Source organism: Saccoglossus kowalevskii, chromosome 3 (assembly GCF_978046115.1).
Source record: "Saccoglossus kowalevskii chromosome 3, keSacKowa6.1, whole genome shotgun sequence".
Lineage (NCBI taxonomy): Eukaryota > Metazoa > Hemichordata > Enteropneusta > Harrimaniidae > Saccoglossus > Saccoglossus kowalevskii.
In genome coordinates, this window is record NC_140643.1 from 25,433,598 (window position 1) to 25,721,955 (window position 288,358).

General features: G+C 37.1%; 9 protein-coding genes, 4 long non-coding RNA genes, 53 other non-coding genes and 2 pseudogenes across 70 annotated transcripts in view; 61 read left to right on the plus strand and 7 right to left on the minus strand.

The window, feature by feature from the left end:
• Positions 1–12,855: 12,855 nt before the first annotated feature.
• Positions 12,856–24,894, plus strand: LOC100377244 (uncharacterized). Its single transcript, XM_002739345.3, has 4 exons — positions 12,856–12,963; positions 13,787–14,231; positions 22,599–22,788; positions 24,691–24,894. Exons 2-4 carry the CDS (start codon positions 13,846–13,848, stop codon positions 24,799–24,801), a joined length of 687 nt encoding a protein of 228 aa, XP_002739391.1. The 5' UTR covers positions 12,856–12,963; positions 13,787–13,845; the 3' UTR covers positions 24,802–24,894.
• A 4,265-nt stretch (positions 24,895–29,159) lies between these two features.
• LOC102800642 (transmembrane protein 43-like) lies at positions 29,160–44,209 on the minus strand. The gene is made up of 10 exons (XM_078013163.2): positions 44,148–44,209; positions 42,552–42,737; positions 39,151–39,285; positions 38,839–38,983; positions 38,067–38,136; positions 33,899–34,091; positions 33,434–33,517; positions 32,627–32,728; positions 31,194–31,311; positions 29,160–30,799 (listed from the first exon to the last, which is right to left on the minus strand). The coding sequence occupies exons 1-10, from the start codon at positions 44,160–44,162 to the stop codon at positions 30,585–30,587; spliced, it is 1,263 nt and encodes a 420-aa protein (XP_077869289.1). The 5' UTR covers positions 44,163–44,209; the 3' UTR covers positions 29,160–30,584.
• A 17,189-nt stretch (positions 44,210–61,398) lies between these two features.
• Positions 61,399–141,511, plus strand: LOC100366998 (centromere protein I-like). The gene is made up of 18 exons (XM_085497399.1): positions 61,399–61,667; positions 62,773–62,828; positions 125,063–125,178; positions 127,323–127,460; positions 128,924–129,042; positions 130,222–130,329; positions 130,470–130,565; positions 131,282–131,512; positions 131,905–132,060; positions 132,188–132,308; positions 132,438–132,523; positions 133,496–133,613; positions 135,580–135,772; positions 136,821–136,971; positions 137,522–137,646; positions 139,828–139,876; positions 140,246–140,464; positions 140,952–141,511. Exons 2-18 carry the CDS (start codon positions 62,782–62,784, stop codon positions 141,066–141,068), a joined length of 2,190 nt encoding a protein of 729 aa, XP_085353525.1. The 5' UTR covers positions 61,399–61,667; positions 62,773–62,781; the 3' UTR covers positions 141,069–141,511.
• Positions 63,785–63,903, plus strand: LOC144360385 (5S ribosomal RNA). Its single transcript, XR_013422238.1, has one exon. It is a non-coding gene; the product is annotated as a 5S ribosomal RNA (ribosomal RNA).
• Positions 64,912–65,030, plus strand: LOC146747606 (5S ribosomal RNA). Its single transcript, XR_014929057.1, has one exon. It is a non-coding gene; the product is annotated as a 5S ribosomal RNA (ribosomal RNA).
• LOC146747607 (5S ribosomal RNA) lies at positions 66,051–66,169 on the plus strand. The gene has a single exon (XR_014929065.1). It is a non-coding gene; the product is annotated as a 5S ribosomal RNA (ribosomal RNA).
• LOC144360382 (5S ribosomal RNA) lies at positions 67,176–67,294 on the plus strand. Its single transcript, XR_013422235.2, has one exon. It is a non-coding gene; the product is annotated as a 5S ribosomal RNA (ribosomal RNA).
• Positions 68,315–68,433, plus strand: LOC144360384 (5S ribosomal RNA). The gene has a single exon (XR_013422237.2). It is a non-coding gene; the product is annotated as a 5S ribosomal RNA (ribosomal RNA).
• On the plus strand, positions 69,441–69,559 carry LOC144360378 (5S ribosomal RNA). Its single transcript, XR_013422231.1, has one exon. It is a non-coding gene; the product is annotated as a 5S ribosomal RNA (ribosomal RNA).
• On the plus strand, positions 70,580–70,698 carry LOC146747608 (5S ribosomal RNA). Its single transcript, XR_014929041.1, has one exon. It is a non-coding gene; the product is annotated as a 5S ribosomal RNA (ribosomal RNA).
• On the plus strand, positions 71,719–71,837 carry LOC144360374 (5S ribosomal RNA). Its single transcript, XR_013422227.1, has one exon. It is a non-coding gene; the product is annotated as a 5S ribosomal RNA (ribosomal RNA).
• Positions 72,858–72,976, plus strand: LOC144360375 (5S ribosomal RNA). Its single transcript, XR_013422228.1, has one exon. It is a non-coding gene; the product is annotated as a 5S ribosomal RNA (ribosomal RNA).
• On the plus strand, positions 73,997–74,115 carry LOC144360370 (5S ribosomal RNA). The gene has a single exon (XR_013422223.1). It is a non-coding gene; the product is annotated as a 5S ribosomal RNA (ribosomal RNA).
• On the plus strand, positions 75,136–75,254 carry LOC146747609 (5S ribosomal RNA). Its single transcript, XR_014929042.1, has one exon. It is a non-coding gene; the product is annotated as a 5S ribosomal RNA (ribosomal RNA).
• On the plus strand, positions 76,261–76,379 carry LOC146747610 (5S ribosomal RNA). Its single transcript, XR_014929043.1, has one exon. It is a non-coding gene; the product is annotated as a 5S ribosomal RNA (ribosomal RNA).
• LOC144360373 (5S ribosomal RNA) lies at positions 77,400–77,518 on the plus strand. Its single transcript, XR_013422226.1, has one exon. It is a non-coding gene; the product is annotated as a 5S ribosomal RNA (ribosomal RNA).
• Positions 78,539–78,657, plus strand: LOC144360379 (5S ribosomal RNA). The gene has a single exon (XR_013422232.2). It is a non-coding gene; the product is annotated as a 5S ribosomal RNA (ribosomal RNA).
• Positions 79,678–79,796, plus strand: LOC144360371 (5S ribosomal RNA). The gene has a single exon (XR_013422224.1). It is a non-coding gene; the product is annotated as a 5S ribosomal RNA (ribosomal RNA).
• Positions 80,817–80,935, plus strand: LOC146747611 (5S ribosomal RNA). Its single transcript, XR_014929044.1, has one exon. It is a non-coding gene; the product is annotated as a 5S ribosomal RNA (ribosomal RNA).
• Positions 81,956–82,074, plus strand: LOC146747612 (5S ribosomal RNA; annotated as a pseudogene).
• Positions 83,095–83,213, plus strand: LOC144360372 (5S ribosomal RNA). The gene has a single exon (XR_013422225.2). It is a non-coding gene; the product is annotated as a 5S ribosomal RNA (ribosomal RNA).
• LOC144360365 (5S ribosomal RNA) lies at positions 84,234–84,352 on the plus strand. Its single transcript, XR_013422218.1, has one exon. It is a non-coding gene; the product is annotated as a 5S ribosomal RNA (ribosomal RNA).
• On the plus strand, positions 85,360–85,478 carry LOC146747613 (5S ribosomal RNA). Its single transcript, XR_014929045.1, has one exon. It is a non-coding gene; the product is annotated as a 5S ribosomal RNA (ribosomal RNA).
• Positions 86,499–86,617, plus strand: LOC144360360 (5S ribosomal RNA). Its single transcript, XR_013422214.2, has one exon. It is a non-coding gene; the product is annotated as a 5S ribosomal RNA (ribosomal RNA).
• On the plus strand, positions 87,638–87,756 carry LOC146747614 (5S ribosomal RNA). Its single transcript, XR_014929046.1, has one exon. It is a non-coding gene; the product is annotated as a 5S ribosomal RNA (ribosomal RNA).
• LOC144360364 (5S ribosomal RNA) lies at positions 88,777–88,895 on the plus strand. The gene has a single exon (XR_013422217.1). It is a non-coding gene; the product is annotated as a 5S ribosomal RNA (ribosomal RNA).
• On the plus strand, positions 89,916–90,034 carry LOC144360387 (5S ribosomal RNA). The gene has a single exon (XR_013422240.1). It is a non-coding gene; the product is annotated as a 5S ribosomal RNA (ribosomal RNA).
• On the plus strand, positions 91,055–91,173 carry LOC144360361 (5S ribosomal RNA). The gene has a single exon (XR_013422215.1). It is a non-coding gene; the product is annotated as a 5S ribosomal RNA (ribosomal RNA).
• On the plus strand, positions 92,194–92,312 carry LOC146747615 (5S ribosomal RNA). The gene has a single exon (XR_014929047.1). It is a non-coding gene; the product is annotated as a 5S ribosomal RNA (ribosomal RNA).
• On the plus strand, positions 93,333–93,451 carry LOC146747616 (5S ribosomal RNA). Its single transcript, XR_014929048.1, has one exon. It is a non-coding gene; the product is annotated as a 5S ribosomal RNA (ribosomal RNA).
• On the plus strand, positions 94,472–94,590 carry LOC146747617 (5S ribosomal RNA). Its single transcript, XR_014929049.1, has one exon. It is a non-coding gene; the product is annotated as a 5S ribosomal RNA (ribosomal RNA).
• Positions 95,610–95,728, plus strand: LOC146747618 (5S ribosomal RNA). The gene has a single exon (XR_014929050.1). It is a non-coding gene; the product is annotated as a 5S ribosomal RNA (ribosomal RNA).
• Positions 96,749–96,867, plus strand: LOC146747619 (5S ribosomal RNA). The gene has a single exon (XR_014929051.1). It is a non-coding gene; the product is annotated as a 5S ribosomal RNA (ribosomal RNA).
• Positions 97,875–97,993, plus strand: LOC146747620 (5S ribosomal RNA). Its single transcript, XR_014929052.1, has one exon. It is a non-coding gene; the product is annotated as a 5S ribosomal RNA (ribosomal RNA).
• On the plus strand, positions 99,014–99,132 carry LOC146747621 (5S ribosomal RNA). The gene has a single exon (XR_014929068.1). It is a non-coding gene; the product is annotated as a 5S ribosomal RNA (ribosomal RNA).
• Positions 100,153–100,271, plus strand: LOC146747622 (5S ribosomal RNA). The gene has a single exon (XR_014929067.1). It is a non-coding gene; the product is annotated as a 5S ribosomal RNA (ribosomal RNA).
• On the plus strand, positions 101,442–101,560 carry LOC146747623 (5S ribosomal RNA). The gene has a single exon (XR_014929053.1). It is a non-coding gene; the product is annotated as a 5S ribosomal RNA (ribosomal RNA).
• Positions 102,581–102,699, plus strand: LOC146747624 (5S ribosomal RNA). The gene has a single exon (XR_014929054.1). It is a non-coding gene; the product is annotated as a 5S ribosomal RNA (ribosomal RNA).
• On the plus strand, positions 103,719–103,837 carry LOC146747625 (5S ribosomal RNA). Its single transcript, XR_014929055.1, has one exon. It is a non-coding gene; the product is annotated as a 5S ribosomal RNA (ribosomal RNA).
• Positions 104,858–104,976, plus strand: LOC146747626 (5S ribosomal RNA). Its single transcript, XR_014929056.1, has one exon. It is a non-coding gene; the product is annotated as a 5S ribosomal RNA (ribosomal RNA).
• On the plus strand, positions 105,997–106,115 carry LOC146747627 (5S ribosomal RNA). The gene has a single exon (XR_014929058.1). It is a non-coding gene; the product is annotated as a 5S ribosomal RNA (ribosomal RNA).
• On the plus strand, positions 107,135–107,253 carry LOC146747628 (5S ribosomal RNA). Its single transcript, XR_014929038.1, has one exon. It is a non-coding gene; the product is annotated as a 5S ribosomal RNA (ribosomal RNA).
• LOC144360369 (5S ribosomal RNA) lies at positions 108,274–108,392 on the plus strand. Its single transcript, XR_013422222.1, has one exon. It is a non-coding gene; the product is annotated as a 5S ribosomal RNA (ribosomal RNA).
• Positions 109,413–109,531, plus strand: LOC144360368 (5S ribosomal RNA). Its single transcript, XR_013422221.1, has one exon. It is a non-coding gene; the product is annotated as a 5S ribosomal RNA (ribosomal RNA).
• On the plus strand, positions 110,552–110,670 carry LOC146747629 (5S ribosomal RNA). The gene has a single exon (XR_014929059.1). It is a non-coding gene; the product is annotated as a 5S ribosomal RNA (ribosomal RNA).
• LOC144360380 (5S ribosomal RNA) lies at positions 111,690–111,808 on the plus strand. Its single transcript, XR_013422233.2, has one exon. It is a non-coding gene; the product is annotated as a 5S ribosomal RNA (ribosomal RNA).
• On the plus strand, positions 112,829–112,947 carry LOC146747630 (5S ribosomal RNA). Its single transcript, XR_014929039.1, has one exon. It is a non-coding gene; the product is annotated as a 5S ribosomal RNA (ribosomal RNA).
• On the plus strand, positions 113,968–114,086 carry LOC146747631 (5S ribosomal RNA). The gene has a single exon (XR_014929060.1). It is a non-coding gene; the product is annotated as a 5S ribosomal RNA (ribosomal RNA).
• LOC146747632 (5S ribosomal RNA) lies at positions 115,107–115,225 on the plus strand. The gene has a single exon (XR_014929040.1). It is a non-coding gene; the product is annotated as a 5S ribosomal RNA (ribosomal RNA).
• LOC146747633 (5S ribosomal RNA) lies at positions 116,246–116,364 on the plus strand. Its single transcript, XR_014929061.1, has one exon. It is a non-coding gene; the product is annotated as a 5S ribosomal RNA (ribosomal RNA).
• LOC146747634 (5S ribosomal RNA) lies at positions 117,385–117,503 on the plus strand. Its single transcript, XR_014929062.1, has one exon. It is a non-coding gene; the product is annotated as a 5S ribosomal RNA (ribosomal RNA).
• LOC144360362 (5S ribosomal RNA) lies at positions 118,524–118,642 on the plus strand. The gene has a single exon (XR_013422216.1). It is a non-coding gene; the product is annotated as a 5S ribosomal RNA (ribosomal RNA).
• On the plus strand, positions 119,650–119,768 carry LOC146747635 (5S ribosomal RNA). Its single transcript, XR_014929063.1, has one exon. It is a non-coding gene; the product is annotated as a 5S ribosomal RNA (ribosomal RNA).
• LOC146747636 (5S ribosomal RNA) lies at positions 120,788–120,906 on the plus strand. Its single transcript, XR_014929064.1, has one exon. It is a non-coding gene; the product is annotated as a 5S ribosomal RNA (ribosomal RNA).
• On the plus strand, positions 121,926–122,044 carry LOC144360386 (5S ribosomal RNA). The gene has a single exon (XR_013422239.2). It is a non-coding gene; the product is annotated as a 5S ribosomal RNA (ribosomal RNA).
• On the plus strand, positions 123,065–123,183 carry LOC144360383 (5S ribosomal RNA). The gene has a single exon (XR_013422236.2). It is a non-coding gene; the product is annotated as a 5S ribosomal RNA (ribosomal RNA).
• LOC146747637 (5S ribosomal RNA) lies at positions 124,204–124,322 on the plus strand. Its single transcript, XR_014929066.1, has one exon. It is a non-coding gene; the product is annotated as a 5S ribosomal RNA (ribosomal RNA).
• Positions 141,512–153,058: 11,547 nt separating the features above from the next.
• On the plus strand, positions 153,059–158,077 carry LOC102810328 (uncharacterized; annotated as a pseudogene).
• A 5,311-nt stretch (positions 158,078–163,388) lies between these two features.
• Positions 163,389–168,438, plus strand: LOC100366581 (uncharacterized). Of its 2 annotated transcripts, none has more exons than XM_078007041.2 (4): positions 163,389–163,428; positions 166,396–166,997; positions 167,245–167,365; positions 167,594–168,438. In XM_078007041.2, the coding sequence occupies exons 2-4, from the start codon at positions 166,404–166,406 to the stop codon at positions 167,695–167,697; spliced, it is 819 nt and encodes a 272-aa protein (XP_077863167.1). In that variant the 5' UTR covers positions 163,389–163,428; positions 166,396–166,403; the 3' UTR covers positions 167,698–168,438. The 2 variants fall into 2 exon arrangements, with proteins under 2 accessions (XP_077863167.1, XP_002730605.1); XM_002730559.3 differs by having other exon boundaries at positions 163,401–163,494.
• A 2,260-nt stretch (positions 168,439–170,698) lies between these two features.
• LOC100366434 (uncharacterized) lies at positions 170,699–176,338 on the minus strand. 2 transcript variants are annotated; one of them, XM_002730557.4, is made up of 4 exons: positions 176,183–176,338; positions 173,180–173,772; positions 172,138–172,549; positions 170,699–171,872 (listed from the first exon to the last, which is right to left on the minus strand). In XM_002730557.4, the coding sequence occupies exons 2-4, from the start codon at positions 173,759–173,761 to the stop codon at positions 171,742–171,744; spliced, it is 1,125 nt and encodes a 374-aa protein (XP_002730603.2). In that variant the 5' UTR covers positions 173,762–173,772; positions 176,183–176,338; the 3' UTR covers positions 170,699–171,741. The 2 variants fall into 2 exon arrangements, with proteins under 2 accessions (XP_002730603.2, XP_085353093.1); XM_085496967.1 differs by having other exon boundaries at positions 172,127–172,549.
• A 181-nt stretch (positions 176,339–176,519) lies between these two features.
• LOC102808542 (uncharacterized) lies at positions 176,520–183,583 on the minus strand. Its single transcript, XR_438048.3, has 3 exons — positions 183,461–183,583; positions 177,888–178,009; positions 176,520–177,007 (listed from the first exon to the last, which is right to left on the minus strand). It is a non-coding gene; the product is annotated as an uncharacterized LOC102808542 (long non-coding RNA).
• A 19,998-nt stretch (positions 183,584–203,581) lies between these two features.
• LOC146747638 (uncharacterized) lies at positions 203,582–204,774 on the plus strand. Its single transcript, XM_085496537.1, has 3 exons — positions 203,582–203,951; positions 204,457–204,519; positions 204,708–204,774. The coding sequence occupies exons 1-3, from the start codon at positions 203,645–203,647 to the stop codon at positions 204,740–204,742; spliced, it is 405 nt and encodes a 134-aa protein (XP_085352663.1). The 5' UTR covers positions 203,582–203,644; the 3' UTR covers positions 204,743–204,774.
• An 11,332-nt stretch (positions 204,775–216,106) lies between these two features.
• Positions 216,107–217,185, minus strand: LOC146747639 (uncharacterized). The gene is made up of 2 exons (XR_014928879.1): positions 216,947–217,185; positions 216,107–216,196 (listed from the first exon to the last, which is right to left on the minus strand). It is a non-coding gene; the product is annotated as an uncharacterized LOC146747639 (long non-coding RNA).
• A 17,327-nt stretch (positions 217,186–234,512) lies between these two features.
• On the plus strand, positions 234,513–249,780 carry LOC102810113 (short transient receptor potential channel 5-like). The gene is made up of 8 exons (XM_078007018.2): positions 234,513–234,561; positions 245,046–245,219; positions 245,330–245,476; positions 246,064–246,233; positions 246,548–246,724; positions 247,075–247,811; positions 248,406–248,751; positions 249,433–249,780. The coding sequence occupies exons 1-8, from the start codon at positions 234,513–234,515 to the stop codon at positions 249,778–249,780; spliced, it is 2,148 nt and encodes a 715-aa protein (XP_077863144.2).
• A 323-nt stretch (positions 249,781–250,103) lies between these two features.
• On the plus strand, positions 250,104–251,280 carry LOC146747640 (uncharacterized). The gene is made up of 2 exons (XR_014928880.1): positions 250,104–250,150; positions 250,590–251,280. It is a non-coding gene; the product is annotated as an uncharacterized LOC146747640 (long non-coding RNA).
• A 20,922-nt stretch (positions 251,281–272,202) lies between these two features.
• Positions 272,203–273,996, minus strand: LOC146747641 (5-hydroxytryptamine receptor 7-like). Its single transcript, XM_085496538.1, has one exon. It carries the CDS (start codon positions 273,720–273,722, stop codon positions 272,568–272,570), a length of 1,155 nt encoding a protein of 384 aa, XP_085352664.1. The 5' UTR covers positions 273,723–273,996; the 3' UTR covers positions 272,203–272,567.
• An 8,223-nt stretch (positions 273,997–282,219) lies between these two features.
• On the minus strand, positions 282,220–285,587 carry LOC102809887 (5-hydroxytryptamine receptor 7-like). Of its 3 annotated transcripts, XM_085496539.1 has the most exons (3): positions 284,534–285,587; positions 283,779–283,955; positions 282,220–283,359 (listed from the first exon to the last, which is right to left on the minus strand). In XM_085496539.1, exons 1-2 carry the CDS (start codon positions 285,503–285,505, stop codon positions 283,836–283,838), a joined length of 1,092 nt encoding a protein of 363 aa, XP_085352665.1. In that variant the 5' UTR covers positions 285,506–285,587; the 3' UTR covers positions 282,220–283,359; positions 283,779–283,835. The 3 variants fall into 3 exon arrangements, with proteins under 3 accessions (XP_085352665.1, XP_006811364.1, XP_085352666.1); XM_006811301.2 differs by lacking the exon at positions 282,220–283,359 and having other exon boundaries at positions 283,841–283,955; positions 284,326–285,587; XM_085496540.1 differs by lacking the exons at positions 282,220–283,359; positions 283,779–283,955 and having other exon boundaries at positions 283,985–285,084; positions 285,223–285,587.
• Positions 285,588–286,466: 879 nt separating this feature from the next.
• LOC146747642 (uncharacterized) overlaps positions 286,467–288,358 on the minus strand; it is a 3,137-nt gene continuing 1,245 nt past the window's right edge. Inside the window, exon 2 of the long non-coding RNA XR_014928970.1 lies at positions 286,467–288,358. This exon is cut by the window's right edge and continues 582 nt beyond it. This is a non-coding gene — a long non-coding RNA (uncharacterized LOC146747642).

Below are 288,358 nucleotides of genomic sequence, written 5' to 3' on the forward strand. Positions count from 1 at the left end.
TACATTCACAGTTCATCTCAACTCTTACAACATGAACTGATGCATACTTGCACAGTTCATCTCAACACTTACCACACGAACTGATGCATACATTCACAGTTCATCTCAACTCTTACAACATGAACTGATGCATACTTGCACAGTTCATCTCAACACTTACCACACGAACTGATGCATACATTCACAGTTCATCTCAACACTTACCACACAAACTGATGCATACACTTACAGTTCATCTCAACACTTACCACATGAACTGATGCATACATTCACAGTTCATCTCAACACTTACCACACAAACTGATGCATACACTTACAGTTCATCTCAACACTTACCACATGAACTGATGCATACATTCACAGTTCATCTCAACTCTTACAACATGAACTGATGCATACTTGCACAGTTCATCTCAACACTTACCACACGAACTGATGCATACATTCACAGTTCATCTCAACTCTTACAACATGAACTGATGCATACTTGCACAGTTCATCTCAACACTTACCACATGAACTGATGCATACATTCACAGTTCATCTCAACACTTACCACACAAACTGATGCATACACTTACATTTCATCTCAACATTTACCACATGAACTGATGCATACATTCACAGTTCATCTCAACACTTACCACACGAACTGATGCATACACTTACAGTTCATCTCAACACTTACCACATGAACTGATGCATACATTCACAGTTCATCTCAACTCTTACAACATGAACTGATGCATACTTGCACAGTTCATCTCAACACTTACCACACGAACTGATGCATACATTCACAGTTCATCTCAACACTTACAACATGAACTGATGCATACATTCACAGTTCATCTCAACACTTACCAGGCCAACTGATGCACACATTCACAGTTCATCTCAGCATTTACCACACGAACTGATGCATACATTCACAGTTCATCTCAACACAACATGAACTGATGCATACTTTCACAGTTCATCTCAACACTTACCACACGAACTGATGCATACACTCACAGTTCATCTCAACACTTACCACATGAACTGATGCATACATTCACAGTTCATCTCAACTCTTACAACATGAACTGATGCATACTTGCAGTTCATCTCAACTCTTACAACATGAACTGATGCATACTTGCACAGTTCATCTCAACACTTACCACACGAACTGATGCATACATTCACAGTTCATCTCAACACTTACAACATGAACTGATGCATACATTCACAGTTCATCTCAACACTTACCAGGCCAACTGATGCATACATTCACAGTTCATCTCAGCATTTACCACACGAACTGATGCATACATTCACAGTTCATCTCAACACTTACCACACGAACTGATGCATGCATTCACAGTTCATCTCAACACTTACCACTCGAACTGATGCATACATTCACAGTTCATCTCAACACTTACCACACGAACTGATGCATACATTCACAGTTCATCTCAACACTTACCACACGAACTGATGCATACATTCACACTTCATCTCAACACTTCCCACACAAACTGATGCATACACTTACAGTTCATCTCAACACTTACCACATGAACTGATGCATACATTCACAGTTCATCTCAACTCTTACAACATGAACTGATGCATACTTGCACAGTTCATCTCAACACTTACCACATGAACTGATGCATACATTCACAGTTCATCTCAACACTTACCACACGAACTGATGCATACATTCACAGTTCATCTCAACACTTCCCACACAAACTGATGCATACACTTACAGTTCATCTCAACTCTTACAACATGAACTGATGCATACTTGCACAGTTCATCTCAACACTTACCACACGAACTGATGCATACATTCACAGTTCATCTCAACTCTTACAACATGAACTGATGCATACTTGCACAGTTCATCTCAACACTTACCACACGAACTGATGCATACATTCACAGTTCATCTCAACACTTACCACACAAACTGATGCATACACTTACATTTCATCTCAACATTTACCACATGAACTGATGCATACATTCACAGTTCATCTCAACACTTACCACACGAACTGATGCATACACTTACAGTTCATCTCAATACTTACCACATGAACTGATGCATACATTCACAGTTCATCTCAACTCTTACAACATGAACTGATGCATACATTCACAGTTCATCTCAACACTTACCACACGAACTGATGCATACATTCACAGTTCATCTCAACACTTACCACACGAACTGATGCATACATTCAGTTCATCTCAACACTTACCACACGAACTGATGCATGCATTCACAGTTCATCTCAACACTTACCACACGAACTGATGCATACATTCACAGTTCATCTCAACACTTACCACACGAACTGATGCATACATTCACACTTCATCACAACACTTACCACACGAACTGATGCATGCATTCACAGTTCATCTCAACACTTACCACACAAACTGATGCATACACTTACAGTTCATCTCAACATTTACCACATGAACTGATGCATGCATTCACAGTTCATCTCAACACTTACCACTCGAACTGATGCATACATTCACAGTTCATCTCAACACTTACCACACAAACTGATGCATACACTTACAGTTCATCTCAACATTTACCACATGAACTGATGCATACATTCACAGTTCATCTCAACTCTTACAACATGAACTGATGCATACTTGCACAGTTCATCTCAACACTTACCGCACGAACTGATGCATACATTCACAGTTCATCTCAACACTTACCGTCTCAAACTGATGCATACATTCACAGTTCATCTCAACACTTACCACACGAACTGATGCATACACTTACAGTTCATCTCAACACTTACCACATGAACTGATGCATACATTCACAGTTCATCTCAACTCTTACAACATGAACTGATGCATACTTGCACAGTTCATCTCAACACTTACCACACGAACTGATGCATACATTCACAGTTCATCTCAACACCTACAACATGAACTGATGCATACATTCACAGTTCATCTCAACACTTACCAGGCCAACTGATGCATACATTCACAGTTCATCTCAGCATTTACCACACGAACTGATGCATACATTCACAGTTCATCTCAACACTTACCACACGAACTGATGCATGCATTCACAGTTCATCTCAACACTTATCACACGAACTGATGCATACTTGCACAGTTCATCTCAACACTTACCACACGAACTGATGCATGCATTCACAGTTCATCTCAACACTTATCACACGAACTGATGCATACTTGCACAGTTCATCTCAACACTTACCACACAAACTGATGCATACTTGCACAGTTCATCTCAACACTTACCACACAAACTGATGCATACATTCACAGTTCATCTCAACACTTACCACACGAACTGATGCATGCATTCAGTTCATCTCAACACTTACCGCACGAACTGATGCATACATTCACAGTTCATCTCAACATTTACCACACGAACTGATGCATACATTCACAGTTCATCTCAACACTTACTACTCAAACTGATGCATACATTCACAGTTCATCTCAACACTTACCACACGAACTGATGCATACACTTACAGTTCATCTCAACACTTACCACACGAACTGATGCATACACTTACAGTTCATCTCAACACTTACCACATGAACTGATGCATACATTCACAGTTCATCTCAACTCTTACAACATGAACTGATGCATACTTGCACAGTTCATCTCAACACTTACCACACGAACTGATGCATACATTCACAGTTCATCTCAACACTTACCACACAAACTGATGCATACACTTACAGTTCATCTCAACACTTACCACATGAACTGATGCATACATTCACAGTTCATCTCAACACTTACCACACAAACTGATGCATACACTTACAGTTCATCTCAACACTTACCACATGAACTGATGCATACATTCACAGTTCATCTCAACTCTTACAACATGAACTGATGCATACTTGCACAGTTCATCTCAACACTTACCACACGAACTGATGCATACATTCACAGTTCATCTCAACTCTTACAACATGAACTGATGCATACTTGCACAGTTCATCTCAACACTTACCACACGAACTGATGCATACATTCACAGTTCATCTCAACACTTACCACACAAACTGATGCATACACTTACAGTTCATCTCAACACTTACCACATGAACTGATGCATACATTCACAGTTCATCTCAACACTTACCACACAAACTGATGCATACACTTACAGTTCATCTCAACACTTACCACATGAACTGATGCATACATTCACAGTTCATCTCAACTCTTACAACATGAACTGATGCATACTTGCACAGTTCATCTCAACACTTACCACACGAACTGATGCATACATTCACAGTTCATCTCAACTCTTACAACATGAACTGATGCATACTTGCACAGTTCATCTCAACACTTACCACATGAACTGATGCATACATTCACAGTTCATCTCAACACTTACCACACAAACTGATGCATACACTTACATTTCATCTCAACATTTACCACATGAACTGATGCATACATTCACAGTTCATCTCAACACTTACCACACGAACTGATGCATACACTTACAGTTCATCTCAACACTTACCACATGAACTGATGCATACATTCACAGTTCATCTCAACTCTTACAACATGAACTGATGCATACTTGCACAGTTCATCTCAACACTTACCACACGAACTGATGCATACATTCACAGTTCATCTCAACACTTACAACATGAACTGATGCATACATTCACAGTTCATCTCAACACTTACCAGGCCAACTGATGCACACATTCACAGTTCATCTCAGCATTTACCACACGAACTGATGCATACATTCACAGTTCATCTCAACTCTTACAACATGAACTGATGCATACTTGCAGTTCATCTCAACTCTTACAACATGAACTGATGCATACTTGCACAGTTCATCTCAACACTTACCACACGAACTGATGCATACATTCACAGTTCATCTCAACACTTACAACATGAACTGATGCATACATTCACAGTTCATCTCAACACTTACCAGGCCAACTGATGCATACATTCACAGTTCATCTCAGCATTTACCACACGAACTGATGCATACATTCACAGTTCATCTCAACACTTACCACACGAACTGATGCATGCATTCACAGTTCATCTCAACACTTACCACTCGAACTGATGCATACATTCACAGTTCATCTCAACACTTACCACACGAACTGATGCATACATTCACAGTTCATCTCAACACTTACCACACGAACTGATGCATACATTCACACTTCATCTCAACACTTCCCACACAAACTGATGCATACACTTACAGTTCATCTCAACACTTACCACATGAACTGATGCATACATTCACAGTTCATCTCAACTCTTACAACATGAACTGATGCATACTTGCACAGTTCATCTCAACACTTACCACATGAACTGATGCATACATTCACAGTTCATCTCAACTCTTACAACATGAACTGATGCATACTTGCACAGTTCATCTCAACACTTACCACACGAACTGATGCATACATTCACAGTTCATCTCAACTCTTACAACATGAACTGATGCATACTTGCACAGTTCATCTCAACACTTACCACACGAACTGATGCATACATTCACAGTTCATCTCAACACTTACCACACAAACTGATGCATACACTTACATTTCATCTCAACATTTACCTCATGAACTGATGCATACATTCACAGTTCATCTCAACACTTACCACACGAACTGATGCATACACTTACAGTTCATCTCAATACTTACCACATGAACTGATGCATACATTCACAGTTCATCTCAACTCTTACAACATGAACTGATGCATACATTCACAGTTCATCTCAACACTTACCACACGAACTGATGCATACATTCACAGTTCATCTCAACACTTACCACACGAACTGATGCATACATTCAGTTCATCTCAACACTTACCACACGAACTGATGCATGCATTCACAGTTCATCTCAACACTTACCACACGAACTGATTCATACATTCACAGTTCATCTCAACACTTACCACACGAACTGATGCATACATTCACACTTCATCACAACACTTACCACACGAACTGATGCATACATTCACAGTTCATCTCAACACTTACCACACAAACTGATGCATACACTTACAGTTCATCTCAACATTTACCACATGAACTGATGCATGCATTCACAGTTCATCTCAACACTTACCACTCGAACTGATGCATACATTCACAGTTCATCTCAACACTTACCACACAAACTGATGCATACACTTACAGTTCATCTCAACATTTACCACATGAACTGATGCATACATTCACAGTTCATCTCAACTCTTACAACATGAACTGATGCATACTTGCACAGTTCATCTCAACACTTACCGCACGAACTGATGCATACATTCACAGTTCATCTCAACACTTACCGTCTCAAACTGATGCATACATTCACAGTTCATCTCAACACTTACCACACGAACTGATGCATACACTTACAGTTCATCTCAACACTTACCACATGAACTGATGCATACATTCACAGTTCATCTCAACTCTTACAACATGAACTGATGCATACTTGCACAGTTCATCTCAACACTTACCACACGAACTGATGCATACATTCACAGTTCATCTCAACACCTACAACATGAACTGATGCATACATTCACAGTTCATCTCAACACTTACCAGGCCAACTGATGCATACATTCACAGTTCATCTCAGCATTTACCACACGAACTGATGCATACATTCACAGTTCATCTCAACACTTACCACACGAACTGATGCATGCATTCACAGTTCATCTCAACACTTACCACTCGAACTGATGCATACTTGCACAGTTCATCTCAACACTTACCACACGAACTGATGCATACATTCACAGTTCATCTCAACACTTACCACACGAACTGATGCATACATTCACAGTTCATCTCAACACTTACCACACGAACTGATGCATGCATTCACAGTTCATCTCAACACTTATCACACGAACTGATGCATACTTGCACAGTTCATCTCAACACTTACCACACAAACTGATGCATACTTGCACAGTTCATCTCAACACTTACCACACAAACTGATGCATACATTCACAGTTCATCTCAACACTTACCACACGAACTGATGCATGCATTCAGTTCATCTCAACACTTACCGCACGAACTGATGCATACATTCACAGTTCATCTCAACATTTACCACACGAACTGATGCATACATTCACAGTTCATCTCAACACTTACTACTCAAACTGATGCATACATTCACAGTTCATCTCAACACTTACCACACGAACTGATGCATACACTTACAGTTCATCTCAACACTTACCACATGAACTGATGCATACATTCACAGTTCATCTCAACACTTACCACACAAACTGATGCATACACTTACAGTTCATCTCAACACTTACCACACGAACTGATGCATACATTCACAGTTCATCTCAACTCTTACAACATGAACTGATGCATACTTGCACAGTTCATCTCAACACTTACCACACGAACTGATGCATACATTCACAGTTCATCTCAACACTTACCACACAAACTGATGCATACACTTACAGTTCATCTCAACATTTACCACATGAACTGATGCATGCATTCACAGTTCATCTCAACACTTACCACTCGAACTGATGCATACATTCACAGTTCATCTCAACACTTACCACACAAACTGATGCATACATTCACAGTTCATCTCAACACTTACCACACGAACTGATGCATACACTTACAGTTCATCTCAACACTTACCACATGAACTGATGCATACATTCACAGTTCATCTCAACTCTTACAACATGAACTGATGCATACTTGCACAGTTCATCTCAACACTTACCACACGAACTGATGCATACATTCACAGTTCATCTCAACACTTACAACATGAACTGATGCATACATTCACAGTTCATCTCAACACTTACCAGGCCAACTGATGCATACATTCACAGTTCATCTCAGCATTTACCACACGAACTGATGCATACATTCACAGTTCATCTCAACACTTACCACACGAACTGATGCATGCATTCACAGTTCATCTCAACACTTACCACTCGAACTGATGCATACATTCACAGTTCATCTCAACACTTACCACACGAACTGATGCATACATTCACAGTTCATCTCAACACTTACCACACGAACTGATGCATACATTCACACTTCATCTCAACGCTTACCACACGAACTGATGCATGCATTCACAGTTCATCTCAACACTTATCACACGAACTGATGCATACTTGCACAGTTCATCTCAACACTTACCACACAAACTGATGCATACTTGCACAGTTCATCTCAACACTTACCACACAAACTGATGCATACACTCACAGTTCATCTCAACACTTACCACATGAACTGATGCATACTTGCACAGTTCATCTCAACACTTACTACACAAACTGATGCATACTTGCACAGTTCATCTCAACACTTACTACACAAACTGATGCATACACTCACAGTTCATCTCAACACTTACCACACAAACTGATGCATACATTCACAGTTCATCTCAACACTTACCACACGAACTGATGCATACATTCACAGTTCATCTCAACATTTACCACCCGAACTGATACATGCATTTATGTACCATGTAATATGCATTATGGTCCACTCTTCCTCAAGAAACAAATACATGAGTGGCAATTTAGTCAAAGACGAGAAAAAAATAAATGTGCCTTATATACATTATCGGCATTGCACGCTGACCAGCAAGTTCCTCTTCATATGTCACAAGGGGTATTTGAGTATGTTAATGAGGAGCCTCGTTTTAAAATACATAAAAATAAAATTGGAGTAGATTGGGTTTGTACCCCATTTTTTCCCTTAACATAAAAATAATAATATTGTTGTACCAATAAATGTTTTTGGACCAGAAAATAGCAGTAATTTCACGGGTATTTTAAATCAGAAAATTGAATGTCACATTCCAAACTACTACAATAATATTATAGAATACCATATGAACAAATGCAAAACAAAAATAAAGTGGGAAGTTTTGTCATTTCCGTGACATTTCAACGTCTTGTTTTTCAATATATAGTCGGTAACCAAATGTTAATGTTTCAGTAAAATAATGGTATGAGCGCATATTAATGAATTCACGAAGAAAATGGCGAAAATCTTCAATTTGACCAAATCACTTGCTTTACAATTCAAACCACTCCTGTCTGTAGCCACTTAGATTTAACAAAGGCGAATTCGTGCAATGGTTTTATACAAGCTATATATGAACAACTCCGAGATTGCCTGTAGATTTCTGGGCTTTTGATCGAACCAAATGTCATCCGCTCTTTGAATTTCTCCCTTGCAATCTCGTACTTTAAGGGCGGCGTTCGAATTTCGTGTAAACAAACAAGCAAACAATGTATTTTATACGCGTTGCGTACTGTACGCTATATCGCCTTTTTAAGTATCTTGCATTTGCGATTAGAGGGTGGGCAAGGGGGTAGCTGGTACAGTTTTACGGGAAATAAAAAGGGCTTTTTACAATTTACAAAGAAAAAAAAGACGTTTTTACAGCTTACAGTGATAAAAAATAGAACATTGAATGGTCCGAAGTGCTCTCCGACTCAAATTCTCCGCCATTGCTGCGCCGCGTGTAGAGACGCATGCGCATATTACCCTCGTAATGCTCTTCATTCGGTTAGAGGGCCTTTTACGCCTTGAAATTCAATTTTGCAGTGAATTGTGTCATCTAGTCGTTTTACAGTTTCTGAAATGTAATTTCCTTGGATTATTCTTTACGATTTTTTTTATTTGGATGTAAATTCTTGTACGTACCGAGAAAAATGACACATTTTTACAGTGTACGAAAAAAATATTTGATTGATTACGTTGTACGTCTATCCTGTGATTACAGAATTACGGAATTTATTTTTTCAATTTACGTTGTACGAACAAAAAAATATTGCAATTACGTTGAACGAAAATAACCTTTGCCCCCCCCCCCGAATAGATAGACCCTTTACCAAAGAAGTGTTTGTGTTGCGCCCTCTGTCGGCACACTTCTGGGAAAGAGTGATCCTAAGTATGACGTTGTATAAGCCTTGGGTCCTGGATACCGGGATTGTAACATGTAAATCACAGTTCATGTAAATCACATTGTTGTCCTAGTCAAACAGGCTGTGGACTCTCACTCCGTGGGCATCGGTAGATATCTCCGAGACCGGACCGTGACTAGACTCATCATCACCCCGAGCTCATCGGGTGAAATTATTAGTCGCGTCTTGTACACGTTACAGGCGTCTTGCTGATTTTATTCTTCGCGCAGTTCCGAAAAATTTCTTGATCTTTTTACAGAGATGTCAATCATTTGGTTCAATGACCTTTTACCTCTTGATAATACCGCAATTATTGTTTTGGTGTCTGTTCGTTCGACATTTGACGATAAGGGTTTAGAACCCTTTACATTATATAACAGTATTTTTGTATGGATGTGGTGACAATGACAGTTAAAGTATCATTGCTTGGAATGTGTACATCTATATTGTATTCTCTCTTGTATTCAACAGGATCTGAGAAGATGTTACGAATGGATCATCATGAATTGATTGCTTTTTCTTTTTTTTCTTTTTTTCTGTTCTGTTTCCGAGTCGTTTTGCTTTGCTTTGTTCCTGTAACCAAGTTACCATCCCTTGTTAAATGTGTAGGTGTTAAGGTAGAAACGGGAAAAACGAGAGTTAAAAATGTACTGCGATTCAGACATTTTCTAAATGTTACTAAGCATGCTACTATAACAACCCATACATCATTCTAGCATGGAGGTACCTCCATGATTCTAGGTAGTACATATGCCCTACCGATGTTTAAGAAATTAAGAGATGGCTAATTCTGCTGCTCTTCTTTTTTGGGAATTCCAACAACTGCAAACGTCGTTTTTTTTAAAACTTTCATTCACGCAAACGACCTGTGAATTTCACAAGACGTCCGTACAACAACGAGAGACTGGCACAAGAAAAGAGCTATGGACCCACAGCTTGGACAGCGATAGCTATTACGCCCTCGCCGGCGGATTCACTCGGACGCAATGAGAAGCTGGTATCAATATTGCTACGTTTGTTGGCAGACAGTGAGCTGTATTGCAATATTGCTGGTCGGGTTTTTTCGTTCACAGTAAAGGAGGCAGAACAGTAAAAATGGTATAAAAACATAAAAATTATCCTCACACGGTACAGCTTACAAGAAATAAACAAGGCATTTTACGTTCCATTTACAGTAAAAAATAGGTTTTTACACTTTACCGATAAAGCAAATTCCATTTTACATTTTTGTAATATATTTGATAATTTGTGTTTAAGAATCAAAATTGTAAATTGTGTAAGAATTACGACATTTAATGTGGAAAATGCTTTATACGCTTCCAAAAAATAAGATCTTTATACAAAATTACGGACGAATAAAATAGCTGATTACATTGTACACCTTGTCCATGTCTACGAATTTACGTTTCTTATTTATTTAAATTACATTATTACGAAAATAAATTGATTACAGCTTACGAAAATACCCCTCGCTTGCCTAGCCTCTTTATAGTTCACAATATTTGTTGTCAATATGTAAATTAGAATACGTAATGTGAAAATATAATGGTAAAAAATGTCCCCAAATTTGTAATTAGTATCGTGAAAGTTGGACAAACGGCTCTCTTTTTGTTTCACGAAGTTAACAGAAATACAAGAGGGCGCACCCCAAAATATAGTTAAGAAGAAACAAGCGCCTTTTAAATGATCCATGGGAAAAAACGTATTCTAGTTTGTCAGAATGTGTACAGACGAACGTGACATTGTGACATTTCAACTTTTCAAGGCGCCAAGTTCTGGAGTAAGTTATGCATTTAACATTGTAGTATAGGTAATTCCAAAATTTTATATGTATATATTATAATGTAAACGCAACCGTTGTGGCATTTACAAGATTTCGTTGAGTAAAGCGTGTCGTTTATAAGACTCTTTTGTATAAAGTGTGGCGTTTACAAGATTCCTTAGTATAAAGTGTAGCATTCACGAAATTCCTCAGTATAAAGTGTGGCGTTTACAGGATTCCTTTGTGTAAAGTGTGGCGTTTACAAGATTCCTTAGTATAAAGTGTAGCGTTCACGAAATTCCTCAGTATGAAGTGTGGCGTTTACAAGATTCCTTAGTATAAAGTGTAGCGTTCACGAATTCCTCAGTATAAAATGTGGTGTTTACAAGATTCCTTTGTGTAAGGTGTAGTGTTCATGAGATTCTTTGTATAAATTGTGCCCGTGGAAATTGTGCCGTTTATAAAATTCCATTGTGTAAATTGCGTCATTCACATGATTTATTTGTGGATGGTGTAGCGTTTACCAGATTCCGTTTTGTATAGTTTGGCATTTACATGGTTTCATTTGCTTGTCTGGGGTCTAGGCGGGGATTAGAGAATTGACATCGCCGATGACTGATTTCAAGATATATTTATTCGTTAATTGTAGTTTCACTTCATCGAGCCGAGTTAAATACCAAGATCATGAAAAGTCAAACGAAATCATTCTCGTGGACACCCAATGAGCGACGCGTGAAGCGTGCTAATAGAACACTTGTGTCGCGTACGTGGTTCCGTTCGAACACAGTCCATGCCGACTCGTGATTGGTGTCAGCGACTGAAAACGAGCCCTCTGTACTGAAAACGAGGATGCTATAAACTAATTTGATAATGAACTCTGCTTTTCACTGTATTCGTGCAACAATGTATTGAAGCCCGGTACAATCTGCCGTAGGAACGAGGCTATTGTTGTCATTGGCGACGTTTGTGTCACGTGGTCTTTAGACTAAACAGCAACGCGCAGGTTGCCGACAAGAGATCACCAAGCAAGACACCTGTAACTTTAGTATTCAACATCAAACTGCTACCATCTTGAAACCAGGTAAGAGAAATCAAACCACTGACTCTAACCACAATAAAGACTGTGGGAAAGTATATCTACTGATAGTCTTAAGTCAATATTTTATGGTTGAATTAACGAATATTTTTGTTGCCGGGGAGTTGAACAGTGTCGGAACGGGAGCATGTATGTACTTCCTCGATGGCATTGTCTCGCTGGCCTTTGTGATCTGTGCTTTCATCGCAAATTGCCAACCCGTGTTGTTGATCAGAGTTTAGTTTACTGTACGGGCCGTTAACGAGGCCCTGTCCCGCTGCCTCGAACAACTCTCGCGGATTGGTGTATTGTCGAGTGTCGTAGCTCAGTTTATTTTGTAGTTCGTTTTAGTCAACCTGTACCGGAGTTCCGTTTCACGTATTTCTAATGTCCGTTTGTCAGTGAACCGAGTGACAGGTTATTTCAACATGGCGACAAGAAATAAACCAGAGTTGTGTTTTCAAATAACCAGAGCTTTGTTGCATTAACAAGTATTTACACTGCCTTGTAAAGTTTATATTATCGGAAATAGTGAGCTTTGCCGATTTGGAACTAGTACAACAACTTGGTAAGACGCGATCTTGGTTTCTAGACTGTGGATATTTTTACTGCCGGGTTCGTGAAGTTAATTGTCCGTCGTTTTAGTACTCAACAACTTCAAGGTTGTTTTTGCAAATATGCTGTAACAGTACTTCTGTTAAATCCACTGTTGAGTGTGTTGATCGCTTTGTTTGTTTACTTTTCGTGACTAATCTCAAACGAACACATTTGATATTTGCTGTCATAAAAAACATTTACATGTTACTAGTATTTTGTGTTTGCTTTTCAGAGTGCAGATCTCGCCGTGAACACGCGGGGCCTCGCAAACCAAATCCCCGGCCCGTCAAAATGACGACGCTACCGAGGATTGCACCGAGGGAGACACCGGTCTCGGCGCCTCCAATAAGGGAACCGAAACAGAGAAATTTAAGCGCTACGGCGACGTCATTGCCCGCCCCGGCAGTCAGCATAAGCATGAACGGGAAACCGGTACCGGCTACGGTGTGGGCTCGTGTCACACATACAGCCGTTTCTAACTTGAGACCACATCAGTTCCCTAGGCTAAATCCTCTGAACCCGAGGCCCTATAGACGGACGGTGAGTTTGGAGACCACAGAGGCTCATCACCTGTTATCTCAGAGGGTGATGGCGATGAAACAAAGAGAACATTACAGGTTTCATAGCGGTTGGCAAAAACCTTTTTACGGATCTCCTGCAGACAAAGAAGCTTACAGGTAAAGTAAAATGGAGTAACTTTTAATTTATACTTGTCCTGATCTTTTCCATCACAATCCAACAACCTGTTGAATAAAGTAAACATCACAAAGTCAAGTACACATATTAGAATACATATCAGAACACATACTAATAAAACAATATTGACAGTATAAAGATCAATATCATTCACTTAAAAAATTGTGGATTGTCCAGTAAATACTGTAAAAACAGTAATTTTCACTGATATATAATTTTACTATTTTGTGCTTATCCAACCAGAATTTAAAATCAAATTCATAAGTAAAGCAATGGAAAAAAATCTCTTGTAATTTAACACGTTAATGTGAACTATTATTATTTTATTAGTTTGCTTATCAGCAAAATTAAATTTATAGTACATATAACATAGACTTGAAAACAAGCCCCCATCTACAAGGCGAGGTGAGGCCTAGAGTTCTCTACAGAAGAGCTTCTATTACAAATCAATTTGTATGCACAAATTTTAAATTCGTTTAAATTAAGTTATATAACCTGATCTTATGGCGGGAAAGCTTGCCGCCCAAAACACAAGTTTATGCCAAAATGATAAAAAAACCTAAAAAGCATTTTAAACCGATTCTCTCAGCTAAATTAAATATAAACACAAACAATAATACCCCTTTTAATTAATTACGTTTATTAACAAGTTTTCTTGAATCCAAGTATATATTAAAATATTTCATAATAAGAATTTGTTCCCATAAACTTATTTAAAATTATTTTTATAAACATTACTTGAATATTTGGTTGTTTTAGATGAAAAAAGTAAGGTATTTATGAATATGCTGAAAGGCATGCCCAATATTGCCACACTCAAGTTAAATATTATAGTAGGCTTTGTGTGGGCTTGTCAACAGGTAAACAAGAAATATGATAAGTACGGGGCATTAAGTCAAGTATAAGAGGGGTGAGGACATGTCAGATATGGTACTAATATATTTATAATCTGGCAAATTTCATACAATCTATTCTGAGATATGTTAATTATTGAATTTGATTGATGATCAGTGTACATGGAAAAACAAACAGGAAAGTCATTATAGTGTGGTCTGTGTTTGCCGTGACTTTGACTGTTAGCACGGCAAACATCATGAATCACAGAGTCAATTCAAAGTCATGGGCATAGTAGATTTACCATGGAAACGTTTTTTTTCTTCTTATCATTACAGCCATACAAAATCAACTACAGAATTTCTAATGATCTGTTTTGAAACCGTGAGTTCTCCTCACAATACTCTTATCATTATATCTTTGTGACGACGGCCTAATTAACAGTGGCTATAATATAACTGTGCAAATCTTCTGTTCTTTGTTCCATAATCTTGCGAATTGTATACATTATTTATGCGGGAACAGCATAATCTACCCCGGGTACATGTATTCTGAGTTTGACCTTTGTCTTCTTGTATTCACACTGTGTCTCCATGTTCTAAATCCATGTGCACACCTTAGTGACAGAACTCACCTGAAACCTGACAAGGTTAAAACCCCTAACGTTTTGTTGCTCAGACTGGTGTGAGTATCCATGCAGTGGAGGTGAAACCTTGAGTAATTTAGCTATGCTTCATTCAACATGTATAAACAGTCTAAACACAGCCTCCATTTTTTTTATTTATTACAAATCCGATAAGGTGACACTGGTCAGATTAGTGTTGATGGGTCACAGTGTGCCACTGTGTGACATAGTTTGGAGAACCAAAAACAAACATTGAAATTTTTGCCTTATATACCGGTAGCTTTAGAACTAGTATTCCACTAATGCTGGTTCACTTTAAATAAGTATACTTCTCAATTCCATTAATTAGAAAATTATTAGGTAGTGGTAATTAGTCTCTTATCTATTCATGCTTAACAACTACTGTAAAATACTTTATTTTCGCTTGGAAAAATTTTCACTATTTTCAGTGAATGAATAATTCAGTGAAAATAAAATCCAGTGAAAATATACCTTTTTTCCTATAATTTACATTCAACTCATCAAAAATCAGTGAAAATAAATTCCATACAAAACACCCAAAACGTCTTTTCAGCGAAAATTAATTCCAGCTAAAATACATTATTCTACAGTAATTACTTTCCAAAATACCTCCACAGTTATTGAAATCATATTTACATAAAATATGAGTCAACTTTTTTCTCCCTTAAGTTTGTAGTGTAGAATAAAAATGCCTTCCTGCTGAATTTTTACCTTCGATAAAATTTCTATTTGTTTATTTATTTATTTTCTTGTGTAAGACGATGCATATTTTAAGACATAGATTCAACACCAGTTTGGAAGACTCTAATAGGAAAACAATTGCCTTTAATCATACGTATTTAACACCGGGAATGGCAGGTGGTTTGTAAATATATGGTACCCACCAGTAAACAAAGAATCTATTGTAACTGTGTGCCCAGAACGACCTCAATAAATAAATCTTTTAGAAAAAAGGAAATGACAGTGATGCGTTTATCTCCATTACAATCCTTAGTATCATATGGGTGGATATGTTGTAGAACTTGGGAGGAAACGTCCCCTGAATAACGTCCCTCTCCCCAGAGACAGGCATTGATCTTTGTTATTAATTGTAAGAGTTTTGTCCACTTCACGCACACTGATTCGCATGCCCCGCTATGATCGACAATAGCCTTTTGTCATTGGGACACCAGTTGCCAAGCAATGCTAGGACAATCACAAATATGGAAGGGCCCGTAGCAGTAGACGATTTGATCAAGTATTTTTTTTCTGTACAGCATTTGTGTGAATGGAACAACAGAATGCAACATTAAAAGGGTGTATTTCGACATTGTAAGTAGTCGAAAGGACAGACTTAATAACCCGAAGTGAATAAGAGTTATGGTTTTTAACACTGTTCGAGCTTGGCAATAGTAAACATTGTCATCGTAAAAATAGCGCATACATAAGGAACCAACTTTAGATTGATCACTTCTGTTTGCTCGTTCACTACTTCATGGTGTACCATAATAGATCAGTATTGTTTCTCTTGCAAGGTTTTTCTCTGGAGTTTTTCTAAACTATCTTTTCAAACATATCGGTTGCGTTAAAACTAGCCCACACCTTGTTTTTAGTGAAACATAATTTTCTTTTTATTTGACTCCAAGAGAATCCAATTTCCTCCCCGGTTAGATCCTCTTAGTAACGTTGTCTGTGGGAACTTGTAATTAAATATTATATTATCAGCAATTCAATATGTTGAATGGCCACGATTGCCCTATTGAATCTATTTTTATTTTATTTTAAGTTAAGAATTGAACAATGAAAATAAAATTTAGTAGCTTTCTGAACAAGTGTTATTAAAATTGCTAAAGTTCTTTTAATTTGGATATAACATTTCATTGACATTTCAAAAATCTTGTACTGGGTAAGTGCATGGTAAGGGATGTACCATTTAAAAATTGCAATGAAGTCTAAAGGAAATTAATAAATCACAAATTTCTTTCCTACCAACATGGATAATTTTTTTTTTTTACTCTGTGTGACAGCTAGTATTTTTGTCTCTATGTGGAAAGTAATATTTTTTCCCCTTATTTCCAATAATGTTTTGTTTTGATTCACCCATAAATAACAATACCATTTGATGTTAATGCAGATATATGTATACATAGCTGAGTATCCAACATTTTCCCACATTTCCTAAAGTATTTCTTAAAGTTTTTTTTTTGCTGTTTGTGCTGAAGTGAAAATAAAATCCAGCCAAAATGCCATTTTACATTCGACTGATCAACAATCAGCAAAAATTAATTTCACACAAAACAGCCAAAACGTATTTTCAGTGAAAATTAATTCCATCAAAAATAAAGTATTATACAGTAATCCTCATAAAGTCATAAAATAAATTTTGGTAGATAATTACTTTTATTACTACAATATTTATTATGTTTTGCTATGCATTTATTTTATCATTATTTTCTGCTGATGTTAAATAATTCTTATAAGTCTTTGACAACTTAATACAATCACTAAAGGTAATTCACTTAATATTTACACCACAAAATTACTCCCCTGAAGCAGGCAAACTTTCTAGCCCAAATATTTCTGCACTTTTTTATTATATTTTTCAATATTTCTGAAAATGAACCCTAATTTTGAACCCAATTTCCAATTTTTACTCAAAAAATTTGTTGATGAAAAGAGGGAACTGGTGGTGGAGATTTTCAGTGGCAAATAAATCTAACAAAGCTTCACTTGGTATATCAAATCAGTGCTGTCTTAGGGTAACTTAGGCCAGACTTTTTTTATTCCTTGTTTCTCGAGTTTTTATAAGGCAATTTTTTTGAGGAGGGCGGGGAAAAAAATAAAATTAATTCTATTTTTCCATTAGATTTGTGTGATTCTCAAAGAAATGGAATAAAATTTTATTCCATGTGTAACCTTGTTTCTCATCTGCGCGAGACTTCGGTGCTTTGATCATGATACTCCCACGAAAATGCAACTTAGATTTGGTATACGTGGTGGGCGGTAAAAAAATGAAGATAAAAATAATTGTTTAGCAATTTTCGCTCTTACCAGTCAGCAGGTGCGAGAAATTACGCTGAAATAAAGCTCCTGCTCATTCGGCAGGTTCGCGAAACATGGGATAATAAAAGTCTGGCCTTACTGTTAATATAATGTATATACGTATGTGCTCACATTCTCTATCATCCAGGGAATATTGTTGGTGTCATGGCACATCTTTAAATAAATTCTGCGCACTTTTTTTTCAGATAAATTTTCAAAAACAATTTACTTATAAAAACTTATAAATATTGTTCTTGCCATTGACCCCCCCCCCACCAATTTTCAAATGGTTGAACCCTAACTGGACGGTTTACACTGCATCTGTGTACCTGTGTGTAACAATACAGTAATACATTACCAGTTGCCAAATTCTTACTTAAAATAAACTCTTTTGTAATAACTTTGATTGCAAATCTAGAATTCTTGGAAAACATTTTTTTTTTCATATACCAGCTTAAATAAAATTTTGAAGAAACAAACAATGTACAATGTAATTTACACATATTGTATATGTCTCATATCGAACATGACACCTTGGGGCAAACAAAAAATATATATATTTTATTTTGAAAAAGAAATATTGTACAAAACAAGGTGTTTACCGTAATACTTTCAATCACCAATACATACTGGTGTGATCTCCTGTGCAGATGTATGAAAATCCCATAGGTACAAGACAGTAGTGTTACTGTAATGGAAATAGTAAATTGCACAGAATTTAAACCATGTAAAATTGTGCACCAAACATGACAACACGATAGAATTTATATAACCCTAATCAAACTAATTCCTATAAACCCTGTGGGGATAGTACAATTAATAGTTATATACACATACAGGCATATTTTGAGAATTTGTCCAAAAATTTGTTATTTTTTAATAAAATATATTATATTACACAAAGCAAATAGTATTTTTTAATTAAACATGATGAACAAAATATTAAATTTATTTAAAATATTACTTCTCTCTTCTAATTTTCAATTACCCTGTCAATTCAAAATTTTAATATTTAATTTTTTTAATATTTTCATTAATAAAAATTGACCACTATAATTAAATTGAATATAAAATTGATTTTCTACTCATAAAAATATTGCTGCTGTTTGCAGTAACCATTTTGTTTACAACGTACCTACTATTATTACCTCACACCTGAGGTTCAGAATATCTGTTGAACCCTTTCTTATTTGATTTTACGAGTGTCCTGTTTTTAAAGTAATTGATTCTAGTTCAGTGTAAACATCTAGACAGTTCTGCTTTCAACCTGTCATGTCTTATGGATGTTAATATTTAGTTACACAATATTGTTAAAATTATTGGCATGCCTAATAATGACTTGTCTCAGTCAATTTTAAAAGCTTTCACTCACGCAGCAAAACAGAAAAAATATATGTTTTTAATTCCTAATTCAGCATTTTAGATGAATACTCGTTTAATTGGCTCAAATTATATTACATACGACTGGCTGAACACAAAATGTTTATAAACATAACTGAATAACAAGTTTTGAAATAAATAGTGCCGCCTTTTGTTAAGAGCTGTCTCATGAATTATTCATGACTCTTAAGTAACTAGTTGGAAAAAAAATCAATGCCTATTGTACCAAGATGAAGTGTAATCGTTGCCGTTCGAGACATTTTTGTTTGTGTGCACATATGTTGTATTTCTCCCTATTGTTTTTATCTGTTTCTTTTGTCTTAAGATTTTTTGTTTTGGTTTTATAAACTGTCCCCATTGCAATGTTTCTTGAGAACAAGGTAGCCATATTTTTTTTTTAGTTTTGATGAATGACTCGTTTGTAATTTTTGTAATTGGAAAATACATGTCACGGATGTCAGTTGCTAAGCAACACAGAAACAAAATAGAGGAGACAGCTTTTTTTTAAATTATGTGCTTTATTTGTTGTTAAATGAATACTGTTAATAAAAACATGTATGACAGGTGATTGGATTGGGAAAAGAATGAAAATTGTATCTCGGAAGTTGAATGTCACTTATGTACATGTACTGTCGATTTTCAAGACTTGGATCTAGATCATGTTTAATTGGATCAATTTATGGTTTAAACAAAGCTTTGTTTCTGATATTAAAAAACAAAAAGTAGTCATGGAAACCTCAGAAACATTCAAATCCTCTATGATACACAACTCACATTAGGATTTTTAGTTTAATTTTTCTAGATTTGCATGACTACTTTCTGTGGTTTCTGTTTTTCAACAATTCCACTGTGCAGGAAAAAAAATTATGTAGTGAGCATATTTGTTTTTTTCTATTACATTTTTTGTAATATTTTGGTACAAACCAGAAAAAACAAAAATCGTGAACGGCCTAGCCCCTCTTGATCAGATATGCATGCTGACAAGAAATAATTTTTTTTGTTTTTGTTTTTTAGTCTTATCAACTACATGTACATATTATTCGACAAATTATAGTCAATATAGGAGTTAATATCTTCCTATTCGTTGTTATAAATGTACACAATTTTCTAATTCAATGATGCCTGTGTGGATGCTCATGTTTCAAGTTTCAAAATTTGTATGTCAGTCAATTTCGAAAATAAATGTTTGAAAAATAAATTTTCATGAGAAATAAAAATAAATGTACAATTATAATAAAAACAATTTAAAAAAAAAATGTGTATGTTCAACAATTTCATCGACCTGAAGAAATTTCAAAATTTTTAAAAATTCTCTGTCCCCAGAATATTTGCAGTATGTATTTACTTCAATTTAATTGAACAGATCAAAAGTAAATTTCTTCAAATTCAAATTTCAGGTGCCTGTCTATCTACCTGTCTTCCATTCCTCATAAAACACCTGTAATAAAAAAGCACCCCAAGGGGATTTCAATAAAATAAAAAAATAAGCAGCTTCAGGCCCCAGCTAGAAAAAACCTATACCAGGGCCGTGTTCTGAACATGTACCATTATTGTGTGCGGCAATTCCTGATTAGAATGTGATGAATGCTAATTCCAGTGTGTTGCCATGGAAACTGTCAACATAACCTTTATTGCGTGCATGTTTTTTTTTTATGCATACAATGCGTGATGTTTCAACTGAAAAGACTACAATGAGGAGAGCAAAATAGCAAAGATCTTCCTCCTTCACCAATTTGTGCGCTTATTGAATTTACCTGGCGGCTACTTCGTTGATAAGTGCACATTTCAGTAATACCTTTCCAAACCTGTATACTTCACACGATATTTAATGGCAGTGTACATGTACACGACTTCCCGTCATAGTTCTGTCATTCACTCACGGCCGTATATTCTGTCTGACTTCATTCCTTGCACGCTGAGAGGGATGACTGTATAGTGTTTAATCAATCATGGCATGGCATGACGGATATTCCATTTCATCAATTTCTCAAAGAACAAATAGAAACTTCAAACATGCACTGTATTGACAGTGTATATTATGGGGGGCCAGCACTTAGGAAATTCAATTTTACAACAGAAGAACACCGAGAGTTTGTTCAAATGGTTGAATTTGTATAAAAGTCAACATTTTTTTTTTCCTTACACTTGTTAATTTATGACAAATTGCACTGAATTACTGATCAAATCAAGTCTGTGAATTTTTTTTTTCAATTATTTTGTATTCTGCAAAGAAAAATTGTTAATTAAATTGGATTTTGCACAAACTAAAAATGGAGCTGATGTGGTTTTATCCTCTTCCCAGGACACATTTTAAGTATGCTTTCTGAATGAACATTATGTAATTGTTGAACTTGTTAGTGATTCCCCAACAATTCATCCTCGCTTTTTACACTGCTCTGAGATTAATTTATAATAAAAATTAAGGAGTTAAAATTTAAATTGTTCATTTATTTGTTTCTTTCATCAGGCGTGATATACGCTCAAAGCTGAAGGAACAAATGACAGATAAACTGGGTTTTCAAAAGCAGATACTGAAAGACAAAGTTCATGAAAGCGAAGTAGCTGTGGATTATGACAGGAAGTGTCTTGAAGATGACCATGAAGACGTCGTCAAGAAAGCCATCTATTTAAAACAGTTTAGAGACGAAAATAAAAAGGTTAGATTTTTCTTTTTTATTTGGAGCTCAGAAAAAAAATGTTTTATTAACTCATTGATCATTAAATGCACAGAGAAATGTTAGGTGTTTGATTTGAGGAAGAGGAGAGAGCAAAGTTATTTTTTTATTAGAAAATTGTGAACATTTCAAGCAGTGAAAATTTCATGGTTTACAGAAGTCTTGTTTTCAATAATTTTGATTTGTTTCTATTACTTATCAAATTTTATCAAATTGTGAAAACCAAATTTGATTAGAGGTAACATTATTCAGGCTGTTCGATTTGTATACGAACGATTTGATTGTTATACTACCAGTCACTCATGAAAGAAAGTAATGGCGGTTTTGTCATTGTTTGCAGAGAAGTACATCCTAGAGGCTGATGTAACTCAAGGTAGCGTGAGGGGAAAGGGGACTAATAGTTTCATTCTTATTAAGACTTTCCCCGCCCGTTATTAAACATGCAGTTAAGGCAATGTATATGTTTTAAAAAAGCTGAGATTCAGGAGAATACGATCGTTTCATGTTAATATTTGCTCAGGGGATTAAGTTATGGACATTCCCCGTGAACCTCCTAAAATCGAATTTTTACATGGGATTGCTGTTTCTTGATCTTTCCATCAGTTTGATTTTTTTAGTGTTGCTTTATAAGATAATGATCTTTGAAACTGGGTTTTTATGTGCCTTGTTCTTGAGATATAGTCCGTTGTACTTTATGGACTATATTTTATTAATATATCGATGAGCTTATGGCCAGAACTCAAAGTCAATGTCTCGCTGGAATGTCTATGAGACGTCAGTTTTTAGCCTATTTTGTGATGAATAGTTGGTATAATTTGTGCATCGTTAGCGTAATAGTTTTCAATAGTTGCCATAGTCAAAAATTAGTTTTTGTAAAAATCCCATTAAATGTTTCTTTGTATTTGGCTGTGGATAAACAGATAATTAATTACCAAATTGTATAACATTTTGATCAGACTTTATACAGGTATCTGATCTATGAGGACTCTTATAACGTGAACAATTGATGGACTATTTTATAGAAAGTGAGCAAACTTAGTAACTGAAAGTGGATGCTAACTTCAACAATATCACACAACTAATTTATTCAAGTCCTTTTGTTATGTTGAACAGCTAGCTCCAGCAGTATGATCAGTTCTCTGAACACATGAGGGCCATCGTGACAACATACATTTACTTACAGGATATACATGCCTTACTCTCTGCCTATGGAGAGTGTACCGTTATCTGATTTGTTATAACCATGGAAATACAAACCATGTTATAACCAAGTTAGCACTAAATGTTTGCCTCCCGATAAACAAATTCAATGTTGCGTTGGCTCTGGTGAACAGAGATTTACATGTGGTTTTTTTTTTTTTATGTAATATGTGGAGAGAGTCTACTAGGTTTTCAGCAACTTTTATTTAAAAAAGACACTGAGAAAAGCTTGAAATCTAAATACTATAGCCAAGAATGTATGTTTGTACTTCGATTGTGATTGCATAACGGTCAGGCTACAAAGTATATAGTAAATTTGTTGACCATCCAGTCAACAAATCAGTATGCAAATTAAACAATTATTTTGTTTTCAGTCTGTCGCTCAACTTGGTATGTAAATGTATGGAGGACGTGCTCACCCACAGCTGGGTTCATGAAAATAAACCGAAATTACGCATCAAAAGCATCGCACACAGTAAATTTTGACCAATGCTTTAGAGAGTATACAATATAATGTTTAATATTCTGAAATTTAACAAAAACAAATTTTTGTTCGTTTTTTCTCCTTTTGCTACCTCAATCTGTTTACCTGATCATTGTCAATTGCATAAATCAATATTTTTATCCAACTATTATTATTATTATTATTATTCTAATGATCGATATTGTTGTTTATCTTGACAGCTCATGGAGTGGAAAGAAGAGCAGGACCGCCTCAATAGAGTTCTACAAAATAAATACGAACGTGAACTGGTTCGGTACAACCCAATAAATTGGAGCCATACGTTGACCTAACCATGCTAGATTTAGTTACTATTTGAGGTGCTTGCAATTTGTACAAACTTTAGTCATTAAATTACAAGCCTGCTTTTATTTTTTTAAATGAAATTTGTGAGTTTCATTCATACAAGACATTATTTTCACATTGGCTAGCGATTCGATTGTTCCAGCTGTATATTGATCAAATAATATGCCATGTTGTCAATGTTCTCGCAAGTACAGCAAGTACAAAACCTTCTTACTGGCCTCAATCAATTGTTACAGCATGAAGGCATCCAGACACATAATAACAAGGAACTGTTCATTTGTGATATATATATATATATATACATCAGTGGGATCTTCACTTCAAGTGATGGAAGTTTCAAACCCTTATAATTATCTGCCCTTGATTACACTGAAGCAATATAGACCTGTAGTCTACCATGGTTGGTCTATATTGAACGTTTTGTTAACTGTTTGTATATACCGGTATTTACATAAAGTGACATGTAATTAAATTACACCTGGTCCACCAGGATATAATCTAAATGTGCCTTCTGTGAATTTTACAGGGTTCAACTCTCTTAACTCCAAGTTAGTGACATTGGTTGTATACTTCAGTAGATATTAATGTATAATAATTTTGTTTTTTTGAGAGACATCAATTTTCATACTGAAGATTAACATCAAAGCTAATATCTTGACTTGTATACTACCCGTAAGTGAGTTTCCCAATGGTGGTTAGATACTTAAAACAATACTTTAAATTGCATTTTCTTTTGCAAGTGCATCCGTCCAGACAGTTATGTCTAAAACCCAATCTTACAAGGAATGTGTGGTCTCATCCAGGTCCAGTTGTTTGTAGAACCCGATCATGTATGTACTAAAAACTAAAATTGATAAGTTTTATGAAATTAATTTTCATCCTCTTCCCAGGATACTTATTTGAATACTAAAGTTGAATTATAATTTATTGTTCTGAGCATTATATGTATCGTCACATTTCAAATTTTGTGTGAATCTATTATGCGTTGCATGCGTCCTACGAGACCCATATGACGGGATGTGGACGCTTTAATAATATGTCATGTAACTTTTATTGCAATGTTTTGATCTATGTATTGACTGTTGCTTACTGGGTACATAGTACAAAACCTACTTGTAGATGTTTCTGTAGTGGTTGTGGTTATTTTAAAAATTTTACTTAGTTATTTTTCATGCAAACCACTCATTGAGATTAAACATACAAACACATTCCATTAGACTTTAAAAAAAAAAAAACGAGGTTCATTGTTACCCAGCAACAAATTCTAAAATTTAAGTTACCTCAGCATTTTAGTATATATTGAAGCTCATGATATGTGTAATAGATGTAACATGGCTGGAGTGGACCATATATTTTGACTAAAATTTTTTTTTATGACCCAATCGTTTAATCATTAGACCATTTGTTCGATTTAAGCATGTGCAACGTGCAGACTCATTCAAATCGTCCCCATTTTGAACAAATACCCAAATTTTCATCAAGCTACTATATATTGTATCTGTACATGTTTTTCTGGATTATTTTACTAATTTAAAATTGATCTGCTCTTCACTGGTGTCATAGCAACGACACACTCTCAATGATTATTTTTGGTGACTATGTTGTAACTTGTTAGAATGTAAAATATGCATGCAACTGTGATTGATGGCATGACAAAAAAAAGATCACCTGAAACAAAAGCTGTGAATTTCACTTCCTCAAACTGAGCACATCCGGGTCCAATATCTATATTGAATATGAAAGCCTGTGTCGCTATATGCAAAATCTCCTGTTGAATTTGGAAATCCAGTACTTTGTCTTCCCAGAGACAAGCAACCCAAGTCCTCACACTGTGTGAGTCCCAATCAGCATACTGTAAAAGGGTTAATTATTCACTGGGTTTTAATTTAGCTTATTTCGCTGACTGAAAAATGCGCTAAATTAAAACCCAGTGAATATGTAAAATTTAGCATAGAACACATTATCTAAATGATAAAACCATGAATTTAAAACCCACTGAATATTCCTGAAATGGTATATCAGCAAAATTTAAACCCAGTGAATATTTGTCATTTTACAGTATACAATATTTGTTTGTTTCGACTCATCCTGCATATAGCACAGTATTCAAGTGTCTTTTGAATTTGAAAACATGGTCGCTAATATACATACTACGGTATGTAAATATGAAAAGTTATGATGGAAATTTGCAACAATGTTTAAAAAGCAATGACAGTTAACAATTTTGTATCTGTATTCTTTAAAAGCTCAACCAAAAATTATTGTTTTTTTATCACAAGATTAACCAAAAAGAACCTTAATAATAACCTTTTCCAGTATATCAACTGTGCCGTCCATAAAGGGTTTTTTTCCCACAAGATAGTTAACATAATTTTCTAAAGTATTACTAGTAAATGTTCAAAAATCCCTCTCCTGGTTGCATGGTTTATTCCAGTTATCATTAATAATATTGTGTATTCAATTTTCAGTGGGGGTGTCAGGTGAGTGTTCTAGCTAATAAGAGTGACAATTGAAATATACAATAATGTAAATATTCTTTTTGTGGATAATAAATCTTTTATAAAAAAAAAAATGCTGTATTGTCTATTGAATTTTCAGAATCGTTCCCACCCAATAAACTGTGCTACTGTAAAACCTTTTTTTTTTTAACTGGCATTTAATTTCACCATTTTGATGCTCTGAGCGATTTCACTGCATTCATGAACTTGGTAGGAAACGATGTGTTCTATTATTAGTATAGATGTGTTACATGGATTTAATTTAGCAGATTAATTAAAAACCATAATAATTAATGTGTTTGCAGTACTGTATGTTAATTTTTTACCACAACTGGCCCTTTAAGAGGCACAAAGGATCCATGAAATAAACAACTGTACAACTAGACTAACGCTGAGTATGCGCTTAGCCTAGTTTGGTAATTTGAAAAAAAAAAAAAGCGAAACTTGAAAAATGGAAAGCCACAGATATGCAACTTGTATATACCGGTAGATTCCATTATCGAGCAAATGTACAAAATTACCTTGTAACTTACCAGTGCGCCCTCTAGAGATAATTCAGTCACTCATCAATTGCAGGCAGACTGCAATAATACAATCAACATACAGAACAAGTCCAAGAGCAATGTTTTATTTTAATATATCATTAACATTAATACTGCACTACAATAAAACATGTGAATTAGACGAATTGTTGGTCATATTTAACTATCTTGACGAACATCCACCTACGCAAACTTGATTTAAATTCGATCAACTATTGATATAAATTATGAAAAATAGTGAGGGTCGTCACTTGGTAGGTTTGTCGTCACTTGGTAGGTGTAAAGTTAAATGCTGATAAGACAAACGCACAGTAGCATATATTTTTCTTTGAACATGAGAGCACTACATACAACATAATTTTATTTGTTCTGGAACAATCTAAACTTCATACCACAGTTCAGTGATCTATATCGGCCAACTTGGCAAAAACCAAAAAAGTAAACATTTTTCGGAGCCTGCATGCAGCGCATATTGCATACAATAGTCTTCCTGCATACATTGTAGGCATGTATCCGTGCTGCGCGTTTCAAGTAGAGTAAAATATGGTAATAACAATACTGGGTCTGTAATAAATAATTATGTAACAAGCACCAGAATATCAGGATCACAGGAAGTCATTCATAAAAGTCATAAAAATAATTAAAAAAAAATACCACTCAAGTAAATTGTAAATATATGTCATTATACAAAATTATGCTTTAACAGAATGCCTGTTGATAGCTTTTTATTTCTGCCAATCATTTTGGCTATCTGTGGGGAGTTTCATCAGGCGATAAGAACAAAAACTTGTGAATTCCTCCTCTCATAACTGTATTGATCCAGAAGTAGATGCACTGAATTAATTGTTGTCACTGATCCAGAACGTTTAGAATCTTGGGACTAGATGAAGATAACGTTAACATTGTTACCGAATATTTACTTGCATGAATGGCGGGTTTACTAAAGTCTATGGTCAAAATACAACATATTTTTAATGATCCAATTTATAATACACACAAGTGTTTGTTAGAGCAAATATGGTATGTAAGATAAATGCCAGCTCAGCAGATTATATTTTTCTATGTGACTGTTCCACGCTGATATCCATAACGTCAACGAGTATGAATGAAAGTGACGACATTAATATACCGGTACAAATTAAAACATGGAAGATTCATTGACAATTCTTGGATTTATATAGCGTAATCCGAAACACTAACAATAGTTAAAGGAGCAGGTTTCTGGAAGGAATACATCATAGAGTAGGTTTGGATATATAAACAGATAGGTATAAAAAGATTAAAGTACTGTTGTAAACCAATGACTTTGTTTCAATACTTGGGTATTTATTTCCACCGCAAGAAACATACAACTTTACAATTATTGAAGCATACTATAATAATTCATACAAAATTGCTGATAATCAACAAACTAATTGAGTCTACAAGGCTGCAACTAAGACATTGTAGTTGTAATCTTGAGCTTTGTTTAGGAAATAAAGGCAGTAGTACGAAAAAAAAAAAAAATATTGCACAAAAATTAAATAAACTGATGAAAGTATTTAATACAAAACCACATTTGTAGGATAAAAATCTGTGTCATGTTTTAAAGTAAGATTTGATTGTCGAGACTCACCACCATGTGTACGAGTCGTGACTCCTGATAGGTTGTTAATTTAATGGCAATTAACATAATTTATAATAAACGCGTATATATACAGTAATTATTAGCTCTATTTTGTGAACTGACAATTTGAAGTTTAGCACCAATAATATGTACAAAGTTAGGATTCCTATCAAATTTGACTACATATCGCCTTGGTGATGGACGGTGCACTAGATATTTGATTTACTGTATTTGCATGACAAAACAGGACAGGATGTACTTTATTTATTTATATGCAACGACATACGAGTCAGGCTTAGACTTTTTTCTAAAATGTAACAGCAACTTTTTTAGACAAACATATATGGACAGACGATGATGTTGTCATGGAAACTTGTTTCAATAATCTAAAAATTGTATATACAGTGGGACTATGTGTCAACTTGATGACGGATTCTATTACGTTCTTTTGAAAACTACCATCACGTATTTACAATTATATATTATACACATGTAACCATTTTGAGATTTGAACAATTGTTGAAATGGACAGGTAACTAAGGAGTTTTAATGACCCCCTAACAAAGTATGCATTATTATTTCAACTACATTTTAACACACATTTATATTACTACAGAGAATTGAAACTTACCGAAAACCATCTGCAATGTAACCTCAAAGGCATATTTAAGGAATGCTTTTGTTTTTATTACTTTGAACTATAGAGGGAGTATTCCAGGCAAAAGAAATCTCACAAATTGAAAGACTGTCAAACTACTCCAATTCCTTTAACACATTGGCGAGGTTGATCAGGACGATTAAAACTAATTAGCAAATTTGTTGTCAATGAATACAAATAGTTTGTTTCATGAGATTCGCTTCCTATATACCTGATTCAATTTCAGCATTGATTCTCGTTGTGAAATAAAGTAAAATAGTAAATTTCACATTACAATATTTTGTTGATCTTGCTATATTTGCAAGGTCAAAATTTCACAAAACTACTGTAATTCCCAATGTTAAAATTTCATTCTTGATAATTGTATTTCGCATAATTAAAGTAGTTTACAATATGCAACAACACGTTCTCTATTACATTATTAATAATGTCAGTCATATGATATAATGTAAGAGATTTTTTACTATTACAGAATATTTGTGGATCTTTTTCTGTGGCCTTTTTTTCGCAATGCAATGATAAGTGGAACCAGGGAAGAGATTAGGAGCCCTAACGTCAATAGAGGGCGATATGCGATCCAGGCCAGTCCTGCAATGATAGCGGTAAGTGAGTAGGAAATACCAATCACGAAAAACCATGAGTTTAACTTTGCAAGTTCTTGTACCAATGGAATCCAAGAAACTGCAAGAAAAGTAGTATTAGGAATTCAATGCATGCCTGTAACAGTGCCCTCATTGTGCGCTTGAAATGTATCAAGATATAAGGTTTCAGTTGCCTCTATTTAGACAAGTTCATGTAATGTACGCCTACGAAAAACAGATTATGTAACACAATATCTTGATTCGTCTATTTAAAAAAAAAAAAAAATAGTCTGTTGTGAACATATTTGATACACAGGTTTAACATAATAAAGAAAAATATGCTGTGGTCAAAACCGATCAAGACTAGAACGTCATTCTATTATTGATCTTTGTCGCAACTGACAGTCCCTGTATTCTCTAGTGTCTTTAGTTGACCATCCAATTAATGCCAAAGAAATATCTAAATTAATAAAAAATTATACTTGTATACGTACTTATTAGTGTTACTACGTTGTTCATGAGAACGATGGCTACTGCAAATATCAAACAACCTACAAAGCGGAGAGACCATGCCATACCAGAATTGGCCTTTTCTTCTTTTGCAAACATTTCCTGTAATGTACATGTATAGAGGTGAATAATGAGCATCACAGTAGAATGAAGTGTTTATTGTCATGACCCCTAGAGGTCAAACATCCTGGCATTTTGAAACACAGCATGGCATAGAGCGATTACTGTGGTTGTAAATATCCCATTTACATGCACCATTGTTGACTAACACGTCATCATTCTACCGCCATGCTCAGTTGTAAACTCAAGGGGGCGCTCAGTTTTAAAACAATATGGCACAATAGGAATGGATTATTTTTTGTATGGTTTTCTGCATTAAAGTTATGATAACTCGTGTTACAATTAATGTTTTTGCAAATTTTTTTCGATTTCATTATTACAGTGCATAACTGCTATTAAAAAGTCCATAATATTGACAACATTGATGTTCCCTTTAAAATAGACATACTGTACCAGTCTCTTTCATCAACCAAATGACTAGCATGTGATCACGCTGTGTGATTCAAATTTGACTTGCATGTGATCAGGTGGGGTTATTCAAATTTCACTTGCATGTGATCAGGTGGAGTTATTCAAATCTGATGTACATGTGATCATGCAGTCTCAATGATTTAACTTTGACATGATGCAATCAGTCTGGGTGATTCAACTCTGACATGATGTAATCAGTCTGGGTGATTCAACTCTGACATGATGTAATCAGTCTGGGTGATTCAACTCTGACATGATGTAATCAGTCTGGGTGATTCAACTCTGACATGATGTAATCAGTCTGGGTGATTCAACTCTGACATGATGTAATCAGTCTGGGTGATTCAACTCTGATATGATGTAATCAGTCTGGGTGATTCAACTCTGACATGATGTAATCAGTCTGGGTGATTCAACTCTGACATGATGTAATCAGTCTGGGTGATTCAACTCTGACATGATGTAATCAGTCTGGGTGATTCAACTCTGACATGATGTAATCAGTCTGGGTGATTCAACTCTGACATGATGTAATCAGTCTGGGTGATTCAACTTTGACATGATGTAATCAGTCTGGGTGATTCAACTCTGACATGATGTAATCAGTCTGGGTGATTCAACTCTGACATGATTTTAATCAGGCTGGGGGATTCAACTCTGACATGATTTTAATCAGGCTGGGGGATTCAACTCTGACATGATTTTAATCAGGCTGGGGAATTCAACTCTGACATGATTTTAATCGATTGTAGTCAATATCGCACTGTGTTCAATTTACATGTGTAAAAGTTGATATTGCTAGAGACCTCACAAAAATGTTACAGATTATGTGAGAATAACTGATCCACAGATAAGTGACAATCAATCAATACAAATTTGTACTTACTTTAGCACTATAATGTCCATATTGTATTAATTCTATACTTTCTCCGCTATATGTCTGGTACCCACTCAAAGAGGCGCCAACTTGTTTTGCAATGATACTAACCTGCAAGGAATACAATGTTTTCAATTTTATTATGAAGATGCTTTTATAAGAAATAGAATAGAATACTGGTACAACCAGTTTGCTGAAAATTACAGTAGATAAAATCTGGTAGCAAATACATTTTGTAAAAAGTAAGATTAGATTTTACCATTTTTATGTCACAAATATTTTTGTGCCAGGCGACAGTTCTGGACATTGAATGTCACCGTTGTCTCTCCTGACTTTTTTTTTTGTATGTGCCAATTGCCACAGAAGTCATATTCATGTTTGGGACTACATGACTGGGCTGTGTGGCCATCTCTCTGTCAAATCGTAATTTTAATGAGCTATCCTGGCTCGGTCGAACACAAGCACCTGCGGACCTTAACAAAGGTTCCCCCAAAGTCACATTCGTTAGTGAATGAATCTCGGCCAGTGGAATTGGCCTTCCCATTGAGTCTGTGGCACACTCACCCAGGGTAGGGGTTGACCCTTTGATGTTCAGCCTAAGGTAGGATTTGAACTTGGGTCTACTGATCATGAGTCTGGAGCGACAACCACTATGCTACCAGTGACCGGTCAGTTTTTTTATAATTGCCATTATATTGACATTATCATTATCATTATCATTATCATTATTGACATGCACCAGGAATGGACAATCCATTGGTGTACCACCCAGAAGGTGCGAGAAATAAATCTTTAAGCAACTGAATAATACTATACCTTCTGTTGAGGTCCAACATACACCGTGGAATGTTTAGTACCACTAACTCCTGTGTAACTAAATTTTACTCTAACATCCCCAATCTGAAAATAATATTTGATAAAACTTTACAGTCAGAATTATTTTTATATACATGTATACAGATACCAGTATTGCACTATATTACAAACGTACCAGAATGTATGAATAAAAAGAATTGCCACTGGAGACTCATTCTCTGTTGTCACTGCATCCTGGCAAGCGTTGAACATTTCATACCACCCAGGTTAGTTGCATGGAGTGTTTTCCGAAGCAGGATTTGAAACCGCATTGAATGCTGGGATTTTAGGTTGTCCAGATATAAAAATGAATGATAAGCATAACTTGTGAATTTTTAATAATTTAATAATTTTGGTACTGGCACTTTCACCAGGCAACAATTTAGCAGATATTTTATTATTTATAATTTATTATTTTTTACATACCTGTGGATGGGATGGGTCTCTGCCGTGGTAAATATATCCTTGATATAACTGTGCATCTTTCACACCGTCTGGTAAACTAAATAATTTGTATTCTTTATAATCGTCTATTTTGTCTTTGATATTTTCCGATAACAGGAAATTTCCAACATATACCTTATCCACAGTGTATGTTTTGCTATATACTGGCATAACACTAAAAAGATATCATAAAAAAAAAAAAAGTAATAAAAAATTTTTCATTAGTGTAAATTTGTAACACCCTCGCCGAAATATTGATACTGAATACATATCATACGCTATGTATTCGCTGGTTCCTGGCGTCCTTTGCGAATGGCAAAGAGGATGCAGGTAACTAGTAATCGCCATATTGTTCCACTGAGCTGGGATTCTGGCCCAAAGTCACGTGACCAAGTGATGTAATTTGAAAACATTCTAACATTCGTTTTCTGTAAACAAGTCTTCATTACGCCATGCGCATACATTCTGTCTGCGTAGAATTACATATTTGAGATGTTTCTGGCATTTCTCGCTGGTCATGTGCAAAATGTCAAAAATGTTGCCACCTTGAGGGACTAAGCCTTTCTCTGACGGCCTCTCAATTATTATTTTATGTGTCATTTCCCACAATAGTGTGAGCCGTGCGCGCCGTGCGCCATGCTTCTCTATGTTTCCCATCATGTGACCGATTTCAATGAAATGGCAACTACTCGACTCGTTTCACATCCCATTTTATGTGACATTGTCCATGTAACTGTGTCTAAAACAATATTTTAGTAAGATTTGCTCATGTGGTTAATATTAAAACAAAAAATTTTCAAAATCACATTTTCAGATTTTCTGCAATAACCAATGACTGTGTTATTATTAGAAAATAAATCCGAAAATTCAAAACCTTAGTTCAATGTCTGTCAAGCAATTTCTCATTGTAAGAGGTTGTATATTATATGCTTTGCACAACTGTTTGCAGTGTTTTGAGAAAATCCTTACTAATGTTTAATACTGTCTAATATCAAATATTACTGTAAATGCTTAAATTAATGTTGCAATCATGTTACTAAGTGAAATCCACTTTAAATCCATATAAAATTATATTATATTACAATAGGAAAATCGGGAAATATTCTCAAAATATCAAAACAGAGATATTAAATACCAGTGAAAATTAATTCTTTTACAGTATTTTTGTTTGAACTCTTTCAGTCAATGATACTATGAGGTTATTACAAGGATACTGCAAAGTATGGTACGGCCTTCTTGCATACTATCACTGTACGGCCTTCTTATTATTATACATCTTTTCCCCCCAGGAATACATCATGAGAATGCCGAAATCCAAAAAGTTTAGAACAAATTGAGCGAAGTTATTTGTGTGGGGTCCGGTCAATCACTGGGGGCAGCCATGTTTGTTTTTATTATTGGAGGACGCTTACGCGCATAATTGGTCCATATTTGGAATTTGCGTTTAAATTCCTACAAAGGTAGGATGAAAATACCCAGTGTAATACCGCAAAATTACGGCACGCTGTAACTTATTATGGCATTACGGTGACAGATGTATACAAATACATATTAAACTCACATGAAACTCACAAGTACTTGTTTCACACTTGTTTCAATATGAAATTAAAACTGCAGAGCAGCTTTGTTGGGTCCAAGTTTGAAAGCTGAATATGCCCTAATATGTACACTCTGATAAAAATGGTATTTTTCTCAAAAGATATTTTGATCATACATGCAAAATAGCAAGTTAATTGGTCAAAGCACTCATGAGAAACAAATGCACAAAATCTTAGCCATTTTTGTTGAAAATTCAAGATGGCAGCCAAACCATGTGACTCAAAATTATTTATATTTTTTTTCGTAAAAATCTAAGACCATATATGCTAGATATACTGGTATTGGTATTGGCAAAAAGTCCAAACTATGTGACTGATCAAAATTATTTTATTTTTCTCATAAGAAGATATGCTCATATATCTAGTTGAATAGTGAAAACACTCCTGAGAAACAAATGCCTCTATTTTTGTCACTTTTGGCGAAAATACTAAATGGTGGTAAAATAATGTGACTGATCTAAATTATTTGTTTGCTATCTGAAGATGAAGCATGGCAAATTTAAAAATAATTGAATAAATGTGGCAGTTGTAAGAAAACTGCTTCTTGTTTAGAAGAAAACAGAGAAGGCAGCCAAACCAGAGCTTCACAAACTTTTTGAGAGATTTATAAATAAATGCTAAAAACAATTTTCAGATCAATGTGTCAGTGGTTCTGAAGAAGAAGTGTTTTTTGCCATTTTTCAAAAGAAAAAAATGACTAGAATCTCAGACAAGCAGCCTATCGGCTGAGATAGCTCCGCTGTTAGCAATGCACATTTCAATTAAAGAACTGAAGACATCATTAGAAAATGAACAATATGTATAGTATCAATGCAATCGGACTTACAGTTTTTAACAAGAAGTCGAAAATATCACTTTCTACCAAAAATGACAAAAATATTCACCAAAATTAGAGAATTGAAGATATCATCACGAAATGAACAAATCTGAGAAAGGTCTACATGTAGTATCTATATATGTAATATCAAAGCAATTGAACTTTTGGTTTTTAACAAGAAGTCGAAAATATCACTTTTTACCAAAAATGACAAAAATATTCACCAAAATTAGAGAATTGAAGATATCAATATGAAATGAACAAACCTAAGAGAGGTCTACCCAAGGTACATATACACCAAGTATCAAAGCATTCAGGCTTGTAGTTTTCAAGAAGAAGTCGAAAAAGTAAAACATTGACACGGACGACGACGGACGACGGACAATCACTCATATGATAAGCTCTGCTCGACAAAGTCGTCAGCGGAGCTAAAAAGGGTTCAAAATTGCCACTTCCAGTTTAAATTAAATCTAATATAAGATGGCTGCCAAACTAATCAACCAATCAGAATTCTGAAAGTTAGGTGCCTCATTTCTCATAGTCCCCAACATGCTTGAGAATTTTCTATCGGCAAACATGTTCAAGTTCTAGGGCAACAAGAAACGGCGATGGAAGAAGAAAAATTTGAAAAACAAGTCATTGAAAATGACACAGTCCCCATTAAATTTTTGAAAGTTCCCTTTGTGCTCTTCATATTAAAGCGGAGGGGTTGTCCAGAGCATGTCCTTAAAACTTGAGTTCCAAGTGGCGTATACAACAGATTGTTTATTTACATCAAAACACGTGTTCCGTGTAGTAGTAATATGGCCAAAAATAAAAACAGCCGTTATTCTGCCATCTTTGAACTGATTATGAAACACACTGATATGTGAAAATACAAATGAAAATGGTACATAAATTGTGGAAATATAGTAGTAAGGCCAAAAAGTCAGATGGCTGTCAATCGGCCATCCTTGACCAGATTTTGAAACAAATTGTCATGGACATGCATCCTAACATGTATAAAGTACATGTATGTACTAAATTTGAATGAAAACTGACAGAGCATGTCCAAGATACTGCATATAAAAAAAACAAGATGCCTGCCAGTTGACCATCTTTGATCCAATTGCGAAATAAATCGTCATGGACATGTATCCTAACATGTATAATCTATGTACCAAGTTTGAATGACAACTGACAAAGCATGTCCAAAATATAACATTTTCAAAAAACAAGCCATTTTGAATCGAATCGCTAAACCACTGCATGTGCCTATGTGTCACATAAGGTACTAGGCACATGCAAAGAATGAACGGAATCGGTCCACAGGATTCTGAAATATGACTCTGGACAGACTGACGAACGAATGAACGAACACAGGGACAGATGCACAGGCTCAGGAACGGTCGGGGACATGTATCCTAACATATATGATCTATGTACTAAAGTTGAATGAAAACTGACAAAGCATGTCCAAAATACGACATTTTCAAAAAACAAGATGGCTGCCAGTCGGCCATTTTGAATCGAATCGCTAAACCACTGCATGTGCATATGTCCCACATAAAGTACTAGGCACATGCAAAGAATGAACGGAATCGGTCCAAAGGATTCTGAGATATGACTCTGGACGTACGCACGGACGCACAGACGGAGACCGAATTATAAGTCCCCGTTTTCGGATTTGTCCGAACGGGGACTAAAAAACAATAGTGTCTAAATACAACACAGAAATATCCATTGTTATACTTACACAGGATTGGGATACGTTTCACTGTCATCAAAGTCATTACTGTCTATAAGCTCTGGACTCCACTGTCTCCCTGTAGACAAAATAAAATCAAAGAAAGCTTAGAAAGAACTCCCGTATTTGAGACATAATAAAAATTAATTCCAAATTTAAGATTAGCTTATATTTGTCAGCTATTTGAGATGCATGAAAACAATGTGATCCACATTATTGAAGATCATAATACTTACAGAAAACAAATTTAATTTTACATCATTCTGTGTTTTACAGTCTAATTTATTGCAGAGCACCTCTACCATAAGTTCAATTTGAATCTGATTTTTTGAGATATCAGAAATTCGCTTATAATATCATAGATAATTAATATGCATGATTTTGAACATTAAACTAATCACATCTGTGGACTACTCCAGAGCATTAGCTCACACATACATGTATTTTGAAATCCACTATTTTAAATCCCAGACATTTGCGAACCTACACTATTTTCTGTATAGCCATGGTGCAATATTTGGATTTAATAAGGTGAGTTACTCCCATGCATATACAGTGCGACTGAATTAATACGTACTATAGGTATACAGTGGGATTGAATTAATACGTACTATAGGTATACAGTGGGATTGAATTAATACATACTATAGGTATACAGTGGGATTGAATTAATACGTACTATAGGTATACAGTGCGACTGAATTAATACGTACTATAGGTATACAATGGGATTGAATTAATACGTACTATAGGTATACAGTGGGATTGAATTAATACGTACTATAGGTATATAGCGTTACTGATCTAGGCTGATCGGCTTCATTTATCTGCTTAACACGCTTATCTTCAACCCATTGAAACATTTCAACGTCTCGCCTCAACTTGACAACTTGTATTTGGATTCCATATTCCAAATCTACTAATATCTACAATAAAAAAAAGTTTTTCAAAGGAATAATATTTTTCAAAACCAGTTAACTAATAAATAAATGTTGCTCAAAAATTCATAATGTTGTTCAGATAATTATGTAAAACTTAGTGGAAGTCTATCCGCTCTTTCTTGTTTCTTATTGATAGATTTACTTGAATTTACCATATCCGTTCTGAGCTCTCCTGTCATGTGTACAAGTTTATGGTTATTTTCTTCAAATGCCACTTCATTAGTTTTTAATGGTATTACTAATCCTAAAGCTTCTTCTATGGTTCTTGAAGTTTTCACAACTCTCTCCTGAGAAAACAAACAGAAACAGAAAACAAACACCAATATATATATGCCACATTCTCAGCATCTTCTCAAACAGTTACATTAGACCATGGAAGGTACTAACGGAAGGAGCCACGACGCCTCTCAAGTGGCCACTTAAGCTTCTTAACAGGCTTATTTTCTTTTGTTTCAACCCAAGTTAATCCTGATGAGGACATTGTCTAGCTCATCTTTGATGTCGATGATAGTTTGCGATTGTTTACACAAGTAACGAGTTAGCGGAATATGATACAACCCCGCCGATTTTTAAATGTGATCATAAAATATATGCGCATTATGAAACTACGGTCATCATACATGCGCACTCAGTTGGTTTAGGTGTGAAAGGACAAAATACATATTTCACAACCGGAAATTCAACAGATGAACGTGTGACTTCACAGATTTCACATGTTTTAGTTATTAGCAACTGTAACAAGAACAGGATTTTGAGTGTCTACAACAAAAATTCCTAAGGACTCCTAAAAAATATTATCACAGAGAAAGTGTCTAGGCATGCCCTTCTTTTGATACTATCTTTTCTGGTGGTGTTCGTCGATGCCAGGTGGTCAAAAATTTCAATAGTTTCGAGCGTCAAACCCACGCAATGACAATGGTTCCATTGAATAATGCAGTCATTATTATCACAGGCAATCATTGATTAAGTCTCATCACCATTACAAATACAAAAAGATTCACGATAGTTAATAAGTTCTTCTCCAATCGATGTTATATCTGCTAATTTTTCATTAAAGTTCGCCAAGATCTCCGGAAACAACAGCATTCAAACTAGACGCCATTTTCAGCATTTTACATGTGAGGTTCGTCTATTGCTTCTGAACATGCTCCGAATATTACCGAATGCTCGAGACTAGCGTAACCCATTGTACGAAGGTGCTAAGAGCTAACAGAACCAATGTTTGTGAACAAACATTGACAAACGATCATGGGGCAAAGCTAAAACAATAGCGTCGTGGCTCCTTCCGTTAGTACCTTCCATGATTAGACATGAGTAGTTTGTTCCACAGACATGAACTTTATTTCATTTATCTATTTGGCACTCTGATTGGAAAGCCTTATTTTATACTGAAACAAACTGACTATATAAAGACTGTGTTCAGTTTGCCGGATTAGTTTTTGTTGCTATCCCATTACAACTTCTTTTTACACTAACTTTGAAAATACACAAGTTTTGGGATGTCCAAGAAATGAAGTTGGACAGATGAATGGACAGAACCCAAAACATAAGTCCACACTTTGGACTGCGTTTGGACTGAATAGATTGCAATAGCACATGCGAAAATTCCCTGACTGCAGGTGGATCTAACCATATCAAACTTGCAATCCCCCTGATGCTGGTGGGAAACATGGACTGTAGTTCATCCATCAAGTATTTGCATGTATCTAGCTGACATACAAGATTACCATAGACCATCACACATGCCAAGTATTGAATTCAAGTTATAGAGGAACTGAGTATTTATATATAATCCCATAATATTTTCTCTTAGGTAGACACGGGTGATTACCGTCAGAGTTTCGTATCAATCTGAGCTAAAGGCTACTCTGGTGATAATCTGGTGCGTATATGCTGACGTCAACCTCAGAGAAAATATCATAGGATTATAAATTAATCACATGCATAATTCCACAGTGCGACATAGTTACAGCAATTCCAGGCACTGATTTGATGCTGAAGTAGTGCTAGATGTTGATAACTTACTACAATAGGTTATAAACTTTGTTTTCATATTTACAGAAATTGTTACAAATAATGCAGACAACATGTCTGCAATTTGAAGCGAACCGGAAGAAAGCTCCGCCCATAAAAGTGGCGGTATATTAGTTTTGAATTTCTCCTCCAATAAACGATCGAGGCTCTCAACTTAGTTTCATCATGATTACCTCCATGGTTTCATACTTCAATTTGCGTTGCATGTTATTTCAGTGAGAGGGGCGCATAACGTGGTGACACTGTAAAAACCGTTAGTTACCCGTAGAGTTATTTTACAGAACCATCTGACCGACTGACCATGACAGAATTGTTGATCAAAGTGCATTATTCCTACTATGGAAATATGTCCTATGAAGACTTCATCCAGTATATCAATAATGAAGGGAGGGTTGTTTTTGTTGAATTTCCTGTCCGTAAATGCGCGGTCGCAATGTTTTATAATATTCGACATAGTTTATAATGTTGTCAGTTAGTTTTTTAGTCGCGGATTGGTCCCTCTTACTCTTTCTTGGCAGGATACTCTCGGTGGTAAAACCATTTGACGATATTATAAGCTGTCTGCTTTGAAACACCATTTCGATCTCCAATCTCAGCAAATGACAGTCCACGAAAATACAAATCGACAACTCTTGTTCTCACTTCAACTGTTTTGTTGACTCCTTGCTTCTCCGTCGTGGTGTTTAAACAACTTGGACGAATGCCGATTTGTAGACACGCAATCAACACGATGACTGACCAAAAGTGAATATAAAACAGACGCGCCGCAAAGTCTAGGTGTACCTGACTTTGTAGCAAAAATAGAAAACATTATGGGCAATATCTGCCAATCATTCCTCTGATTTGCAGCCGATGTTTATATTTCTAGTTACAACTTATTTAAATTTGAAAACAAAGTGTGTAACCTATTGTAGTAAGTTATCAACATCTAGCACTACTTCAACATCAAATCAGTGCCTGGAATTGCTGTAACAGTGGAACTAGTTGCTGAAATAACACCAAAAAACCTCAGTGTTCTATTTCACATACACTGGATGACAATACAGCTTGTTCATGATATTTATTCAAATTTGTTAGGATTTTTTTAAATTCAACCAAATTTTTTGAAGGACTGAATAATAATGAACTATTTTTACCACAATCTGTACTTAACCCTGGAATATAACCCTGGAATGTTCAGGCAGTGTGTACAATAAAAAAAAGTTGGGCAGTATGTGACATAACACCATGGTGATATTGGTTTTTTATCTGCCCTGTTTTAAGTCACACTGCGGTGATCCGCAAGTTATGCAACTGATAAACTTTTTAATCACTCTAAATTTATTAATCTAGGTAAATAGGTAAATCAGCTTGCAATTTACATATTGTTACGTTTCCAAACTATGCTTCAAAATGATGAGTGCTGGATTTCTTTTATAATTTCAAATGAACTAATAGACGAATGCCAGGAAACACTTTATTTCTGACCAGCCTAGTAGTAGGAATATTAAATGATACAGGTGAAATCAATTAGACTTACCTCATTCCAAAACACAATGACAATAGCTGAGATGAAAATAACTAAACCAAATCCAGTTGTACCAAATGTTCTGCCAATCTGTTCTAATAACCGAGCTAGTTTTGAGTAGACTGCTTTATTTACTTGATTTCTGGCACCTTGTGGGTGGTACACCAATGGATTGTGCATTCCTGGTGCATCTGGATACTGTCAATATAATGGCAATTATTATGCGCCTAACGAAGTATTCAATCTCAAGGACCATACAATAATTTAGTTAAAATCTGGTGTGACATCAAGCAATTATGACAAATTTTTGGGAATAAAATTACTATATTACCGGTAATATTAAAGGGTTGGGGGGGTCATCGTGCCATGCATGCATGAGATAGGGGTCTCATACAAACAAAGATGGTGACTTTGATTGTTACACAGCCCAACATGTACAAATTGAGAGGTCACAAAGCTTTAATTATGTAATTCTTTTGGTGATAGTAACATATCGAAGGAGACGTCACCGGTGGTAATTAGTGCAAGTTGCACCCTGGTCAAAACTCATTGGATTGTGGGAAAATCAATGTTTATCAACACAAATGACACAAATGCACGGCACGACAAGCACCGCCCTTTAAAAGATAATAATTTTATTATTATATGCCAGAATGATATCACACATGTGATTCTATCCAGCAAAAAAAACCATGCACAACACACTAGACAAAGACAGCTGGAAAATATAAACATGGAAGGACATGTACAATTAAAACTATAGCTTTCCTCAAATCAAATAATTTATCACAGTGTCTAATCAGCGAACTTATTATTTATTTTTTTAGTAGTCTGAGATCAATATGATGTAAAACCCTGAAATATAATATTTTAGAAATTACTACACCTGAAAAATCATGAAACAAAATATTGTGATATTTTGTTTTTTTTAGTTGAGACTAATTATAAGGTGAACATTACCTTCCTGATGCGGAAAGCTGCCTGATTATAGATACAAAAAGACTGACAACGGCTTTTTTAGACAAATACATCCTTATATGTATCCATAATATATATTAAATATTAAATTCATATTTCATAAATAATCAATGTACCATGTGTTTTAGACAATAGTCGAAGATGAACGTGAATTATAAAATAATTATAAAATATGAATTTGAACAATTAAAATCTATGAACATATTCACAGTGGGACTGATTAGGCACTCTCTGACGCGATTGGTATTTGTATTTCACGTCCATCTTATTAAAAAAAATATGGTCCTGCAGACGACTGTTATCAGTAATGAAGGAAGGATTGAGCACACGTGAGACTATGAAAGGAGTGTCAAGCGGTAGCTTCATCACACAACAACAACAACAACAGCAACACAGTATATATGATTGGTACACATGCAACTGAAAACTTGGACTTTTGAAATATGAAAATAACATGCACGACTTAAACACGATCGTGTACACGACACACACACGCTAACACAAAACAGATGATGTAACTGTCACCTCTTCGTCACCACTCGTCTCACTTCCTTCCATGTTCTACGGCTAGTTTAAGAAAACATCAAATAATAGAGAGTACTTTCAGTGAAACGAAAAATATCTACCTACATTTGCTCGATACATGCCGAATATCAATCAATGAATTCCGTCAATTTTACACAAAGGTCGACACCAGAGGGCGTGCTAGTGATTTGGCTGCCGCGAAAGCTGTCACAAATGGCAAGGGTCTATAATTCATGGGGGGGGGGGCTAAAAGATTTGTTTCGAAGTATTTTCTCGGGGTACGTGTCAGGCGTACCCAGTTGACCACCACTAAGTTTACGGGTTTGTGGTGGCAAAGTGAGTGAGTGACAAACTTGCAAACCAAAAACTGTTTATTTGATTCACCACCTCGTGGGAATAATAATAAAATTCTTTTATTAGTATAGCAGTCAAAAGATTACAATTCATTGGTTAGTTTATAATAAAATGAAATATAATATAAAGTATAAAACATGGCCATTTTGTAAATGCATTTCTGAGTGCATAAGTAAGCTTAAATGACTGTGGTCGTCACGCTGCGCATGTGCGACATTTGTGTTGATAAACATTGATTTTCCCACAATCCAATTCGCTCTTCTAATGGAAATCACAAGTTTGAGGTTTGACCTGGGCGCGACTTGCACTAATTACCGCTAGTGACTCCTTCGATACCTTCCAATCACCTGAAACATACCTAATCAAAGCTTGATAACGTCTCAGTTTGTACTCATTGATCTGCAGTCAAAGTCGCCATCTTTGTTTATACGAGACCACGGTATGAGACCCACATACCTCGCGCATGCGTGGCGCGACGACTACCGCATTTTAAGTAAAGTTGTTATATTGTGTTTAATTTCATTGTATATAGTCTCAGATAACAATGTCCTTTTCTTCTGAGATATAGTTAACGATAAAATATGATCACGTGTTCTAGTTTCATTATTATAATGAATTATAATGAATGTCCATGTTTGATGGGGGGTCTGGTCACTCGTCAAGTTGACCCCATAGAAGCAAATACACTAGAAATATTGTCATGAATACAGCACTGTCGCCTTGTCCAGAATAATCAAGGGAGATTAATGGATGCAAGCATATCTCCTATTAAAGTAAATACTGTGTCTGCCTAAAACTTTCTTTGGTTGCATACAGTATTCATGACACTCTCTCCGATTAATTACATAAATCGTCAACATAATGAGGCATGTGAATATCTGTCGATTTTTTTGGAAAAACTTATAAATAAATAATAATTGTAATTGCATATCAATAACCAAGTCCACATAAGTAGCGATGTAATTGATCAGTACGCCATGGGACACGTAGCGCTTTACAAAGGGATTGTATGGATATTATATTTCCCATCGTAACTAGAGGTGACAAATTCAAGTTAATTAATTCTGGGTGGTATAACCGATCATATGGGTCCCATGCGACGAATACAGTAACAGTACGTGTAAAATGCTAGTACATTCGTGTAACTGCTGTCTGTACTGTGTAGTATTTAGTTATAGTAGACTGCACGGGTCTTCGTAAAGCAGATAGCCAACAATCTTGCTAGGAAGTGTGAAGCAATCAACTGCGTTGATATATCTCTTTCCATAATACTCTCTCAGCGAACACCTACACTGATGCTGGAGGGATCGTGGCTTCTCGTTTAACTTGTCTATTTCCGAGCATAGGTTCAGATATTCAGCGGAACTCGACACAGAGGCATTGGGGAGTAGTTCACGTTCGACACTTTCAAACGATATGTTAAAATTCCAGTTACGAAATACGTTCACTACGAGTCCAAGTAATTTCACGGAGTTCCTCCATGATAAGACCACTTCCAACATCAATTTGTCTCTCGTATTTTTGAATATCGCCCCCTGGCTGATCATTTTAACAATCGCCGCACAGGACATATGACGACAAGGCAGGATCTGATGACCGAATGAATCTGTGTGATGCGCAGAAGTGAATTGTTGTAGAGCTCGGAATGCGTGGTAGTCATGGCAACTATTCGCGTCTTTATAGTATAGATACAAAAACACATCCAACGTAGTGTTACCACAGCAATCTACAGCATTAATATCATTGATAAGGTCAATGTAAAGATTTAACAATTCAAAATCGCTGGGAAACAAAAAGTGTTGAAGCAAGTTTTGCTTATAGCGGTTGACTGTGTTTACGTCAGCACCACTTCGAATCAGATATTTTATACACTCGAAGCTCCCGCGAATTTTTTGGGCGTAGAATAACATCGGTATGTCCATCTTCTCGCCGCACATGGCATTGACATCTGCTCCGTTATTTATCAACGTTTTTATAATATTCATGCCGTCACGTGACCGACTTTCGTGGTCAACAGCGACATGTAACGGCGTGAAGCGCTGGCCACACTTTCTAATATTAACGTCCGCGCCATACTTTACCAGTAATTTTATGATGTCGCACCGCCTTTTGACGATTTCAGCATTGGGTAGTTTATCACGAGCCGTAGAGTATAAACTATCGAATTTATTGTCCAGTGTACGCATCTCTATTACTAAGAAGAGGAGCTCGTCTTCAGTCCGAGCGCCATTTTCCAATAACAACTGAACGGCTTTCACGTTAAAAGTTCGACAGGCGCAATATAGCGGCGATGCACGATGGCTTACAGTATAGCGATAACTTTCCCTGTATACCGACTTTCCATGATTACCAAAGTCTAAACCATACTTGGCCAAGAGTTGTAGACAAGTTATCATATACTCAGGGTGTTTTGTGTTAAGAATCACAATCTTCGCCGGGGTGAACCGAATAGACCTAGCTCGAGCCATTCCATTAGAGCGCGTCGTTCCATTAGAGAGCGTTCCATTAGAGAGCGGTCACGTGACGTGTGATCACCTGACAAGTGCTGGATACACGCTCTAACGGAAAATACCGTTATGTTTAGAGAATTTACGAACCGTTACGAAAGAGTTTGCTCGTTCGAAGACCGTTTTTTGTAAAAGCGATAGCCTTGGTCGATACACTGTTCATTTACACAATCTTTCCTGGCACCATACGCACTCACACTGTTAGCAGCGGAGTGAAACGCGCCCATGTCATGCCATTAACCGATTACTGACGTCTATGTATTTCATGTCTTTGGCATGAAAGCTATAAAATATATAAAATACAATGCCTTGCTATCGTTTGAACATTTCAAATATTTAACTAGTCTAGCGTTTTTTTTTTTTTCATTCCATTGGAGACGAGTCGCTCTTCATTTCATTCCATTACAGGACGGTATGACCAAAACCACCCTCTAACGTAGCTGTATTTACTTGAATTGATATGGGAGCTATTAAATATATTTAATACAGTATATTCAAACAGTTTTGAACATTTCAATTATTTAAGTGGCCAAGCGATCGTGTCATCCCATTACAGACGAGTCGCTCTTCATTCCATTACAGGACGGTATGACCAAAACCACCCTCTAACGTAGCTGTATTTACTTGAATTGATATGGGAGCTATTAAATATATTTAATACAATATATTCAAACAGTTTTCAACATTTCAGTTATTTAATTGCCCAAGCGATCGTGTCATTCCATTACAGACGAGTCGCTCTTCATTCCATTACAGGACGGTATGACCAAAACCACCCTCTAACGTCGCTCTATTTACTTGAATTGATATGGGAGCTATTAAATATATGTAATACAATATATTCAAACAGTTTTGAACATTTTAATTATTTAATTGGCCAAGCGATCGTGTCATTCCATTACAGACGAGTCGCTCTTCATTCCATTACAGGACGGTTTGACCCAAACCACTCTTTAACCTCGCTCTATTTACTCGATTTGATATGGGAGCAATTAAATATATTTAATACAATATATTCAAACAGTTTTGAACATTTCAATTATTTAATTTGCCAAGCGATCGTGTCATTCCATTACAGACGAGTCGCTCTTCATTCCATTACAGGACGGTATGACCAAAACCACCCTCTAACGTAGCTGTATTTACTTGAATTGATATGGGAGCTATTAAATATATTTAATACAATATATTCAAACAGTTTTCAACATTTCAGTTATTTAATTGGCCAAGCGATCGTGTCATTCCATTACAGACGAGTCGCTCTTCATTCCATTACAGGACGGTATGACCAAAACCACCCTCTAACGTAGCTGTATTTACTTGAATTGATATGGGAGCTATTAAATATATTTAATACAATATATTCAAACAGTTTTCAACATTTCAGTTATTTAATTGCCCAAGCGATCGTGTCATTCCATTACAGACGAGTCGCTCTTCATTCCATTACAGGACGGTATGACCAAAACCACCCTCCAACGTAGCTGCATTTACTTGAATTGATATGGGAGCTATTAAATATATTTAATACAATATATTCAAACAGTTTTCAACATTTCAGTTATTTAATTGCCCAAGCGATCGTGTCATTCCATTACAGACGAGTCGCTCTTCATTCCATTACAGGACGGTATGACCAAAACCACCCTCTAACGTAGCTGTATTTACTTGAATTGATATGGGAGCTATTAAATATAATTATTAAAATATATTCAAACAGTTTTGAACATTTCAATTATTTAATTGGCCAAGCGATCGTGTCATTCCATTACAGACGAGTCGCTCTTCATTCCATTACAGGACGGTATCACCAAAACCACCCTCTAACATAGCTGTATTTACTTGAATTGATATGGGAGCTATTAAATATAATTATTAAAATATATTCAAACAGTTTTGAACATTTCAATTATTTAATTGGCCAAGCGATCGTGTCATTCCATTACAGACGAGTCGCTCTTCATTCCATTACAGGACGGTATGACCAAAACCACCCTCTAACGTAGCTGTATTTACTTGAATTGATATGGGAGCTATTAAATATATTTAATACAATATATTCAAACAGTTTTGAACATTTCAGTTATTTAATTGGCCAAGCGATCGTGTCATTCCATTACAGACGAGTCGCTCTTCATTCCATTACAGGACGGTATGACCCAAACCACCCTCTAACGTCGCTCTATTTACTTGAATTGATATGGGAGCTATTAAATATATTTAATACAATATATTCAAACAGTTTTCAACATTTCAGTTAGTTAAATTGGCCAAGTGATCGTGTCATTCCATTACAGACGAGTCGCTCTTCATTCCATTACAGGACGGTATGACCAAAACCACCCTCTAACGTCGCTCTATTTACTTGAATTGATATGGGAGCTATTAAATATATTTAATACAGTATATTCAAACAGTTTTGAACATTTCAATTATTTAAGTGGCCAAGCGATCGTGTCATTCCATTACAGAGGAGTCGCTCTTCATTCCATTACAGGACGGTTTGACCCAAACCACCATTTAACCTCGCTCTATTTACTCGATTTGATATGGGAGCAATTACATATATTTAATACAATATATTCAAACAGTTTTGAATGTTTCAATTATTTAATTGTCCAAGTGATCTTATCATTCCATTATAGACAAGTCTCTCCTCATTATTTAGAGCCCACTATGGCAGAAACCACTCTCTGCGTCACTGTATTTATTTTATTTTACATAGGACATGAAGAATATATGTAGTAAATTTCAATTATTTATTCGCCAAACGATTTTCATTGTTTGAAGTACGCACAAAGGCTATTGCTGATTCAGTTGCTATTCAGTTGCTAACTGAATGAATGATGTCTAAACATCATATACATAAAACTATTTCCTGATTATAGCGACGTTAAATCCATCTCATTAGGCGTTGAATTACGTCATCTTCGGTGGTCGTCTAATTTAATCAATGACATATATCGCCCGGCAGGCTAATGGTTTTTTGAGCTGGACCTGTATTTGGAGTCAATACAAAATATTTTGATGCATTTTGTTTCCTGGGACGATAGACGTGATGAATCGGTATGGTGGCATGACATCATCCTTGGGTATTTTTTTCTATTTTTTCATAAATCCGAAATGGTCATCACGATACCATAACACGGCATATCAACACCTCCAATTAATATTTGTTCGTGATTTAAAAAGCGACATTCTTGTTAAAAGGTACTAGAATGTCTCTTGGACGAATCATGTGATCATTTTAACATTCCTTATTTGCATAACTCCAAGATAACCGCCTTAGTATTATACTATTAATTTCTCCATTAGAATTGTGTTTAGTTCAAAAATTAGTCTAGTATTTGTCAGATAAGAGAAGAATCTGTATCATTGGTATGTTTAATTCCTGCGTGATTTTTATAATTTGAATGGCTATAATATACGCATATAATAACATTAAAGTGCTTGTGAAATGCCTGCTATTTTTTGGCCAAAATCATTTATTGGTGCATCAATATCAGTATTTTTTACGTTATTAAGTATAATATAAATTTCAAAGTGAAAAAATGGGTTTCAAATGTAGGTTTAAAATGTTATTTTAATGTATTTTAAAACGAGGCTCTTCATTAACTCCTCATTTGCATACTAGTACTCAAATATCCTTTTTGACATATGAATGATAACTTGCTGGTCAGCGTACATTGCCGTTAATCTATGTAAGACGCATTTCTTATTCAATTTTCTTGTCTTTGACTGAATTGCTACTCAGGTATTTGTTTCTCGAGAATGAGTGGACCATATAGACCACATATTATCGTTATAAGTTTATCGTACAGGGTTGAGTTAGATACAAAATATATCCTTTCTGACGCGCCTGGTCGCCGCGATCAACCGTGTACTGTACAATCACAGTCAATTGCATTGTGGTCGATAAAGTCGATTGAAGTGCCGACTACTATTGCCGTACAACTCTCAACGGTCGCCATGTCTATGTCGACTTGAGTTATCGCGATTGTCATAATTACGACATCACATTAAAGAATACGTAGACGCAAAATATTGACAGTCCACTTATTACGCAGATCAAATTGCAAGAAATGATCACAGAAGTGTGAAATCAACACCAATCACAAAACAATTCAGAAAATTTTAGACAGCATAATTAAAAACAATTGCGTGTGAATTCTGCGTGATTTACTGTTGACGCACCGGTTTTCGCGTCACGTCATTGCTACCTCTTACATAACACGAACTATATTAGTCTGGAAGCTACTTCTCAAAAGCCTTCTAAACACGGTTTTAACTGTACCCCACGTCAAACATTGTGGAAACAGACTTTTCTTACGCAAAATGATCTGACATTTTCAAAAATTCCTGTTTCCAGGGCGGAAAATGCCCTAAAAGTGGTGAAAATTGACATGTTGTTATGGCAACCTGAAAATATTATGAAATCCTTAAAAGATCTATATTTTCAATACATATGAAGATATAGAAGTAAAGTTGGTACCAAAATGTAGATCGTGGATTGGCCCAATTATTTATGACATCATATATGCTAATTAGCTCATTTGCAACAACACTGTCTTTTTAAAGAAAATTATATATATTGCGTGATTGGTTTTTCAGGAAGATACAGTCTTCACAACACTATTTGCCCAATTATTTATGACATCATATAAGCTAATTTGCATATTAGCTAATTTGCATATTTCTTAAATAGCATTGCAATTAAGTTAACCATGTACAAGCATTTATCTTATCGGAAATAGATAACTAGGGGTTATCGAAATCCATAGGATTGTGTGTAGTCATGAAGCTAAGATCCCACGGAAATCTCGTCTCGTACACTGCGATATTTGGAACGTATTTCAATGAGCATGCGAAAGAACCCGGGACGCTTTAACAACAATGTGATTGATACAATTTCCGCTTTGGGAGAAGTTGTTTCTTTAACTAAACAAGGTATATATTTCAGTGAAATATTCAAACCATAGATTTTGATATTTAATGTCCAACAGGATTGATAATCGCCAAATCATTCAGTTCTTTTACATGTCAAAATACGAGACAATGTTTTCATGGGATCTTGGTTTCATGACTTACAACTTACTAACACTTAATTATGTACCCTTGTCTCATTGATACTAAACATTTCATAAACAGTTGTTCCTTACGCAAAATGGTTCAGAAACATTCTATTGTCACTTTCAGCTTAGAGTGTGATCACGATTATGACATTTGCATCCCTGGTAAATAATAAAATCAAATCATGTTTGTTACCAGGGATCCAAATGCCATTCATATGATTACAGTCTAAGCTGAAAGTGATTGTAGACCATTATGCGAGGTGTGGGGAATACTAACTAAATGGTCAGTTTGGTTTTCAACTATCAAAGTAAAATCCATTTGCGAAGATTCCAGAGGATCTATTGAGGAAACAATAAACAAGAGGAGCAAAATACCAGGAGGAATTCTTGGAAAAAGCAGAAATCAAGATGCAGTTGGGAGATGGATTGAAATAACAGATGACCGCTCATAGATAACTGAAAACATCAGAAGATATGCTGGTATGTCAGATGAATGCAAGTGGCTCTACAAAGAGGCAGGACCCTCCCGGATAAAAAAAAAGATGAGAAAGATGTGAGACGTGTAGTCAAGGTCCTTGCCAGCATGTTGAATCCATTTTCTAAATCAGAGAAGTTAACTTCAATTTCAACAGGGGTAGCAGCAGAAGATAAAACAGAGAAGTTTCTACTACTCAACAGAATGGTGATCAACTTTGTAAAGAGTTTGTGAAATGTCGACTGATCAAAACTGAATCATCAGAGTCTGCTGAAGCATACATTTTTGAAACGCTATCGAAACAGAAGCTTTAAACGTAAACTTAAAGTTACGGGACGAAATTTAATCATCAAGGCAGAACATTATTTTTTCTGCAAATTGGTGTTTTTTGCAAGGTCACGAGAGCTTCACCTATTTCAGGGCAGATGCAGACAGTGATTATGACTAATGATGATTTAAAACACCTTGAAAACATTGGACATGTATTAATCTTAGAAGGTTTTGTATGATTTCCCAAAACTAGTTTTGTAAAGTAACAGAACATAAATTTGAAGTATTTGCACAATTTGCTGCAGTGCAGATGCACACTTTCTTCAGAGTTATCATTACTGTTTTCATGTAAAACCAAGACACATGATATGGTGAATAGTTTGCTATAAAGCTTGTTCATTTCGCATAATTGTGCTTAGTTCTGTATGCAAATAATTTGTATAGATAAAGATTTTATTTTTTTTAAATCTGATTGCCATGTTCATAGTTGTATTGTCTTATTTATAACATGTTATAATTATAGAAAATAAAATGATAACCTTCAGAATAATAATCAGCAAAAATAGTGTTGTGAAGACTATATGTTCCAGAAAAAACAAAACACGCAATATATACAATTTTCATTGAAAAAACAGGTTTGTTGGTAATTTCTGAATATGCAAATTACCTAGTTAGCATATATGATGTCTTAAATGATTGGGCCAATCCACGATCAACATTTTGGTACCAACCTTACATCCGTATTTTCATATGTATTGAAAATATAGATCTTTTAACGATTTCATGATATTTTCATGTAGCCATAGCTACATAGCTTTTCAGGACATTTCTGTTCTGGAAACAAACATTTTTGAAAAAGTCAGAACATCTTGCATAAGAAAAGTCTGTTTCCACAATGTTTGACGTGGGGTGCAGTTAAACTCCAAATTCTTGGCCTTAGCTTCCAGACTATATGGTCTCTTCAAAATGTTATCCAAAATCCCAAAACATTTGTCCAAGTTGTTCTTTTATAAATGGGGGCAATTGTTTCGCGTGGGGGTTTATGGTATGACGGTATAAAGAGAATGTCCATCCCAACTTTTTCTCATTGATTTTAGGGTTTTCGTATACTGATGTTACAACTTTAGATCGTTTGAAAACGCGTAAATTCGCACACCATTACGCCAAAAATATAACGTTTAAAAAAAACGCTGACCGAAAAATATATATCGTTAATATTATTGTTAAATGACGCAGTATTATAAAATTATAGTACAAGAGCATGGCTTCCTCTCATATTTTGGCGTTTGATGGAGCACTTTTAATTCGGCTAGAGTCGGAAAGCCGAAAACAGTCGACTGTTTCAGGATCGGTGGGCATGGCTACAACAAGAGAAATATCTCAAATTTACTCAGATACGAATAATCATTTTCAACCAAAAAAATCAATAATTGTCTATTTCAGTGGAACACAAACACAAAACGGTAAATGTGTGGTTTGGCATTTCACAGTCACAGGCATGTTCTTTGTATAAATCATGACTATTAGCATAAATATATAATAAGCAATCAATAACATATTATAATAACAAAATATACTGGTTCAAACAATAAAAACTAAATACATGCTAGTGCACAGCTAGCTGATCTTGTTGTAACAATCTTCTATGTGACATTCACATATAATACATGGTAGTCATTTTACTTTATACAGTCATGCATTTTTGGTACAGGATACTCTCACATGAATAGCTATATGAAATGAAATACTATATTGGAACACGCACCGCTCATCAAGTATTAGTAAGACTTAGTAATTTCATCACACATTCAACAGTGAAGTATAATATGTAGTGCCGGTGTACCATACTTAAATACATGTTTCATCACAAGAGCTTGCAAGTGAAAATGTTCTCTTTTTCAGTTGTGGTGGTAGTAGCGTTTTGTGTTGACATGCTATGTTTGCGAACTTTAACTTAACCTAACCTAAAGGACCATATATGGGCATCAGTTTTTGTGAATTAAAGATAGGTAATTTATACATATTCCGCAGTAGATTCATCGAAAATTCTTCCAATATTATACACATAGCCACAAAATTTTTATTATTGGATGTAGGTACACCCATGAAGAGATAAGTCATGAAGGAGAAGTGATCCAGTTTCATCACAAGAGCTTGCAAGTGAAAATGTTCTCTTTTTCAGTTGTGGTGGTAGTAGCGTTTTGTGTTGACATGCTATGTTTGCGAACTTTAACTTAACCTAACCTAAAGGACCATATATGGGCATCAGTTTTTGTGAATTAAAGATAGGTAATTTATACATATTCCGCAGTAGATTCATCGAAAATTCTTCCAATATTATACACATAGCCACACAATTTTTATTATTGGATGTAGGTACACCCATGAAGAGATAAGTCATGAAGGAGAAGTGATCCAGCATCAGCATATCTCAACTTCTCATGTAAAGAAATATTAAATCATTACGCTACAAGCAGTGATGAATGTAAAGCTAAATAGATGTACATTTATAATGTATCGGCAGTTGATACTTATCATCTGTACTATGTATATATCCATCTCATACTATTGAGAGCCACATCTTAATGCATAAACTGTAATTAACACCGGAAATACACAACATAGCACAATACCTAAGTGTTGTCCATGTATGCTCTTTGACATATTTGGCTGTTATTTTATAATTAAAGAAAGTTCGTCATAAAACACATTTAAGAATGCTATTTAATGTCATAACATAGCAATGTTCATGTGCTCGAACCTATCATAGCAACACACTAGGCTACACAAGCTTATAAACAGAAATATTACCTGCAACAGAATTGCAAGATCGTGTATGGGAACATGAAACACCAACACTAGATTATGCAATGCAATAGCTATTTCTTTGTTGCAAATACTATACTCGATAGTGTTACCCTTTCTCGAAGTATTCAATGCGATCCTGTATGAACGAGTCATAAAAATACAAAACTACCATGTGTTATTATTTGGATGCCACACAAGTCGCCTGTAAAAATGAGATGACAGCAATATGAGATATATGATGCAGAGAACTATACTTGATATGTAAATTACAGTGCATGTATCGTCTGATTATTAGAGATGTATCAGTAACATGAACATGTACAGGTATGATAGTAAAACAGTATATTGGTTTCATCAATGTATTTGTATTACATGCATTATTAAGGAAGAGTATTCAATTTAATTATATAATGCTGACCATTATTATAATTTAGTAACTACTGGTGCCACACAGGCATTGTAACTTCGAGTTACGGGTGACATAGATTTTTTATTTTGTTTAATGTGTTATGTTTTCCGTAACTGGAAGTTCTGTTAACAGTTAATTCGAAATTTATTAGGTGGTTGTCAAAGAAATTTTGGTCAATAAATGCCATGTGGAACTAATTAATTATTAATGTAAGTCAGTAATTTAATTACGTATATTAATAAGCAATTAGTAGTTGCTCCATATGTATCTCAAGAACCACTTAACAAGCATGAGTAAAAGTTGAAACTCTGGAACTATATATGTATGGTACAACAATTTTCCTTACTCTGTTGTATCGTAGCTTTGGTAGAATTACTAACTTCATTACTGTTGATCACTTTTCGAATTGTACATCTCTGACAGTTTAGAACGGTTTAACACAAGATTGAACACGCATGGGTTTTGGGACTCATAGTTACGCGTATTGAAAAGATGAACGTGTAATTATATTTTATTCAGAATATCTGGGAGTTATACACATAGTGGTTTTCGTTTATGACAGTTGAAGTTGCTGTCATGATTTATATTTACATGTGTTTAGTGTATATGAGTATATAGCTTTATTACCATCAACTTTTAATAATTTAGGAAACAACGATATATAATTCATTCCACCACATCAACACCGATGTATGCGGTCAAACATGGGGAAATATATTTTGCTTGAATAAGTTCCTGTAGGAAGATGTAGTTAAAGATGCATTCACACATCAAATCCAATAGCAAGCTAAATACACAAATAATGCGAATGTTATATATTAAAAGAAAAGTCTGACAACATAAGAACATACAATTTACAGTTTTTTCATATCACTGTTCATTCTCTAGATATTTAACTTTTTAATAATTTATGTAGTACACCATCTTGATTCTTCAGCAAAGTATTATGGGTAAAGTATGACATCATATTCTCTGTTGTCAGAAATTGACAAATGATTTCATCTATAACTTCGAACTTCATGCATGTACCGGCGCCAAACAAGCATATAAAAAAGTTGTCAGGACGGAAATGTAAATACCAGTATTCAGTTGTGTGTTTTTCTACCAAATGCTCAAATGTCCTTATATTGTATACAATTTATCAATGTGAATAGATTATACGGGTGATATATAACCTGTTGGCAACAAAAAGGAACAAAACAATGTCATTCTACTTTTAATGATTAAAATAATGATTGTTATTGTTTTCACGTTTTTGGCAATATCTTCACTTTATGTTTATTTGTAACATTCTAATTTCCATTACTACAATTATACACGTGAGTAATATGCACACTGACAATTTGAACAAATTCGCTTCAGTATTTTTCACATTATAAATTAATACATTTTCTCAATTTTTTAAAACAGTGGATATGATGTCACACTTTACCCACAGTTTTTTGCTGGAGAATCAATATGACGGACTACATAATAGTGACGAAAAGTTGAATATATAGAGAATGAAAAGTGATATAAAAAACTGTAACTTGCTTGCTACAGTTGAAGAGGTCTTTCTTTAGGGAGCATTATATTGTTTGGCTTGACTTCAAAGTACATATCATGCACAAATCATATCTACTATAAAACTGGCCCTCTAAGTAAATAAAGCCAACTAAGAGTAATTTAAGAGTGCTGCGTTAAGTCACATTTGAAGTAAATTTCTCGCTACCTAACCACTATATAATAACATGCTACATAGTTATCTACTAAATGTGTCTAAAGAGCCGCCATCTTATAACATTCCAACATTGTAAACTATTCTAACAAAAAAACAAAAAAAACTATTCTAACATGCATTTTTCATCAATATTTGATGCCCTTTCTTAGAAAAGTTCGGTGACCCTATATTTTTATTTCAGAATCTTTACCATTACAGTAACCCAATCCCTCTAGCTGGATTTCTGAGTATTTTTAGTGGTAGCAAACTACCCTAAGTAGGCATTCACTTTTTACACCCTCCGGAAATCAGTTATCTAGCGTGTTTAGAGTGTGTTATGATCCTCGCTTTGGACTCAATTCCGGCGTGCGCAGGTGACGACCCCCGCTTTAACTAACTTTGAATTAAAGGAAATATTACTATGACGTTGTGTGTTTCATGACTTCATTAAATAACATGTTTTTTATCTGATAAATAGGCATGTTTACTTCAAGCATTAACAATGTGTTTACCATATTCTGTTTATACTTATCAATTTAAATCGATGGTTTGTGGAATAACTATAGGTAACGGGATGAGCACATAATACGTGAATATGGCTAATCAAATTATTGAAATGTTGGAAACTGTTTGAATACATTATATTAAATATATATTATAGCTCACATTTCAAATCAATAGGATGACGTTATGGGTGGTTTTGGTCATACCGTCCTGTAATGGAATGAAGAGCGACTCGTCTGTAATGGAATGACACGATCGCTTGGCAAATTAAATAATTGAAATGTTCAAAACTGTTTGAATATATTGTATTAAATATATTTAATTGCTCCCATATCAAATCGAGTAAATAGAGCGAGGTTAAAGGGTGGTTTGGGTCAAACCGTTCTGTAATGGAATGAAGAGCGACTCGTCTGTAATGGAATGACACGATCGCTTGGCCAATCAAATAATTGAAATGTTCAAAACTGTTTGAATATATTGTATTAAATATATTTAATAGCTCCCATATCAATTTAAGTAAATAGAGCGACGTTAGAGGGTGGTTTTGGTCATACCGTCCTGTAATGGAACGAAGAGCGACTCGTCTGTAATGGAATGACACGATCGCTTGGCCAATTACATATTGAAATGTTCAAAACTGTTTGAATATATTTTAATAATTATATTTAATAGCTCCCATGTCAATTCAAGTAAATAGAGCGACGTTAGAGGGTGGTTTTGGTCATACCGTCCTGTAATGGAATGAAGAGCGACTCGTCTGTAATGGAATGACACGATCGCTTGGCCAATTAAATATTGAAATGTTCAAAACTGTTTGAATATATTTTAATAATTATATTTAATAGCTCCCATGTCAATTCAAGTAAATAGAGCGACGTTAGAGGGTGGTTTTGGTCATACCGTCCTGTAATGGAATGAAGAGCGACTCGTCTGTAATGGAATGACACGATCGTTTGGCAAATTAAATAATTGAAATGTTCAAAACTGTTTGAATATATTGTATTAAATATATTTAATTGCTCCCATATCAAATCGAGTAAATAGAGCGAGGTTAAAGGGTGGTTTGGGTCAAACCGTCCTGTAATGGAATGAAGAGCGACTCGTCTGTAATGGAATGACACGATCGCTTGGCCAATCAAATAATTGAAATGTTCAAAACTGTTTGAATATATTGTATTAAATATATTTAATAGCTCCCATATCAATTCAAGTAAATAGAGCGACGTTAGAGGGTGGTTTTGGTCATACCGTCCTGTAATGGAATGAAGAGCGACTCGTCTGTAATGGAATGACACGATCGCTTGGGCAATTAAATAACTGAAATGTTGAAAACTGTTTGAATATATTGTATTAAATATATTTAATAGCTCCCGTATCAATTCAAGTAAATACAGCTACGTTAGAGGGTGGTTTTGATCATACCGTCCTGTAATGGAATGAAGAGCGACTCGTCTGTAATGGAATGACACGATCGCTTGGCCAATTAAATAACTGAAATGTTCAAAACTGTTTGAATATATTTCAATAATTATATTTAATAGCTCCCATGTCAATTCAAGTAAATAGAGCGACGTTAGAGGGTGGTTTTGGTCATACCGTCCTGTAATGGAATGAAGAGCGACTCGTCTGTAATGGAATGACACGATCGCTTGGGCAATTAAATAACTGAAATGTTGAAAACTGTTTGAATATATTGTATTAAATATATTTAATAGCTCCCGTATCAATTCAAGTAAATACAGCTACGTTAGAGGGTGGTTTTGGTCATACCGTCCTGTAATGGAATGAAGAGCGACTCGTCTGTAATGGAATGACACGATCGCTTGGCCAATTAAATAACTGAAATGTTGAAAACTGTTTGAATATATTGTATTAAATATATTTAATAGCTCCCATATCAATTCAAGTAAATACAGCTACGTTAGAGGGTGGTTTTGGTCATACCGTCCTGTAATGGAATGAAGAGCGACTCGTCTGTAATGGAATGACACGATCGCTTGGCCAATTAAATAACTGAAATGTTCAAAACTGTTTGAATATATTGTATTAAATATATTTAATAGCTCCCATATCAATTCAAGTAAATAGAGCGACGTTAGAGGGTGGTTTGGGTCATACCGTCCTGTAATGGAACGAAGAGCGACTCGTCTGTAATGGAATGACACGATCGCTTGGCCAATTAAATAATTAAAATGTTCAAAACTGTTTGAATATATTGTATTAAATATATTTAATAGCTCCCATGTCAATTCAAGTAAATAGAGCGACGTTAGAAGGTGGTTTGGGTCATACCGTCCTGTAATGGAATGAAGAGCGACTCGTCTGTAATGGAATGACACGATCGCTTGGCCACTTAAATAATTGAAATGTTCAAAACTGTTTGAATATATTGTATTAAATATATTTAATAGCTCCCATATCAATTCAAGTAAATACAGCTACGTTAGAGGGTGGTTTTGGTCATACCGTCCTGTAATGGAATGAAGAGCGACTCGTCTGTAATGGAATGACACGATCGCTTGGGCAATTAAATAACTGAAATGTTCAAAACTGTTTGAATATATTGTATTAAATATATTTAATAGCTCCCATATCAATTCAAGTAAATAGAGCGACGTTAGAGGGTGGTTTGGGTCATACCGTCCTGTAATGAAATGAAGAGCGACTCGTCTCCAATGGAATGAAAAAAAAACAAACGCTAGACTAATTAAATATTTGAAATGTTCAAACGATAGCAAGGCATTGTATTTTATATATTTTATAGCTTTCATGCCAAAGACATGAAATACATAGACGTCAGTAATCGGTTAATGGCATGACATGGGCGCGTTTCACTCCGCCGCTAACAGTGTGAGTGCGTATGGTGCCAGGAAAGATTGTGTAAATGAACAGTGTATCGACCAAGGCTGTCGCTTTTACAAAAACGGTCTTCGAACGAGCAAACTCTTTCGTAACGGTTCGTAAATTCGCTAAACCTCACGGTATTTTCCGTTAGAGCGTGTATCCAGCACTTGTCAGGTGATCACACGTCACGTGACCGCTCTCTAATGGAACGCTCTCTAATGGAACGGACGCGCTCTAATGGAATGGCTCGAGCTAGGTCTCTCTCGGGTGAACGGTGCCAGTTGTCGTGGCGACAGAAAACGTCTGTTCAGTCTTGCACGACATCTCACCCTATCGTTTTGCTGACTGCCAAATAACAGGTTTTTCAGATCATCGGTCACGTCGTTGAACTCCACGTCAGTTGGGAATCCTGCTTCGAGTAAATACTCGAGATCTTTGTAGTTGTTATTTGCAAGTACATTCTGATATACTATTTCAAGGGTCGAACGTTTCTCCACTGTAAGATGTTGTAATATGCCTTCTCTACCATGCTCGGCAACCAATACGCGAAACCACCGGAGATGGGATGACAGCTGGCCCATTTAAAAATTGCTATTCTAAAACGGCATATTTCTTAAGACGATATCCGCATCACGTGACCCAAAAAAAGGCCTGGGTCACGCGCGTGATGGCGCTATACCAAGGTCAGTAGACAAGGTCAGAAAGCTCAGACACTTTCACACATTATACGATATACCACAGTCCCTCTATAGAAGGACAAATATCATTATATTGAGACTATATGACATGACAAACAAAAAGGAGACATGGTCCAGCTTCAGTGTTGGAATTTGCTCTACAAATGCCATGAAGTACTAGTACGAAGCACCCGTATATACAATGTTACAGTAGTATTATTATTTTGCAGACTGAGTGAGTAGGTGGACTAATCAAGAATAATTTTATAGACTTATACACGGCGTCATCCGTTTATCACACCCCTCAAACAATGGTAGAATTTGATTTGCCAAATTTTCCGCTTGTAAATCTTATTATTGCTGATGACGTCATCAACGGGTGTAAATATTTGAACTAGATATTGATATTTTAGATGACAATTTAAATTTTCTAGTGGTCTACAAACGCTTAGAGTGAACGAAAAAGTAGCAATATTGATACCAAGTTACTATTACAAACTGTTACATTTGAACTAGTATCAATATTGCTACAAACAGTGAACTTTATTGCAATACTGCTGGTTGGGATATGTTTCGCTCACGGCAAAAAGATTAATTTCATATAAAAAAAAACTATTCCAATAACAATTCATTCATAGAAGTTCGGAATCTGTCGAGTAACTAACACCTACAAATTAAATCAATTGGAACAGGGAAGTGTCACGTACTCGTTGTTATATGTTATATATATATATATATACATACGTGGACAGAGAAATTAAGACACGGCTACTACATGAGTAAAGTTGACTCTACAGTACTTTACGAAACAGTACTGTAGAGTCAACGTTACTCATGTAGTAGTCGTGTCTTAATTTCTCTGTCCACGTATGTAAATCAGCTCTACAAACTCATCGTTTAGTATCGAGTACTCTCAGCTGGAATAATCGACGATATATATATATATATATATATATGACGATATATATATATATATATATATATATTATATTATATTATATTATATTATATTATATTATATTATATTATATTATATTATATTATATTATGTTATATTATATTATATTATATTATATTATATTATATTATATTATATTATATTATATTATAGGAAAATGGGATGATTGTACTTATCCACAATTGCGGTGCCAGCCTGAGACGATCAAGGTAACTATCGAGCAATATCTTTTTAAATGTACCTTTTCTTAGGTGGGTGCTTTTTGGAATGAAACCTGAATGTTTATATTCCACAGTTTATATTCCACATGTCTTTGGTGTCTTCTTCCCAAATGGGAAGTATTAATGTAAACATGTATTATTGAGTATTTATACGAATATAAAATCGTGTGTCAAAAGAATATTTGGGAATAATATATGTGACATTGATGTTCGACATGGGAATATGTTTGGTCTCATTTTTATATTGTTTCCTCAAAAACGACTTTTTTAGCCACCGTGGTATTCAATTGTCCTTAGACGCAATTGATTTTTGTATATTTTTTATCACCAGATGTAATTATTGGGTTCCAAAACAACCCATTAAGCTAGTAGAATTGTATTGTGATTGTTTAAAAATTTCTCTAAACTAAGACAAATAACAATGTCTTTAAAGTAGCAGATCTTATTTATAACAAATAGAATTACATTTACCTTCTAATAATTCAATCAAAATTCGACTATGGCTGCAAAAAAGCACATTTTTTTTCCGCTTCTCTTTGTTTTTTAACCGAACCGAGACAGCACGATGTTATATAGACACTTAACAACCTTTGGATGATGCCTACGGCCATACCACGTAGAATGCACCGGTTCTCGTCCGATCACCGAAGTTAAGAGTCGTTGATTTCTCCATGTTTTGCATATGTGGCACGTGTGACTTTTAGCATCGAATCTGGGTTGAAAAGAGTCGGAATTATGTGGTCTATTGGAAATCGACTTGCAACTTGCGGCATGTGGCCGGATTGAGTCTAAAACAAAAACTCGAGTGTGCACCACGATGATGATTGTCGGAAAGCACTTATCGACTCAAAATGTAGAGATGGCCAAAATACAAATAGTGGATAAAACAAAATGAACTGAACCAAGACACCACGATGTTATATAGACACTTAAAAACCTTTGATGCCTACGGCCATACCACGTAGAATGCACCGGTTCTCGTCCGATCACCGAAGTTAAGCTGCGTCGGGCGTGGTTAGTACTTGCATGGGAGACCGGCTGGGAATACCACGTGCAGTGGGCTTTTTCTTTGTTTTTTTCTCAAAATGATACATCGTATTTACATTAAAATCCGATGTTTTGCCTGTATAAGACTTTGACGCTATTATTCACGCACTTTTTTGGCGACCAAAATGACATCTAAGCCATGAAATGAATGACCGAAAGAGGGCGCACCACATTGGAGCCCACGAGTCACTTCAAGAATGAATAATAGCTGATGCATGATTATCTGACAGAAATATACACTGTAAAGGTAAAATATATTCTCTGGGCTCACATTTTAGCGGTTTTGACGTTTCGCAGGTCTTAATTTCACTGAGATGTGAAAGAAACAGTGCGCTTGCATGCTATATGTTTAACGTTGTTTATTCACTGGTTTTTAATTTAGCGACTTTAGCTGGCTGTCATCGTCGAAAATAAAAAGCCAGCGACTCGTTGAACTCAGCCCTGTCAGGTAAACGAACCTCATACACGTTAAACCAACAAGGCAGTCACGGAAAATAAACTAGCTTTAATAATTTGTTATCTTTAATATCTTAAATTATCAACAACCCACATTCATCTATAACTCGGCGTCACGTGCAAATAATGTACATGACATAGCTATAATAGATGTGTAGGTTTTTATCCCGTTGTGTAAAATTTTCGAATCGTTAATTTCTCCATGTTTTGCATATGTGGCACGTGTCCTTCCGCGGGTGAAACACACAGTGACTAATAATGGACTGTATTCCGAGTAGTGTGGGAACTCTGAGTGCAAAGCGATAATTTTTGTTGGACTTTTAGCATCGAATCTGGGTCGAAAAGAGTCGGAATTATGTGGTCGATTGGAAATCGACTTGCAACTTGCGGCACGTGGCCGGATTGAGTCTAAAACAAAAACTCGAGTGTGCACCACGATGATGCTTGTCGGAAAGCACTTATCGACTCAAAATGTGGAGATGGCCAACATAAAAATAGTGGATAAAACAAAATGAACTGAACCAAGACACCACGATGTTATATAGACACTTACAAACCATTGAATGATGCCTACGGCCATACCACGTAGAATGCACCGGTTCTCGTCCGATCACCGAAGTTAAGCTGCGTCGGGCGTGGTTAGTACTTGCATGGGAGACCGGCTGGGAATACCACGTGCCGTAGGCTTTTTCTTTGTCGTTTTTCTTTGTTTTTTCTCAAAATTATACATCGTATTTACATTCAAATGCGATGTTTTGCCTGTATAAGACTTTGACGCTATTATTCACGCACTTTTTTGGCGACCAAAATGACATCTAAGCCATGAAATGAATGACCGAAAGAGGGCGCACCACATTGGAGCTCACGAGTCACTTCAAGAATGAATAATAGCTGATGCATGATTATCTGACAGAAATATACACTGTAAAGGTAAAATATATTCTCTGGGCTCACATTTTAGCGGTTTTGACGTTTCGCAGGTCTTAATTTCACTGTGATGTGAAAGAAACAGTGCGCTTGCATGCTATATGTTTAACGTTGTTTATTCACTGGTTTTTAATTTAGCGACTTTAGCTGGCTGTCATCGTCGAAAATAAAAAGCCAGCGACTCGTTGAACTCAGCCCTGTCAGGTAAACGAACCTCATACACGTTAAACCAACAAGGCAGTCACGGAAAATAAACTAGCTTTAATAATTTGTTATCTTTAATATCTTAAATTATCAACAACCCACATTCATCTATAACTCGGCGTCACGTGCAAATAATGTACATGACATAGCTATAATAGATGTGTAGGTTTTTATCCCGTTGTGTAAAATTTTCGAATCGTTAATTTCTCCATGTTTTGCATATGTGGCACGTGTCCTTCCGCGGGTAAAACACACAGTGACTAATAATGGACTGTATTCCGAGTAGTGTGGGAACTCTGAGTGCAAAGCGATAATTTTTGTTGGACTTTTAGCATCGAATCTGGGTCGAAAAGAGTCGGAATTATGTGGTCGATTGGAAATCGACTTGCAACTTGCGGCACGTGGCCGGATTGAGTCTAAAACAAAAACTCGAGTGTGCACCACGATGATGCTTGTCGGAAAGCACTTATCGACTCAAAATGTGGAGATGGCCAACATAAAAATAGTGGATAAAACAAAATGAACTGAACCAAGACACCACGATGTTATATAGACACTTAAAAACCTTTGAATGATGCCTACGGCCATACCACGTAGAATGCACCGGTTCTCGTCCGATCACCGAAGTTAAGCTGCGTCGGGCGTGGTTAGTACTTGCATGGGAGACCGGCTGGGAATACCACGTGCCGTAGGCTTTTTCTTTGTTTTTTCTCAAAATTATACATCGTATTTACATTCAAATCCGATGTTTTGCCTGTATAAGACTTTGACGCTATTATTCACGCACTTTTTTGGCGACCAAAATGACATCTAAGCCATGAAATGAATGACCGAAAGAGGGCGCACCACATTGGAGCCCACGAGTCACTTCAAGAATGAATAATAGCTGATGCATGATTATCTGACAGAAATATACACTGTAAAGGTAAAATATATTCTCTGGGCTCACATTTTAGCGGTTTTGACGTTTCGCAGGTCTTAATTTCACTGAGATGTGAAAGAAACAGTGCGCTTGCATGCTATATGTTTAACGTTGTTTATTCACTGGTTTTTAATTTAAGACTTTAGCTGGCTGTCATCGTCGAAAATAAAAAGCCAGCGACTCGTTGAACTCAGCCCTGTCAGGTAAACGAACCTCATACACGTTAAACCAACAAGGCAGTCACGGAAAATAAACTAGCTTTAATAATTTGTTATCTTTAATATCTTAAATTATCAACAACCCACATTCATCTATAACTCGGCGTCACGTGCAAATAATGTACATGACATAGCTATAATAGATGTGTAGGTTTTTATCCCGTTGTGTAAAATTTTCGAATCGTTAATTTCTCCATGTTTTGCATATGTGGCACGTGTCCTTCCGCGGGTAAAACACACAGTGACTAATAATGGACTGTATTCCGAGTAGTGTGGGAACTCTGAGTGCAAAGCGATAATTTTTGTTGGACTTTTAGCATCGAATCTGGGTCGAAAAGAGTCGGAATTATGTGGTCGATTGGAAATCGACTTGCAACTTGCGGCACGTGGCCGGATTGAGTCTAAAACAAAAACTCGAGTGTGCACCACGATGATGCTTGTCGGAAAGCACTTATCGACTCAAAATGTGGAGATGGCCAACATAAAAATAGTGGATAAAACAAAATGAACTGAACCAAGACACCACGATGTTATATAGACACTTACAAACCATTGAATGATGCCTACGGCCATACCACGTAGAATGCACCGGTTCTCGTCCGATCACCGAAGTTAAGCTGCGTCGGGCGTGGTTAGTACTTGCATGGGAGACCGGCTGGGAATACCACGTGCCGTAGGCTTTTTCTTTGTCGTTTTTCTTTGTTTTTTCTCAAAATTATACATCGTATTTACATTCAAATGCGATGTTTTGCCTGTATAAGACTTTGACGCTATTATTCACGCACTTTTTTGGCGACCAAAATGACATCTAAGCCATGAAATGAATGACCGAAAGAGGGCGCACCACATTGGAGCTCACGAGTCACTTCAAGAATGAATAATAGCTGATGCATGATTATCTGACAGAAATATACACTGTAAAGGTAAAATATATTATCTGGGCTAACATTTTAGCGGTTTTGACGTTTCGCAGGTCTTAATTTCACTGTGATGTGAAAGAAACAGTGCGCTTGCATGCTATATGTTTAACGTTGTTTATTCACTGGTTTTTAATTTAGCGACTTTAGCTGGCTGTCATCGTCGAAAATAAAAAGCCAGCGACTCGTTGAACTCAGCCCTGTCAGGTAAACGAACCTCATACACGTTAAACCAACAAGGCAGTCACGGAAAATAAACTAGCTTTAATAATTTGTTATCTTTAATATCTTAAATTATCAACAACCCACATTCATCTATAACTCGGCGTCACGTGCAAATAATGTACATGACATAGCTATAATAGATGTGTAGGTTTTTATCCCGTTGTGTAAAATTTTCGAATCGTTAATTTCTCCATGTTTTGCATATGTGGCACGTGTCCTTCCGCGGGTAAAACACACAGTGACTAATAATGGACTGTATTCCGAGTAGTGTGGGAACTCTGAGTGCAAAGCGATAATTTTTGTTGGACTTTTAGCATCGAATCTGGGTCGAAAAGAGTCGGAATTATGTGGTCGATTGGAAATCGACTTGCAACTTGCGGCACGTGGCCGGATTGAGTCTAAAACAAAAACTCGAGTGTGCACCACGATGATGCTTGTCGGAAAGCACTTATCGACTCAAAATGTGGAGATGGCCAACATAAAAATAGTGGATAAAACAAAATGAACTGAACCAAGACACCACGATGTTATATAGACACTTAAAAACCTTTGAATGATGCCTACGGCCATACCACGTAGAATGCACCGGTTCTCGTCCGATCACCGAAGTTAAGCTGCGTCGGGCGTGGTTAGTACTTGCATGGGAGACCGGCTGGGAATACCACGTGCCGTAGGCTTTTTCTTTGTTTTTTCTCAAAATTATACATCGTATTTACATTCAAATCCGATGTTTTGCCTGTATAAGACTTTGACGCTATTATTCACGCACTTTTTTGGCGACCAAAATGACATCTAAGCCATGAAATGAATGACCGAAAGAGGGCGCACCACATTGGAGCCCACGAGTCACTTCAAGAATGAATAATAGCTGATGCATGATTATCTGACAGAAATATACACTGTAAAGGTAAAATATATTCTCTGGGCTCACATTTTAGCGGTTTTGACGTTTCGCAGGTCTTAATTTCACTGAGATGTGAAAGAAACAGTGCGCTTGCATGCTATATGTTTAACGTTGTTTATTCACTGGTTTTTAATTTAGCGACTTTAGCTGGCTGTCATCGTCGAAAATAAAAAGCCAGCGACTCGTTGAACTCAGCCCTGTCAGGTAAACGAACCTCATACACGTTAAACCAACAAGGCAGTCACGGAAAATAAACTAGCTTTAATAATTTGTTATCTTTAATATCTTAAATTATCAACAACCCACATTCATCTATAACTCGGCGTCACGTGCAAATAATGTACATGACATAGCTATAATAGATGTGTAGGTTTTTATCCCGTTGTGTAAAATTTTCGAATCGTTAATTTCTCCATGTTTTGCATATGTGGCACGTGTCCTTCCGCGGGTGAAACACACAGTGACTAATAATGGACTGTATTCCGAGTAGTGTGGGAACTCTGAGTGCAAAGCGATAATTTTTGTTGGACTTTTAGCATCGAATCTGGGTCGAAAAGAGTCGGAATTATGTGGTCGATTGGAAATCGACTTGCAACTTGCGGCACGTGGCCGGATTGAGTCTAAAACAAAAACTCGAGTGTGCACCACGATGATGATTGTCGGAAAGCACTTATCGACTCAAAATGTGGAGATGGCCAACATGAAAATAGTGGATAAAACAAAATGAACTGAACCAAGACACCACGATGTTATATAGACACTTAAAAACCATTGAATGATGCCTACGGCCATACCACGTAGAATGCACCGGTTCTCGTCCGATCACCGAAGTTAAGCTGCGTCGGGCATGGTTAGTACTTGCATGGGAGACCGGCTGGGAATACCACGTGCCGTAGGCTTTTTCTTTGTCGTTTTTCTTTGTTTTTTCTCAAAATTATACATCGTATTTACATTCAAATGCGATGTTTTGCCTGTATAAGACTTTGACGCTATTATTCACGCACTTTTTTGGCGACCAAAATGACATCTAAGCCATGAAATGAATGACCGAAAGAGGGCGCACCACATTGGAGCTCACGAGTCACTTCAAGAATGAATAATAGCTGATGCATGATTATCTGACAGAAATATACACTGTAAAGGTAAAATATATTCTCTGGGCTCACATTTTAGCGGTTTTGACGTTTCGCAGGTCTTAATTTCACTGTGATGTGAAAGAAACAGTGCGCTTGCATGCTATATGTTTAACGTTGTTTATTCACTGGTTTTTAATTTAGCGACTTTAGCTGGCTGTCATCGTCGAAAATAAAAAGCCAGCGACTCGTTGAACTCAGCCCTGTCAGGTAAACGAACCTCATACACGTTAAACCAACAAGGCAGTCACGGAAAATAAACTAGCTTTAATAATTTGTTATCTTTAATATCTTAAATTATCAACAACCCACATTCATCTATAACTCGGCGTCACGTGCAAATAATGTACATGACATAGCTATAATAGATGTGTAGGTTTTTATCCCGTTGTGTAAAATTTTCGAATCGTTAATTTCTCCATGTTTTGCATATGTGGCACGTGTCCTTCCGCGGGTAAAACACACAGTGACTAATAATGGACTGTATTCCGAGTAGTGTGGGAATTCTGAGTGCAAAGCGATAATTTTTGTTGGACTTTTAGCATCGAATCTGGGTCGAAAAGAGTCGGAATTATGTGGTCGATTGGAAATCGACTTGCAACTTGCGGCACGTGGCCGGATTGAGTCTAAAACAAAAACTCGAGTGTGCACCACGATGATGCTTGTCGGAAAGCACTTATCGACTCAAAATGTGGAGATGGCCAACATAAAAATAGTGGATAAAACAAAATGAACTGAACCAAGACACCACGATGTTATATAGACACTTACAAACCATTGAATGATGCCTACGGCCATACCACGTAGAATGCACCGGTTCTCGTCCGATCACCGAAGTTAAGCTGCGTCGGGCGTGGTTAGTACTTGCATGGGAGACCGGCTGGGAATACCACGTGCCGTAGGCTTTTTCTTTGTCGTTTTTCTTTGTTTTTTCTCAAAATTATACATCGTATTTACATTCAAATGCGATGTTTTGCCTGTATAAGACTTTGACGCTATTATTCACGCACTTTTTTGGCGACCAAAATGACATCTAAGCCATGAAATGAATGAGCGAAAGAGGGCGCACCACATTGGAGCTCACGAGTCACTTCAAGAATGAATAATAGCTGATGCATGATTATCTGACAGAAATATACACTGTAAAGGTAAAATATATTCTCTGGGCTCACATTTTAGCGGTTTTGACGTTTCGCAGGTCTTAATTTCACTGAGATGTGAAAGAAACAGTGCGCTTGCATGTTATATGTTTAACGTTGTTTATTCACTGGTTTTTAATTTAGCGACTTTAGCTGGCTGTCATCGTCGAAAATAAAAAGCCAGCGACTCGTTGAACTCAGCCCTGTCAGGTAAACGAACCTCATACACGTTAAACCAACAAGGCAGTCACGGAAAATAAACTAGCTTTAATAATTTGTTATCTTTAATATCTTAAATTATCAACAACCCACATTCATCTATAACTCGGCGTCACGTGCAAATAATGTACATGACATAGCTATAATAGATGTGTAGGTTTTTATCCCGTTGTGTAAAATTTTCGAATCGTTAATTTCTCCATGTTTTGCATATGTGGCACGTGTCCTTCCGCGGGTAAAACACACAGTGACTAATAATGGACTGTATTCCGAGTAGTGTGGGAACTCTGAGTGCAAAGCGATAATTTTTGTTGGACTTTTAGCATCGAATCTGGGTCGAAAAGAGTCGGAATTATGTGGTCGATTGGAAATCGACTTGCAACTTGCGGCACGTGGCCGGATTGAGTCTAAAACAAAAACTCGAGTGTGCACCACGATGATGCTTGTCGGAAAGCACTTATCGACTCAAAATGTGGAGATGGCCAACATAAAAATAGTGGATAAAACAAAATGAACTGAACCAAGACACCACGATGTTATATAGACACTTACAAACCATTGAATGATGCCTACGGCCATACCACGTAGAATGCACCGGTTCTCGTCCGATCACCGAAGTTAAGCTGCGTCGGGCGTGGTTAGTACTTGCATGGGAGACCGGCTGGGAATACCACGTGCCGTAGGCTTTTTCTTTGTCGTTTTTCTTTGTTTTTTCTCAAAATTATACATCGTATTTACATTCAAATGCGATGTTTTGCCTGTATAAGACTTTGACGCTATTATTCACGCACTTTTTTGGCGACCAAAATGACATCTAAGCCATGAAATGAATGACCGAAAGAGGGCGCACCACATTGGAGCTCACGAGTCACTTCAAGAATGAATAATAGCTGATGCATGATTATCTGACAGAAATATACACTGTAAAGGTAAAATATATTCTCTGGGCTCACATTTTAGCGGTTTTGACGTTTCGCAGGTCTTAATTTCACTGAGATGTGAAAGAAACAGTGCGCTTGCATGTTATATGTTTAACGTTGTTTATTCACTGGTTTTTAATTTAGCGACTTTAGCTGGCTGTCATCGTCGAAAATAAAAAGCCAGCGACTCGTTGAACTCAGCCCTGTCAGGTAAACGAACCTCATACACGTTAAACCAACAAGGCAGTCACGGAAAATAAACTAGCTTTAATAATTTGTTATCTTTAATATCTTAAATTATCAACAACCCACATTCATCTATAACTCGGCGTCACGTGCAAATAATGTACATGACATAGCTATAATAGATGTGTAGGTTTTTATCCCGTTGTGTAAAATTTTCGAATCGTTAATTTCTCCATGTTTTGCATATGTGGCACGTGTCCTTCCGCGGGTAAAACACACAGTGACTAATAATGGACTGTATTCCGAGTAGTGTGGGAACTCTGAGTGCAAAGCGATAATTTTTGTTGGACTTTTAGCATCGAATCTGGGTCGAAAAGAGTCGGAATTATGTGGTCGATTGGAAATCGACTTGCAACTTGCGGCACGTGGCCGGATTGAGTCTAAAACAAAAACTCGAGTGTGCACCACGATGATGCTTGTCGGAAAGCACTTATCGACTCAAAATGTCGAGATGGCCAACATAAAAATAGTGGATAAAACAAAATGAACTGAACCAAGACACCACGATGTTATATAGACACTTACAGACCATTGAATGATGCCTACGGCCATACCACGTAGAATGCACCGGTTCTCGTCCGATCACCGAAGTTAAGCTGCGTCGGGCGTGGTTAGTACTTGCATGGGAGACCGGCTGGGAATACCACGTGCCGTAGGCTTTTTCTTTGTCGTTTTTCTTTGTTTTTTCTCAAAATTATACATCGTATTTACATTCAAATGCGATGTTTTGCCTGTATAAGACTTTGACGCTATTATTCACGCACTTTTTTGGCGACCAAAATGACATCTAAGCCATGAAATGAATGACCGAAAGAGGGCGCACCACATTGGAGCTCACGAGTCACTTCAAGAATGAATAATAGCTGATGCATGATTATCTGACAGAAATATACACTGTAAAGGTAAAATATATTCTCTGGGCTCACATTTTAGCGGTTTTGACGTTTCGCAGGTCTTAATTTCACTGTGATGTGAAAGAAACAGTGCGCTTGCATGCTATATGTTTAACGTTGTTTATTCACTGGTTTTTAATTTAGCGACTTTAGCTGGCTGTCATCGTCGAAAATAAAAAGCCAGCGACTCGTTGAACTCAGCCCTGTCAGGTAAACGAACCTCATACACGTTAAACCAACAAGGCAGTCACGGAAAATAAACTAGCTTTAATAATTTGTTATCTTTAATATCTTAAATTATCAACAACCCACATTCATCTATAACTCGGCGTCACGTGCAAATAATGTACATGACATAGCTATAATAGATGTGTAGGTTTTTATCCCGTTGTGTAAAATTTTCGAATCGTTAATTTCTCCATGTTTTGCATATGTGGCACGTGTCCTTCCGCGGGTAAAACACACAGTGACTAATAATGGACTGTATTCCGAGTAGTGTGGGAACTCTGAGTGCAAAGCGATAATTTTTGTTGGACTTTTAGCATCGAATCTGGGTCGAAAAGAGTCGGAATTATGTGGTCGATTGGAAATCGACTTGCAACTTGCGGCACGTGGCCGGATTGAGTCTAAAACAAAAACTCGAGTGTGCACCACGATGATGCTTGTCGGAAAGCACTTATCGACTCAAAATGTGGAGATGGCCAACATAAAAATAGTGGATAAAACAAAATGAACTGAACCAAGACACCACGATGTTATATAGACACTTACAAACCATTGAATGATGCCTACGGCCATACCACGTAGAATGCACCGGTTCTCGTCCGATCACCGAAGTTAAGCTGCGTCGGGCGTGGTTAGTACTTGCATGGGAGACCGGCTGGGAATACCACGTGCCGTAGGCTTTTTCTTTGTCGTTTTTCTTTGTTTTTTCTCAAAATTATACATCGTATTTACATTCAAATGCGATGTTTTGCCTGTATAAGACTTTGACGCTATTATTCACGCACTTTTTTGGCGACCAAAATGACATCTAAGCCATGAAATGAATGACCGAAAGAGGGCGCACCACATTGGAGCTCACGAGTCACTTCAAGAATGAATAATAGCTGATGCATGATTATCTGACAGAAATATACACTGTAAAGGTAAAATATATTCTCTGGGCTCACATTTTAGCGGTTTTGACGTTTCGCAGGTCTTAATTTCACTGTGATGTGAAAGAAACAGTGCGCTTGCATGCTATATGTTTAACGTTGTTTATTCACTGGTTTTTAATTTAGCGACTTTAGCTGGCTGTCATCGTCGAAAATAAAAAGCCAGCGACTCGTTGAACTCAGCCCTGTCAGGTAAACGAACCTCATACACGTTAAACCAACAAGGCAGTCACGGAAAATAAACTAGCTTTAATAATTTGTTATCTTTAATATCTTAAATTATCAACAACCCACATTCATCTATAACTCGGCGTCACGTGCAAATAATGTACATGACATAGCTATAATAGATGTGTAGGTTTTTATCCCGTTGTGTAAAATTTTCGAATCGTTAATTTCTCCATGTTTTGCATATGTGGCACGTGTCCTTCCGCGGGTAAAACACACAGTGACTAATAATGGACTGTATTCCGAGTAGTGTGGGAACTCTGAGTGCAAAGCGATAATTTTTGTTGGACTTTTAGCATCGAATCTGGGTCGAAAAGAGTCGGAATTATGTGGTCGATTGGAAATCGACTTGCAACTTGCGGCACGTGGCCGGATTGAGTCTAAAACAAAAACTCGAGTGTGCACCACGATGATGCTTGTCGGAAAGCACTTATCGACTCAAAATGTCGAGATGGCCAACATAAAAATAGTGGATAAAACAAAATGAACTGAACCAAGACACCACGATGTTATATAGACACTTAAAAACCTTTGAATGATGCCTACGGCCATACCACGTAGAATGCACCGGTTCTCGTCCGATCACCGAAGTTAAGCTGCGTCGGGCGTGGTTAGTACTTGCATGGGAGACCGGCTGGGAATACCACGTGCCGTAGGCTTTTTCTTTGTTTTTTCTCAAAATTATACATCGTATTTACATTCAAATCCGATGTTTTGCCTGTATAAGACTTTGACGCTATTATTCACGCACTTTTTTGGCGACCAAAATGACATCTAAGCCATGAAATGAATGACCGAAAGAGGGCGCACCACATTGGAGCCCACGAGTCACTTCAAGAATGAATAATAGCTGATGCATGATTATCTGACAGAAATATACACTGTAAAGGTAAAATATATTCTCTGGGCTCACATTTTAGCGGTTTTGACGTTTCGCAGGTCTTAATTTCACTGAGATGTGAAAGAAACAGTGCGCTTGCATGCTATATGTTTAACGTTGTTTATTCACTGGTTTTTAATTTAAGACTTTAGCTGGCTGTCATCGTCGAAAATAAAAAGCCAGCGACTCGTTGAACTCAGCCCTGTCAGGTAAACGAACCTCATACACGTTAAACCAACAAGGCAGTCACGGAAAATAAACTAGCTTTAATAATTTGTTATCTTTAATATCTTAAATTATCAACAACCCACATTCATCTATAACTCGGCGTCACGTGCAAATAATGTACATGACATAGCTATAATAGATGTGTAGGTTTTTATCCCGTTGTGTAAAATTTTCGAATCGTTAATTTCTCCATGTTTTGCATATGTGGCACGTGTCCTTCCGCGGGTAAAACACACAGTGACTAATAATGGACTGTATTCCGAGTAGTGTGGGAACTCTGAGTGCAAAGCGATAATTTTTGTTGGACTTTTAGCATCGAATCTGGGTCGAAAAGAGTCGGAATTATGTGGTCGATTGGAAATCGACTTGCAACTTGCGGCACGTGGCCGGATTGAGTCTAAAACAAAAACTCGAGTGTGCACCACGATGATGCTTGTCGGAAAGCACTTATCGACTCAAAATGTGGAGATGGCCAACATAAAAATAGTGGATAAAACAAAATGAACTGAACCAAGACACCACGATGTTATATAGACACTTACAAACCATTGAATGATGCCTACGGCCATACCACGTAGAATGCACCGGTTCTCGTCCGATCACCGAAGTTAAGCTGCGTCGGGCGTGGTTAGTACTTGCATGGGAGACCGGCTGGGAATACCACGTGCCGTAGGCTTTTTCTTTGTCGTTTTTCTTTGTTTTTTCTCAAAATTATACATCGTATTTACATTCAAATGCGATGTTTTGCCTGTATAAGACTTTGACGCTATTATTCACGCACTTTTTTGGCGACCAAAATGACATCTAAGCCATGAAATGAATGACCGAAAGAGGGCGCACCACATTGGAGCTCACGAGTCACTTCAAGAATGAATAATAGCTGATGCATGATTATCTGACAGAAATATACACTGTAAAGGTAAAATATATTCTCTGGGCTCACATTTTAGCGGTTTTGACGTTTCGCAGGTCTTAATTTCACTGTGATGTGAAAGAAACAGTGCGCTTGCATGCTATATGTTTAACGTTGTTTATTCACTGGTTTTTAATTTAGCGACTTTAGCTGGCTGTCATCGTCGAAAATAAAAAGCCAGCGACTCGTTGAACTCAGCCCTGTCAGGTAAACGAACCTCATACACGTTAAACCAACAAGGCAGTCACGGAAAATAAACTAGCTTTAATAATTTGTTATCTTTAATATCTTAAATTATCAACAACCCACATTCATCTATAACTCGGCGTCACGTGCAAATAATGTACATGACATAGCTATAATAGATGTGTAGGTTTTTATCCCGTTGTGTAAAATTTTCGAATCGTTAATTTCTCCATGTTTTGCATATGTGGCACGTGTCCTTCCGCGGGTGAAACACACAGTGACTAATAATGGACTGTATTCCGAGTAGTGTGGGAACTCTGAGTGCAAAGCGATAATTTTTGTTGGACTTTTAGCATCGAATCTGGGTCGAAAAGAGTCGGAATTATGTGGTCGATTGGAAATCGACTTGCAACTTGCGGCACGTGGCCGGATTGAGTCTAAAACAAAAACTCGAGTGTGCACCACGATGATGCTTGTCGGAAAGCACTTATCGACTCAAAATGTGGAGATGGCCAACATAAAAATAGTGGATAAAACAAAATGAACTGAACCAAGACACCACGATGTTATATAGACACTTACAAACCATTGAATGATGCCTACGGCCATACCACGTAGAATGCACCGGTTCTCGTCCGATCACCGAAGTTAAGCTGCGTCGGGCGTGGTTAGTACTTGCATGGGAGACCGGCTGGGAATACCACGTGCCGTAGGCTTTTTCTTTGTCGTTTTTCTTTGTTTTTTCTCAAAATTATACATCGTATTTACATTCAAATGCGATGTTTTGCCTGTATAAGACTTTGACGCTATTATTCACGCACTTTTTTGGCGACCAAAATGACATCTAAGCCATGAAATGAATGACCGAAAGAGGGCGCACCACATTGGAGCTCACGAGTCACTTCAAGAATGAATAATAGCTGATGCATGATTATCTGACAGAAATATACACTGTAAAGGTAAAATATATTCTCTGGGCTCACATTTTAGCGGTTTTGACGTTTCGCAGGTCTTAATTTCACTGTGATGTGAAAGAAACAGTGCGCTTGCATGCTATATGTTTAACGTTGTTTATTCACTGGTTTTTAATTTAGCGACTTTAGCTGGCTGTCATCGTCGAAAATAAAAAGCCAGCGACTCGTTGAACTCAGCCCTGTCAGGTAAACGAACCTCATACACGTTAAACCAACAAGGCAGTCACGGAAAATAAACTAGCTTTAATAATTTGTTATCTTTAATATCTTAAATTATCAACAACCCACATTCATCTATAACTCGGCGTCACGTGCAAATAATGTACATGACATAGCTATAATAGATGTGTAGGTTTTTATCCCGTTGTGTAAAATTTTCGAATCGTTAATTTCTCCATGTTTTGCATATGTGGCACGTGTCCTTCCGCGGGTAAAACACACAGTGACTAATAATGGACTGTATTCCGAGTAGTGTGGGAACTCTGAGTGCAAAGCGATAATTTTTGTTGGACTTTTAGCATCGAATCTGGGTCGAAAAGAGTCGGAATTATGTGGTCGATTGGAAATCGACTTGCAACTTGCGGCACGTGGCCGGATTGAGTCTAAAACAAAAACTCGAGTGTGCACCACGATGATGCTTGTCGGAAAGCACTTATCGACTCAAAATGTGGAGATGGCCAACATAAAAATAGTGGATAAAACAAAATGAACTGAACCAAGACACCACGATGTTATATAGACACTTACAAACCATTGAATGATGCCTACGGCCATACCACGTAGAATGCACCGGTTCTCGTCCGATCACCGAAGTTAAGCTGCGTCGGGCGTGGTTAGTACTTGCATGGGAGACCGGCTGGGAATACCACGTGCCGTAGGCTTTTTCTTTGTCGTTTTTCTTTGTTTTTTCTCAAAATTATACATCGTATTTACATTCAAATGCGATGTTTTGCCTGTATAAGACTTTGACGCTATTATTCACGCACTTTTTTGGCGACCAAAATGACATCTAAGCCATGAAATGAATGACCGAAAGAGGGCGCACCACATTGGAGCTCACGAGTCACTTCAAGAATGAATAATAGCTGATGCATGATTATCTGACAGAAATATACACTGTAAAGGTAAAATATATTCTCTGGGCTCACATTTTAGCGGTTTTGACGTTTCGCAGGTCTTAATTTCACTGTGATGTGAAAGAAACAGTGCGCTTGCATGCTATATGTTTAACGTTGTTTATTCACTGGTTTTTAATTTAGCGACTTTAGCTGGCTGTCATCGTCGAAAATAAAAAGCCAGCGACTCGTTGAACTCAGCCCTGTCAGGTAAACGAACCTCATACACGTTAAACCAACAAGGCAGTCACGGAAAATAAACTAGCTTTAATAATTTGTTATCTTTAATATCTTAAATTATCAACAACCCACATTCATCTATAACTCGGCGTCACGTGCAAATAATGTACATGACATAGCTATAATAGATGTGTAGGTTTTTATCCCGTTGTGTAAAATTTTCGAATCGTTAATTTCTCCATGTTTTGCATATGTGGCACGTGTCCTTCCGCGGGTAAAACACACAGTGACTAATAATGGACTGTATTCCGAGTAGTGTGGGAATTCTGAGTGCAAAGCGATAATTTTTGTTGGACTTTTAGCATCGAATCTGGGTCGAAAAGAGTCGGAATTATGTGGTCGATTGGAAATCGACTTGCAACTTGCGGCACGTGGCCGGATTGAGTCTAAAACAAAAACTCGAGTGTGCACCACGATGATGCTTGTCGGAAAGCACTTATCGACTCAAAATGTGGAGATGGCCAACATAAAAATAGTGGATAAAACAAAATGAACTGAACCAAGACACCACGATGTTATATAGACACTTACAAACCATTGAATGATGCCTACGGCCATACCACGTAGAATGCACCGGTTCTCGTCCGATCACCGAAGTTAAGCTGCGTCGGGCGTGGTTAGTACTTGCATGGGAGACCGGCTGGGAATACCACGTGCCGTAGGCTTTTTCTTTGTCGTTTTTCTTTGTTTTTTCTCAAAATTATACATCGTATTTACATTCAAATGCGATGTTTTGCCTGTATAAGACTTTGACGCTATTATTCACGCACTTTTTTGGCGACCAAAATGACATCTAAGCCATGAAATGAATGAGCGAAAGAGGGCGCACCACATTGGAGCTCACGAGTCACTTCAAGAATGAATAATAGCTGATGCATGATTATCTGACAGAAATATACACTGTAAAGGTAAAATATATTCTCTGGGCTCACATTTTAGCGGTTTTGACGTTTCGCAGGTCTTAATTTCACTGAGATGTGAAAGAAACAGTGCGCTTGCATGTTATATGTTTAACGTTGTTTATTCACTGGTTTTTAATTTAGCGACTTTAGCTGGCTGTCATCGTCGAAAATAAAAAGCCAGCGACTCGTTGAACTCAGCCCTGTCAGGTAAACGAACCTCATACACGTTAAACCAACAAGGCAGTCACGGAAAATAAAATAGCTTTAATAATTTGTTATCTTTAATATCTTAAATTATCAACAACCCACATTCATCTATAACTCGGCGTCACGTGCAAATAATGTACATGACATAGCTATAATAGATGTGTAGGTTTTTATCCCGTTGTGTAAAATTTTCGAATCGTTAATTTCTCCATGTTTTGCATATGTGGCACGTGTCCTTCCGCGGGTAAAACACACAGTGACTAATAATGGACTGTATTCCGAGTAGTGTGGGAACTCTGAGTGCAAAGCGATAATTTTTGTTGGACTTTTAGCATCGAATCTGGGTCGAAAAGAGTCGGAATTATGTGGTCGATTGGAAATCGACTTGCAACTTGCGGCACGTGGCCGGATTGAGTCTAAAACAAAAACTCGAGTGTGCACCACGATGATGCTTGTCGGAAAGCACTTATCGACTCAAAATGTCGAGATGGCCAACATAAAAATAGTGGATAAAACAAAATGAACTGAACCAAGACACCACGATGTTATATAGACACTTACAAACCATTGAATGATGCCTACGGCCATACCACGTAGAATGCACCGGTTCTCGTCCGATCACCGAAGTTAAGCTGCGTCGGGCGTGGTTAGTACTTGCATGGGAGACCGGCTGGGAATACCACGTGCCGTAGGCTTTTTCTTTGTCGTTTTTCTTTGTTTTTTCTCAAAATTATACATCGTATTTACATTCAAATGCGATGTTTTGCCTGTATAAGACTTTGACGCTATTATTCACGCACTTTTTTGGCGACCAAAATGACATCTAAGCCATGAAATGAATGAGCGAAAGAGGGCGCACCACATTGGAGCTCACGAGTCACTTCAAGAATGAATAATAGCTGATGCATGATTATCTGACAGAAATATACACTGTAAAGGTAAAATATATTCTCTGGGCTCACATTTTAGCGGTTTTGACGTTTCGCAGGTCTTAATTTCACTGAGATGTGAAAGAAACAGTGCGCTTGCATGTTATATGTTTAACGTTGTTTATTCACTGGTTTTTAATTTAGCGACTTTAGCTGGCTGTCATCGTCGAAAATAAAAAGCCAGCGACTCGTTGAACTCAGCCCTGTCAGGTAAACGAACCTCATACACGTTAAACCAACAAGGCAGTCACGGAAAATAAACTAGCTTTAATAATTTGTTATCTTTAATATCTTAAATTATCAACAACCCACATTCATCTATAACTCGGCGTCACGTGCAAATAATGTACATGACATAGCTATAATAGATGTGTAGGTTTTTATCCCGTTGTGTAAAATTTTCGAATCGTTAATTTCTCCATGTTTTGCATATGTGGCACGTGTCCTTCCGCGGGTAAAACACACAGTGACTAATAATGGACTGTATTCCGAGTAGTGTGGGAACTCTGAGTGCAAAGCGATAATTTTTGTTGGACTTTTAGCATCGAATCTGGGTCGAAAAGAGTCGGAATTATGTGGTCGATTGGAAATCGACTTGCAACTTGCGGCACGTGGCCGGATTGAGTCTAAAACAAAAACTCGAGTGTGCACCACGATGATGCTTGTCGGAAAGCACTTATCGACTCAAAATGTCGAGATGGCCAACATAAAAATAGTGGATAAAACAAAATGAACTGAACCAAGACACCACGATGTTATATAGACACTTACAAACCATTGAATGATGCCTACGGCCATACCACGTAGAATGCACCGGTTCTCGTCCGATCACCGAAGTTAAGCTGCGTCGGGCGTGGTTAGTACTTGCATGGGAGAAAGGCTGGGAATACCACGTGCCGTAGGCTTTTTCTTTGTCGTTTTTCTTTGTTTTTTCTCAAAATTATACATCGTATTTACATTCAAATGCGATGTTTTGCCTGTATAAGACTTTGACGCTATTATTCACGCACTTTTTTGGCGACCAAAATGACATCTAAGCCATGAAATGAATGACCGAAAGAGGGCGCACCACATTGGAGCTCACGAGTCACTTCAAGAATGAATAATAGCTGATGCATGATTATCTGACAGAAATATACACTGTAAAGGTAAAATATATTCTCTGGGCTCACATTTTAGCGGTTTTGACGTTTCGCAGGTCTTAATTTCACTGTGATGTGAAAGAAACAGTGCGCTTGCATGCTATATGTTTAACGTTGTTTATTCACTGGTTTTTAATTTAGCGACTTTAGCTGGCTGTCATCGTCGAAAATAAAAAGCCAGCGACTCGTTGAACTCAGCCCTGTCAGGTAAACGAACCTCATACACGTTAAACCAACAAGGCAGTCACGGAAAATAAACTAGCTTTAATAATTTGTTATCTTTAATATCTTAAATTATCAACAACCCACATTCATCTATAACTCGGCGTCACGTGCAAATAATGTACATGACATAGCTATAATAGATGTGTAGGTTTTTATCCCGTTGTGTAAAATTTTCGAATCGTTAATTTCTCCATGTTTTGCATATGTGGCACGTGTCCTTCCGCGGGTAAAACACACAGTGACTAATAATGGACTGTATTCCGAGTAGTGTGGGAACTCTGAGTGCAAAGCGATAATTTTTGTTGGACTTTTAGCATCGAATCTGGGTCGAAAAGAGTCGGAATTATGTGGTCGATTGGAAATCGACTTGCAACTTGCGGCACGTGGCCGGATTGAGTCTAAAACAAAAACTCGAGTGTGCACCACGATGATGCTTGTCGGAAAGCACTTATCGACTCAAAATGTGGAGATGGCCAACATAAAAATAGTGGATAAAACAAAATGAACTGAACCAAGACACCACGATGTTATATAGACACTTACAAACCATTGAATGATGCCTACGGCCATACCACGTAGAATGCACCGGTTCTCGTCCGATCACCGAAGTTAAGCTGCGTCGGGCGTGGTTAGTACTTGCATGGGAGACCGGCTGGGAATACCACGTGCCGTAGGCTTTTTCTTTGTCGTTTTTCTTTGTTTTTTCTCAAAATTATACATCGTATTTACATTCAAATGCGATGTTTTGCCTGTATAAGACTTTGACGCTATTATTCACGCACTTTTTTGGCGACCAAAATGACATCTAAGCCATGAAATGAATGACCGAAAGAGGGCGCACCACATTGGAGCTCACGAGTCACTTCAAGAATGAATAATAGCTGATGCATGATTATCTGACAGAAATATACACTGTAAAGGTAAAATATATTCTCTGGGCTCACATTTTAGCGGTTTTGACGTTTCGCAGGTCTTAATTTCACTGTGATGTGAAAGAAACAGTGCGCTTGCATGCTATATGTTTAACGTTGTTTATTCACTGGTTTTTAATTTAGCGACTTTAGCTGGCTGTCATCGTCGAAAATAAAAAGCCAGCGACTCGTTGAACTCAGCCCTGTCAGGTAAACGAACCTCATACACGTTAAACCAACAAGGCAGTCACGGAAAATAAACTAGCTTTAATAATTTGTTATCTTTAATATCTTAAATTATCAACAACCCACATTCATCTATAACTCGGCGTCACGTGCAAATAATGTACATGACATAGCTATAATAGATGTGTAGGTTTTTATCCCGTTGTGTAAAATTTTCGAATCGTTAATTTCTCCATGTTTTGCATATGTGGCACGTGTCCTTCCGTGGGTAAAACACACAGTGACTAATAATGGACTGTATTCCGAGTAGTGTGGGAACTCTGAGTGCAAAGCGATAATTTTTGTTGGACTTTTAGCATCGAATCTGGGTCGAAAAGAGTCGGAATTATGTGGTCGATTGGAAATCGACTTGCAACTTGCGGCACGTGGCCGGATTGAGTCTAAAACAAAAACTCGAGTGTGCACCACGATGATGCTTGTCGGAAAGCACTTATCGACTCAAAATGTGGAGATGGCCAACATAAAAATAGTGGATAAAACAAAATGAACTGAACCAAGACACCACGATGTTATATAGACACTTAAAAACCTTTGAATGATGCCTACGGCCATACCACGTAGAATGCACCGGTTCTCGTCCGATCACCGAAGTTAAGCTGCGTCGGGCGTGGTTAGTACTTGCATGGGAGACCGGCTGGGAATACCACGTGCCGTAGGCTTTTTCTTTGTTTTTTCTCAAAATTATACATCGTATTTACATTCAAATCCGATGTTTTGCCTGTATAAGACTTTGACGCTATTATTCACGCACTTTTTTGGCGACTAAAATGACATCTAAGCCATGAGATGAATGACCGAAAGAGGGCGCACCACATTGGAGCCCACGAGTCACTTCAAGAATGAATAATAGCTGATGCATGATTATCTGACAGAAATATACACTGTAAAGGTAAAATATATTCTCTGGGCTCACATTTTAGCGGTTTTGACGTTTCGCAGGTCTTAATTTCACTGAGATGTGAAAGAAACAGTGCGCTTGCATGCTATATGTTTAACGTTGTTTATTCACTGGTTTTTAATTTAGCGACTTTAGCTGGCTGTCATCGTCGAAAATAAAAAGCCAGCGACTCGTTGAACTCAGCCCTGTCAGGTAAACGAACCTCATACACGTTAAACCAACAAGGCAGTCACGGAAAATAAACTAGCTTTAATAATTTGTTATCTTTAATATCTTAAATTATCAACAACCCACATTCATCTATAACTCGGCGTCACGTGCAAATAATGTACATGACATAGCTATAATAGATGTGTAGGTTTTTATCCCGTTGTGTAAAATTTTCGAATCGTTAATTTCTCCATGTTTTGCATATGTGGCACGTGTCCTTCCGCGGGTAAAACACACAGTGACTAATAATGGACTGTATTCCGAGTAGTGTGGGAACTCTGAGTGCAAAGCGATAATTTTTGTTGGACTTTTAGCATCGAATCTGGGTCGAAAAGAGTCGGAATTATGTGGTCGATTGGAAATCGACTTGCAACTTGCGGCACGTGGCCGGATTGAGTCTAAAACAAAAACTCGAGTGTGCACCACGATGATGATTGTCGGAAAGCACTTATCGACTCAAAATGTGGAGATGGCCAACATGAAAATAGTGGATAAAACAAAATGAACTGAACCAAGACACCACGATGTTATATAGACACTTAAAAACCATTGAATGATGCCTACGGCCATACCACGTAGAATGCACCGGTTCTCGTCCGATCACCGAAGTTAAGCTGCGTCGGGCGTGGTTAGTACTTGCATGGGAGACCGGCTGGGAATACCACGTGCCGTAGGCTTTTTCTTTGTCGTTTTTCTTTGTTTTTTCTCAAAATTATACATCGTATTTACATTCAAATGCGATGTTTTGCCTGTATAAGACTTTGACGCTATTATTCACGCACCTTTTTGGCGACCAAAATGACATCTAAGCCATGAAATGAATGACCGAAAGAGGGCGCACCACATTGGAGCTCACGAGTCACTTCAAGAATGAATAATAGCTGATGCATGATTATCTGACAGAAATATACACTGTAAAGGTAAAATATATTCTCTGGGCTCACATTTTAGCGGTTTTGACGTTTCGCAGGTCTTAATTTCACTGTGATGTGAAAGAAACAGTGCGCTTGCATGCTATATGTTTAACGTTGTTTATTCACTGGTTTTTAATTTAGCGACTTTAGCTGGCTGTCATCGTCGAAAATAAAAAGCCAGCGACTCGTTGAACTCAGCCCTGTCAGGTAAACGAACCTCATACACGTTAAACCAACAAGGCAGTCACGGAAAATAAACTAGCTTTAATAATTTGTTATCTTTAATATCTTAAATTATCAACAACCCACATTCATCTATAACTCGGCGTCACGTGCAAATAATGTACATGACATAGCTATAATAGATGTGTAGGTTTTTATCCCGTTGTGTAAAATTTTCGAATCGTTAATTTCTCCATGTTTTGCATATGTGGCACGTGTCCTTCCGCGGGTAAAACACACAGTGACTAATAATGGACTGTATTCCGAGTAGTGTGGGAATTCTGAGTGCAAAGCGATAATTTTTGTTGGACTTTTAGCATCGAATCTGGGTCGAAAAGAGTCGGAATTATGTGGTCGATTGGAAATCGACTTGCAACTTGCGGCACGTGGCCGGATTGAGTCTAAAACAAAAACTCGAGTGTGCACCACGATGATGCTTGTCGGAAAGCACTTATCGACTCAAAATGTGGAGATGGCCAACATAAAAATAGTGGATAAAACAAAATGAACTGAACCAAGACACCACGATGTTATATAGACACTTAAAAACCTTTGAATGATGCCTACGGCCATACCACGTAGAATGCACCGGTTCTCGTCCGATCACCGAAGTTAAGCTGCGTCGGGCGTGGTTAGTACTTGCATGGGAGACCGGCTGGGAATACCACGTGCCGTAGGCTTTTTCTTTGTCGTTTTTCTTTGTTTTTTCTCAAAATTATACATCGTATTTACATTCAAATGCGATGTTTTGCCTGTATAAGACTTTGACGCTATTATTCACGCACTTTTTTGGCGACCAAAATGACATCTAAGCCATGAAATGAATGACCGAAAGAGGGCGCACCACATTGGAGCTCACGAGTCACTTCAAGAATGAATAATAGCTGATGCATGATTATCTGACAGAAATATACACTGTAAAGGTAAAATATATTCTCTGGGCTCACATTTTAGCGGTTTTGACGTTTCGCAGGTCTTAATTTCACTGTGATGTGAAAGAAACAGTGCGCTTGCATGCTATATGTTTAACGTTGTTTATTCACTGGTTTTTAATTTAGCGACTTTAGCTGGCTGTCATCGTCGAAAATAAAAAGCCAGCGACTCGTTGAACTCAGCCCTGTCAGGTAAACGAACCTCATACACGTTAAACCAACAAGGCAGTCACGGAAAATAAACTAGCTTTAATAATTTGTTATCTTTAATATCTTAAATTATCAACAACCCACATTCATCTATAACTCGGCGTCACGTGCAAATAATGTACATGACATAGCTATAATAGATGTGTAGGTTTTTATCCCGTTGTGTAAAATTTTCGAATCGTTAATTTCTCCATGTTTTGCATATGTGGCACGTGTCCTTCCGCGGGTAAAACACACAGTGACTAATAATGGACTGTATTCCGAGTAGTGTGGGAATTCTGAGTGCAAAGCGATAATTTTTGTTGGACTTTTAGCATCGAATCTGGGTCGAAAAGAGTCGGAATTATGTGGTCGATTGGAAATCGACTTGCAACTTGCGGCACGTGGCCGGATTGAGTCTAAAACAAAAACTCGAGTGTGCACCACGATGATGCTTGTCGGAAAGCACTTATCGACTCAAAATGTGGAGATGGCCAACATAAAAATAGTGGATAAAACAAAATGAACTGAACCAAGACACCACGATGTTATATAGACACTTACAAACCATTGAATGATGCCTACGGCCATACCACGTAGAATGCACCGGTTCTCGTCCGATCACCGAAGTTAAGCTGCGTCGGGCGTGGTTAGTACTTGCATGGGAGACCGGCTGGGAATACCACGTGCCGTAGGCTTTTTCTTTGTCGTTTTTCTTTGTTTTTTCTCAAAATTATACATCGTATTTACATTCAAATGCGATGTTTTGCCTGTATAAGACTTTGACGCTATTATTCACGCACTTTTTTGGCGACCAAAATGACATCTAAGCCATGAAATGAATGAGCGAAAGAGGGTGCACCACATTGGAGCTCACGAGTCACTTCAAGAATGAATAATAGCTGATGCATGATTATCTGACAGAAATATACACTGTAAAGGTAAAATATATTCTCTGGGCTCACATTTTAGCGGTTTTGACGTTTCGCAGGTCTTAATTTCACTGAGATGTGAAAGAAACAGTGCGCTTGCATGTTATATGTTTAACGTTGTTTATTCACTGGTTTTTAATTTAGCGACTTTAGCTGGCTGTCATCGTCGAAAATAAAAAGCCAGCGACTCGTTGAACTCAGCCCTGTCAGGTAAACGAACCTCATACACGTTAAACCAACAAGGCAGTCACGGAAAATAAACTAGCTTTAATAATTTGTTATCTTTAATATCTTAAATTATCAACAACCCACATTCATCTATAACTCGGCGTCACGTGCAAATAATGTACATGACATAGCTATAATAGATGTGTAGGTTTTTATCCCGTTGTGTAAAATTTTCGAATCGTTAATTTCTCCATGTTTTGCATATGTGGCACGTGTCCTTCCGCGGGTAAAACACACAGTGACTAATAATGGACTGTATTCCGAGTAGTGTGGGAACTCTGAGTGCAAAGCGATAATTTTTGTTGGACTTTTAGCATCGAATCTGGGTCGAAAAGAGTCGGAATTATGTGGTCGATTGGAAATCGACTTGCAACTTGCGGCACGTGGCCGGATTGAGTCTAAAACAAAAACTCGAGTGTGCACCACGATGATGCTTGTCGGAAAGCACTTATCGACTCAAAATGTCGAGATGGCCAACATAAAAATAGTGGATAAAACAAAATGAACTAAACCAAGACACCACGATGTTATATAGACACTTACAAACCATTGAATGATGCCTACGGCCATACCACGTAGAATGCACCGGTTCTCGTCCGATCACCGAAGTTAAGCTGCGTCGGGCGTGGTTAGTACTTGCATGGGAGACCGGCTGGGAATACCACGTGCCGTAGGCTTTTTCTTTGTCGTTTTTCTTTGTTTTTTCTCAAAATTATACATCGTATTTACATTCAAATGCGATGTTTTGCCTGTATAAGACTTTGACGCTATTATTCACGCACTTTTTTGGCGACCAAAATGACATCTAAGCCATGAAATGAATGACCGAAAGAGGGCGCACCACATTGGAGCTCACGAGTCACTTCAAGAATGAATAATAGCTGATGCATGATTATCTGACAGAAATATACACTGTAAAGGTAAAATATATTCTCTGGGCTCACATTTTAGCGGTTTTGACGTTTCGCAGGTCTTAATTTCACTGTGATGTGAAAGAAACAGTGCGCTTGCATGCTATATGTTTAACGTTGTTTATTCACTGGTTTTTAATTTAGCGACTTTAGCTGGCTGTCATCGTCGAAAATAAAAAGCCAGCGACTCGTTGAACTCAGCCCTGTCAGGTAAACGAACCTCATACACGTTAAACCAACAAGGCAGTCACGGAAAATAAACTAGCTTTAATAATTTGTTATCTTTAATATCTTAAATTATCAACAACCCACATTCATCTATAACTCGGCGTCACGTGCAAATAATGTACATGACATAGCTATAATAGATGTGTAGGTTTTTATCCCGTTGTGTAAAATTTTCGAATCGTTAATTTCTCCATGTTTTGCATATGTGGCACGTGTCCTTCCGCGGGTAAAACACACAGTGACTAATAATGGACTGTATTCCGAGTAGTGTGGGAATTCTGAGTGCAAAGCGATAATTTTTGTTGGACTTTTAGCATCGAATCTGGGTCGAAAAGAGTCGGAATTATGTGGTCGATTGGAAATCGACTTGCAACTTGCGGCACGTGGCCGGATTGAGTCTAAAACAAAAACTCGAGTGTGCACCACGATGATGCTTGTCGGAAAGCACTTATCGACTCAAAATGTGGAGATGGCCAACATAAAAATAGTGGATAAAACAAAATGAACTGAACCAAGACACCACGATGTTATATAGACACTTACAAACCATTGAATGATGCCTACGGCCATACCACGTAGAATGCACCGGTTCTCGTCCGATCACCGAAGTTAAGCTGCGTCGGGCGTGGTTAGTACTTGCATGGGAGACCGGCTGGGAATACCACGTGCCGTAGGCTTTTTCTTTGTCGTTTTTCTTTGTTTTTTCTCAAAATTATACATCGTATTTACATTCAAATGCGATGTTTTGCCTGTATAAGACTTTGACGCTATTATTCACGCACTTTTTTGGCGACCAAAATGACATCTAAGCCATGAAATGAATGACCGAAAGAGGGCGCACCACATTGGAGCTCACGAGTCACTTCAAGAATGAATAATAGCTGATGCATGATTATCTGACAGAAATATACACTGTAAAGGTAAAATATATTCTCTGGGCTCACATTTTAGCGGTTTTGACGTTTCGCAGGTCTTAATTTCACTGTGATGTGAAAGAAACAGTGCGCTTGCATGCTATATGTTTAACGTTGTTTATTCACTGGTTTTTAATTTAGCGACTTTAGCTGGCTGTCATCGTCGAAAATAAAAAGCCAGCGACTCGTTGAACTCAGCCCTGTCAGGTAAACGAACCTCATACACGTTAAACCAACAAGGCAGTCACGGAAAATAAACTAGCTTTAATAATTTGTTATCTTTAATATCTTAAATTATCAACAACCCACATTCATCTATAACTCGGCGTCACGTGCAAATAATGTACATGACATAGCTATAATAGATGTGTAGGTTTTTATCCCGTTGTGTAAAATTTTCGAATCGTTAATTTCTCCATGTTTTGCATATGTGGCACGTGTCCTTCCGCGGGTAAAACACACAGTGACTAATAATGGACTGTATTCCGAGTAGTGTGGGAATTCTGAGTGCAAAGCGATAATTTTTGTTGGACTTTTAGCATCGAATCTGGGTCGAAAAGAGTCGGAATTATGTGGTCGATTGGAAATCGACTTGCAACTTGCGGCACGTGGCCGGATTGAGTCTAAAACAAAAACTCGAGTGTGCACCACGATGATGCTTGTCGGAAAGCACTTATCGACTCAAAATGTGGAGATGGCCAACATAAAAATAGTGGATAAAACAAAATGAACTGAACCAAGACACCACGATGTTATATAGACACTTACAAACCATTGAATGATGCCTACGGCCATACCACGTAGAATGCACCGGTTCTCGTCCGATCACCGAAGTTAAGCTGCGTCGGGCGTGGTTAGTACTTGCATGGGAGACCGGCTGGGAATACCACGTGCCGTAGGCTTTTTCTTTGTCGTTTTTCTTTGTTTTTTCTCAAAATTATACATCGTATTTACATTCAAATGCGATGTTTTGCCTGTATAAGACTTTGACGCTATTATTCACGCACTTTTTTGGCGACCAAAATGACATCTAAGCCATGAAATGAATGAGCGAAAGAGGGTGCACCACATTGGAGCTCACGAGTCACTTCAAGAATGAATAATAGCTGATGCATGATTATCTGACAGAAATATACACTGTAAAGGTAAAATATATTCTCTGGGCTCACATTTTAGCGGTTTTGACGTTTCGCAGGTCTTAATTTCACTGAGATGTGAAAGAAACAGTGCGCTTGCATGTTATATGTTTAACGTTGTTTATTCACTGGTTTTTAATTTAGCGACTTTAGCTGGCTGTCATCGTCGAAAATAAAAAGCCAGCGACTCGTTGAACTCAGCCCTGTCAGGTAAACGAACCTCATACACGTTAAACCAACAAGGCAGTCACGGAAAATAAACTAGCTTTAATAATTTGTTATCTTTAATATCTTAAATTATCAACAACCCACATTCATCTATAACTCGGCGTCACGTGCAAATAATGTACATGACATAGCTATAATAGATGTGTAGGTTTTTATCCCGTTGTGTAAAATTTTCGAATCGTTAATTTCTCCATGTTTTGCATATGTGGCACGTGTCCTTCCGCGGGTAAAACACACAGTGACTAATAATGGACTGTATTCCGAGTAGTGTGGGAACTCTGAGTGCAAAGCGATAATTTTTGTTGGACTTTTAGCATCGAATCTGGGTCGAAAAGAGTCGGAATTATGTGGTCGATTGGAAATCGACTTGCAACTTGCGGCACGTGGCCGGATTGAGTCTAAAACAAAAACTCGAGTGTGCACCACGATGATGCTTGTCGGAAAGCACTTATCGACTCAAAATGTCGAGATGGCCAACATAAAAATAGTGGATAAAACAAAATGAACTGAACCAAGACACCACGATGTTATATAGACACTTACAAACCATTGAATGATGCCTACGGCCATACCACGTAGAATGCACCGGTTCTCGTCCGATCACCGAAGTTAAGCTGCGTCGGGCGTGGTTAGTACTTGCATGGGAGACCGGCTGGGAATACCACGTGCCGTAGGCTTTTTCTTTGTCGTTTTTCTTTGTTTTTTCTCAAAATTATACATCGTATTTACATTCAAATGCGATGTTTTGCCTGTATAAGACTTTGACGCTATTATTCACGCACTTTTTTGGCGACCAAAATGACATCTAAGCCATGAAATGAATGACCGAAAGAGGGCGCACCACATTGGAGCTCACGAGTCACTTCAAGAATGAATAATAGCTGATGCATGATTATCTGACAGAAATATACACTGTAAAGGTAAAATATATTCTCTGGGCTCACATTTTAGCGGTTTTGACGTTTCGCAGGTCTTAATTTCACTGAGATGTGAAAGAAACAGTGCGCTTGCATGTTATATGTTTAACGTTGTTTATTCACTGGTTTTTAATTTAGCGACTTTAGCTGGCTGTCATCGTCGAAAATAAAAAGCCAGCGACTCGTTGAACTCAGCCCTGTCAGGTAAACGAACCTCATACACGTTAAACCAACAAGGCAGTCACGGAAAATAAACTAGCTTTAATAATTTGTTATCTTTAATATCTTAAATTATCAACAACCCACATTCATCTATAACTCGGCGTCACGTGCAAATAATGTACATGACATAGCTATAATAGATGTGTAGGTTTTTATCCCGTTGTGTAAAATTTTCGAATCGTTAATTTCTCCATGTTTTGCATATGTGGCACGTGTCCTTCCGCGGGTAAAACACACAGTGACTAATAATGGACTGTATTCCGAGTAGTGTGGGAACTCTGAGTGCAAAGCGATAATTTTTGTTGGACTTTTAGCATCGAATCTGGGTCGAAAAGAGTCGGAATTATGTGGTCGATTGGAAATCGACTTGCAACTTGCGGCACGTGGCCGGATTGAGTCTAAAACAAAAACTCGAGTGTGCACCACGATGATGCTTGTCGGAAAGCACTTATCGACTCAAAATGTCGAGATGGCCAACATAAAAATAGTGGATAAAACAAAATGAACTGAACCAAGACACCACGATGTTATATAGACACTTACAAACCATTGAATGATGCCTACGGCCATACCACGTAGAATGCACCGGTTCTCGTCCGATCACCGAAGTTAAGCTGCGTCGGGCGTGGTTAGTACTTGCATGGGAGACCGGCTGGGAATACCACGTGCCGTAGGCTTTTTCTTTGTCGTTTTTCTTTGTTTTTTCTCAAAATTATACATCGTATTTACATTCAAATGCGATGTTTTGCCTGTATAAGACTTTGACGCTATTATTCACGCACTTTTTTGGCGACCAAAATGACATCTAAGCCATGAAATGAATGACCGAAAGAGGGCGCACCACATTGGAGCTCACGAGTCACTTCAAGAATGAATAATAGCTGATGCATGATTATCTGACAGAAATATACACTGTAAAGGTAAAATATATTCTCTGGGCTCACATTTTAGCGGTTTTGACGTTTCGCAGGTCTTAATTTCACTGTGATGTGAAAGAAACAGTGCGCTTGCATGCTATATGTTTAACGTTGTTTATTCACTGGTTTTTAATTTAGCGACTTTAGCTGGCTGTCATCGTCGAAAATAAAAAGCCAGCGACTCGTTGAACTCAGCCCTGTCAGGTAAACGAACCTCATACACGTTAAACCAACAAGGCAGTCACGGAAAATAAACTAGCTTTAATAATTTGTTATCTTTAATATCTTAAATTATCAACAACCCACATTCATCTATAACTCGGCGTCACGTGCAAATAATGTACATGACATAGCTATAATAGATGTGTAGGTTTTTATCCCGTTGTGTAAAATTTTCGAATCGTTAATTTCTCCATGTTTTGCATATGTGGCACGTGTCCTTCCGCGGGTAAAACACACAGTGACTAATAATGGACTGTATTCCGAGTAGTGTGGGAACTCTGAGTGCAAAGCGATAATTTTTGTTGGACTTTTAGCATCGAATCTGGGTCGAAAAGAGTCGGAATTATGTGGTCGATTGGAAATCGACTTGCAACTTGCGGCACGTGGCCGGATTGAGTCTAAAACAAAAACTCGAGTGTGCACCACGATGATGCTTGTCGGAAAGCACTTATCGACTCAAAATGTCGAGATGGCCAACATAAAAATAGTGGATAAAACAAAATGAACTGAACCAAGACACCACGATGTTATATAGACACTTACAAACCATTGAATGATGCCTACGGCCATACCACGTAGAATGCACCGGTTCTCGTCCGATCACCGAAGTTAAGCTGCGTCGGGCGTGGTTAGTACTTGCATGGGAGACCGGCTGGGAATACCACGTGCCGTAGGCTTTTTCTTTGTCGTTTTTCTTTGTTTTTTCTCAAAATTATACATCGTATTTACATTCAAATGCGATGTTTTGCCTGTATAAGACTTTGACGCTATTATTCACGCACTTTTTTGGCGACCAAAATGACATCTAAGCCATGAAATGAATGACCGAAAGAGGGCGCACCACATTGGAGCTCACGAGTCACTTCAAGAATGAATAATAGCTGATGCATGATTATCTGACAGAAATATACACTGTAAAGGTAAAATATATTATCTGGGCTCACATTTTAGCGGTTTTGACGTTTCGCAGGTCTTAATTTCACTGTGATGTGAAAGAAACAGTGCGCTTGCATGCTATATGTTTAACGTTGTTTATTCACTGGTTTTTAATTTAAGACTTTAGCTGGCTGTCATCGTCGAAAATAAAAAGCCAGCGACTCGTTGAACTCAGCCCTGTCAGGTAAACGAACCTCATACACGTTAAACCAACAAGGCAGTCACGGAAAATAAACTAGCTTTAATAATTTGTTATCTTTAATATCTTAAATGATCAACAACCCACATTCATCTATAACTCGGCGTCACGTGCAAATAATGTACATGACATAGCTATAATAGATGTGTAGGTTTTTATCCCGTTGTGTAAAATTTTCGAATCGTTAATTTCTCCATGTTTTGCATATGTGGCACGTGTCCTTCCGCGGGTAAAACACACAGTGACTAATAATGGACTGTATTCCGAGTAGTGTGGGAACTCTGAGTGCAAAGCGATAATTTTTGTTGGACTTTTAGCATCGAATCTGGGTCGAAAAGAGTCGGAATTATGTGGTCGATTGGAAATCGACTTGCAACTTGCAGCACGTGGCCGGATTGAGTCTAAAACAAAAACTCGAGTGTGCACCACGATGATGCTTGTCGGAAAGCACTTATCGACTCAAAATGTGGAGATGGCCAACATAAAAATAGTGGATAAAACAAAATGAACTGAACCAAGACACCACGATGTTATATAGACACTTACAAACCATTGAATGATGCCTACGGCCATACCACGTAGAATGCACCGGTTCTCGTCCGATCACCGAAGTTAAGCTGCGTCGGGCGTGGTTAGTACTTGCATGGGAGACCGGCTGGGAATACCACGTGCCGTAGGCTTTTTCTTTGTCGTTTTTCTTTGTTTTTTCTCAAAATTATACATCGTATTTACATTCAAATGCGATGTTTTGCCTGTATAAGACTTTGACGCTATTATTCACGCACTTTTTTGGCGACCAAAATGACATCTAAGCCATGAAATGAATGACCGAAAGAGGGCGCACCACATTGGAGCTCACGAGTCACTTCAAGAATGAATAATAGCTGATGCATGATTATCTGACAGAAATATACACTGTAAAGGTAAAATATATTCTCTGGGCTCACATTTTAGCGGTTTTGACGTTTCGCAGGTCTTAATTTCACTGTGATGTGAAAGAAACAGTGCGCTTGCATGCTATATGTTTAACGTTGTTTATTCACTGGTTTTTAATTTAGCGACTTTAGCTGGCTGTCATCGTCGAAAATAAAAAGCCAGCGACTCGTTGAACTCAGCCCTGTCAGGTAAACGAACCTCATACACGTTAAACCAACAAGGCAGTCACGGAAAATAAACTAGCTTTAATAATTTGTTATCTTTAATATCTTAAATTATCAACAACCCACATTCATCTATAACTCGGCGTCACGTGCAAATAATGTACATGACATAGCTATAATAGATGTGTAGGTTTTTATCCCGTTGTGTAAAATTTTCGAATCGTTAATTTCTCCATGTTTTGCATATGTGGCACGTGTCCTTCCGCGGGTAAAACACACAGTGACTAATAATGGACTGTATTCCGAGTAGTGTGGGAACTCTGAGTGCAAAGCGATAATTTTTGTTGGACTTTTAGCATCGAATCTGGGTCGAAAAGAGTCGGAATTATGTGGTCGATTGGAAATCGACTTGCAACTTGCGGCACGTGGCCGGATTGAGTCTAAAACAAAAACTCGAGTGTGCACCACGATGATGCTTGTCGGAAAGCACTTATCGACTCAAAATGTGGAGATGGCCAACATAAAAATAGTGGATAAAACAAAATGAACTGAACCAAGACACCACGATGTTATATAGACACTTAAAAACCTTTGAATGATGCCTACGGCCATACCACGTAGAATGCACCGGTTCTCGTCCGATCACCGAAGTTAAGCTGCGTCGGGCGTGGTTAGTACTTGCATGGGAGACCGGCTGGGAATACCACGTGCCGTAGGCTTTTTCTTTGTTTTTTCTCAAAATTATACATCGTATTTACATTCAAATCCGATGTTTTGCCTGTATAAGACTTTGACGCTATTATTCACGCACTTTTTTGGCGACCAAAATGACATCTAAGCCATGAGATGAATGACCGAAAGAGGGCGCACCACATTGGAGCCCACGAGTCACTTCAAGAATGAATAATAGCTGATGCATGATTATCTGACAGAAATATACACTGTAAAGGTAAAATATATTCTCTGGGCTCACATTTTAGCGGTTTTGACGTTTCGCAGGTCTTAATTTCACTGAGATGTGAAAGAAACAGTGCGCTTGCATGCTATATGTTTAACGTTGTTTATTCACTGGTTTTTAATTTAGCGACTTTAGCTGGCTGTCATCGTCGAAAATAAAAAGCCAGCGACTCGTTGAACTCAGCCCTGTCAGGTAAACGAACCTCATACACGTTAAACCAACAAGGCAGTCACGGAAAATAAACTAGCTTTAATAATTTGTTATCTTTAATATCTTAAATTATCAACAACCCACATTCATCTATAACTCGGCGTCACGTGCAAATAATGTACATGACATAGCTATAATAGATGTGTAGGTTTTTATCCCGTTGTGTAAAATTTTCGAATCGTTAATTTCTCCATGTTTTGCATATGTGGCACGTGTCCTTCCGCGGGTAAAACACACAGTGACTAATAATGGACTGTATTCCGAGTAGTGTGGGAACTCTGAGTGCAAAGCGATAATTTTTGTTGGACTTTTAGCATCGAATCTGGGTCGAAAAGAGTCGGAATTATGTGGTCGATTGGAAATCGACTTGCAACTTGCGGCACGTGGCCGGATTGAGTCTAAAACAAAAACTCGAGTGTGCACCACGATGATGCTTGTCGGAAAGCACTTATCGACTCAAAATGTGGAGATGGCCAACATAAAAATAGTGGATAAAACAAAATGAACTGAACCAAGACACCACGATGTTATATAGACACTTACAAACCATTGAATGATGCCTACGGCCATACCACGTAGAATGCACCGGTTCTCGTCCGATCACCGAAGTTAAGCTGCGTCGGGCGTGGTTAGTACTTGCATGGGAGACCGGCTGGGAATACCACGTGCCGTAGGCTTTTTCTTTGTCGTTTTTCTTTGTTTTTTCTCAAAATTATACATCGTATTTACATTCAAATGCGATGTTTTGCCTGTATAAGACTTTGACGCTATTATTCACGCACTTTTTTGGCGACCAAAATGACATCTAAGCCATGAAATGAATGACCGAAAGAGGGCGCACCACATTGGAGCTCACGAGTCACTTCAAGAATGAATAATAGCTGATGCATGATTATCTGACAGAAATATACACTGTAAAGGTAAAATATATTCTCTGGGCTCACATTTTAGCGGTTTTGACGTTTCGCAGGTCTTAATTTCACTGTGATGTGAAAGAAACAGTGCGCTTGCATGCTATATGTTTAACGTTGTTTATTCACTGGTTTTTAATTTAGCGACTTTAGCTGGCTGTCATCGTCGAAAATAAAAAGCCAGCGACTCGTTGAACTCAGCCCTGTCAGGTAAACGAACCTCATACACGTTAAACCAACAAGGCAGTCACGGAAAATAAACTAGCTTTAATAATTTGTTATCTTTAATATCTTAAATTATCAACAACCCACATTCATCTATAACTCGGCGTCACGTGCAAATAATGTACATGACATAGCTATAATAGATGTGTAGGTTTTTATCCCGTTGTGTAAAATTTTCGAATCGTTAATTTCTCCATGTTTTGCATATGTGGCACGTGTCCTCCCGCGGGTAAAACACACAGTGACTAATAATGGACTGTATTCCGAGTAGTGTGGGAACTCTGAGTGCAAAGCGATAATTTTTGTTGGACTTTTAGCATCGAATCTGGGTCGAAAAGAGTCGGAATTATGTGGTCGATTGGAAATCGACTTGCAACTTGCGGCACGTGGCCGGATTGAGTCTAAAACAAAAACTCGAGTGTGCACCACGATGATGATTGTCGGAAAGCACTTATCGACTCAAAATGTGGAGATGGCCAACATGAAAATAGTGGATAAAACAAAATGAACTGAACCAAGACACCACGATGTTATATAGACACTTAAAAACCATTGAATGATGCCTACGGCCATACCACGTAGAATGCACCGGTTCTCGTCCGATCACCGAAGTTAAGCTGCGTCGAGCGTGGTTAGTACTTGCATGGGAGACCGGCTGGGAATACCACGTGCCGTAGGCTTTTTCTTTGTCGTTTTTCTTTGTTTTTTCTCAAAATTATACATCGTATTTACATTCAAATGCGATGTTTTGCCTGTATAAGACTTTGACGCTATTATTCACGCACTTTTTTGGCGACCAAAATGACATCTAAGCCATGAAATGAATGACCGAAAGAGGGCGCACCACATTGGAGCTCACGAGTCACTTCAAGAATGAATAATAGCTGATGCATGATTATCTGACAGAAATATACACTGTAAAGGTAAAATATATTATCTGGGCTCACATTTTAGCGGTTTTGACGTTTCGCAGGTCTTAATTTCACTGTGATGTGAAAGAAACAGTGCGCTTGCATGCTATATGTTTAACGTTGTTTATTCACTGGTTTTTAATTTAGCGACTTTAGCTGGCTGTCATCGTCGAAAATAAAAAGCCAGCGACTCGTTGAACTCAGCCCTGTCAGGTAAACGAACCTCATACACGTTAAACCAACAAGGCAGTCACGGAAAATAAACTAGCTTTAATAATTTGTTATCTTTAATATCTTAAATTATCAACAACCCACATTCATCTATAACTCGGCGTCACGTGCAAATAATGTACATGACATAGCTATAATAGATGTGTAGGTTTTTATCCCGTTGTGTAAAATTTTCGAATCGTTAATTTCTCCATGTTTTGCATATGTGGCACGTGTCCTCCCGCGGGTAAAACACACAGTGACTAATAATGGACTGTATTCCGAGTAGTGTGGGAACTCTGAGTGCAAAGCGATAATTTTTGTTGGACTTTTAGCATCGAATCTGGGTCGAAAAGAGTCGGAATTATGTGGTCGATTGGAAATCGACTTGCAACTTGCGGCACGTGGCCGGATTGAGTCTAAAACAAAAACTCGAGTGTGCACCACGATGATGATTGTCGGAAAGCACTTATCGACTCAAAATGTGGAGATGGCCAACATGAAAATAGTGGATAAAACAAAATGAACTGAACCAAGACACCACGATGTTATATAGACACTTACAAACCATTGAATGATGCCTACGGCCATACTACGTAGAATGCACCGGTTCTCGTCCGATCACCGAAGTTAAGCTGCGTCGGGCGTGGTTAGTACTTGCATGGGAGACCGGCTGGGAATACCACGTGCCGTAGGCTTTTTCTTTGTCGTTTTTCTTTGTTTTTTCTCAAAATTATACATCGTATTTACATTCAAATGCGATGTTTTGCCTGTATAAGACTTTGACGCTATTATTCACGCACTTTTTTGGCGACCAAAATGACATCTAAGCCATGAAATGAATGACCGAAAGAGGGCGCACCACATTGGAGCTCACGAGTCACTTCAAGAATGAATAATAGCTGATGCATGATTATCTGACAGAAATATACACTGTAAAGGTAAAATATATTCTCTGGGCTCACATTTTAGCGGTTTTGACGTTTCGCAGGTCTTAATTTCACTGAGATGTGAAAGAAACAGTGCGCTTGCATGTTATATGTTTAACGTTGTTTATTCACTGGTTTTTAATTTAGCGACTTTAGCTGGCTGTCATCGTCGAAAATAAAAAGCCAGCGACTCGTTGAACTCAGCCCTGTCAGGTAAACGAACCTCATACACGTTAAACCAACAAGGCAGTCACGGAAAATAAACTAGCTTTAATAATTTGTTATCTTTAATATCTTAAATTATCAACAACCCACATTCATCTATAACTCGGCGTCACGTGCAAATAATGTACATGACATAGCTATAATAGATGTGTAGGTTTTTATCCCGTTGTGTAAAATTTTCGAATCGTTAATTTCTCCATGTTTTGCATATGTGGCACGTGTCCTTCCGCGGGTAAAACACACAGTGACTAATAATGGACTGTATTCCGAGTAGTGTGGGAACTCTGAGTGCAAAGCGATAATTTTTGTTGGACTTTTAGCATCGAATCTGGGTCGAAAAGAGTCGGAATTATGTGGTCGATTGGAAATCGACTTGCAACTTGCGGCACGTGGCCGGATTGAGTCTAAAACAAAAACTCGAGTGTGCACCACGATGATGCTTGTCGGAAAGCACTTATCGACTCAAAATGTCGAGATGGCCAACATAAAAATAGTGGATAAAACAAAATGAACTGAACCAAGACACCACGATGTTATATAGACACTTACAAACCATTGAATGATGCCTACGGCCATACCACGTAGAATGCCTGTCGGAAAGCACTTATCGACTCAAAATGTGGAGATGGCCAACATAAAAATAGTGGATAAAACAAAATGAACTGAACCAAGACACCACGATGTTATATAGACACTTACAAACCATTGAATGATGCCTACGGCCATACCACGTAGAATGCACCGGTTCTCGTCCGATCACCGAAGTTAAGCTGCGTCGGGCGTGGTTAGTACTTGCATGGGAGACCGGCTGGGAATACCACGTGCCGTAGGCTTTTTCTTTGTCGTTTTTCTTTGTTTTTTCTCAAAATTATACATCGTATTTACATTCAAATGCGATGTTTTGCCTGTATAAGACTTTGACGCTATTATTCACGCACTTTTTTGGCGACCAAAATGACATCTAAGCCATGAAATGAATGACCGAAAGAGGGCGCACCACATTGGAGCTCACGAGTCACTTCAAGAATGAATAATAGCTGATGCATGATTATCTGACAGAAATATACACTGTAAAGGTAAAATATATTCTCTGGGCTCACATTTTAGCGGTTTTGACGTTTCGCAGGTCTTAATTTCACTGTGATGTGAAAGAAACAGTGCGCTTGCATGCTATATGTTTAACGTTGTTTATTCACTGGTTTTTAATTTAGCGACTTTAGCTGGCTGTCATCGTCGAAAATAAAAAGCCAGCGACTCGTTGAACTCAGCCCTGTCAGGTAAACGAACCTCATACACGTTAAACCAACAAGGCAGTCACGGAAAATAAACTAGCTTTAATAATTTGTTATCTTTAATATCTTAAATTATCAACAACCCACATTCATCTATAACTCGGCGTCACGTGCAAATAATGTACATGACATAGCTATAATAGATGTGTAGGTTTTTATCCCGTTGTGTAAAATTTTCGAATCGTTAATTTCTCCATGTTTTGCATATGTGGCACGTGTCCTTCCGCGGGTAAAACACACAGTGACTAATAATGGACTGTATTCCGAGTAGTGTGGGAACTCTGAGTGCAAAGCGATAATTTTTGTTGGACTTTTAGCATCGAATCTGGGTCAAAAAGAGTCGGAATTATGTGGTCGATTGGAAATCGACTTGCAACTTGCGGCACGTGGCCGGATTGAGTCTAAAACAAAAACTCGAGTGTGCACCACGATGATGCTTGTCGGAAAGCACTTATCGACTCAAAATGTGGAGATGGCCAACATAAAAATAGTGGATAAAACAAAATGAACTGAACCAAGACACCACGATGTTATATAGACACTTACAAACCATTGAATGATGCCTACGGCCATACCACGTAGAATGCACCGGTTCTCGTCCGATCACCGAAGTTAAGCTGCGTCGGGCGTGGTTAGTACTTGCATGGGAGACCGGCTGGGAATACCACGTGCCGTAGGCTTTTTCTTTGTCGTTTTTCTTTGTTTTTTCTCAAAATTATACATCGTATTTACATTCAAATGCGATGTTTTGCCTGTATAAGACTTTGACGCTATTATTCACGCACTTTTTTGGCGACCAAAATGACATCTAAGCCATGAAATGAATGACCGAAAGAGGGCGCACCACATTGGAGCTCACGAGTCACTTCAAGAATGAATAATAGCTGATGCATGATTATCTGACAGAAATATACACTGTAAAGGTAAAATATATTATCTGGGCTCACATTTTAGCGGTTTTGACGTTTCGCAGGTCTTAATTTCACTGTGATGTGAAAGAAACAGTGCGCTTGCATGCTATATGTTTAACGTTGTTTATTCACTGGTTTTTAATTTAAGACTTTAGCTGGCTGTCATCGTCGAAAATAAAAAGCCAGCGACTCGTTGAACTCAGCCCTGTCAGGTAAACGAACCTCATACACGTTAAACCAACAAGGCAGTCACGGAAAATAAACTAGCTTTAATAATTTGTTATCTTTAATATCTTAAATTATCAACAACCCACATTCATCTATAACTCGGCGTCACGTGCAAATAATGTACATGACATAGCTATAATAGATGTGTAGGTTTTTATCCCGTTGTGTAAAATTTTCGAATCGTTAATTTCTCCATGTTTTGCATATGTGGCACGTGTCCTTCCGCGGGTAAAACACACAGTGACTAATAATGGACTGTATTCCGAGTAGTGTGGGAACTCTGAGTGCAAAGCGATAATTTTTGTTGGACTTTTAGCATCGAATCTGGGTCGAAAAGAGTCGGAATTATGTGGTCGATTGGAAATCGACTTGCAACTTGCGGCACGTGGCCGGATTGAGTCTAAAACAAAAACTCGAGTGTGCACCACGATGATGCTTGTCGGAAAGCACTTATCGACTCAAAATGTGGAGATGGCCAACATAAAAATAGTGGATAAAACAAAATGAACTGAACCAAGACACCACGATGTTATATAGACACTTACAAACCATTGAATGATGCCTACGGCCATACCACGTAGAATGCACCGGTTCTCGTCCGATCACCGAAGTTAAGCTGCGTCGGGCGTGGTTAGTACTTGCATGGGAGACCGGCTGGGAATACCACGTGCCGTAGGCTTTTTCTTTGTCGTTTTTCTTTGTTTTTTCTCAAAATTATACATCGTATTTACATTCAAATGCGATGTTTTGCCTGTATAAGACTTTGACGCTATTATTCACGCACTTTTTTGGCGACCAAAATGACATCTAAGCCATGAAATGAATGACCGAAAGAGGGCGCACCACATTGGAGCTCACGAGTCACTTCAAGAATGAATAATAGCTGATGCATGATTATCTGACAGAAATATACACTGTAAAGGTAAAATATATTCTCTGGGCTCACATTTTAGCGGTTTTGACGTTTCGCAGGTCTTAATTTCACTGTGATGTGAAAGAAACAGTGCGCTTGCATGCTATATGTTTAACGTTGTTTATTCACTGGTTTTTAATTTAGCGACTTTAGCTGGCTGTCATTGTCGAAAATAAAAAGCCAGCGACTCGTTGAACTCAGCCCTGTCAGGTAAACGAACCTCATACACGTTAAACCAACAAGGCAGTCACGGAAAATAAACTAGCTTTAATAATTTGTTATCTTTAATATCTTAAATTATCAACAACCCACATTCATCTATAACTCGGCGTCACGTGCAAATAATGTACATGACATAGCTATAATAGATGTGTAGGTTTTTATCCCGTTGTGTAAAATTTTCGAATCGTTAATTTCTCCATGTTTTGCATATGTGGCACGTGTCCTCCCGCGGGTAAAACACACAGTGACTAATAATGGACTGTATTCCGAGTAGTGTGGGAACTCTGAGTGCAAAGCGATAATTTTTGTTGGACTTTTAGCATCGAATCTGGGTCGAAAAGAGTCGGAATTATGTGGTCGATTGGAAATCGACTTGCAACTTGCGGCACGTGGCCGGATTGAGTCTAAAACAAAAACTCGAGTGTGCACCACGATGATGATTGTCGGAAAGCACTTATCGACTCAAAATGTGGAGATGGCCAACATGAAAATAGTGGATAAAACAAAATGAACTGAACCAAGACACCACGATGTTATATAGACACTTAAAAACCATTGAATGATGCCTACGGCCATACCACGTAGAATGCACCGGTTCTCGTCCGATCACCGAAGTTAAGCTGCGTCGGGCGTGGTTAGTACTTGCATGGGAGACCGGCTGGGAATACCACGTGCCGTAGGCTTTTTCTTTGTCGTTTTTCTTTGTTTTTTCTCAAAATTATACATCGTATTTACATTCAAATGCGATGTTTTGCCTGTATAAGACTTTGACGCTATTATTCACGCACTTTTTTGGCGACCAAAATGACATCTAAGCCATGAAATGAATGACCGAAAGAGGGCGCACCACATTGGAGCTCACGAGTCACTTCAAGAATGAATAATAGCTGATGCATGATTATCTGACAGAAATATACACTGTAAAGGTAAAATATATTATCTGGGCTCACATTTTAGCGGTTTTGACGTTTCGCAGGTCTTAATTTCACTGTGATGTGAAAGAAACAGTGCGCTTGCATGCTATATGTTTAACGTTGTTTATTCACTGGTTTTTAATTTAGCGACTTTAGCTGGCTGTCATCGTCGAAAATAAAAAGCCAGCGACTCGTTGAACTCAGCCCTGTCAGGTAAACGAACCTCATACACGTTAAACCAACAAGGCAGTCACGGAAAATAAACTAGCTTTAATAATTTGTTATCTTTAATATCTTAAATTATCAACAACCCACATTCATCTATAACTCGGCGTCACGTGCAAATAATGTACATGACATAGCTATAATAGATGTGTAGGTTTTTATCCCGTTGTGTAAAATTTTCGAATCGTTAATTTCTCCATGTTTTGCATATGTGGCACGTGTCCTTCCGCGGGTAAAACACACAGTGACTAATAATGGACTGTATTCCGAGTAGTGTGGGAACTCTGAGTGCAAAGCGATAATTTTTGTTGGACTTTTAGCATCGAATCTGGGTCAAAAAGAGTCGGAATTATGTGGTCGATTGGAAATCGACTTGCAACTTGCGGCACGTGGCCGGATTGAGTCTAAAACAAAAACTCGAGTGTGCACCACGATGATGCTTGTCGGAAAGCACTTATCGACTCAAAATGTCGAGATGGCCAACATAAAAATAGTGGATAAAACAAAATGAACTGAACCAAGACACCACGATGTTATATAGACACTTAAAAACCTTTGAATGATGCCTACGGCCATACCACGTAGAATGCACCGGTTCTCGTCCGATCACCGAAGTTAAGCTGCGTCGGGCGTGGTTAGTACTTGCATGGGAGACCGGCTGGGAATACCACGTGCCGTAGGCTTTTTCTTTGTCGTTTTTCTTTGTTTTTTCTCAAAATTATACATCGTATTTACATTCAAATGCGATGTTTTGCCTGTATAAGACTTTGACGCTATTATTCACGCACTTTTTTGGCGACCAAAATGACATCTAAGCCATGAAATGAATGACCGAAAGAGGGCGCACCACATTGGAGCTCACGAGTCACTTCAAGAATGAATAATAGCTGATGCATGATTATCTGACAGAAATATACACTGTAAAGGTAAAATATATTCTCTGGGCTCACATTTTAGCGGTTTTGACGTTTCGCAGGTCTTAATTTCACTGTGATGTGAAAGAAACAGTGCGCTTGCATGCTATATGTTTAACGTTGTTTATTCACTGGTTTTTAATTTAAGACTTTAGCTGGCTGTCATCGTCGAAAATAAAAAGCCAGCGACTCGTTGAACTCAGCCCTGTCAGGTAAACGAACCTCATACACGTTAAACCAACAAGGCAGTCACGGAAAATAAACTAGCTTTAATAATTTGTTATCTTTAATATCTTAAATTATCAACAACCCACATTCATCTATAACTCGGCGTCACGTGCAAATAATGTACATGACATAGCTATAATAGATGTGTAGGTTTTTATCCCGTTGTGTAAAATTTTCGAATCGTTAATTTCTCCATGTTTTGCATATGTGGCACGTGTCCTTCCGCGGGTAAAACACACAGTGACTAATAATGGACTGTATTCCGAGTAGTGTGGGAACTCTGAGTGCAAAGCGATAATTTTTGTTGGACTTTTAGCATCGAATCTGGGTCGAAAAGAGTCGGAATTATGTGGTCGATTGGAAATCGACTTGCAACTTGCGGCACGTGGCCGGATTGAGTCTAAAACAAAAACTCGAGTGTGCACCACGATGATGCTTGTCGGAAAGCACTTATCGACTCAAAATGTGGAGATGGCCAACATAAAAATAGTGGATAAAACAAAATGAACTGAACCAAGACACCACGATGTTATATAGACACTTACAAACCATTGAATGATGCCTACGGCCATACCACGTAGAATGCACCGGTTCTCGTCCGATCACCGAAGTTAAGCTGCGTCGGGCGTGGTTAGTACTTGCATGGGAGACCGGCTGGGAATACCACGTGCCCTAGGCTTTTTCTTTGTCGTTTTTCTTTGTTTTTTCTCAAAATTATACATCGTATTTACATTCAAATACGATGTTTTGCCTGTATAAGACTTTGACGCTATTATTCACGCACTTTTTTGGCGACCAAAATGACATCTAAGCCATGAAATGAATGACCGAAAGAGGGCGCACCACATTGGAGCTCACGAGTCACTTCAAGAATGAATAATAGCTGATGCATGATTATCTGACAGAAATATACACTGTAAAGGTAAAATATATTCTCTGGGCTCACATTTTAGCGGTTTTGACGTTTCGCAGGTCTTAATTTCACTGAGATGTGAAAGAAACAGTGCGCTTGCATGTTATATGTTTAACGTTGTTTATTCACTTGTTTTTAATTTAGCGACTTTAGCTGGCTGTCATCGTCGAAAATAAAAAGCCAGCGACTCGTTGAACTCAGCCCTGTCAGGTAAACGAACCTCATACACGTTAAACCAACAAGGCAGTCACGGAAAATAAACTAGCTTTAATAATTTGTTATCTTTAATATCTTAAATTATCAACAACCCACATTCATCTATAACTCGGCGTCACGTGCAAATAATGTACATGACATAGCTATAATAGATGTGTAGGTTTTTATCCCGTTGTGTAAAATTTTCGAATCGTTAATTTCTCCATGTTTTGCATATGTGGCACGTGTCCTTCCGCGGGTGAAACACACAGTGACTAATAATGGACTGTATTCCGAGTAGTGTGGGAACTCTGAGTGCAAAGCGATAATTTTTGTTGGACTTTTAGCATCGAATCTGGGTCGAAAAGAGTCGGAATTATGTGGTCGATTGGAAATCGACTTGCAACTTGCGGCACGTGGCCGGATTGAGTCTAAAACAAAAACTCGAGTGTGCACCACGATGATGCTTGTCGGAAAGCACTTATCGACTCAAAATGTGGAGATGGCCAACATAAAAATAGTGGATAAAACAAAATGAACTGAACCAAGACACCACGATGTTATATAGACACTTACAAACCATTGAATGATGCCTACGGCCATACCACGTAGAATGCACCGGTTCTCGTCCGATCACCGAAGTTAAGCTGCGTCGGGCGTGGTTAGTACTTGCATGGGAGACCGGCTGGGAATACCACGTGCCGTAGGCTTTTTCTTTGTCGTTTTTCTTTGTTTTTTCTCAAAATTATACATCGTATTTACATTCAAATACGATGTTTTGCCTGTATAAGACTTTGACGCTATTATTCACGCACTTTTTTGGCGACCAAAATGACATCTAAGCCATGAAATGAATGACCGAAAGAGGGCGCACCACATTGGAGCTCACGAGTCACTTCAAGAGTGAATAATAGCTGATGCATGATTATCTGACAGAAATATACACTGTAAAGGTAAAATATATTCTCTGGGCTCACATTTTAGCGGTTTTGACGTTTCGCAGGTCTTAATTTCACTGAGATGTGAAAGAAACAGTGCGCTTGCATGTTATATGTTTAACGTTGTTTATTCACTGGTTTTTAATTTAGCGACTTTAGCTGGCTGTCATCGTCGAAAATAAAAAGCCAGCGACTCGTTGAACTCAGCCCTGTCAGGTAAACGAACCTCATACACGTTAAACCAACAAGGCAGTCACGGAAAATAAACTAGCTTTAATAATTTGTTATCTTTAATATCTTAAATTATCAACAACCCACATTCATCTATAACTCGGCGTCACGTGCAAATAATGTACATGACATAGCTATAATAGATGTGTAGGTTTTTATCCCGTTGTGTACAATTTTCGAATCGTTAATTTCTCCATGTTTTGCATATGTGGCACGTGTCCTTCCGCGGGTGAAACACACAGTGACTAATAATGGACTGTATTCCGAGTAGTGTGGGAACTCTGAGTGCAAAGCGATAATTTTTGTTGGACTTTTAGCATCGAATCTGGGTCGAAAAGAGTCGGAATTATGTGGTCGATTGGAAATCGACTTGCAACTTGCGGCACGTGGCCGGATTGAGTCTAAAACAAAAACTCGAGTGTGCACCACGATGATGCTTGTCGGAAAGCACTTATCGACTCAAAATGTGGAGATGGCCAACATAAAAATAGTGGATAAAACAAAATGAACTGAACCAAGACACCACGATGTTATATAGACACTTACAAACCATTGAATGATGCCTACGGCCATACCACGTAGAATGCACCGGTTCTCGTCCGATCACCGAAGTTAAGCTGCGTCGGGCGTGGTTAGTACTTGCATGGGAGACCGGCTGGGAATACCACGTGCCGTAGGCTTTTTCTTTGTCGTTTTTCTTTGTTTTTTCTCAAAATTATACATCGTATTTACATTCAAATGCGATGTTTTGCCTGTATAAGACTTTGACGCTATTATTCACGCACTTTTTTGGCGACCAAAATGACATCTAAGCCATGAAATGAATGACCGAAAGAGGGCGCACCACATTGGAGCTCACGAGTCACTTCAAGAATGAATAATAGCTGATGCATGATTATCTGACAGAAATATACACTGTAAAGGTAAAATATATTCTCTGGGCTCACATTTTAGCGGTTTTGACGTTTCGCAGGTCTTAATTTCACTGTGATGTGAAAGAAACAGTGCGCTTGCATGCTATATGTTTAACGTTGTTTATTCACTGGTTTTTAATTTAGCGACTTTAGCTGGCTGTCATTGTCGAAAATAAAAAGCCAGCGACTCGTTGAACTCAGCCCTGTCAGGTAAACGAACCTCATACACGTTAAACCAACAAGGCAGTCACGGAAAATAAACTAGCTTTAATAATTTGTTATCTTTAATATCTTAAATTATCAACAACCCACATTCATCTATAACTCGGCGTCACGTGCAAATAATGTACATGACATAGCTATAATAGATGTGTAGGTTTTTATCCCGTTGTGTAAAATTTTCGAATCGTTAATTTCTCCATGTTTTGCATATGTGGCACGTGTCCTCCCGCGGGTAAAACACACAGTGACTAATAATGGACTGTATTCCGAGTAGTGTGGGAACTCTGAGTGCAAAGCGATAATTTTTGTTGGACTTTTAGCATCGAATCTGGGTCGAAAAGAGTCGGAATTATGTGGTCGATTGGAAATCGACTTGCAACTTGCGGCACGTGGCCGGATTGAGTCTAAAACAAAAACTCGAGTGTGCACCACGATGATGATTGTCGGAAAGCACTTATCGACTCAAAATGTGGAGATGGCCAACATGAAAATAGTGGATAAAACAAAATGAACTGAACCAAGACACCACGATGTTATATAGACACTTAAAAACCATTGAATGATGCCTACGGCCATACCACGTAGAATGCACCGGTTCTCGTCCGATCACCGAAGTTAAGCTGCGTCGGGCGTGGTTAGTACTTGCATGGGAGACCGGCTGGGAATACCACGTGCCGTAGGCTTTTTCTTTGTCGTTTTTCTTTGTTTTTTCTCAAAATTATACATCGTATTTACATTCAAATGCGATGTTTTGCCTGTATAAGACTTTGACGCTATTATTCACGCACTTTTTTGGCGACCAAAATGACATCTAAGCCATGAAATGAATGACCGAAAGAGGGCGCACCACATTGGAGCTCACGAGTCACTTCAAGAATGAATAATAGCTGATGCATGATTATCTGACAGAAATATACACTGTAAAGGTAAAATATATTATCTGGGCTCACATTTTAGCGGTTTTGACGTTTCGCAGGTCTTAATTTCACTGTGATGTGAAAGAAACAGTGCGCTTGCATGCTATATGTTTAACGTTGTTTATTCACTGGTTTTTAATTTAAGACTTTAGCTGGCTGTCATCGTCGAAAATAAAAAGCCAGCGACTCGTTGAACTCAGCCCTGTCAGGTAAACGAACCTCATACACGTTAAACCAACAAGGCAGTCACGGAAAATAAACTAGCTTTAATAATTTGTTATCTTTAATATCTTAAATTATCAACAACCCACATTCATCTATAACTCGGCGTCACGTGCAAATAATGTACATGACATAGCTATAATAGATGTGTAGGTTTTTATCCCGTTGTGTAAAATTTTCGAATCGTTAATTTCTCCATGTTTTGCATATGTGGCACGTGTCCTTCCGCGGGTAAAACACACAGTGACTAATAATGGACTGTATTCCGAGTAGTGTGGGAACTCTGAGTGCAAAGCGATAATTTTTGTTGGACTTTTAGCATCGAATCTGGGTCGAAAAGAGTCGGAATTATGTGGTCGATTGGAAATCGACTTGCAACTTGCGGCACGTGGCCGGATTGAGTCTAAAACAAAAACTCGAGTGTGCACCACGATGATGCTTGTCGGAAAGCACTTATCGACTCAAAATGTGGAGATGGCCAACATAAAAATAGTGGATAAAACAAAATGAACTGAACCAAGACACCACGATGTTATATAGACACTTACAAACCATTGAATGATGCCTACGGCCATACCACGTAGAATGCACCGGTTCTCGTCCGATCACCGAAGTTAAGCTGCGTCGGGCGTGGTTAGTACTTGCATGGGAGACCGGCTGGGAATACCACGTGCAGTAGGCTTTTTCTTTGTCGTTTTTCTTTGTTTTTTCTCAAAATTATACATCGTATTTACATTCAAATGCGATGTTTTGCCTGTATAAGACTTTGACGCTATTATTCACGCACTTTTTTGGCGACCAAAATGACATCTAAGCCATGAAATGAATGACCGAAAGAGGGCGCACCACATTGGAGCTCACGAGTCACTTCAAGAATGAATAATAGCTGATGCATGATTATCTGACAGAAATATACACTGTAAAGGTAAAATATATTCTCTGGGCTCACATTTTAGCGGTTTTGACGTTTCGCAGGTCTTAATTTCACTGTGATGTGAAAGAAACAGTGCGCTTGTATGCTATATGTTTAACGTTGTTTATTCACTGGTTTTTAATTTAGCGACTTTAGCTGGCTGTCATCGTCGAAAATAAAAAGCCAGCGACTCGTTGAACTCAGCCCTGTCAGGTAAACGAACCTCATACACGTTAAACCAACAAGGCAGTCACGGAAAATAAACTAGCTTTAATAATTTGTTATCTTTAATATCTTAAATTATCAACAACCCACATTCATCTATAACTCGGCGTCACGTGCAAATAATGTACATGACATAGCTATAATAGATGTGTAGGTTTTTATCCCGTTGTGTAAAATTTTCGAATCGTTAATTTCTCCATGTTTTGCATATGTGGCACGTGTCCTTCCGCGGGTAAAACACACAGTGACTAATAATGGACTGTATTCCGAGTAGTGTGGGAACTCTGAGTGCAAAGCGATAATTTTTGTTGGACTTTTAGCATCGAATCTGGGTCGAAAAGAGTCGGAATTATGTGGTCGATTGGAAATCGACTTGCAACTTGCGGCACGTGGCCGGATTGAGTCTAAAACAAAAACTCGAGTGTGCACCACGATGATGCTTGTCGGAAAGCACTTATCGACTCAAAATGTGGAGATGGCCAACATAAAAATAGTGGATAAAACAAAATGAACTGAACCAAGACACCACGATGTTATATAGACACTTACAAACCATTGAATGATGCCTACGGCCATACCACGTAGAATGCACCGGTTCTCGTCCGATCACCGAAGTTAAGCTGCGTCGGGCGTGGTTAGTACTTGCATGGGAGACCGGCTGGGAATACCACGTGCCCTAGGCTTTTTCTTTGTCGTTTTTCTTTGTTTTTTCTCAAAATTATACATCGTATTTACATTCAAATACGATGTTTTGCCTGTATAAGACTTTGACGCTATTATTCACGCACTTTTTTGGCGACCAAAATGACATCTAAGCCATGAAATGAATGACCGAAAGAGGGCGCACCACATTGGAGCTCACGAGTCACTTCAAGAATGAATAATAGCTGATGCATGATTATCTGACAGAAATATACACTGTAAAGGTAAAATATATTCTCTGGGCTCACATTTTAGCGGTTTTGACGTTTCGCAGGTCTTAATTTCACTGAGATGTGAAAGAAACAGTGCGCTTGCATGTTATATGTTTAACGTTGTTTATTCACTGGTTTTTAATTTAGCGACTTTAGCTGGCTGTCATCGTCGAAAATAAAAAGCCAGCGACTCGTTGAACTCAGCCCTGTCAGGTAAACGAACCTCATACACGTTAAACCAACAAGGCAGTCACGGAAAATAAACTAGCTTTAATAATTTGTTATCTTTAATATCTTAAATTATCAACAACCCACATTCATCTATAACTCGGCGTCACGTGCAAATAATGTACATGACATAGCTATAATAGATGTGTAGGTTTTTATCCCGTTGTGTAAAATTTTCGAATCGTTAATTTCTCCATGTTTTGCATATGTGGCACGTGTCCTTCCGCGGGTGAAACACACAGTGACTAATAATGGACTGTATTCCGAGTAGTGTGGGAACTCTGAGTGCAAAGCGATAATTTTTGTTGGACTTTTAGCATCGAATCTGGGTCGAAAAGAGTCGGAATTATGTGGTCGATTGGAAATCGACTTGCAACTTGCGGCACGTGGCCGGATTGAGTCTAAAACAAAAACTCGAGTGTGCACCACGATGATGCTTGTCGGAAAGCACTTATCGACTCAAAATGTGGAGATGGCCAACATAAAAATAGTGGATAAAACAAAATGAACTGAACCAAGACACCACGATGTTATATAGACACTTACAAACCATTGAATGATGCCTACGGCCATACCACGTAGAATGCACCGGTTCTCGTCCGATCACCGAAGTTAAGCTGCGTCGGGCGTGGTTAGTACTTGCATGGGAGACCGGCTGGGAATACCACGTGCCGTAGGCTTTTTCTTTGTCGTTTTTCTTTGTTTTTTCTCAAAATTATACATCGTATTTACATTCAAATACGATGTTTTGCCTGTATAAGACTTTGACGCTATTATTCACGCACTTTTTTGGCGACCAAAATGACATCTAAGCCATGAAATGAATGACCGAAAGAGGGCGCACCACATTGGAGCTCACGAGTCACTTCAAGAGTGAATAATAGCTGATGCATGATTATCTGACAGAAATATACACTGTAAAGGTAAAATATATTCTCTGGGCTCACATTTTAGCGGTTTTGACGTTTCGCAGGTCTTAATTTCACTGTGATGTGAAAGAAACAGTGCGCTTGTATGCTATATGTTTAACGTTGTTTATTCACTGGTTTTTAATTTAGCGACTTTAGCTGGCTGTCATCGTCGAAAATAAAAGCCAGCGACTCGTTGAACTCAGCCCTGTCAGGTAAACGAACCTCATACACGTTAAACCAACAAGGCAGTCACGGAAAATAAACTAGCTTTAATAATTTGTTATCTTTAATATCTTAAATTATCAACAACCCACATTCATCTATAACTCGGCGTCACGTGCAAATAATGTACATGACATAGCTATAATAGATGTGTAGGTTTTTATCCCGTTGTGTAAAATTTTCGAATCGTTAATTTCTCCATGTTTTGCATATGTGGCACGTGTCCTTCCGCGGGGTAAAACACACAGTGACTAATAATGGACTGTATTCCGAGTAGTGTGGGAACTCTGAGTGCAAAGCGATAATTTTTGTTGGACTTTTAGCATCGAATCTGGGTCGAAAAGAGTCGGAATTATGTGGTCGATTGGAAATCGACTTGCAACTTGCGGCACGTGGCCGGATTGAGTCTAAAACAAAAACTCGAGTGTGCACCACGATGATGCTTGTCGGAAAGCACTTATCGACTCAAAATGTGGAGATGGCCAACATAAAAATAGTGGATAAAACAAAATGAACTGAACCAAGACACCACGATGTTATATAGACACTTACAAACCATTGAATGATGCCTACGGCCATACCACGTAGAATGCACCGGTTCTCGTCCGATCACCGAAGTTAAGCTGCGTCGGGCGTGGTTAGTACTTGCATGGGAGACCGGCTGGGAATACCACGTGCCCTAGGCTTTTTCTTTGTCGTTTTTCTTTGTTTTTTCTCAAAATTATACATCGTATTTACATTCAAATACGATGTTTTGCCTGTATAAGACTTTGACGCTATTATTCACGCACTTTTTTGGCGACCAAAATGACATCTAAGCCATGAAATGAATGACCGAAAGAGGGCGCACCACATTGGAGCTCACGAGTCACTTCAAGAATGAATAATAGCTGATGCATGATTATCTGACAGAAATATACACTGTAAAGGTAAAATATATTCTCTGGGCTCACATTTTAGCGGTTTTGACGTTTCGCAGGTCTTAATTTCACTGAGATGTGAAAGAAACAGTGCGCTTGCATGTTATATGTTTAACGTTGTTTATTCACTGGTTTTTAATTTAGCGACTTTAGCTGGCTGTCATCGTCGAAAATAAAAAGCCAGCGACTCGTTGAACTCAGCCCTGTCAGGTAAACGAACCTCATACACGTTAAACCAACAAGGCAGTCACGGAAAATAAACTAGCTTTAATAATTTGTTATCTTTAATATCTTAAATTATCAACAACCCACATTCATCTATAACTCGGCGTCACGTGCAAATAATGTACATGACATAGCTATAATAGATGTGTAGGTTTTTATCCCGTTGTGTAAAATTTTCGAATCGTTAATTTCTCCATGTTTTGCATATGTGGCACGTGTCCTTCCGCGGGTGAAACACACAGTGACTAATAATGGACTGTATTCCGAGTAGTGTGGGAACTCTGAGTGCAAAGCGATAATTTTTGTTGGACTTTTAGCATCGAATCTGGGTCGAAAAGAGTCGGAATTATGTGGTCGATTGGAAATCGACTTGCAACTTGCGGCACGTGGCCGGATTGAGTCTAAAACAAAAACTCGAGTGTGCACCACGATGATGCTTGTCGGAAAGCACTTATCGACTCAAAATGTGGAGATGGCCAACATAAAAATAGTGGATAAAACAAAATGAACTGAACCAAGACACCACGATGTTATATAGACACTTACAAACCATTGAATGATGCCTACGGCCATACCACGTAGAATGCACCGGTTCTCGTCCGATCACCGAAGTTAAGCTGCGTCGGGCGTGGTTAGTACTTGCATGGGAGACCGGCTGGGAATACCACGTGCCGTAGGCTTTTTCTTTGTCGTTTTTCTTTGTTTTTTCTCAAAATTATACATCGTATTTACATTCAAATACGATGTTTTGCCTGTATAAGACTTTGACGCTATTATTCACGCACTTTTTTGGCGACCAAAATGACATCTAAGCCATGAAATGAATGACCGAAAGAGGGCGCACCACATTGGAGCTCACGAGTCACTTCAAGAGTGAATAATAGCTGATGCATGATTATCTGACAGAAATATACACTGTAAAGGTAAAATATATTCTCTGGGCTCACATTTTAGCGGTTTTGACGTTTCGCAGGTCTTAATTTCACTGAGATGTGAAAGAAACAGTGCGCTTGCATGTTATATGTTTAACGTTGTTTATTCACTGGTTTTTAATTTAGCGACTTTAGCTGGCTGTCATCGTCGAAAATAAAAAGCCAGCGACTCGTTGAACTCAGCCCTGTCAGGTAAACGAACCTCATACACGTTAAACCAACAAGGCAGTCACGGAAAATAAACTAGCTTTAATAATTTGTTATCTTTAATATCTTAAATTATCAACAACCCACATTCATCTATAACTCGGCGTCACGTGCAAATAATGTACATGACATAGCTATAATAGATGTGTAGGTTTTTATCCCGTTGTGTAAAATTTTCGAATCGTTAATTTCTCCATGTTTTGCATATGTGGCACGTGTCCTTCCGCGGGTGAAACACACAGTGACTAATAATGGACTGTATTCCGAGTAGTGTGGGAACTCTGAGTGCAAAGCGATAATTTTTGTTGGACTTTTAGCATCGAATCTGGGTCGAAAAGAGTCGGAATTATGTGGTCGATTGGAAATCGACTTGCAACTTGCGGCACGTGGCCGGATTGAGTCTAAAACAAAAACTCGAGTGTGCACCACGATGATGCTTGTCGGAAAGCACTTATCGACTCAAAATGTGGAGATGGCCAACATAAAAATAGTGGATAAAACAAAATGAACTGAACCAAGACACCACGATGTTATATAGACACTTACAAACCATTGAATGATGCCTACGGCCATACCACGTAGAATGCACCGGTTCTCGTCCGATCACCGAAGTTAAGCTGCGTCGGGCGTGGTTAGTACTTGCATGGGAGACCGGCTGGGAATACCACGTGCCGTAGGCTTTTTCTTTGTCGTTTTTCTTTGTTTTTTCTCAAAATTATACATCGTATTTACATTCAAATGCGATGTTTTGCCTGTATAAGACTTTGACGCTATTATTCACGCACTTTTTTGGCGACCAAAATGACATCTAAGCCATGAAATGAATGACCGAAAGAGGGCGCACCACATTGGAGCTCACGAGTCACTTCAAGAATGAATAATAGCTGATGCATGATTATCTGACAGAAATATACACTGTAAAGGTAAAATATATTCTCTGGGCTCACATTTTAGCGGTTTTGACGTTTCGCAGGTCTTAATTTCACTGTGATGTGAAAGAAACAGTGCGCTTGCATGCTATATGTTTAACGTTGTTTATTCACTGGTTTTTAATTTAGCGACTTTAGCTGGCTGTCATCGTCGAAATTAAAAAGCCAGCGACTCGTTGAACTCAGCCCTGTCAGGTAAACGAACCTCATACACGTTAAACCAACAAGGCAGTCACGGAAAATAAACTAGCTTTAATAATTTGTTATCTTTAATATCTTAAATTATCAACAACCCACATTCATCTATAACTCGGCGTCACGTGCAAATAATGTACATGACATAGCTATAATAGATGTGTAGGTTTTTATCCCGTTGTGTAAAATTTTCGAATCGTTAATTTCTCCATGTTTTGCATATGTGGCACGTGTCCTTCCGCGGGTAAAACACACAGTGACTAATAATGGACTGTATTCCGAGTAGTGTGGGAACTCTGAGTGCAAAGCGATAATTTTTGTTGGACTTTTAGCATCGAATCTGGGTCGAAAAGAGTCGGAATTATGTGGTCGATTGGAAATCGACTTGCAACTTGCGGCACGTGGCCGGATTGAGTCTAAAACAAAAACTCGAGTGTGCACCACGATGATGCTTGTCGGAAAGCACTTATCGACTCAAAATGTGGAGATGGCCAACATAAAAATAGTGGATAAAACAAAATGAACTGAACCAAGACACCACGATGTTATATAGACACTTAAAAACCTTTGAATGATGCCTACGGCCATACCACGTAGAATGCACCGGTTCTCGTCCGATCACCGAAGTTAAGCTGCGTCGGGCGTGGTTAGTACTTGCATGGGAGACCGGCTGGGAATACCACGTGCCGTAGGCTTTTTCTTTGTTTTTTCTCAAAATTATACATCGTATTTACATTCAAATGCGATGTTTTGCCTGTATAAGACTTTGACGCTATTATTCACGCACTTTTTTGGCGACCAAAATGACATCTAAGCCATGAAATGAATGACCGAAAGAGGGCGCACCACATTGGAGCCCACGAGTCACTTCAAGAATGAATAATAGCTGATGCATGATTATCTGACAGAAATATACACTGTAAAGGTAAAATATATTCTCTGGGCTCACATTTTAGCGGTTTTGACGTTTCGCAGGTCTTAATTTCACTGAGATGTGAAAGAAACAGTGCGCTTGCATGCTATATGTTTAACGTTGTTTATTCACTGGTTTTTAATTTAGCGACTTTAGCTGGCTGTCATCGTCGAAAATAAAAAGCCAGCGACTCGTTGAACTCAGCCCTGTCAGGTAAACGAACCTCATACACGTTAAACCAACAAGGCAGTCACGGAAAATAAACTAGCTTTAATAATTTGTTATCTTTAATATCTTAAATTATCAACAACCCACATTCATCTATAACTCGGCGTCACGTGCAAATAATGTACATGACATAGCTATAATAGATGTGTAGGTTTTTATCCCGTTGTGTAAAATTTTCGAATCGTTAATTTCTCCATGTTTTGCATATGTGGCACGTGTCCTTCCGCGGGTAAAACACACAGTGACTAATAATGGACTGTATTCCGAGTAGTGTGGGAACTCTGAGTGCAAAGCGATAATTTTTGTTGGACTTTTAGCATCGAATCTGGGTCGAAAAGAGTCGGAATTATGTGGTCGATTGGAAATCGACTTGCAACTTGCGGCACGTGGCCGGATTGAGTCTAAAACAAAAACTCGAGTGTGCACCACGATGATGCTTGTCGGAAAGCACTTATCGACTCAAAATGTGGAGATGGCCAACATAAAAATAGTGGATAAAACAAAATGAACTGAACCAAGACACCACGATGTTATATAGACACTTACAAACCATTGAATGATGCCTACGGCCATACCACGTAGAATGCACCGGTTCTCGTCCGATCACCGAAGTTAAGCTGCGTCGGGCGTGGTTAGTACTTGCATGGGAGACCGGCTGGGAATACCACGTGCCGTAGGCTTTTTCTTTGTCGTTTTTCTTTGTTTGTTCTCAAAATTATACATCGTATTTACATTCAAATGCGATGTTTTGCCTGTATAAGACTTTGACGCTATTATTCACGCACTTTTTTGGCGACCAAAATGACATCTAAGCCATGAAATGAATGACCGAAAGAGGGCGCACCACATTGGAGCTCACGAGTCACTTCAAGAATGAATAATAGCTGATGCATGATTATCTGACAGAAATATACACTGTAAAGGTAAAATATATTATCTGGGCTCACATTTTAGCGGTTTTGACGTTTCGCAGGTCTTAATTTCACTGTGATGTGAAAGAAACAGTGCGCTTGCATGCTATATGTTTAACGTTGTTTATTCACTGGTTTTTAATTTAAGACTTTAGCTGGCTGTCATCGTCGAAAATAAAAAGCCAGCGACTCGTTGAACTCAGCCCTGTCAGGTAAACGAACCTCATACACGTTAAACCAACAAGGCAGTCACGGAAAATAAACTAGCTTTAATAATTTGTTATCTTTAATATCTTAAATTATCAACAACCCACATTCATCTATAACTCGGCGTCACGTGCAAATAATGTACATGACATAGCTATAATAGATGTGTAGGTTTTTATCCCGTTGTGTAAAATTTTCGAATCGTTAATTTCTCCATGTTTTGCATATGTGGCACGTGTCCTTCCGCGGGTAAAACACACAGTGACTAATAATGGACTGTATTCCGAGTAGTGTGGGAACTCTGAGTGCAAAGCGATAATTTTTGTTGGACTTTTAGCATCGAATCTGGGTCGAAAAGAGTCGGAATTATGTGGTCGATTGGAAATCGACTTGCAACTTGCGGCACGTGGCCGGATTGAGTCTAAAACAAAAACTCGAGTGTGCACCACGATGATGCTTGTCGGAAAGCACTTATCGACTCAAAATGTGGAGATGGCCAACATAAAAATAGTGGATAAAACAAAATGAACTGAACCAAGACACCACGATGTTATATAGACACTTACAAACCATTGAATGATGCCTACGGCCATACCACGTAGAATGCACCGGTTCTCGTCCGATCACCGAAGTTAAGCTGCGTCGGGCGTGGTTAGTACTTGCATGGGAGACCGGCTGGGAATACCACGTGCCGTAGGCTTTTTCTTTGTCGTTTTTCTTTGTTTTTTCTCAAAATTATACATCGTATTTACATTCAAATGCGATGTTTTGCCTGTATAAGACTTTGACGCTATTATTCACGCACTTTTTTGGCGACCAAAATGACATCTAAGCCATGAAATGAATGACCGAAAGAGGGCGCACCACATTGGAGCTCACGAGTCACTTCAAGAATGAATAATAGCTGATGCATGATTATCTGACAGAAATATACACTGTAAAGGTAAAATATATTATCTGGGCTCACATTTTAGCGGTTTTGACGTTTCGCAGGTCTTAATTTCACTGTGATGTGAAAGAAACAGTGCGCTTGCATGCTATATGTTTAACGTTGTTTATTCACTGGTTTTTAATTTAAGACTTTAGCTGGCTGTCATCGTCGAAAATAAAAAGCCAGCGACTCGTTGAACTCAGCCCTGTCAGGTAAACGAACCTCATACACGTTAAACCAACAAGGCAGTCACGGAAAATAAACTAGCTTTAATAATTTGTTATCTTTAATATCTTAAATTATCAACAACCCACATTCATCTATAACTCGGCGTCACGTGCAAATAATGTACATGACATAGCTATAATAGATGTGTAGGTTTTTATCCCGTTGTGTAAAATTTTCGAATCGTTAATTTCTCTATGTTTTGCATATGTGGCACGTGTCCTTCCGCGGGTAAAACACACAGTGACTAATAATGGACTGTATTCCGAGTAGTGTGGGAACTCTGAGTGCAAAGCGATAATTTTTGTTGGACTTTTAGCATCGAATCTGGGTCGAAAAGAGTCGGAATTATGTGGTCGATTGGAAATCGACTTGCAACTTGCGGCACGTGGCCGGATTGAGTCTAAAACAAAAACTCGAGTGTGCACCACGATGATGATTGTCGGAAAGCACTTATCGACTCAAAATGTGGAGATGGCCAACATAAAAATAGTGGATAAAACAAAATGAACTGAACCAAGACACCACGATGTTATATAGACACTTAAAAACCATTGAATGATGCCTACGGCCATACCACGTAGAATGCACCGGTTCTCGTCCGATCACCGAAGTTAAGCTGCGTCGGGCGTGGTTAGTACTTGCATGGGAGACCGGCTGGGAATACCACGTGCCGTAGGCCTTTTCTTTGTCGTTTTTCTTTGTTTTTTCTCAAAATTATACATCGTATTTACATTCAAATCCGATGTTTTGCCTGTATAAGACTTTGACGCTATTATTCACGCACTTTTTTGGCGACCAAAATGACATCTAAGCCATGAAATGAATGACCGAAAGAGGGCGCACCACATTGGAGCCCACGAGTCACTTCAAGAATGAATAATAGCTGATGCATGATTATCTGACAGAAATATACACTGTAAAGGTAAAATATATTCTCTGGGCTCACATTTTAGCGGTTTTGACGTTTCGCAGGTCTTAATTTCACTGAGATGTGAAAGAAACAGTGCGCTTGCATGCTATATGTTTAACGTTGTTTATTCACTGGTTTTTAATTTAGCGACTTTAGCTGGCTGTCATCGTCGAAAATAAAAAGCCAGCGACTCGTTGAACTCAGCCCTGTCAGGTAAACGAACCTCATACACGTTAAACCAACAAGGCAGTCACGGAAAATAAACTAGCTTTAATAATTTGTTATCTTTAATATCTTAAATTATCAACAACCCACATTCATCTATAACTCGGCGTCACGTGCAAATAATGTACATGACATAGCTATAATAGATGTGTAGGTTTTTATCCCGTTGTGTAAAATTTTCGAATCGTTAATTTCTCCATGTTTTGCATATGTGGCACGTGTCCTTCCGCGGGTAAAACACACAGTGACTAATAATGGACTGTATTCCGAGTAGTGTGGGAACTCTGAGTGCAAAGCGATAATTTTTGTTGGACTTTTAGCATCGAATCTGGGTCGAAAAGAGTCGGAATTATGTGGTCGATTGGAAATCGACTTGCAACTTGCGGCACGTGGCCGGATTGAGTCTAAAACAAAAACTCGAGTGTGCACCACGATGATGATTGTCGGAAAGCACTTATCGACTCAAAATGTGGAGATGGCCAACATAAAAATAGTGGATAAAACAAAATGAACTGAACCAAGACACCACGATGTTATATAGACACTTAAAAACCATTGAATGATGCATACGGCCATACCACGTAGAATGCACCGGTTCTCGTCCGATCACCGAAGTTAAGCTGCGTCGGGCGTGGTTAGTACTTGCATGGGAGACCGGCTGGGAATACCACGTGCCGTAGGCCTTTTCTTTGTCGTTTTTCTTTGTTTTTTCTCAAAATTATACATCGTATTTACATTCAAATCCGATGTTTTGCCTGTATAAGACTTTGACGCTATTATTCACGCACTTTTTTGGCGACCAAAATGACATCTAAGCCATGAAATGAATGACCGAAAGAGGGCGCACCACATTGGAGCCCACGAGTCACTTCAAGAATGAATAATAGCTGATGCATGATTATCTGACAGAAATATACACTGTAAAGGTAAAATATATTCTCTGGGCTCACATTTTAGCGGTTTTGACGTTTCGCAGGTCTTAATTTCACTGAGATGTGAAAGAAACAGTGCGCTTGCATGCTATATGTTTAACGTTGTTTATTCACTGGTTTTTAATTTAGCGACTTTAGCTGGCTGTCATCGTCGAAAATAAAAAGCCAGCGACTCGTTGAACTCAGCCCTGTCAGGTAAACGAACCTCATACACGTTAAACCAACAAGGCAGTCACGGAAAATAAACTAGCTTTAATAATTTGTTATCTTTAATATCTTAAATTATCAACAACCCACATTCATCTATAACTCGGCGTCACGTGCAAATAATGTACATGACATAGCTATAATAGATGTGTAGGTTTTTATCCCGTTGTGTAAAATTTTCGAATCGTTAATTTCTCCATGTTTTGCATATGTGGCACGTGTCCTTCCGCGGGTAAAACACACAGTGACTAATAATGGACTGTATTCCGAGTAGTGTGGGAACTCTGAGTGCAAAGCGATAATTTTTGTTGGACTTTTAGCATCGAATCTGGGTCGAAAAGAGTCGGAATTATGTGGTCGATTGGAAATCGACTTGCAACTTGCGGCACGTGGCCGGATTGAGTCTAAAACAAAAACTCGAGTGTGCACCACGATGATGATTGTCGGAAAGCACTTATCGACTCAAAATGTGGAGATGGCCAACATAAAAATAGTGGATAATACAAAATGAACTGAACCAAGACACCACGATGTTATATAGACACTTAAAAACCTTTGAATGATGCCTACGGCCATACCACGTAGAATGCACCGGTTCTCGTCCGATCACCGAAGTTAAGCTGCGTCGGGCGTGGTTAGTACTTGCATGGGAGACCGGCTGGGAATACCACGTGCCGTAGGCTTTTTCTTTGTCGTTTTTCTTTGTTTTTTCTCAAAATTATACATCGTATTTACATTCAAATCCGATGTTTTGCCTGTATAAGACTTTGACGCTATTATTCACGCACTTTTTTGGCGACCAAAATGACATCTAAGCCATGAAATGAATGACCGAAAGAGGGCGCACCACATTGGAGCCCACGAGTCACTTCAAGAATGAATAATAGCTGATGCATGATTATCTGACAGAAATATACACTGTAGAAGTAAAATATATTCGCTGTGCTCACATTTTAGTGGTTTTGGCGTTTCGCAGGTCTTAATTTCACGGTGATGTGATAGAAACAGTGCGCTTGCATGCTTTATGTTTAACGTTGTTTATTCACTGTTTTTTTATTGAGCGACTTTAACTGGCTGTCATCGGCGAAAATAAAACCCAGCGAACTATTGCCGATGATCCAGTGTTTAATCACTGTAGCTGTATTTGCCGACTGCCTTTTCTTAGCCCGGAAGACAGCGCTTTCTGTGACGACACAACGCGGAAGCCAGTTTTTCCGGGAGGTCAAAGTTCATGCGAGACTTGCGCGAGATTTGAACTGTAACCGCGGTCTGATTTTGACTGTAGATGGTTTGCTATGTTTTTACTGTTTTTAAATCACGCGATTTTGACTGATTTACTTTACGCTAAGAAAACTTGATTTATGAATGGTATTCCCGGACTATGCTAGTTTCTCTACAGATTCTCGGTTTGCTGATGTTACAGAACAACCATGCCCCTGACAGAGAATGATCAACAAAAACAACAAGCGTCCAAATCGGGCAATGGGAAGAAAAAAACACTGGTGGCTTTAAGGAATGCTATAACGTATTTCACTGACGGTATGAATTTATGAATATTTTTGTCGATCAACGATAATATTACATGTAAATGGAAAAAAAGTCGTAGAACTATCGTGTGGGGAATACAACCACTACGTTCGCGGGCTAGTACCTCGACGTATGGTCAATATTGTGAACTATTAGCTATTAGGGAAGGACCATTTGATATCGGGGGGGGGGGGTTGTGAAAAAAAAATTCTATGACTATGCATGTAAAAAAAAAATCTGAAACTTTTAGACCCCTTGAAAAAAACAAGACAAGACAGGACAAAAAATACAATTTTTAAAGAATGATTTTTATTGATCCTTTCCCTCAACAATTTCTTCAACTATGTTGTTTAACAGTTCTTTCACAATGACTTTCTGCTGTATTTCTCTATAAACTGTCTCAAACAATTCATTTATTATCGATAGGGGTGGTGGATTGACGAACATCTTATGGACTGAGGGCAGTATTGCATTAGCTAACGAAATACGTAACAGACGTATTATTCCATGATAAAATATTTCAGGTGTGATCCAGATAGAAGTAAACACGAAAACAATATTAGAATACGAAACTGAATACGAAGAAAACCTATGTCGATACAGCACTCAAATTTATCCGTAATTGGATCATTCACTAGTGTGATGGTGCTGATGTTCGACGTTATTACTTTCATTATACAATTTAGTATAAAAATCGATTAAATCCAAAATGTACATTTCTGTAATGAGCTCATGGATCAAATTCGTTGTAACTATGATATCGTTACAACTAATTTTAGTATAGTATTGCTCATTGTTTAGTTGATGAAAGCTTTCATATATATAGTCAGTTGTATTCATGTTTTGTTTGGGTTCATTGGTAGTAATTTTGGATATCTCAACTTTGGTTGCCTCAATGTAATTTTCAAGGCTACTGTTATGCGAGTCTGGTGGGTTCCATGTTGATTTCATTTTGAAAGGATGTTGTTGAGATTGTTTATCACGCATTAGATATTTGATACGCATTCTCCTAAATAGCATAGACATGTATCTGAGCAAAGTGTGATAGGTTGGCTTAGGTGGGGTTGGTATAAATTTGAGTCCGTTGCCAAGGGCAATGACCTCTGTTGGGGTTAGAATTTTACTCGAAAAACTCTGAATAAAATTTGAAACCAACTGAGCTTGATCACCTAACAGTTTATTTTTAGCCAGTTTTGCATTGTAATTTTTTATTCGTTTGCATCTTGCAATGTGTTTCTTACGTGAGAAGTGTCTATTGCGTTTTGTGTTATTGATTGTATGGACAGAGTCATTTGAACCGCAAGATGATCCCAAAATTGCAAGAGAAATCTACAATTTTTACAAATCCTAATGCAAAATAGTAAGCTTGTGAAAGAACTGGTTTGTGTTCATCTCAGACTGTTTTTGCTAGTCGCTGTGTAATACTTGCTTTTTGTGTTTTTTAATGCAGTAATAATTTCGCTCATATCTGTTTTCTGTTCCTATTTTTTCTATGATTTTGATTATAACTCATTATGTCCGTTTTGTTGAAAATTTACAAGGAAATCACAACATGCACGAGAAAACTTTTATGTTCTAGTTCATTTATGCATGGATGTACTATTTATGTTTTCCTGTAACATGTTGTATGTGATGTATATATTTGGACATTTATTCAGGTATAATCACGAAAAAATTTAATCTCGATTAGATCCATACAATCTTTTTTTTTTTAAATGTTTTTGTGCTAGGCGACAGTTCTGGACATTGAGTATTACTGTTGTCTCTCCTGACTTTTTTTTTGTAATTGGAAATTGCAAGTGCTGACACATTTTGCCACAGAAGTTATATTCATGTTTGGGACTACATGACAAGGCTGTGTCTCTCTATCAAATGGAAATTTTAATGCACTATCCTGGCGTCAACCAGGCCCGGTCGAACACAAGCACCTGCAGACCTTAACCAAGGTTCCACCAAAGTCTCATTTGTTAGTGAATTAATCTCGGCCAGTGGTATTGACCTTCCCTTTGAGTTTGTGGCACACTCACCCAGGGTAGGGGACGAGCCTAAGGTATGATTTGAACTTGGGTCTACCGATCATGAGTCTGATGCTACCAATGACCGGTAGATCCATACGATCTAAGTTTTTAATATATTGACAACTTTTTTTTCTACAGCAAGGTCAAGTGCCAAGTATAGAGGAAATCTAAATTTACATCTAGCATTGGAAAACATTGAACAGTCCTCCCGGAGCAGTGGTCTGACACCTCCTCATATTCTGAAACTTGTTAAAAGCATTACCACAGGAAAATGGAGTAAGTTAAAAATATTCACACAATTATGCCAAATATATTAAATAGTGTGTTTTTGGTAAAGCCAAAAAAAAAAAAAAAATTGTGCGGTTCCGGTAACATGCAATTCAAAAACCATGGGGTACATGTACAAATTTGGATCAACTTTTATTAGTTTTTTGTTTCATCTGACATCATTTAAATGGCGTGGTGTTTACGCAAGGTCTTTTAAATTTTGCCAAGATTCTTGATAATCTATAGTTGCATTCAAGTCTCATTGTAATCTTGTGTGCACCATTTTTTCATGTTTTGACAAAAAAAGTAAGCGATACATTTTAGGGTAGGGTAGGGTGATCTGAACCACACCATTTATTTTATCATTGAAAAAAAAAAAATAGAATAAGTTTGTTTGAATAACTTTTTAATTCCCAGTTCCTGAATTCATAGTACTGTGGAATACTTTATTTTCGCTGAAAAGGCTTTTTGGGCGTTTTGCTTAGAATTTATTTTCACTGATTTTTGATGAGATTAATGTAAAATATAGGAAAAAATGTATATTCACCGGATTTTATTTTCACGGAATCATCCCTTCAGCGAAAATAGCGAAAATAAATTCCAAGTGAAAATAAAGTATTCTACAGTATTTGCTCGTTCATCATTTGTGCACTTTAATGCGCAGAGTCGCAATATACAGAACATCAATGTTTTCAACTCGCAACATAGAAAAAATCCCCTGAAATAAGACTGCCATCATCTTTCAACTAACTCGGACCAGTCTCTGACAATTTGCATACTGTTTTGCCTAAGCAAGAATAACGAGCATGCAAGTTCTCTTTGGCTATAGCCTACTATTTTATTTATTTTTTTTCCAGGTATTTTGGGAGTTGTCACGGTCACATTTACTCTGTGAAACACACACACATACCATCTCTATTTCACTCCATTTTCTCTGAAAAATTGTCTTTTTCAACTGGAAATCCTCATTTCTCAGATGACTTAAATAGTTGTTCTAGCAGCACACTCCGCTATCTTTAAAAAACGCTGACTTCTTCTGAGTTGCATGTCTACTGTGTTCTTTTGACTTTTATATTTTTGTCCTATCCTCGCTCGTTGCTAGGTAGGTTACACATGCGCAAATAGAATTACATCACGTCTGACGGTAAATCGTGAATCAGGAATTATCATTTAATTAATTTGGCATTGTAATCAACACTAACAAAATGCTGCTGATCATATTGGTCCATAATTGTTAGAGGTGCATTTTGGCACATGACACAATGTACATATTTTCATGTAAAGAATTCGTCCCACATGCAGCTAGAAACAGGAAACGGGAAAATATCCAGTTTGGCCATACTAATCTAGACAAGTTTGGGTTACCAGAAACACTGTTTTTTTTGTTTATTAATAACATAATTGTCCTGTAATTACTCATTTATCAGTGATAAAATTACTTAGATATATTTTTTTCACTTTTTGTTTTACAGCTGAAATTGTTAGTTCTCGCCTTATTAGGTCCTTGATCCCTGCTGCACATGTTCCACATAATGCTGTGGTTTTTGCCGTGTCCAGCCTATCGGCGAAAAACATATCTGACAATATGAAGGTAGAGTACCGGTATATAGTATCTAGTCTGTAGTTTATAGAGCGTTGTATTTTTTGGTTTGATTTTAAGTACATACGCATGGTGGAGATAGTAGAATGAAGTTTGATACTACATTTGTACCATACTGCATATGGTATTAAACTTTAATAAATTATTATATTAACATCTGGATCAATAGCATAGCAGTGTGTATACAAGTTACAACCATAGTCCCTGTCATAAGGGGACAGTGACATGACTAAAGTACATATCTAATGTATCTCTAACCTATGTTATAGCATAGATGCTCATATTATTCATATTTTATTAAAATTTTATCCTGCTGAATAATGAACTACTACGCAACCAATCAAATTGTTGCTGTGATTGTGAATTTCTCTGAGCTGTATCACTGAAATGCCTTCACCGATCATGTTAAATCTTGTTGCATATATGCACACGTACTTGTTTCATCAGATTCAAAATCAAGCGTTTCTGCCATTTTGTAACTAGATCTTGGTCTTGTTGCACATCATTTTGTTTTTTTAGATCTGATTCAAAGTAATGAATGTGATTCCAGAGTTTGTATCTCTGACATGCCTTGATTGCTTATGTTTACACTTATAGTAAATATCAGTAAATTAATTGCTTTTATTTTATTATCACTTGAACGTCAGCTGACTGGGAAAAATAAAACATCATAGTCTGAGCAGTTATTCCCGTAAAGCATCCCAGTCGTTAGGTCACATGATGTATAATATGGGTCTAAAGCAGCATTTACACAAATGTAGTGTTTAATGTTATACATTAAATTAATTTAGTACTTTATTTAGATCAGTTTTTGTTTTAATTGTATTCATTCTAGTAATTGTTTTTAACATTTATTTTTTAACTCAGTCTTTATTTTATTCTTATTTCTATTATTGTATTTAGAATTGTCCTAGTCTTGTAATTCTTTTTACTTACCATACTGAACCCTCTGATGGTTTGGTAGTGTAATAAAGTTATTATTATTATTAAATTAATATTAAATTTGGCTTTAGCCCCTCCCCCTTCCCCAAAAATAGATCTGTTCCCGGTCTGGTCTAAAATGTTGTGAGAAACCTAACTTGCTGCCACACTGCTAGGATTTACAAATGTTAATGAAATAATTTAATAAATATGTTAAATTGATTAAATGCATAACTATTTTTTTGCCAGTGTCTTTTTGTGAGATGGATGGTCTTAATATATGAATATGTAGATAATAAAGACACACTGCATTCACTCTACGGAATCCTGTTCCTTTTTCTAGACAGTGACATCTTGGTGAGTTAGAATTCTCTAATTATTCAATTATTATTACCGGTAATTACTGAGTTCTGCCTTTGATAGGTTTCTCAGTTTCATTAATCTTACTTTTGTTTAAGCCTGTAATTACTACTGTAACGACTCTTGTTATGTTTCAGTGTGTACATATATGCCGTTTGTTGTATCTTATGACACAAAGGGGAGATGTGAAACAATATCGTGTGCGTAAACTACTAGATATCCAGTCTAAAGTAGTAAGTATTCTGAGCATATACTGATCACTGGTAGCATGGTGGTCATTGCGGCAAGTCTTCAGTAGGTCCTGAATTGAAATCCTATCTAGGAACACCAGACATGAATTGACCTACACCCAGTGAGACAGCACATCGAAGCCTCTAAGGATTAAGTCACTATCAGATGCAACTGACAATAATTGCATTGTGACAGAAAGCTGGCTACCCTGTCACATAATCCCGAATTAGTGTGTCCCCTTAAGCCAATATGATGCACCACTGATTTTCTGTGATGCAACTAGTTATGCTAATTTATTGATGCGAAAGAAAATGTATGTACATTGATATACCCCTGCAGTGATTGCGGAAAAAATTTGGAAAAATATAATCCATAATTTATAAACAAAAACATTTCCTTTGTGTCTGATGTCACTTAAACAGTCACATACAATTTTATTTTTTTCTTGAAGACCAACCTACTTAGTAGTCAACAGCTGACTCAACTTTTGAGGGATTTCATTTTGACTTAAACGATATGAAATATAGCTTCTGTGGCAATTAAAATGTGTTTCATGTATTCCCAGACAAAACTATTGCCAGTATGTATAGTTGGTTTGATAGCTAGCAGACAATTTCTGTGTCTTTATATTGTATCTGTATTCATCCATTGATTGCCATAGTACAGATGACAATATTAAATACTAAATTAAATATTATTTGATTACTTGCACTACTAGGGAGTACAGCCACATATTATGGCGCTGTTGTCAGTTTACAAACTGTACTCTCCTAACATGGTCACAGTGTCTAGCCGCATCGGTAATCAGTCCTACTTCAAACAGAGTGATCAGAAATGGGCTCAGATAATTCATTTAGTACAAGAGAAGAATAAACGACTGAATGAAGATGAGGATGAAGCTGAGGATGCAAATGAACCATCCTCTAGAGCATTGGATGTCCATCAACCTGTGAGTCTATCGCTTATTTCTACAAATACAATGTACAAAGAGTGGATACAGCAAGTACACTCCCAACATTCAATATATTCACTCTTGACTATATAATACAGTCAAACCTGTGTATAGTGACCAACCAAAAGACTTCATCAAAATCAAATAAGTCTGACTTGAGAGGGAGGGATCTGCAAAAATATTGCTGAAAGAGTGGTCACATAAGACAGGTGGTCTTTATACACAGTTTGCTCATATGTTATGATTTGGAACTGCCTAAAAGTGGTGACTATGTGATCATTGTATACAGGTGGACACTAACACAGGTTCAACTGTAATAGTCTACTAGGGTATCCCAACCATTGCACATAAATAGTCTACTGACAAACATCTTTTGCGTGTTATTGTAGAGGAAACGACGCAAGCTTGATGTCATCCCTGTACTTGAAACTATCGACAGAAATGAACGCGTGCCACAAAGTGTCAAGTCTCTTAGGAAGCGTATGGTGCCATTAGAGCAAATAGAGAATTTCAAACAGTTACTACAAAACATTGATGTAGTTGTGGTAAGTTTACTAAGAGAAAGAAGAGGAGTCTGACACTGGGTCAGCTGCTTTGGCGTAAACTTTCAACAAAGTAAATAAAAAGATTGTTGACATTTTAACAATCAATATTTGTACATTGCGTTGACAGCTTCCCAATCGAATAGCATCTATTCTACAGTCTCCTCATCTCTACCATGTATTGACACTGTTTCCTGACAAGACTATTGCTCCAAGGCTTAGTTACTGGATACATGTATCCCTATACAGAGGTAATGTAGAAATTCACTAAAAATTAATAATTAATAAATATTATTTCCACCTGACATCATATGTTAAGATTCATCCAAAGTGGTTGTGTTCTCATTTCTGTGTTTGTTTTGGGGTCTAATTTTCAATAGAAATCATTGCATATCCCAAAAGCGGTGAAAATCCTAAAGCTACAGCTCTACTGCAAGTGATCACTGATTTTACAGATCACCTCCAAGTAAGTTAAATTACAATTACTGTCAGTATTACCATATACAAGTATTAACAATAAAGTGGGTATAAACTCACCCACATTTGTATATTATACTATCATACAATCTGGGTTTACAAGTATGGTACAAACAAATGATCAAATATAGACTGCAGCACTGTATTACAGCATATTGCATACTTTTATTAGTCAGTCTGACCCATGTTAGTAGTGACCACCTTTATCTCCAATCACCACCATTATCTCACTTTTTCATTGACTTGACCACATACATGTAAGAGTTCAATAAGGACACCTGTCAATAGCTTTGAGCAGTCAACAGCCGGCAAACCCATTAACAGAACTGGAAAAAATAAACAATACATAAAGAAAATACAAACAAAATACAAGAATAAGCAGATATACATCAAAATGACAAAGTAACAAAATAAAATTGAGAATAATTATAGAGTACAGATTTAAAACTATATAAAGATGAAAAAATATTAATATTACATTTAAATAAAATGTCATTAAATAATGTCATACACCTTAAAAGTGATGAATGCTTCCTGCAGTTGACTGATCCACAGTCAGGTTTCAAAAATTGTCTGTATTGTATTGTATTGTATTGCAATGGTGTGGTCAAATACCTGTGAATAAAGACCAAAATAATGGAAGATGATTATATATGTCTCTACATGAGACAATTTCAATTTAATCAAAATAAACATGCATGTCTTTTAAATATTTGTTGATGCCCTTGAAACTGAAAATTATCATCATTATTTTTGTTCAACGATTTGTTAATCAACTTCCATATAAAGACCACCTGTTTATAAAAGACAATTTTCCAACAGTGGTTGATCAGTCAATTCGCATAATGAGCCAGGTTTGCTAAAATTGCATGTAGCTTTTACATTGTTTTTGAACAAATTCTTGTTTTAATTAATTCAAATACTAATACCCCCCAAAAAACTGCTATTCATTTGTTGTTAGGAAAGCATCCCTGTGTGTGAATGGTTTCTAAATCAATATCTACATACTTGGAATGGTCTGGATTACCGCATTCACATACTTAATCTAATCACAAGAATGCCTATATGTTCGTTTGAAAGTAAGTATATGTTATACTGTGTTTCAAGGATGCTTATATTATTGCGAAATTAAATGGTTTGCATGATGTGTTTGTGCACCTTCCTCTCCATCAATCACTAAAGCAAGCAAAGGTAAAAACTAGTTGCTGATTCATAAACACCATAAATATTTATTTGCAATGTAAAGATTATAATTCTGATACATACTTAAAAGAGTGGTGGTGGTGATGGTGGTCGTCGTCGTCTCGAGTTGTGTTCTATATAGGACTCATAAATACATTGTTTACATGAAATTCGCTGTGTGACGACCATCGCCCTTTAATGTATCTATTTGATGCTGCAATGATGCAGTTTTGAAGTTACTGTTATGCAATGTAGTGTTTTTGCTCATTAGACCAGACTTGTATTATCCCTTGTTTCGCGAACTCGCCGAATGAGCAGGAGCCGAGAAATGAAATATAAATACTTTATGCACGTTGGTTGACAGTGAATCTCGGGTATTGACCTCTCTGCGTGCTGCTTGAGACTACTAGGCGAACATGGCGGCGGCGTGGTTTGTGGTGACATGCCGTGAAACTCTGTCGTCAAAAACCGAGAAATTCCTCATTAATGCTGAAAATTGTGCCACCATTGGTGACATTGCCAACCAGGTTATACATTGAATAAAATTTTATTTCATTTCTTCTCTCCGATCAATGATCTCACTTACAATTCTTTGAGAATCACACAAATTTAATGGAAAAAAAGATTTTATTTTATTTTTTTTCGCCCTCTTCAAAAAAATTGACTTATAAAAACTCAAGAAACAAGGAATAAAAAAAGTCTGGCCTCAACAATGTGCCACTGATGCAGTGCGATGAATCAACCATTCTATGTGACGTATGCAAATACTAGTATTAAAGTGATTAGAAAAGTTTAATGTAAATGCTCAGTTGTGTCTGATTTACATCCAGTGTGGGATAGGTGCTTTTAGATAATCTACTAACTGGGTTAGTTCTTGGTTGAAATTGATGAATATTATTTTGCTTAATTATAATCAATTTTTAGCTGTTTCCTTGTTATCTTGTGAACCACTTGAACCCTCTGAGTGCCAAAGTCAACTTTAGGCACTATCCGCAAAATAGTTCTACTTTCCGCTGATAATGTTGACGAAAGTTTTTTGATCAAAAACAAAAAGCAATGTCCTAGTTCTGTGATACTTATAAACATGGTTAGTTTTTGGTTGAAATTCATGCATATTAATGTACAAGTGATAATAATTAATTTAACAATGATATTTACTATATGAGGGCGATCTTGAATCTGGCCTGAAGCTAAACAAATATTCCTAAAAATCAGAAGAAAAATACCAAACTTTCACAAGCAATCAATTCATTAAGATTAGGCTAAAAAAGTTTAACCACATTTTTGCATAGAAAATCCCCCTTGCATACACACTAAACTTACAGCACATTCCTTGGGTATTTGAAAGCAAATTCCAAATATGGAATGATTACGTGCATAAGCGTCATCTAATAATAAAAACAAACATGGCTGCCACTAGGGTTTGACCGGACTCCATACAAAGAAGTTCGTGAATTCTGTTCTAAACTTTTTGGATTTCGGCATTCCCATCATGTATCCTTGGAAGGAAAAGATTATAATAATAAGGTTATTACAACGATACATCAAAGTATATATGCACTCAGACAGTACGCTGTTGCATCGACCTCCGCTGCATGTCGGTCGATACTGCCGCTGTACTGTCTTCGTGCATACTTTGAGGTATCCTTGTAATAACCTCATAGTATTACTAACTCACTGTAGATCAGATTGGTGTCACATTTTGAATCCTAATGCCTGAGCCTATATCAACTGACAACTTTTTTGTATTTAATAGTCTTGAGTGTTAAATTTAAAATTTTTCCTATAAACATTTCATGCCTCCAATTGCCTTGGCACACAGGAGTTCTAAGTTTTCTTTGGAGTTGTTTTCATTCTTCCTAGAAATGAATGACTTACTTTTGGAGCCACTTCGTAAGTTGTACTTTTGTTCTGGTGTCTACTTCAAATGTCTACTTCTGTGGTGTTTCACTGAGTTGTTAAGAAACCTGATGTCCGTAGAAGTACCCAGACATCGACGGGCAGTCGCTAAGCAACAAGAGACCAACATCGCTGAAAGTACCATACTGTTGAATGAGTGAGTATGATACACAAGAATGAGAGAAAGTTGTTATTATATAACGACTCTGCCTCTGTACTGCGTTGAAGGTGTTGATGTGAACTCATAAGCTATTAATATTAGTAGTGATGAACCCTTGAAATGAGATTGCTGTGAACGGTATGCATGAAATAATGACTGCATAAAGTCAAAACTTGTTTGTGAATTATAGAGTACAGTAGGGCCAATTACGATATATAATTTTGGGTTAAACAATAAAGCCAAATTACTGTAACAATGAACACAATGATTAACATATTCTTGTGTGGTATGGTATTTGTCTGGGGGGAAAAATGCATCTGCCTCACTAGGTTGAATATGTTGTCACAACTGCCTACACTTTTATTCAGTGGTCATTTCTGTTCTGCAGATTTGTAACACATTATTGTGAAATATATGAATATTCTTAATGATTTACATGGAACAAGAAGTGGTGCCATGACTGTGGCTTTTATATCTGCATGGTATAACCATCAATTCACAAAATTGGAAATGATTTAGAATATAATATTCCAAATATGCTATCTTTTATTAAAAATGGGACCAAGACAGAAATAGAGATCCCTCTCTAACATTTGGGGGTCCAAAAATAATAATCCCTGCGATTTATGTTGTTTGATTTAACGTGTTTAATTTAGTTATTTTTGCTGTCAACAAAATTGAGCAAAACTATTCATATAACTGATTGTCTGGTGGCATTGTCGCCACTGTAAACTTTGCATTTTTGATTTCTTAAAAAACGTTCAGAAAGGTACCTTGAGTTGATTTTTCATTTTGTGAGGATAATTTCAATTCTCTAATTTTGGTGAATATTTTTGTCATTTTTGGTTAAAAAATGCTATTTTGGACTTCAAAAACTACTGGCCTGATTGCTTTGATGTTTTATACAATGAATGTTCATTGTATAGGTACCTTTGGTGAACTTCTTTCTGTGACAATATTTTCAATTTAATTGCTTTTAGATATTACATCACCCATAGTGAAGCAGCTGAATGTTTGACCATGTTTGTGTGTTTTCCTCTTGTAGTACCATATTTGGACAACAAACGGAGCAAATCAGCACTGACAATACAATTGTGGAATTTATTAACTTTGTTGACAACATATGTGTGGTTGGATTACAAGTTGAAAAGAACAATGCATTGTTAATGAGCTATGTATTAGATTTCTTCCATGTGGTATGTATTCTTACTGTTTAGACTGCACTCTGTGTAATTATGAGAATTTGTTCTCAAATTACTGTCAAACACTTTGAAAAATGTCATTTAGGCAAATCTATTGATACCGATCTCGTCTCAAGCTGTTCCAGATCTAGATTGTTAATGCAATTTCTGGATTCAGCCAAAACATGTATTAAGGTTTCTAAAATGGTACAACTGTATTCCGATTTTAGAGCTTTGCTCTTAGTGAACATACAATGGATACAGCTGCATCATCTGTGTACTTAAATGTATGTGTTGCGTATATGTTGTATGCATTTGTATGTCTCCAGGTCATTTACACTCATGCTGAGCAGAGCAAATCATCACGATGTAGCATATATTTGTCTGAAATCATGTGTGAATTGCATCATTTAAAATTGAAGTGTATCAACTATTATTACCCTTAAGGGCAAGTTTTTTTAACTTGAAAATATGATGAATTTTGTTTATTCCAACATGTAAATGATTGTACAGCAGTGCTGTTTATATGGATAATGATGTCATAGTAACTTCTCTTTCTTCATAGACAAGTGGACTCTATTCCAGACATGGCTTCAAATTTCTACAGCTTCCATCATCACCCATAGTGAAGAGAGCTTTGTATGGTAATAGTGCTGTGTTTGTCTCCAAGATAAATGAGCTTCTCTGTCGGTAAGTACAGGCTTTACTGATCATAGTGTTGGCGATCCGCTCCGCTAGGATTGCCCTTATAATCACTTTTGTCGTTTTGTGTGTGTGTGTGTCTGTGTGTGTACATTTCCAGTGTTCACGTATTATTTCTTCTGTGATTTTTTTGGCTTGGCCGATTTTGTTCAAACTTGGCAGGTAGGTCACACCTTAACCCAAGTTATAAGGAAAAATCTGAAAAAAATTTTTGGCCCACCGTTGCCATAGCAACAGCCAAAAAACTGATTTTTGGATAGCTTCGCGCCAAATGTATCTCCTCCTACAAATTTGGGATAAAACACTTCAAACATAGCTCATTCTACTCAGCTTGTGTGTGGGCACAAAGTTACTATTTGAATTTTTGATATCTGTTTTCATTACCGAGAAATTTGACCCCAAAGTTGGGGTAACTTTTCACCAGCAACGGCTCGGCTGGTTTTGTTCATACTTCACAGGTAGGTCGTGCCGTCACTAATTGGAAAAAAATCCTGGCCCACCACTGCCATTGCAACATCCAAAAACTGATTTTTGAATACTTTCGCCCCAAATGTATTACCTCCTACCAGTTTTGTACACAGTCAGCTGGCATCGGTGTCGCTGGGTGTATATGATAAAGGGAAGTTGTGCAACCAAATTTGCCGAGTTTGCAGTTTTTTGCCAATAAAAAAATAACTAAGGCAACAACTCACGGTTTTTCAGCATTTTTGTAATAAAGACATTATTCTCTATCAATAATCCGCCCAAAACAGGAACATTTCTACTAATTCTTGTGTTTTTTAGACGTTTTTCGAAAAACCTGCTATTAGGCTGCAAAAGTAGAACATTCCGGAGGGGGCGAAAGGGAAGAGCCAAATTTAACGCGTAAAAATAGAACACGTATTTTGACCTCTATGCAGTCGTTGCCAAAGAGCCCTGCGTCCATCGCCTGGCGATGCTCTTCCGTTTCACCAGTTGCGTTTTTTGACTAAAATTTGGGCAGTACTGTCAGTCACGAAAATTGATGAATAAATTAATACACATAAAATATGAATCACGGGCTAATTCAATGGTCACCGAACACTCCACTACTAAACAATCTGTGGCAAGATAGTAGCGTACTGTATATTTGACCCAGATTTGACAAGCGTGGTACAGTTTTTTGCGCGTGTCCGTAATAACGCGCACAAAGGATTGTGGGACAGAGTCCTTTATTTGCTGGCATTCTTGACTTTTGACTGCAGTTCTTTATTTATATTTTAGAGTAAATGCTTCTGATATGCTCTTAGGTTGCTTAATATCCGTCTGAAATTCTGGACTGTGGTCATATTTTTCGATTAGGAGTCGTATATTTAAATTACTCACTGTGACTAGTGTTTTGCATTATGAAGTATATTGTTATGAAGGTCAACACACTGCAATTTAGGTAAATATTTACCATTTCGTTATTTCATTATTTCGCTTTCCAGCATTTACGGGAAACGCTTCATTCTAAAAAATGCTATCGCAGAATGGTTGGAAATAATAAATGTAACAGCAGAATACGTCCTAGCACAGTCACTCTACTAGGAGAGAGTAACTGTGGTCCTTGTACTAAACTAAGTGACTTCTAAAGACTGAATGGTGTTTGCGAACTTCGTATTAGTTATAAACCGACGTCAGCTTCACGTTTATGTCACCATGGAAACAGCCAAAAAACATGTTGCTTGTTTTTGAGCGGAGCGGATCGCCAACCAGCCTACCGGCTTGTTTCTTTACTAATCATGTGTTTCTGTGCTGTGCATCTGAATCCCTTTTTGGTTTGAATTTTTATTCAATAAAAATATGCCCTCTATGGCAAAAATGACACACTGACAAACCCAATAAATTTTGGTTGCCATGGAAACACCAATTTCAGAAATGATTTTTCATTTATAACTCAAAATATGTATGAATTTTCATGAAGTTTTTTTTTGGGGGGGGGGTGTCATCCTAGATATCAATTGATTAGATTTTGGTAGAGATGCAGATTTGGTAGCCATGGAAACAACATTTTGGGGAATGTTTTGTCATTTATAACTCAAAAGTTTTAAAGTGCTTTAACCAACGCAAATTTGTTTTGTATAGTGTAGTGCATATCAGCCCAGTGACTGTATACCATAGGAGTATTTGTCTTAATACGTTACTCTTGAATTTATTATATCTTTTCAGATACAGTGATGAGGTCAATTTGATGAAGGAATCTCAAGCTGAGTATGTGGTGAGTATCTCTCTTTATTAATTTTAATCTTGTGAGAGAAAAATCTTTGTGACTTTCCTGAGTTTAAAGTGAAAATCATGAAACTTTGTAGCTGTAAAAATATCTCTGAGGTTACTTTCACAAAATTGTGTTTTAACAAATGAAAAAAAAATCATTTGGAATTTGCAAATTTTTGTTTTGTGTTTGGAGGGTGATTGATAAGCAAAGAAATTATGTGTTCTTTTTATGCACATGTTTCGATTATTTGGATATAAATGTACATGTTGTTTAGAACTCAGTGATGGCTGCTAAATAGCTTCTGCCTTAACAATAACCCATGAATGAGTCATGAATGTAAAGGTTGGATCATGCATTATCTTTTGTGAATAGGATATTTTGAAGGAGAAGATACCTATTATGAACAACTATGTCTTATGTGTCTGCAACGCTCTGTGGCAGTCTAAGGCGTTTAAGAATGCCAAGTTTCAGAACACACTCTCTGCGATTGAGACATATCTGCCGTCGTCACGGAGAGCCAATGCCAGTTTCTCTGTTTTATTGCATCCAGCTTTACAGATGTTTGTGAAAAAGCAACAAGAACTTAATCAGGTATTTGTAATGAAAAGATCACTTCTATAATAGTATATTTCTTAAATTCTCCACTGGATTCCTTATACATCTTTTACTGTAACTGAGTTTTCATTATTTAGAAATAAAAAGCAGAAATGCTGCTTAGACCTGTGGTGTCCAGGCATGTGTAGAAAGCACAGAGTCACCGCACCCCTCCCAACAGTCTTGTGAATAAAAGTATGGCCTTTATTTGTAGTCTCCAAACGAATAGTCTATATTTACACAAAAAGACATGTTTGGATTCGTAGGAATTAATGAATGGCCTGAAAAATAGTTACATCACCAGTGTTATACAGGTGATATGTCAGTCTACTGATCACTTGGTCACTATGAAAAGCGCATGGATTGACAGGTTATTGAAAAGCACTCCAATCGGTTTTGTAAGAACATGATTATGTACATTGAATTTTAATGTCTCAGTTTATCTTATTTGTTCTGATGCTGATTATATTCAATTTCTTGTCAGACACATTCAACACCTAGAACTAGAGAACTGGCTATTTTGAATTCTCTGAAGTCACATGATCTGGATGGAATCTATACATTTGCAACTACATTTGTTGGGCGGTATGCAAGAAAATAATATTGCCGCATGGATCACTTTGCCATCGTTTACCATCTCATCAGTTTCTAATTGTTTTCATTTGTAGTATAAATCCTTACAGATTGTGTACACGGTAGATAATTTTTTTACTTATTTATTGTGATAAAAATAGCAATAACAGTTAAGAAGTTGTCTGTTATTTGCTAGTCATTGTTCTTTCAGCACTGCCTATTTTTTATTCATACTGCCCATTTTTGAAGATCACAACAAGGTGATATATATATTAATCTGTGAGAATTTGTAGTTTTTGTTATTTTTATACATTTCTAGATTTTGAAGAGATTTTTTTAAATTAATAGTTAACATGTGTTTATTACAATGTTTGAGATTTTTAAAGTTTTTTGTTAAATTCATCTTGATCATGTTTTTATAAAGAGAAGTGTTTCTTTAATATTCAAGTCATTAAAGTAGTATGAACTGTGTTTTTGTCAATTTTTTAATTTTTTTTTAATTCATGTAATCCTGAGACAAAATTCTTATTGTGATACTAAATGAACACTCATGGTAAATGTTTGAGACATTTATGTACATATAAGAAACAACATCAGCTAGGAGATAAATTTTTTAAAATTTAATTTTCCTGCTATTATCAGTGCATTGTACAAAAACTATTAAAAATGTTGTTATTAAAAAGTTTAAAACTACATTAGGTAATGGTTAGTAAAAAAAGTAAGTTTTTAAATTCAGTTCTCCAAGCATTAAGAATATCAAACGATGATTTCACAGTAGTGGCATGCAAACTGAAAAAGGTTTTTGACCATTTGATTTATTAAATTTTATCACATACACTAGGGAACTAATATTAACTTTTCAGCTGAGCAAAGCGGTCCTACTATTTAACGCCCGGACACGCGAGGGAGTGTCCGGGCACGCGCGGAGGCGAACAGGGGGGAATACCTAACGCGCGGGGCAGCGGCAGCAATCCTTGTACTGTATAATATTCGTTTATGCTCAAAATTTGAACCGGAGTGGCGAATTCGAGCAGCTAACCACACTTTTTATGATCGACGCCCGGGCATTCCGGCGAGTCGAGTCCGCCATGTTGTTTACTAATTTTGGTTAGCGTTTAACAATAGGACAATACCATTCGATCCATGGGGGTGACGGTACGGTAATTATCGTGAACGGTACAGAGTTCGGTAAATCTCGTGTACGGTACAGAGGGGATATGTTCGTCCAATGTTTTTATACTTTGTAATGTAATTCAAACAAATAAATAAAAAACGTATATTCGTAGCCATGGACAAGACTTAAAATGTAATCAACCGTTTTATTCATCCATGATTTGTACAAAGATCGTATATTTTGTAAGTGTATAAAGCATTTTCCACATTAAGCTTTCAATATAGATTCTTAAACACAAAATATCAAATATATCTTTAAGTGTAAAAATCCATTTTTTTATTGTAAATGGTAACTTCCTGTAAAAACTTAAGATGCCTTTTTTATTTCCTGTACCAGTCACCCACCCCCTGTCCCCACTCTTACAGCATGCGGTAAATTTCTTATTGTACACGCAGTTTACGGTAAACCTGGTTTATACCTCTTGTCGAAAACACAAAGTTTGGCCAATCTCGTGCACAGTATAGCGTACGGAATATGTTACGTTTCGTCCACATATTTCAAAGTGTTGACGCCGCCACACATATTCAGCTGTGATTTACACTCTATTGTACAACTACAACAGAGAGGGGAACATACACTGTCCCTAGTTCAGTTCAACCACGGTCACTATTTTTTAGTAACCGTGGTTCAGCCCAAGCAAGGCACGTTTTTTTTTCAAATAAACATGACATACCAAATATGATGAACTTGTGTAATTCAGAAAAAAAAAGGTTGTCATTTGTTCCGGCTTGGAGCCTGATGGTAAGGGAAAACATTTACATAACCAGGGCGAGTTGCGTCGAGAGACAAAGCATTTTTTTTTTTAAATCAGTGTATGACGTTGCTTTTAGTTTGAACAATTTAACTTGCGGACATGATAACACCTTCTTTTCAGAACTATTACAGAGTTATGACATTGTCTTCGGTGTGGACGATTGAACTTGCCGACATGTTAATGTTTTTTTTTTTCAGAACTATTACAGAGTTATGCCATTGTCTTAGGTGTGAACATTGAACTTGCCGACGTGTTAATGTATTTTTTTCAAAACTATTAGTGTTATGCCATTGTATTCAGTGTGGACCATTGAACATACCGACGTGATAATGCCGTTCTTTGGAACTAATGGGAGGCATGCGCAATTGTACTTCCCCGTTAATATTTTAACTTGGAGTTCTGATACTGCATTATAGCGACAACGAAAAACACGTTTATCATAGCATTGTCAATTTCGAATAATTTTGAATAAAAATATTTTCCACAAGGGCGGGGTGTCTGTCTATTTACTATACATGTTTTAATTTTCGTTTTAGTTGACTTGTACTTTGAATGATTTTGAATAAAAATATTTTCCACTAGGGCGGGGTGTCTGTCTATTTACTATACATGTTTTAATTTTCGTTTTAGTTGACTTGTACTTATTTTTAATAAAAATATTTTCTAAAAGGGCGGTTTGTTTACTATACATGGTTTACAGTGGGCGCAAACAAAGCGAGACTTTCTTAGCGGCACTGTTTTGAAAACGATTTGCTACATTTTGCGACAATCTCACTTTTTCTTGCAACACTCGATTATCGACAAATTATGTTTGGTCTCGATACGTATTATGGCTGAGTGGTTGTCTGTTTTCACATTGTAACATTATAACACAACCACGAAGCTCTTGGATGCTAGCCCTGAATACAGTGCTGTGTGTACGGGAGCGCGTTTGGTTGATAGACGACCCCACCACAGCCCGGCGTACCTCCATAGACTGTACGCAGGACTACCTAGATCCATGATACGATACAATATAGCACAACAATGAGAAACATGCTTTTTTCACATGAGGTAAATAATTTCCGCGTAACTACGGGAGTCTCGCCACACTTGCACAAACTTTTCCTGTCCTTGTCCTTCGACAATGTCGGCACATTCGTAGGACTGTCACCCCCATGGATCGAATGGTATTGTCCTATTGTTAAACGCTAACCAAAATTAGTAAACAACATGGCGGACTCGACTCGCCGGAATGCCCGGGCGTCGATCATAAAAAGTGTGGATAGCTGCTCGAATTCGCCACTCCGGTTCAAATTTTGAGCATAAACGAATATTATACAGTACAAGGATTGCTGCCGCTGCCCCGCGCGTTAGGTATTCCCCCCTGTTCGCCTCCGCGCGTGCCCGGACACTCCCTCGCGTGTCCGGGCGTTAAATAGTAGGACCCGAGCAAAGATCTCGGACATTTTAAAACAATGCATTTGATTATTTTAAATGTGCTCAACAAAATTTTGAAATGAATACAAGCTTTAACTGGAAGCTACCCGGTAGTACAAGTATATGTGTCATGTGATCAACTTTGCATGAATGGCTGAATAAATACACAGCGGCATTTCGGATACAAGTGTGTGGGTTAGTATTTGGTGTAGTAACTTCATAAAGTTTTTATGAGAGGACGGCAAAGCTTTGCGGAAAGTCGTACATGTCTGGTGAGGTGGAAAAACCCCTCAAGATTTTTTACTCGGAAATAGTTCTTTTTTTCGGAAATATGATGTCATCATACAATTTTTCCCATTTTCAACTTTTACGATTTTTCATTCAGCATTTCCTTCTGTATAGTTAGCTTTTTAGCTCCGCTGTCGACTTTGTTGAGCGGAGCTTATCATATGAGTGAGTGTTCGTCGCCGTCCGTCATTGTCCGTGTCAATGTTTTACTTTTTCGGCTTCTTCTTGAAAACTACAAGCCTGAATGCTTTGATACTTGGTGTATATGTACCTTGGGTAGACCTCTCTCAGATTTGTTCATTTCATGATGATATCTTCAATTCTCTAATTTTGGTGAGTATTTTTGTCATTTTTGGTAAAAAGTGATATTTTCGACTTATTGTTAAGAAACGCAAGTCCAATTGCTTTTATATTACATATATAGGTACCGGGGGGGTACTACATGTGGACCTCTCTCAGATTTGTTCATTTTGTAATGATATCTTTAATTCTCTAATTTTGGTGAATATTTTTGTCATTTTTGGTAAAAAGTGATATTTTCGACTTCTTGTTGAAAACCGCAAGTTCGATTGCTTTTATAATACATATATAGGTAATACATGTGAACCTTTTTCAGATTTGTTAATTTTGTTGTGAAATCTTCAATTATTTAATTTTGATGATTATTTTTGTCATTTTTGGTGAAAAGTGATATTTTCGACTTCTTGTTAAAAACAGCAAGTCCAATTGCTTTTATATTACATATATAGGTACTACATGTGGACCTCTCTCAGATTTGTTCATTTTGTAATGATATCTTTAATTCTCGAATTTTGGTGAATATTTTTGTCATTTTTGGTAAAAAGTGATATTTTCGACTTCTTGTTGAAAACCGCAAGTCCGATTGCTTTTATATTACATATATACGTACTACGTGTGGACTTCTTTCAGATTTGTCCCGTTGCTTTTTTAATTCGGTCTCCGTCCGTGCGTCTGTGCGTCCGTCCGGAGTCATATCTCAGAATCCCTTGGACCGATTCCGTTCATTCTTTGCATGTGCCTAGTACTTTATCTGGGACATATGCACATGCAGTGGTTTAGCGATTCGATTCAAAATGGCCGACTGGCAGCCATCTTGTTTTTTGAAAATGTTGTATTTTGGACATGCTTTGTCAGTTTTCATTAAAATTTAGTACATCGATCATACATGTTAGGATACATGTCCCCAACCATCCGTGAGTTCCCGAGTCTGTCCGTCCGTCCGTCCGTGCGTCAGTCTGTCAATAGTAATATTTCAGAATTCTGTGGACCGATTCTGTTCATTCTTTGCATGTGCCTAGTACTTTATCTGGGACATATGCACATGCAGTGGTTTAGCGATTCGATTCAAAATGGCCGACTGACAGCCATCTTGTTTTTTGAAAATGTTGTATTTTGGACATGCTTTGTCAGTTTTCATTCAAATTTGGTACATAGATTATACATGTTAGGATACATGTCCATGACGATTTATTTCACAATTGGATCAAAGATGGTCGACTGGCAGGCATCTTGTTTTGTTTTTTTATGCGGTATCTTGGAAGTGCTCTGTCAGTTTTCATTCAAATTTGGCACATACATGTACTTTATACATGTTAGGATGCATGTCCATGACAATTTGTTTCAAAATCTGGTCAAGGATGGCAGATTGACAGCAATCTGACTTTTTGGCCTTACTACTATATTTCGACAATTTATGTACCATTTTCATTCGTATTTGGCACATACATCATACATATCAGTGTGTTTCATAATCAGATCAAAGTTGGCTGAATAACGACTGTTTTTATTTTTGGCCATATTACTACACGGAACACGTGTTTTGATGTAAATAAACAATCTGTTGTATACGCCACTTGGAACTCAAGGCTCGCGACAACCACCCCTGCTTTAATATGACAAGCACAAAGAGAACTTTCAAAAATTTAACGGGGACTGTGTCATTTTCAATGACTTGTTACATATATATTGTTCATTTTCTAATGATATCTTCAGTTCTTTAATTGTAATGTGCATTGCTAACAGCGGAGCTATCTCAGCCGAGAAGCTGCTTGTCTGAATTTGTAGTGTTGACTTTCGATTTCATACTAGTGTGCACTTAACAACGTATGATGGAACACCAAGAAAAACACACATGATATAGGTTTGATTATATTTAATATTAAATCCCCACCCCAAACATTTTTGTGAACTCCTGCGTAATTTAGCAACTGCTGTGCACCATGCATTTAAGAAAGTCAATGAGCTATTAAATTAAACACTTTAAATTAATGTCTACAATTTGTTATTTACTGTATTATTTTCATTACCCCAATCTTTATAATTCTACTGCTAGTACGTTAGTATCTTCGCCTGCATTCTCCACCCCCTCTCGGATAATGATACGGCCCAAAACGTGCGCACATCCAAACCGTTCGTTCCAAGCGTGTGTGCTAAACATTATGCAAATCAGTTATAGTTACTTTGCTATAAATTAGGTAGCAAATTTGATAGTTTTCCTGTAAAACTGCATTTCTTCGCGCACTTTCTCCACCAGTAATTATTATTCGTAAAATAGCACCAATGTAGTAGAAAGTGTCTAATATTGTGTCAATGGTAGATTAGCCAAAATATACTGTACTATGTGATAGCAGACGAATTGCACCATTGCTAATGCCCTACAGTTATTGCCAAATATGTTCAACTTAGAATTGTCTGAAAATTGAGTATAAAAATGTTAATCATCATCATACTTCGGTCGTGGCTAGAAAACAAATGCAGATAAAATAGGCGCGATTGCCTGGCCAGGAGTTTCATGGACGTCGTGTGCAATACACAGATCATTCGCGCGACTCAAGAGAGTGTTAACAACGTGTTTTTTTTTTCAAAAATCGGAATAGTAAGAATTAAAGCACAGTAGAGAAATAAGCATGTACACTGTTGTATTTGGCAATATATTTCAGATTATGTATAGATTGTGACATGTTTAGTAACTTTTAGAGAATAACTGAATCACAGAATGTGTTTATCTTGTTTTTCCCTGTTGCTACCCTAACTGAGCTTCAACTTGATATTTTAAATATTCTCGAAGCAATACTACACACTTAATTAGTCTTGACTTAAAGTTATTCATAACAAGCACATCTAGCTAACGAGTCATTGATGGGATTTCCCGTAAATCGCTGCCATGCAACACCAGAGTGACTTGGTACAGGATTCCCTCATTATTTTGTACTTTAGGGAAGAGAGACCTCAAGAATGACTTCACGAATCTATGTCGCTTATAAGTTACCAAACGCTTCAGCGTGGTATTAAGATTTTGTTTTCAGGCTTGGGTGGTACCAAGGTGGAAAATGGTTGCACATATGGGGGGTAATTCCTGGAATTGCAATAGAGAGGGTTCAAGCCGAAATACATATATATAGTGTTTCCATGTTTCGTCTGATATTTCTGTGGTATTCTGCTGCTGTAAATAATGCAAGATTTGTTCCGAAATTCAATGTGTTGTGTGCACTCCAGGGTTATTCGTTTGCTCAAAACACCCCTATTTTTTAATGGCAGAGTCGAATAGTTTCACTCCCACTGGGAAATCTGCATTGTTACTTGAATGAGAGCTAACTAAACACATTTTCCAGACCGGCGAAAGTGTATGCAACAACCAATTTTAACAGCCTGTCACGTGATTTTAGTCTGAATGTCAACATCAAAAGAGGCTAATCTATTTACGCAGGTATAACTGGGAATAGAATATGTGAGGGATTGTATCAACAGAGATGTGTATAATGAAAAGTAACATCTATCCTTCTTTTGCATCGCTGAGCATTTCTGTTTTAGTATACTGGTTTGAAAATGTTGAATTTGCATGATTTGCAATGTGTTTTTTTACTGAAACTCCCCTATTGATCGAATCCCGGGTTTGAAAGAGAACGGCACACCACGTGATTCGTTTGAATACAATGGTGAAGGCACGCAAGCATGACTTATGTTGTCAGCAGTAGTCGCTGACCTTCACGCTACAACTTCACTTGTGATGTTGCTTGTTAGCCGTGGATTGAATTAATCTTGATTACCGGTTAAAATGTTGCTTATTTGGCGTTGGTGATCTTTATTTGGAACTGGGTAACGTCGCCAGCAGAAACCTCCTGGGATTTTGATGTTGATGGTTGCGCCTCCATGGCAATCGCTAATTTTACTGCGGGTGGATCTTCCAAGAGCCCTTCGGGGTTTATAAAACTCATTCAACATACATAAAGTTCTCTCAATCGTAGTAGTCCATGTGATGTACACCTAATATGCCAAACATGTTGCTGAACGATTTTGCCAATGAAAACAAACCGGTTGGCGATCCACTCCACTAAAAAAAAACTAGCAATATGTTTTCGGCTGTTGCCATGGTAGGACATGAACGTGAAGCTAGCGTCGGTTTATAACTAAAACCGGGCACCGTATACAAAGTTCGCAAAAAAACATTTAGTCCTTAGAAGTCATTTTATTTTATTGCTAGGACGTATGCTGTTGTTAGGGATTGGTCAGTTACTTCGGCCTGGGGGTGGATCAGTAGGGGGGTTACCCTGTTTTTGATTTTGCGAATGGGGGGGGGGGGGTCACCCTGTTTTCCACAATTCACACACGCGCTTATGCATATATTTTTTTAAATTTTATTTCAGAACAATAGATTAAAAAGTTAATCGTACAAATGTGTTCTTAATAATAACTATTACCCATATTGCCTATAAATTTGTTGATGCAAAAAATGTTATAGGCTAAATATTTTGGGGTTAAAGTCGACAAATAACTAACAGATTATGCAATGCGGCAGAGCCCCATGCAATTGTACAGTTAAGTTTTGAACACATCCCAAGTCCATGTGATATCAGATTATTTTATTTAAAGTCTGAAGTCACCATTGTATAATATATTTACTGGATTTATCCAATTGTAGCTGGAGACGGAAAAACACAGCAATTAGTACAAAGAGCAGTGACAGTTTTTGTTCAGCAAATCAAAAAAGTTAAATGGATTCATGTATATAAATAAATATTTTTTTGTTTTTTTAACTTTTAAATATGCATATTTTGCTCTGTAAAATACCAAAATCCAACACAAATTTATACAAAAATCAAAGTGTCCTTTGTTTTCATAAGCACAGACTGTGCTTCAGGTGTAAAGCATTCCTGGTCTATAAGAGATGAAAGATATATTAAATTCAAATTAGTTTTCAAACCGCCTAGATTCAAATCCTCTTTTACTATCTTATAAGGGCGTTTATCAAGTGAGTACTCCACAGCTTTGTTTTTATTTACTATCTTTAGCAGCATAGATTTCCCTACTTCCTGCAGCCTTTTCTGTAGTCGTTTTTTGGCTTTATGCTTCCCCTCCCCTCCTAAGGTGACTGGTCTATTAAATGAAAACACTAAAAATTACGGCAAACCACGATATTTTCAATGCACATCTCACATTTTGTAATCATGTCAGAGCCAAAACTGTTAATGTTTCTTTGTTTTTCGGGGGGGGGGGGTCCAGCATGTTTTAAAATATAATGTTAGGGGGTCGCCCACTTTTTGTTGTTGATAGGGGTGGGTCTACTGAGATTTACAGCTGACAAACTGGAATCTGCCGCCCCCCCCCCCAGGCCAGAGTAACTGAACAATCCCTTAAATTTATTATTTCCAACCGATAGTATTTTCTAGATTGCAGGCAGCATTTACAGTTCATTCAAAGTTCAAAGTTGCGTCGGGATTACGTTGATACAGTGTAGCAATGTCGGCGTCGGTGATCTCTTACCAGTATGCAACATAGCCAAAATAAAAGGCATGAATACAAGACTAGTGGGAGGTAATAAATTTGGGGTCGAAAGTATTCAAAAAACCGTTTTTGGCTGTTGCCATGGTAGCTGTGGACCAGGATTGTTTTGCCAATTAGTGACGGTACGACCTGCCTGTCAATTATAAACAAAATTAGCCAAGGCAAAAAAAGTCTCAGTAAATTGTTGCCCACACTCAAGCGGATTAGAATGAGCTACGTCCATGCTTTTTAATCATAGAAATGTAGGGTGTGATACATTTGGCGTGAAGGTATTAAAAAATTCAGTTGTTGGCTGTTTCCATGGAAACGGTGGTCAGAATTTGTTTTCAGATTTTACTAATAGTAACTTTGTGCCCACACTCAAGCTGAGCAAAATGAGCTATGTCTGAGGTGTTGTATCCAAAATTTGTAGGAGATACATTTCCTGATAACTAGGGTGAAGGTGTGACCTACCTGCTAAGTTTGAGCGAAGTCGGCCAAGGCAAACAAAACACAGAAGAATTAATACGTGAAAACACTAGAAATCACACACACACACAGATACACAAAATTAAAGTGATTTTAAGGGCAATCCAAGTGGAGCGAATCGCCAATACCATGTTCATTTGCATATTGACCGTGAAAATACCAAAAACATCATTGCATGGGTGATATGCAAATTAGTTTTAGTCAAAATAAGTTACTGCTTAGAAGTTCAAATTTCATTTCACTCGGGAAATATATTCATGTACCCAAACGTAAAGTATCGTACTTCTAAATATTGTTTATTTCTGCTATGTTTCGAAAAACGCTACTCTTGAACGGACTACTTTATTAGCTCTCAGACCTCATTTGCATATGGGGTGTGGAAGTACCGATTTTGATTTCAGGGACGAATCAAAATAAACTGCAGTATATATGTAATAATGTGGAATACTTCCTTTCACTGTGAACATTTTTCCGCTAAAATAAATTCCAGTGAAAATGCCATTTCCCTCATACTCTATTGAGACTTGACACAGCACAGTGAAAATTTGATTCACACCGTATGCTTGAAAACTTTTCATCGAAAATAAATTAAGTGAAATTCTGTGTGATTTCATGAGAGTTGAAAATGAAAAAATTATATGACACCCAACCCTACCACTCCATACACAATGTAACCACACCTCAAAAACATCCTTTCACCAGTGTATTCTATTTGAATTCAGGAGAAATTTAAATAAGCAAATTATATGACAACGAACTTAATTATAATTTCAACCTCTAGTTCAGCACTGATTAAATAAACTACCTCGTCTTTATGCCAACTTGAAGTTATTCAATGCCTACACCAGTGACTTCAAAATCTATGTTTCAATTCCAGGAATTTCACTTGCTATTAATTGTATGGGAGTGCCAGTCTTTTATTTTCTATTGTAATGTCAATTTCTTGTGATTACTCGGAAAATGAAGCTGTAACCACAGACCACAGTGCTGCAACTAAATCCTGGTATAAGCACCGGTTAGGCAGTCTTGAACTATGCATGTGAAGCCAGCTGAGAGGTATATCCAATCCTATAGATTTCTCATTGTTTGGTAACTATTTGCTGCAAATGCAACAAAAATCAATATAAAAATATTACCCACACAGCATTCTACAGGTTACTTGTTACACACAGTATCCGCCATACACTGTTATGGGCGCTAAACATCAAACATCAAGTGTGTTTTTTTCACCTACACAGTGTCGTTCCAAATAGTTTAATATATACCATACAATTATACAAAATATCCTTAGCTTTTATCACCGACAGCTGAAGCTCCATAGTTCTCTATTGTTATATAGTTTTCGTTTTGTCTACTTCTCTGACGTGTAATCCCTGGAGCCAACATACAGCGAAGTTCACATTCAAATTCAGCCTTCTGTCCCCGGAAATAAGTTGAGAGTTAACAGAAAAAAGGGACTTTCGTAAATGACTGCACAATAATAAATAATTCAGAGTGTAAACACAAAAGTGAATACATTATTTGTGAATTCTCGAAGAAAGAGAACATTTTTGACTAGGGACTCCAACTAGAGATTTATTTTGTCCAAGTTATAGAACACATTTTCTTGGATAGTTTTTTGTAAGTGTACATGTATGTACACTTTGAAATTAAAACTTCAAATACAAACATAACATACATGCAAAGTAAATAAATATGAATTTTGAATTAGCTAAAAAATTACCTATATCTTGCTGATTTGACACTCCAACCATGAAGATATATATGATTATTGGCGGGGAATTGCCAGTGCAAGCCTGTTTTAAGTATTTGGTCATAATAACTAAACGAATAAAAATCTAATGGTACTATATTTCGTTTATGTTTCACCCAAAACGAAGATTGACATGAAAATATAATCAGAAAATTAAATATAAAGAATTATTCACTGCGTCTATGCATGCGCATGCGCTGTGCACGTGACATAAAGTGTCTTGTAAAGCTTCACTATAGTTAGTTGAGGAACTGTGGTCATTGTCATTAGTAAATGTTATCGTTATTAGCGAATCACTCATAAGTAGCGGTTCGTTTCCAGAAGATATGCGCTACTTCCTGGACACATTTAACAGGAAAAATGGATGTATTGAGACTCAGACACTGGTGTAAGTTCCATTCTATACATATATTTCTAATATAAAACTTGCATTAATTAATTAATTAATTGTCCAACGTAATAACTACCAACCAATTTATATAGTGAATTATGATACTTGCCATGTTATTTCGTCAATGTCATTAACAAATTCTTAACGTATATCATTTCAAGTGAACTGGGATGCAAATCGGGCAGAACAACGTAATGTGGTGACGATTTCCCAGCCAGACAACGATTCAAGTTTATCGAAATCTAGTTTCGGTTCAATGAGCAATATTGAATCGTCTATTCGAGATGAGCTGGAAGGAAATGTCAAGGGCATATGTAGAGCAACGAACCTCACCCAGACTGGGAAAAGGAAACTTACCTTAAAAATGTTGACTTGGACTTTATTGCCGATTTGTGTTCTAACCGTGCTGGCCCTGGCAGATCTAACCAAGGTAATGGTCAGATTGTTCCTATACTATAGCCCTGTGTCTTCGTCCAAATTTGTTTCATTTCTTGATGTACCCCAGTGCTTTGAATAAAGTACATTTGAGCCGAGTATGTGTCTATGTACAATTGAAACACCCGTCTTTTCCCGAAAGACGTCCTTTTCAGATTTGTCTTTGTAATAACACACGTGTAACTACTACACGCGAGAATATTGAAATATAAGTTCACCTTAGAAAGTTGTATTCCCCCATGCAATGGCGAAATACATTGTGAAGACAAGACACAAGTAGTAGTGTTTAAGTATTGTGCTTTAAACTCGATTAATTGGAAACGTTACAATTTGATTGTTTTCTATTTTAAACTAAGGTTGTTGGGGTTAATTTGATCGATATTCAAACTTTCGAATACATTTCTGCTGACCAGTTTCCAATCAAAGACAAAACAATTACATGAAACCTTTGGCTGTTCGTTGTACGATACCCGGATGTCCCGCGTTAAAGCATTTAATAAACAAATTCAGACTGTGTTTTGTCATCAACATCTGTTTCGAAATGACTGTAAAATAGACAAATTAATGAGTCCGTCGGAGCAATTTTTGATATTATAATAGCGAATGAGTTTGAGACAAAGGGTTTTCAAAAATGACTCAATTCAGACGTGGTTTTGCCAACAACATTTGATTCAAAGCAGTAGTATTTTCAGATCACAAAGTACTACGCGTCTATCATCGCTCTAAAGCGAAATATCTGTTTTTCCTTTCTTCTCTCAGACTGTCTATCTCAGTCTGGACGCTACTCAAATACGGCGAAATGTCCGTTTCAGCGGCCAAGTTGGCGACCTCGTTCACAGTCTACAGATTGAGCGTGACATGACGGCGTTGTATATTCAGTCAGGCTCGTCCGGGACCCGAAAGAAAAATCTTTCTAATCAGTACATACCCAGTCACGGATGAAATTCTGGAAAGTCTCGAAGATTGGCTGTCTTATGGAACGAGAGCGTATCAACATTTCCAAACCAAAGAAGCGTTCATGTCTTTTCTGTTCGAATATCGCATGACTCTCGATGTTAACAATCCCACAATTCAAGAGGTACGTGTTACAGAGATTATTTATGCATCGATACACAGATTGACATGTAAAACCACTATCACAATCCACCATTTTCCACGATATTTCAATGATAATTTCAACGAAATTTTGTCAATAATTAATGTTTTAGGAACGTTTTCACATTGGTACAGGCACAATGGTCAGATGCATGCATCAGATGGCCATAGCGTGTCATTGTTTACAAACAAGCGTCTACCCATGAGCCTTTTCGTTTTTAGCGTGTGTTATTATCGTCGCCTGGGACTCAAATCCCGCACGTGCGCAGGTGACGACCCTCCCGCTTTAACTTGTTCTTGCAACTGTCAGGTCCAACGAGACTTGTAGGATATACATAATGTATATATCTGTGCATGACTTACTGATGATTACCGATGCGAGAACTTTTTTTTCTTTTTATGCATTTGCGATGAAAATATTACAAACGTACCTAGTATCAAGCACACTGTCCCCATGTATCGTTAACATTAAATATTCACTTAATATGAGGTGATTCATTTCTACACGGACCCAATTAACATACTGATTGACTGGCTGTATGAAGCAGTTGGTAAATCCAGTGATGAAGGATTATGGGAAACATTGGTTGCTTATCAGCTGCTTATTGTTGGCATGGAACAAATCGGAATTGAGAGAACACTGGGGGCAGTGTTTTATACTCAGGGAGGATTTCATCGACGGCAAGATTATCTCTGGTATATGGAAAAGTTTCAGGTATTCTTGATATTAATTATACTACAGGACACAGGCAAAGCATATGCAACATACCCAACTTAACACAACACGGCAGAACATAACACAACATGGTGGCGGATATCTCCAAACGCGTATGTTGATTATATGCATGCAATAAAATATTATAGTCCGATTGTGCGCGTGCACACTTTCGCGGTAGGAAAATAGCTGCCCTCTATATTCTGCCAGTAATATATATTACCATACGTCTAACACAGGAGGGAACCAATATACTTCATCTGGCCGTAAAACGCCATACAGACGTGTTTGAACGTCTTTCTTATTTGGAAAATATGAGCCATAATTACGTCATATTTGAACACTTTTCTTGGTTTGCGGTATTCTTGCGATAACTAAATAATATAGTGCAGTGATATGTTACACTACACTACACTACACTACACTACACTACACTACACTACACTACACTACACTACACTACACTACACTACACTACACTACACTACACTACACTACACTACACTTCATTACAATATGACATTTTTATCTTGTTAGGTGGGGGAGCGAAACATTTGGGCGTCACAGAAATACTCCCCCTTGATTGGTGAAATATTAGAAAACAAGGTGCAACAGTTAGCATACGATTTTCGAAGCACGATTGCGAAACTAAGAAGACCCATTACACTGAATAACCAGTCGAGAGATGCATCATGGGAGGATGGTAACTGGTGGTTTAGTAACATGACCATTTACATCGACACTTTGAAGGACAGTCAGCGTCGTATGACCGAAATAATAGTCTTCAAACTGGAAGAACGGATAAACGTAGTCGATACAAGACTAGGTGTCCGCATAGGTACCATGGCCGTGGCATTATCATCAAGGCTGTGGAAGTTCTGACAGGCAACACTCAAAACTACGCCCTTACGTTGGCCAAACAAACCAAGGCGCTAAATAAAGAACGGAAACGTGTCAGTACCATTCTTTACTCTTTGATGCCGAAGTCGATTGCTCGGCAGTTGAACTCAACTGTCACTGCCGAATCTTTCTCAGAAGCGACCATTTTCTTTTCGGATATTGTCGGTTTTACTCGTATTTGCTCGGATAGTTCTCCAATGCAGGTCGTGGAATTGCTGAACCATGTGTATACAACCTTCGATCGACGCATCGACCTTTACGACGTGTACAAAGTAGAAACTATTGGCGATGCATATATGGTGGTGTCAGGTGAGGCTGCCTTTTTCGCCAATCACAGTATACACAAACCTTACGCAGGCGCTAAAATTATGTCAGCAATATTTAGTTATTGAGTAGTCTCTGAGTGGGTAAATGTCGATCTGTATTTTAGTTTAGAAATTATAGGATATATGCATAAGTTTATTATACATGAACGTTCAGATTACAATTGAAGATCGTTCTATTTTTTTGAAAATTTCAAATGCATGAACACTTAAATATTACGTAATAAAACGTGAAATACAAACTGCACAATAAATGACAAAACATTGAATATTATTCTTTTCTCGCGAACTAATCACACAGAATAGGACTGCCAATAAAATTGTAGTTTTATTAACACAGGAATTCCCAAACCTAATGGTAAGCGTCATGCAAGTGAGATAGCTATTATGTCATTGGATATGGTGAGTTGCGCAGAAAGTTTGGTAATTCCTCACAAACCAGGAACAAAGATGACTTTACGCATTGGGATCCATACTGGATCTGTTGCAGCCGGAATCGTCGGCACGAAAATGCCTCGCTACTACTTATTTGGTTACTCAGTAAGAATTGCTTCAAGAATGGAGGCCACCGGCCTGCGTAAGTAGATGTCGTCTTTGTGGCAGTACGTGGTATTTCTATACATTCTATCTGTGACGGGTTTGGTGCATTGTGGTGATAACTCGGGGGGGGGGGGGGTCTCTGAATATGGCACGAAATATGGCACGAAAGCTGAAGTAAAAAAACGCGTAAAGGGACGTTATTTAGTTATTTGCCGCGTATACGCGTGTGTAGTAATAAAGTGTAAAAAAAAAGGGTTTCTCATGAATTCATGTTACCTCAACTTGGAAACATTATGATTTTAGTATATATATATATATAGGGTATCTATTTTAAGTTTCTGTATTTGAAAAGGGGTATAATTTCACCAAAATAAGTACGTGTTTAGAGGCTTTTTTGAAAAGCTATACTTCAGCATGGGTACCAGGTCTGACTTGGAGTATCCCCCGGGGGGTGATAGAATGTGAACCTACGTATGATACATATCATTACAACATGTCCATTTCTACTGCAGCCAATCGTATTCACCTGAGTGAACATACCCGCGATATTTTGAAAGACATCGACTGTTTTGTTATGAAACAAAGAGGAGAAATTACAATTACGGTAATTAGATTCAAGTAAATATCACACACCCTGCCAACAATATCCCACCCGTGGCTGAATATCACACACCACGACAATAGTGCCACCCAAACGGCCGACTGTTACATACACTGATACCAATGCTGCACCAAGAGCAAATATACATTTACATATCTCTCATCGGATACATTTCTTGTGCTCGTGATTTTCGGCATTCTTTTTTGGATTAATGTCAGAATTACAATAAATTATTTTGCAGGGCAAGGGTAGAATGGCCACCTATTGGTTACTGAACAGGCGTAATATTGGCGGTTCAGCCTTCAAGCAAGACGTTCAGGAACACCTGAATTTGAATGTACCAGATGCAGGGCCAGCAAATTCGCAAGGGCTCATTTAGTCAGGCGTTGCTTGTCATCTAAATTATCCGAAAGTGCGTGTTTTTAACAAACATTTTAAACAGAATTGGATCATATTTTTAGAATATATTCCTTAATTGAAAACCAACTTATCTCAACGAATTTGATTGCAAGATCTTTACATAGCTTGTCAATTCAATGCCCATCCAATACTATTGTAACTTTCAGGGCTGATACGAGGTGTAGGTACAACCCACTATTGGTAGCTCGACATTATTTTGACTTTCCGGTGTCCAGCTAGAGTCGGTGACTACTATGTATAGAAAATGTTGTCATACATAAGGACAAGGAATAATAGGAAAATCAGGAAATGGTTGGAAAAGACTAAGAGTGGTAAAAGCGGTAGGTTTATCCAAGACCTGACATTTTTATGGGTGCAGCACTTTGTTTTCACCCTGTCTACAAAACTTGAAACAATGAAACACACTGTAATAACACAGTGTGTAGCAATCGACTGAACCAAAGCAAAAATCAAATAATTTGAAACAGCTTTCAGGTGGCAGCGATAGTAAATTGACAAATTTATATTTGTGAAAAAATATTGCCAAATGCACGTCGTAATCGTCAAGATATTTTACCATCTATAAGAGCAAAAACGTTGAGCGTATTCCGGTTGTACACATGAATTATCATAACTATCATTAGACTAAGTATAAAGTAATGATTTACAAAAGTTTGCGTTGCATGACTTGTATATCAAACAAATTGACAATGCTTACTATAGTATACACACATTGTCCACAAAATATGATTCAATCGAACATATAGCTCATCGATTGTATTTGAAATGTCTGTAAAATATCATTTTGTTCGGTGAAGTTTAATAATGTGTGATCAAAAATTATGATAGCATACCTGCCAGAATTCAATATGTAGATGAGCTATTTTGCATAACGGATACGATAAAACCTGTTTGGTGTGAGTTGTATTATGATGTTTTTTTCCAGATATCATACAATTTGTCATTCTATGGATGAAACATTTACTGGCATCATGAAAATTATCAGCATTCACAGTTTCACTTACATAATTCTATGATTATTGTTAACAACAATATCACAAGGGGAACTCACTTCTGAAAAAAACATTTATACATTTCATACAAACATATTCTAATTCAAATAATATCTCATCATAATTGGGGAAAACATTTGTTACTATAGAAACTGATCCGCAACTTCATAAATTCACTCGATCTCATTTTTGGGATGTTATATAGATTTCCATAAAAAACATATCTAAATAAACATACGATGTTAAAAAATTTAGCACATTTTAGCGGAAATAACTGTTATATCATGACAGTGTCAGTGATGTTTTGAGACAGCGATTTAGCTGATTGGTACCAATGTGTTATGTATTTATTCAAATTGTTGTCAATATTAATATTTAATGCTAATTACATGAAATCCAATGTGTTTGTATATTGAATCATTAGTTCAAAATAAAACGTACAAGTGTACATACGCACTATAGTAATATGTAATATATACACAGGACAACATCATGCCTGATAAAAACATGTCATTATTACATTATTGCTCACAATGTCGGTGTATCTTTCTCACCTCAATGTTAGACTTACTTTTATCGTCTTGCAGAAATATTTTTGGTGATCTATTTTTTTCGCCATTGGAGCATGAGTATAATATTGTCATGCATATTATTAGTACTACCATTTGATTAATCAATGCGATATGAGTAATATTCCTGAACATTAAATTTGTTTAAAATTGGCATTCATTCAACCTAAAACATTGTTGAGATTATCCATTTATTATTATAATTTTATTGGGATATGTTTAATGTTGAATATTTTGTTGTCACGTTCTTTCGTTTAATTGTCTTTTCTGCTAACCAAAAAAAAGTTAATATGGTAATATAGTTCATTTGCATTTGTGTATTTAAAACGTCTTTAGTATTAGGTATTTGAAGTCTGTCGCAGTCTGTCTGATACAGTAAGTATTCTTGACAATTAGTAGTAACCTTGAAATTAATCACCGTAACTTGTCTTGTATTGGGAGTTGTGCTTTTGTGTTGTAGATTCAGTGAAACCCTGATTGTAGTTCGCAATAAACTGTATCATTCCTGTACCCAGTGAATTCTGTCTTTGTTATTAACCATTCAATTTGGCCTTGTTGGCGTTATCTCGTCTGCACTTTATTATTTAATTAACTATTGTTGTATAGCTCAATTTCAAGGTAGAATTTCGATATCAGACTCGGCTTAGCATGTCCCATGATAACTTGCGCGAAAACTGAATCATTGAACTTGAAATGAAACAGCCACACCACCGCGATTCTCGTCATCGTATCTTAATCAAGCAAACACACTTGTCATCCTCACTGTGCTCTTTTAGATAGAGCCAAAGCAATTAACAGGACAATGTGCTTTGGTAACTAGTTCTGACTGATTTTCTGGTCTGTATTATAGCCGCGCATTATACGGAATACGTTTATATCTAACACAGTAGATATGTAAATTTCATCTCTTTTGATATTGTTGATAATCAATAAGAGCTGGGTACATAAATGAATATCTGTTCTGTCATTTTAACTATTTGCATAAACTTCAAAGTTATTATTATGCATAGTAAAACATTTCTACATTATAAATTTGTTCGTACATAATAAATGCGGGGTCTGGCATGAACTACCTACGTCATACAATGACTCGGATATTGTTGTTATCGTCGTTTTATTTGAAACATTTAACAATTAAAAACATTGAAACAATTAAAAATGTGACAAGCATTTTATTGAGAATTTTGAGTTCAATAGGATATACTTGTCTGATATGCTTCGTAATATATTCGAGAATAATAATTTGAACTGGCGGATACATTTCTGACACACAATAATTATTCAAGAGAAGTATTTAATTAGCATAATTTATTCAAGAAACCAGTTTAATTAGCATAATTTCTGATTTATACAAAACACCGATTGAATTAGCATAAATTATTCAAGTTATCTATCGAATCAAATTAGCATACATTTGTACAAAACACCAATTGTGTTACCCTAATGAGTGTATTGTGTAGCAAGGTTTGTTCCACTTGAAAACACAGCAAATAATCGACCACAGTGCCACCAGCGACCAAGTACTATCATTGTATCGTTTTTCGTTGCAGTCAGAAATACATCCTTCAACACTAAAGACTCGAGCGCATGCCAACAATGAGATTATTGAATGGTATGATTAATTTACTGAAATTTACGACTGAGGCCTTGCAATTCAAAACAATGACCAGCGTCACCGGGTGTGGTCGTTTCGTTTCATTCAACTTTCAGTTCTGATATATAAACAGGTCGTTCTCTTTTCACGGCAATAAACTTACAACGTAACGATTGTGAAAGTAAAACGAAGCGAACAAACAGACGATACATAACCAATTCGGTACAATGGCGCGACAGTCGGCGTTCCTATCCAGCGACGGTACGCTACAGATATCTGATACATTATGTATCCACACCGATGAAGAATACATGTAATACTCTATACCAAAGATTTAGCAACAACCCTAAAATGTTCATCCTAAAATTTTGACATATAGCTGTTAATCAACAAAAAGTTGTACCTTCTCTGTTTACTCGTTGGGAAGTCTTACTTCGTTATGGAATAAATATCAATCCACTCCCATACTTTCTCTGATTACTCACGGGGTAGTTTACCGTTTAAGAAGTAGGTACCAATCCGCTCGCCTTACTCAATATGTTCACTCACTGGGAGGTTCACCACTTCATTGAGTAGGTATAGATCCGCCCCCTAATCACCACTCTATATACGAGGTAAACTTTTTGTTTTGGCTCACTCAATTATTGGAGTAAATCATGACAGTCAGTTATATTTCAAGATACTCTTAATTTGACTAGATCGATTGCATTTATTTGGGTGTGGTGTTTAATTAAGTTAGTACTACAGTATATGGGGGGGGGGGGGCGATCGCTATCCCAAATTTCAAAAAAAAACACCAAACAAGAGACTGTATGCAAGTCAGTTATAGAGGTCTCAGATCATGAACCAGATTCGTCAAATGAAATGTCTATATAAGTTGTTTTATATTAATTTATCCCGACACAGTCTTGGTGTATATTCAATAACTGATATATTCAGCGCACAATCAGTGCATTGGGACTGATGGGGATAACGATATTCCGTGCACGGTGTCCACACGTATGTAGTAGTATTCTAGATCGTGGCCGGCGCCACATTGCCTATAACGGTTCGTGCACTGACTGCTTCGGGCAACATCTTAATCCGAGCCTTTATTGTACGATACATTCACAGTAGAGGGATTGTGGTACAATAGATCTCTTTGTGATCACAAGACACTTGAATAGCTTTTGGGTAATCTCCATTCACTGCGGCATATATAACAGAGACGGGAATTGTAGCTGCGTGTTACATTTACCGGTATATGCACTGAATAATGATCATGTTTAGAAAGGGAATGTAATACTTGCTAACTTTGTGGTAAAACAATTAGCTAGTTCGCATGGACGGTAATTGTACAGTCGTTGATGCATTGTACATGTTTGTATACAAATGCTTCTACAAGTAATATTACCCTCCAACAATTCCCCTCAGATTACGTCATCTCCTGTTGCACCATGCCTGTGATACGTATCACAAAACAAAGCCGGTTTAGTTTAAATTTCGTCATACTAAGCAGTCGCGATATACTTTATAAGTTGAATCGAACTGCAGTTAAAATGGACAATGCATGATGATGTTTACTGCATCGGGCCCACTTTAACTATATCTAGGCGCCGCGGCCAACACGCCTCTCTCTGACTTGACAGCCACGGGGCACGGCTGACGCCTTCGTTACTGCGAGGATTAAGTAAAAATGCAGAAGAAAATAACGGGTGGGTATTAGTGCCAACATAAAACATTGCGCTAGAAAGCAGTCTTCAATATTCTGTTATTGAAATCTGAAAGAGCCATGTTCTTTTCACTCACAGCCAACACTCCATATACTGAGCTGTTCCATTTCGTTGTCGATGTCATGATACAGATGATATTATGACGAGGTTGGTTATTTCCCGATTAATGGACGTAAATATTAATCTCCCCCTTCAACTCACCATACACAAGTTCATATTTGCGATCCACCCCTTGTCTACACAAAGACGTCCCCGGTGAATAGCGGCATTTAACCCAGCAAAATACTATGCCTAGTATTGTGCTGACTGTGACCTCCATGACACCTAACATGCATGACAGCAGTGGATCTGTCCGTTGCCATGGTTGTCGCCAGGGTTGAAACTCGTGTTTACTTCGTAACGAGGCAATAGACACCCCGCTCGTGGTTATCGCAGTCGACAAGGTACATTACTACACTATTTCATAGGTTGTAATAGACACTCTGTTGCAGATTTCAGCTGTAATCAGCGTGAGTATTTACACTTTCTATTTCACTTATTTACATTCCACTGATGAAGCCATCGAGTTAAAGTACATGGATAAGATTTACCGTTAGATTTAATGTCATGATACTCAACCCGAGGTCAGAAACGATCGTCTCCAACCAACCATCTAGTCTTTCTGTGAATTCCCATGTAAATATCATGATGAAATATGTGTCGATCAATTCGTCATTTGTTGCCGTGATATGTTTTTTTCGTCGTCGGTGTTAAAGTGATATGCCCGTTTTAACCACGCGGTAATTAATTTCCTGTGCAATACAAACGTCAAAGAGACCCATAACTACCACACAGCGGTCTGTTATTTTATAACCACGTTCTAAATAGTGATATTGTTCAGCTGATATTTCATTACCAAATCGATGTCTGTTCAGTATTTCACGACAACACATTGAAATCTACACCGTTTATATATAAATACGAACAGATTTCAGGTCAACGTCTCGGCTCGTTCTCGCCAATTATCGTCGGTGAAATCACAAATTACATAATCAAGGCATGACTACCGAAACCTTTAATCAATCAAATAATAATATAATATTTCTGACCGCTATCGGAATACTGAATAAATTGTTGTTGAACAGCGAGTAAATATCATATTGAGTGTACGTTCACCGTATGAACATATGCAACGCCGCCATTTTTCAATAGAATAAAGGAAAGCGTTCCTATAATTTATTACCCTAATTGTGCTGTTTATTGATTTCAATACGTTAAGACTATAGTTGTATATGTGCAGTTGCCAATATTTTAGTCACAACCTACAGTTTAAAATATTTATCACAATTACGATGTTCAGTTTCTGAACGATACAACAAAATAATTCGCTATCGACATTTGTATTGTCTGTTGCAATCGTTTTTATAATATAGTAACTATGGCAACGCGGATTCTCAGATACCGATGTATTTATATGTGGTTATAGAATACGATTAGATTATACCTTTGTGTCACGTCCACACCTGTGCTGGCTCACGGCGGCCAAGACCAATATATATGATAATTCACGTATATGTGAGTTTAACTGGTTGTTATACACGTGGTACCGGTGCTTAGTCGGATGACTTATTCCAATTCATTGCGTCGTGCTGGGCCCCAAGGAGTAGTACATTTGTGTTCTGGCGTTTTTAAATGGTTTCAAATTTGTAATCAATTATAGTAGAGTCTTTCCCTATGGAGACGCCGAGCCAACCTTGAATTTATTCTTTTGAAAAGTTAAACAGTTATGTACATGGCAAGAATGCATTGTTCTGTGCGGTTTGTTTTCCAGCTATTCTTACATGATTGAAAACATTGTTTAAAGAAACTCACTAAATTTTAAATGAAAATTTTTGTTGTTGACAATTTGAAAAAAGATTCTAGAATCTTTCGCCGGTGACTCCCGCAATCATTATGTAATATATCCCGGTAATATATAAAGAGTGCAGAAAATGACTTTTAAACCTGGACCTACTTAAAAGTCTATGTTATTTCCCAGATTAAATATAGAACAGATTTAACATTCAATGGTCCGATCTCAAATTCTCAACTTATAAACATTGCGGCCCGGGTTCACCTTTATAGATACAGACTATAAAGCCGTAAAAGCGTCTTCGTCACCCAGTGTCCTGCACCCGGCGTTTCGCGTCATTGATCAGTAGTTGGACAATACAAATCCATTGGAAACCCACCAACCGTGAAATGACAATAGTGACAACTCTCATTCATAATATTTACGGGTGTCTGTTTTATGGCTCGGTTCCGACGCGTATAAACGCAATGCCATTGTACACCAATCTCTCAGCATGAACATAAATTCGAATTCGGTGTTCGACTGTGTTCCTAACTCAAAGTGCGTGTAACTATATATCAGCTACAATACGTGGATTTGACTGTTGTTGACTGAGTTAAACAGTAATATACGCACTGTAAGTCACCGGATATGACGTCATACGTTTATTTGACGGATAGCTGAATATTTATTTTACGAACAAATTGATAAGTCAATTTTCACAGTCAAGTTGAAAGTCGTTTTCAGTGAAACTTACCGCTACACCGAGTTCAGTCTTGAAACAAATCTCACTTGTATAAACAGTAAACGTTATAACATTGACAACATTCCCGCTATTATTCCCATTATATATTAATTTCAAATTTGAAACATCAAAATCAAGTACTTGTACAGCGGTACGGCAATTGCAACTCACCACGCCCGAAATAATGAACGGACTAATTTGCAAATGAAACTTAAATTGCATTGGTTGCCATAGTAACGCTGGTTAGTCGTGAAAAAAAACGTGTGACATACGGCTATACATGTCATATTCAATGGTGGTCATTATATTATCGTGTCACCAAGGAATATTCAAAACAAACCAATATGTGCATAAATTATTAATTTACAATTTCAGTTAAGTGTCCACAATTTATTAAAAACTGCGTCGGATGGATATATTATTATTGCTACATTGGGATTTAGTTTAATATCAATGCTCGCTTTATTATTACATTGTAACCTCGTTATAATGAACACCTCTATATTTTCCCCCTGATATAATGAACACATAACAAACCCAATATATTATGTGCTTCATTATAATGAACATTTCACTATAACAAACTATTTGTGTGATTCCAAAAGAGTTCGTTAAAATGAAGTGTATCGTACCTACGTCACGCGAAAGTTGTAACTCTTACATTACGCTTAAACCACCAATCAAGATTGCTTCATAATTATAACTCCACAACAGAAGAAGAGATAGTTAACATTATCTTACTTCTGAGTACAAGATTTGTGCCCATCATGTGTATCTTCTGTACTCCTTATTGTCGGTCTGGGCCATATTTAAACTGTTGCCTTCACTTGATGATTCTCTTATTGTTTATTACAGGTGTCAAGATGAGTAACGGCACGAAACCGGCTCGTTTTGATCCGGTCTTAATGATTGAGTACGTGCAGGACGCCACCGCTCAGCTTATACGGGAGATATCTCACATCCGTGCAGGTGAATACAACTCCCTGTACCGCCAGTCACGTAGTTTCTTGGACGCCATGCAACGTACCAGCAAAGTCCCCGAAAACGACCACAGCTTCGCCGGAATTCGCACAATCCGCGACGTCCGCGAATGTTACGCGTTGTCCCGAGAGATGGACGGCGACGAGAGAACGACGCACTTCACCATTGTACTAGGTTACTATTTACACGTCTGTCAGGCGATACGTGACCTGGCAAACCGAGTGAGGGCGTGGATCGGCGATGGCATAAAAGAACTGACAGTCCACCCAGATCAAGAGGCCGCTTCTAAAAAACTATGCTGCGAAATCGACTTTATTGTTAAATACATCGAAGAAGAGAATGATTTCATGGATTTAGGAAAGTACAAAACTCTGCAGGAATTACGCGGTTTAGATTGCGGCGAGGTTCCGGGGTGGGCACCCGTAGTTAATCTACCTCCCGTACTCTTACAATGTCTCGAAGATGTCCCAGGAATGGTAAGTTATAGCTTCTTCTAATTTTAAATTCTTATAGATGCTTGGTTCCGGGACATAGTATCTGCTGAGGCACGTATCGTAGAAGGGTAACGACGAAACAGACGGGGTGGGGATGACGAAACGAAATCACTCTTTAGACTGCCATATTCATACGTTTATCCCGTTTTATACTAATCCTAATAAAAAACAAGCTTTGTTATTATTTATGTCACTATTATAACGGAAGTTATATCTCTTGTATTACTAGGTAGCAAGTTGGATCGACATTACCACTCAACTGGGAATGGGTATTTACAGTCATTTGTTAGTAAATACACCAGTACCAACACCGCCACCGACGCCCAAAGAAGACACGAATGACAATAAAGGTAAGATTGCGATAACACATCTTATTTGAGGAAGAGGTGGAGGGGGGGGGGTCAACGGTAAGTATAATATATTTATTTGGTAATGTATACGTTATCATAAAAAAGCATAAAGTAAGCCCGTCCAAACCTTTTTATTATTGTGAATGAATATGTCCAACAATTTTTTTAGTATCCTACTCTTTTTATACAAATCGTTAGTTTGATTATTTTTGCTATTTTTTCCCGCAGATAAAAACACAATGGAAGGACGACCACCATGGAAACCGCCATCGAAACAACCAACCAACTTATTTCCCGGGAAAATACACCAACCTATCCCCAGGAGAAAATGAACGCTCTTCCAGTTCTGGTTCATCGTAATATATAGACCCCGTTCTAAGAGAATTGTATATATAGTAGTATTTGAAAGTAAATTGTGTCACGGGTGGTATGGGGCTTAGCTTTCAATGCGATGTTTCTTGTGGTCTTAGTGGAAATCATTGAACGCCAATGTGTGTGTGCACCGCCAGTTCCCTCTTTCATCACAAATTCACAAAATAGTCCTGTTTATAGTCTGCACTTTCCTTCAGAATATGGGAACAAAAGTAGCCTAAATTTTTAATTAAAAACTGAAAAGTGACTAAAGTTTAGTCTGTTGGCTTCAAAATTAAGGTTCATTCGCAAAGGTATTGAAAGTGCAGAGACAAATTTGGGCGAGAAAGTCTGGTGGTGACTGAAAATTTACTCAAATTTCCTGTTTGCTCCAAAATTATGGTTGATATCAAAAAATATTGAATATTATTATAAAAAAGTGCAGAAAGTCTAGTTCTGGTGGTGAAAAGGTTAAGCCTTGGAAACCATATGTCAGTGTAAAATAGCTACATCAAGATGTGAATAATTGACGGAAATGCTTAGAGCTCGTTTTATATCTAAATCAAAACTACATAGAATTACAGAGAAAGAAGCGCAAATGAATTCTTTTAAAGCATGCATTGTGCTCAGTGGCAATGATTAAAATAAACTTGCATTGTTGGAGAAATGTTGTCAAATGTAATACTTCAAAATTAATAAAGATATGTTAACACCAAGGCAAATTCTTCGTTACACATTTAGAGGTACATGATGGTATTGAATTTGCAAGTCCGATAACGTGTTTGTGTCACGTGACTATCACACCTGGTTTATCATAAATGTGTCAACAAGTCAGATTGGATAAGAATAGTTGATCATGAATGTATCGACGCGCCTGATTGGATGATATCAGATTACCAGAAAACATAAGACAACCTTAAATGTGAATTTTACTTTAACAAATATATCCTCGTTCAACGCGTTATTTGAACGTCACTTTCGAATTCGCCATTAAATTAAAGTACGCCATATTAAAGGCATTCAAAACAAAGACACTAAACGTCTTTTTCTTCTGGGGGGGGGGGCTGTATAACTTGTAATGAGTGTTGCAAAAAGTGTGTTGATTGCAGTTCCTATTGGAAACAGTGCGTCGAGTTTACGCGCTGACAAAATGTTGGCAATTTCCCCAACAAAATAAATATCCCCAGAGAATAATAACAACATTAAATGAAATACGATATTATAGTAAATATTTTGATTAAAAAAAAATCCTATTTTGTGCCTACTTACCAGAGAGGTGTGGCATGACCGGGCCAGTATTCAAACCTCATTTAACAACGAACTTTAATTAAAAAGATGTAAACATATTCCCGCGGTCACGTACAACGTTGAAGGTCGGTTATTCTGACCACTGAAACCCAGTAATCATTTTCTAAGGACCAGTTCAATTTGTATGTGTTGTTGCGAACTCTGATGACATAATTATTCATCAGGTCTCAAAATTTTCTTTTGAGTAAGCGTTGCGTGGCAGGTTAACAAAACACCTTTGAATTACACCCTCTACGTCGAAAATGTAACTTAGAGGAGAAAAATAGAGGGCATCATACTGAGAAAATCACATTAGTACACTGTTAATTGGAAATTACTAAGAAGTACTTTTTACCAGATTCAAGGATGAAAATCAGCTTTCATCTCTAGCGCTAGGGTTGAACCGTGATTCAAGGATGATTTTATTGGATAATGAGTCAGAGATGACGATTGTCACACTCAGTGCCAAGAACAATAGATTAGCGGAAGAGCTTGTTTTAAATATGTATCCAAATGGTAATCAATCAGCAGATACGGGATTGGCGCGTTTTCATGAAGTAACATGTCATAGAGTACTAGACGTTGGATACAACAATAAATATTGTTGACGTATTTTTCTATGTTTTCTCTAAATCCACATCTGATTCAGTACAACATTATATTTATCGATTACAGTTAATATTATCACCATGGTTACAATCAGATGAAGGCAGAGGCATCAAATTTACGTTTATTACCAGAATGAAGTTGTACAATTCTAGAGTTTATAGTGTTAGTTTTACCATTGGTTGTCGCTATGCTGACAACATATTTCTATATTCCAAATTCTAGTGTGATGGGTTACTATGATGTATACATGTATATCACACATGACAAGGATAAAGCGGGAGGGGCGTCACCTGCGCACGCGCGGGAATTGAGTCCCAAGCGACGATAACAACACACGCTAAAACGCAAAGGCTCATGGATAGACGCTTATTTGTAAAAAATGACACGCTATGGCGACGACTCCCCCGCTTTAAAATAAACAACATTATATTGTTCACAGTTAACTAATACTAAAATTAGCAATATTTTCTCAATGAATTTTAAGTCGGGCACCCTCTAAAAACGTCGCATTAAAATTAAATTAAAAGTACCCATAACCTATAAAATTAAATTCGTTCACATTCCCATTGAAACACGTAATTACAATACAATATGTACAATACATGGTTATCCATACGTACTCCATGGAACAGAAAGTACTGTTTCAAAATAAACATAGCCATCTGAATTGTAGTGCCAGTTTCCTATTTTTTCACAGATTCATATTTAGGTTTAACACAGTTTCTTACAGTTTTGACATGCATTTCACTACTAATTGAAATTAAATACATTTAATGAGTTTCACCGACGCTCGTTTAAAGTATGGGTTAATTCGCGTTACTAATCTTCTATAGTCCAAGTGTATTTCATGCTGTTGATTCTGGGGGTGTGATACCACGATTGATGTCGAGCTGGGAACGCTGTGGATTAGACTAACATCGTCGGTGATAGTTATAGCGCTATCACCGACGGACTCACTCGAACGCTTAACTATCGCCGACCATGTCTGGTTAGTTAGGGATTGATGGGACGACAAAAGTCCACCATACAGTCGCACACAAACAAACAAAACATACAAGATTGAACTTGAGCAGAATCAGAAACGACTTAACCCGCATTATTATCTGTTTATTTCAATGCTATAAAAAGTACATATAAACTAAATTTAATATGTGAACTAAATTTAATATGTGAATACATTTATATATCATTATAGACTTCCATTATTCGTTACGATATTCACTAGTATATTGATACGGTACAAAAATATTCTACAAAAAAATGTTTTATTACTGAAACTGACAATACATGTAGTCACGTGCGATTACGCCCAGAGTGATTAGTTACTTGGTACATGGTACAACTTGTTTATATTTAACAGCTATTTACGTTGGGGTTGCCATTATAAACTACGGGATGAGAGGATGGCAAATTATTGCGTTTCTTTGTTTTGAACTAGCTTTTAGGATATTGTAGTTATTTATTTTCAACAGATATATAATTTATAACTTTTTTTCAGTATAGATTGAAAAACAACCATCTCCCTCAGAGTGTTTTAATGGCAAATTCCCAACCCAGGGTAATATTGCAAGAACGGGGCATGTTTCGTAGAATGCGCCCTCTACGATACTATTCAGAGGGAGTTTCATTCCGGGAACCATGACTTAAAACTGTAAAAAGTTGAAAGCGCGGTAAACGGAAAATAAACCTGAGAAAAAAATGTCAATATATACAGCGTTTTCTACCAATTAGGAAGAGTTTAAATACTACGATAATAATGATAGTCATTCACCTTAAAATATATACAGGTTTTTATAAGGACACTAGAATTGGTACAGACAACCGTACAGTACTGGCACTGACACGGGATGAATGTTTTAGACTAAAAAGTACAATAAGGCACGAATGTTGACAACCAATGTGTCCATAGAAAATAATTTGGCAGGCTTATCTAAAACGACGGTGGTGGCCAATGATGGTGGCTCAACAACTTGAAGGTATCCACTAAAATATTGCAGATTATTTGACTGTATTCTTAATTGTGTAGATAAACCAACATTAATTGTTGGTGAAGGGGGCGTTCTTCTCAGTAGCGAGGGTGGTAAATGTGACTTCGATCGAAATAATCCGGCGGTACGACCATGTCGACGTTAGTATCCGTTGTCTCCGAGGTGTATGTGCAATTTCGGGTAGAGGTTATGTGGTACCTGGGAGGAGGGCTTCCATGGAGGTCGTTCCAATAGGGATATTCTTCCATTGTATCGGGATGCAAGTTGTTCAGCTGTTGATAAAAATAATAATCGGAACCGTTGTAGAAAAATAGCAACCCATCGATGCCATCGAATATTTGTGTATTATTCCATTGCATGCATTCATATCGAGATAATAATAAGTGGTGCAATTTACCGTGTATCACTATACTCATGTATTGTCTGTATTTTTTTTTTATCTTCGGTGTATGTTACTAACTTATCAAGGATAGTGGCGGGTTGGATTTCTATCTTCTACTTACAAAATGGGAAAGTTTTTTTTTACCTGAGACTTACCATACGATCGTCTGGAAACTGGTGCTGACACAATTCGTGTTCGCGGAGCGTCCCTCGAAGCAGGCCTGGTGATATCTTTAGAGGCTGGTCTTTGAAAATCTGTCTGTGTAGCTATTGTGTGGCCATATCGACTGCACGGTCTGTCTCTCGCCGTCGACGGGCGCTCCATCATGGCGCTGCTTCTGCTGCCGGGTCTCTGGTGTTCGTAACTGGCACGACTGCTGGGGCGATGGTCTCGGCTGCTTACTGGGCGAGGTTCAGCACGTGATCCTGAGCGTGAACCGGCGTATGAACCTGCTCTTGATCCCGGGCGTACAGCCGGGCCGTTTGAGGACTCTTGAACTAGAATACTTCTACCATTTCTGAAGATTCCCATGCCAAGGCGGTAGGTCGTATTTAACCATTTGGTTACCTGTCGTAACAAAACACATCATATGAGTTGTAAAGTTACAATGGTATATAGAACATTTAAATAGATAATACAGTCTTGTGATTCTATGACGTAACAAAAATGTAGTGATTACCGGATCACATAATACTGCATAAGTCCTGATTCGATGATTGGTAGATTTTATATCAATTTATGACTCATTGTCTTCTCTGGCTTGATTGTCGAAAAAAAATGTGTCAAACCAAATTAACCGCAGATCTGACATTTTCATATTTCGTGTTGATATCAGAAGTTTTCTTTAAACGTGTTTTAATTCAACTTGTCATCTTATAATATTGCCAACCTAATATTTTGCAAATACTTAAATTAAAAACAAATGAACATCAAATCATACGATCAGATCTAACAGCTTCAATTCGAGCATCTGAGAAGTTCGTATTCTTGACATAATATATTGTCGTAAAATATAACTAAAATATATAATCTGGCAATTTTAGAAAATTATCTTCATTCAAATCATAAAAGTATTTTATTTTATTACTTTTATAATTTAAACACAAAGACGTACGCACATCATGATTAACACATCATACTATAGATCACATTGTGATGCAAGTTTCGCATTCTATGTCAATGTTCGTTTATTCTTACCTCCTGTGTGATGAGTTCGATAGTTTTCAACATTACAGGCAACAGATTAACGACGGCGCCATATATGCTGACTTCCCCAGTATTCAAACCACGAAATTCTTCCAAAGTTTTGTATTTATGTAGATCAGTGAAATCATTATCTTCATTCAGGAAAGTGTCCCAGAATGCCAGTTCCTCCAATATTTTCCTGCCGCAGGCTTCCTGGGAAGGGTGAACGGTGAGTTGTTCCACGGGTTCCCCCAACCACTCTTTCACGTTAATGGCAAGCTGTCGCAGTTCGTCTCCCAGATGTATGAAGTAGCCGAGTAAAACTGTGTAGTGTGTCGTTCTCTCACCGTCCATCTTTTGCGAAGTGTGGTAGCAATCTCGAATCTGTCTCATTGTCCGCACGCTCGGACCGTAAGAACGATGGCGTGCCAATGGTGTACGCTCCAACGCATCCAGAAAACTCCTCGTCTGCTGAAACAACTTCTTGTACTCGCTGCATCTTATTTTGCGGATTTCGTTGAGGAGCTGGGTGTTTGCTTCTTGCATATGCTGCAGCACAGCGGGGTGATCACATGTTGCCAAGTTCCATGCCATCTTGATGCCACCTGTATACCAACAGAAGGATATGAAAACATGCAAGTTTACTTCAACCGAAATCTAAAAGAAAGTTAGGAGTAAGCCATTTGTTTCTGCCAAGAGTGAATATGGTATTCGGACGCATTACGTTGTCGAACACGTGACTGGCATGCCCCTTCATTTCCTCGCCTACATGCAAATGACATTTGTCCACCAATCTCTCTGAGTCCCCGAAAATATTTCCAACACCCTTACACTAATGCACGTCCATGCATGCAAGGCTATCTTTAGCTACATGTACACATATATAACAGTCGTGGTGGTTGCTGGGATACGAGGACCGCGTGGTAAGTACAGGTGAATTGACACAGCGATATTGTAAGATCAACAGTAGCGGTTAGAAAATTAAACGACGTCACTGACTGTAGCGACAAACACTGACGAGTGTCGGCGATTGAAGCATTGCCCACGAATCGTCGAATACACGTGAAATATGATTGAAATTTGAAAAGCACTTATTGGAATTCACATGTATATGCAGATAGAACAAATTTAGAGAGGGAGATAGCGACCTTCTTTTGTTTAGGGGTGGAGACAGTTTAAATCAGCGACTAAGGAGTCGTTAATAGCAATACAAGACTTATGGAAAAGATAGGTAATTGAATACCATTCAATTTTGAGTGATTTACCGTTGGTTTCTAAGGTAAACACATCTCATCATATCTCATAACGTTGTCGGTTTGATGCTGGGATGAGGAAATCACTTATAACAAACGCAATAATCTGTGTCGCCCATGCCCGCCAACGACCTTAATAACACATACTTGTATTCGTGTGTTATCGCCATAGCAACCGTAATATAAAAGTTAATAGTAACATGAAACGTGAGTTAGTTTTATGATAGAAATGAATACAAGAAACATCGGACGTCTAACCATAATTGCGTTTGCATAAATTTACAAACAGCGAGTAAACAATCAAATTGACACTGGTTGCACTTGGTAGGCCAATAATAATGCAACTCCTACTGCCCAACGAAATAAAAATGGTATATAAATCAGGACTGTGGTTGTGCAGCTAGATGGCCTTCGTTTATATATTGTCTGATTTCTCGACAATGGGGCCAGCCACAGGGATGAGGAGTTTAGCTTTACAAACATGACATTACATTCAACTCAACATCAAGAAACGCTGTCGTAATATCCGTTGCCATGCAAACGGTTGATCCCACCACTTGAATGGCGGAGAAGTTAATTTAGTGAAATGTCCAAAGACTAGTTCTATGAGTCAATCCAGAAAAAAGGTTAATGCGAACAATGACTACTGTTTTATAGACAGCCTAACCCAGTGTGTAGCCGCGCGTAAAGGGGATACGATGAATAATGATGTATACATGGGACAATAACACGTTGTTTACCGGGGTGAGCGACACCTCTACAGAGTGCAAGAAGTGTATAACAACATTTACACATATATAGGTAGTCGTAAATTTTATGAAGTTCACGTGAGTCATTGTCAAACTTGGCCGGGGTTGTCGATGTCGAGTAGGGTTTCCACTTCGGAAGCGCGTTACAAATTGACTGTCAAGTACGTTCTGAAGGCGAATTAACGAGTTGAACTTAACGCGAGTTTGCACGACAAAGACACTGCTGCGTAGCTCACACGGGGCCGATGTGTTACCGTGTTGGTATGTCACGGTGAAAGCAAATACCGAGTCGAAATGACATGAAGTGCACTCATTGCTCACTGACCTTGTAATGTACACAGTTAAAAGATAATACTCGTTCAGCCAGCTCTCTTTTTTGACTAGTGCATTAGCGTGTGTATTACTTGCTTTTGTGGGCGAGTTGTTTCTGTGTTTTTCTTTCCGCGTGAAATAAAATGCGTTTACCGTTCACTGGCTGGGCCTCACATCAGCATGAGTATTGACGGGATGGCGTCCACCCAACGTCATCATCATGATATTACGCAACACAAGAAATATATTTGACGAAAAAAAATCGATAAAATTAAATAAACGCGGCATTTCCGTAAAAAAGGAAAGAAATGCGTCTCTATGGGGAATACAGCCACACAATGCGACGTGACGTCCTTTCGAGTGCTATATGAATGGATCGTTTGTGCAAGGAGAACGAACACACCCGATACCACATATTGACCTGAAGTCATGCAATAAGCGATATAATAACAAAAGCACGGTAATATTGCCTAAGTTATTTTAATAAGCGTGATGTGTGTGAAGGGACAATCACTCGAATTAAAAAAAAAATGTAGGAGTTATTAATGCGTGCGTACGCGAGATCACACAGTGATCTAAACGATAACACCACTGTAGTCACGATAAAGCCTGTTTATTCTCCTGTCTGTCACTGACGGCTTCGTGTGACAAACGTTCGGCGAACGCCATTACACCTTGGCGGTATTAAATCAATAACTTACCGTACTATTTCGATCAGTCCTTGCCAGCTACCGAGGTAGTAAACGTCAGTAATGAGAATTGCACTGAAGGAAATCACTGTATCAGTGTTCACCAAGGCCCACTAGCAACGCCGATCGCCGTACTGTTTGGAGTCAACATAAAGCGAATATAGCAACAGCAGGCCAACCTTTCTTATGCTAATTGATAAGGTCATAGATTTCAAAACAAATGGCGCCCTCTGGCGGTTGATATAATACAGGATTATTGCCAGTGTTTCGATATCTCGGTCTGACTACCAGTGACGAGATAAGTTGAAGTAAATCAATTTTTCGAGAAACAGGAAAACGTTAATGCGAATTAGTTTTAAAATAATAATATTTAATCAAAATGTTTCGTGTTTTTTATACGTTATATACAGTGATGTACACAGAAAACAATGCCGAGCGATTAGGAAATCCCAATTTAAAGGGAAACCTATTTGTAAAACACAACATGTGAATCATCTCAACGCATTTCAGCGTGCGGTTCTCCCACAAAAAGTGATTTTTTGTAAAAAGGCACAAAAGTGTAAAAGAGCGAATAAAAGCAACAACAAATGCGACTCGCGATGTGTTTATGACTGTGAGGACCCATCTCATGTTCGTCTCTACATCGTCACTAGCGGTACGTCAGTAATTCTGCAAACCGGAAGTGACGTTAATCATTATATTGTTAGGAATCGACGGCCCGGGGAATGTGGATGTGAAGTCGTGGAAACAAATTATGGGCATAGCTGGAGGATGGTTTCCATGGTGACCTTTCCAAATGAGATATTCTCCCCTTGTATCTGGCAGCTAATCGCCCAGCTGGAATGAAAAACAAATAAAGAAGTTTTCTTTGCAAAATTCAAAAATAGATTCTTGTCATAATTCACGATTTCATAAATTTTCATAATAATTCTGCCAAATATGGTCAAGTGTTCCTGATATGCCGTTACGTACGCATCAATGCCAGTGTTATATAAGTTTAAATTTTAACCCTGGACATGGAACTCGTCTAAAGCTTGTGAAGGAGACTGGCCAACATGCAACGCATGATCATTACATTAGCAACATTTGGTTTGATATTCAAGTTTAATACCAAATTACATTCCAAATAAGGAGATCACATGACGTCATGTCAACATATAATGTACTTCGAGTCACATGGTAATGCTATACTGTTTTTGTTTTTTTGACTGAATGTCGCTTTACGCAGACCAGATTTATCTCACTAACATGCATCCAATTTGTCTGTGAGGTAAAAAGATAGATATCGTATCAGTTAAGTTAGATGAAATTGATCATGCCTGTTTTATTAAAATTTGATCATGCATCATTTTTTGCAGTTTACATGATCAGATTTTACCTGACAGTATAATCTAATCTTGTAAACAAGCCAAACACTTGTGTTATTGTGTTGAATAAATAGTACTGTGAAAGAGTGTCACGATTGTTGCCTTGTACACGTGCACAGTCCTTCTCATTCATTGTCCTACTCATGGGAACAATGAACAACGAAAATATCATGCATTGAACTTACTGGAGCCACAGTCCCTCTATCTAGAGGGACTATGCTAATAACTATAAAAATGACAACAACTTATTTTAAATAGACAAAACGAAAAGCAAACAAACAACAAGAACTGACAAATAACAGGTATCTTATGGTCACGATTCCCTGAATGAGAACCCGAGCGTTACCTACCTTGTGTAGAGCTTCGTGTTTTAGATGGCTGCTTGTCACTGTATTGGTAATGCTCACGACGGTCGGTCATACTTATAATCACGTTTACAGACCAATGCGAAACTATAATCTAGATTATATATCTACAAGATAAAATATGTATGTGTTACGAGCGCAAAAATAGATAATACACAACAGTGTGTTCTATTTCTGCATACAGGTATATATTAATGTTATTACTGTATTAAGAAATACTACCCTGTAAATATACAACTGATTTTGTGTAAAGATTGCCCATGAATGGTCTCAGTTGAATGTTATACACGGAACTGTGATACTTCGCGGCGATTTGATGCATTCCGATATACATATATAATAGTTTGTCATGGCGGGTGTAAATGTAAAATTATATTAAGTAATATTAACACGATTTTAGTAAAATATTATCACATTATCCGAAATCGTCTTGCTTTGTGACTTAAATAGTGGCAGTGAAAATGCATAAATATAAATAATGTAATTCAAGATACACTATCGACAAAAACATATATATATTTAATATTTTTGTTCGATACTCGATAAATCGGACTATGATTTATCATAAACTAAAAAAATGCGTTTGCAAGACACACAACAATATTTGGTGCATGAAAAACCAAAAACTATAATACGCACGTCCATCGATTATTATTGTGTACTGGTATTACCGAAACAACCAGTGCGCGTGCGTATTAAAGAATTATATAATTGTTTCATGGAACGAAAACTCAGAGATGTGCCAACAAAACAGCATTTTCAGCTTACGAATGATAAAGTATATTCCAATGTATTCATCAATATGTATATATCAGTATCAAACCAACGTATTAAACAATACGTGCCCTCCTCATCCATTTTGCATCGTTAAGACATTCTCCATAGTTTACTAAATCGTAACTATGGCAATGTAAATCTTTCCATGGAAACTTGTCGTAGGATAATACGTCTGTACATTATTTGCTTGTGTCATATTCTCTGGCATCGCAGCTTTCTGCCAAATATATGCAATTGCCGACATATATGTTTTAGGTTACAAAGGTTTTAGGTTGCAAAGAATATCCCGAGTATCAGATTTATTACCGTGACGTATTGTATTACAATCGAAAACAAATGACTACAAGTAACCTGTAGAATACTGTGTGGGTAATATTTTTTATATTGATTTTTGTTGCATTTGCAGCAAATAGTTACCAAACAATGAGAAATCTATAGGATTGAATATACCCCACAGCTGGCTTCACATGCATTGTTCATAGTTCATATGGTGCTTACACCAGGATTTAATTACAGCACCTAGGCGGTATGTGGTTACAGCTTAATGTTCGAGTAATCGCAAGAAATTGACATGACAATAGAAATTCATTAAAGACTGCCACTCCCATGCAATTAACAGCGAGTGAAATTCCTGGGATTGAAACATATATTTTGAAGTCACTGATGTAGGCAACGAATAACTGCAAGTTGACATAAAGACGAGGTAGTTTATTTAATCAGTGGTCAACTAGAGGCTGAAATTATAATTAATTTGTTTATTTCAATTTCTCCTGACGTCAAATAGAATACACTGGTGAAACACGGTAGTAACTGTGGGTGAAAGGATGTTTTGGGGTGTAGTTTACATTGTATATGGAGTGGTAGGGTCGGGTGTAATGTGTTCATTTCCAACTATTATGAAGTCACGTAGAATTTCACTTAATTTATTTTTGCTGACATGTTTTCAAGCATTACATGTGAATCTAATTTTCACTGCGCTGTGTCTCAATATAGTATGAGGGAAATGGCATATTCACTGGAATTTATTTCAGGGGAAAAATGTTTTCAGTGATAATGAAGTATTATGACAGATACCCTCCCCGTGGCTTTCATTGCGTATGGAAGTTATTTTCACGAGTGATGCGGTGTATCCTGCTGCCGTACTTTCACGAGCGAAGCCACGGGGAGGGTGTGGGGTTCTGTTATTATACACATGTCCCATATTTGATTATTTCATATTAAAAAAAGAACGTGCAACAAACCGGGATAGAAATTTAGATCGGGGAACCCAATTGCCCATTAATATGCTCCAAGACAGTGCTGCGACCTAGCAACGCTTGTCAGTGTAGAACGCGTGTCGCTGTACGTGTGAAAATAAAATAATCAGACGTCTAATTTAAGTCATTGTCCGAATAAATAACTCGTGGGTGTTTAAGCGCGGTGGTCGTAGCACAGCGCGTGTTCGAATTTCATGTAAATAAACAATGTATTTTACACGCGTTGTATACGTCGCTGTGAGTCCCATATCGAACAGGACGCGACACGACGACTGTCGCCCTTTAGTTGGGACCACGACAGAACCAGAACTTAAACTGGGCGACTACGATACACGGTTGATGTTGAAGTTAAAAGTTCCTCCACAGATCTGTACATTGGCAAACATGCCGTGCAACTGCGGTACTCCACTGACGGAATGACTTTCGTTGAAATCTGTCGTCGCTGACTCGTGAGCTGCACACTACAACCTCGTTTGTGATGTTGCTTGCTTGTCGTGGATAGACTGAGTCTTGGTTACCGGTTAAATTTTGCTAATTTGGCGTTGGTAATCTTTATTTGGAACTGAGTAAAGCCGCAACGTCGCCAGCAGAAACCTCATGGTATATCGATGTTGATGGTTGCGGCTCCATATTAATCGGAGATTTTACTGCGGGTCCAGGCAGCGGGTGGATCTTCCGAGAGCCCTTCAAGATTTATAAAACTCAGATTCCAGGTGGTCAACAAACATCAAGTTCTCCCAATCCTAGTATTCTATGTGATGTACATCTAACATGACAAAAATGCTGGTGAACGATTTGAACCTGACAAAAATACTTGAAATAGATACCAGGAAGGGGAGGGGGGTAAAAGAAAAGTTATATAACATTTTATTATTCAATAATTTATTAAAATACACAAGTTTGTCCAACTCCCTGTGATACAACACCTCAGACATAGCTCATTGTCCTCGGCTGGAGTGTGGGCAAAAAGTTACTATTTGAATTTTTGATATCTTTTTTCATTAATGAGAAAGTTGACCCCGAAGTTAAAGTAACTGTTCAGCAGGAATGGCTTTTTAACTCTTCTGTGATTTTTTTTTTGGCTTGGCTGATTTTGTCACGGTTCATACTTGACAGGCAGGTCGTACCATCACTAATTGGAAAAACAATCCTGACCCACCGCTACCATGGCAACAGCCAAAGTCTTGTAATAGCAGTGCCCAAATGATCATGCCTTTTATTTTGGCTACGTTGCGCACTGGTAAGAGATCACCGGCGCCGACATTGTTACCACTGTCAACGGAATCCCAACGCAGCTTTGAACTTTGAATAAAATGTAAATGCTGCTTCCAATCTAGAAAATACTATCGCAAAACGATTGGAAATTATACATTTAACGGTTGAATACGTCCTAACAATAAAATAAAGTGACTTCTAATGACTGCCATGTTATTTTGCAAACCTCGTATAAGGTGCCCGGTTTTAGTTATAAACAGACGTTAGCTTCACGTTCATGTCCCTTCCATGATAACAGCCGAAAACATATTGCTTGTTTTTTACCGGTTTTCATTGGCAACCGAAGTATTTTTATTTTGTAAACAAATTTTCGTCTGCTATTTTTATTCAGTTCAAATCGTTCAGCAACATTTTTGGCATATTAGGTGTACATCACATGGAATACTACGATTGTGAGAACTTGATGTATGTTGACTGATTTTTATCATAGTACGAAGTACCAGGAAGTTACTCAGTTCCAAATAAAGATTACCAACGTCAAATGAGCAACATTTGACTGGTAATCAAGATTCATGTAATCCATGACTAACAAGCAACTAACATCACAAGCGAAGTTGTAGCATGCAGTAAGTCATCCCGTCAGTGGAGTACTGCAGTAACACGGCATGTTTGCCATCAGCATTGTATTCAAACGAATCACGTGGTGTGCCGTTCTCGTTCAAACCCGGGATTCGATCAATAGGGGAGTCCCATTAAAAAAAACATTGCAAATCATGCAAGTTCAACATTTTCAAACCAATATACTAAAACAGAAATGCTCAGAGATGTAAATGAAGGATAGATATTACTTTTTACTATACACATCTCTGTTGATAATATCCCTCACATATTCTACTCCCAATTACTCCTGCGTAAAATGGACTAGCCTCTTCATGTTGACATTCAGACTAAAATCACGTGACAGGCTGTTAAAATTGGCTGTTGCATACTCTTTCGCCGGTCTGGAAAATGTGTTTAATTAACTCACATTCAAGCAACAATGCAGATTTCCCAGTGGGAGTGAGACTGTTCAAACTCTGCCACTAAAAAATAGGGGTGTTTTCAGCAAAAAACGAATAACCCTGGAATACACACAATATACTGAATTTCGGAACAAATCGTGCATTACTTACAGCAGCAGAATACCACAGAAATATCAGACGAAACATGAAAACACTATATATTGTATTTCAGCCTGAACCCTCTATATTGCAATTCAAGGAATTAACCCCATATGTGCATCCATTTCCCACCTTGGTATCACCCACCCGTGAAAACAAACTCTTAATACCACGCTGAAGCGTTTGGTAATAAGGAGTGTACAATATATGCAAGTTATTACTGTGCCACTGGATAGGCGTGGATAATCAATGTTGGTCTTCAAATATATATGTGTTGACCAAGTGTCGCTTCTCAATAAATAATCAGGTCTACGAAGTCGCGGCAATTCCTGTTGTTATTAATCACCTTACTTTTCACATACATGTTTAAGCTTCATACATCATGTATACAGGGCTTCGCTAATAAAAGTTGCCAATCGTCAACAATCATGACGTTTTTTTTTTAGGAATTACAGGCCATACTTGTTACAATGTGTTATTTATTGAATAAACTGACATTTCGTTGGAGTTAGAAACTTAGTTTCGCCGTTTGATTGATTGGTGGGCGTTATAATCCTGATTGTAAGGCAACCTCGTTTCACATGGAGCCACTATTGTGCGTTGTATTTACACTTACAGGCCATCGATTAGCTACGACCATTGTAGTTACATGCTCAGACTGCCGGACGTGACGTAACTACACGGAGTTAGCCAAGAGCAACGGGGAACAACAATGCATCGAGATATTTACACACAAACACATATCTTGAAATTTTAGAAAGTGGATGAAGTGAACTCTATAGTTAATTCTATTAAAAAGTATGTTATTAAATCGTGTTTCCCGATCACACTAGTACTCGTGGCTTCACCTTGATACCACTAGTTCAGTTACGCGGTCACGTACCACTATTCGTACGATAACGGTCTGCCAACGCGTACCCGTCAATTCGACCATGGAGCTCTACGTCTCGATGATACATTCTCAGTACACCAGTAGTGACCCTCGCAACACAGTATATTGTTATAACACTATGGAGTAATTGTTCCGTACCCAACTTTATCATTTCGTACTTTGTAACTTTGCAAAATGGCCGCTGTACGGTAAGCGCCGAATAAAATAATAAATACCAGTATGTACAAACTAATCATTACATTTCGCATTGACACTTACTTATCTTGGCAATATAGTGCCTGGGGCCCGGTTTCTGGTGATGAGTACGTGGCTATTATGGACCTGGACATTCACGCTAGCACTTTACACAATACAGGCAAGTACGGACAGCACAAAGCGTTCATAGCAACTGTGTATTCATATTCAAATCACACGTCGTCATTGACTCCGTTAAATACAGCGCCCTCACACATCCTGAAATGGTTTGTGTATAGACTCATTTAAGGAGGGGGTAATTAAAGGAGACATTTTCTTTGTTGTCATGTTGTCTGTGATCCCTTCTGTTAATTCATTACTAACTTGTGTCAATAATCTTAAAATTCAAATTTCTTGTTGAACAAAAATGCCCAATGTATGACATGTCCTACATATATAAAAAACGTAGAAGATTCTCAAATGGGTCGTTGCTCTCATACATAACTAATTTATGGATCAAAATTTTACGTGATATACAATTCGTGTTCTTTTTTTAGAAAAGGGGGTATAACATGCTTATTATGCCCATAATACCGACAATGAAATGTTGAGAGAGAGATAATTGGTAATTAAACTGTTTTCTCGTCCTTGTCAAATTCACTGTACCAGAACTACACATGGTGATTCTTTTGTTTAACTCAAGTTAATCCATTTATAAATTACACAGATCACAACCTAGACGTTGTTTGTGAGTGATTCATATCCCTATTCTACAAAGTCTATGGTTTGACTAAATCGACTGCGTTGTACTATGTTGTATTTATTCCTTTCACTTTAAAAAACTATATCGATAGGTTACGTTGGTGCATTGACGAACATCTCACCGACTGAGGGCAGTATTGCATTAGCTAACCATATACGTAACAGACGTATCATTCCGTGTTAAAATATTTCAGGTGTGATCCTGATAGAAGTAAACACGGAAACAATATTGGAATACGAAACTGAATACGAAGAAAGCCTATGTCGATACAGCACTCAAATGTATCCATAAAGGTCATCAATATTATCATATCGATGTTTAATATTATATGATAATGAATATTATATTATTTGTCAGTGAAATTGTACAGAATTTGCCAACATCCAGCTATTGAATTATGGTAACAACTGCTCTATAACTCTTCCCTGCGTAATCATCCACCAAGCAGGTATCCATTAATATCAATCAAATGTGTCCTTACTTGAAGAACTAAAAGAATATACATAATTACACGCCCTCTCGTGACACACATATTCTTTCATACTCATAGGTCATAGTTTAAACTATAATTTAGTTCACTGCTTATACATCTATGTTTAAGATGAATTAATTACAGACTATTCAATTGAACTACCCAGCAGGCAATATGGAGATATCCATCGATGTTAACTAGCATGAGCGAGAAGGTAATATCATAACCTCAAAGTTACCTAGCAACTAAAAACTCAGAAACTCATATATCTTTAGTAATATTCTTCCAATGTGTATGTTTCGGGGTTTTAGTTGCTAAGTAATAACGTACACATTTTAGAATATATATTTTTTATATTTTAACACATCAATGATGCAAGGAATAGACACGTGTGCTATTGTTATCTTGTTCACAGTAAAAGTATTTTCGTTCTAGTAATTTTAAAATACAATTATCTGGGTTAATGACCTATGATCTATGGCACAACATGAAACAATATTGCGAGAAATAAGACTGTATGCAGCCAGAATATGTCCATGAACGCTGGTGGCGCTTCATTTGATAATAAACATTAAAAGATGTTCATTCCTCGGGCCTTTAGTAGTCAAGAACAATAATTATCTTTTATGATAACCAGAATTGAACAAACAGTGTCATTATGTCCATACGTAGCTGCTAGCAGACGATGATATAGATGACGCTTTCTTCTCGACAAATAAGAAATGTTTTAATCGCAAACAAGATCGTTTCAGGAATAGAACAGTCACGTGATATGCCACACCTAGGAAGCGAAGATGGGATCGCAAAAACTGGAACTGCGACCAGAACGTCGCAGTGTAATATTCACATAGTATTCAAATTTAAATATTTTAGCTCAAAATTTTGCTAAATGCTACAATTGCAATAATTAATTCAATAAAATATCAATTGTGACTAGGAAGTTTTAACAAACATGTATTACTCGCATTTGAATATCACAAAACTATACTTGTTCTCAACTTCTTCGAACCATTCGGCACCCTTATTTTATTTTATTTTATTTTATTTTATTTTATTTTATTTTATTTTATTTTATTTTATTTTATTTTATTTTATTTTATTTTATTTTATTTTATTTTATTTTATTTTATTTTATTTTATTTTATTTTATTTTATTTTACTTAAAGAGGGTAAGCCAAAATACAATAAAGTAATTTTCATTGGGCGCTTTGTAGAAGGAAATACAATATACACACTATAGGCCTGAGCCATTTACAACAAATTTCACACAAAGAAACCCTTCCATACTGAAACGTCCTCTGATGTTTTCCATTTGAAATGCATAAATTATTTTTAAGAGGATACTTGTACTATACTTATGAGTTTGGGATATAGGTCTAAACATCTCTCTTAAATATAAAGGCACCAAGCCGTTGACTACTATGTACATAAAGATACCTAGGAAGTATGTATGACATTCTGTAGTCAATAGGCAAGAAACCATGTCATTTGAACAGCTCTAACGACGATTGGCGGAAGTTATCATACGGAATAAAAGATATCACAATGTTCTCCTGATGGAAGTAGGTAAAACCTGCGAACTCTCACAAGAACACAAATTCTTTGGCTAAGCTTTTTACATATGTACATGATTGTCCCATTATAATAGCAGAGTTTTATCTATGACCACTTTAAGCGACTTTTCGAACCTGACTGTTTTGATTATTTCACCATTAAAGTTAACTACATAATTATTCAACCTTTAATGGGATCCAACGAGCATAGATTTTGATTTACATGTAATTACAATCAATCCAACGCAAAATTGGCCAAACATCACCATTAATACACTTTGCTACTTCATTGATACTTGGTTCAGACGAGTTTGATGAACAGCATACATATCAATGGAACTGTTCCCAAGAAATAATTATAATGATCCTAAAATTGAACCCTGTGGTGCACCCTGTGGTGTGTATTTTTATATCAAAGATTTGCCATTTCAATATCACGGAGGAAATATCGCCATCAGCAATCATTTGGATGATGTATCTCTCTATTGTTTATTCTTTGAATGGTTTCGCAAAATTAGAATAGTAATTAGCCCAAGGCGCAGTTATCAGTTTCGATGGCCTCGTCTAAATAAAATAATTGTTTCCGGTAGAATACCAGCACAGAGTCTCATTTTCTATCATTAGCGATCACCTCTGTTTTCTATTTATTATAGAAGATCATGACGAGTCTTCGTACAAAGTGATCAATGTACTACCACCAGTAGACACATTAATGTTCTGTTCTTTGGACCCTCTCCCCTTCCAAAAGATGTCCGTTTATTCAAGTATTTCAATAAATAATACTTAGTTCTGGAAAAAAGTGTTTCCTGTCGAGGAATATGTATTCAAATAAGCTCTATGTAGTGCCTTCTTTTTAATTGATTAATTTTATATTAGAACCGTCCTTCAGTCGACGTTGTGTTCTCACCATCTCGACGAACACAGATTGATTTCACAGTCTCTGATTAACTGCGCTTTGTTTGTTCATTTCATATCTATAATTTTCTGTAAATAGTGACTTTTTTGCGTTTTAGTCCAAGCTTCTATTTTTCTAAGATTGGAAAAATAAAATAAATGTCATCTCTAGTAATGCATCTTGTTAATTACGCAAGGCGCTCGCCTTGATTTCCAGTCTGTGTATTCCACCTCGCCTCGGCTGGCTATATCCAGGCATTCCGGTTTGTATATACTTCCCTTAACGGTAATTACAGGGCGTGTGGTTGAAACACATTGGGGCACCGGCAATGGAGGAGATTTGTGTTGCTAGTAAGTTTTGCAAGGCGCCCAAAAAACATTGTGAACCAATCGGTTCATTTTCTGAAAGGAATGACCGTACCTGGTGGAAGTAAAATTATTCACTGACATATACACAATTGAATAACATTCGCATGTATTTTACTCACACCTAAAAATTAAAGTATTTTTTATTTCAGAAAATAAAGGCTTATGTTGTACGTGAACAACCTAAAAAACTGAACTTCCGGTCATGCACGAGTGATGTTAAAGTGATTGTTAAAGCTATGTTAGTGAGTTTAGCACTGTATGCCGACAAGGTAAGCTATTCACATGATTATTTGCACTACACGCAATCATAGCTTCCTACTGATAAAACAATCTAGTGACGTCGAATATCTATATGACATTCAACGCTTTTAGTTCAATATATTGTTAAGTAATAAACTGCCTCAAATTTTCATCGTTAAGACACTTTTCTTATAGTCGTTCGACATTCAGAAAACAAATCTTTGAAAGCATCAATAACAAACAAAATTACATCAATGATGTCAACGCCCTCTTTACGTCACTTACACGCTTCGTCGTTGAGGGCGCAATATAATAGGCAAATTGTATTGTACTAGTACATGTGTATATCATTCACAGATTGTTCTACAAGCTGAGTGTAGTACCAAATGAAGACACCATTTTGAATACTGTCGACAGATATTGAGAAGATTACCCGCCGATACCAAAGAAAATGGTAATGGACAACTTATTTGGAGGCCTTAGCACAACGACTAATATAACCATGAACGATCTAACATGTCACTTGTTCATGTTAGTCTGGTCCCCTGCCCCAATTTCAACGCTGAGGGCGGTCAGCGTTGAAATTGGGGCAGGGGACCAGACTATTGTTCATGTATGTCTATTTCATTATCATGCCGATGATGGCGCTCGTAATATTACTCGGCAATTCTCTAATAATCGTGTCTGTGTTAATACGTACGCGAAATTTACGAGAACCTCAGTATTACTTCATAATAGCATTGTCAATATGCGATGTGTTTATAGGTTTAGACCCAGTAATTGATATCGTGGTTTCATCATTCTATAGCAAAGTCTTCAGTTCGCTTTGGGGATCCACTTTATTTTCTTGTTTCACAATAGTCTTGTGGGGAATTTTGATATTTCTGCTTTTGGCAATGACCCTTGATCGGTATTTGAGAATCATGAAGCCGTTGAAGTACCCAGTATTTATGACGCAGTCACGGTGTATTTTATTGATAGCATCCGTCTCAATCATCGGGGCTGTTGTCTGTCTTCTGCCCGTCATTTGATGGGCACCTGAACCCGGTGTAACGGTTCATTTTTGCACGGCCTTGTCATTCTTAGCAAAATCGTACTTAGCATTTGTCGCCGTGTGTGTATTTTATTTACCAATCACTGTGATAGCAATAGTGTATGGGAAACTTGCACATATCGCTGTAAAGCAAAGGCGTTTGATTCGTTGTTTGAAGAAGCCATCATTTCAAATTCCCGTTGCTGAAACGTCAAATGCAACGAGTGATATTGTAGACGCGGCAGCAGGTGGACAGAGTCATAATAACACCCACACGGTGCCGGCACAAACATCTACGAACACAGTTCGCGACTGGAAAACCGAAAATAAAATCATAATCACCCTAGTTGTTAATCTAGGGTTCATTTTCGTTTGCTGGGCTCCAATCAGTATTCTACTTCTGATGTCATCATTAAAAAGTAGGGAATACATAGATTACACATGTTTTCCCCTTTTCCTGGTCGCGATCAACTCGGCTGGAAATCCAATCATATATGGTATGTGGGACGAGACAATCAGATCTGCTTTAAACAAAATGTTTCGGTGCTGTGAATGACAATGTCGACATTCAGGTGACATTATTAGAAGTCAAAGCAACATACCGGATCCAGACAGATACACCGCTATAAATACATCATGACTTACTCGATAATAATTTTATAAATGTCGATTTTTAGATGTATTTAGGTTTAGATGTATTAAACAAAGCACCACTGTGACGTAATAATAACATAGAACAAAGGAATTCAAAGAGACAATAGTGACTGTTTATGTTTTCGTATTTGATTTAGAATATAGTAAATCTTTCAAAAACATTTGTACAACCGTGACGGACATTTACAGATACAAACTATATTCACCTAAATATATCTCATGTCGTGCATCCTATGTAATTGTATAATGTGAAATAATGAGTTGACATAATGGCTTGGTTCGGTTTACTATCAGGGGAATATCTCTCTACTCTCGGGTTCCCTACACGTGTCAGGGGGGAAACTCGTCTCGTCTCTCTATCGCGTCCCCTTGAGGTACGGGATCGGGAAAGTCACTTTAACTTTACAGTCAAATAAGGCACACACAACGAAATACGTTTCAGCTCTCGTCTTAGTCGATCTTTTGGAGCACTCTATAAGACACAGCGCCCTGGGGAAAAGTCCCCAAGACTCTCACAAGGCTGAACCAAGACTCGCCCAAGACTGGACTGCCTCAAGGCTCGCCCCTGGACTGGACTCTCGACTGCCTCTGTCGTGGAGTATTCGCCAAGACCAACTCAAACTCTCTTTATTCATTTTCAAAACTCTAACCAATTACAAAACAGTAAAAGACTCTAGGGCGTAACCTTCAATCATAAAGCCAATCACACTAAGTACTGAATACGTCATATCTTTTGATTAATCGTTCACTACATTAATAACTATGAATATAAACTGTCAGAATCGCGACGGTTATCTGGTAATTAGTTCCAAATCACTGAGCCAAGTTCCGTCCAAAACTTCAAATAGGCCTAAACGATGACAGACATAACACAGCAATTCGCTAATAATCAACTAATTAAGTCGGTTAACAGATACGCAAAAACAAATTCATGACACATCCCTTCACCCAAACTGAGATTGTGCCTCCCGGCATAACACGTTCATAAATCAAAGATACCGTCCTCTACTCATCGTCATACGGGTTAAATACAATACTAATAAAAGGAATAAATCAAAAGAGTAAAACACACTAATTAAGTACAATGATTATAAAGTCTAAATACAATGGTTATAAAGTCTCAAATATCAACGGTTATAAATCAAAAAACAAGGGAAAGGCTACCAATAGGCCCGCTTTTCTCAAAACGGTTTACTGAGGTAACCCTTCGCTGCACTGTCTCCGTTACTAAGGTTACAAACTCTATATCAAAAGGTCAAAAAACTAAGGCGTGGCGGTGTAACCAAGCGATCAGCCAATCGCTGCAGTCGACAGCATGATCACGTGATTACCAGGGATGCGTCTCTCGGTTAAAGCATTGCAAAGCGGTAACTAATAAACAATGAGTAAAAAGCTATTAATCAAACTCCTGTCATCTGCTTATTAACTTCAACTGAACTCACAAGTCGTTAATCTAAACAAAAGTCATACGGCGTAGAAACGGAATGCAAAGACAAATTCGCTTTCATAATACATTACTTCTCTGGCACTAAAGACGGGAAAAAGACTAAAACGATAGAAACTACTAAGTTACATAAAATCCTGTCAATCATGAACAAAAGCTTGCGTTATCAAACAATACGCATATAAGCGCACCAAACTCTCACCTCAAAAAGACATTAAAAAACGTTACAAAGGTGCTATCAACTCAAAAAGCGTCAGAAGTATTCCGGAAACAACACATAAAAAAAAAACTCTTAAAACGTCGATATCTCTGTACATCGACAAATCTCAAGACTTTGAAAAACTCATTGGGGCATTACTTTCCCCACCATATCCCTTACTCATAAAGTCATTAAAACACCATAAAACTTCACAAAACTCAAAACACTGTGTTGCAAATACTTGTCCACTGAGGCGCGTTTAAATTGTTATAAGGGACCTCGAACGTCACTAAATATCATTTCAAAACAAAGATCTGGGCGCTCACATACATACAATTCAACATCACATAAAAAACGGTAAAAACGATAGGAAAAGCAAGCAATACATTACATTACTGAGCAATAGGGTTAGGGTTCTGGAAAAGAGTTCAACGTCTTGAGTTACACAGTGTCAGTTACAGTGTCCAGCGAGCAGTTCTCTAAGCAATACACAGATAGCTAAAGTTCTAATCAAAGTCTATAAGCGTCATCTCTCTTGTCGCGTTAGTCCGGGTCGTTCTTTCATCTTCTTGTCTTTAATGTCGCTCAATTCTTAATTATACAGTCCTATACGATACTCGTCCTTCAGAAGGGGTTCAGAAGTCTTCATCTCTTCAGCGTTGTACATCGGTGCCATACTGTTAACGGTGTTAGTCGTCAAGCGCGGTTTCGTCTCTGCCATCGTCCCAGTTAGTTCGGTTCACAAGAAAGACACCTCTTCGCCATTTCAATGTGCGTAAGACGCAATGCCCAGGGTTCTCACACCACGTATCAGGGGGAATATCTCTCTACTCTCGGGTTCTCTACACGTGTCAGGGGGGAAACTCGTCTCGTCTCTCTATCGCGTCCCCTTGAGGTACGGGATTGGGAAAGTCACTTTAACTTTACAGTCAAATAAGGCACACACAACGAAATACGTTTCAGCTCTCGTCTTAGTCGATCTTTTGGAGCACTCTATAAGACACAGCGCCCTGGGGAAAAGTCCCCAAGACTCTCACAAGGCTGAACCAAGACTCGCCCAAGACTGGTCTGCCTTAAGGCTCGCCCCTGGACTGGACTCTCGACTGCCTCTGTCGTGGAGTATTCGCCAAGACCAACTCAAACTCTCTTTATTCATTTTCAAAACTCTAACCAATTACAAAACAGTAAAAGACTCTAGGGCGTAACCTTCAATCATAAAGCCAATCACACTAAGTACTGAATACGTCATATCTTTTGATTAATCGTTCACTACATTAATAACTATGAATATAAACTGTCAGAATCGCGACGGTTATCTGGTAATTAGTTCCAAATCACTGAGCCAAGTTCCGTCCAAAACTTCAAATAGGCCTAAACGATGACAGACATAACACAGCAATTCGCTAATAATCAACTAATTAAGTCGGTTAACAGATACGCAAAAACAAATTCATGACATTACTCTAAGTAATCTTGAAAACTTAATACATACTTTGAAAGATGTCAAAAGATTTATTAATATTTCTGCTTACGTGATCGGAACAAAACAGAACAGATCATGTTAAAGGTATATCACATTTAGTCTTCTTTCAGGTGCAAGTGACCAACACTCTGATTCTAATGAGAGCAAAACACAGGATGAGTAAACAGCTAATGTAATCATATATATCATATTAATCTCATTTTTATTGTATTATATTTGTAATTTTGAATACAAACGAATAAAATATATATTCTCAAGTACACTGGAGGGTGATGTATGACCTTGATTGTGCGCAAGTTCGATATTATTATAATTTCCCCATTCAGTGATTTCGTTGAATCGTACTACACATGGATGGTAAGTTATTAGCCGCTATAGTGTTATTGGCCCTACAGGTTTAATTAGTGAAATAAGACGTTTCAATATTTGTCGTATATTTCTTTAATTTTCAAAGACACGGTGAGTGACGTGTAAAATCACTAGATATAAACTAATTCCGTTGTATAAAGATAACATCATGTGGTCACGTGACGTTGTACATCTTAGTGGGCTACGTTTTTATTTTTTCGGTTTTCAGAAACAAGCCAATTGAGATACAAGTATTTTTTTAAAACTTTTGCTAAGGGCAGGGTTCAGTTTTCCGTGAATTTTCGCTATTAATGCGTTATATTCTTGTGAGTATTAGTAGAACTATCTATGATTTGTGTCAATTTTTTCTAGTTTTTACTTGCCTATTGTCACGTGTAATCTACAATACCATGACGTAATTATCGTAGTTGAAACTAACACTGTCGTTGCGATTCAGAAATTGTGCCTTTTCACATAACGTTGTTTGTAACTGATAGAACTTAATTTGTTTGCCACTGTTAACAGTTCAACTATTGTCAGGTATGATAAACGGTGAGCTTCGGCAACCTCATCATGTGCATGGCCAGAGATGCAAATGTTGCTGACTTACGAGGGTTTCAGCTTGATTGAGGGGGCGTTTTTTTTCAAGGGGGCTTCCGCCCCCTGCCGTCGTTACTGATGGTGTATGATGTGCAGTGATATTAAAATAGGGTACATTGATTTGATTATAATTATGCGGTATTCTTCACTTATATTTTTCAAGTTATTGTTAAAGTCGCAATTAGGCTTGGCCTTCTCGTATCAACATCTCGAATCAAATCTCGCAATTTCTAACGTCCAATAAAAAATACGTATTGTAAACAACAATAAACCGCAGTCCTACTATCAAAGAGAGACTGTAAGTACACTTAGCAATCTGGAAATTCGAAACACTTTTATGACGTCGATACAGTTATGGAAATAAAACGTTTTCTGACTGGGTGAGTAATTTATTCAGACGGGTGATCTCGTTCGGGAACAAGAATTCCTTATTGGAGTTGGTGAAATGTATGCGAGCGGGTAACCGTCAACATTAGAAATGACGCAAAACGTTCCTACAAAAAATCTTATTTTCATCAGATTTGCCACAGTGCGGTCAACTGAATGTATATTATTCAACCACCCTGATCGTTCAAATATATCACAAATACGGGCAAGGTTAGTGAATCAGTGATACGTGATTCGTCATAGTGTCAATTTATATTTAAGAAACGGCACTGTTCATAAGCTGTGAAGCCCCCAATGTATATTTTGATACATTTCAACACCTTATTACATAATACCAATTCGCTGTCACATTCGCACATTGTCCTGTAAAGACTTCAATTTTTTGTATATTTTGTTTCTCTCAAATTCAGTCTAGCTTTCAGAGCTCGGATAGTTCAGAATTCTTTGCCAAACCGACTGATTTTATCAGTTCTCATAGTGGCCACAATAACCAGTGGGAAGGGTTGGTATATAATACAAAGTGTTTTAATTATAACAGCATAACATTCGTTTGACTGAGGATCTTATTCGTTTGTCGCGCCAGCAAAATATGACCGGATTCGCAGCAGAGTTAATCATGATCATTATAACTGGCATGGAAGCGGCTCCACTGAAAACACCAACAAAATATGTTATCAAAACTACCAAAATGAATGGAATCGCACAGATTAAAAAAAACCCTGAAAGAATCACCAGCGTAAGGATTTGTTTAACTTCCTTCTTCCAAGCCCACATCGTGATGGGACTGGTACTTTCTGGAAGGTGATTAGTTTTGGGATTTTGAAGGCAGTTCTGTAATGAATGAATTAATTGTCTTTGTTTTGAAGCAATGCAACTAAGCCGAACGTATACAATTATCATTACTGTCACGGGCAGCACAAATGTAAAACCAGCGAACAATCCTAAGCGGGATTTGGACAGTACCGCGGTGAATTCACACACATTCGTTGCATTGACCGGCAACCACCAAAAGTTAGGCAGAAAAGACAGCACGCTGGCCAGCACCGTAATACCTACGATCAATGCTTTGCAACGTATTGCCGTTAGGAATGATGGATACCAGGTTGGTTTCGTAATTCTAAAATACCGATCAACTGCCATGACCAAAAGCAGAAATAGTGAAGCGATCCACAGAAAGGTCAGAAAATATATAAACAATATACATACCCAAATATGACCAAACACATCACTATACATTAATGTGAAAATACCCACAAGTGAATATACGCCTACCGCGCAGCTGCAGAGGGACAGCGCTACTACGAAATGATAACCAGGTTCCAATCCGGATTGACAATCGGGCGTACGTAACACAGAAACTATCACTAATAAGTTGCCGGTTAGTATAACAAAGACCGCCACAAGAATGACAATTAGACAAACGTAATTGAAAATATAGTTGTCGTGGAAATAATCTTCCGTATCGTTCATTGTTGTATTTGTCGTGGTGACGTTGTCGTCCAATAAGATGCTGCTGTTGTTGCTTATCTTCATCATCACTCAGATCGGGCAAGTTTTCAGAAAAATCACGTCCTCAGTCAATCGATTGTAAGGCCAGAACTTTGTCAGCAGTCAGAGCGTGTTCTATAAAGGATAAATTTGTATGATTTATTTTTTCTTCTAGTAACAGTGGAGTAGTTTATATTGAAAAAAAATATCATAGTAACTGCTTTTTATCACATATGTGTTAGTACTAGCTCGATCTGTTTGTTTTGCAAGCAGATTGTTCTGATGATTCGAACACCCCAAGGTAATCTGACAGGTAGTATCTACATACTTACGTCTATGCCTGATATATTTCTTCAGGATCCAGGGGTCTATAAAAGTAAGAATTACAAACAATTATTGCCCAGCGTAATCCATCCATCTAGGTCTTTAAGCAATGTATCACATATTTTCACTAATTACTTTCTCCACACAAAGGTAATTTCTGACATTAAGCTTCATATATATACCCTAAGGTCACAATTTAGATTAAAGGCGTGAAACTTCCTAGGATGACGTCACGGTTAATACAATCCTAATTGCACAATGTCAACGTATACATGTATACCATACATTTTCCACACAATATTCGAGGTAATAAAACGGGCAATGTACATACTGTTACATTATGTCTAGATTGAGAATGAGTTATGTTGTTTGCTTGTTCAGTCAACATCAGGTTGTAATTACACTAGGGAATGGGCGTTGCGATTTTAAAAATACTAAATATCTTCTGAACAAAACATTCTGTCGAGATTCAAGGAATAAAGTATAAAGCACTGGACTTTATTAATCGATTAACAAGGCCCAAAAAGGTTTACAAACAACTAAAAAGTCATATTCCTAGTCCGTTTGTACGTTAATTTTATGGACAAACAAATAACAATAACCACAAGGGTTAATCTAATATAACATGCAGATGAACTGACAAGACGTGACTGGTATTGTTTTTTTAGAACAAAACACGCTTGTTAAACCAGATAGGTATATGCTTATTTGATATAACATGGTACAGTCGATTATAAATCTCGCTTTATGTAGAAAGTTGTAACTTCTGCTCGGTTTCCAATCAATCAAAGTATGACATTGAATAAAATATCAATTTTGAATAAATCAATATCTCGTGAAAAAGAAAACGAAAAATGATTTGTGATATTCCGAACAACAAGTTAAGGAAGTTTTCAGGTAGCACAAAAACACATGAGATGCTAGAATTGATAAGTGGCTAATGAATTCACTAACTACCAAGATTGCTATGTCACTATATTATATCAGATAATCTCAAGAGGCCTCTATCTCATGTAAAGATCGTCTAGTTTTGAAGGGAGAAAACAAACTATCTTTTAAAAAAATAAGGATTTGTACTACACACACGCTTGGACATATTGCTATTGAAAAAATGAGGAAACTGTATAATAGTATGATCATGCAGTGTACACTGACCATATGAATCAAACTCAAATCAAACTCAAAGCTAAAGATGTTGGCACGCAATAGACGAAACTGGTCATGTATTTTCGTCAATCGCAAGTTTAGTTGACTGGAATACTAAAATTATAAATATAAGTGTAAATAAATAGCAACATATGTATATTGTACACGTAATAGAGTACAAAGTACAAACAAATTTACAAACACTTGCAAGCATATTACTAGTATTAGTACATTGTCAAATCAGCAAATGAATGATCCATATGTCTGATTCTTAAATGGAATTAAATAGTTTTCTTGGAACTCTTAATTTTGAATTCGATTATAAATATATTTGTTGATTATGGCAATGTTTGTAAGTGTAGATATAAGTTGGATATTAGGACGAAACCCAAGATATATCAGATATTGTAGGAACTAAAGAAATCTAGGTCGCGTAGAAAACTGTTGAAAAAAACCAATAGACCACCTAGATATCGAGTCCGTTAGATTTAACTTGTTTCATGCAGTAATGTATTAACGGTGGCTATATAATATGTATTAGACGGCATTAAAGAAGTGGAACCAATTTTCAAATTAATTGAAAATTTACCAATTACTAACACATACAATGCTTCACAACTATGTATTTTACCGACAGTATTTGTTGCGATATAGTGTGATAATATATATGTACCTTTTCTGAATCACCGTTCACCTGTCTTCCTCTTCTTGTAATGGTTTCGTTTGTGGTCTTCCTCTTCTTGTAACTGTTTCGTTTGTGGTCTTCCTCTTCTTGTAACTGTTTCGTTTGTGGTCTTTCTCTTCTTGTAACTGTTTAATTTGTGGTCGTTCCTTGCCAAGTGCTGTTTATACCTTGTATTTATATTCTTAGAGAACAAAGGGCTCAGTGATATCGCCGTGTATTTTTTAATTAAAGCTTACAACATTTCAAGGTTTTTGTTCATTCAGGTACCACACTTGAAAATTAATATCACCGTGTTCATTCTTTCAACACGTACACGCCCGCCGGTTCTCTCCGTTGATTAGTTACGTAACAATCTCTCTTGATCTGCGAGTTTTAATCTATTTCGTATCTTAAGTATATAACTACGACATACGTCACTAGTACGTCATCGCAGAGAGGGCCATGTGAGATTGATCAATAAAAAAGTTTCTTTTTCTTATTATTATGATATACACAATACGTTCTTGTGAGTAATCATGCTGTGAACCAGGCACATTACTTGTCTTTAGATTCATAACATAACGTCATTTTTACACTACGTCATTTGCATACTTTGAAATAACCATGATAACGTGATAAGATAGCTTGCTTATGTTTTTTCGAAAAAAAGGAACTATTTTAGGGTGGAGAGGGACAACAGAGCGAGGAGTGAGTCGGGAGAAACATCCGCTCGTTTGGTGACAATGGTCTGGGCGCTGCAGTCAAATAAACAGTCCAGTCTCATCACGATACCTAAATCGTCATCTTGGACTCTATTAAAGTTAGCTATTAGATTAGTTATGTTGTTCGAACATTCTGTATATTAGAAATAAATCCAAGTGCACTCGGGAATACGTCTTCTTTTATCTGAGTACTCCCTTACAGCCTGTTAACGATTTCCGTAGTATCGTTAGCCTACCAACTTAGCAAACTACGATTGCTGAGTTCCTCAAACTCGGTAGATACCCCGACCACAATAAATAAATAAATAAATAAATAAGTAAATAAATAAATAAATAAATAAATAAATAAATAAATAAATAAATAAATAAATAAATAAATAAATAAATAAATAAATAAATAAATAAATAAATAAATAAATAAATAAATAAGACGATTTTGTAACTAGAAATAATAAACTACGTGTTCGAAAACACAGAGAACAGAAAATATATAATGCATTTGAACATGCGTGGCGGTAAAGTTAGTAGCTTACCCCGTGGTGACCAAATATCATTTAATCGCAATATCATGATATTACGTCATCATCGATCGGACTTGTAATCCTACTAATGGGCTGAGAACAATGCATTAGTGTGTCCGTGTCTCTCATTTGTAATCGGAGATTACGTAATACCAAGAATTATTTTCGTTAAAGCGACCACATCTGGCAATTAATCGCTCGGTTTCCATGATCACTTTTAATCGGCTATTGTCAATATCGACACACCCATTGATGTAGAACCCCCCCCCCCCTTCTCGTATTTTCCAGTGTTGGGAACTTCTCGGAAACCGTTGTACGTAGTGATAAGATTTTGTTTCAGGAGTGTTGTGAATTCTGGTATTGGAATATGGGTCAGACCTAAAAGCATTTTTTTTATTTAGGCAAATATGCATAATGGCAGGTTTTATAACTCAATATCTGGTAGGTGGTAGGTGTATTGTATTGGTAACCGTTGCGTTGATAATTCTCAGAGATAAAAATGTGTCAGGAGTAATGGTTAATGTTACTAATTTTTGAATAAATGTGTGGTAAAAGTTAGTCGTTGGTGTGTGTTAAGTGATTGTGATGTGAATTTGTGAATAGCGGGCAGTATTGTGCAATTTATAGGCGTGTGTGGTGTTGAGAACAGTGTTGAATAATTATGTCTTTTCTTTTTATTTTATAATTTTGAGAAACAAATGCATAAATGTTTTCTTTTTTTGCTGGGAAGTCACATGTTGATATATGACTGGTACATGCCTTGCTGATCTCAGAGGCAGTGTAAATTCGAGTCCCTGGGCTGTGCATTCAGCAAGGTGGAATCTTTTGTTGAGATGAATAGCAGTCTAGTGTACGCGGTAATAAAAATGGCCAGCTCACTAAAAAAAAGAAGACTACGACTAGGTGGTAAAGCTCAATACAGGCGATGATTTTAGTAGTGGTGGTGGTTATTGTGACGGATAAAATGTAGTGGGTAGTTTAAATTTGACGGATAAAATGTAGTGGGTAGTTTAAATTTCAAAGACGCCTAAGCCAAATAATGCCGATATAACAAAGGAACGTGATATTGTCTAAATTGCCCCTGTTTAACTCCTTCGGAAGTACATTGAGTCTAGCCGGTTCTGCCGAAAATTACCAATAACAATACAGTCGATCTGTTGTGCATGTGAAATTCAAAATAGGGGTAATTTGGTTTCTTATCTATTTATTTGATTTGTATAATGAGTCAAACAATTCTCCGTGAGGAATCCGTTTACTGACAGGCAGTTATTTGAAGCAGTACTGTTGTTTCACCATTAGGGTGCACATCGCCACCAGGTGTCAGTCGTATAACACTATTCACATTGTGTATTTCACAAATTGTGGCCATGAATTTGACAATAAACATTTGGAGGGCATTGACAATATATTTAGAAATGTCTAATAATGAACAATCTGTAACGTGTGTTTTGAAGCTAGAATTACCAACACGCGCATTGCTATTTTATTTGAGTTAGAGGGGGGGGGGGGCTCTTCGAGCATGTATTGTATTGCATCACTGTGTATGTCGTGTATGGTTTTCTGAAATGACAGACGAGAGGACAGTGGTGATTATGTAAATATTTTATTTCATGACACTCAATATTCCTTAAACTGTGCAAATTGAATAATTACGTCATTCGGTAAATTTGTCAAAACAACATAAGATACAAACACTCTAATTAACAGATTGACAAAGACTAATTGTTCAAAAATAAGGAAGAATATTTTAGAAAACTGTTGCTTGGCAAAAAAAAAAAAAAAAAATAGCTAGGCTACAGTACCTCTACCGGTTACGTTTGAAGTAATGAGTTTTTGCATCAGTCTACTGGGAAAAACATGACGTGTGCCTTGAACATTATCAAAACAGAAGTACTGTACTATTCAATCGGAATAATGGGAAGTAAATTGCTTTATGTAAATATGAGTTTGGTTTAATCGGGAAATTGGGGATTTTGATAATTGGATGCGTTTATTTAACTTGTAAACGTTATAGATAGGAGTAACTTGCGTATGGGAATATAACAGTAGACAGTAGATTTCTAGGATACGGAGTGCGTTTTACTCACTGGAAATAGGGGCTGACAGATAGAAATATTTCAAAAGAGAGTCTCATCTGTCATTTAAGCATCCAATGAATAAAAAAAATGATATGATTTTCAGTTCAAATGCAATGCTTGGATTACAGAAGAAGACAAATATATATTGCGTAGTCAGTTGAGAAAATAACTTATACAATACGATACTAAAACCACTATCTCAGTGGACTCATATACACGCCATTGCTGCTTTACAATGAAAACAACAACCTAGCAAGCAATAAACTATACCTTTACTATTATTACTATATTTATGTATAGGGATTATTGATACTATTAATTTGTGTTGCCTTTTATTTTCAATATAAATCTGAAATTGTAATTTCAATTATTTCAGGCTTTTTCCATGGAGATAAACACATATTGTTGAAAATGAATAAAACCGATCAGTAAAACGACAAGACATTTTGTACCTATAACGTCTCTTTAAAAAACATTTCTGATGTTATTAGTATTATCCCCGTTGGTCGGTTATACCATGTGTACTTGTACCACAATTGGAATTTTTCATTTTTTAATGTAATTTGGGTTACACATTTGAAATAGCCATCTTTCTCAGTGAATATATAATAATAGAACGTGTTATGTCATCGTCATTACCCATGATCTTACTGAACAGTGTAGTTCAAAAGGGGCTTCTCTACAATTAAACACCATCAAAGGTAGTGCGATATATATATACTAATACATTGTGACAAGTGTCATGTGTAATTACACTTACAACGACTATGTTTAACTGGTCTATTCATGTAGTTATTGGTGTAACAATGAAATCAATCAATAACACCCGAGACCAGTAATGCAGTAGTCTTGCTAGTCTGTAAACCGTTGTACGTAGTTAGTAAGCAATATATGCGTACAATGTTCAAACACAACCGAGAAAGCGGCGTACTTTGTGTCAATCGGATTTTAGCTATTACAGTTTTTATCTCAGTTTATGGATGACTAGTGGGGATTAACCCGTTTTACGACTACAGCTTAGCCAAACCAATGTGGGGGGGGGGGGGGGTAGTAAAATCGCTTCTTCCTCGTTGTTTGAATTTTGTTGGCACTTAGCATGTTTGTCGCTCTTGTTATAAAATAAGATCAAACTTTATATTGCGCCACCAACGGCTGATGCAACTAATCGTGTTAGCACTTTAAAATCAGGTACCGTCCACAGCAAGCTAATACACAGAGTATTGTCCACGAATAAAATCTTATCCTGGTAGATGTACGTTACCAAGTATATACAACCCGCATTCGGCGTTTCATATGGGAAGTGTCCTGAACTCGCTGTATTTGGATGATTATTTGGTACAATAAGTATGCCTATAGCAGTTTTTAGGTCAGCTTAATGAACCAAGGTACATGTAAATATAAAACCGGAAACGCCGTTTTACGACTGTTTTACCTATCTCCGTAAAGAGGGAGAACAGTTGTCAGTTCGAGTGGAACCTGGCCTCTCTCGTGGAGTTGAACACCGACTGTTGAATCTGGTGTGGTTTGTGGTCTGGTCTGATCTGGAGTTATTTGATCTCCTTTACAACAGGTTTGTCAATTATGATATTCATATTCATGTGTAATGTGCACAGATTCATATTCAATTGCGGCTGTGACACGGTTCTAAAGCGTTAGCAATATGTTCACTAGAAACATGTATTTATGCACTACGATTTGTAGGTTAAACAGGTCTATTTCCATGTAATCTCCTTTTTACCACTGTAATTCGCTTAGTTCTACTTATATAAAATCAAATAGCTCACGTAGTGAGGAAATAGTGTAGCAAATGCCATTATCAACATTTTGCAATTCATATATTCCTCATTGCAAGCAGTTAATGAATACCATTATATAATTGCTGTCAATGTGGGATTATGACCGCCTTACGCTTCCTTAACAGCGTGACACTTGTAATTGGACAGTATTATCGTGACCCGCCGATAATCAAGCAGCGTGTCAGCGAACAACACAGAAAAGTGCTGGAGAGCCCGTTGTATCGAGCACATACATATGCCTCTTGTAGTTTCTTTGGCTAGTGGAAAGTTCATCAAGCAACCAACTTGAAAACGACACAAAAACAAACTATGTACGTACACACAATGTGTTCTATGTATGCCTCTGTTCGTTTGTCTTTAGTACGGGTACCAGACCTAGTCGTCGGTGTGACCAGGTCTCAGGGCTAATCTGAGAGTGATTCCCATCCAGCCAACCGAGCATGATGTATAGCTTCCTATTTGAGTAAAATGTAACGATGTATCCCTTGAGGCTGCCATTCTTTTTTATTGCTCTGTTTTATTCCGCATAATTAAACGACTACATCAAGTGTGTAATAGATTATTAGACTGCGGGGGATGCATCGTCCGTTCTAGAGAGACAACAGTGATGCGTGCAGCATTGATGAGTAACGAATACTAATTTCAAAGAGGCAGTTGGGGATAATTTATCGTATCGTATTGATCGATATTACGTATTGCTGCATTTACTGTGTCGTTTTTTTTCTCTTTAACTATGAACGTGGCCTTGCGGCACACAAAATAGTATATACAGCCATGCAAACGTGGTTGACATGTACGTACCGAAGATATGACCTTTGAATTCAAAGTACGTACACACCGTCCCTCAACACCCGGTTAAGAAACGATCTGACTTCTATTGTCCGTATGCGCGTTTCGATGTTTATCTTTTTAATCCTCCCGCATCGAGTTACCGGAAATATCGGAGCTGCATCTGATGTAACTTAGCATATCGTATGACGTAATTTTACCCACAACTCTTTGCGTAAACAAGACTCCGCATGCGCAGAACCTACTTTGTTTTTGTTGTGATTACGAGTACGTGCGCTATCTAGAATCTAAATCGTAGGCCATGTCTTGGAAATTTAATGAGGATTTTGTTGGTTTCGATGACGAAGACATCGATTGGGATAGTATTTTAGAAGAACAACCCGATGACAGTCCAGGCTTACCAGAAGAACGACATACTCCTGTAGATTCTGTCGAATCGCAAGTAACCGCCCACACACAGCCGGACATCGAACACGGACCCAACACGACTGCAAGACGAAAATCTGTATTGCAATTCGTCTATATTTGTCCTTTTTGTCAGAAGCAGTACAAAAGTGCAAGTGGTTTTAGAGGACACGTAAAGGGCGGCCACAAGCAGGATATAAAAGGTAGGAGTCTGAAAATCTTTGAAACATTTGCCTGCCTTTGAAACATTTGTCTGGTTTCCGGCCGAGGCATTTAACGCCGGGGCCAATTCACCAAGTCACTCGGCGTGCGCTTGGTAATAAAATATGGCGATCAATTAAAATTTAGTATGTATCGTTAAAATGATCGCATTTTATTTGTACGTGTGTACGCCAGCTGACTGTGCCACTTCCTATACCGTTCCTGATTTTTTGTTGGGGGGGGATTTGAGAACGAAATTCAGATATAAAATCTCAATGGTGTAAAATTTGTACACCGTGTCATACTATTTATTCTTTTCTTGCATTCTTTAGGTATGGCAGGAAAAAAATATCGAATTACCCTTTGATAGAATGTCAAAAACAAGGGTCATACTTTAAGTAAAGTATTTGACCAACTCCCGCGAGGAATATTATTGTTGAATGATCTACCATTCGTAAGACAAAAATTACACTTATTTATTAATTTTTTATTTATTTATATCCATAGCGTCTCTTCATAAACATGATAAAAATGGTATGAAAGAACATCCTACCAGTTCAAGCTCTGCGGGTAAGTTATACTGTTAATAATATTAAATAAAAGTGTTAACAAACTATAATATCACATCACAAATTTTGAGTTATTAGTTGTCATCAAAATCACGCCAGTAATTGTGTAAATGCTGCTATATCACTTTAATAATGAAAATACTTTAATGCAAATACTTGTTCTTAAAATGAAACTTATTTTGCCCACAGTTCCAAAAGTTGACAAAAAAACATACAGAAACTAATTTAAAAGGAGCATCAAAATCACAAAAAGGTAAGATAACAAAATCATGTATTTCACATCAGAAACTTATTTCATGAGCGCTTAATTTAAAAGTTAGTCGTCTGGTGTCTAATTATGTGCAACCTTCATATTTTACTTAGGTATTTTCAAGCACAACAGGAATTTTAAATACAGACAAGTCAACCTTGAAGAAGACATGCAAGAACTAACAACACAAGCATTCACAGCCATACACAATGATGAAAACTTGAACTTCAGCTCTAGTGTTTTTGGTGCTGATATTTGTAGGCTGGCCTATGAAATTATAACACAACTGAAGACCAAAAAACTTGATCCAGATTTTGTTCAACTTCTTTGTGATCAAATGTGGAAAGTGATAACGGCTGGTGATGATATTAATCTATTTTCATCATACAATGAGGAAGTGTGGCACACTTTTTACAATGTGTGGATTGATGCATCAGTCACATCAAAAGTTATAACTTTTATTAGTTCTTTGGTGGACAGCGTTATTGATGAAAACATTGTTTTTCTATTATCACGATTTTTTATGTTTAGGTTAGTTAGCCTAATTAGAATCAAGTCAGAAAAACAAGACGACAGAGAGCATGTGCTGAAAGATGTCAGCCTTAGTGAAGATGAGAGACAAGCCTTGAGATGTTTTGCAGGTTATGTGCCCTTCAAGTTACTAAGAAAGCTTGAGAAACAGAAAGTAAAAAATAGTCAATACATTTCTTTACTTCAAAAGTTTAAAGAAAACGAAACTGTAAAAAACACTGGCAGCATGTTGGCCACAAAAGGATGGTTACACACACAAGACAGGGGTGGCCTATTTTACCTATCAGATTCAGCATTTTTATTTTTTCAAGAGATTGAAATTATTTGTAAATACCATCTTAATGTATCACAGGTTCATTGTTCATCTAAAGACATTCAGAGTCCCATTCTAGAGAATATCCACTCAAGTAAACGTGTTAATGCATTATGGTCCTGTGTGACAAGGGAAAGTATAAATGACACCATATCACTGCAACTTGCTGCAATGGTCATCAAGTTGTACGTGCAGGTAAGATGTTTTTCTTTCGCCAAGAATGTCATGGAGTTATTTAAAACAAGAAAAAATATACATGTTGCTGGATCAAAAGGTCTAAGGAAGTCTCTGAAATGAAATGTTGCATGTGAGCAAAGGCAAAAGGGGCCACCCACTTCTTTCTTTATTTCTGTAAACGTTTTGTATGTAAAACTACATAACCATGCCATTTTTTAATATATCGAATCCAGAAACGAGTTTTTTGCCTAAAAAGCAGAATGCATATTTACATTTTCAACAGATTACTTATGTATTTATTAAGTTTGTTCAGTACTACAGTGATGTGAGCATAACGATAAATGTTACAAATATGGTGTTTCTTATTTAGTAATAAAAACATAAACAAAATAAATACTGTTGTCTAATATTATTTCTGATCCTGAACAGAAAGTTTTAGATTGTAAGCATAATCTCCAGTAGTTATTTAATATACTGTAAAATACTTTATTTTAGCTGAAAAGACTTTCAGCGTTTTGTAAGGAATTTCTTCTCACTCATTTTTGATGAGGTGCATGTAAAATATAGAAAAATAGTATATCCCTGAATTTTATTTTTACTGAATCCTTCTTTCAGCAAAAATAGCGAAAATTAATTTCAAGCTTAAAAAGTATTTTACAGTAACCTGGGCGAAAAGCTGTCATAAGATATATCAGAATTAGATAGTGTTTGTCTTGTTACATTGAATATATATATGAATTTTACAAAACTACAACTACTACTACTTCATATACATTTTACTTTTTGCCTGGTCTGCTCCGTTTCTGGAGTGGAGTATTGTCAATTACTTCTTCCAATGTTCTTTTGTATCGCCCAGTATTGCCTGTAACGCATTGGAGGTGATGAGATCGCTGAAGTCTGATTGAATTTTCCTGATATCCAAACGCCTGTACTGTGGGATCATTATTATCACCCCCACGGTGCCTATGTTTGCTGAAATGTGCTTCTAATGGGTCCTGACAAAGCTTTTCACTCAGAAAATATTCCACGCCATGATCCAAAAGATACCTGGTAATCTCCACAAAGGACTTCACTGAAAGAGAATCAGATAGGTTTCCTTCATTGTGGGTGACTAGAATCTAGAAATTGGTTTGGTCAGCAGAACAAATTGTTTGGTATCATATAATCAATCAGTTATGAAAATATTTACACACCTGTCATCTTTAGACCCTCCATTGTTTGGTAGCTGATAAACATGGTATTCCTCTCAGATTTTGTATAATTTCCAGGTCGCCTTGCAATCTGCTGCTCCCAATCAGAAAAATAACCTAAAAAGTCGTGTTCAAGCCACTGAAAGAAAACAGAACAGTTTTATTTTTGACATTTGATTTCATCAATTCTATTAAATAATTAAATTTTTTGTATAAAAAATACTCGCAAAAGCTTGCATGTAACAGAACTACCATAATCAAGCTGACATATTACCTGAAGTCGAGGATCATTTACATCTGTATACGGAGCAAGGTTTGGCTTTCTTTTTCGGATACATTCTTCTTTACATCTAACATTCAGACAATCAAAAAATTTGTCCATTAATCTGACAAATCTGGCCGTCTCACTTGCCTCTGGTGGTCCAAATGTCGCAATTGCATTGGAAACTGTTTCACTCAGAACCTGTAAATATGTGAAAGTTTACTGATGCAGGTCAGTTTATTACACCCTGATAAAAAATTTTCACATGGGTTAAACAGTATTTTTATCTATAGTTTTTTATTGAAATACAGAAGTCAATGTGCAGATGAATTTGTACTTACCTGGGCTGCAAGATTCACTCTCATAATTGAAAATGAGGTAATATTTATATGGTCATATCCTATTTTATGTAATAAATGAATATCCCTACATCGGTCCTCTACTACCAGTTTGGTCAGATGACTCCACAATATTGGGTTTCCATTCTGTAAACAGAAAATAAATTAAGTGTTTACCCATCATAGTGCTTTTCCTTATGCAAAATTTCAACTTTCATTTAACCAAGAATTTGTAATCAGGTGTACTTAATCACCAGAAAATGTGAAAATTATGCTTGGCCAAATGTTTCTTAAGTTGGTACATTTCACTGAGATGCTTGGATATCTAACGGTTGCAATAAATAAGGCCAGGAAAAAAATCTGTTTTTCGTTTAATGGAAATTTCAAAATGAGGCGGCGAGGTGATTTTTTTTTAATACTAAACTAAAAATTTGAAACAAGTGCGAGTACAAGCGCATTTTAGAATGCTTTAGAAAAAAAAACACGTCTGAGGCTCATAGTTCAAAATGATGCGCGCGGAAACGAAAAACATAGAAATTTTTGTTCTCAGCCTAAGGTTGAAAGTAAATACTGAATCACATATTATATTAAATTTACTACATACCCACAAACTTCTTGACTTTCTGTGTGCTTCAGAATTAGCCCAACAGTTTCTAGTTGTCTTAACTAGATGGGGCACATCAGAGACAAAGTAGACAGGTCTGTTTTCTCTAGTCCAGATGTTGCAGCACTTGAATACAAGCGTGTCTCTTGGTGCACCCATGACACGGTGCATTTTATAGAACTTCCTATTCCAGGATGCACCGTCACTGGTCGAAACGAGAACCTTCACTCCACAAGATGCTTCAAGAAAGCTGATTGTGTCCCAGATGATGGGAAATAGATGGTCCGCCCTACAGCCATCAGTTGGGTGATATGCGACACTCATCTGAAATTTTGAGGCTAAACCCCGTACCATGAGTACAAGGATATGAGTGGCAAGTTTCAGATCTTTAGAATTTTTTCCACTGCTAATTCGCTCTAGCTCCATCAGTTCGTTGTTTATTTCACCAAGGTTAATAAAACCTACGAGTTCACCAGTGTACTTATCATAAGCCAGATCCTGCTTAATTTTGACTTCATCATGAAGGAGTGCCACATATTTGTAACTGTTGGATTTTCCATGGGAATTTATTTCACTGATCAGTTCTTTTAATACAGCTTGGTTAATACCTGGCTTAGGTTTTATGAAGTTAGAATAGTCACTCAATGTTCGCTGACTTGGCAACTTAATAAAACCAGAACTTCGAAGAGCATCATAGGCAGCTGTTGATTTGTACCTAAGAGACAAACACCAACGTATAATTGTTGGATGCCAGCGCATCTGCCTGCTATCAGCACATTTGGCATGCCGTAACTGTTCCTCCCAGAACAAGCGCTGGAAACTGTCTTCTGAATACGCTTTGGTAACATCCTTAGAATGAACTTCCATTATGGTCTTTAAATCAGACTGTAAAGGCTTCTCCACACTAATGCCTTCAGTACTTATGAGTCGCTTCACAATTCTATCCAGTGACTTCTTCACATTTGACCTCTCTCTTTGTAAATTTGTTGCTCTTGCATGTAATTGCGTCTTGTCAAGATACCTGAAATTGGCTTTACTGTTAGTGTCTGTACACATGTTTTGTTCTTTGCCCTGACTTTTTCTTCTAGATGACAGTGATCTGACTTCTATTGTCCGTATGCGCGTTTCGATGTTTATCTTTTTAATCCTCCCGCATCGAGTTACCGGAAATATCGGAGCTGCATCTGATGTAACTTAGCATATCGTATGACGTAATTTTACCCACAACTCTTTGCGTAAACAAGACTCCGCATGCGCAGAACCTACTTTGTTTTTGTTGTGATTACGAGTACGTGCGCTATCTAGAATCTAAATCGTAGGCCATGTCTTGGAAATTTAATGAGGATTTTGTTGGTTTCGATGACGAAGACATCGATTGGGATAGTATTTTAGAAGAACAACCCGATGACAGTCCAGGCTTACCAGAAGAACGACATACTCCTGTAGATTCTGTCGAATCGCAAGTAACCGCCCACACACAGCCGGACATCGAACACGGACCCAACACGACTGCAAGACGAAAATCTGTATTGCAATTCGTCTATATTTGTCCTTTTTGTCAGAAGCAGTACAAAAGTGCAAGTGGTTTTAGAGGACACGTAAAGGGCGGCCACAAGCAGGATATAAAAGGTAGGAGTCTGAAAATCTTTGAAACATTTGCCTGCCTTTGAAACATTTGTCTGGTTTCCGGCCGAGGCATTTAACGCCGGGGCCAATTCACCAAGTCACTCGGCGTGCGCTTGGTAATAAAATATGGCGATCAATTAAAATTTAGTATGTATCGTTAAAATGATCGCATTTTATTTGTACGTGTGTACGCCAGCTGACTGTGCCACTTCCTATACCGTTCCTGATTTTTTGTTGGGGGGGGGATTTGAGAACGAAATTCAGATATAAAATCTCAATGGTGTAAAATTTGTACACCGTGTCATACTATTTATTCTTTTCTTGCATTCTTTAGGTATGGCAGGAAAAAAATATCGAATTACCCTTTGATAGAATGTCAAAAACAAGGGTCATACTTTAAGTAAAGTATTTGACCAACTCCCGCGAGGAATATTATTGTTGAATGATCTACCATTCGTAAGACAAAAATTACACTTATTTATTAATTTTTTATTTATTTATATCCATAGCGTCTCTTCATAAACATGATAAAAATGGTATGAAAGAACATCCTACCAGTTCAAGCTCTGCGGGTAAGTTATACTGTTAATAATATTAAATAAAAGTGTTAACAAACTATAATATCACATCACAAATTTTGAGTTATTAGTTGTCATCAAAATCACGCCAGTAATTGTGTAAATGCTGCTATATCACTTTAATAATGAAAATACTTTAATGCAAATACTTGTTCTTAAAATGAAACTTATTTTGCCCACAGTTCCAAAAGTTGACAAAAAACATACAGAAACTAATTTAAAAGGAGCATCAAAATCACAAAAAGGTAAGATAACAAAATCATGTATTTCACATCAGAAACTTATTTCATGAGCGCTTAATTTAAAAGTTAGTCGTCTGGTGTCTAATTATGTGCAACCTTCATATTTTACTTAGGTATTTTCAAGCACAACAGGAATTTTAAATACAGACAAGTCAACCTTGAAGAAGACATGCAAGAACTAACAACACAAGCATTCACAGCCATACACAATGATGAAAACTTGAACTTCAGCTCTAGTGTTTTTGGTGCTGATATTTGTAGGCTGGCCTATGAAATTATAACACAACTGAAGACCAAAAAACTTGATCCAGATTTTGTTCAACTTCTTTGTGATCAAATGTGGAAAGTGATAACGGCTGGTGATGATATTAATCTATTTTCATCATACAATGAGGAAGTGTGGCACACTTTTTACAATGTGTGGATTGATGCATCAGTCACATCAAAAGTTATAACTTTTATTAGTTCTTTGGTGGACAGCGTTATTGATGAAAACATTGTTTTTCTATTATCACGATTTTTTATGTTTAGGTTAGTTAGCCTAATTAGAATCAAGTCAGAAAAACAAGACGACAGAGAGCATGTGCTGAAAGATGTCAGCCTTAGTGAAGATGAGAGACAAGCCTTGAGATGTTTTGCAGGTTATGTGCCCTTCAAGTTACTAAGAAAGCTTGAGAAACAGAAAGTAAAAAATAGTCAATACATTTCTTTACTTCAAAAGTTTAAAGAAAACGAAACTGTAAAAAACACTGGCAGCATGTTGGCCACAAAAGGATGGTTACACACACAAGACAGGGGTGGCCTATTTCACCTATCAGATTCAGCATTTTTATTTTTTCAAGAGATTGAAATTATTTGTAAATACCATCTTAATGTATCACAGGTTCATTGTTCATCTAAAGACATTCAGAGTCCCATTCTAGAGAATATCCACTCAAGTAAACGTGTTAATGCATTATGGTCCTGTGTGACAAGGGAAAGTATAAATGACACCATATCACTGCAACTTGCTGCAATGGTCATCAAGTTGTACGTGCAGGTAAGATGTTTTTCTTTCGCCAAGAATGTCATGGAGTTATTTAAAACAAGAAAAAATATACATGTTGCTGGATCAAAAGGTCTAAGGAAGTCTCTGAAATGAAATGTTGCATGTGAGCAAAGGCAAAAGGGGCCACCCACTTCTTTCTTTATTTCTGTAAACGTTTTGTATGTAAAACTACATAACCATGCCATTTTTTAATATATCGAATCCAGAAACGAGTTTTTTGCCTAAAAAGCAGAATGCATATTTACATTTTCAACAGATTACTTATGTATTTATTAAGTTTGTTCAGTACTACAGTGATGTGAGCATAACGATAAATGTTACAAATATGGTGTTTCTTATTTAGTAATAAAAACATAAACAAAATAAATACTGTTGTCTAATATTATTTCTGATCCTGAACAGAAAGTTTTAGATTGTAAGCATAATCTCCAGTAGTTATTTAATATACTGTAAAATACTTTATTTTAGCTGAAAAGACTTTCAGCGTTTTGTAAGGAATTTCTTCTCACTCATTTTTGATGAGGTGCATGTAAAATATAGAAAAATAGTATATCCCTGAATTTTATTTTTACTGAATCCTTCTTTCAGCAAAAATAGCGAAAATTAATTTCAAGCTTAAAAAGTATTTTACAGTAACCTGGGCGAAAAGCTGTCATAAGATATATCAGAATTAGATAGTGTTTGTCTTGTTACATTGAATATATATATGAATTTTACAAAACTACAACTACTACTACTTCATATACATTTTACTTTTTGCCTGGTCTGCTCCGTTTCTGGAGTGGAGTATTGTCAATTACTTCTTCCAATGTTCTTTTGTATCGCCCAGTATTGCCTGTAACGCATTGGAGGTGATGAGATCGCTGAAGTCTGATTGAATTTTCCTGATATCCAAACGCCTGTACTGTGGGATCATTATTATCACCCCCACGGTGCCTATGTTTGCTGAAATGTGCTTCTAATGGGTCCTGACAAAGCTTTTCACTCAGAAAATATTCCACGCCATGATCCAAAAGATACCTGGTAATCTCCACAAAGGACTTCACTGAAAGAGAATCAGATAGGTTTCCTTCATTGTGGGTGACTAGAATCTAGAAATTGGTTTGGTCAGCAGAACAAATTGTTTGGTATCATATAATCAATCAGTTATGAAAATATTTACACACCTGTCATCTTTAGACCCTCCATTGTTTGGTAGCTGATAAACATGGTATTCCTCTCAGATTTTGTATAATTTCCAGGTCGCCTTGCAATCTGCTGCTCCCAATCAGAAAAATAACCTAAAAAGTCGTGTTCAAGCCACTGAAAGAAAACAGAACAGTTTTATTTTTGACATTTGATTTCATCAATTCTATTAAATAATTAAATTTTTTGTATAAAAAATACTCGCAAAAGCTTGCATGTAACAGAACTACCATAATCAAGCTGACATATTACCTGAAGTCGAGGATCATTTACATCTGTATACGGAGCAAGGTTTGGCTTTCTTTTTCGGATACATTCTTCTTTACATCTAACATTCAGACAATCAAAAAATTTGTCCATTAATCTGACAAATCTGGCCGTCTCACTTGCCTCTGGTGGTCCAAATGTCGCAATTGCATTGGAAACTGTTTCACTCAGAACCTGTAAATATGTGAAAGTTTACTGATGCAGGTCAGTTTATTACACCCTGATAAAAAATTTTCACATGGGTTAAACAGTATTTTTATCTATAGTTTTTTATTGAAATACAGAAGTCAATGTGCAGATGAATTTGTACTTACCTGGGCTGCAAGATTCACTCTCATAATTGAAAATGAGGTAATATTTATATGGTCATATCCTATTTTATGTAATAAATGAATATCCCTACATCGGTCCTCTACTACCAGTTTGGTCAGATGACTCCACAATATTGGGTTTCCATTCTGTAAACAGAAAATAAATTAAGTGTTTACCCATCATAGTGCTTTTCCTTATGCAAAATTTCAACTTTCATTTAACCAAGAATTTGTAATCAGGTGTACTTAATCACCAGAAAATGTGAAAATTATGCTTGGCCAAATGTTTCTTAAGTTGGTACATTTCACTGAGATGCTTGGATATCTAACGGTTGCAATAAATAAGGCCAGGAAAAAAATCTGTTTTTCGTTTAATGGAAATTTCAAAATGAGGCGGCGAGGTGATTTTTTTTTAATACTAAACTAAAAATTTGAAACAAGTGCGAGTACAAGCGCATTTTAGAATGCTTTAGAAAAAAAAACACGTCTGAGGCTCATAGTTCAAAATGATGCGCGCGGAAACGAAAAACATAGAAATTTTTGTTCTCAGCCTAAGGTTGAAAGTAAATACTGAATCACATATTATATTAAATTTACTACATACCCACAAACTTCTTGACTTTCTGTGTGCTTCAGAATTAGCCCAACAGTTTCTAGTTGTCTTAACTAGATGGGGCACATCAGAGACAAAGTAGACAGGTCTGTTTTCTCTAGTCCAGATGTTGCAGCACTTGAATACAAGCGTGTCTCTTGGTGCACCCATGACACGGTGCATTTTATAGAACTTCCTATTCCAGGATGCACCGTCACTGGTCGAAACGAGAACCTTCACTCCACAAGATGCTTCAAGAAAGCTGATTGTGTCCCAGATGATGGGAAATAGATGGTCCGCCCTACAGCCATCAGTTGGGTGATATGCGACACTCATCTGAAATTTTGAGGCTAAACCCCGTACCATGAGTACAAGGATATGAGTGGCAAGTTTCAGATCTTTAGAATTTTTTCCACTGCTAATTCGCTCTAGCTCCATCAGTTCGTTGTTTATTTCACCAAGGTTAATAAAACCTACGAGTTCACCAGTGTACTTATCATAAGCCAGATCCTGCTTAATTTTGACTTCATCATGAAGGAGTGCCACATATTTGTAACTGTTGGATTTTCCATGGGAATTTATTTCACTGATCAGTTCTTTTAATACAGCTTGGTTAATACCTGGCTTAGGTTTTATGAAGTTAGAATAGTCACTCAATGTTCGCTGACTTGGCAACTTAATAAAACCAGAACTTCGAAGAGCATCATAGGCAGCTGTTGATTTGTACCTAAGAGACAAACACCAACGTATAATTGTTGGATGCCAGCGCATCTGCCTGCTATCAGCACATTTGGCATGCCGTAACTGTTCCTCCCAGAACAAGCGCTGGAAACTGTCTTCTGAATACGCTTTGGTAACATCCTTAGAATGAACTTCCATTATGGTCTTTAAATCAGACTGTAAAGGCTTCTCCACACTAATGCCTTCAGTACTTATGAGTCGCTTCACAATTCTATCCAGTGACTTCTTCACATTTGACCTCTCTCTTTGTAAATTTGTTGCTCTTGCATGTAATTGCGTCTTGTCAAGATACCTGAAATTGGCTTTACTGTTAGTGTCTGTACACATGTTTTGTTCTTTGCCCTGACTTTTTCTTCTAGATGACAGTGATCTCAGATTGCTACGATATGATGAACACTTACAGCATCTCTTCCTGTCTGTTATCAGAATGCAATCAACTGATCGAATAGTTGAATTATAAATAGTTCCATCCTCAGCTTTTGCATTGTAATCTTCTTCAATATAGGCAGATACTTCTTTTTCTCCAGCAAATGAAACAGATTTTACAATCTCTCCACCTCGACTCTGAACCAAATCAATGAATGCCTGGTCTGTGTTTCCCATGCATATATTGCACGTATTTACCAAAGTAATAAGTTGGGTGATGACTGACAAGGCTGTTATAGTTTGTGGTACATGTTCAAATATATCATGACCACTTGTGACATCTCTTCCATGGATCAGTACACGCCATGTTAAATTTCCAGCAACCATTACACATCTTGAAACCTTTGAGACATCCCCGATGAACTCTACTTTGCTAAACCGAAATTCTGAGCAGGAGCTAAGCAGTGACCAACTCAAAGGTAGTGAGACTTCATTGACATGTTGTTTCAAATATGAAAAAGTGAATGGTTCAGGTTCTCTGATGCAAACATCTTCCTGGGAAACAGAAAAATAGTAAAAAAGGAAGTAATCCAGTTCACACAATTATGACTAGCATTATGAACAACTGAACATAGTGAAAAATAATTATTCATATAATTATTCATATACTAGTAAAATGAAAAACTAAAGCCCAAACATTAAAATGTTGAAAGACATTTTATTTTGCAACATGCAATTCAGAATTCAATTTCATTTTACACTACATTCACACTATTAATAAAAACAAATGTATTCAATGTATTCCACACATTGATGTTTTGTGAGTTTCTGCAACTTGGATAATTTCATACTTTTATTCCAAATAATTATATTAACTTTCAGCTACATTTATATACTGAAAAAACATTGTCAGTTTTACTTTGCTTACCTTGTTTTGATGATTTATGATACCATCTTCAGTGCTCAATTTTTCTAGTTTCTTTCTTTCGTGTAACTTCCTGTAATACTTTTTAGGACGGGCCCACTTATTTGTACGAAAGGGCATCTTGACCAGCAACTGTGTAAACACAATAGTGATAGGGCTTCATTAACACGCCATTTTTAGTTTCAATGAGTAAAACGCTTAGTAAAATTGAACGGCAAAAACCAAAAGAAAATATCGCGAAACGCGCTATAAAGCAACAATTGTTTTATTCAATGTAACCAGACCTTTTACAAAAATGCAAAAAAAATACTGATATAGTATCGGATAAAACATAAAAACAGTGACAAAAATACCGTGACTCGAGCGAAACAGTCTACGACAGTCAATACATCGACGCCATTTTATTTTACTCACTATACATATCATCGTTCAAAATAGAAAGAACTTTACTACTACAACTTAAAGAAACGATTCTATAAAAACTAAATGATGTATACAACATGTGTTGTATATTTGTGGGGGGAAATCGGGAAAAACAGCCATAAAACAAAACACCGTTTTCACACAAGTCAATTTTGAACTTAGCGCCATTTTGTAATTCGCGTCAAAACGAGACTGCCAAAAAAAACCTGTTTCCTCGTCAATCATGTTCTGTACAGTTGAATTGAACATAATTGTAACTATTTCAATCTGTACACTTTGATATGACCAGAAAAAATTGACGATAAGCCAACATATACATCTTGTTAGAAGGTTACAAAATCGTGAGTATCGAGTAGGTATCTCCAACAGCTCAAGACTGAAAGAGGTCACCAATACCACGTAAAATCATCGGTCGATTTTCTTAACCACTCTACACTTAAACGAAATGAAATTACTCACCTTGCCTTCAGACGTATAATAGAAGTGTTCGGTATTAGAAGTTTCTTTAAAATTGTTGAACGAGACGATAATAAAAGGTCAGATCGCAGACAAGACGTGAGGGTAACAACGTAGAGTTGAAAGTGTACAGTGACGCTGATGACGTCACTGTTAGTCGATTTGAGCGAAACGCGCATCGCCTGGTTGATTAAGGAATTAACACCTTTAGACAATAGCGTTTCTTAACCGGGTGTTGAGGGACGGTGACGTACAGTAATACGACATTTGAATTAACATTAAGTACAGTAATACGACATTTGAATTAAAAGTACGTACCAGTAATATGACCCTTTATTAAAAAGTACATGCCGTTAACATAACTTTTGATTTAAGGTAGAGATGCAGGTTCTAGGGCACTTGGGAGTGAATTTTTTTTTTTTGCTTTTATTATCCAAAAAGTCTTGGCTATAGACTGTTACAATTTTGTAGAATTGTGAATAGTGGAACATACTCAAAAAACGATTTTAAAATATAGATAACAGGTGGAAAATTATCTCTTTTGAATGCTTAGCAAGATTTAGCAAGGCTGTACATAAATAATAAAAAAAAACATGATGAAAAAAAGAAATGTCGGGATCTCCATATTATGCACTGTATTTAACTTTTTACAAAACGATAATACATTTAAATTTGAAACTGTAACATCCATTATAATTATGAGCATTAGCAAACTTCTTACTGAGTGAATTGTTATGCAAATTATCAATTATCTCAGCTTCTTTTTAGTGCACCTTCCAGAACTTAAAAAATATAGCTCCGAGACGCTTTGACCTTTTGTTTTGAAATTTTCTCAAATGATTGACAATGTGTTTATCTTCAAAACGCCGTCGAGGCATTGTTTTTAGTTGAAGAGTGTTACAGCAATCGTACAGACAACTAGCCTGGGTGTTAATTTATGCATACACTTGAAGTAGTGAAATTTGAGCTGCTGCCCTACAAAATTGACAACTGGTAGACAGTTTTCAAGACGGCGCTTTCTTCATAGTAAACAGATGTACCCATAAACCAATTTTGACAGGAAACAGAAGCATGGTTTAGAAGCTATTTTTTTTAAATCACTTTTGACCAAAAAAGCATTTTTGTGCATATTTCAAACTACAGTGTCCATAAAAATAAAATACTAACAAAACTTTAAATTTCGTACAATAAGCTTTCCGTAAATATATAGTTTTGTGGACAAGGGAGGTCATCTTGGTTTCCTAATTAACTAATTAAAATACCTGTCAGGCAAACTGCATCTCTACCTTAAAAGTACATACCAGTGATATGGCCTTTGATTTAAAAGTGTGTACTACAAGTGTAGTTATATATGACCTTTGATTTAAAAGTGCGTAACAGTGATATGACCTTTGATTTAAAAGTGTTTACCAGTGATATGACCTTTGATTTAAAAGTGCGTACCAGTAATATGACCTTTGATTTAAAAGTGTACCAGTGATATGACCTTTGATTTAAAAGTGCATACCAGTGATATGAACTTTGATTTAAAGTGCGTACCAGTAATATGACCTTTGATTTAAAAGTGTGCGTGTGTACCAGTGATATGACATTTGATTTAAAAGTGCGTACCAGTGATATGACCTTTGATTTAAAAGTGCGTACCAGTGATATGACCTTTGATTTAAAAGTGCGTACCAGTAATATGACCTTTGATTTAAAAGTGTGCATGTGTACCAGTGATATGACATTTGATTTAAAAGTGCGTACCAGTGATATGACCTTTGATTTAAAAGTGTGTACCAGTGATATGACCTTTGATTTAAAAGTGCGTACCAGTAATATGACCTCTGATTTTAAAAGTGTACGTGTGTACAGTGATATGACATTTGATTGAAGAGTGCGTACCAGTGATATGACCTTTGAATTAAAAGTGTGTACCAGTGATATGCCCTTTGATTTAAAATTGCATAGCAGTAATATGACCTTTGATTTAAAAGTGCGTACTAGTGGTATTATCAGGGGGGAATATCGTTCTCTCTCTGGGTTCTCCACACTTGTCAGGGGGGAAACTCGTCTCGTCTCTATATCTCGTCCCCTTGAGGTGCGGGATCGGGAAAGTCACTTAAGCTTTACAGTTAAATAAGACACACACAACGAAATACGTTTCAGCTCTCGTCTTAGTCGGTCAATCGAGCACTCTATAAGACACAGCGCCCTGGGGAAAAATTCCCAAGACTATCGCAAGGCTGACCCAAGACTCTCTTAGACTACGTCAACACTCGCCCCCAGGCTCTCCAGGACTGCCCTCGACTGCGTCTATCGTGCTGTGCTCCCCAAGACCAACTCAAACTCTCTGTATTCATTTTCAAAACTCTAACCAATTACAATACAATAAAAAGACTCTAGGGCGTAACCTCCAATCATAAAGCCAATCACACTAAGTACTGAATACGTCATATGGTTTGATTAATCGTTCACTACATTAATAACTACGGATACCAACTGTCAGAATGAGTAGTCTAAATAGCGGCGGTTTATCTCGTAATTAGTTCCAAATCACTGAGCCAAGTTCCGTCCAAAACTTCAAATAGGCCTAAACGATGACAAACATAACACAGCAATTCGCTAATAATCAACTAATTAAGTCGGTCAACAGATACGCGTAAACAAATTCATGACAGTATGACCTTTGATTTAAAAGTATGTACCAGTGATATGACCTTTGATTTAAAAGTGCGTAGCAGTAATATGACCTTTGACTTAAAAGTTTGTGCCAGTGATATGACTTTTGATTAAAAAGTAAATGCCGTTAACAGCACTTTTGATTTAAAAATGAGTACCAGTGATATTATCTTTGATTTAAAAGTGCGTACCAGTGATTATGACCTTTGATTTAAAAGTTAAAAGTATGCACTTTAACTTTTGAATTCAAAATACGTACTAGTAGTATGTCATTTGAATTAAAAGTTTGATAAATCATAACCAAAAGTTATCATCATAATTTAACGAACAGCCATAAACGCCACAAATTGCCGTGCCGCATATACGTATGAATTAATATAAATTATATTTTTTACAAGAAATTGTATGGCACACTTGCGATTTGAATGACCGGGGATATCACCGTCATGCATGTATGATGAAATTGTTTGCACGTATCTGTTGATCGACTTTATTAGCTGATTACTAGTACTAGCGAATGGCTGTGTTATATCTGTCATCGTTTAGGCCCATGCGAGGTCCTGGACGGAACTTGGTTCAGTGATTTGGAACTAATTATGATATAACCGTCGCTATTCGGACTACTATTTCTGACATTTGGTATTCACAGTTAGTTATATCGTGAACGATTAATCAAAAGATATGACGTGTCCAGTACTTAGTGTGATTGGCTGTATGATTGAAGGTTACGTCCTAGAGTCTTTTAACTGCTTTGTAATTGGTTAAGGTTTTGAAAATGAATAAAGTTGTTTTAGTTGGTCTTGGTGAGTACACCAGGACAGACGCAGTCTAAGGGCAGTCTTGGTCAGCCTTGCGATAGTCTTGGGGACTTTTCCCCAGGGCGCTGTGTCTTATAGAGTGCTCGACTGACCGACTAAGACGAGAATTGAAACGTATTTCGTTGCGTGCCTCTATTTGACTGTAAAAGCTTAAGTGACTTTCCCGATCCCGTACCTCAAGGGGACGCGATAGAGAGACGAGACGAGATTCCCCCCTGATTTCACACGCAACGTAATATTACCGTAATTGGTATGGTACAGATGTGATGGTTCAAATACCAAAATGGCAACAGTAACAAAAAGACTTCCCTGGCGGCGATGATAAAATACGAACACGGAGCCAACAGATGAGGTTTCAACTGGTACTGGTATTATTATACTCTGCAAACATCAAGTACAATAACGCGGTAAAGCTCCACTACTCCAATAACTAGATACTTAAACTCCAATACAATTCAACGAGATCTCCGATCTGATCTCAGTGCTGAACAACCCCCCTATATATACCCACACTGTCTATAAATAGACCATTACATCAGCATACATAATGAGTCTGGAACTTACTACAAATTTCTAGAATGTTCCATTACCTTCTATTGCCTCCTACAGTGTTCATTCCACCCAGACACAGTACGGTTCTAGAACATTCTCAGTCACACGGAAGTGGTAAACAAGTCGTATGCGACACCTGACACGTGTGAAGAACCTCAGAGGAGAAGATTTTCCCCCTGATACATGCAAGCCAAGAACTGACGACAATGATAACAGCCACAATATCATATTTAATAAATTATTTGACTTGATCCAGACCTATGCAAATAAATGAGTGAATGAATTCATAACGTTTAGTAAATCGCCTTAAAATGGCGATATGAACATACTAATTACAAAGTATCGACATGCAGTACGCGCATGTCGACACTTTATCCTCTCCTTATAAACCGCCTTATAAACAAGCAACACACGAGTTTCAAAATAAAACAATCAATTGCAACGGGAAAGACGGCTTAAATGGCTTGTAATACACGTGGATGTAAAGTAATTGACCATTAGATTACTCCAGCTGTACCGTCTTCGTGCATACTTTGATGTATCCTCGTAATAACCTCATTGTATATAGAAAATGTCGACATAATAACACCAATAGTTTGGAACGAATTTCCACTGTTGTCTGCCATCGGGATTTGTTAAAATCAAAACGGAGTCGTCGCGGATTATCACGATGTGCTGTGGCATTAACCGAGGGCACTGAACCCTTTCACTTGTGCCCGGAGTGTGTTCTGAAGATGATCAGTCAATCTCTATTTGACTTGGAGAATGATAATAATACTATACTGTCTAATAATTAATTAGTTTTATCACCGCTGTGGGTCTGAAGACACAGTGGACGAGATCAAAGCAAAATCTTATATGCATATCAATGACTTAACTCTGGATTCTTTTTTACAACACTATCAAAAACATTGTCTGTGATTTACACTATTCTTTCTTCCAATGTTCTTGGTATTTTTATCATCTACTAATATATTTTAAAGAAAATATACAAGTTTCAGGAATGAATTGTTAATTGTAGCATAGAATGTAATGCCTGTCATGATTTTTTGTCGGTCTAAAAGATATTTAAAAATAAAAATTGTTTTTGAACTCTGCGTTCGTCCTCAACTTTAATTAAAAATTATTTTTATACAAATATTATTATATTAGTTTTGGGTTATATTTTATAAATTGCTTTAGAAGCTGTTGAAGCTAAAATACATTTTGCTTGTAGATTCTCTTCAATAAATTTTTACAAAGACTTGCCACATTAAAAATTACTTGTATTATTATACGCCTTAATCTGTAGTCTATGGCACTGAGCGCAACAATAATGATTGTTATTGTACACTCGAGTTATTGAGTATTGACCTTTGACCTCTTCACATTATCAAAGAAAACACAAAGCAAATAATATCGGAGCATATATGTCGAAGCTTGCGATGTACGACAATCTAAATTCCGGTATTTCGTTATTAACTATATTATTGTTGTTCATTATTGTTTAAAGACGCTAGAAAGAAAAAGATAGCCACCAGTGTCATATTCGAAATTTGCATAATCGAACGGACCACGCGCGCCACTGTCGCAATTAATAAGCGTTCGTTTTTGGGGGGTATTAATAACGTGACAAATCGAGGTATATCAAGTTTGTCAAATTCGGCTACGTTCTGTTTCGCTTATTCGATATCAAATGCTAGTATTACATAAATTGATACAAATTTTATGTGTTCTTTGTAGTGTGACATTTATCCAGTCGAATGTTCATACACATATATGTATATACATTAGATTTAACCTCATTTCGAAATAATTCGAGTGCATTTATAAGGTGCTTCCTTCCTTCCTATTCATATTGTTTTTTTTACTTTCGTTTTATTTGCTTGACACATGTTATGGCAGTTATATGTTGAATATGTATTCATTTCCAATGATCAAAACTATGAACAACTACAATTAAACGAAACTACTGATAAATAGCACAAGATTTGTTCACATTATCGGGTCGTTGATGTTTATCGAGAATTAGTTTCAATCATGATAGTCCGAAGCAATCGTTGTAAATAAAACAAAGGATCACTCACATCTCGGAAACACACGATATTGCAAGCTTACGTGTTTAATTGAAGCATTTAAAGTCATTTCACTAGTTAAATGTAAACAAATTTTGATGTCGTTTTATACCAATACAACTTTGCTGAGTTAGAATCAAGGTAGCGAGTTCATGACAGGATAACATTACTTGTAGTACGCCTCATGAGTCCGTACATAATATGTACAACTAAATGTACTATTCACCTACATGCTGTTGTGATATAGCTTTTAATTTATGTTTTGACAGAAAATCACTTCCTGACTAGTAAATATAATTATTGATTAAAGATTTTTTGATGTCATAGATAGAAATGTCAACTACTATCGTGTTATAAGTACATGTAGTTGTTGAAGCGTGACTGCAAATAATTAAAACCAGACTCATTTTAATAGTTTTTACTTTCTATAGTGTTTTTGTTACTGGTGAACAGTACAGTGTATTATTATACATCTGTCACCGTAACGCCATACGTTACAGCGTGCCGTAATTTTGCGGTATTTTCCGGGTATTTTCATCCCTACCGTATTAGGAAATGCTAATTCCAAATATGGAATAATTACGCGCGTAAGCGTCTTCTAATAATAAAAACAAACATGGCTGCCACAAAGGTTTGACCGGACTCCATACAAAGAAGTTTGCTGATTTCGGCATTCCCATGATGTATCCTTGGTAGGAAAAGATGTATAATAATAAGGTTATTACGAAGATACCTCAAAGTATGCACTCAGATAGTACGCTGTCGCTTCGACCTCCGCTGCGGGTCGGTTGATACTGCCGCTGTACTGTCTTCGTGCATACTTTGATGTATCATCGTCATAACCTTATATTATTAGATATAATACCAGTGTTTCCATGTGTTATACGTAGTGGTAATCTAGCTTAATAGAACGCTATATACGCTATCTAGATTAACTTACGAGTGTTAATCTAGATAGGTAAACCAGTGTTTAATACCAATCATCCGCTTTCAATAAACGTCTGTCTCAAATTTAATGAATGAATGAATGAAACAGAGTTAATGAATAGTGTTTACTGTGACATGTGGGTAATATTTGAATACGTATTCCCTTAAATTGCCGAATTTCCCACCATCAATGAAAATGTAATCGAAATAATGTTCAATTTATACCTGATAACAACTTTAAGGTATGTTTTTTATATACAGTAGTGTTAATATGCATACTTGATTTGGTCTTGCTCTCATTATTATTGCCAATAGGGTTGGCCCTATTGTTGCCCCCCCCAAAGTATGCAGTAACTAGTCAAACATTTGGTACAATCTACTCGCGCCATAATGACGGACGTTTATTTCACCTTTAGTAGTTACGGTCCAAGGCGTTATATTTCAAATTCATGTGGCTGTACATAATACATGTCATTATTTCCGCTGAGGTAGAACGGATAATTTGTGAAATTGCTATATACCCTAAACTAGATTGCTGCATACATGAATAATAATACAGTATATATTTCCAACAATGGTAAATATGATCAATATTGCACTGGTCGATCTACCAAACACTAACTTTACAAAATTTTATTTAATGACTTCTGGCGTTCTAGCTTCGCTATTCAGAAATTCTAAATAGTATTAAATAAGTTTATTTTTCTCAATCGAGCTAACCCAAACTTGTTTCCACTGTCGCTCCAAGTCTTTTCAATGTGTAATCCTCCTTTCTTCATTGTGTCTGCAAACTGTTTCCAGTTCCATTTTAAACTCAGATGCTCTAACTCATTACAATAAAACAACTCCCCCTCTTCAAAATGGAGTATTTCATCCATATCATCTGCAAAGAGAGCAGTGTGTTATAACTCATTTTGAGAATTGTTGACCTTATGGATGTAGAAGTGAGTTTATTATACTGAGAGTGGTGCGATCGGGTAAACTTGCGTTAATCATTGAAACAGAAGTTGTGTTCAAGCAGTCCTTTACTACAAGTAAATGAGTACGTATTGCGCCAAATAAAAAGTAATTTGCTTAAATAGCTATAACAAAATAGTTGTAATCGAATCTAATGGAGATTTAAAAAATCTATCAATGTATGTAGTGAATATTTAAATAGTTAAATGACTCTCGTTTGTTGGCACGTATACATTACGTTATCGATTGTTACTCAACGGCCGGGCTCGACGGTTACTCACCTACACGAACGTGATGTTGACACGTACTTTTGAGAGCGTGTTGGACATACTGCGGGCTTTCGACAATACCATCCTTATCATCACTAACAACATAATTTGTGTACATAACGAAGTTTGCATGTTTAAAATCCGCTCCGAATTCTCGATTCAATCTGGTCAGGACATTAAAGTTGAATGGTGCCCATGTTTGAACATGGCTGTACATGGTGACCACTTCCTCTTTGTCTTGCGTGATGTCAATACCAACCAATAATCTGTCATTGTCCCCTTTAAATGAAATCACTCATAATTACATTGTAATAAAACAAATCAATTGCTAAAGCACACAAACGATAAAACAAGAAACATATTCTTTCCCGGGGTTGTGTAATATGTAGGATGCGGGCCAAAAAAAACATCCGAGTATTTGAGTTAACATATAAATGACATCCCCACTTCGTAATAAATGGAGAATACCACCGATTATTGTGATCACCATGAACAGTTATATAATCAGTTGGTTTTGCAACATATCCTAAAATGAAGCTGTATTTAATCTCTGAATCAATCATCATTATCAATGTTGAATACATGTTGTTTAGAGGTACTTCTGAATTCAATTCTAGAATGCAAGTTGGACATGGTTTCTCGTGAACTTTACAGATTCCAGAGTTCGTAGTGTGATTACAGGGGTCATTGTAAGGTTTTCGACAGAACATACAATTGTAGGAATTCAACTTTAAGCAAACATGCATTGCACGGTACATATAACGAGACTACCCCCTGATGTAATATAAAATGATACATTTGTTGACGTTGGAGAACATTTGCTTTGACATAAGGCCGGACCTCGTAACCCATTTTACGCTAATTTAACAACATATTCGAGTTGGTTGTATACATAGCGGAAACCAGCGGAGGGGTTGTTTACAATTAGCAGAATGGCGGGAAGAACATGAAATGTTCAAATGTTGGAAATTTAACATATATGCAGTAATGGCGCTATGTAAACTTTACAATCTTATCAAGAGATATTGACGATTTACTTACCGTGCCATATTTAATATTGCACATTGTAATTAATCGATATAAAAGTGGCAAGAAATGTTATTAACTAGGTTTCACTGATTTAGTGGACTCGAGAAACAAGGTGTCCGAAATATCGTAAAAATTGTCCTTCTTGTACTGGTTTCGATTGTGAAATAATTTCTTAATATTTCAAAACGTTGCTGGATGGTATATAATGAAACAAAGTCATATAATATTAATGATACAAATCCTAATATTGTTAAAAATGGCACTTTAGTATTATTAAAGAAAACATCAATCTAAGCAACATAATGACCCCTGAAGAAAAAGGTCCACAAATGTAGGAGAATGCAATTTACAGTTTTTTTTATATCACTTTTCATTCTCTAGATATTCAACTTTATATCATTATTATGTAGTCAGCCATCTTGATTCGCAAGCAAAGGATTATGGGCAAAGTATGACATCATAGAATCTGTTGTCAAAAATTGAGAAAATTATTTCATCTATAACATGAGAAATACTGATGCGAATTAGTTAAAATTTTTGTTGTGCATATTACTCATGTATATAATTATAGTAGTGGAAATTAGAATATTACAAATACACATGAAGTGAAGATATTGCTAAAAACGTTAAAAAATAAAAATCGATATTTTAGTCGTGAAATATAAAATGACACTTTTGTGTCCCCTTTTTGTGGTCAACATGTGATATATCACCTGTATAACCTACTCACATTGGTAAATTGTATGCAATATAAGGAAATTTGAAAATTTGGTAGAAAAACATAAAAATACATATTTTCAGTTCTGTTTCCATGACAACTATTTTATAAACATGGATGGCCCCAGTACATGCATGCTTCCAATCTCTAAAATTTCAGCCAATTTGAAGTTAAACTTTTGAAGTTATAGATGAAATCATTTCCCCAATTTCTGACAACAGATTCTATGATGTCATACTTTACCCATAATCCTTTGCTTGAAAATCAAGATGGCTGACTACATAATACTGATGAAAAGTTGAATATCTAGAGAATGAAAAGTGATATAAAAAAATGTAAATTGCATTCTCTTACATTTGTAGAGCTTTTTCTACAGGGGTCATTATGTTGTTTGGATTGATGTTTCCTTTAAATCACAATTTAGTTTCTAGCGTGAGTTTGACCAGGAGTACCAAACTGCGAGCAATATTCAAATTGATATTCACCTACCCGATTCAACCCAACTAAATCCACCATTTCAACGTTCAAACCAAACCGATTACTGGGATATATTATGCAGTATGATAATATTGAATATTGATTAGTACACAGCTTTATATTCCACATAACTTAAATATATTTATCGATAAATATTTATCAATAAATTTGACATTTCATGTACCCATTGTTTTGTTAATGTGTACCAGGATTGACTTCAAATCCTTCATTGGCACATTACTAATACTAGTTCCAAGCCAAATGATAAGTTTATTCTGGTGAATGTCCTTTATATGTTTTAAACCATCAATATAATCCCCGGCGAATGGCTTCACTACTAAACCAATGTTGAAACGCTGCAGTAATATTTTGACACTGTCTTCCAAAAAGTCTGCAAGATAATTAAAAATATTGTATATAAAGTATTTGTATACATTTTGTCAATTAAGCCACAAACAGTAAATTATGTGTAGCAACCACACTACGCTTTATACAACCTGACGGAAAGTTAAACATTACTGATATACCTCAAGCATTATATGAGGTTCAACTTTTTCGAAGCAATACGGATGCCTTCTTTAAAATTCCACATTAAAGTATTCGACTATTCATACCTTTAGCCTGATCTATAGGAATAAATGTCACTATTGTGTTTCTTTTCACCAAGGCCGACAATAAAATTGTTGTCTTGGTAGAGCTGCCAGCACCGAGTTCGCATAAAACGACATCTTCTAAATCAGATACAATTTCATCTGTAATGAAAGCGACAACACACGGTATTTCATTATATATGAAATTGAAGTACATATCACAAAGTAGTTACATTGCTGTAGAGGACGGGTTTGTCGTATTCCCCCGAAAATACAAATTATTATTGAACTCTCGCGATAAGGATGTATAATTACTTTGTTTGTTTTTATTGATTGTTTGTTTTGCGCATAGTGCCAATTGCAAATCAGTAAGTTGGGGTGGTATGGAACATAGAATACGTATTTTTTTTAAATTTAATTTTAATAATGAACCGTACACCTGCCACATAAAACCTAATTTCAAAACATTCAATTTTATAGTATCTAAAAAATATAGATCATTTGCGCATGCGCATAAATTGTGCGCCTATAGGGTATTGCAGTAATCCAATACTGGTTCGCTGATTTGAATCTATTTTTTCGTGTTCAATGTCAATATTAGTGTAGGTGTTTTAAAAATTATTTACCTCGATGTGAATTTGTTTATCGAGAAACTCTTAAATATGTACAATTTGTATCAACGAGTTGTATTTTCCAGCGATTAATACGCACCACCACTAGTCAAGAACTGGCTACAGATCATTCCTGTGAACATCCACATTTTCCTTGAACAATAAATTGTATAGAGTCTATGCTCGAACGCATTTGGGAAACAAGGAAAACAAATAATGATTAATGTTGACCCATTTGTTTACTGCAAAATTTAAAATTAACAAATTGCATCTTTACATGACGTCATCCCCTGAAATATGGGAGTAGCTATTTTAGAGTGAGCGTTTCTGCATCGGATCGCGTCAAAATTATAATGCAAATCTATTCGTCTTCCGATGAGAAAAGTAAGTCTACGGTTGGCTTGCACCGTTAGTAACATAAAGACTCACTACAGCTGGGGTGGGCGTATGGATGTTGTGGCTAAAGGTCAATATCGACAAATTCATGAAACTTCCTGTGACCATGTAACGTACGGCTACCTCTATGATTTTACAATTTTACACCACTTAATTTTTGACATCCAAATTTGACAAGTGCATTAATTAACTTAACATTACAGTCACTGACGCAACCATTAAGCTACACGTAGGGATGTCATTTATAATTACACAGTTGGGACTGCATCGGGCCTTACATTGTTTTTTTTTTTACGTGGGATGGGTCTCGTCTAAAAAAATACCAGTCACGGTAACGCATGCATTGATTTCCCCAGTGGACGCAGCGTAGTGCCTAATGGAACGTCGTAACTTTTAAAGCGCCGCGTACAGTACGCGTTCATTATAAAAAAGTCTGAACAAGAGGATTAAACGTTTTATACGGGAAAGGGGATTTATTTATAGTGAAAGTTGGAGAGTTTAATGTATCGCGTTCCTACACAGAATGGGCGTATGATGGATGACGGATGAACTTCCGGCGCATTGAATTAGCAATATACATCAAATCTATGTAAGCTGTGTTCGGGGTTACACTCAACCACTTTCTACATACCCCCGCCAAATGATACAAACTAATTGAAGTCACACATTGCTTTATTGGTGCTTTCGACAGCAAGAGAACGAAGGTCGTCACTGTCAGAAGGTGCATATTGTTGTCTATTTCGCGCAAAAATTGTGAACGTCACTGATTGTTTTTTTGCTCAGCGCACCTGAGTTCCATAAAACCGCCTATCGTGAATGCTTAACAGCAAGGAATACCGACGAATAAAACAATTAACGCTTCTATTTTGTTTTACCTTTTACATACTTGTATTTTGCCAATATCAGAATAAGGCAAAGTGCTTAGGTCTCGTCAGTCAGCTTGGTTTGTTGTCTTACATACATATCTAAGCGACGTTACAATTTATTTACAAATCGATTTTAGTGATTTTTCTAGCACTTACATTTATGACTGTTATCAATTACCAATTCGTTACGTAGGACAGCGATTACCAAATATTACTATACTATAATTCATATACTGCCATGTACATAATAGGCTAAATTTGCAATGGATTATCCAGATCTTCTTTCATCACAGACACCGGCATTAGGTGAAACTTAATAAATTTACCAGTATTTGCGAGAATTTCTATTTCAAATGCACAGCAGGGTACGAAGAGGTACCATTGACTTTCACACGAGAATGCACGCTGTAATGGGGTACGTACCATCAAGTCGTGATTTACCGTAATCGATATTACTTGTGTCTTTCACGCACATGGGCTAAGATACATAACTAATTAAACGTAACTCGAGCTTTGATTCATTCAGAATTATATTTCACATTACTACAATGTTAAAACTAAACTGCTGCCAAGGAGATTCTACCATAGGAATTCAATTCCAATAATAACTAATTGTTCGCCCTCGTGGCCGATTTCTTTTTTTATTCGTATGACACTGAATTTCAACAGAAATTAATTTAAAAAAATATACAAAGAAGCCAAAAAGTTTAATTTCACATTCAATATATAAATGTTTTGTACTTTATAGCGAAGTTTAGTAATTATAGACCAATTATTCTATAATTACCTGGAGACTAATGAGACGACAGAATCTGTTTCATACTTAGATCTGTGTCTAGAGTCAAATTGTGGCTTGCTATCAGACTGTGTGATAACAGACTTTATCTCTACTATCATCAATACGCTACTCTTTTTTACCTGTATAATACAGTGCATAATGCCAACAAATAAACGCAGTCACGGAATAAACGGCATCGGGACTTCCACTGTTCCTCAATGATATACCAACTTACCCGCGTTTTGTTCTAGAATACTTTTTTCCGTTCTATAAAGATGGTAGTAAGGACTTTCCACGGCAAGCTTGGCAAACAGACTTGACCCATGTGTGTCATATAAATACCAATTAGGTACATATTTTGGTGTGGATAACAATCCTTTTTTTATTACTGTCTCCATTATCCTGAGTAACAAACACAGCATGTTGAGATTCGCATATGATAAATGTTATGACACATAAGGAAAATCAAAAACTACGTTTATACTGAGTATGCAGATATCTGTCAAACTACTACTAAATACATACAGTAACCCTGTATGAATTCCCCGACAATAAATGCGTTATTTTCAGAAGAAACGGCGTTGATTTGGAAATTTAACCAATGCCATTAGAAAAGCATCAATTCGATGTGAGCAAAATGGCGAATGAGAATTTACTCATTTACATGTGTGTTATGTCACAATGTAACAGGATCTTGTGAAATATTAAATCCTAAACACCCAAAGTAATCAAGAGATTTCTTGCAAGGGTTTTATACAAAGATAATTATGCTTGATATGGTTATACGTCTTTGGCAATATCGACCACCTCTGCAATAGTTCAGTGCAAACACAGCCTTCACCACGATAATGAGAAAACGACTGTAAATGATAAGTGCTATATCAAACAGTACCACAGAGATATCTCTCTAGTAGACTGTGGTTGTAGACATGATATTTTATGTTGAACGAAACACATTTTTTTTTCGGTCAGTAACAACAACCAACTCCTAATAATATTTGTTAAGAATAACCATAGACCCTCCAGTAGAGTCTATGGAATAACCGAAAATACGTATAAGTGAGCAAACTTACTAGAGAATCTTGATCCGGAAAGTGATTTTTCTTTCTGGTAGTCAGTTTCATTTGACACCGTTTTGTGACGCTATTTAGTAATCCCGGTATTTTTATTCATGTACCAGTAGAAACAAGAAAATGGGTGTCAACCATTGGACAAGCTATGTTGATCAAGGTCGGGGTCATTCGATCAGACCTAGATTGGGTTCAGACGTGATATTTAATGTTGAACGAAACTCATTTCTTTCGGTCAGTTATAAAAACCAACTCCTAATAATATTTGTTCTGAATAACCGGAAGTACATTTAAAATAGCAATCTTACAGGAGAATGTTAATTTAGAGAGTGATTTTTTCTTTCTGGTAGTCAATGATATAAATACCGTTTTGTGACCTTGTTTTAGTAGTCCCTGTATTTTTATTAATGTACCAGTAGAAATCAAAAAATGGGTGTCAACCATTGGACAAGCTATGTTGATTGCTGTCAGTTTCACCCTATTGACTACATTGCAATTGAAATATGGTTACTACACTATCAAATACACAAGGGCCCATTATACACTGAAAGCGGTATTCCGTTACCGTTCTTTCAAGGACCATAAACAATTTGACAATAAATTGTCAGGGAAATCGATACACTGACTTTTATCTATACAGTATTGATTATTGTAGAAAGATGTATTATGTAATGTGCAATGACTACTAAATTGATACATAGCATGTACCTATCCGATGATACACTCGCCGAGTCATCTGACATTGGTATAGCTATCACAGACGCTTACGTAGTCTTAATTTTGTTCACCAGAGAACATTGAAAGAAGCTTCGTAATCTAGCTCAAATATCGTAAATTGAAATGATCATCTCCTTTTTAGTATTTCTCTTTCTATGGCTGCAGTCAGCGGCACCTTTTCCGTCACAGGTTATATAATACTTCCGGGAATTTGTTTTTACGTCAAACGAACGTCATAGAAAAAGGATGTAACTGATCCTGTTTTAATCACTCAGTAGTAAAAGGCTACAAGCTAAAATCTCCCTAAAACCATAATATATAGTAGACGATATTTGATAAGTCCTGAGTAACTATTCAAAATAGCTGAACATTTCAGGCCGTGGCTCTTCTTTGGTACCATATGAACATTAAAGCGGGAGGGTCGTCTCCTGCGCACGCGCGTGAAATGAGTTCCATCGACTATAACAACACACGCCAAAAACGCAAAAGCTCACGGGAAGAGGCTTGTTTGTAAACAATGACAAGCTATGGCCATCTGACGTATTCGCAGGTGACGAGCCCCCCCCCCCCCCGCATTAAGTGTAAACAGAACATAACAATGTAAGAAAAAGCATAACACTAAACGATTCTACAATATAACATGTATACACACACTAAATGGTTACCAAAGAGAACGTTTTGGTAATTTTCTATAGTTCTAAACGGAATATAATTTCCTTCTCGACGCGCTGGGTTGAATTTCGTTGCCTTTGACGACACATGAACAAACAATTAACTTATTCGTAATGTTACGTTCTCTAGAATTAAAATGAAATGAAAAAAAATTTAAACACAATGTTCTTGTCTCGTGGGAATGTTCAGCAAAATGACCTCCCAGTCGACACATTGTTGAACCAATGGAGAGTTTTAGATTCAATAAGAAGCGTCGTAGAATGTATTATCGGCATCTCGGTTGGGGTCAGATTTACGATTAGAATCTGTAATAAAATTATGAGTACTCGTGGCTCAATTAAACCTTTTTATTTTCACACACGTGCATACTCATTTATTTCCTGTCAGGAACAACGTAGAATATTGATAGATGTAGACATACTGTGCACGATGGTGATGTTGCCGAGGGATTTGAAGAGAAGATGTATATATTATGATTGATATGTGTATGTTGATATCGGAATTAATTCGAATTAGTGGTACGTACTGTCAATTCGAATGAATAGTACGAACGGCCAATTCGAATTAGTGATACGTACCGTCAAGTATATTTAATAATACATTAAAATTATCAATATACTACTACTATCAATTAGAATTAGTGGTGTTTTTGTTAATTCAAATTAGTGGTACGTACTGCCAATTCGAATCAGTGGTACGAACGACCAATTCGAATTAGCTGTACGTACTACCTCAAATAACTTTCAACTCGAATTAGTGGTACGAACAGTCAATTTGAATTTATAGTACATACTGCCATTTCGAATGTACTATTAATTTGAATAGTTCATCCTGTTTATTCGAATGAGTGGTACGTACTGTTAATTCGAATATTTGATATATCAGTTTTTTGATACGTATTGTTGATTCGAATTAGAGGTACGTACTGTCAATTCACTTTTCGACAAATTACAATGCATTGCAACGTGGTTCATTGTTGTTGAATTCAAAACTGATATTAATATTGTCTTCTATGAAAAAATATTTGTTGGTGTGAGGCCCAAATACACCGCCTGTTGGAATCTAGAACCTATAAGAATAGGGAGGGGGTCGAGACCGAGATAAGAAAATGTAATGCTCAGGCTATAAGACCTCGTGACTGTGAAATTACACCTGCATAAGAAACATGATAAAACATATGTTGCATAATCCCGACCATCACATTTTAACGACTGGCAATGATTTCTTAATGATTATGAAAGTTACCATTAGTGGAACGAGATGCAATTCATTGATATTAAAATACGATTCCAGAAAGTCATAAACCACAACTATTACATATTTTATTGAAGAAAACCAATTTCGGCTAGTTTAGCTATTTCAATTTGACGACGGGCCCAATAGCACTGTAACCAAAGCAACAGCATGTCTCCCTACGGCATAATAGAAGACATACTCCTTCACGTCAGTAATGGTAAGAGTAGAGAAACAATGACGTAGTCTATAATTGCGTCAAGAATAAGAGCGACTAGCTTCTCCAGCGAATACAAATTTGGTGTCTTCTTAATAATCGTGATCGGATTTCTTGTTAACAAGCAAAGTATTTTGCACGCGTTGTATACGTCATATGGGTTCATATCGACGACACGATGTGACAAACATCGACCTTTAATTTCATGCTGAATGTATTCGGACACTAATTTAGTTATGCTGCGCATGCGTTTTTTGAAAATATTTCGTCACTGTAACGCTGCATAAAATAGACCCACGAGAAAGTGACGTAATATACCCACATATTGAAGTTGTGCAAGCATAAAAACTAGACATATAAATGGCTATTTCTAGTTATTCGTGTCACTAATTAACCGTCCTATGTGTATACAAACATCTATAGTCGCAGTGGTTATAATATGTAACCATAACCTCGTTGAACAACACTGCGTTTTTGTTTGTGTGTGCGCATACCCAATAAACCACGATCTGTACGTGGTTTGCCTTCACTGTTCGCTATACTATGTAACCACCTGGTCGTTGAAATACACTGCGTTTTTGTTTTTGTGTGCGCATACCCAATAAACCACGATCTGTACGCGGTTTACTTTCACAGTTGCCTATACTATGTAACCACCTGGTCGTTGAAATACACTGCGTTTTTGTTTTTGTGTGCGCATACCCAATAAACCACGATCTGTACGTGGTTTGCTCTCATAGTTCGCTATTTTATGGTCTGGTACTTTTATAGATATAAATTTTATGGTCGATTAGATAAGCCGGTTTGTAAGTATCCAGCAATATATGATAACGAGTACATCACATCTGATTTCCATATTTATGCATACACGTATACAAGGCGTCCGAATATAGACAGGTATTTCACGTATATAGGCCGGAATTTCGAGTGACATTCAAAGCAACGACCAATTTCATGAATATCTCTTTTTTTTAATTACGGATGCAACATTACTTTTAATCGATTCCGGTGTCATAAAAACTATAAGGTTACATATTACTACGACCTGAATTCTCTTTAACTTACAAATTTAATTAAATGAAAAGTTAAGGCTAACAACATAATACTCCCAGATGAAAGAGCTCGGCAAATGTAAGAACATACAATTTACAGTTTTTTGTATATCACTTTTCATTCTCTTGATATTCAACTTTTCATTAATGTATATACTCCACCATCTTGATTCTTCAGCAAAGGATTATGGGTAAACTATGAGATCATATCCACTGTTGTCAGAAATTGGGAAAATGATTTCATCTTTAACTTCAAATTGGCTGAAAGTTTAGAAAATGGTAGCATATTGCATATAAAATAGTTGTCAAGCAACAGAACTAAAAATATTCCTTTTTTTCTACCAAATGCTCAAAATTCCTTATATTGTATACAATTTATCGATGTGAGTAGGTTATATAGGTGATATATAACCTGTTGACCACTACAAGTGACAAAAACGTGTCATTCTATTTTAACGACTAAAATAGTTAATAATATCTAATTTCCATTACTTTTTTTCTTCATTTCATTTCTTTTTTTATTTATTTCTTCTAAATTTGTGGAGCTCTTTCTTTAGGGAGCATTATGTTGTTTAGCTTGACTTCACCTTCAACGAAAAACATTGATCAGCGGATTTCACGATGACATTCAGATGATCTATACCATTAATGATTTAACTACATGCCGTCGAAACCACAATGGTGGAAAACGTTTTTAATTTCGGATGTATTGTTTCTTCAGCTGACGGTGTGAGGCATTAGCTAGATGTGTTCGTTTCCTATATATGAAAAACTACGAACGATTGCACATAATTTCACACATTGCACATAGAACATTTGAGACATTGGCTGACATATTCATAATTCTATATGTTCCTACATTGCGACTTAGTTCAGCTTGTTTTCTCTCACACCAATTGGGATGATTGGTTGTTTAATAATAAGTCTTTTTCATTTTCATATGACGTCATACTTCAACTTTACTAATTGCTATCTCAGTGAATGAATAGCTTGTTTGGAAACCCTTCCATTGATATCAAACATAATACAGTTGGCACAATTATGATTACGTTCAGATGGTTTTATTGGCCCCTCCCCCTAATGATAGCTTTCATGGCCATTTGGAGGAGGAGTATGCTGTACCCTATAATATTATATTTAAAAAACATAACTGTATCATTCTCGGTGCCCGAATAATGTACGGCGTACCTATTACATCGTATTCCGTAACTTTAGGTTGTCTGTGTTATATATTCTATTTTTAAAATAATAATTGAAAGACTCTCAGTTTCCAGATAATATTCAGTATATTATGTGAATTTAGCCAAGGATATGGAAGAGTTGTGCCCATAAATTTAGTAACACTTCAACCATAAAACTGTATTTAAATACGAAATGCATCTAGTGATACTACACGTGGCTGTTATTCCATGTGCCTTTATAGAGTGAAACGTCGCGGAGAACCAAGCTCGCCAGTCCATGGCAGTACATGCACAGGCCATGTGAATCGCGCCAGTGAATCGTTGAAGAACACCCTGTAATGTGACATTACACTCACTCACATACTCCACCAGATATCTTAGTTCCGAATAGGGGTTTCGCTGTAACGAGCTGTATTATTTTGAGAGAATTATTTAGAATTTAGCATACCATTATTTTTATTTTTATTTTAGTCTATGTTTACATTACGTTGTCTACCAGCTTAGTTATCAAATAGTTTGTTTAAAGTTTGGATGATTTTTACATATGCGTACATTTCGTATTTGTGTCCATAAGAAATGTTCATATGAGTGTCCTTCGTAAAACTCAATCATTTGTAGATTGTGAGCCACCCGTGAATTTACTAAAGCGCTGTTGTATGCGGTAACCAGAACCCGCACAAGGGGGTGACAATACTTTTTTGGAACCTCTTGAAAATAACAATAAGTGTATTGTCAAATCAACCATAAATGTAATAACAACCATAACTGTATTGTCAAATCAACCATAAAAATGATAAAAAGCATAATTGTTAAAATAAATCAACCATAAATGAAATAACAAATCGTCAGTCAGACATATTTTATTCACCATCTACTTTAGACGAGCGGTCAACTGCACCTCAGTGATTAATTGTCACAATAACTGTCACATCGCAGAAAATGCATTTATAATATCTAAAATATTGCTTTCACTATTTTTTTTTATCGAACTTGCTGCGAGTTAGCATTTATTCTACGTTTGCGCAACTCACAGCGTCAGTGAATCGTGGATGATGTTAATGTATGACAACCTTGTGTTTGATTCTGTTATGTGTTTTGTGTTTACAGTATATATAAATAGATATCTAAGATCAAACCGGTACTAAAAGAAAGGTAAAGATACTGAGACAGATTTTTTCTAAGTATGCGTGTCTCAGTAAATATTGGAATAAACAAAGAAACTACACGTACATGCCCGCTTATAACGTCTTTCGCAGCTCCAGGAAACTTATGATTTCACTTCATCAGTATACATTCTAACTACCTTTAAGCCTGGAAATGAATTGCAATGCTTGTGGCACAACTAGAAGCGTCCGTCTTGGCCAAGGAGACCTTGAACTTTTTAAAATTCCCCAAAACATCAGGCACTTGTTTCCCCTGTCATGTTTAATAGGTTATTTGCTAAATATGAGTGCATGACTGGGGGCAATCGCTTGACCGTATCTCCAGTGTAGACTGGTAAGGCACCTTTTCTATAAACCAATGACTAAATAAACGACAGTAAGGCCATTAGAGAGTTGTCGATATCGCTTTGACCTGTAGTCAAATTAGTGAAAATACCCTAGTCTTGAGGGCGCATTGAACAATGAATAGATATACTGTTTGCGATGCACAGAATAATTGAGAGTGAACTTCAAAGCACAGCCAATTTTCTTAATAATGTCTATTTTTTTCAATTGCGGGTGCACGTGGAACATTACTTTTAATCAATTCCAGTGTCATAAAAACTATAAGGTTACATGTGACTCCGACCTAAATTCTTCCAAATTTAACGATTGATCAGTGGATTTTACGAGGACATTCAAATGGACTAGAGCATTATTTACTATTATCATAATATCATGGAGCCCCCTTAAAAGGGGGTTTCAGGCTCGCACGGAAAAAGTTGAAATCTAGATCCTCTGAAACGCTATTTCCTGCATTTTGAGGGACACATTTTGACATACATAATATGTATAACATAACACAAAAGTTTTCAGCTTGAATTATGCTATGGGGGGGGGGGGGCACCCTCAACATTTTTCGAGTCCCCCCCGGCGCCGCTGCCACTGAAAGTATGCACTCATGTGTATGCTGCGCGTCCGTCGACACTACCGCTATCGTAATAACCTCAAAGTACGACACATGATAGTGGCAGTGAACCCATGGTACATTGCGGTTCTTGTCTCAATAGCTGGATTCAACACTGTACACTTTACAGATCACGGAAAGTGTACACATTATTTTTGTTCATATTTGTTATATCCTTTTTATACGTGTTGTTGATTATTATTTACTCTAAAAGCCATGGGCACGTTTAGCCGCGGTCTAAAATGGTTGTGATACATGATGCAATCAATCAGTCTTTGATTATAGGCGGCCGTACACAAAGAGCTAATTGCAGTCGTGTGTTAATTACTTACTGTATACTAAGATTGCAGCGACGGCTACACTGTAACTCTTGATAAATACACTAAAACTAACCCGTCTATCGTAAAAAGAAACAGATTACTGTATTTCTTTTATCGAATTTATAACTGAATAAAATAATATCGAAAATATATAAGCGATAAATATGGTTTTTATTATACATACACAAACGCGGTAATTTATTCTGTCAAATAATGTGCAGAACAAATTATTAATAATGAACCTATGCAAAGATTTGTGAGTTGTCTTTATCTTTATGGCTTCAATATCACACTATACTGTTACTGATTGATAGTAAATCATCGTACCTAACTTTCATATCTCCATACGTCAGACATGCCTATTTGGATGGTATCTTCGAACATTGTTGGAATTGTCAATTCACATGTTGTGCAATCAGTTGGTATTATTATATCGTCATATTACCGTATGCTAGAATTGGGATGGGGACGGTTGTTTAAATTAAAAAGAATACAATTTTTCTTCCGTTGTCAGTCAGAACGTAAATATGTCATCAATTAGAATTTTTTTTGAAATGGTTCAGTTTGAGAGACACCATTTTATTGTGAACTCCTGGCCCGGAAACCAAGCTGTCGACGTGAGCTTGTTTAAATTGTCGTTCAAGCGAATGATTTGATTTAGCGATGCGTCCGATGCCATGGCAACTATTGTTTGTGTTACTATGACAACTATTGTTTGTATTACGCACGTTGTAAACTAAAAACTGGTTTTAGTAGGAGTTATTATTTTTTGTGTTTTTAACATGAATAAGTAAAGTCTTGACCGTGTTCACCAATTTCGGGTATTTCATTTATTTATACCGTAAAGCAAAAATGACTGGAGCTGGTATATGTATAATGTTGACCTGTTAAGCTATCATTGGTACATTCTCTTGCCACGTAAACCAGTGGCGTTTTTACATCCACAATACAAGACACGTCACCTGTTTGTTTTTTTGTAATTTATCGGGTTTACGAAGTAGTCCACACTGTCACGCTTCACAGAAGTAATCAATTGTCACGATTCATTGTTTTTTGATGTCGCGGTTCTTTTGGAAATGCACATGGCTCACTTCTAGTACGCATGAGCAAACACACATTTCCCGTGATTACCCAGATATTGATTAGTAAGCCTTTGGTAAATGTCACAAATACTCAGCTATCTGTGAATTTGACTCGTGCATTCCGAGAACGTACACTCTTTTAAAAAATGTCTTTTCCTATCGTCTGCTGTCCAAATTGCTGAATAGTTTTATGTACTGTTTAGAGTACTGCCCATCGGTAAGAAGAGCAATCCCTAGCAGCTGTGCTGGGCTTTGAATGGATGAACCAAACAAGTATACGTATTAGCAGCCAGGTGATTAGGCTGAGTACTTATATCGATGGTTACATTTCATAAAGATTGAACGCATCTGTAAATTGTCTTTTACCATCATTTAGCTAAATTTGACATTCTGATCACATATTTCAAACAAACAAACATGGCAGACTCATTGAGAATATAATGTGTTGCAATATAAAAATTACACAAGTTTTAGCAAGGTCAATGTCTAATATAGTGCAACAACGAATTATGGGTAAATTTGTACTTCGCCCTGGATCCAAGGCGTTGTCCGAGTGAGTGATATTTACATTCGGTCGTCGGCTGTCAATTCAAACATGCCCATGGATCCTGCTATAGCAAAATGGAGCAAATGCACAGCAAATTGAAACTACTGTTTTGAACTAAACAAATCAACCCAACACAAACTGTTAATGACCAGGAAATTGGTTTATCCGTAAAAAATCTCACTTAGTGCAATTAGTTAAACTATTATGTGCAAGGAACTAATGGTACCTCTATGCGACATGGTTGTTGTTAAACATTGTCCTTGTCACAACATTTTCTGAGCTTACCCTTCAAATGTATTCCCATATTACCAATATGTTTCCAGTAATTTGGTTTACTATGGCCAGCCCAAGCAGTGCATACATATGATATGCACTTGAAGTGAGGATGCGTTAATTTTATCCAGCAAATAAGGGACAGGATTGTCATTTGTGAGAGTTGTGAATTAATTATGCAAAATTTTGTAACCTATATATTACGTCAGTATTCTGTTATTCAGGGTAAACGTCGTGATTCCACGGCAAACGTAGCAGCTTTCACAGTAAACGTCACGATTTTCGCGACAAACGTAACAGTATTCAGATTAAAGGGTGCTGTATATGTCGCTATAAGCCCCGTGTCTGGCGGGCACAACACGCCATGACGACCACCGCCCTTTAAACGTAAATAATATGCAAGACAAACGTCGTGATTTTCACAATATTCGCAGAAAACGGTTGAATATTACCATAGTTAATAGTACCTTAAACTGAAAGATTCAACCAAGTGTGTTTAGACTATTCTAGTGTTGTTGATTTTTTTTATTTGATGATTTGTGTATCTCCACGCTCGCCCGACCGTGTCACCGATTGCGTCGTTTGAGCAGCACGACATGGGGAAAAATACATGTGATGGGGCTGCGATGACGGTTCGTTCTCATAAAATAATGACATGTTATAATCACCTATATGATAGCAACATATTTTTGTATTCTTATGGTGTTATTTCCACATAAATGTGACTTGAGTTCTTGGTAGGATTCAGTTTTTAAAACAAATAAATCGTGAAAATATAATTGATGGGCGTATTATCGACTAGAAATTAAATATTATTGCAACCAAGCCTAGCCTCGGGCTGTTATCGCTCCATTATGGATATCATGCTGACACGAACGCGTACAATCAAGGCAACCGTTAATGATATATCGGTAACGATGTAAAGGTAAGACTCCAAGGATGTACGTTTATTTCACAACCATGTATTACGCAACTCGATGAATCATAGTACCCTTCTGGCCTTTCGAATACTGAATTCATTGAGGCTTTGTTTGCATACAATGCTTTCCTAAGTTTTCGTGTACTGTAAAAACCACTAAACTGCTAGTGATTAGTTGCGTGACAGTTAACCGATTCATCAGGCTTGGCAGTTGCGCATTGGAGTGACTCAGCGGTTGAATAATATAGTTTAGCGTTTTATACAGTATTACCCGTCTAGAAATCGCGTAATGTTCCCTCAGTCGCTATTCACCTCTCCAGAAACGCATAGTAGCAAGCTAGTATATCTTATCTTATCTTACCCATTGAAATTTACGCAAACGTCACACGTACACTATGGGATGTCAATCAATGTTTATTGACAGTGAGCGGAAAATTTCAGTGTCAGATGATTGAAATGGCGACACTTTGATTCGACCAAACAATTCTACAATCAACGTCCGAGCACGGGTGATTTTACTAGCGTCGAATCTAGGCGTCAGTGGGATGCCGTATATGAGTAGAGCGCCACACACAGTATAGCCTATATTCTATTTTTTATTTCAATCTGTCGGATAACAAATTAACCTATTATTGGGCTTGTACGCCCAGCCTAATAAAATAGCAGTGACTTTTCAATTAGCCGTGTGATATAGTGGTTAACACAACACCCGTTTTAGATTATGTTTTTTTGAACTTGAATAAAAGATGGGTACACACACAATATAATTTAGATAAAAACATTATTTAACGCTAAAGTCAATTTTTGTTACCTTTCATAAAATGGCACATTGCACAATGGGAGGGCTTAATAGCTCGCCACGGAACGCCATTTTTAATAACACAATACGGAAGAGTAATATTTTAGGATTATACAGAAATTACGGTTAGGAGGTGGAGGAGGTTAAATAATAAAAGTACCGAGGTGTGATGAAGCTCAGGATAGTGTTAATATATTGGACAAATAATAACCAACGTTTTATTGGCGGAATATATCAAACTACACAGTCGTCTTCTTTATTAACGCTCGCGAAGTAACAAACAAAGTACAAACAATTGTTTTCCATATTTGTTTTGAAATCATGTCAAAGATCTGCATCCAGTGGGACATTTTGTCCATTTTAGTATACTAGGCTATAAAACCTCTTTCTGGACAAATTAGGACATTAGTCATCGTGCTTCTTGTATATTTCATAAAGCTTATTGTATCAGGTGTCGTATTCTCGTTAGGCAAGGTGCAACTTTGTCGCCCATGTCAGGAATGAGCTATAATGTTGCTTGCATTATGCCTGTGAGTACATTCAATTCAGGGAAATCTGGTCGTACTAGTAATAGAGTTGGAATAAAAAAATGTTGTTTAATATTTAATAGTTGATGTTATTTTTTATTAAATCATATTTTTGTTTATGTTTAAACTCGCAGAAAACTATTGGAGCGTACTACATACAACACTGAGGGTTGTTTTATAAAATGCCGCTCCACATCAAGGGCGGTAGGCAACCGTGACAGTTGTAAGATAAGCCAGGATTAATGACAATTTTTAAATGTTGACGATTTATTAGAATAATGACAATACAATACATTTATGTACTATGTATACATGTACCTTATATATGTACACAATTCTGGCTGTACCATTCGCTTATTTAATTCCATTACAGTGTACACTTTCTTCTATGCTATCGATAAAGAGCCATTGCTCGAAACGTCTAGCTATTTTTAATAGTTATTTAGGACTACGATTACCAAATATTATCTTCTATATAATAGATTTAAATATGCACAGAACGGCAGCTATGCATCTAGTGGCAGCGATGCATCATGAGTGACCGTACAACAGCAATTATTAAAATTTCTGCATTTCACAGCAAACGTTCGATATTGAGCCCAGATTAGTGAATTATGTTTTTAATGACTGAACATGGTGTGTACGTTCTTCAATAAAAAGCAAACATGCATACCCTCCGCACAGTTCGATACGCGTTACTTATCATCACTGCACAAAGCAGATTTGCATAGAAATAGTTCGGATGTCACATACGTTTTTTTCCACTTTTTGTAGTACGTTTTCAGATGTAACAGCTACAGGAAAATGGCCGTGCGTAGTGAGGTGATTGACCACAAAATTGAAGGCTGTCTGTGGCAGAGGCACTATTGCGTAAAGCGCAAAGGCCTCTGGGAAGGAGATTGACCCCGTCTATCCTCGGGGGCGGACATCCGGGCATTTTCACCGCCTGGCAACCCGCGGCGGTGAAAACAAAGGCCCAAAACTCGCAGAAAACGGTACTTTGGGATGATTGTTGAGACTCCTCTGAACAGTGCAACAAGATTAGCCCTACGTGTGTAACATATATAAATTTGGTTGTTCGGAATTACTTCAAAGTTGAGTTTGTGTTGTTTTCTCTAATTTTCACCGGCTCGACCGGCGTTCCACAGCAGCGCGCACAGAGCCCATAGAAATGCATGGTACAGTGGTGCGCGTCTTAGCAACGTGGAACGTCTGTGACGTAGCTCCGCCCCCGAGGATTATTATGAAAAGCGGGTGTGAAAGCGACCTACATTCGAACGTTTTCAAAAAGCGCGCGGCCACGTCTTGTACGCGCTAGACGCACGTTTTCTAAAACTCAAGAGTCTGAGTCAAAACATGTCACCACTGAGGTAATGCTCGTGGTACTGTTTTACCATTTCTACAATGTTACTAATAACTTATTTTATCCAAGAAAAAAAATATTCATGTATTACTTCTAGTATTGTATTAACCCAGGCACTTTTGCCTACCGACCTTGGTTATGTCATGTAAAAGAGAGGATGTCAACTCATCGATTTTATTGGTAACAATGTACTCGTCTGTTGACAGTTAAAATAGTATCTCCTAAATGATTACGAAGACGAGTTCATCTTCGTGTGACCTTGACCTCACGCTGAACTTACACTCTTAAACATATGACTTTGAATTTGTATTCCAGGTGACCAAAGTGTTGTCATGGATCACCACAAGGGGGCGCTGTTTGCATTAACCGCGAAGGAAGAAACGTATCTAAACGAAGAAACAAACGGTAAACTAACGCCAGTGGAAAATGAATTTCTGCGAGCTGTGATCGATCAAGATAGTGAGAAAGTTGAGAATCTCTTGCAGGCAAGTAATGCCAATCTAGTTAATTAGACCCCATTGAAAACGAAAGAAAACTAGATCATCAAACTGAGGGTGCGTTCTCTTTCTTTTTGACCATGACACTTTGTTTCTAGGGAGCTAAAGTTGACGTGAACTGTGAAGGAAGACGTGACATGCAAGTTGTCAGTGCTTTACAAATAGCCGCTGAAAACAACGACTTCTACATGGTGAAACAATTACTAGATCACGGCGCAAAACGTCTGGTGGCGCTAGACCCACCAAACGGTAGGTGTTTCGCACCAATGCACTAAAAGTCAGTATAGACGTCACATCTTTGAGCAGTAATAAATTGTTTGACTATTTAATCGTATATCAGTTCTAGTCTTGTTTTCAAACTTAGAAGCAAAGAAACGAACTACGGGTTTCAGTTGTAGCGGTATGTTGTTTGAATACGGCAGTAACGCTGCTGGATCGTTCCAAGTAGGTGCACGTCACTCACTGACAGAGGCTCCGATTTTCACTCAAATTTATACAGAGCCACTGCGCATTTTAAATTGACATTTGGAGGATTGTCTTTAGTTGTTTATAATAACAGTCTGTGAACGAGGATGACAAAACGGCGGATAATTATGACTTATTCGGACGAAAATACCACGTGACACAGAAACCCGCAATTGCATAATGGTTAGATGATACAAATGTCAATAGTTGTGACTTGGGATCGGAATGTCAATTATGTTACTAAAAGAAACGCTTAGTTCGTGTAATTGATTATATAACTAAAAATAGTGTTATAAAAATGTAACATATATTCGTTGGAAATAAAAGTGTCATTGCTTGTTACCGACCAAAAACACAAATGTCTGTTTCAGACCACTGTGAAGATCTGTCAACGTGTTTGCGCCGTTTGAGTGTGTACAGGGCTATCTCGAGTCCAGCATACATGAGTTTGAGCAGTGACGACCCAATGCATGAGGCGTTCGTACTTGCCGATGAGCTTCACAAACTCTCCAAGTCCAATGGAATATATGATATTTGTAAGGTAGGATATAATTCAACAATAGTTATCAGGACGTGACGAGTGTGTGATGCTGGTTGAGTGTGATTATACTCGCTTTGCAATGCTGGCGGTCCTATGAATCATTTGTAGAACGGGATAGACCAATATTAAGCGCACACCCTCTTCATATCACATGTAAATCGATGCCTAATAGCAGCGTAGCGGGACGCGCGGACACGTTTCAGCCCACAAAAAAATTGACAAATCAATTGACAAACCCAGCCCAATTAAATAGGAGCGCCCCCTTACCAAATTTCTGGATCCGCCAGTGTCACGTGTAATTTTCTCTAACATAGGGTCAATACCGACAGCTGGAAAATCAGGTGGCCAGATTTGCACATGCGCTATTGGATAACTGCATGACAACGAACGAAGTAGTCACATTGCTACACGGATCCCATCATACTGCAAAGACAAGAGGTACAAAATGCTGGGCTACTGCATTACTAGCCATAGAAACAGAACAAAAAGAGGTGCGTATATTATTTAAAATATCGCTATTATATTCTCCCTTACCACTACCCCGAGTATTAATACCATAGCATTCAATTTGGAATAAAATTCCTTGCATATAACTCCTTACATGACACCATTAAAAAAAACATGTTATGTAAGTTGGTCAGCCGTTACCACGCCGACATCACACAGGTGAAAAATAAGTGGTGTGCAGATTGTTATGACAACCTTCTCACTTTCAGTTAAATATTACTAAAATGATATTACGTTGTTTGGTTTATTGATGGATCCTCATTATGCAAACTCACAACTTAATTTTGCGGGTTTCTTCTAACATAAACATGTGTTTTTCGTATACCCCTCACAGTTCATCGCCAATTCGAAATGCCAGCAAGTGTTACGCAGCGAATGGTTGCGTGGTCAGCCCAAATGGTCGCAGAGGAACGGAATTCTCTGGAGCTTGCTGTATATTCTGTATTGTTTAGTGGTGTATTTTGCACTGCAGCCGTTTCTATTTATGGTTTACGTCGCAGCACCATGTTCCCCTATCTCGGTGATAGTTACATCGCCGAAGGCTCGTTTTGTGATGTATCTGGTATCGTACACGATGTTTGTTATTCTGTTTGCATTCACTGGGGTCATTCACCTGTTGGTCAAAGGAGGAGCGATCAACTATCTCTACCTGTTCTGCGCTTTGTTGGTGTGGTTGTTTGGGATGCTGTGGCGAGAGGTGCAGCAACGCATCTATCACGGAGTTCTAAAATATTCGGCCGATTTGTGGAATATCCTGGACGTGTTCATCACCACGTCGTTACTCGCCTTATTACTTACACAACTTTACAGCGAGATGCGCGGGCTCGACACTCAGAACGAGACGTGGACGACACTATTTCAACTCGCCGCTTTCGTACTGGTCTTGTCATTTCTGCGGTTTATGCAGAACTTCTATCTCAGTACCACCGTGGGGAACATGCTTCTCACGTTCATTTCAATGAAAACAGACGTCACTCGTTTTCTGTTCCTTTTTGGGTTTGTCGTCTGCTCGTTCACCATTGGGTTCTTCTACCTCTACTCAGACGCGCAGTCGCCGCATAAATTTAATTCGTAAGTGATAAAGTATTATTCCGCGATCTGTTCTATCGAACAAATGTCGATGATTTGCAAATTGTAATCTTTGTGGCGAAATTTGATTTATAGAAGGAGTGGGTCTCACTGGAGCATAACGGTATGTAATTTGATTAGAAGAGCGACATTTAAAGTTATAGTCCCGCTTTGTATGATATGTAGATTCTTCTCAATGAAATGTTATCAACTAAAATCCTAAAATGTAAATTATAGGTCCCACTAATGTCAAGTGACTGTGAATGATTACAACAATAAAAATTATATTTTATTAGTCAAGCTTCCATGCTTCAAATCATAATAAAACCAATTAATACGCCTCTATGTAAAACTGATGAACTATATAGTACACGGGGGATTATTATTAATCATTTTTTTTAAAGCGTGCCATATTCGGTTTGAGTACGTCGTCAGCCATGGTAGGCTCGTTCGAAAAATGGCTCGCATGGTCACCGCCCAGTACATACAAACATAGAGACAAAACAACTTTTTCAGGATTTCGTGGTGTTTCACAAATGTCATGCATTTTTTGATAGATATGCTATGATAATATAATCTTTACTTTCATTTCCGCAGTTTAGGCTCAAGTGTGGTTCAGTTAATATTCTCCATATTCGGCAAAGACAGCACGTCCTCTATGTCAGCCACAGTGATGGTCAAACTCGCCAGCGACGACGTTGAGAACACTCAATACAACGCCTCCAACGTTGATAATGGAAACTTCAGTGCGTTACTGACTGACAACGCCATGCATTACATCACGCGTGATGTTGACAACGCCACGCATTACATCACGCGTGATTTTGGTTACATATATAGTGCCATGGGTCTGACGTTGTATGCTTTGTTTTGTTTTCTGGTTATGTTGGTGTTACTCAACCTGTGCATAGCGATGATGTCAGACACGTACACGAGGATAAAGGTGAACATGTATTTTCCCCCCATGTCCCATCGTTAATACACCACTGCGCATGCGTTAATCGCAGAATATAGTTATAATCTGTGAAGAATTTATATACTATATAGAGTCAATTCCGCAAACACACAACTTCCAAACGAACACCGTTATGTTTAGTTGGTTTACATCTGTAATTATAGTCTTTCTCAAAGAGGAAATGCTATTTGAGTATTTCGATATTTGATTTTGCTACCTCATTCGGTCGGTCGGTCGTTCGTGTTATACACATGAAATTATAATACGAGGCCTTATACAATATCATTGAAATATTATAATATAAAGCGCAAATGTTATTGCACTCGGGTTATCATGTACGTACAGGCAAACAAAAACGCATGCTTATTGCCGTTTGCGTTATTTCATCCAGCGTATACTGTCGTCACAAGGTTTACTGAGTTCTAAAACAATTTTTATTTTCCATAATACCCCATTGATCAAGGTGAAATATCAAACAAACGTATTTAACATGTTGAAAAATTTGACCTCTTTAAAGAATAAAAGGTGTGAAACGTTTAGTAATAGATTATACAACAATATTACAAATAAATACCTCTACAGATTTGAAGTTTTCATCATTGTTATTTTTATTCCAGAGATTACGCTTGGTTGGTGTTAAATGACATTATACAACACTCTTTTTGACAGGAGAACATCGACGTCGAATGGAAATATGTTCGTAGTAGTATTTGGTTGGATTATTTCATTGGACCTGTGTTTCCGCCGCCATTAAACCTGCTTCCTACGCCGCACGCCATTAAGGAAGCAGTTACTTCATTTTATCGTTGTCTTTGTTTCAAGGAATGCAAGACAAGCAAGAGTAAAGATTTAGAGGTGAGAATTAGGGGGTTAACAATTGGTTTCGCAGGTATAAACACTACCAACCAAAGCTGTTTGTGGTCTTTCCGAAAGACGTTACGACGTCACGGTACTTCATCGACTCTGAGACCAATCTCCGCCGTGGGCAAACGCGTTAGAAAGTATTTTTTTTATTGAACGTTGGTGTAGAAATGGATTGATGTAGAAATAGCGAGGTTGGTTCAAATCGATGTGTCCGAGCGTCTTTGCTTGGCATTACAAGAAATCTTTTAAAAAATGTGTCAGTATTCTGATACAAAACACCGTGAATTACAACGCTGTAGTTTCATTTTCATACCGTTATGTAACAGTAGACCACAAGATGGCGCAACTAAAAGTTTCAAAGTAGCATGCAGAAAATACTGAGTGAACGGTTCTATCGAATAAAAATATGAATGAAAATGACAAATAGTATTCAATTCTTTCCCTGCCTCCATAAAATAAAGTGTAATTTTCTCGACAGATGAGAGGGTCTTACGATGCAGCGAACACGTTGGACTATGAAGAGGTACGCTATATTATTCCTGTACTAAAATATAAAAAGCTCCCACATTTATTGATATCCTCGGGGGCGGAGCTACGTTACGGACGTTCTACGTTGCTAAGACGCGCGCCACTGTACCACGTGTTTCTATGGGCTCTGTGCGCGCTCCTGTGGAACGCCGGTCCAGCCGGTGAAAATTCGAGAAAAGAACACAAACTCAACTTTGAAGTAATCCTGAACAACCAAATTTATATATGTTACACACGCAGGGATAATCTTGTTACAATGTTCAGGGGAGTCTCAACAACCACCCCAAAATAGCGTTTTCTGCGAGTTGTTGATCTTTGTTTTCACCGCGATGGTTTTCGGCGGTGAAAATGCCCGGATGTCCGCCCGCGGACACGTTGCATATGTTCAGAATCGAAAGTCATACATTGTTTGTTTTTTTCATTAAAATTTACAGCTGATGCGCATTCTGTTGACCCGATATATTAGAAAGATTGGTAAAGAAGAATCCAAAGAGTTCGGTGTAATTCGGAATGGTGTTTCTAACGAAGACGACCCAATTCACGCTACGCAAGTAACTACGAGCATAATGTAGCCTGAATTTGATGACAGATATCCTCGTAATGATCACTTTTGCCGACTGACTTAAAGAAATCTTTCTCGGCATGTCTGACATTATACCGAACTAACACTAGTTGTAGCATTAGCTGTAGTTCGGATCACTGGATCTGGGGCCACTACCTCCGAGACAATACCCGTAAACTAGTCTCAGACATTACATACCATGTGACCTTCGGCTGCTTTACTAGATGTACGCTATACAAAATCCTCAGGAAACGCAAACTAGTCGACTGCCCTCAGCGACGGAGTGGCATGAAGAACAGTGAATCATTCGATATCTAAACACCCTTCAATAAATATAAATTGAATTGAAATATAATTACGAATGGTAAAACAGGTGGGTCACGTGATGTGAGATTTAATGACTGGACAGCATCAGGCAAATCATAATCATATGTAATAATAGGTACCATCGTGATAAGTGTATTAGGGCGCCCCCAGTGTTCATTAATGCATGACTATATGATGTATTGTAATACATTGATCTATCAGCAACTGAAACTCGTAATAAATTCTTAAAAAATCAACCTACTTCCTGGCGTACTTTTGTTGAATAGGTACGGGTAACAGGTAATTGGCAACAAGAATGTCGAACAGAATGTTATTTGTTTAATGATAACACTGTTTACACGTGCACAGTCCGCGTTGTAAAACCCATCGTAAAGAGTTGTCGTAATTAATACGATGTCACTGTGACAGTAGTTGCGTTCACGCACAGCTCCTTAGCACGGGCTAAGAGGTCAAATTCCTTAGCCCGTGCTAAGAAAACGTGCGTGAACGCTTAGCACGGGCTAAGGAATGCTAAGTACGGGTTAAATCTGAACTGAATTTAAAACGCGGTCTAGACCTTAGCACGGGCTAACGAAGTATGCGCGAACGCTTAGCCCAGGGCTAAGCGCCCTTTGCGGCGACCTTTGGGTGTGAAAATTGTCCCATGTTCGTATAACGACACTATTCCACCAGTCATTACTCCGCGCTCACTTCCACACTATTCGGGTCACTGTAGTAGTAGAGCGTACAGCAGCTCCAATCGTAGACAAAATAAATTTGGTTCGCTGTCTACGACATGCATTAATAAAACGCTGTATTCTGTTACGCCCGTTGTATACTGTTTATGTGCATCCAAATAAGTGGTCTGTCTTCTCTCGCGTTCCTGTGCACGTCGCTTCAAAATTAGAACGAAACACGCCAGCAGCAGAAATAGAACCTCACGCGTGTCATCCATTTTTCGTTCGTAAATAGCGGCTTACCAAAGGTCACCAACTAATGGCAGCCCTTAGCCCGTGCTAACGACTGGCCCTCCCCCTGCGTGGACGCAATTAGTAAATCGCTCTGACATATACAGTCTTACACGGAGGGGCACTTTGATTGAGGATGATGTATCATTCTAATATTTGCAGGTTCTAGTGTATTTTGTTGTGCGTACGCCAACAATTCGCCATTTTTATCCAGTCGCGTCTCTAGCTCAGGGTTGTACATCCATCTTCGTAACTAGTATTATATTAACGTACCATATCCAGATTCTGACATATAATTACGCCATGACCCAAAATTGGCAACGCAATTTATTGAAAATATATTGCATTTACCGGGAAAGTACTCGGTGACCAGTACTATAAAATAAGTAAATATGAACACATCCATTGCCGTGCGTTACTAACTATGTTTTTTTTTTCATCCATCATACTTTTACAACTTGAAAAGATGAACTCCGACCTAAAGCACTTCATTATCGTACAACGCAAATGTAGTGCCTGCATATCAGGCTTGCGACATGTGGAGATTTTTTTGCAGATTTCTGGGTGTTTTCTTTGGTTATATCAGTACATTGATCGGAATCATAGTGAACCTAATGACATCTAGACATTTTTGAATATCATAAAATGTTGACAACTTGTTACAATGTATATCAATATATTTCAATAAAATGAGCAGTCGCCAGCCTAGATTTCACCGCCACCCTCAGTTTCGAAGTACACATTCTAGCACTGCTTACCGTGTTCTGCTTTGAAAAAAGTTACGTCGGCGTCAGTTGTGTTCAGAGATTAAAATAAGAAGAATCTCGTGATTTTGCAAGAGGCATAAATATGGCCGCCATTGGATAATGCACACAAAGGCGATGATATTGTTTTAATTTAGTGAAAATACACGGTTGTAATATAATTCTGGCAAAAATAAATGTTGGCCAGCTCAAACTCCTACAAAAGGGATGTAAACAAAACGCACAGATTTGTCAGTCTTCCTGCCTTCAATATTTTCAGAAAGACAGCCAGTTTATAACCTATATCTGTACTTGTTTTATTGGTGTAAGACCTATATTAGATTGTGATGAGAGTAGCCCGTCGCCATGACTGCAGTACGTCACCACCAAATACCCAATCGTATTTCTTATTTTTAATTAGGTGCTATTGCTGATGGCAATTCGGGATTTGAACGTATTTATTATTTAGCTCATCGTGTTCCCTCCTATGGATAAGCTCCGTTCATCTCCCATTTTATTTGAAATGTCTCGTCTCGGGGCCATAATTAAAAAAAAAAAAAAAAAAAACGCTTTTCGCATAGGACTTTTTGATCATGGCACACTCTGAGTATTTCAAACAATTTTTAACACGATTATACCAGAATAACCAATCCTTATTATACACGATATTACAACATTGAAGGGCGTGATCGTCGCACTGCGCATGCGCGAGATATGGGTCTCATATGAACAAAAATGGCAACTTTGACTTTTGGGCAGACCAACAAACTGAGACGTTAACAAGCTTTAACTAGGTAATTTCTTTGGTGATTGGAAGGTATCAAAGGAGTCATCAACGGTAAATAGTGCACGTCGCACGCAGGTCGAAACGCGTTCTCGCGGTTTATATAAGAAGAGCATATTGTATTGTGAGAAAATCAATGTTTATCACGAACACAAATGTCGCGTATGCGCAGCGTGACGACCGCCGCCCTTTAACGAAAATGTTAACATGTTTTGAACTGTTCAGCTGGGTCAACGTGACCTCTTCTAATATTGTCAATATCAGTGTGGTTGAAGCTGCTCCCTTTTTTAGACTTTCAACTCATGTTAACTGTTTATTATTTGGTTATTATTAACTAGACTATCCACTCTTTTAATTTTTTGTTTAAATTGTCACGTGACTAATTATCTCAATAATTGCCACGCAACTAATTGGCTTAATGTGTAAAATGTCCACGATTTCCAAGTGTTTACATTGTCAGCTACGGGAACTCCTGATGTACTGAGTAGTATGAAACCTTAATTCAATTATCTGACCTACCGTGTCGGATCAAAATGTGTAGGATATTCCATCCTTTGAATTCACTCCCTTCCACCACAAAACAATGAGCAGAATTGGGAATCAATGATACATCTGGTGCATAACAAAAATAAAAAAATAAATGTACACCATCTGTCCTGTTCAGACTGTCCTGCATTGAAAAATCAATACGAATCTATGGAAGTGTCAACAAAGTTTAGTATTTGTGAACATAATGGCTTCTAGATTTATATAAAGCAAATATACTAGGAAATGCGTTTTACATTGTCGTTGATTTATCTGACCCAGATTTATTTATTTATTCGTTAAAGCGCGGTAGTCGTCGCGCTGCGCATGTGCGATATATATGGGTCTCATATAAACAAAGATGGTGACTGTTGCGCAGATCAACGAGTACGAACTGGGACGTTTCCAAGCTTTCATTATAGGTAATTTCCATGTCATTCGAAGATATCAAGGAGTCACCGGCGGTAATCAATGCAAGTCGCGCTCAGGTCAAACCTCATACTTTCATATTTCCATTTGAAGAGCGCATTGGATTGTGGGAAAATCAATGTTTATCAACACAAATGTCGCACATGCGCAGCGCGACGACTACCGCGCTTTAAATAAATGTGCTCGACGGTAAAATGTATTGAATTGTTAATATGGATAAATACTCTCCCAATAATATAGCAGTATTTGTTAGAAATGTGAGGTAAATTTAATCCAAGAGTGGAGATAATTTAAAAACACAAATATTAATATAAAGCCATGTTTACATTTCTGCAGGCATTCATAGTTTCCAATAAAAAATGTAGACGTATGAGAGTGTACTTCCATATCTCTCTTACTCTTTCCATTTTTAACCTTTATTTTAAATGGAAAATGCCATAAGAATACAAAATAGTTCTGTGTCTTCCCGAGACTGCAGTCTGCTTGTTAACTGAGAAATTTCAAGTTATTTTGGGGATGTATTGATTACCATAATTACGCTGACGAAAAATTAATTGATATATTGATCGTTCCTCGTTTAAATTAATTATTTATTCGCAGCATAATTTGTTATGGGAATTAACAACCACCGTGAGTATGCCCGCATCCGGCAATTTAGTACGGGTGGACCATTTTATCGTCCAGGGGCGGATAATTTACATTTGTCGAATCAGATGATTGCTTCTTCTTTAACTAGGTATGCACCATTTTGTTTGTTGTTTGTCGACAGGGTTCTCGCTTCATACATATCATGTGCGTATGTTTGTATGAATGTGTCCCTAGCCAATAAAAATCATAATGTCCTGTCCCTGAGCCAATAAAAAAATTCCACCGCCTCATAAAACTCGTAGTTTTTTTACTTATGCGCATATCCAATTTTAGCGCATATAATAGTGATATTACCCATTAAATACATTGTATTAGTCAACATTTCGTAGACTTTTGTTTTCAATGTGAAAATCATGTATAAAATGACAGTGTATTAAGTTAGACCGCAATCAAAACACATTCTATCATTAGAAACATGTCACGTTAACTTCTCAACATCGAAAAAGTATGTCATTTGTTCAAACCATGTCCCGAATAACATTTCAGGACATATGCTATTTAATTTGAAACAATATAAAATATCCTGAAACTGACTAAATTTTAAAGATGATGTTTTTGCTGAATATAAAATATCCTGAAACTGACTAAATTTTAAAGATGATGTTTTTGCTGAATATTATGTTTCTGTCACGCAGAAAAAATATCTTTTTATAATATACATACTAATGTAATTAACAAAAACGACGTCAGAATCATTTGAAGTTATCAGCGGTGTTCCACCATAAACTATGCCATTGTTAACACTGAACGCCTTAATCGTCGATGACATTTGCACATAAAGAGTCAATCACACACCCGAGCTTTTAGAGAATTCAATAACTAATTTCCTTTTAAAATGTCGTGCGAATTAAACATGGCACACATCAATAATTTCAAAGGCTCCATTATGCCTTTGTACAATGTAATTTCAACTACTCCTGAGGACAATTCAAGTTGTGAAATTGGTTTTATTTGTGCTGCAGCATCTTTTAAATGTTTTAAATTGTTTTTAAATAACCTCATTAATATCCAGACGTGTCAGTCTGCAGCGTATCGAGCCGTTCTCAGTGCCAGTCACCCATCTATTGAATGAAACGTGTGAATCGATTCAGTTAAATTTTGCACATAAATGACAAGAACGTGATTTCTTGATTATTGCATTGAGCAACAACAACAATATATCGTGCGCTACAAAAGTCTTTTTTTAAGGGGTCCAATATTCTGCTAAAACTGCGATTGTCAGGACTGGCTTCACAGAACACTAAGATAAAACAATATTTCAAACATAAATTGAGTCATTATCCTCACTAGTGAATATAATTGTTAGCATCATGTGCAGGATATGGCAATCATTTCTGAAATTTGCAGAATGTTGGCCATTCCATACATAACCACTGAAACTATTTTCACTGGATATAGTGACTACAGTATTTTTCATGTCAACATATTAGCCCAAAGTAACAATAATATGTTTTACATAGTATGTACATGTACATACCACAGTTGGGACAAAACAATAGTGACACAATCTAAAAAACTTCGGGAAAACAAACACAGTAACAGCGGAATAAACGAACTGCATCGTTTCAAATTGACTCTGCAAAGTGCCGTGCTTTGATAAAATCGATAATTGGTAAAATCATTCTGCATTTAAAGTTTGTCTACTCATATCGGAATCTTAATTTGCCGAAGAAAAAAAAAATCGTTTGTATTTTTGACGGCAGTAGAATGAAAATATTTATTAGCTTATTCGGCCAGGGTTAAGACAACTTTCGACTACCTATTTCTCGATGATATATTAAGAATTTGATTCATAATTCAATACACAGTGGTGAGAAAATATCAGCAGATTTATGACTGGTTTACGAAATCGGATTTACCTGATTGCATTAATCGGATCATTTACCGCATAATATGATGTCTGATTCGATTTGTGGAAAGTCTGACGTCACGGTGTATAATTTGCATGAGATTACGTAGACTTTGACATAACGTGGACGATTATTAAAACGCAGTAATTCGATTTACATCGATGTTTTCGCAATATTTAATTTGATTAAGCAATGTTTTAATTTGCTCTATGTTTGAGTACGCCTGAGTTATGATAAATAATCTGAGAAAGTAAACAACTAAAAAACGTCTGAAAATAATCGAGGCACGGTATTCGTGTTAATCAAAGCCCCGGCACGTTGAATAATTGAATATAATATCAGAAACGACATATTTCACTAACACTGTGGTATCACAAATAATCACAATATAATATAAACATTCTGAAATTAAATTTTATAAAAAATATGACTATTAGATTCAGAAATATAAAATGTGCCTAATAAAAAGATAAAGCGTGAGTTGTATGTATATACACGCAGTCGAGTACGCCATATGTTGTGAATGCCGCAATTATTCACTGGGTTTTTATTTCGCTGATAAGTAAAAATCACTAAATTAAAATCTACGTTAACATGTAAAAACAACAACAATAGGACACATCGTTACAATGACAAATTCGTGAACTTAAAACACAGTAGCCTGACCAAGTCGCGTGAGTTGCGCCCTTCTGCGGTGCTCAAAACCCAACACAGTGAGGTGAGGTATGATGCCGTTCGGCCGGTGAGGGCCTACTCACGCCTACATGTCAGGCTAAAAACACAGTGAATATATTCAAAACAGCATAATAGTGAAATTAAATGTCAATGAAAGTAATTGATTTACAGTAATCCAACATTATGGGACTGTTGACCATGAAATGCCACGTTCCAGATAATTTAGGTTTAGAAGCACCACTCGCGTTTCAGGTCACTGTTCTCGGAAACCCAGCGTGATAGGCATGCAATTTGACACGCACGATCAACGTGACATCAAGGCTTGTTCATAGCCAAGCAATGTGTTGCTATAAGTCATCGCTATTATGTTTTCAGGCGCGGAACAACGAACATAGGTCAATGACCCCAGGCATGTATATTTCCATGACTACCGAAGATGGGGCTATTTTGACACCTCATCAAATGAAAAGTAATTTCCATGTTCACCTTTCTTGAGAGCACGGTCATAATATAATTGTCCCTTTACATGATGTATGTCATTAACCCGGAGTAATGTTCGCGTTGTCTGCACGTAGGGTCTGAAATAACGACGACACCATCGCAATGCCGTGGGCAAAACTTTAATAAGCATCTGTATTTATTTCATTTTAATTCCGACATTTTTATTTGCGTATGTTGAAACTGAAAACTCGATGTAATTTAATAGGCTTCGTAAATAACATTCAGTGAATTGAAAGATCAGCTTATATCGTCAGACGCTGCAATGTAATGATATATGCTCATTTCACTGCTGTGAGTGCACGAAAGGTCTGGGTAATGGCGTGAATAATTCACTTATATTCGTCAATTATTAGAGAAACGATTATAAAAGTGATTTTAGTCTCTCATCATAGCAATCATCCACATGATGAAGCGATGCTTTATTTCTAAACTAGTAATTTACACCACAGTGAAACGGGATTTAAATCCAAACTGCGAATTTCCAGCTGCAATGGATGTACACGTTGATGACCATAGTCGCCCATAGCAACCATATCGGTTAGAGTAATTTTGTGTCTTCCGAACTCACCGACTTACTTGTAAATAACCATTTCTTACAATGACACCTTTCACATTTATTAAAACATACGAACATTCTGCGTTTGTCTGTTGACGCATTCAAACATGGCGAATGTGTACGTGCGAAGTACTGTATATAAGTCTCAATGTTTTACGAGTTTTTAAAGGTGGCATTTGACCTCCATGTGTTTACAGACGACAAGGTTCATAGCAAACGCAAATAATACGACATGTAATCGTGCCATGCACAGAAATTGTCAGTGTGATGTAATATACAACCGGATAAGTAACACTATATATGTATATTCCAATAATGTTGTCCCGGCGTCATCACAGTTGATACAGTACGCAGTAAATATTATTATCGTTTTACGAGATCAGGGAGCACATTTTCCGGCTCCGAAACTTAGAGTATCTTCAAATCGAGAGAATTCACTGGACAGGCAGGCCGACGAAGTTCTCAATCAATCAATCAGTCACTCGATACGGAGATATTTGCACAACCCAGAGATGCGCAATTTATGAGGACTGTGGACATTGACAGAACAACCAAACTTAGTACATTCATGTCGCGGGTGGGTATTCTCCCCATAATTTAAGTTAGAGATGTTCATCGGAGAAAGGACTGTTGTTATGCCAACGTCTGGTCCATCCATCGACTCGAGCCTTCACTAATAATAAACGCCAGATGAGGTCGAACACGACGGTTAGCCAATATTAATATGAACGTACTACAGTTGTTTTGCTTCTAGGCTGGTCGTTGTATAAGATATGAACTGCGGGTCTAATGTTTTGAGATAATCTGCAAAAGAAACAAAAAACAAAACAAAAAACAATATACCATATAAAAAAACACAATTTCAACAACATGTAGTGGATGCCAGCCAACCAACCAACCAACCAACCAAATATTCATTCCCTTCACTCACTAACTAACCACTAATTAACCAAACCGTTAATAAACCACCAACTGACCGCTATCTAACCACCAACTAACTGACGACTGACTAGCCACTGACTATTCACTATTTAACACCTAAGCATCTGACCTGTGTAGCTTTAAAACTTCATACCAGAGTACATATTGGCCCATGAGTCGTTGTTCAGTGAAATTTGAACAAAAACAACTAACTAACCACTTTCTGACCGGTATCTGAGCATCAAGACTGTATCTTTAGGTGATTAACAGGTTGGATCATTGGCATATACCAGGATTGTATCTTTAGGTGGTTGACTGACTGATCATTTGCTGTATCATGACTCTATCTTCGTGTGATTAACCGGTTGGATCAATGGCATATACCTTGACTATATCTTTAGGTGGTTGACTGGTTGGATCAATGGCATATACCTTGACTATATCTTTAGGTGGTTGACTGGTTGGATCAATGGCATATACCTTGACTATATCTTTAGGTGGTTGACTGGTTGGATCAATGGCATATACCTTGACGATATCTTTAGGTGGTTGACTGGTTAGATCAATGGTATATATTATGACTATATCTTTAGGTGGTTGACTGGTTGGATCAATGGCATATACCTTGACTATATCTTTAGGTGGTTGACTGGTTGGATCAATGGCATATACCTTGACGATATCTTTAGGTGGTTGACTGGTTGGATCAATGGCATATACCTTGACTATATCTTTAGGTGGTTGACTGGTTGGATCAATGGCATATACCTTGACGATATCTTTAGGTGGTTGACTGGTTAGATCAATGGTATATATTATGACTATATCTTTAGGTGGTTGACTGGTTAGATCAATGGTATATATTATGACTTTATCTTTAGGTGGTTGACTGGTTAGATCAATGGTATATATTATGACTATATCTTTAGGTGGTTGACTTGTTAGATCAATGGTATATATCATGACTATATCTTTAGGTGGTTGACTGGTTAGATCAATGGTATATATTATGACTGTATCTTTAGGTGGTTGACTGGTTGGGTCAATGGTATATATTATGACTATATCTTTAGGTGGTTGACTGGTTAGATCAATGGTATATATTATGATTATATCTTTAGGTGGTTGACTGGTTAGATCAATGGTATATATTATGACTATAACTTTAGGTGGTTGACTGGTTAGATCAATGGTATATATCATGACTATATCTTTAGGTGGTTGACTGGTTAGATCAATGGTATATATTATGACTATATCTTTAGGTGGTTGACTGGTTGGGTCAATGGTATATATTATGACTATATCTTTAGGTGGTTGACTGGTTGGGTCAATGGTATATATTATGACTATATCTTTAGGTGGTTGACTGGTTAGATCAATGGTATATATTATGACTTTATCTTTAGGTGGTTGACTGGTTAGATCAATGGTATATATTATGACTATATCTTTAGGTGGTTGACTGGTTAGATCAATGGTATATATTATGACTTTATCTTTAGGTGGTTGACTGGTTAGATCAATGATATATATCATGACTATATCTTTAGGTGGTTGACTGGTTAGATCAATGGTATATATCATGACTATATCTTTAGGTGGTTGACTGGTTAGATCAATGTTATATATCAGGACTATATCTTTAGGTGGTTGACTGGTTGGATCAATGGTATATATCATGACTATATCTTTAGGTGGTTGACTGGTTAGATCAATGGTATATATCATGACTATATCTTTAGGTTGTTGACTGGTTGGATCAATGGTATATACCATGACTATATTTTTAGGTGGTTGACTGGGTAGATCAATGGCATATATCATTACTGTGTCTTACCAGTTCGAATATCTGTGTAATTTATCTCAAGTTGTTAGCAATCCTAATCTTGACATATATATATCTTTATTCAGTACTATACATGTACAATATTAAATATTCTTAAAAATAAATAAATAAATAAACCATCCCACAGTCATTCCATAAGTTTTCGGCGTTTCTGTAATGAAAAGAAAATAAACTTGCCTAGATTTACTAATGTATTTGAAATACTTAATTAACGAAATAAATTTCCATTCTGTTGGTGGAGAAAAATAAAAGTGTAAAATATATTTAGCCTGAAATTGGCATATTGTAGGCAAATTAGAAGCATGTGATATTCATTTTCAATTTGATTACAACAAAATGGACAAAACCTCAGTTCCAGTGGAACGCCCGTCCCTCTCCCAGTCTCAATATTTAGGTCATGTGTAGAAATTCTAAAACAAGACAGTGCCCTTCTACAAGTAACATTTGAAATACATTCTAAATACTTGTCACAGGTCATATTACATTTAAATTTACAGTATGTACGCATTTTGGGATACCCTGCAACGCTAGTAAACCATTCTTGCACAGAAATATCAAAACTTCGTTGTTTAAATTCATATAGAAAGAGGTCATACTTAGCCACCTGTTGTTTTACCCATACTTCACCAAAACCATATTTATTTAACAAGTTTTTGACGTACAGTGCCCAGCAATTTAATCCCTGGTTTGCCCGAGTATACTGGTATTGATAACAATCACTAACAGTTTCTGGGGATCTACTTTTATACATTTCAACCAAAAACGAATTATTTCAATGTTAATAAATGTATGTATTTGGTGTCTACCTAGCTCCCCCCTGACAGCACAATTTGTGGCTTTCAAGTTTACCCCCAGAATAAATTTACAAAATTAATGGTGATTTTTTTCAATATCATTACATTTATGGACTCCCCAAATTGCGCTGCCATACAAGAGAACTGGGAGAATTTTACAATCAAAAACTTTAAATGCAATACTTGGTTGTAGTCCCCCAAATTTATAAAGCATACTTTGTAGAGAATATAAAGCTTTCCTTGCCTGATCTGCAAATATATGTTGTTGTGCTTGGTACCATATACCCGAACTACAGAAAATTACACCGAGATAATTTGTATCTTGAGACAACTTCTATTTCTCCTCCTTTCCAAAACCATTTCTCAACTTGTTTTAATCTCCCTCCCTTCCGAAATACAATAATTTTAGATTTATTCAGATTTACATTCAATCTCCGTCTGCTACTGTAACAATAATCAGCCAATCTATCTAACAAACGCTGTAAACCAATAGGAGAACTGCTAAAAAGCGCGAGATCGTCTGCATAAAGTAAATACATTAGTTTCAAAGTATTGGAATATACAACAGTCTCAACCCCTTGTGAAAGTGCATTTTCAATATCGTTAACATAAAAACAGAATAATAGTGGTGATATAACTGACCCTTGTTGCAAACCTACGTTTATTTTGAAAAATTATGTGACCCCAATTGGTGTTTTGACAGCAGCTTGAACATGTGTATACATTGAAAATAGGGATAATAGTCTTCCTGTTATACCAGCCTTGGCTAATTTATAGAACAGGGAATAATGATGAACACGGTCAAAAGCTTTTTCGTGGTCTATAACTGCACAGTATAAACGGCTTTTTAAATGAAATACATATTTTTCAATAAGTGTAGACAGAATAAATACATTATCCATGGTACTCCTTCCCTTCCGAAAGCCACTCTGTACTTCAACTATTTTACAATAATTATCAATCCATGCCGAAAGTCTATCTGCCAAAATACTTATGTACAATTTACTAATAGTATTTAATAGCATAATACTACGATAATTTCCCGGTTCACCTTTAGATCCTTTCTTATAAACTGGAGTTATTAATCCTAAAGCCCATTCCATGGGAAATAAGCCCCTGTTCAAAACATTATTGAATAAAATATGTAACGAATCATATATATCCTGTGGGGCGTGTTTCCAAAATTCTGCCGGTATTCCATCCTGACCAGGCGTTTTATTATTTTTCAATTTTGTTAAATGTTTTCTTATTTCTGCCATAGATATATGACAGTTTAAATCACTACAGTCCAAGTTAATATCATCCAAGTCATCAAAATTCAATTCATTAACATATTCGTGGACCAATGAATGGAAGTCTGCCATGCTTTCATCTGTTGTAATTTCTGGATTAAATAACTTGCTAAAATAATCAAACCACTCATCTTGTGTAATATTATTTGATATACTCTCTGTTTTAATCTTGACTAAATATGGCTGCATATCAAGACAAACATTGATATAGTATTTAAGACAATAAAACACTTGGTGAAAAGTTTCTTTTTGTGCCTTTATATGTGCTATATTTTGAGATACTTTTCTTTAATTTTCCCCCACCGCGGAAGCAAATACTGAAACACTGCTGTTTTTATTTAAAACATGTGTTTTGAAATAAAATTCACGTGTTTTTAATTTAAACAGGGTGTTTTTAATTTGAGCAGTGTGTTTAATTCAAAAACGTGAGAGTATTTCTCCGATTTACGTTGTAGAATAGCATGCTTACAATTTATTGAAAACAAAATCTCGTAAATAACTTTAGATATACAGAACCACTTCTTCAAATTCAAGTAAGTAACTTTTGATGAAAATAAATTCCACAATTAAATTTCGAACATGATCAAGAATAATCTCCACATCACGCTTAATATGCGTGACCTTATTGATATCATGGAAGTACTGCTAGGGATTGATAAGGTAAAAGTCGGTGATGATGTACTTCCGAGTCCATGGGTTGATGTATCTATTACATAACTGTCATAAAAACAACTGTTCGTACTAACATTCAATTCAAAACATGTGTTTCCTGGCAAATTCTACTCGTTCGACTTCCAGTGGAACCGTGTTTTATGGCCGAAACGGGACTTCTTAATTTAAACTTTATCAACCCATCGATCATAGTTAAGCAAACATTCTGACCTAAGAGCGGTACAACGTTGTGTTAATGCTGCCAAGAGGTGAAAACTACACCATCGAGCAATAAGCCGAGTACGTAACATGTGACGATTAACTGCGATTAACATATACTCCGGATTGCTTCAAACATGAATTGTAGTTGTCCATACAAAGTAACTCAGGGAAAGATAGTGAGAATGTTTGCATGAATATTTATTTCAAAAAATGGTTCTTTGTTAGCTTTAATGGTAACTATTACAGTGTATCGGTATCGGTATAACCACAAACTCCACTTGCGACGTGATACCGCTATATTTGTGTGGTCATTCTCTGGGGAACACAACAAAGATATAAGTGTCACACAAGGCGCGAAAAAACACGTACATCCGTTGCCCAGTTGGATAAATGAGATTATTCTTGATTATCACCGACCTTCGTGGAAACAGCGACGAGTCATCGACATTTAATTCTGAACTTCGACAGACAAAGTTATAACCAGGGTCGATAATAATGACCTATTTGTGGTAAATGTTGAGTATTCCGAAATGTACTCACACATGATGAACTAGGCGGTGGCGGTGGCGGGGGGGGGGGGCAAACAGTATTTTATCAAAACGAACAAGAATCCCGAGAATATTAGTAATTGAACAGCCAAACTTAGGTGTGTGAGTGAAAAACATAGAAACAAAGTCGGGTTCAAAAGTTACCTTCAGAGGTACGTAGTTTGTATAGTGGAATTCTACCACATGCAGGGTAGGTCAACTTTATTTGTAATGGACTGGTAAATCGTCATAACATTCAAAATGGCCTCCTTCATATATAACTGATTCTTTACTTTGCTTGGTCGCACATTTTTTCTTAACACCCCGAATATGTGCATATTTTCTAAATCCTCGAAACAACATATTCAATAGTGATTATAGTTATGCAACCAATATGCGATGTGTGTATATGTCAATGTATGCACAGTCTCATATCAGTTATTCTCATCACCACGCTGTGTCTGTCTTTATTCATATGTGTCTGTATGTGACTTGTAGACGATGTAGAGCAAAGATAATAGTCATAGCACAATACCTTTACTGGCTGCTGTTCAAGGCTGTATGGAACCTAGTGACTCGGGGTCGATACGCGGCTACGTACGAGACAGTGCCGATAATTTAGTTAGACATTTAACTATACTAGCTTCAGTTCTGTCCGAATATTTTATTTATCGGTACTATTATCTAGTATATCGAGTTTATATCGTTTTGAATCTAGGCTGCATTTGAAAGTTTACGAAACGTTCGTAAAATAAAAAAATATGGCTCATTTACACACATAATGAATCGATAATTGTATTTTATAATTATTATTATTGAACGTACATTATTAATTACCGTGAGGGGCTAATATATCTAAGGATGTTTATTCAATTTGTGGAAAATTAAAGGGGCGAACTGCTCCAAGTACGTGCTTGTAGCGAGCGTGCGCACAGTAACATGGCAACCTGAAAGGAAATCGACACTCGGTTATTACACCACGTACCCATATTTGTACAGGTCTCTGGAATTCAGTGGAATGCAATTAAGTACGTCGTAATCCTGCTTTCATCGATAACCTTTGACCTCGCCAATATGACGTGTCACAGTCGGTACCTGCTTGAGTCGTTATTGGAGACAAACATAAGACTAAGTGGAAATTATAATCAAGTTACGCTCAATGAGTCTGAAACGACGGTAATATGAGTTAAATCCAAAGTAGGTGTAGGCTGACTTTTTTTAATTTCAAAATTTGGTTTTTGTTATTTTTTCTATTAAATATAATAGACATAAATAAAATAAAACAAAATAGATATTGGAACTTATACCTATATCGGTATTTAATCAGATTGGTATAACTGACACTTCATACGAGTTATTATTTGTACTTTCCGCACACTGGATCTTCGGTCGACTCTCGGAAACCCACTCTTATTTTGACCCCGGTAAAAATTACGAAATTTGGATAAAGAAATATTATACTTGTAAGTTGTCTTGAGTCTATGCACGTCATAAAAGTAATCATCATCGTATTGAGCCGTTATGGTGCACTGGCTACGCTCGGGGAGCGTGGAGGATGTCTATTTCAATATTGTTCGTACTGCTAGTTTATTTCCCCCAAGGTCCTAGTATGTAATCGTATTAACACTGAGTGTGAATGATAATAGTACTCAGTAACAGAAACTATTACGTGATAACCATGATACCTTGCGATAACATGCCCGCAAGTGGTTACGGTTGGCAAATCCCATGGTAAAATGGTCATGAAAGTACCGACTGCGATCAAACGCCCAATTTAATGGAAACCAAAATTATCCAATTATTGCTTAGACGCGTGGTGAATATTACATACGCTACCCGGAAATCAGAGCAGAAATGTGTGTAACATTAGTTGTGAGACTATATTACACTTCTCATTCATCATTCACGGAGCTATTGTGAATTCTATATTGAAGTTGACGTTTTTATGCATCAGAATATGATTTATTTCAACGCCTTGGTGACATAGAAGATATATTTCCTTCCATAATATTTCGTCGTTAGGTTCACTTCGGCTCTGATTATGCTGGATGATACACCATTCTCGTCGAACAATCGATGAGCGGAGAGTTTCTGTTACATCGAAATGACGAATACACCACCGGCAAGCTAAACACCACCACCGTGACGTCATGATAGGTCTAGTTTTTGTACAAAACGTGATGTGCCACACAATGAATAAATTGTTTGTGTTTGATATGTTCATTGCATGTACTAATACTCAGGCTGGCTGACACGGAATCATGTCACGAATAATGATAGCAAAGTGTACATAGTCTAATATGTGTTTATTTGTATGATTATCATAGTCACAGAGCGGTGCCTTAATGATATACGTGTAATTTATAATCTCTACTCATAAATTATAGAAATGAATGTAAACTTACGTGTGTAATTAATATTCCCACTATAAAACTCAACCAACGCTAATAACAGAATACCGCGTCACTAACTTTGTCTCACGACAACAACATCGGGTCATTGACCACTTATTCACGCTTGCATATTGAATTAACTGAAAAGAAAGATACGTCGCAGTTTTATTTTAAAGCGGGGGGGGGGGGGGTCGTCACCTGCGCACGCGCCGGAATTGAGTCCCCATGATGATAACAACACACGCTAAGAACGCAAAGGTTCATGGGTAGACGCTTGTTTGTAAACAATGACACGCTATGGCCACCTGACGTATGCGTAGGTGACGACTCCCCCGATTTAAATATACATTTTGAACATGGCATTAAGATTTCGCCATGGATTCACAATAGTTCGTAACACCATACTGAGATGACATGACATATTTGCAAACAATACGGAAAACATTAAATTTTGAGATTATACGTTTTACTCTATGGGGAAAAAGGCAAAACATGAAATCATCCCTGTAGACTCACGCAGCAAAATAGCAGTCCGACCTAATCACTACGACGCAAACACGTCGCCAATTATGTTGCTATTATATTTTCTACAACTGATATTATTCATACATAATGGGAGTATTCTGATTAAAAAGGAAACCATGCACACTGTACATCGAGTTTTACTGAATACAAACTATGATGACAGCACAAGTGACTAAATATAACATAAAAACTAGCGACGACGTGACAGAATGTGAGCGACTCCTGACCTGGTTCATCGACTCTTGGCCATCACGTGATGGCTCTGCCGTTATCTTACAGTGACAATTCCACTGTGGATATAGCTTACGGAACCCCTGCGTTTTTGTTCCGTTTTCTCGCTGCTTGCACACTCAGCAACACTGTATAATGTGACAACGGACATTACATACACCAGATCGTCTCTGTTATGAAATTTCCAGACGCATTTTTCTGAACGTGCTTTATCGGAAATATTTTGCACTTTCAGATCGCATAATACATTGAAGAAACTCGAAACGGCGACGGTTCTAGACATCATCCTTGAGAATTGGGACGAGTTCAAAGTGCGCTGTTCACACTAACCTCCATGTTAATAAGCACACATGAACTCTCGGTAACCATCCCATATTGATAACTCTACACACCAGCGGAATGTCAGTATACATATATACCCTACGCGGTGCGTTTATCATTTGTGCAATATAAAGTGATGTAATTTATTTTTCTTCCTTCGGAATATAGGAATGTCCATATTTTCACGTAACTCATGTAAGTATATCTAAAGTATGGGTTGTCAAATAATGTGAAATAACCGTGACGATATTATTAAACGATGTCAAATTACTGTCATTAATCACGCGAGGCGGGGTTTTGTCTTTCATGGTAATTTGAACGTTTCATCATATCACGTTATAGGATTTCGTGATAAAGTATAATAATAAGCTTGGTCTAACGATTCTAAAAAAAGCATTTGCTTGCCATGAGAAACGTATGGCGACATAAAGCAATGCTACAATCAAGTGTATAATAAACAAACACCAATGTATTCTTAGATCAAAATATCACGTGACTAATATGAACAGCCTAGGGTAGGTAAATGGCAACCGGGGCAATGAGCAAAATGAACTAGATTAGAACCCTCACTTTAAATGAGGTGGGTAGAAGAGTCAGCTAATATTTAATATTTATATTTAACGAGTTCCTTAAAACGTGATATTGAATTACTTATTACGCTATAATTAAAAAAACTGTTAACCTGTTTTAAGGGTAGAAGCCTACTCATATATTAAAAAAACAACAGAATTTATTCATTTTGCAATAAATTTTACTCCAAGGCAATATAAGGATATTGACCAAAAAAAGTTAGGGGTCACCAGCCTTTTTTTTGGAGAAATTAATGGTTGTATTTTAGTGGAAAGTCGCCATTTTGTCATTATTATAACACTTTTACCACAGGTTCCTATGGCAGAGATATTATGCAATATCTCAAAATCTAACCTGGTGACATAGGCTGAAAAAATCATATATTGTTAATGATAGATTACTTTTTGTTGTTCTGAATTATTTAAAAAATCTGGATTTTAAAAAGTGTTAAAACATGCAATTTTTCTTTAAAATTGTGTTCTATGGAATTGTTTTAAAAATAGCTATTTTCAAGAAATATTAGGACACGTTTCTCAAAAAGCGTAACTGTAACATACAAAATAATGCTATTTCATGTACCATGAGACATGAGCTTCATGATTGTACATAATTAACTAATAAACATTGTCATGCGATTTATGACCAATTTTGTCAAAAATTATGACTAGGCTTCTACCTTAAGAGAAAATTTTGCTCATCGTTTACGACAAGGATTCTTACCTGATTTGGTGAGCGCAGTTCTGTTGACTGCAATTTTTCTCACCGAATTTTGCTCACCACTTATCCAATATAATTACTACGTCTACGATCAGTGCATGATACATCGATCCAATTCCGCGCCTAGTCTTCCAGGCCTAAATCCATACAGGTATTACTGGATCGATTCGCAACAAACGTCTGAACTATGTCTGAACAACACAAATGTTTTCAACTTTATAATGTTACACAATAGACCTCACACGCAAATGGCCGCCATATCTCGTTTGGCGCGAGAAAGCAACGAGACTTGTTTTGCCGTGTCGAAACAAGTCTCGTTGTTTTCTCGCTCTTAACGAGATCTCGACGGCCATTCTGTATATTTCTCAGTCTGTTTTTCAGTCGGGATAAACAGGACAGATTATGTTAGCTTGTCGATACGGTACTGTAACGTGTGTACTGATACTACAACATAATATTAATTAGCTGCCCACACAACATAATCTCTTATCATACGCGTTGCATTTCATATATCTAATCTGAAAATCATATGTGCTCCGTTACCCCGACGACAGTGGCAGTGTATTAAATCGACTGGGAGCATCGTCCGCCAACAGCTTATTCGAAAACGAGGCTGGTTGTTGGTATACTTATTGACAATGAATCGTTAGTCAGCGCATATGTTGATGGGTTGTCAAAACTCATACTTGAGAAGGTTATAAAGCTATATCCCTATGAATGTTGGCAGGTTTGTAGTGTTGAGAGGAAGTAACTACGCTGAAAACTGAGAAAAATCCGTGATTTATTTCAGAACATGGAAAGTGTAGCACCACACGAAACTATCGTCTCACATTCTTTCCCCCATTTTCTCGGTTCCCGTTACAGCTTAGTTTTGGAAAGTGTTTTAATCAAATATTAGATTTTTACTTTTTATAACCAATAAATATTCCACCACAGTCCCACACCTGTCATGATTAGATTATTGTAATCCTTGCAGTAGCAATGCTGACGTAGTAAAATGTGGCCATTATAATCAAAATACTACGTCAGACCATGGACGTACTATGGTCAGACGCAGGTCTATGACCGGGAGTAAGAGTACCGCGTTCTGTTTAGGTGCATTGAGGCGTATCATCGCTGTCACTGAAGTTACATGCATGACGTAACCTCTTTGTTCATTGCAACGTCCTGTCCTGCCGTATTTTATGTTTTGTAGGTTACGGAGTGTTCCGTTTAAATGCGCACCCAGTTGACCGCAATACGATCAATAACAATACTAACTCTGGGTCAAGCGAAACTGACATAGTTGGCTGGTTATTGGCTGGGATACAAACATACGTGAACACTTATGACTAGGTCAGTGATTGGGAATGGTGTCACGCGTGAGTGACAACTAGAACGCAGCATGTAGCGTTGAACATGTAATTATACGAACTTGCATTAGTGCTTGCTGGTGGCATGGTGCCTTGCGCGTGCTACTGTCGAATTTCGGAGACGGCGTGGGCATATTTTCATAGAGGCACCGCTTTATTTTAATGTTTTGTAGAAAGTACGTGGTATTTTCTGGGTACGTCATTCATCATAGAGTTCTTAAAAGGTTGCATTCACGTTGCTTCATTCACGCATGGAACTAAGGGGTTTATAGTTCCATGATTCACGTATCAAGTTCAGACGAGAGTTTGATGACGTAATCAGTCGAAATAACACAAACGCCGTGTATATGAGAACGAGACAGAAGCCATTCCCGCCGCCATGGCATTGTTTCGGTGCACTCATGGGTACACTACAAAATATCGTACAATGACAACCGCGGCATTTGAGTGCAATGATTTACTTAATCGCGAGTAACCGTCTTGAAAGCAAATAACCAATCAGGGCTTGTTTATAGCATGGAGGGGAAAAGACTTTTACCTCCATGTTTACAGCGACGACACTAAGTCGTTCATCAGTAAATAGATTGGTTCCCTGTAAAGGAGGAAAACGCGCGGATTGGTGCATATTCAAGCTACATGCTGAATGTAGACGTATTTTACCTCAGTAATCGTGTGGTAACCACCAGTCTAATTTACAATACTTCAAGTTCAACTACACCTGGAATTCATACTGACTAATCCCGTTCAACTGTCATATGCCTGTGTCTCTTTCTAATGTCTTTGGTCTGACCAATCAAACAACAACTTGTATGAATTTTTTTTCGGACGTATCAAATTGTGCCTTGTAAATATGCTTTCACTGACTTCCTGTTCCGGTCCGTCTTTGAGAATGCTTCAACTCAACTGCAGCGTTTGAATCGTTTGAATTCTTATTGACTCAAATATATTCATCAACCGATTCGCACGGTTTCGCTGAAGCCAACCATTCACAACCGTCCTATAATGGCGATACAACGGCCAAATATCATGGCGACGATGATGTATGTCAGTATGAGGTTGACTATTAGTGTTGATACGACAATTGCAAGAATTGACGTCACGGTACACCACGAAGAATAAAATGAGCAAGGCACTGTTCTTGTACCACTTTCGTACTATACAGTAGTTATATTGTCATAAACAGAACAGAGCGATGTTGTCATTATAAGCGGTTGACTATCAATGTTTGTATACACAACTCATAAACAGACAACCAATAAATACATATATAATCTAACCGTGACGAGATAGTAGTGTCGAACGACTTATAAATATATCATTGACCGATTATGTTAATCATGACAAATTTTTCTATATATTTTTAATTTTTTTAATAATATTAATATTAATATTTTATATAAATCAAAATATGAAAACATGCTATCCGACCATATATTATAATATATTGCACGTACTCCACTGCAGACATCTGACATGCTCTCAACTCCTTCATAACGGGTGCTACCTGCCACTGGTGAATGAACACTTTGTTAAAATTCCATAAACAGCAATGCGAAAGCTGTCGTCTCTAAATATATACAGGAATGGGTTAACCATAGAGTTTGAATATTGTAACCAGAGGCAAATGTCATACAAAAGTGTAGGGACACAGTAATACCCACACGCCGCGTCTGTGATACTCACTACTTGCCAGGGAAGCCACGAGAACGCAAAAAATCCTAATAAAATCCCAAGAGTTGTGGCAGTTTTTTTATCTTTTAAAACACGATGTTTCTTGTTACCCCTTCGTTTTGTGTGACTGTCGGGTTTCTGTAGCGATACCCTCGCCAGTGACCATTTGCGAGTATTTTGATGGCTACTCGTCGAGTCATTGTACACAGACGGCATACCATCGTCAATGTGGTGATTAATCTGACTGGACTGATTTATCGATTCGCTGCTTTCGAACCCGGCGACAGAATGTTTCCTAATCCAGCGTAAACTCCGTTCCACGGCACAATACATGCGGGAGTACAACACCGTCATGACGATAAACGGCACGAAAATCGTCAAGGTCGTGCTGAGAACGTTGTAGTAAACATTGTCAACCCATTCAACGTCACATGTATGCGTGTAGTTGATCACGCTCTTTTGTCCGATCGGTTCCCATAAAAGCGTGGCTGGTAACTCGGCGAGCAATCCTAGAACCCACGCCGCTACAATCATGGCAATAATCCGTTTCGGTGTCCTGCTAGCTGGATAAGACAAAGGGTGAACGATATTCAGATATCTGTCGATACAAATGAATGTCATATTGAACACAGATGCCGATGAAAGAAAATAGTCAGCACATAACCAAACTAAGCACAGCTCTTTACCGAACATCCACGTACCCAATAACTGTTCCGTGGCCATCCATGGCATAACAAGCACAGCCATCAATATATCGGTGAGTGCCAGGCTGAAAAAGAAGTAGTTGTTTATCTTACGGACGTGTCTGGATGTACAAAACGCGAGGATTATCAGCGAATTCATAAACAAAGTCACGGCTATAATGGCTACAAGTATCGCTGACACCACGACTGTGCCGAGTGGACCGTAGTTGCGATCTGGCGTTACCAGCGAATTGGGGTCCACGCTGACGACATTCTTGGTGAGTATGTACGTGAGATTCATCGTACGCTCACTAGGTATTCTCCCTTAGACGGAGACAGTGTTCAGACTTGCTACGTATTCATCCCACAGAAAGGGCGTCGATACAGCATGTACGGTTCCATTCAGTAAACAGGCAATATAAAGGCTGAATGACAGACGCATGTCTAGCCCTCTAGCCAAGCCTTTACGGGCAAAGTTCATCACGGTATTTTAAGACTTCCGATAGAACGGGTAACAACGATCGTCGATTGCGCCTCCGTCTTTTTATTAATGTGTTCCCGTCGGTGATCTCGTTCAGTCTGGTGTTTCCATTGTGACGTCACGTAGAGTGGTGTACATAATTTACATATAAATCTGTCGTTATGTGTGTTTCAATGATACGCCCATCAAACTGCGGATGGAGCATGTTGGGGGTATTATGATCGATTTATTCTTAAGATTTGTATATCTGGAAATAAAGCGAAAAACATTGAACCCATTTTTTTTTCAAACAAAACAGGTCAAATACGCACCTTACTGAATTCAGTGGACTGGATAATGTTAAAACAGAGATCCGCAGAATCAGAAGTTATAAAAGACGTTTCCAGGAAACTTGATGAAATTATCTCAAACTTCCGGCCTCAGGGGAATTGGGATAGAAATAATTAACGTCGCCGGAAGTGAGTTACATTCACAGCGTCCGAATATTGTGGAACGAGATGGGACAGAGAGTTTGTACATTTACTCATTGTAATTGAAGTTTTGGTAGATGGACCGGGACCGACTTCGTTTTTTCAAGTTGGAGGGGGGGGGGGCATTGAATTCTAAGACAATTCTTTGATAAAATGAGCAATATGCAAATATACTCGTACTGGTGGACGGATCACTGATGATTCTCTGGAGATGTCAAAAACATAATAGTATGGTATGGCGCTGTATGTCAATTCCTGTACAAGTATATTCCGTAATCCTTACTGTGGAGTTATTCTGTGTTGTGGGGCTATGGAGTTATACCGTGTTATTGAGGCACTGTGGAGTGATGTTGTGTGATGCGCGCATTACAGAGTTACGATTAGTGATTGGGTCATTATGCAGTTAGTCTGTAGTCTGTTAGTCTAGTGCACACAAACGCAAACTATAATGTTTGTTGCAAGATATAATGTTTGCTATTCGTATTACGCCAGCATACCAACTCAAAGCTCGACTCAAAGACATTCACAGTTGTGGTTAGTTTAGTATTGGTTTACCGATTGAAGTTTCTGGTAACAAAATATACGCTTGTTTTAAGTACTAATCTAAGACACAACTTTTATCTCAATATAGCTATGATCGATTCAGAAAAAGGAATCGCTGTATCGATCTATATTCGGAGCTTATACGACTAGATCTTACCTCAGACCACCGGGCACTTTATTAGTGGTATGAGATCTAACCATGGATTAGTACGTCCGTGGTGCGTCCATGATCTAACAAATACAAGGATACGACGAATATCGTGTGAACGACACTACAATGCTCTAAACGTTACACTGTAATGGCTATAGGGGCGTGTGTGTATGCGGTGAAAAAACGTGGGCGGGGGAGGGGGAATCGAGCTACGTACAGGTTCTTGTATTGGTATAGCTTGTGGTCTGAAAGCACCGGGGATCCCCTCGGTTCGTTTACGCTAGTCTAACATTTCAATCAAGTTGTCAGCTAAAGTGTCGCAACTGACATGAATATCTGTGGGACAATGTACGAAGACGACGACGACATTTCAATCACCAACTGTGTTACTTACTGTGTTTGGGGGGGGGGGGGTGATTTGTTGTGTATGCCAGGGAGGTGTATTGCCTGAACGAAGTCTTTGCTAAATTATTTCAACGCCACAATAGTTACAGGGGTCCGTCACAGTTCTAGTTTTTGGTTATTAAATATTTGTTTGCTCCAAAGTCCCACTATCCCCGATCTCTAAACGCCCATTGTTTTATTCTCACTGCCACATTGTTCCGAACACAAAACTGTAACATTGTCAGCTAAGTTGAAGACTGGTTTGCTATTTACGTCTCGATATGAGGGGGAGGGGGGGGTATGCGTGCAGCAGTTGTTGGCGTCACATGATAACGTTACATTATAGCGCCACTTTACATTTTGGACAACGTATGATCATGGAAGGTAGTAGGACCTACTACCTCTATGGTATGATCGACTGTTCTGTACCAAATCAGGGAGCTCCCTGTCTGAATCAAATGCCATCACGAAGAATTAATCACATTGCATAATTAGTTATGTAATTTCAGATAAACGAGATTTACAGAAATATTATTTAATATTTAATTATGCTAACATCCGAGCACGAAGCATTCATAGTGACTACAGCAGACGATTTGTCAAATTGAAATTAACTGGCGAAATTGAGGACCAGTTTAAACATGGAGCTTTTTTCAGTTCCGTTGTTCGAATTATCCAAATTATGTCAGTCATGTTAAGTACCCCAGTTGAGATAGTTCCATCTGATAGGTATTATAATAATGCGGATATGTCGCAAAATATTTGGGAATGGAATCATCTAGAATGGAATCTCTTTTTGAGCAAAATATTTTGAAACGGGGTCTACAATTTCAGCATTCATTATTAAGTAACCCAGCAACAAGCAAATATATATATGACAAAATATTAGATAAATAATAAATCTCATTTTTCACTAGTCTATGAGGTATTCTAGCTAGGAATACATCTACACAAAAAGGGAGAAACTACTGTATATTTGAATATGGAAAAAGTATGGAAAAAATACAAATATAAGAGCGACAAAAACCGCGAAACAGTAACACGTGAACCAGAACAAACATTTGAAATACTTTGAAGTACAGAAATATTATATGATAAAAATAAAACAGATTTCGCATATGACAAATATCTGACTACAATTGAAAAATTCCAACCAATGAGTTGCTATGACGAAAATGACTTTGTCCTTCAAATTGAAAGGGGTAATTATAATAACTTTAATGATGATGATTGAATCTGTCCAGTTTGTGACTAACAGGAAATTGAGATCGGAAAACATTTCCTTCGCAATTGTGTTCTATGTGAAGGGCGAGAAAGATATAATTTTTTGTAAAACCATCTCCTAGCGGTTGATGAACTTGAATGTCTAGCATACCTGCTAAGAAGTAAAGTAACAACACAATCATTTAGCATCTTTTTTTTCCATTTATCTCGTTTTGTTACTATGGTTTTTATTCAGTGCTGTGTGTATTTGTAGTTGTTAATTTATCGTATTCTCTACCAAGATCCAGCCCCACACTTGAGAACGTTTTCAACCAAGACTGTTATTAGTATCACGTAGCCTGTAAGAATACGCTGACGACACATTCTCATCATTTTTCCGAGGGCACCATCCCTGGTCAAAAGTAAATACTAGCAGTAATGTTTGGCCGGCCATGTTGTTTTGTATAAAGTCATCTGCGCATGCGTCAGATGGCCTTAGTGTGTCATTGTTTACAAACAAACGTCTTCCCATGAGCCTTTGCGTTTTAGCGTGTGTTGTGCGCAGGTGATGAGCACTCGCTTTAATTGTGTGAAACCATAGACCTTAGAAAACAAGGTCTATGGTGAAACATGATTACAGATTAAACCACAGTACTCGAGTTGACGAGGTTTAAATTGTTTTCAATATTTAATGCAGTTGCCCCCATTTAGCAGATTGAAGTCGACCTCGACATTTTCAATCACCTGACAATTCATCTCATCTGACAGAATAGGGTGATGATAAACATAAATTCCATGTTGCGGTCGTTGCACTATAACGAATATCGCCATTCCGTCAAAATCAAATTGTCACTCATTTTAATGGAATACTATGGGGATTTAGTTTTATATTTCCTCCCCTTTCCTGGATAAAGTATAAAACAATTTGTAACAAGCTCGATTTATGCCACGGTCCCAACCAAACTTTATATTCAGTATTTTGTGCATTCTTCGAGAGTCTCGCGACATTTCAATATATATATATGATATATATTCATCGCATGACACTATATATAAACATACTCTGATAGATATAAATTGGCGGGAAAACGTTCTAACATAAATTGCTTCTGAGCTGTTGTTTGGCAGACAAGCTGCTAAAGCGGGAGGCTCGTCACCTGCTCACGCGCGGGTATTGAGTCCCAAGCAAGACAATAAAAACACACGCTAAAAACGCAAGGCTTCCGGGTAGACGTTTGTTTGTAAACAATGACACGCTATGGCCATCTGACGCACGCGCAGGGGACGACTCCCTTGCTTTAATGTCGCACGATATAGTTGGCTATTGGTGTTGACAATTCTACAAACAGGACCATCAGTATTCACCTGACATGCACGTGACGTATATTTTATATCATGTTACTAGTCCCGAAAGTTCGCAACCCATAACATAGTTTGGTAGCTACTGCAGCGAGCATCCGAGTGAGTGATAAACTTTGACCTTGTTAACCTTTCACCTTTTTTTGCTCCGGTTATGTACACTGTATCGATCCATTTGTAAACCCTGTTTTGATTTTGATCTGCAATTAGCGGCAAATATGTCGACTATTTAACCCATGTAATCCTTGTTACATCGTATCACACGTGTAAACTCGAGGTGATGTGTCAGGTAGTGCGGCCTACTTTAATAGGATATCACGCGTATACTTCAGCTGATTAGGTGCTATTTAAACGTCGATAGCTTTTATGTTTAGAATGTTTTGACCCAGTAGTATATATGGTCGTCCAAGTATTTCAAAAATGGGGCACATTTACGGGGGGCGCTAAATCTCTACCGCGGGCGATACAATCACTACCGGGGCCGCTAAAATCACTACAAGGCGCGCTAAATATCACTCTCAATCTTTCACTGAGTCAACCTCAAGACTTCCTAACTTCACGGTGCCTCATTTTTGAAACACTTGGATGACAATATTATGTATATGCATCGAACAATTATTTGTAGTTTGCCACAAAAAGACACAGTCATGGCTTCTTATGATATTTATTTGCATATTTACAAAAAAATACTATGGCGTTAACATAATTGTATGTCAGCTTCAGTCACGGTTAAAAATAAATCATTTTAGCTCATGAGTTCACATATGATATGACTTCGGGGTGCCCTTTGAGACGCGATATAGTCAGCAAAATATCTTTGCATTTGATACGTTTTTTTAATTATTTTACAACATATGCTGTTGAACGTATTCTAAAAATAAAACCTTAATGTACTTAATTGGCCTTTAATTCAATTACCTAAATGGACATACAATTAGACCGTGAAATTGAGGAAATGTATCCACTGACAAATCACACAACGCCGGTGATTAAGAGAAAATGAGATCGGAGTGGTTAACTACACGCTATGATCTTCATAGTTGAACGTATTACAGTTACCAATGAGGGCGCTATTCATGAAGTAAATGCTACAAAGATTGTAGATGGTTTCTTCCTAGAAATATAAACGAAGGAATACATGAAATCATAGAAGATATAAAGCTATTAGCAATGAACAGCACGGTAATATTCCGTGTTACGTCAGGGCCCATCAACCCACACACTGGAACAGGCAACGAGTGATCAGATTGGTGTAGGTGCGCATCATTATACTGAAATTGCAACTTGAAAAAAGCAATTCCCACATAAATTCGTACTTGGTAGTTAGCCGACCAAAACGTTTTTTAGCTCCGCTGTCGACTTTGTCGAGCGGAGCTTATCATATGAGTGATTGTCCGTCGTCGTCCGTCGTCGTCCGTGTCCGTTTTACTTTTTCGACTTTTTCTTGAAAACTACAACAAGCCTGAATGCTTTGATAATTGGTGTATATGTACCTTATGTAGACCTATTTTAGATTTGTTCATTTTTGGTAAAAAGTGATATTTTCGACTTCTTGTTAAAAAACGCAAGTCCAATTGCTTTGATATTACATACACATGTACCACACGTGGACCTCCTCAGATTTGTTCATTTTGTAATGATATCTTTAATTCTCTAATTTTGGTGAATATTTTTGTCATTTTGGGTAAAAAGTGATATTTTCGACTTCTTGTTAAAAACCGCAAGTCCAACTGCTTTGATATTACATACATAGGTAATCCAAGTGGACCTCCTCAGATTTGTTCATTTTGTAATGATATATTTAATTCTCTAATTTTGGTGAATATTTTTGTCATTTTTGGTAAAAAGTGATATTTTCGACTTCTTGTTAAAAACCGCAAGTCTGATTGCTTTTATATTACACATATAGGTATTACATGTGGACCTTGTTAATTTTGTGGTGATATCTTCAATTACTTAATTTTGATGATTATTTTTGTCATTTTTGGTGAAAAGTGATATTTTTGAATTCTTGTTGAAAACAGCAAGATACGTTGCTTTGATACAATGTACTATACATATTGTTCATTTTCTAATGATATCTTCTGTTCTTTAATTCAAATGTGCATTGCTAACAGCGGAGCTATCTCAGTCGACAGGCTGCTTTTTATTAAAACGGAATTAAAAATATAATTATAATCTCAGTACAGTTACTAAACTAATGAAGCCACGAGTGAATCGCAGTACATGCAATCAAATAATGTTACGAGAAAGACAGTATGTTGTTTATACAGAGGAGTATGTGATTTCGTCATATTTCTTTATGTAAGTAATGATAACATTAGTGTCAGCATTTCCGTCACGGTGTAAGCTGCAGTGCCCGGGTACTGTTTACACGTTTGTAAGTATAACAGACTGTATCATCATAAAGTTTTGACTCGTATATACATTGAAGAATTGTTTATAGTTTGCCGCATTGAATGCAGTTATTATGTTAACATCCAACAAGTTCTATGTTGAACACTCGATAACAAAATACGTTTTGCACATATCCAATTTAATACGTTTATCTATTCTTTATACGTCATACGCAAATTCGCTGTCTGTGGTTGTATGTAAAAATAATCAATTACCTAAATGGATGTACATGAGATCGTAAAATAATTACCAAAAATAATATAATGCAACGTCGATGATTATGAGGTAATCAGATCAGAGTAAAGTGTATAATATACCAAGACTGGTACTACCTTCTACGGCGCTACACATTAATATAATAACAAATCTCATTGTAAAATGCCATCTATCTATCATATAAGTTAACCACCTCATCATTTCATGTGATCACTTTACGCGATCTTCTTATTACATAATGCGAGATCTACATAGTCTAATAAAACATATGATTAGATAAAGCCGTCACTACATCTTGAAGCGATCACGGCATTATTGAGTGTTCTCGGCATTATATGAAACGTTTGAAGCATAATATGAAGCAATCATAGCGAAGCGGTCATAATATTAATTTCCGTTGCTATATCCCACAGTGCAACGCTTCATTATTTCTGAAAGTATACTTATTCATACGACGGCAATTTATCTATGACCATGTACCTTAATGGAGGTCCTAACGTTAGTAACGAAGTTACCAGAGAGGGCGCTACCCATACAGTCAATACTGCAAAGATTGTAGGTACTTGCATCTTAGACATGAAAATGAAGAAAAAACAATGAAATCATAGATCTAAAGCTAACGGTGCTCAAATAGCAAGAATAATACCGTGATATTCTGTGTTATGCCAGGGCGCCGAAAACCACGTACTGAGACCGGTTACGAGAAATCAGGTTGGTCAATTACGTCCTATTTGCCTTGCAATTGGTTACAAGCTTGACAATGGTGCAGATACTCAAATTACAAACAACAATTTCAGCGTAACTTCTTACTTGACGGTTTTGCATAAGTTTGCAATCATCAAATGTCCAAGTGTGCTCATTGTTTGGAAGGAACTTGGGATATTGTCCCCAAGCTTCTCTTTTGAACTCCAAATACCAGATGATCGCAATGTTAAAGGCCCATTACGGCGCGCTATGATCATATCTCAAATAATATTAAAGATTTAACCTTACTGCATTTGTATGAGAGCGCAGTGATTCTGTCCAATGATTGGTTAATGGATGCTTCCAAGGTAAGTAGCTATTTCTTCTACCTTTATATTTTACAAATCAAAATATGCAAGTATATACCAATAACAAAATACCCCGTATTATTTCTAACATGTATTTTGTAGAAAATTCTTTAAGACACAGAGCAGTAATAAAACAACTTTTGCGATTCTAGTTTCGATGTTCAGATTCATGGTATGTATGATTTTCCATTTTCTGGTGTAACATGTAATATTTATTATATTTCGAAATTTTCAAAATAAATAAATAAATAAATAAATAAATAAATAAATAAATAAATAAATAAATAAATAAATAAGTCTACTACAGGACATAACATCTGTCATCACTACATACACTATGGGAACACGGAGGTAAATTCAGAAAGAAGTACTTTCAATTGTAAATTTGAAAGTTGTATCAGATTCAGTTGTACAAGACGAAAACGTGTTTGGGACGGCATACCCATAGCAACACGCATGTATATATACTCCATTGCTACATGTGCAATGAGGAAGTTTCAGAAACAAAAATTGCGGAACATAATGTGAAACTCACAAACAAATAAAAGGCGTTGCCTGAATGTAGACTGTGTGGATTTCAGCCCTAGTCGTGTGCTACGATGAAAGCTCATCAAGAGAAGCACGCTGGACATAAACATGAAAATGAAATATGTAGTTCTCAGGTAAGATTGAGACAACACCAAAGTTTGCATGGCGATACATTTCCATACAACACGTATGGCAAAAAAATGGATTGAAATTTGAATATATTCATCACATTTAGGCTCAAGTTGTAAATGACAGTAAGTAAACTGAAACTTTACATTGGTATTGATAAAAATGACGTATGTAGCACAATATTGAAGTAACAATTTGTTTCATTTTAATTAGTACATGTATTTCTCAAACAAAAGCTATTCGGAGTATTGTACAAAAATTAATAAATCAATACATTTCATTTTGTATTTTCAGTCTCTATACAACAATAATAATAATAAATCTGTATATAGTTTTAATCAAATAAATTGTTTATCGGAAAAAGTGAATAAGATACATACCTACACAAATATGTAGTGAATTATATCAATGTCACCAAATTTGCATATAATATTCTCTAGTTCCTCAAATATGTAATTATATTTATAGTTATATTTGATACAGAACACGGTGTGTTCAATAATAACTATTAAACAGTATTCAGCTATAAATTTATTGTTTTGATGAATCTTTACCACAGAACTTGCCCAAGCGAACCTAACCTGGAGTAGTGCAGAAATGGCGGCTAAGGATAGACAGGAATGGAATAACCTGACTGCAGTTTTAAGGCACGGTGTGGGATAAAAATAACCACACAAATTAAAACACTGGTCCGGCTTTCATTTATTTTGTCATATTGGCGTACTCCTTTAGAGAGCTCATCTAAATCAGAATTTCCAATTGTTTCTGCCATGCTGTTCGCCACCATAACTCATAATCCGAACATGAATTACTAGTTACTATTATGCATATTAATGAAGTGCAGAACACTGTATCATCAGTAGACTTAACGTCATATATGGAGTGGAACCAGACATTTATTTTACGGTTTATTTCCTTGCCAAAATAAAACAATCGTGATCATGATATTCCGAAATATCACGTAAGCTGGTACATCTACAACTTCAGTAACTGTATTTATGTATTTAATACATGTATATTCATAGCTGCAATAGATAAAGAACAAGGTCATGACAGGAACGAATAGTTCAAGTTTGCTTTTTGTTCACACATATTTATATGTAATATTATTCATATTTAATCGATTCATTTTTTACATTGTATTGTACATTGTTATATTTATAAAAAGTAAAGTACAGTAATTAAAAAAAACACACAAACAAAATAGACAATTTCGATTAAATGTACTAATATAACATATTACAACACACAAATATATGTAACTCACAATGTACATAGTACAAAAGCCGTGCAGTGAATCAAGATTCTGAACATCGAAACTAGAATCCCAACCGTTTTTGATATTACTATTTGGAGACATAGACACAGTGCAGTGTACTTTAGTAATGATATTTACTTGCATACTCCGATTTGTAAAACATAAACATTAGAAATAGTTACTCACCCGACACTCGTGCTAAACTTTACTTGGAAGCAGCCATTTTAAAATACCCTCAATTCATCACGTTTTTGTCTTGTTTTTTATGCTTGACTGCGCGTCTATTTTTCTCGACAATAGTATTTTTTTATTACTTTGTTCGCGTTCTTGAGTGCTCTCTCTATGGTACCCCGGCAGTTCACGCTATGCAACAAATAGAAAGAAAACCCAACTTTATAAGTTACTATTTTATCTCATTTGCATGTCAGTTGTAGACAATACCAATGTTATTCCACGGCAAATGACAGTTTGTTCTCCAGTACATATGAAATAATGTATAGTGCACGTATTCCAAACCGATACACTAACTCGTTCCGAAAAGGATTCCTTTTGCACCCTACTTCTAACCCTAACTCTAACCTTCACTCCAGCCCTCTAATTAAATTGTACATGTCCCCCTCTAGATATCTATAGGTGTCCTTAGGAGGAGCATTTACAATTGAATTGGAGAGCGCTGGGGGGTAGGGGTTGGATTACAGTTAGGGTTAGGGGTGGAGGTGCAAAAGGGACTCACCAGTTTAACTCGTTCATAACGGGTGCTACCTGCCACTGGTGAAAGAACATTTTGTCAAAATTCCATAAACAGCAATGCGAAAGCTGTCGTCTCTAAATATATACAGGAATGGGTTAATCATAGAGTTGGAATATTGTAACCAGAGGCAAATGTCATACAAAAGTGTAGGGACACAGTAATACCCACACGCCGCGTCTGTGATACTCACTACTTGCCAGGGAAGCCACGAGAACGCAAAAAATCCTAATAAAATCCCAAGAGTTTTGGCAGTTTTTTTATCTTTTAAAACACGATGTTTCTTGTTACCCCTTCGTTTTGTGTGACTGTCGGGATTCTGTAGTAATAACCTCGCTAGTGACCACCCGCTAGTGCTGTGGTGGCTGTGCAATGAGTCGGCACATTCGAGCGGTATGCCATCGCCATTGTGGTGATTAACCTGTGTGTACTGATTTATCGATTCGCTGCTTTCGAACCCGGCGAAAGAGTGTTTTCTAATCCAGCGTAAACTCCGTCTTATGGCGCAATACAATCGGGAGTACAGCACCGTCATGACGATAAACGGCACGAAAACAGTCAGGACCGTACTGAGAACGGTGTAGTAAACATTGGCAACCCATTCAACGTCACATGTATGCGTGTAGTTGATCACACTCTTTTGTCCGATCGGTTCCCATAAAAGCGTGGCTGGTAACTCGGCGAGCAATCCTAGAACCCACGCCGCTACAATCATGGCAATAATCCGTTTCGGTGTCCTGCTAGCTGGATAAGACAAAGGGTGAACGATATTCAGATATCTGTCGATACAAATGAATGTCATATTGAACACAGATGCCGATGAAAGAAAATAGTCAGCACATAACCAAACTAAGCACAGCTCTTTACCGAACATCCACGTACCCAATAACTGTTCCGTGGCCATCCATGGCATGACCAGCACAGCCATAAGTATATCGGTGAGTGCCAGGCTGAAAAAGAAGTAGTTGTTTATCTTACGGACGTGTCTGGATGTACAAAACGCGAGGATTATCAGCGAATTCATAAACAAAGTGACAGCCATAATGGCTACAAGTATCGTTGACACTACGATTGTGCCGAGGCGGCCATAGTCGCGATCTGGTGTTACCAGCGAATTGGGATCCACGCTGACGACATTAGTGCTGAGAATGAACGTGAGATTCATTGCACGTTCACAGTAAGGTATTGTCCCTTATAGACGGAGACGGTGTTCAGACTTTCTACATACGTATCTCATATACAGGACATTGACACAGTATGTACGGTTCAGCACATACTGGGTACACACCTACCAAATTGTAGGACGTGCTGACATGTAACAGCCATTGTCTTCCGTTCAACAAAAGGGTACCTTATACATGATATATTACCGATCACCGACCTATACTATTCTGGCGATAGAATTATAGCCTTGGTGAATGTTCAAAGCCTTTGAGTGAGCATTTTATGTGCGCGTTACAACTAAATGTAAGTTATGAACAAAAATGAATACTTGTAAACAGAAGTAAATTTCGAACTTGTAGTCGAAGTGAGAATGTTGAATGTAAGGAAGTGCAAGCTAATTTGAATTTTGGATGTTGTTTTCGAAATCGTACATGCAGCCAAAGACATGTAACATAGTGGTCAACTGGAAAAAAATGGAAAACGAAATATCCAGACAACTGGAAAAGCGTTTTAAATAATTTGATCCGTTTCTTAACTCCGTCAGTAAAATATAATATTACAGGTCCAGAAGTAAGAAGTGGGAGTTGTGTTACCAAGCAGGTTGTTGATACAACACAAAATGTGTCACTACAGATGAAATAAGGTATTTTACATACAATTGAGAGGGAGGGAAAGTTGTGTTAACGTGGTATATTGATTCACCACAAAACATATACACGTAATTTAGGTACTGAGAAGAACGGGGGTAAGACACAGGCTGAAATCACATTTGAATATGACCTGGTGAGTGTGGTGTTCGCCACGCTTGATATAAATGTAACATCTGTAATGAGTTCTCACAAAACATAGCGAAACTGTTTAGGTTGCTACTGTAAAATTGGAACGTCAATGCCAGGGCATAACATAAGTAAATGTAGCCTGAAGACCGAAGTCTATTCAATAAATAGTCTTACATTTAGTGATTTTTTTTCTTTTATATTTTTTTTATTCATATAATATTAAAAAAAAAATACATTACTTCAAAATAATTTTACATTTAGTGATTATATTCCAATGATATATCCAGTTGAACTTGAGATTAAAGAAACTACAGAATCTCTAAATGACAGAAGAAATTTATTTAATGGGTATACATTTCCAAACTAACTCGCTTTGCACAAGCATGTAGTACATATGAAGACAGTGTCTTTTTTGTTCAAACTATTAAACCAGGGATTTTGTGGAAAGCGAATAGCACTAACATTCAAAAATTTTGTTTTTATTTTTTTGCAGATTTGACCTTGTGGGTAAATACAATAACACTGTTACAAGTTAGTGTACTTGTTAGTTGCTTTGTTCTTGTGGATTTCTTTGTCGATTTTTTTGTCAGTTATTTGTTTCGTGTTCTTGGACTTTCCTATATGAATTTTGTACTAAGACCCGTGAAAACACCTATTCCATGAATTCTGGTTGGAAAATTTATAACACAATTGATGGCGCTTATCTTTTATTTTGTGCGATGTCAATAGAGATTTATGAACTTTGAAAGAAATATATCGTGTTAATACAATTGTTAAATAAAAGATATGAAATTAATTGCCCCATCAGTGGGCAATGCATCCATATGTGTGCTATGTTTTGAATTTGTATTAGCGGTATGTTAAAGGGGCATCTCCATTTAAGTCCAATTTCACAACAAATTTGCTTTCTGGGTTAAAATTACAATAGATAACAAAAAATAGATTAACACAACATGATAAACAATTGTGTCTCATGATTCCTTGGTGCAATCCCTGGGTTTGGCGGGTTTCCTTTTAGTTTCATGGTCATCAATAGAATATTATTTGATTTGAAGCGTACTTTCGTTATTCGTATAGTTGTTCACTATGCGCAGGGAAAGGGTTAGAACTACTTATACATCGATAACTTTTAAACATTTTAAAAACAAGTCTTTTCCACCTGATAGAACATAAATAAAACATGTTGATGTGTAACATAATACCTATTTAAGTAGCGTTAAAGCATATTTTTGAGTATTTCTATATTTTATACCAAGCGACAATATATGATTTTTCAGCTTTCACACACCTACAATTTGTGTAATTATTTGTTCATAGTCCAAATAAAGTGACGACTATCCTCTAGTAACAATAAGTGGGTGATACATTATTTGTTTATTTATTGCTGCACTTATTCGCATTTATTTCATGTCGTTTTTTGTGCGGTAGCTGGAAATGCTTGTTATATCAAATTATTGCGTGTTTGTTTTGACGTGACAGAATAAATATCACTATACAAAATCAGTTCATCTTCCATCCAAACATCATTATAAGCTGGTATAACAGCGCCACCTATCGGTGATAAGTTATTTTTACTCGTTGACATACAAATTACGAGTAAAGTAAAACATACATACATTAATAACACGTGATCGCTGACCACAACCATGGTGTCACACTCTACCCCGAGCGATTAACTAATTCGAGGTTGGATTCTTGGTAAAAAAGATTCTTCAAGTCTGTAGCGTTGTGCTCCTCAAATACTAGTAAGAAGAGGAATCCCTGTCGTAAACTAATTTGTCACTGTAAGCAGATTAAAGGTTAGCCCATTTGAAATAAAGGGGTGGCAGACTATTTTCACATACATTCAGGTCGTTGTGTTCATATTCATTATTTCGATATGGTGGTAAATGTACCCACACCAAAATTTGAAGAATACACACCGACTTAAAATGAAAATTATTTGAGTCTTCTATTCACCTCACCTGCGTTCAAGTATGTACCCGTATATGTTTCGTCGTGATATGAGGGGGGGGGGTCACACTATTTACAACGGAATAGTTTTGATTAGGGGTAAACCATTATAACCTATGGAG

Bases quoted from the DNA above. Each gene is read 5' to 3' on its own strand.
- LOC100377244 (XM_002739345.3), top strand. From the start codon at position 13,846: ATGACGACGCTACCGAGGATTGCACCGAGGGAGACACCGGTCTCGGCG. The intron at 14,232-22,598 runs GTAAAGTAAAAT...TTCTTTCATCAG, and splicing joins GCAGACAAAGAAGCTTACAG to GCGTGATATACGCTCAAAGC. The intron at 22,789-24,690 runs GTTAGATTTTTC...TTATCTTGACAG, and splicing joins TTAGAGACGAAAATAAAAAG to CTCATGGAGTGGAAAGAAGA.
- LOC102800642 (XM_078013163.2), bottom strand. The intron at 39,286-42,551 runs GTAAGTCTAATT...TTGTTTTCTCAG, and splicing joins TCATTGTGTTTTGGAATGAG to GAGAGAGTTGTGAAAACTTC. The intron at 34,092-38,066 runs GTAAGTATAACA...ATATCTTTTTAG, and splicing joins GAAACGTATCCCAATCCTGT to TGTTATGCCAGTATATAGCA.
- LOC100366998 (XM_085497399.1), top strand. From the start codon at position 62,782: ATGATTGTACTTATCCACAATTGCGGTGCCAGCCTGAGACGATCAAG. The intron at 62,829-125,062 runs GTAACTATCGAG...CTGATGTTACAG, and splicing joins GCCAGCCTGAGACGATCAAG to AACAACCATGCCCCTGACAG. The intron at 131,513-131,904 runs GTGAGTCTATCG...GTGTTATTGTAG, and splicing joins CATTGGATGTCCATCAACCT to AGGAAACGACGCAAGCTTGA.
- LOC100366581 (XM_078007041.2), top strand. From the start codon at position 166,404: ATGAGTAACGGCACGAAACCGGCTCGTTTTGATCCGGTCTTAATGATT. The intron at 166,998-167,244 runs GTAAGTTATAGC...TTGTATTACTAG, and splicing joins TCGAAGATGTCCCAGGAATG to GTAGCAAGTTGGATCGACAT. The intron at 167,366-167,593 runs GTAAGATTGCGA...TTTTTCCCGCAG, and splicing joins AGACACGAATGACAATAAAG to ATAAAAACACAATGGAAGGA.
- LOC100366434 (XM_085496967.1), bottom strand. From the start codon at position 173,761: ATGGCATGGAACTTGGCAACATGTGATCACCCCGCTGTGCTGCAGCAT. The intron at 172,550-173,179 runs GTAAGAATAAAC...TTGTTACGACAG, and splicing joins TCGAACTCATCACACAGGAG to GTAACCAAATGGTTAAATAC. The intron at 171,873-172,126 runs GTAAAAAAAAAC...TTTTATCAACAG, and splicing joins GATCGTATGGTAAGTCTCAG to CTGAACAACTTGCATCCCGA.
- LOC146747638 (XM_085496537.1), top strand. From the start codon at position 203,645: ATGTCTTGGAAATTTAATGAGGATTTTGTTGGTTTCGATGACGAAGAC. The intron at 203,952-204,456 runs GTAGGAGTCTGA...TTATATCCATAG, and splicing joins CCACAAGCAGGATATAAAAG to CGTCTCTTCATAAACATGAT. The intron at 204,520-204,707 runs GTAAGTTATACT...TTTTGCCCACAG, and splicing joins TACCAGTTCAAGCTCTGCGG to TTCCAAAAGTTGACAAAAAA.
- LOC102810113 (XM_078007018.2), top strand. From the start codon at position 234,513: ATGTCTCCCTACGGCATAATAGAAGACATACTCCTTCACGTCAGTAAT. The intron at 245,477-246,063 runs GTAGGTGTTTCG...TGTCTGTTTCAG, and splicing joins GGCGCTAGACCCACCAAACG to ACCACTGTGAAGATCTGTCA. The intron at 246,725-247,074 runs GTGCGTATATTA...TACCCCTCACAG, and splicing joins TAGAAACAGAACAAAAAGAG to TTCATCGCCAATTCGAAATG.
- LOC146747641 (XM_085496538.1), bottom strand. From the start codon at position 273,722: ATGAATCTCACGTACATACTCACCAAGAATGTCGTCAGCGTGGACCCC.
- LOC102809887 (XM_006811301.2), bottom strand. From the start codon at position 285,505: ATGAATCTCACGTTCATTCTCAGCACTAATGTCGTCAGCGTGGATCCC.